Source organism: Cucurbita pepo, chromosome 13, assembly GCF_057944985.1.
Source record: "Cucurbita pepo subsp. pepo isolate OVF chromosome 13, ASM5794498v1, whole genome shotgun sequence".
Lineage (NCBI taxonomy): Eukaryota > Viridiplantae > Streptophyta > Magnoliopsida > Cucurbitales > Cucurbitaceae > Cucurbita > Cucurbita pepo.
In genome coordinates, this window is record NC_141810.1 from 13,772,156 (window position 1) to 14,015,948 (window position 243,793).

Consider the following 243,793-nt stretch of genomic DNA (forward strand, 5'->3'; position numbering starts at 1 on the left):
TAGATAATGCCATGAAAAATCATTTTACCAGATACATAGCTTCTTAGTGTCCCATATTGATAGTACTCGAATATAAGGAATACCCTGCTGATGGTTAAACCGTCTGGTAGGAACTCATAGCAGTGTCCAAGAGCACTGATCAAATGAGTATGTCGCAGTTTAGATATCAACTCCAACTTATGCGTGAAGGTTTGAGGGGTTTGCCGCCTTCTCAAAGCTAAACTCCTAATCGTCACCACACTGCCATCTGTAAACACTCCTTTGAATATCTGTTATTGTCAAGAGTGAGACTTTGTTTGTAAAACTATTTTTCAGTTTCGTATAGTAGCAGATTAATATGCAACAGTAATAATAGTTGCACAAATTTATTCTGGAAGCTATGCGCTCCGAGTCACAGAAAATCAAGAAGCTACCCCGAAAAGTTAGAAATTTAATGCCTCCTTATGGGCACTGGCCACAATTTTTTAAGTAATAATGAGCTTAGTCTTGTTCTTTTGGAATGGAGTTCATTTATGTAGTTTCAGACCCCTTCCCTTTTTGAGTGGGGCTAGATTTTTTTTGTATGCCCTTATATATATATAACCATTTATCTTATTGAAAGTGTGGTTTCTTGCCCAAAACAAAGATAATAATAATAAGTCTTTTCTGAAGTACTCACTTTCAAACATGTATTTTGAGAACAAAAATGTATAGAGGAGTCAATGGGATGTAAGATTTGACAGCGTAAACTAAGAGAGATATGGCAAGTGCTGAACAATGAAAATATATTAGATGTAAACAGATACCTGGCCATCCGGACTTTCGCTTATCAAACTCGAAGCATCGAAGTTGTTGGTAGCCTCTTTAAGTTCATCCAAACTGAAAGTTCGATAAGGAGGAAGACTAGTTCCCAGCTTCATTGTCTGAGATATATGCTCTGCTAGCACATGGTGGATTTATACAAGGATGTATTAAAATCATAACTCACAATACATTCCTAGTGAAAATTAACAAAACTTGGTAGAAAAGAAAAGTGATCCAAATAGAAGTGATTACTTCTCAATTCTTTTGCTTTAATAAGGTCGAACCAGTTCAAGAAATCATCAACTAGAAAGAAAAAGAAGACGTTTATCTTACTGGCATCATACAGCTGCTTGGCCGTATCTGTTACGGATGAATTTTCTGTTATAAACCTTGTTGAAGGTTCTTTAACAACACCCATTTTGTATGTCCTTCTCATCGTTAAGAACATCAGAGCAAAAACTATAATTCCAGCAACACTTCCTCCTAAAATTCTTAAGAAAGTCATTACCCCGCGAGGAGGTTGCCTATGCTCCCGATTATGAGGCCTAATACTCACTGCCAAAGCTTCATTGTGACAGAACTTTAAAGGGTGCTGTTTTTGGTCTTGATTTGACAAGCAATTTCCAGCATAAATGATATCACCGTTCTTGGACTCCAATTGCTGAAGACAGGCGGGCAAGTCTCCTATCAAGAGATTGGAGGATAGATTGGCAAAAGTAAGATCACTATTGCAAGATGTGTTCTGTAAAAGCAGCCCAGTTAATCTGTTTCCCCCAATATTCAGATACTTGATCGAAGGAAGTGCCAAAAGCGATGCCAGAAACGGCCCAACAAGTTTATTAGAAGATATGTCCACCTTTTCAAGGTGATACAAGAAGCCTAACTCAGCTGGGATACCCGAGCGAAATGTGTTGTTTTTAAGAACAAGTATACTCAACCTCTTTGGTAATTTAGGAAACTGGGGTCCCAGAAGATTGTCTCCCAACTCAAGAACTTGCAAGTTCGTTAAATTGGTGAGGTCTGGGACGTTCCCAGAAAGAGAATTTCTTGAGAGAGTGAGAATTCGAAGACTCCACATATGCGTAATGGAATCTGGCAAGGACCCATGAAACGAATTGTTCTGTAAACTCAGAGTAGTCAAGACTGGTAGGGAACCAATCCAACTAGGAATGTTACCACTGAAACAGTTGCCGTCAAGATTGATAAACTGTAGGCTTTTCAAAGAAGAAAGTACCTCCGGGATGGAGCCATGTAGGGAATTTAAGCTTAAGTTGAGTATTTCAAGAGAAAAAATGTCACCAATAGTTGGAGGCAATGGACCCTCAAGACCCAGAGAAACCAGAGAAAGAACCTTCAAGTTGAGAAACTGGGAAAATGTGGAAAACAAGAGATCAATCGAAGTATTTTGTGGAAATGTGGGGCGCCCAACAACATCACCAACAATGTGGAGCTGGGTTATATCATCCTCATAGCACACTATTGTAAGAGATGGTGTGGATTCAATGTCACAAAAGTCTGTGACATTGTCAAAGCTGGTTAGAGCTTGAGGGTAGTTTAAAAGTTGCAGGATTTGCAAAAGGGATTGGGATTGAGAAGGTGGAAGCTGAGTTGAAAGATGAAAAGAGAGCAAAAACAAGAACAGAAGAAGATGGAAATGGCATGCTGCTTTAAGTTTTGCCATTAAAGCTTTATGACGGAAAGTGGCTGCTCTTCGGTTGAACAGTCTAGAAGAGACCAAATAAGTTACAGTGTGCAGAAAGAAGCTGAAAACTCCATTAAGTAGATGAATCTCTCTCTCTCTCTCTCTCTCTCTCTTCAGGTTTTTTGATGGTAATAGATATTCAACTTCTTAAAGAACGCCACCAGAAGAAGTATAGTGGCTGCAGTAAAACAGAAAGCATTAACATCAATCAGTGCTTTTTTCCCCTTTCCCAAGGGATTAGAATCTAGACATTGCCTACACATTGCTTAACTTAAATTAAAACGGCTTAGTACTCCACCACAATCAATACACTGAATAAAATAAAATGCCTTTGAGTTGCTCGGTGGATACGAAAACACCATGCATCTAAATATCATTCTCTCAAATAAAGGCAAGTATCTTAGTTACCATCACCATATTTTGTAGTTAATTATCTATTAAACTATCTATTTAACAGTTTAAAGGATCTATATTCTAACAATATTTTTGAAACGTTTCTAAAAAGTCAACGATAACCTTACAACTTTTGAAATAATAAAGATATTAAAAAAAAAAAGAAAAAATTGGCTATAATCTAGAAAAAAAAAATCATACAATCAAGATTTAATAATGGAAGCTTAATATACAAAGTTGGCAGGTAGAAAAATCCAACTTAGTGACAAAATTATATCTATATTCCGACAAAATCTATGACGTATAACATAAGACAAACAGATTTTATAGATAAAATAACATTAATTATGAAAGGTGATGGCAGGAACAATCTCCACAATTATGATGCTAATCAATGCATTTCTTGATAGAGATTGAAAAGATAAAATTTTAAAAAGAAAGAAATAAGTATCAACCATTATAGAGATAGATTTAAGCATAATCAAGTATACATGAAACTCAGAATTCTCATAAATTTATCCATGAAAAATACATAAAAATATGTTCATAGGCTTTTTGTCCCAAAGTAGAACAGTATCCTATTTACTTGATTGTATGATTAATGTATGATAGCCGTATTTTGGAAAAAAAGAAACATTAATTATTCCACCAAAGTAATGTTATCGCCATAATGGTCACACTTTAACCAAATACATTCATGCTTAAGCTTCTAAATTTCCAACCTAATTAATGTCATATAGAGTAGTAATTTATTTGAAGGCTAAAATTGCACCACTTTTTTAAGTTTGAAGTACAATTTAATAAGTCCATCATTAAAATTCAAACTTAAGGTTAAAATTGATTTTTTTTCATTAAAGTAGATGCTAATTTATACTTTAAAAGATATCTATTAAACTTTGCCTCTAATGTAAAAAATATCTTTGTTTCTTCTTGCAATAAATATTTCAAAATTTTATTGAAGTAGAAATCTATTAGAATATTCTACGAAATTTATAATTTAAAATAATATGGCAGCCACTCAAAATAGAAACTGAGAATCAAACACCGTCACATTCATACATGTTCCAATTTCATACCCAAGAAAAACTTAAATGATTTCTGAAACATTAATGAAACCTCAAAATTAATAATTATAATTTTTAACAAACATAGGTATTTTTTAATCTTTTTTTGTAATTTAGCGTACAATAAAATAGAATGAAAGTGAAAGCTAAAGTTCAAATCTAATTTTTGCACATATACGTACAAATCTACATACAGTACACACATTCATACACATATATAACACTGTTAGAATCAAAAGCATGTGGTTCACGGGGAGCACAGATGCTGAGCAAAAATAGGCATTTTAGGCTGACAAATCAAACAATCAAAAAGGGCTTCTATTGTATAAAGCACTTTTGGAATCTAACCAAAACATTTTGGAATACGATACAAACAACAGAAGCCTCTCATTTCATCTCATATTTTCAGCTCTTAGCAACAGACTCAGATTTGGGCCCCTCAAGTCTTAGAGTCACGGGTGAATCTTTATTGGAGCACTGTTTGGAATTTTATTCAATGATTGAGAATTTTTAATGGGATTCATTTTTTATCTCACTAAATACATACTGTTTCAATAAAATAAGAAATAACAATTTTTTTTTTTTTTTTTCAAGAGTAGAGAATTTAAGTATAGGAGATTTCGTGTTTGCCGTCTTTGGGTTCCTTTTTCTTCTTTTTGTCTTTTATCTCAGAATTTGGAATTGGGCAAATGTTTCCTCACGTGAGGCTTCTCTTTTCTCTTTTATACAACTTTCCATTTGAGAGAAATTCGACTCTCAAATACTCAAACGGCTGATATGGTGGGTGGGTTTTGTTTATTAGGTTAAATACAAATTTAATTTCAAACACGACTTATTAGGTTAAATATTTGTTTTGTAATAATCTCTTAATGTTGGAGTGTTTTTTTAATTTAATTTCAGTTCAATTTAATCTCTTATATTTTCATAGTTTTTAGTTTAGGTCATTGTTGATATGGTGGGTGTAGCTTCTTCTTCTTCTTCTTCTTTTTTCCCCCTTTTTAAATGATAATTACAATAATAAAAATAAAATAAACGTACAAGCAGTGATTTTCGGAGATAAAATTCATCAAAATTCCCAACTTATAATTGAATATGGTAAAGAGAAAACAATAATATTTCAAATAGCCCTAAATAATATAAGCATCTTAAATTCTGCAACTGATTTTTTATTTTCATTTAAATACCATTCCAATATGCCCCAAATTTGTAGGCCATACCTGCAAGCTTCTTTCGAGGTTTGATTTGCACAGGCAATCTTTACCTACAACAATCAAACCTCGAAAACATAAAAATGAGACCGAATATTTCAACCCACAAATGGGCATAAACTTCGTAAAATTTGAATGGGTTCTCAAAATATCTCAGTAATAAAGTAAAAATCAAGATCAAATACTTATTACGCATAATACCTTGATGAGGTGGATTTTTCTTCGTCCCTCAACCTAAACATAGTCATAGCATTAAAATATTATACATCTATTTTTATGTTAGAGGTGTGAAAGTAAATCCCCACACAAATTATTGAATTCAAAATAAAAATGATACTTATTTTGCCCCACATCAAACCTTACCCAATCGGTCATGGACGTCCTAGAACATTTAGTTGAGGATAACGAAAAATTATTCAATGAAGCTTGCACCTGACCATTAATTGTGGATGGAAGATTTTGCACGTCTTAATAACTACAAGACACATACTTGAAATACTTTTGCAATTTTTTTCTCATGTACTCAATCATGTAGAATTGTCCACCACACTCTGGCGGCCTCCTCGAATAATTTTTCGAGGTAGACGCTATCCCATTCGGTTACCTTGGTAAATAGGAAAATGCTCTGCAAATGGTTTGGTAAAACAATAATAGTTATACAACTTTTAAGTAAATATAAATAATAAATTACAATTAACATTTATATAGAAATTTAATGAAAAAACAACAGTTTTCCAATATAGATAAATAGATAGAACAGAGACAGGAGGGCACCATTTCCTTGCGCAGACTTTTAGGAGAACTCCAACGGGTCCATAATGCTTCATCAATGACCAGTATATAAATTGTGAATAAACCATTCCACTGGGTGAAGAACGATGAATGAGAAATTTCACAGAGAGAACTTACAGGAGGGAAGTTCTTATCAATCTTCTAGAAGATATCTGTTTCTTCTGGCACCAAAAGCAAGTCTCTGAATAACATGGGAAGCATGAAACAATTAATTGATGGCAAGTAGGGAAAAAAACATTCCAACTTAATTGAGCAGTAATTAATCATTTCTTAACTGAGAATATCTGGGAATAAGCTTTCAGTCCAGTGAGAAAACGAATGTATGTGGGCCTTGTTGAACCATTGGCCGGGATAGATCTTATGTTTGGGACAAGGTATTCTGCGACCTGTAAACTCAAATGTTAACCGCCAGATTCAAAAATGGCAGATGCAAAAAATTATAAGCCTTTTAATGCTCTAAAAGATTAGTGCATTTGTAGTGTTAGTAGCGAAGTTCATTAAGGAATATAATGAAATTGTATGCAAAAATATTAATGAATCAACAAATATTTTAGGTCTCATTTGATAACCATTTAATTTTTTATTTTAGAAAATTGTGATTATTTTCTTACCTTTTCTTTGCAATAGTTTCCATCTTTCTAAAAGAATCATTTGAAATCATAACCAAATTCCAAAAACTAAAATAAGGTTTCGCTTGGATTATGAAAAAATCTCCAAAAAAAAATCAAAGAAATTCATAGGTAGAAGTAGAAGTAGTGTTGTTAAGTTTTAACTTTTAAAATCCAAATAGTCAGTCAAATTGGGACTTAATAAAATTCAACAAATGTGAATGAGATTAAGGGGAATTTTTCTTAGGCTTGAAACATGCGATGAAGGTCACTTTTAGAATACCGCAGACATGGACAACTGCATACTACGAAAAGATCAGTATGGGTATAACGAGATTCAAAACATTACCACTTCAGGCGGTTCCGCTAAGACATTGATGAAAAATTTCGCCTGCAAGAGGTCAACTATTTTAGTTTTTCAAAATACGTGAATTTATTAAGAAAAATTAATCTAAAATAATGTGTCCTCAACCTGCTTTGTATTAGCACCAGACATGAGAAGATCAGTTGTAACCATCCCCGGCTGCAAGACCAAATAACACAAAAAACGTTATAAGTAAAGAACGGAAGATGTAATTCTGTGGTGTTAAGATTAAGAACCTTTCTAACGGACCTTACATGATTTTTTTAACAATTTCAATATATTATAATCTCGAATATATCCCTTGGAATGTCAAGGGTCTTATATGCAAGATTCAAAATATCACGAAAAAATCAACACCAGAACAATATAAATAAAATTCTCAAGCAGTTTTGACAAATGGGTTGAGATAAAAAAATTTATACTCAAGTTGAAAGCATAAAATTGTGTACTAACACACCGAAAGATTGTGCACCACAACGTTTTTGACGTCCTCCATCCGCAATTCGGCCTGCAGATAATTTTTTAAAATTATGGAAATATTAATACTAAAAGAAAAAAAAAAGTCACTTATGGAACGTTGAATGACGAAAAAGGAATAGAAGAGTATAAATGACGGGAAAAGGAATAGAAGAGAATATGAATGAGGAGAAACAAGAAGTTAGATTCTTTATATTTCTTAACGACAAATGACAAACCCTTTTCAATTACTTTTTGGTTGCTTACAGAAACTATAGTACTTTAGAGTCTTGATGGCAGGGACTTTCCTAGGACTTTATTGTTAGATTCTGGTGGTATTTGGCTCTTGAAATGATTGTTCACCCAACAATATAGTCCAGGGATCTTCATGACTGAGGCCACCCCAGATAGACACTCCAAATGCTAATAGAGTTTCTTCCCAATATTATAAGTGGTCAAAATTGATCATCCTCGGTATGACTACTATATTTGAATCAAACAGAGCTGATGCAGATTACTCTATTTGCTGCATAACGCATCGATGCTTCCTATTTAAAGTACGATCCCGAATGAAACTAATTTATTAGTGTGTGTGCGTGATGAGTGTGTGCGTGTGAGAGAGAGAAAGAGGCTCAAGTAGCCAGTTTAGGATTAATAACAGAAACTAAATGATTGTTTTATTTTATTTAAGACATTAGCTAAATAAGGTAAGCAAGTACCTGTAATGACTTCGTTAAATGGACAACACTTCTTTTAGTTGCCCCATATGCAGCAAACCTAAGGAAAGACAGAGATCAACCAACAACATTTCTTTTTTTCAGTTACAGAGTAAGTGACCACTACATAAACAGGGTGAATGCATATAAATAACGTTAACCCACTTTAATAGCCTCCTTGAAAAAATAACAATTTGTCTTACCAAAAAAAAAAAAACAAAATCAATCATTACACAGTTTTCTAGCACAGAGTTTAGTCCACCCATAAACAAGCGGAGTTTTGCAGTCTTGTCTAGTATAGATATTCAAACTGATAATCCTAATAATTGCATATGAGATAATCCTTATATTCGTCAGAAATCCATCCATGTTTCAGCATAAAACTATTCGCTCCATCTTTTATTCAAGTAATGGAAATAAAAGGATCCCTGAAATTAGCAGATGCCATTGCACCGCTGCAATTTCCAAAGCAGGTCCATCATATAAGATTGAGCACATTGTGCATGTCATCTAAATGAATCACAGATTTCTCGTGCTTTTCCCATGTCTTCTCCATTCTTCTTAAAAAAATTATACATAAGATAACAGCATCATGACGACCTCAGACAAAAGAGAGAAAGCAAATGATAGAAAAAACAGCACCTAGGGGTAGGTCGTCCATCAGAACCAGCCCCATCAATGTTGAAAATATGACCCCCTCGAGGTTGGTTTAACATCATCTTTATTGCCTAAACAAGAAGTCAGGAACTATGCATGATTTACAAGCTAAAAATGTCAAAGAGTGTATGATGAAGCAGTACATACCTCTCGGCAACATATCATCAAACCAAGAGCATTTGTAGTGACAACTTCGCTGCATTAGAGAGTGTCTAAGGAATAAACCAAAAGGATTTCTATTTCATGTCATTGAGGTTTGGAGATCAGGAGTAACCTCACATGAGATCTTCATCTGATGCCTCGACCAAAGGCTTAAAGCTATAAGCATTTGATCCTGCATTATTGATCTGCATTGTTCTTGCAATAAGTTAAAATGGCAATAGAAGCAAACAAAATTGACCAAATTAACTATAGGGCATAAAACAACAGACTCGTCATATCCTCTCACGGCCTTCAAAATTGATCAACAATTTAAATAGAACAAAATGAAACGTTTTTAGTTCTTTTAAGTCCAGTTTCCTATGATATGCGGACATTGCCATATTGAAACTGTATATTATGAAAATGTACACTTTGTCTGAAAATATCTAAGAATTGTATTTGCTTTAGGTCAGCACTACTCAGGCCTCCATGACATGATACTGCTATTCACATCGTATGACAAACAAGCTGGGTTGAGGCACCTTTTTGGTGGACATGTCAATAGCATCAACATACAGGACAGATTTTTCTCATTTCAACAGCTACTATATCATAATTGATATCGTTATCTGTACTGTTTGCTTAATTACTCAAGTATGAAAGGAGTATACATGTATATATATCTTGTAATATCTGAATCATTCTAGGACAGACATCATGCTCTACTATCAAAAAATCTCTAAGGTTTCAATCGAGTTGCTATATTAATCACATCACAACCACCGTGAATCAATCAATAGTAAAAGAGACAAGTTGTAATTTAGATGGTCTCAAGGTTACAGATTTAAGTTCAAACCTTAGAGGCCACCTGCCTAATATATTCAATATCATATAGGTTTTCTTTTAGAGTGAAAATATCATATAGGTTCTTTGATGTCAAATAAACATATGTTCAAGTTATTAGAAAATAGAAATCAAGATAGCGACGCTCTTTGTGTAGAAGGCAATGAGAAGGAAGAATTTGAAGTAAATACCCAAATGTCAATATATTTAAGATTTTTCTGCACAAATGTGACTAAATTCTTTACATCCTCTCCTTCTCGCACGTCACATCTAGTACCCTGAAAAGGAGAATTAGAGTTAAAACAATGAGCTTGAAGCATCGGCAACTGCTTTAATTGTAAATATACATGGAAACAATGAAATGATAGAAAAATGGTAAATGAACTTCTGCAGAGAAAAATTTAAATGAAAAAGTCTAGCAGGAGGTACCCACACACGCTGCTCCCCAAATTCTTCCCTCAGGCTTTGAACAGAAGACTCAACCCTCTCAGCTGTTAAAGATTTGTGGAGCAAATGCAACAAACGTACCTCAAGTGGTGTTATTGTAAATTTAGTGCATTACATTAACAGACGAAACTTAAACTGCTTCATGATAGTAACTTTATTGTAAACTTAAACAGCTTTAACGAGTGCAAGTCACACCCTACTATGAAGCTGACAGTAACCATAAATCAAAATGGAAATCAACATAAAATTACAAAATCGTGAGCATCTTGATAATCCTAGACATTCCTGCCGAAATGGAGGAAAAACGAATCCACACGAGAACTATAAAGGTGCAAAATCTCGAGAATGACTAGAATCCATACCTAATCAATCAACACAAGATAATAATAATTAATGTGAACCAGGCTTAGGTCTATAAATTAAAAATAATTACAAACAGATGAGAACCCATATCTTTCAAATTCAAAAATAACGGAAAATTTTGAAATTCTTTGAGACAGAAATTCGTAACATGTAAAAGATTGAAACTACGGATTCAAGCTTCTCCAGATAGCCGAATTAGACTAATATCCTATAGCTGACAATATGGATGAAATAAATTACAAAAACAACCCCATGCCTATTTACAAAGTAATCTACAATCATTCAGAAAGGTGCTACCCTGAACAAGACTGAAAATGACGTCTACATGCAACGATTATATTAGTGGGTGAGTGGGTGTGTGAGTATTCAAAACAGAAATTCTTTAGTTAATGTTCTAAAATCCTGTACAGATATATTTACAGTCCTGTGGGAGCGTACATGAACGGGAGGAGAAAGAAGGTCGAGAAGAAGTATCATGATGATCATAGAGCAAATGTTACCTGATCGTGAACAGATGACAACATTGTCACCTGCTTTCAGAAACTGTTTGGCCAACGCGTATCCTATTCCTGGATAAATTGCAAATGTAAGTAGAAAACACCGAAGAATATGGAAGTCAAAGGCACTGAAGCGTCAAAGAAAATAAAATCAGCAAATTCTTCCGAAGCACTCATAAAAGAAATAAAAAATGAAAAGAAAAAGAAAACTCCATCAATCCCAAGGATCTGTAAGTAGATTAGAATACGATTAGAATTACCCGAACAAGATAATTGAGATAAGCATTTTCCGTGGAGTTGGATGGATATCCTAAGAAGAATTGATAGTTCATTGGTCCTCATAGCAATACAGTTAATAGCATCATATGTCCAGAGGCCTAATTTATTCGGTTTATGAATAACTAGGCAATTCAAAGTATATCTTAGCACTCCATTTAAAGGCTCAAATTTCAATTGTTTAGGCTCTAACCATATCATTTATCCATCTCTTAGCTAATCCTATTCCTGACAAATAAAACTTTCAAATAACTCTCCAAACATCAAGTTTGACTTCAATCATGTGGTATATGCTCGCGAATCTTAAAGGAACATTAAAGTTACTCATCCAAATTCCTAGTGTACACCTGAAACATCTATACACATATCTTCCATCTCTCAACAAAATACAGCCAGGAAGTTTCTCAAAATCAATTCCTACAAAAATTCAACATACAAATACACACTCCACCACCAAATTTTTCGTCGAACAGCAAAAATACAGTTAAACGACCACAGTACCGCAGTTCTTTCTTGAAAAAAGGACATCAGATGCCATAAGCAATAAATTCAAGCAAAATACAGCGAGAAACCAGCAGGAAATGGATAGATTCAAAAGGAAACCAAAACATAACGCAATGTGAAATAAACGAGAGAGAGAGAGACGAAATAAACACCGTCACACCTTTAGTGGAGCCGGTAATCAAAACGTTGTAAGGAGGAACCATCGGCTCCGTCTGCTGCAATCCTTCGGCCTTTATGGATACGGAATTCCACTTCACGACGCCACTCGTCGGAATGTTGGACACCTCGCGCGAACAACCTATGGAACGACTGAAACTCTCCAATTTGCAGAGTGATAGGCGGCGTATGCCGGAAGGAGGAGAGAAGAAGAAGCCATGGTGGTTATGAGAGATGAACGTGGCCGGGAAGAAGAGAGAGGAAGAAGAAAATGAAGCCATTTCGCGCGGTAGAAATTTCCAGAGCTCATTCGTTGGTTACTTATGGATAAAATTTGTTCTTCCTCTTTCATCAAGCAACGTCTTATTGGTAATCATCATTGTTACGTTTTACAAAAGGAATTAATTTATAACTAATTAAATAACTAAATTTTATAATTAAATTAAGCTTAAAAAATAATTTTCAATCTCTTTTAATTTCATCAAATTAACCTCCTCCGTCAATTTGGCTGCTAATTTTAACCCCAACAAATTGTAAATATCTATTAAATAAATTATTTAATTAAATTGAAGCTCGGTAAAAATGTAAATTTGGTTAATGCACAAAATCAATCATTAAATAACTCTAAATTAATATATATATAATTTAATAACTTTTTAATCTCTCTGATTGTTTTTTTTTTTTCCTTAATAAGTGATTAATAACTCTTTTTATTAAACTATACCTTATATTTTTGTCGCATATTGTGAGATCCTACGTCGATTGAAGAGGAGAACAAAACATTTTATAAGCGTACGAAAGTCTCTCCCTAATAGACACATGAGGCTGACAACGATAGGCTAAAACAAATAACGTCTACTAGCGGGGGGTTGGGGTGTTGCAAATGGTATCAGAGCCAGACATCGAACGATGTCCAAGTAAGGACGCTGACCCCAGGGAGTGGATCGTGAGTAAGGACTATAAACCTCTCCCTTGCGCGTTTTAAAAACTTAACAGGAACCTCATTTCTTATATGGGTCTGGTTTGAAAAGCATTACTTACTTGGGTCTAGAAGTCTATTTCTAGTCGAAGCATTTTAAAATCTTGAACGAAAAAGGTAAAAGTAAAATCTGATTATTTACATATCAATTAGTTTTTTATTATTTTATTAGAGGACCTTGTTAAATGAACACGACCCTCCACAATGGTATGATATTGTTCACTCTGAGTATAAGCTATCATGGCTTTGCTTTGGTTTCTCCGAAAGGTCTCACTGCAATGAAGATATTATTATTTGATTATAAACCTATGATGATTCCCTAAATTAGCCGATGTAGGACTTTTATCATCCAACACCTCCTATCGAACAAAGTACATCGTCTCCCCTTAATCGATGCTCGACTCTTTTTTCTCTTGGAGTCATTTGACATTTGAGGATTCTACTCTAAATTTAGGGTATAACTCTGATACGATGTCAGATGAACACTACTCTCCCAATGGTATGATATTGTCCACTTTGAATCAACTCTCATAGTAACTCTCATAGTTGAGCTTTGGGCTTTCTAAAAGGTCTCACTCCAATCGATATAGTTTTCATTTATTATAAATCCATAATAATTTTCTAAGTTAGCTGACAAACAGTTTCATCGCCGCCGCCATCATCGCCCCGCCGATCTTCTTCATTTCCGCCACCAGTCCTAACGTTGCGGCCCCTTCGACGCTAGGTTTTTCCTCCTCACTGTCTTCTTCAGCCCCCGACGATTCACCGACGAATATCGCAACTTCTTGCCACTATGTTATCTCTTTCCTCTGAGATTTGAAGTCTGATTTCTTCGTCGTTTCCGATTAGACGACGGCAGCGCAGGAACCCTAGCAGGTAATTTGTCGCAATAATTTCCCCCTTCCTTCACTCCGTTCGTCGATTTCTGATCGTAAGGCGGCGGTGCCTGAACCCTACCAAGAAATTTTTCGCGATCTTCCCCTACCTTCGATCTGGACATAATGATGTGAAGAACGTTTTTTCGAAATAGGCCATAGATTCCGGTGACTAAGCGGCCGGCCGGAACGGTAAATTGACGAACGAATTCTGTTCGATAGACCTTTATCAGATCCTTGGGCAGTCTTCGTAGAAATCGTAAAATTTCACAATTAACAATAAAAAAAAAAATTAAAAATTAAAAAAAGGTTCCAATAATTTCCAAAATTTTAATTTTTATTTTAAAAAATATAATTAAATATTCGAAACCTAATTTACCTTGACGTGTAACGGTTCATTATATAAATAAATAATATCAATTATTTTTGTTAATACTTATAAATAATTTTACTCAAATTCTTTTTGAAAAAATAACTAAAATTTAAAATTTAAGGATATTTTTGTATAATTTGATGTTATAATATTCGTTATACAATTAAACTTTGAAATTTTCGTATAAATCATTCGATTTTTAATATGACTATCAAAGACGGAAGATCACATCATCAATTTTTTAAAATAATAATTTACACATCATTTTCAACCGTTGGATTCGAATGGACAACTATATATTATCTTTATAATTTAAAATAAAGTAAATTGAAAATATAAAAATATAAAAAATATAGAAATTTGATGCACGTCTCATATTCATTACGATCGGGATGAAACATGGTAGGTTGGAATCTTATGCCATCCGTTCCAAACCAACCCATTGTTTTTGTAATTTATTTATTTATTTTGTCTATGCTTTTCATTTTATAACTCATTTTCTCGTGGGCAACTCGATTCCTTTCTCCACTGTTTGGGTGGGAGTTCTATACCTTTACGTGAGGAATATTTATAATTTATGTTAGATTTACTTTAGAGGGAAGATAATCATTTTTTTTATTCGTTCATCCCGATCCTTTATTAGGTAGTGGATGTCCATTTTAGTGGAGACAAGAGATAAAGATTCTTTGTTAGTGTAGAGAACGAAGTCGAGAGTCGGAAAAAAAGTATCGAGTTGAACAGGAGCTGGGATGGGGAATTAGGGGTGTTCATATGACCCGATAACCCGACAAACCTGAACTATCTAACTCAAACCATAAAGGTTGTGTTGGGTTAGATTTTTTTTTCCTCGGTTTGGGTTTGGTTAAATTTTTTGAAAAGTGAAATTCAAGTCGATTTGTGGATTGATATTTTTGTGATTGGGTCAGCTTGACCAACTCAACCAAATTAGAAATAAGGTTACAATTCTACCTTACTTTTAAGATTATTATGAAGACTTTAAGGGAATAATTTTTCACATACATAAATGTAAATATTCAATTTATTCATATTCAAGTGCACAATAACATCGTTCTTCACACACGATTCAATTACGGGTATCGAAATACATAAACTCTATTATGTACATAGAAGATGATCATTATTCGTTATGAACGTAAATCTTCATTTGGATGGAACTGACGATTTATTTCTTCTTGGAAAAGGTAACAAAAAGAGTCTGATCATGCAGTCTTGCAAACACTCCGTCTAGGGAGCATGTGTCGTCGATCGATATACATTCGTTCAAACGAATAATGTTGAATAGACCATCTTGTTTCTGTCCAGTAACTGTAAGAGTCCTTGTGGCTGCATTCAAGGTGATTTGTAGTCGATTCTTTGGAAACCCTAAATAAGATCGATTAAATATATCAATTTAACCACCTATATATATACACACACGTACGTGTATGTATATAATCTTAGTTGAATTTACCTGGAAGTTTCATGCTCAGTATTCGACTGTGTTCCTCTTCTGCCCATTTTGTATCGGGAGAAAACGGTTGATCTGAGCGAGTTACGTCTCCCCAATCTTGTTCCACGATCTGGCTCGACATCGAAAGAGCTTTCTAGCTTACGTTCGAAGAGGTGAAAAAATTCGAGGAGAAGGGTAAAATGGTAATTTTCTCTTTGAAAGTGCTTCTATCCACCACCAAAGAATGAGGTAGATGGCTATGGAATTGGGTGTTTGTACATGCAAGAGAAGAAGCATTTATATATGGCTCTTTCTATTTTAGCTATTTTTTAAAAGCTTATTCTTTTCACTTTGGCTTTGGCTTTGTTTTGAGGCTAAAGGAATATAGGGAAAACAAAGTATATCTTTAGATTGTTCCGATTGTATATCGATATTTTTAATAAGTTTGGCAAGAGGTCGGTATGCTTTTGTTTACCTTGTCGAATAAGAAAGCTCAACGCATGTAAGCCAGACGAGATGTAACGTTGCCAGTGGCAGATGGGTAAGTTACGTGAAGAACCTACTCTTGGGAGGGGAATAGCAAATGGGAGATTAACGATTGAACGGTTGGCATCTCGGTTGAGAACTATGTCTAACCTGTTGAGTTACGTTTAGATTGCTGAAAATATAGGTATGTTCTATAAACACTGTGTGAGATTCCACATCGGTTTGAGAGGAGAACGAATCATTCCTTACAAGGGTGTGAAAACCTTTCTCTACTGGACGCCTTTTTGAACCTTGAGGGGAAGCCTAAATAGAACAATTCGGTGGGCTGGGCTGTTACAAATGGTATCATAACCAAACACTAGGCAGTGTATCAACGAGGACGTGGGCCCCCAAAGCCCAAAGAGGACAATACGGTGGGCTTGACCTGTTACAAATGGTATCAAAGCTAAACATCAGACGGTGTGGCAGCAAGGACGTGGGCCCCCCAAGAAGGTGGATTATGAGATCCGAGGAACCTCGTATTCCTTAAAAGGGTGTGGTGGAACCTCTCCTAGTGAACCTTGAAGGGAAGCTCGGAGGGAAAAAGACAATATCTGCTAGTGGTGGGTTTGACCTCTTAGACACCGAAACACAAAAAATTTTGCTCGGGTTCGGTCCTATTATTTTTTAATTTGTTTTTATTATGGGTTTTTTTCTTTCTTTTCCGATTAATAAGAAAACCCTAAAACATTAAACCATTAATGTTTAAATTTGATATAAACAAATCAAGTTGAGGCCGGTCCAACTGAACCCATTTTTGCTCTGAACGACCCAAGCCCATCACCAAGGACAAACAAGCCCTAGCTTTCTTCCATAATCCCAAGGCCTAATTATAATTATTATAGTTTATTTTAATTTATGTATAAGGCGAATTATTAATTACTAAAATATTTATAATTAAAACACACAGTTCGTATCGAGTCGGTATCGATAAAAATGTCTATGAGCATAGCTCAACGATAATCGATGCATATTTCTTCTTTTGAGGTCGGAGGTTTAGAACTCGTCAGTGATACGAGCGTATTTAGTTTAGAACGACAGCTATATCATCTCATCAGTGCACTTATTTTGGGTCCAAGGTAACCGACAGTTTGAACTTGTTTTTCATTCAACAGTAATTTTATTAATCTCTGACAACTAAATACGTAACATACTGGATAGAGGACTCGAACCTACTCGACCTTATTTTGATGAAAATTGCAATTGGGTCGAAGGTTTAAAATTTCTACGTCATTTTTTTAATTAAAAAATATTTTAAATTTGGTGTATTATAGGAATTTAATTGGAATATACCAATCATGAATATTTTGTTAAAATATGAGTTTATTGACTTAAGTATTAATTAAAATGTGAGTTTATTGACTTAAATAGTAATTAAATTTGGGTTTATTGACTTAAATATTAATTAAACTCTGTGTTTATTGACTAAATGTCAAAACATACATAAAAACAACTGTTTTGCTCAGCTTACCAATTATAAGCATCACAGACCAATTGGCCAATTAAATTACAAATATCATAAGTAAAATTCCAGTGGACGGTCAGGATTTGCCCGTCGTTCACGAAAAGAACAGCGGGTGTCATTCTAGCATCCTAGGAGATATATAACGGCATAAATTATAATTAAAAAAAATAAGAAAAATAAGAAAAACACGATTTTTTTTCAAAATTTCTCACTCATCCTCTGTATCTCTCTCTCTCTCTCTCTTTCTTCTTTCTTTCTGCGCGTGGTCTAATAAAAACCCTAATTTGCTGAATTCCCTACTTTTTTTTCCTCCCCCTTTCAACAATTTCCTCGGTATTCCGGCATTGAAGAGAAGACCTCAACTCTGTGTTGTTAATGGCGACAGAGCGTGAGGAGGTTCGTTATGAAGGAGGAAGAGGTGGGAAGTTCCAGAAAAGGCCTCTCAGAAGGTCGCATACGACGCCGTATGATCGGCCGCCGACTGCTCTGAGAAACTCTGCTGGAAAAGGATGGCTCTCTAAGCTTGTTGATCCGGCGCAGAAGCTCATCACCTCCAGTGCGCATAGGCTGTTTTCTAGCGTGTTTCGTAAACGCCTTCCACCTCCGCCGCCGTCATTGGCAATTTCTCGAGGTTTTTCTTTTTGTTGTTTTTTATTTGCTTCTTAATTGCAAGGCTTTCTTACCGGTTGTTAGAATTGTTTTTGAGGTTTCCATACCGCATTCTTTCTGCTCATACGTTTGATTTTGGAGTCGTTGGCTGAAGATGGCATTTTTTCAAATAATTTTATTATTATTTTGATTTTTTCCCGCGGGAGTTCTTATAGTCTTGGGGTTTTTATTCTCCTTTCCTGGTGGAACCTGGATTTATTATTTTGTATGGTTTTAGGCGCGTTGAACTATTCTATCTCATTTAGAACTTCAATTATTTAAATGTCATTACTTTACGTGATTCCATGCTTATGAACTTGAAGTATGTCAAAGTGCAGGTTTCAACGCTTACTAGTCGAATTATATCGAGTCTGCTTGTAATGTTGTTTTGTTTTCGTTGCTTGGATGTCATATATGTTAAAAACATCAGGAATAGTCTGAGTGTGATTCTTCCACAACATTTCTAAAATGATCCCCCATATAAAATTTAAGAATTGGTTTAAAAAACTTCGTGAAAATTAATATTTTGTCCTTGTTTCATGTATTTAAGCTCAAAGGCAAGGTCAATGGCGTTATGTATGCATGCATGTATGTATGTATGTATTTACAGTTTTTCTCAATTATAGCCAATTAGAAGTCCATTTACCCTTTGGTTCCTTTAGTATTTTAACCAATGAATGAGATATTTTTGTTTCCCATAATAATATTAATCTAAGAACAACAAGATCTTTAAAGTATGTTATACGAGGTAATAACCAATAATAATTGATCGCTGGTTGTTTAGAAGACAGCTTACAGATACATGCGTAAACAGCAAAATTCGTTTTCTTTTTAGGTTGGTTGTTCTGTTTATCGTCCTTCAAAATTATTTCGCTGAACAAAGATTCTGTACAAACACTTTTAATATTTTAAACTAAAAATTGTTTCTAGAAATTGCTCTTGCTCTTAAACATTTTAATCTCTCATATAAATTTTTTTTTTCCACGGAAGTAACTTGCAAGATTTTGAATTATATCAATGTTGATAGCCATTTAGGAAGCATGATGCCATTATTTTATTATGCATTTTGGAGTTGATACCTTTGTGCGTGCATTGACTTTTGACTTGGGGTTGGTTGCTATAATATGTTGATAAATAATTGATACTCGGATGGGACTGTGGCAGAAGTTTTTCATTTGATATTTAGATTTCTGCTTCGATCTTTGACTGTCCTGCCCTTGCATTTTATACTTCCAGAGGCTAATGATGAGATGGAAATTAAGAACCAGGAAGAAGTTGCAGCTGTAAGTTTTATCTGTTATGTGTTTTGCTTATCAACAACCTTTGCATCTGTATCTTGTATTTTCTTAATCCAATTCTGCTTTTGATCTAAATCACGATACGTCGTCACTGTGTTTTCCCCCTTCTATGTACATACTTGTTTGGCTTCAACATTTCACTATTGCAGATATTGCGAGATTTTTTTTGTTATCTTTTCCTCTTTCTTTTGACCAATCTGGATTTCTTCTTTGTTTCTTTCAGATTTACAATAAAAGAGTCATTTTAAACTGTTCGTTTGAAAAAAAAAAAAAAAAAAAGACGTGATGACCTATGTTATTTTCATGAATGCATTAGTATCCTTATCTGTGAAGTGAAACTTCTTGCAAAAATATGAGAAATTTGCGTTGCCGTAGTCTTAACTTCTTTGTCAACATTTTCTGAATTTTTAATTGTTCTTTAGGATCCTCCTGGAACTCAAGAAGGGACTAATAATGATTTTGTTCCAAGCATCAATTCTAATAACATACATGGGGTGAGTGACCTCGAGAAAATTTTGAAGGAGAAGACCTTTACAAGGTAAATATTTGAGTGCTTGTTGGTGAAATTATTTTTAGTTGCATTCCTCAGTTCTGTTAGAAGATTTGCCTGGTTTTTGTTGCTTTTCTTTTTCTTGTTAATATTTCACAGAGGGTCCTGTATGAAAATTTGAGTTTGCATAAATTGCGATTAGTTACATGGTAAGAAACATGAAGCAGCTTGAAATGTATAAACCGCAATGTTGCTATAAAATACAATTTCATTTTTCTCCTATGGGATAGAAGTCCGGTTTCATTTTCTATGTATTGATTTTAGCAAGATATGGTTTTGATGTTTAATATGTTACATGCTGACCATTTTACAGATTTGAGATTGATCGCTTGACTGAACTTCTGAAATCAAGAGTTGCTGATGTTCCAAGTGGGGTTGAATCGAGGAAATTTGAAATGGTTCCTCCAACACCTGTTATCAGTTATGACATACAGGAAGGGTCTCCAAAATTTCCAGCTCAAGAGGGAGTTAGGCCTCATATGGTTCCAACTCATGTCGTGAATGCAAATGTAGGAATCTTTGTATATATTGTCTGTGTGTTAGGTTTTTTCAGCGGTTAATGCTTAGTGCTTGTTTACCATTTGATGCTCACACTGATAACTGTACAAACTTTTGACCTTATTGTCACTTGTTTAATCATTTCAGGTCCCTGATGAGGATGTTGCTTCACCTGCAGAGATTGCAAAGGCGTTCATGGGTAGCAGGCCTCCAAAAGCAACTCCGTTGAGTATGGTGGCCCATATTCAAAAGTTTGGGGATACTTTTGCTTTAGGCAATCCCTCAAAGTCCTCTACTTTATCTCTTGTGCCAAGGTCTCCTGGAAATTTTGATGTTGAAAATGATTTTGTCACCCCAAGATCTCGTGGCAGATCTGCTCTATACAGTATGGCTCGAATGCCATATTCAAGAGTTCGTGCAACCCCCAGCATAAAGGTTTGTCCTCTAATTAATACATCTGCTTTATTGTATGCTTGCTTGGTAGCTTATGTATTTATTAGCCTTTGTTTTTTTCCTGTGGTTCATTCTTCAGAATAGTGTAGCAACAACAGATTCTTACAGGGCCACTGTGACCTCATCATCTCAGTCAGCATGGGAGCAAGGGAGACTTTTGGAGTCTAATCAAGGGGTATGATTTGTGAAAATGTTCTTTTACAATATATTGTGTTATCGAGTAAACCTCTCATATTATTTTATTTGATTATTGTTTCTGTAGGCTTTAAAACGCCGAAGCTCAGTTTTAGATGATGAAATAGGATCTGTTGGTCCTATTCGAAGAATTCGCCATAAATCCAATCTCCTTTTCCCAAAAGGTTTGAGTTTACCAAGCAGTTCCACTTCTATTCCTGTTAGTGGAATTGGTTCCGAGACTTCTCAGCATTTGCATTCCACAAAAGTTCATCCATTTTCGTCTACTGCTGGGAAGGCACCTTATTCAAGTGAGACCAAGCGTAATTTGTCCAAAATGTCTGCAGAGTCTGAAAATGATAGGACACCTAGTTCAAGTTTCCCTCAAATTCCCCTCAGGTCTAGTGAGATGGCCTTAAAAATATTAGAGCAGCTTGATAAATTGACCCCTCCAAAAGAAAAATCTTCGGAACTAAAGTTGCATAGTGTGAGGAATAACTCACCCATGAAGTTATCACCATCAATGTTGCATGGGCCAGCTCTTAGAAGTCTGGAAGATGTGGATTCGGCCAAGTATTTGGAAAATGTTGAAGACATTCGGTCTAATGATGGCCGTGATCTTACTTCGAAAAAGAACGATAAGTTTGAGGATAGTAGCTTGTTAAAATCTAAAGTACCCAGTGATAAATCTATTTCTACAGGTGGTGGTGTAGGTTCTTCAGTGCCTTCAAAGGATACTGTATCTAGTTCTGGTCTGCAGGTTTCATTTGTTGGCCCGTCCTTGCTAACAAAATGTGCGTTCCAGATGAGTGTACAAGAGGTGTGTGGTTTCCTGCCTTCAAGTTTATAGAATACGTCAATCCTATCTTTTAATTTATCCTCGTTCCTGCATTTTCAATTAAATAAATGAAGAGATTACTAATCGGGTTGGGGTTTCTTAGTTTCAGCATCTTGCATTTCCATTTTTAAATGAGTGTAATTACTATTCTTTCAATTTCTGTTGAAGTTTTTCATTTTTCATTTTTTCATTTTTCACGCACCCAAACCTGAAAAAGAAGGTTGCGAAGTATAATATTATGTCTGTGTCCATTATAAAACCTCTATGGCTTAATCTTCGATTATCTATTATTTTGCTAGGATTTTGTGGATCTTGATGTCCTCTATGTTTATGCCCCTTATAGACCCCCCAAGTTGTAATATTTATGGGCACCCAAGTTGTAATATTTATGGGCCGTCTGTGTCTCTTTTTGTTAGGATTTTGTCGATATGGATGACGAAGAATATTCTAATGGGCCAGTAGCTGCTAAATCATTTGAGAGGCGAGAAAAAGTTGACGACTCATTAGTGGCAGTGGGTAAGCCGAGTGATACTGAAGCCATCACAGTAGATAAACCTCAGGCTTCAATTCAGGCTAAACCATCCACTGTCTCTGAAATGAAGAAAATAAATGACCAAGCAAAATTTGATGTTCCTGTGACTACTGAAAAGAGTTCCATTTTTTCCTTTCCAACAGCATCTCCATCTAGCACTACAGCCAATGTGATAGAACCGGAATCAACCACGAGACCTGAAAAAATTGCTTCGTCTGAGGTACCGAAAGCAGCTGCTGCCCCTATGTTTGGCTTTGGAGAAAAGTTGCCATCACAGAAGGATTCGGTTTTTTCTTCTCCCACCTTTACGTTTGGAAACAAGGTTACCACCTCTACAAATGAACAAAATGTTGTTCCTGCTGTAACTTCTGAAGGCAATGTTGCACCTACTCTACAAGCTTCTGCTCCTACCACATTTAAATTTGGAGATAAAGCTACATTTCCTATTCCAGCAAGTACCGCCACCGAAAATGGAAATAGTGATGCCGGGTCTCCGTTTAAGTTTGCATCTTCTTTAGTTAATGAAAAAGAAGGTGCTAAAGCAGGCAGTGGTTCAGTTTTTAAATCAGAGAGTTATAGCAGCAGGTTAGTTTGCTTGTTACTGTTGTCACCTTCGACTTGGATAATATTTATTTCTTTTTACTTGTATGTGTGTAGGTTTATATCTCTATTGTTAGCATATGTGAAATGCATGATAAATTGGATTCTAAATGTTCAGCATTCCAATTTCCAATTGGGTTCTGAAGATGCACCATTGGTCTTAATTATTTTGAGAAAATTTGGATCCGTTTTCTTTAGCCTATATATTTCTGATAGCTCCCACTTTTCATCTTAAATTTTTGGTTTGGGCGTACTTTCCTCCATCTAATAAAGTACTTATGAATGATGCTCAAGTATTCTCTTATTTGTTTAATGTCGTTTATCCCAGGGATTTCGTAATTACGATTAGTCCTTTACCGATTGAGGCACTTTTCTTTGAACTTTTTTGACTCTACGTTGATTGCTGTTCTCCTTTTTGTGTTCGAGCTTTTTTGAGGATAGGATAGTTAGTCTAAACACGCGCGTACATAAATTTATATGAAGTAATTGATTTATGACATTGTTGATAGATGGATCAGTTATTCTTGCTATCCTTTTTTCAAGCTTTAGTATTTCTTGTAGATTATTTGTCGGAAATTGAAATACTAGAGCATACATTTCTGCACATTTTCATCTTTCTCCTTATCTGATTCAAGAAACTTCTTTTGGTTTATCATGTTAGATTATGTCAACGTTATCTCAGGGTTATACACACACACACACACACACACACACACACACACACACACACACACATATATTAAAACAGATCATTGTGCATCAACTTATTATGTTTGTGCTCTGCTTGGGCTTTATGTTTGAAATTTTCTCGTTCACCTTCCAATGATAAACGGGCTGTCTGTTTCTAGGTGATATTTGTTGTTAGTTGCCAAATTTTCTAGTAAAACTAATGTTTTGGACGGTTTTAATTGCAGCACCCTGTCATTTGGAGTTCCGAAAGAGTCGATTTCCGAGAAAGCTGGCGATAAGAAGAGTTCAAGTGCCGGACTCCCTGTTGGCACATCTGGGAATTTGCTTTTGTCATCTGTCTCATCAACACCAACTCCCAGTTTGTTTTCTTTTAGCTCCCCTACCACTAATTCAAATCTTATTAACGGATCTCTTGGTTCCACCCCATCTACTTTTCCCTCCCCATCCAACACCTTTCCTAGTAATATAACAAATCAAAATTCATCCATCAAACCATCTCTCAATGCTGCCACTAGCAATAGCGAACCCGTCACCACTACTAGTCTTTCTACGTCTTCTCCTATGCCATCTTTTTCAGCTGCACCAATTTTCAAGTTTGGGAGCTCCAGTGTTCCTTCGAGTTCAGCACCGAGCGGAGTTGGATCTGTAGATACCAAGACCAAGCAAGAGACAACACCCTTTGGCAATGTAAGTGGCATTTCTCCGAGCGACACATCTGCTGCTAAAGTATTTAGTACTGGAAGCAGTGTTTTTCAATTTGGAGCTGTGTCTACTACTTCAGATTCTAATAAACAACCAGAAAAGTCAACCTTCGCTCCGGTCAGTGTACCTTCATTTGGTGCTCCAGTTTTGCCTGCGAGTAGTGGGGTTGCTTCTTCTACTCAGACACCTGTTTCGCCGTTCAGTTCATCATCTACATCATTTGGTTTGACAGGGAACACGGGTTTGGCCTCCGGTAATTCTTTGGTTGGTTCTTCAGCTCCCGCGTCTAATTTGTTCACTTCAGGCGCCACTTTTGGGTTTGGTTCCTCCAGTTCTGCTAATAATTCAGTCAGCTCCGGTGCTGGTACTAGTTCTAGCTTCTTTAACTGGCAGGCATCCTCCGCGCCATCATTTTCTTCTGGATTCGGCTCAACTCCAACGGGAGGATTTTCCTTTGGCCTTGCATCTTCTTCCGTTGCTTCTAGTTCCCCTATGCTCTTTGGATCATCGACAACCGGTGCAGCATCAACAACCTCGATGTTCTCATTTACTTCAGCTGCAACTGCTGCGTCGTCACAGCCTGCTTTTGGTAATTCTAATCATGGCTTCACCTTTGGTTCAACACCTCCTGCAAATAATGATCATGCAAATATGGAGGATAGCATGGCTGAGGATACCGTCCAGACAGTCGCATCGCCAACGCCTATGCCGAGTTTTGGGCAACAACCCCTTACGCCACCTCCATCATCAGGGTTCGTGTTTGGTTCAACTGCTCCTTCTCCGCTTGGAGCAAATCCTTTCCAGTTTGGTGGTAGCCAACAAAATGTACCTACCCCACAAAATCCCAATCCATTTCAGGCTTCGGGTAGCTTAGACTTCAATGCCAGTGCTGGAGGAAGCTTCTCACTAGGCGCTGGTGGCGGCGACAAATCGAACCGAAAATTCGTGAAAGTTAAAAGCAAATCAAGAAAGAAGTAGGAGGAATCGAGAGCAAAGGTATTCGGTTTTCTTTTTTCATGTTTCTATATCCCAGTTATTTTTCGTCTAGGAAAAATTTATATTACCATCTCTGTCATGTCGATGACTGGAAAGAGGAGAGGGGTGGGGAGGGGTCATTTGTCACCTGAGTTGTTTGATTTCGACGTGATAAAGCCAAGAATTGTTGGTTCTATGTTCTCGTTTAGCGAATGGTTCGGTTGGCAAATTTTTTCGTGGTATCGATGGGGTCCTAAGTTCAGAAATTTTGTATTAGCTTTATTAGGAAAGGTGGAAGAACATTCTGTGTACTCTAGTAAGTAGTGTGTCCATGTTTGAGGTAACAACATCATCTTCTTCTTCTTCTTCTTCATCATCATCATCATCATCTCCTCTGTGCCATGGACTCAGTTTTCCTGTAATCTTTTATTTGTAACATAAGAAAAAGGAAGTATGTGCTGTTGTCCATGGAAGCATCATTTCTTGCCCTCATTCTTCTTCCTCTTATTATTTTTGTAAATGATCCTTTGTTCAAGCTTAAAATTTGTACCTACTTGGAACAACCTTTTAACTGCTTAAAAATGTTCTCGAGAGAGAACGATATTTATCAACACTTCGAAAAAAAGCAGGTTGCGAAAGATTGTTCGATAGTTTGTAATAACCCATTTTAACCCATTTTTATATTGCATATGTAGTTGAATGTGTATATTTAAGGAGTGTCGGAGGTTCTTGTACCGTCTTTTCCAATCCAAAACGAATGAGCATACAATTTTAAAACGCGTTTGTTAGGAAGAGATACCCTTATACCCTTATAGGATTCTCCTCTCCAATCGTGTTCCTCCCACCTCACAATCCACCCCCCTTGGGGTTCAGCGTTCCCCTTTCTCCACAATTTACTCTCTTGGAGGCCAGCATGCCATCCCATTTGGGGTCCAGCGTTCCCATCCTCGAGGGTCCAGCGTTCCCCTTACTCCACAATCTACTCTCTTGGAGGGCAGCATTCATGTGTATTCATAACAAAAAAAAAAAAAAAAAAAAAAAAAATTACTTATTAATTTTATTTTGCAGTTATTTATAGAAAATTTGCAGTTATTACTGGTACCCTTTAAATTATTATTATTATTATTATTTTGCAGTTATTTATAGAAAATTTGACTTTGCTTCAAGGTACATTTTTATTGGTATTTCAAACTAGAAATTACCGCACAAATCTTTTTTAAAAATAAATAAACGGAGCTTTTATGTACTAAAAATAAATCCAAAATACCGAAATTATATTTTAAAATTTTCATGTGGCCGGTCTAAGTACTCATTGACCAAGTCTGCATCTGAAGACCGTCTCGAACCGCCTTCGGTCGGACCGGTAAATTATGCTTTAAAACCGCGGCAAAGTCTCAAGTTCAACAACACACAACCTCTACAGCAAAATCGAAGGAAAATGTTGAAGAAAGTGACGGCCGTCGCTGCGGTGGCTTTACGGGGTAGCCGCCGGCCGTCTCTCATGGCCACTTGCTGCCATTCGACCTCCGTGTCTACTGCCGTCAATTCATTGCTCCTCCGCTCCCTCAAAGAACACTATCTCGAGATCTCCAGAATGACGCCTCCTCCTGTAAGGTTTCCATTGCTTTGTCCTCTGTTTTCGATTGCTAAACCCTAGAATTAGGGTTTTAAGCTATACGAAGATCGTTTGTTCATCTTACTTGGTTTACTTCTTTTTATCGCAGAAAGTGAGCCCTCCGTCTTCCTTTTCTATCATTAAAGGCGCACTAGACGGCAATGGTCCGGTGCTTACTAGGAGCTACGGCAATGAAGAGATTAACGTTTCGGTTATGCGATTGGCTAATATTGTTCCCGGAGGCGGTGGAGACGATGGAGACGACGAAATTAACCAGTTGTTTCTTCATCTGACTGTATCAAAGCCGGAGCAGAGGGAAAGTTTACATTTTCTTTGTGGATTGTATCCCGATGCATTAGGTATTCATTCCGTTTCGATGAGACCAAAAGCTGAATCCTCGGGGTTTCTCGTTGTTCCGTCCGGCTATAATGGTCCCGTGTTCGAGTAAGTTTAATGTCTTTTATCCAGAGTGTTTGAACAATTTTATTTAATCGGCATGGCTTCTATATCTCTGCAGGATATGGTACTATTTTTAAGTAAGTTAGCCTCGTTAGACGAACACCACGACTCTCCACGATGATACGATATTGTCCACTTTGAGCATAAGCTCTCATGAATTTGCTTTGGGCTTCCCCAAAAGGCCTCACATGTTGGATGATGAAAGTCACACATCGACTAATTTAGAGAATGATCATGGGTTTATAAACAAAGAATACTAACTCCATTGGCACGAGGCCTTTTGGGGAAACCCAAAGTAAAGCCATGAGAGCTTATGCTCAAAGTGGACAATATCATACTATTGTTGAGAGTCGTGTTCGTCTAACAAGCCTCAATTATTGTGTAGTCTGTTGCCTCATGTTTAGTGATAGTTAACATATTAGTCAAGTAGTTCGAGCAATGTTGCTCATGGCACCAATTAGAGAAATGCTTATAATTTAGATCCCATGTCTCAATTTTTAGTGTTATCATCTAAACTAACAAAAACTGAATCATTTTCTCCTAGTAAAGTAATCGAAGGAGTTAGATCTAAGTAAAGGTCATGAGTTCAGGATTTGTTGCTGCATACAATTTGCTGCCAAGAATCTGTAATTTAAAACCGAACAAGAACAACACGACCCATTTGGCAATGAACTATTCTGGGTTGCTAGTTTTGGTTTGCAGGTTAAAGATATCAGTTAACTTTCTTTAGTATATTTTGTTTATTGCCTAAGGAGCTTATCATTCTAGTTTCCACTGTTTGAATTCTTCATTGCAGCTACCTATTTTGTTCCTTAACTTGCAGGCTGCAGCCTCTGATTTCTTTTCTTTGGTTACAAACTTAAACTTAAGAGATTTAATTTTTTTCACTTGGTTACAAACTTGATTGAATCCCTTATATCATGTCACTCACTTGGGATGCTTGCAATTAGCACCAGCATCATAGAATAGTGCAAATTTGAAGTGATACTGTAGTTCATATTGTTACTCTGCTTGGATCATTGGCTAAAGCAAAATTTCCCAATGGGTTAGGGCATCCCCTAAGTAAGCCAACCTGGATAGCAACGTGTAAGAGAATATGTATCGAATCCAATATATAACTTTGCCTTTCTTGTGTTAAAACACTTAGTAAGTTAGTACCCTTTGGTTTGGTTGAGTAGTTCTCTTTGCTCTGATTTGGCTTGTGTTCTTGTATGGCCTAGTTCTATAATCCTTTATATTTATTTTTATGAAAGCTATCTCTTACTAAATAGTCTTTTTTTTCATCATAGTTGGCCTAGATATGGTGTCTAAGGGTCATGATGGTAGTTCTTCTTTTCATAGCATATATGTCAGTTTTTTATTGAACCAAGTGGGATTGTGATGTTAATCCTTATGATTTTCATATGCTTATAATCTCGACCAAATTACTGTTGTGGGAAATCATGTCATAAGAAAACTTACCCTTAATGTTTCTTTGTATAACAGAGATCTGGATGAGAAAATGCGAGATGTACTTCACAATTACATAGAGGAGCGAGGTATAAACGAGTCTCTCTTTCCATTTCTTCAGGCATGGCTTTATGTGAAAGAGCATCGAAATCTTATGCGGTGGTTCAGATCCGTTGGCTCGTTCATCAACGAGCCCAAGAACGCTAAAGTGGATTGATATTTCATGTATTGGATAGGAAAATATGTGGAATTCAGGGTTCCATCTTCATAATTGGTTAGTTGTATAAGGTAAATGGTCTTATTTCATTTTAAGATACAATTTTGCAAGCCCCTATGTGGTGATTCAGTCTCTCCTTGTTAGCCATGGTTTTTGTTTTCCAAAGTTGATTAACAGTGCTATATATTGCAGCTTTATTCTTATGGATTTTCTTCTTATACCTTAGAAAGTTGTAGTTAAATTTTGTTATCTACACTCAAATGGATGCATTTCTCGAGTACCGACCCTCGTTCAAATTCTCATTTCGTTAACGATTTGAGAAATATACTCTGGACCCAGATTAGAATTACTGAAACCTCATGTCTAGCTCGAGAATTTCTAATACAACAGACGTGTTACTATTCTCTATTTCTCAAGGAATTGTTGTAGAAACCTGCTGGAATAACGTGATTGGTAGTTTTTGAATCGGTATTAGGAGACATACGGATCTCGAAATTTTATCTAACGAGAGCCAGTTAGTCATGTTGTGATCAAACGTAGAACGTACAATGCTTGAGGAACGATATTCACTCAATATCCTTTATATCGATACGATAATCTTGAAGTTAGAGGTTCAAAACTTTGTACTCCCACTTGTTATACTTGTGGAAACATGTCGTTTTCCAAATTACTATAGCGTTATAACTGCTTGTATATGTGTTTCCTCCTCGAAAAAAAGTAATATTCAACGCACATTAGGTTATTTCAGCAATTTTTGTTCCAAAAATAAAATATTTTATTTTATTTATAATAAAGGGGTCGGGATAAATCTAAGCAACGAATGTTACATTAATTATGGATCCAAAAATCGAGCAAACCCCTCAAGAATCTAGTTGAACTCGAACTTGTTCGTTATAAAAGAATCTCAACACAGACGAATTTGTAACATTCAAAACCCAATTTACATAATCAAAGACAAATCCTTGGTTTTCTTTAGCAGCAATAAGGACAAAGAATCAGTCCATTTTCATTACATTCTGGGCAATTCCTTTGTTCATCACTCTCATCAACAACTCTTTTACTCCCATTGCAGTTGAAACAGAGCACGAATCGGACTCCGCCGCACCCTTCGCAAGGGATCCCGGCGAAACAATCGATCGGAACTCCATCGAACAACGGCCGGAGCTTCCCCTGCTCGTGCAGCCCCAAAACCTCCTCTGCTCCACCAATGTACCTTCCCCTGATGAACAGCTTTGGAGGTAAAGCTCTTTTTGTACCCAAAACTCTCCATAACTCTTCTTTAAACTCGGTATGCATCGAAACGTCCCGCTCGAAAAATTTCACTCTAAACGTTTCCAAAAGAAACCTTATACTGTTGCATTCCTCAAACGTTTTCCTTATTCCTCTTAGAGTCGTCGTGTAAAGAATTACAGAGTCCGATCCACCTGGTGGGCATTTTTCTTCGAACATAAACAGAGGAATCTCCGATGAACTCTGTTTTTCCTCTTCTTCTTCTTCCTCCTCGTGTTCTTCAATTTCGATTCCACATTTGATCTCTGCTTCCCTTATTTTCATATACTCCATTACAGCATGATGAAAAACCTCAAGTAAATTTGGGTCAAACAGGCTCCCGGAGTTCATATCCGGCCGCTGGAAAGACGAGATGTCAATTTCCGACAACGGGGTTTCTCGTTTCGATTCCGGCAAACAATTCCCAGCTCTTAAACACAAAGAATCCCCAATCCCTCCATTCGATTTACCAGACGGCTCAATATTCTCTTTATCTTCAACGGCGAAACCAGACTCCTCTGTTTCTTCATCTTCAATGGCGAAATCTCTGTTTTCCTTCAACAAATTGATATCATTTTTGTGGTTCAATTTCTGAACATTGGCTTCGAGATTTTCGCTTCTGGTGAAGAAATCGGAGTACCCATTTGGAGCAATGACCTGAAGAATTCGATCTTGTTTGAGATACGCAATGGGGGGCTTCATAGATTTGAGCTTCTTCATGAATTTTCCTCTGACTCCATTCATTTCTTGCCAAGGAAGGTGATATTCAAAGCTCAAGATCGTTAGATTTCTATTCAGAAGTTTGCGGTGGATTCACAGAAAGAGAGTGAAAAAGGTTAGCTACCAATGGAGTTCAAACGGCTAGTAAGTTCCTTTGTAGCGATTTCAAGAACGTTGAAAGGGGAACTGGAATCGTCTGTTGCCGCTTCCATGATAAGCTCATGGAATTGCCTTATGGAAAAGTGCCACGTGTATTTGAGGACGAATTCTGGTCAATTTAAGATCGAGTTGCTGTAGAAGACGACACGTGGAAAATGGGTGGTTGTGATGCACTCATTGCAGAGATATAATTGGACGCCGGAATGGTTTGAATAACGGTCATAATTGCAGAAAATTGGTTCTCACCAATTATCTGTTCTCCTTTCCTCTTTTGCAGCCTAAATTAATTAATTTTCTCAATTTAATTTATACATTACTTAAATTACAACTTTAACCTTTAAACTTAGATCCATACCTATTGGATATAAATTTAAATTTAAATTTTATAAAATTTTAGGCCATTTTTTTTAAAATTAACCAAATAAACATAATTTTTGTATATTGTATTTAATTTTTTTTCCACTCTTTATTTTATATATATATATATATATTTATTTATTTATTTATTTATTTATTTTCTTTTCACGTGGAAGAAGTATTTAACTCATAATTTAGAGATACAGATGTATCTGTTCTCGAATTACCTAAAACAGAAGTTTTCATCTGATGATTTATGAGGATCAAATTATATCTGATTTTGTGTCTACCTTTCGAGTCATTGTGAACACATTTTTTTAAATATTAGATCTATCGATACGAGTCTCATATTTCAAAGGGTCTTTTATGTTCCTATGACGCTCGAGGAAGCCTTTCGACCTAAAGAGGTCTATTAAAAAAAGCCTACATTTGATTTTTCAAATTTTCTTTTCCAAAATTACCCTTCCATGAATTCCCTCACATTTTCCCTCATTTTCCCGCTCCCCACTGTACGAGCGATACACCGCCAGGCCAGGGGAGCCACCGCGATGCTCTCTGAAGTGTCGTTTGGGCGATTCTGAGTCGGATCGCAGTTCTTCATTCTGGCTTGCAACCACGCGGTGCTGGTGGAGGAAGAGAGAAAACTCTGGAGGAAGTGCGAGGAACCGTGGCCTGAGGAGCATTACTTGCCGACATTGTTGTCCATGAAGGATTGGACAGGATGTTGGGATGGACATCCGCATTTGTACTCGCCGGAGGAGGTCTCTCCGGCGCTCGACACACACATTGAGGCTATCGAATTCGAGCTACTCGTACTTCTTTGCAAGGAAGTTCTCGCTGGAATCCGTGACGCCGTTGATGTCATTTTCCGGGACTGAAGTGATTGTCCGCTCGTTTCTCTTACTGGTAAGCATTGTTCATACTTATTCCCAATTTCTTTGTTGTTCGTTCTTGTTTTGTTAATTACATTTTAGATTCAAGTTCTAATTCTGATCTTTAGGTGGATAGTCCAAAATGTTTGAATCGGTTGCATAAATTAAATCCAAATGTTTGAGTTGGTTTATTGGTATGTTAACTCGGAAATTGAAATCTTGAACTCTTTACTCTAATACAACCCTAGCGGAGATGTCCATTTAACTGTTCGATCTTTAAATCTCTGTTTCTGTTTAAAGGTAAATAAGGAATGACTGAAGAGAAATTTCTCCCTAGAGGAACTAGGTATTATATGCCTTTTTTTATATAAACATATCAAAATTAAGATACAAAATACCAATCATTGTTTGGTAGAATTTAATTTATGAAACCGATTAATTCATAAACTAAGTTGATCCATTGAGTTTGAACATTTTTTTAGACCCAATCTAATTGTTGGATAGTAAAATCTTTCAATTTAAATATAATCCAATCATAATTTTTCTTTTTTGTGTTGAATTCATTCTAGCTATTTGAATCCTTTATCAAGGATTAGATCGATCTTTTGGATCATCCCTCTTTTTCTTTAACACCCCTGCACAAGACTCAATAAATGGCGTCAATGGCGGACACTGGCCCCCAAGTGTGGTCTCTTGCTGGTTTATTTTTCTTTTTGAATGGTTCTAGGAGTATTAATAATTAAATATTTCATCTGCTCCTACTGCTCCTTGATGTGGGGATTCTGTTTTTAAAGGAAATGCTCGTGCTTAAAGTTTTCTTGCCTTATCCTTCCATTCCCATGTGACTTACACCCCTCTACTGGCTTCTACTTGTGTTTATAGTATTGGTTTATCCTTTTTCTATCTTATGTTTTTCGCCTACTTACTCATGAAGATAGCTAAAATACCCATGATTTGTGGGTCTTCCAATGACGGGCCACAAAAATGAACCTCATGAGGTTTGTGGGATTGACGTGAGGGTAAGGATGATTATATTTTTAAGAGCAAACTCTACGTAAAATAGGCACAAGGAACAAGTAATAGACCGGACCAAACTAGTAACTCATAACCAGGCAAAATAGGTACAAAAATGAAATGATCACTCTATAATGAGTGATCCATAATATCAAATAAATAATTTTTGCCTTTGATAAATTTAGGCATTAGTCATAGTGATACTTGTATGAACTAACTTTAGTAAGAATGCATCAGCAAAAGTTGCCATTCCATATAGATCATCATCTCACAAACTTGAGATTTAATAATAGACATGAAGTTAAACTAGAGGTGGCATAAAACTATGTATAACTTGTCTTGCATATTTGAGCTATTTTTCTCACTCGAATATTTGATCCCGTTCATGTGCACTTCTACTATCTAGGTAATTCGCAAGTTATTTAATATCACTAGCTAGTATCCTCACTCGAGGTCGTAGACATGAACCCGCATTCTCCATATTTGTTGCACACTAAAATTATATCATATCTCTCTCTGTCTTGTGTGTTCAATAACTCAATCAAGTTGTTAGCTAGGAATGAGTGAGGCGTTTGGTTTGAGTACGACCACTGAATTTGTATGGATTTCCTTCACTTAAGTCCCCAATAGCAACTCTGAATTGGTGGCTTTAGCAAGCCTTTGGGTCTCTGTTAGTGTATGTTTTGCAAAGAGTTGGAAGACTTGGATCATAACAATTAGAGGTAGATTCCTTGAAACGCTGGGTATTAGTTTATCCATCCTCCCTCTTGTAATTTTTGAATCATAGGCTAGCAGCTTCCTTGCTATAGTAATTGTAGAATCCTCAACAGGTAGAAATAAGTTTGAATGCGACTATGCTCCTGTTCAGGTCTACCGTCATCAACTATCGATGAATGTCCCATTTTCTGTAGCGATCCATTGTTTTTTAAGTCCCTTGCTCTGCTACCACACTTGGAGGTAATGAGAAACTCTGTATGTATGTATGCTTCTATCGAATGTTTTTAAATTCACTCTAAAACATGCTTAATCGTTCGAAATTCAGTTTAATATTTGGTATCACTCTATTTCACGTGATTTTGATACTAGTAAAATTGATTATAACGATTCAAAGCATGCTTTAGAGTATTCTTGAACCCGATAGAAATGATTTTAAACATTTCGAAATCACTTTCAAATATGTCATTTATGACCGGTGGTGTCGGGTGGGTGCAGGGTGTCACAATCACACTTTGATGGCAGTGGACTTGCGATTGTGCGGCACTCACTTCCCAGCAATAAGTGAGTTAAGCCTATTCGTTCTTGCGTCGCCTACGGCCAAGCGACGTTTGCTCGAGCCTCTGGCCCTGGTTCAAGAAGAAAGTTTTAGAAAATGGGACAGAGAGATTTCGAAAAAGAGTTTTGAAAGCAAGATTTGAGAAATTGGAAATGGTGTTATATGGGAATGTAAGCAAAAAAAGCAACAACGGCTTACTGCATATAACTATTGGGTAGGAAGAAATTGACAACTAGTCATATCCTCCTATAGTACATTTTGGGGCATTTTAGCCCTTGCATGTGTAGACACGATTTTGGTGAACGGTCATACACCTTCATACTGACCCAATATGGAATGGTAAAGACCTATCTAGGATGAAAGCCTGTAAAAGGGATTTGGAACGGGCATGCAACCATGAACAACACGTCCTGGACAAGCAAGATCGGGATATCTGTCATGCGGCCATTGACAACACGCCTTGAACATGTATGACGGTGACTGGGGGAGATTTTCCCCCGTAAATGGTGTTGAAGCGTGGAAAGAAGCCCACAATCCAATCCTGGTGAGTTTTTCTGTTTAGTTCATATTAAAGTTTATTTGAAACTTTCTCAATTTCATAAATGAATTGTCATATAAATTATTATTATACTATAATTATTATTAAAAAAAAAAAAAAAAAAAAGGTCTAAATAAAAAAAATAAATTTGTTTTGAGGGTAGATTAGGAATGTTAAAAAAAATTCAATAATTAGAAAAACACGTTAACTCACTTCAACCGCGGATTATAAATTTATTAGGGTCTGATTTGGATTATAAACTTATTTAGATCGAATTGGATTAAAATAAACAAATCGTTCCTAAGTTAAATCGATTCGAAATTATTGTTAATTTTAAAAAATATTTTTTTTTGTTTAAGATGAAATTATATATACCTATATTTATTTTATTTTTATTTCAGTTTTTAATTAATTTTTTTTATATTATTTATTATCCCACCACCGCGTTACAAATTTTAATTAAATATTTGAAAATAAATAGGTTATCAACCAACTACCATTCTACTTTAAGTGACTCGAACAACTTGAAACAACTCAACCAAAAACATTATGGTTGTGATAAGTTCATTATTTAACAAAAAAAAATTATTTGGGTTTGAAAAAATTTACAATCCGAAAAATTGAGTTGGTCTAAAAATGTCTTAGCTCGACCCCAAACAACTCACGGACGCTCCTACTCGTTTGAATTTAGATTTAATTTTTGACACATACGGATTTTCAATCGTCGTATATTTGTTTTATTTTTCATATTTGGACAATAATTTTCAAACCTGTCCTCTTAAGTCAAACCAAATTCACAAACCAACAAAACATAAATACAGACATTGTAAGAACACACATTGAATGTGTCTACCAAAATAGTTACAACCAATAACCCTACATGTTGGTCATAATAAGGGTGAAGTATACTCGTGACCGTCCTATGTATATTAATTTAAATCTGACTTAGTCTCAGCTGGGTTCGTTCAATCATTTCTCATCTCATATTAAAACGTGTCAATAGTTAATTCTGACTATCTTGATTTTGTCAAAAAGAATATGTTTGTTTGTCTAATGATGATTGTGTCGTTCCTAATATAAATAGTGTAAATAATTCAAAGACACAAATAATAATTAAATGCGATAAAAGAATCTCAATATAATAATTAATTTTCAATAAAAAAAAGCATAATCTACAACAAGGGCAATTTAGTCATTTTACCAATTGGACTTTCTGTTAAAAATGGGCCATTCCTTGTAAATATTTTCAAGAAATGTAAATGGGCTTTACAAAATAGAAAATAAAAGCCCACTACCAAAGCAGCCCAATACAAATGAGCGCCTTTCAACCCTTCTAAAATATCTTATCGACCTTTGAAAATTGTGAACGTACGACTCCACAACAATGAACGATAAAGATCGATATATTACGCACCATCCCGACACTAAAGAACTTCATAAAATTTCTCATATGAGGTATCCGAGCTGGCATCCTCTAATGACGGACACTCATACATCACGTGCACCGATGCAAAGATCACACATACATAAGATAGACGAAAGACAACATTCTCAAACGACAAGAAAATCGTTGCACGACAACAAACCCCTTTGCAACAATAAACAATAAAGATCGATCTATTACGCACCATCCCAACATTAAACAACTTCATAAATTTTTAACATCCTCAAGCGACGGACACTCATACATCACGTGCACCGATGCAAAGATCACACATACATCAGAGCAACGAAAGATGACATTCTCAAACGACAAACACTCTTACATCGCGTGCAATAGAGACGTATATTTGGATATAATCCAATGGCGAGGGGACCGAATTAGGGTTTGAATGATGACTCCAATTGGGACCATGAAATCCATGAGACTAAGAAGGGAAAGAAAGAAAGAAAAACACTTGAGATTTTCCCTTTCCATCAATGAATGTTGAAAAATTTGAAGTCATAGATGTGGGAATCTCCAATACAACACAACACAACAAGACAATTCACTACACTAACCTTTAAACAAAAAAACAAAACAATAAAGCTTATTGCTACACTACTTTTTTATTTCTTCAAAATAACATCTTTTCTAAACCCCATTGACTTCCCCGTCGTGTCTCTTCCGAAACTTCTCAACGTCGATCTTCTTCATCAAAATCGAATTACTGGATTCGGTACAGTTTGAATCGAGTCTAGGGTTTTTACCTTTCTCGAGCATGGTTAATAGGTTACTGAGGTTTCAAATATCTACTATTATATGCCCTGCACATTTTATTTTGTGTCTAGCAAGTCCATGAATTTTAAAAAACGTAAGACGGGTCGAGAACCTATCAAACACGAAATTGAGAATCCACGAACGTCCTCAAATGGGTCTTGAATAATTTTTAAATTCTCGAGACTAAATTTCGAAATTTTGAATATCCACTGTTATATGCCCTGAACTTTTTATTTTGTGTCTAGTAAGTCTATGAATTTTAAAAAACGTAAGAAGGGTCGAGAACCTATCAAACACGAAATTGAGAATCCACGAACGTCCTCAAATGGGTCTTGAATAATTTTTAAATTCTCAAGACTAAATTTCGAAATTTCGAGTGTAGGTATCTACTTTCTTGCCGATGCTCGAGTAGAGTAAAAACGGTACTATGGGAGTACCCCAAGAATCTTTTCAATATTGAATGATTATAGTTTTTTTTTTTTTTTTTTTTTTTTTTTTTTTTTTGGAAAAGGAGAAAAAAAAAAGTAAGGTGAAGAAAGATAGCGACCAGACAATGATTGAAAACAACATGATGGGAGCATTGGATCACTCGTAAATTTATTCTTGTTAACTTTCACATTTCATCTTCTTTTGACTGTCTTTCCACCTTTAAAATCAACCCTTTTCTCTCTCTCTCTTCCTCGTCGTCTTTTCCTTTACGACTTACCTATTTAGCTCTGTTCAAAACTACCCGTCAATCTTAAGCTCGATATCGTTATCCCAGTCATCGAACGTAAATGTACGCATCATCAATTGTTTAGGGTTTAGGGTTTGTAAGTTTAGTTCCCGAGCTTTCAGACATGTTAGTCACCAAAATTTCATTACTATTTGACACAAAATTGAAAGTTTAAGAACATGAGCTACTATCACTCCAAGACTTCGACATCAATATCTCATTTAAAGAGTTCTCGAATGTAGACGAAAATATCATTAGGGTTTGCAAGTTTAGCTCTTGTACTTCTAGATTCTTTGAATCTACCTTTCAGCTTTACGTCTATACGACACAATATCACCAAAATCTGTAACTTTTAGACCCAAAATCAAAAATTTAAAATCTGGGTTTGACACGAACATGAACGTATAATCAAACTGACCTCTTATCGACAAAAATATCAAACAATAACAGCTTAAAATCGTTAATAATTCAGTGATTATGAAGAAGAAGAAGGGTGGGAGATCCAAGAAATCCCTTACTTTCATGTAAAGTTTCACATACAAAAAAGCAGAAAAGAAAGTGCTTTAATTGGCATTTATTAAAAAACGTTTCACAATTTTGCTTTACTTTCTTCTCCTAAAGACACTGCAAAAGCTCACCCTGTGTTCAAACTTTGTCTCTCCCATTCCCACTTTTGCTCGGTCGATTCAAACGTCTGTATGTTCTTTAAACATTAACCGTTAGATCGATGAAGATCTACATCCAACGGTGTAAAACTATCGATAATAACGTTATTATAAACTTCTGGAGAAGACGGGTTCTGGGTTGATTAAAAAATCTATATGTTCTTTAAATATTAACCATTAGATTGGTGTAAAACTATCAGTAATAACGTTATTATAAACTTTTGGAGAAGACGGGTTCTGGGTCGATTCAAAAATCTGTACGTTCTTAAATATTAACCATTAGATCAGTGAAGATCTACATCCAACGGTGTAAAACTATCGATAATAACGTTATTATAAGTTTCTCGAGAAGACGGGTTCTCTCTCTCGGACAGAGTTGCAGAGAAAGGCAGAAAAAGCAATAGGGTTTTGGGAATTATTTGCATTTTGAATGCTTTTAAGGACACTCTCAAAAGAATAGAACCAATTTCTCTCACTCCCAAATTTCTTTTCTTTTTTCTGAACTCAATGATCGTTTGTTGGATTCTATATTTTAAGATCCAAAGGATCCGATCGATCGATCCCATCATTTCTTTAAAAGAATTCTTCGCTTCTCGGGATCGATGTTCGATCATCATTCATCCCGAAAAATTTAAAACAAAACAAAACAAAGAAAAAGGACCATATGGGTCCGAACAAGTCAGTCGTCCTTCTTTTACATCTATAATGGTTTCGTTGTCTTATTATAAAAAAAATAATGTTATGATTTAACGAGACATTAAACTCACCAAAATTACAATACTAAAATGTTACTTTCACCGTTTCTTATAAAACAAAACCGTCTTTGTGTTTCGGAAGATAATAACCATCTTTGGAATTACACTGAAACGTTTGAGAGTAGTTAATAAAGCATATAAACCAACCGTGTTTGTAATTTTAAAAAATTAAGGATTCTAACCTATTTGGTAATAAAACTGAAATTGTTAATTTCATGAAAGTTCAGGGACTAGATGTGAAATCCCACGTCGGTTGAAGAGGGGAACGAAACATTTCTTATAAGGGTGTGGAAACCTCTCCCTAGCAGACGCGTTTTGAAACCGTGAGGCTGATGGTGATATGTAACGAGCTAAAACAGACAATATTTGCTAGCGGTGGGTTTGGATTGTTACAAATGGTACCAGAGGTAGACACCGGATGGTGTGCTAACGAGGATGCTGAGATCTCAAATTGGTTGGAGTGAGAACGAAACATTTCTTAAAAGGGTGTGAAAACTTCTGATGACGATACGTATCGAGCCAAAACGGACAATATTTACTCGCAATGGGCTTGGGCTGTTACAAATGGTATTAGGGCAGACACTCGATGGTGTGCTCACAAGGATGCTGAGATCTCAAATTAGTTGAAGTGAGAACGAAACATTTCTTATAAGGATGTGAAAACTTCTGACAACGATACATAACGAGCCAAAACGGACAATATTTACTAACGGTGGGCTTGAGCTGTTACAAATGGTATCAGAGGCAGACAGCGAATAGTGAGCTAACGAGGGGGCTGAGATCTCCACATTGGTTGGAGAGAGAACGAAACATTTCTTAAAAGAGTGTGGAAACCTCTCCCTATCAGACGCATTTTAAAACCGTGAGACTAACGACGATACGTAACGAGTCAAAACGGACAATATCTACTAGTGATAAGCTTGAGCTGTTACAATAAAAATAATTATTAACGAGACAAACAAACCCGAACATGTTTTAACTCTTCTCGAGGAACAAGACAATAACGCAATTATTTTGTCTAAAGATATGGTCCCCCTTTTTTTGGGGTTTGGTGTCAAAATTTTCAACTTTCCTACTAATAAAACCGCCCATGTGTTCATTTCCAATTTTACTGTCATTACTTTTCTCTCTAATTTTTTCCACCAACCGTTTTAGATAATGTTTTGTCTCATGAACTTAGTACCTTTGTGTTACACAATAAATAAAAAACTTTGGATTATTTTTATAACCCTATGTTCGGGATTTAATTTGCATTAACATATAACATTTACGAAAATTATTCAAAACTATACGACGTTTATGTTTCATACAGCTCATACGAGCGACAACTTATAATACAAAAACATAACCTAAAAACCCACCTCAAAATTTTTAATTATATACGTGGTAAGTCGGGATTGTGCGTAAATAATTTAGAGGTATGAAAAAGAAGTCTTTAGCTTTATGTGGTCTGGTCGGGATGATGGTTAGCTGATTTGTAATAATTTGAAACTGATAAAGTATATATATTCAGCTTTACGACAAATCAAAACCATACAAAATAGTCAAATCGGTCTATAAATGCGAAAAAATATTGTTATTTTTTCAAATTTTGTAAAAAGAATCGTGGTATGCCGAAATTGTACAAAAATGTTATTTAGACAGCTAACGTGTTTGACCGGTAAGTTTATAAGTTCTAGAAATACGTGCATAGGTACGAAAATTTTTTCAATTTTATATGGTTTGAGTGATAATTAGTTGATTTGTAATAATTTGAGACCGGTATCTACATACATATACATATATATACATATACATATAACATATACATATATACATATACATATACATACACATATACATACACATATATACATATATATAATTGAGAAAAAAAAGCTAGAGAGAGAGAGAGAGGAGAGAGGTTTTGGGTTCTTTATTCTCTCTACAAGGGAACATAGCTCGAGGTTGTCTTTATTTTATTTTATTATTATTATTTTTTTTTATTTAAAATGCTTCAATTTATAATTAAAAATAAATAAATAAATAAATATAGGCATTATTTCACAAGGTTTTATGTGCTCAAATGTTTGTTTAATTAATTAAATATAAAATTATTTTATTATTAATATTATTATTATTTTTTTTATTAAGTGCTTTTAGTTGGGTTTCTTGTGGTCTGAGGAATGCATATTAAGTGCTTTTTCTTTTTTCTTCTTTTTTTTTTTGTCCTTTTATTGAAATAATAAAAATATTTAACCCTAATTATAGGGTTAGCTTCTCGTTAGGTATTAAAATTTTTTAAAACGACACGTTTCGTTTCTAATTAGAATTTTTTGTATATGTAAATTCAAATGAATTACGTTGAAAAAAATTTAAAAAAAAATCTTACAGGGATCAGTTAGCAAACCGTTCCAAACTTTAAGGATCAATTAGAAATAAAATTTAATTTTTACAACTTTGAGAATCGAGAAGATACTTAGGTCAAGGGACGGAAAGTATATTTTAAAGTAAAAGAAGGTAAAAAGGTAAAAAAGTAAAAACAAAATAGTGAAATGAAGGGTAAAATAGTCATTATGTTATATTCCTTTTTGGATTATAAAGTGAGAATATGTTAATTCTTATAGTACTTTTAGATTCCTAATCATCCGCGCCACTACTTTTCAAAGTCCACATTGAATTCAAAATTGAAACTAAATAAAGACAAATTTATAATATTTATCATAAATTAATTATTCTATTTTGAAAATAAATAAAGCTTTTTTAGTCAATATTAGCCTTTTATGTCTCCCATTTTAATATTTTATTCCTCAACTTGCTTTTAAAATTTAATTAAAAATATTTATGGGTTATTTTTATTTTTATTTTTTATATATAGATAATACAATATTATTTTTTTGAGTTCGGTCGTAGGTGTTGGATGAAAATGTCCCACATTGGTTAATTTAGGGAATGGTCATGGGTTTATAATCAAAGAATACACTCTCCATTATTACGATGCCTTTTGGGAAACCCAAAGCAAAGCCATAGGAGCTTATGCTCAAAGTGGACAATCTCATACCATTGTGGAGGGTCGTGTTTATGCTCAAAATGGACAATATCATACCATCGTGGAGTCGACCTGTTCATCTAACAGGAGGAACTCGAAACTTTGGCCTCTTGATCGGGAGTCTGCACGTTTCAACTCGAGCTGTTCTAAATTAAGGCTTCTTAATCTAGGGTCGGTACTGACTCGAGTCGTTCGTATATGAAACCATATACTCTTTTTTTAAGAATTGGAATGTGATAAAAGCTTGTTGGAAAGTTGATTTTGTGATGGGGATTTTATAATGATGAGAAGCTTTGTATTCTTCTTCAAATACAGTTGAGAAAAGGATATAAATGTAATTTCACACCCTTCATATTTGGTTGGGACAAAATTATAGTGCAAAAAATAATTAATTAAATGTGTATAAAAATTAAAATATTTTTCATAATATTTTTCATGCAATTTTTTTTTTTAATTTAAATTTAAAAGTACACAATTTAACCATGTTTAGCACGTGGTTGTTTAACCTAAGTGTTCACCATGCGTGAAGCAAAGGGTTTATTTAACCATGGTTAGATTGGTGGGGTTTAGTCATATTTTTTTCAATAATTGAATAGAATTACATTATTGTGTTGTTCAGAACTCGAGGACACTGCTAGCAAATATTGTCCGTTTTGACCTGTTACGTATCGTCGTTTGTCTCACAATTTTCAAACGCGTCTATTAGGGAGAGGTTTCTTGTGAGATCTCACATCGGTTGGTGAAGGGAACGAAACATTCATTTATAAGGGTGTGGAAACCTCTCCCTAATAGACGTGTCTTAACACCGTGAGATTGACAGTGACACATAATGGGTCAAAACGGACAATATCTACTAACAGTGGACTTAGACTGTTACAATAACCAACGAGTCCATGTTCAATATACATTTTATAATGACATATTCTACTAGTCATATTGTTTTTATAGAATATGTTCTTGTTTACTAACATAAATAAATAAAATTTTATTTTATTTTATTTCATTATTTAGATAGGACCTTCGTAGTATAGTACGTAAGAGGCTGATATACTTGACTCAACTGCATAACCCGACACAGCTGCTAGCTTTAGCCAATGATTCATACAATCAGATATACCTAGGTAACCTAGTCGCTCGGGAAAGAGCTAAGTTTTTTTTTTTTTTTTTTCATGATTCCCATGCAAAAATAATAATGTCAATTCATGATTTACAATAAAGTTTTTTACCATATTATAACACATTTATGTTCTTATATTTGGTTATTTAATGATCTTATGAACCAAAAATGAAAATCCCAAGAGAATTTGCATTAATAATTTACACATTTACATTCATCCCAACAAAAGAAAAAAAAAAAAAAAAAACTAATCCCAAAATTAAAGCTTTCTAATAATTATGAAAATAAAATCTTCCCATCCACAAATTCTTCCATAATCCATCTGATTCTGTCTCCATTTGAATCTTCGACGGCTATGTTCAAATCCAATGAAACAAATGGTTCGTGTTCGTGTTCTTGTTCTTGTTCTTGTTCTTGTTTAATGGTCCGTTCTTCGGAGTCGAAGACGATAATCGCGTCCTTTAGGGGACAAAATTCCCCATCAGAAAGCTTCACACTTCCCTTTTGAATGGCTTCTTTAATACCCATTAAGGAACAGTGATCAATTTGTTGAATATCTTCCATGAAGAACAGTCTATGAGGATTTTCATTCACTGCCTCTGCAAATCTCTGTAAATAACTGCTACCCAGTTCGTCTCTGGTCCTTTTTTTGCTGTGTTCTTGTGATTTTTCATGATTGAAGCTGCTCAAACTGATGGATATGAGTTTTGTTTGTGATCCAAAGAAGAATTTGGCTAATTCTCTTGCTGTTTGTTCTTTGGATTGGCTTTGTTCTTCATTTCCTATGAACAAAAGGCAGCAACTTTCTTGATGATCATGATGATTATGATATCTGTTCTTGCTGTTCTTGCTGTTCTTGCTGTTCTTGGACCTGCATTGGAGGATTGTGGCTGAGATTTCATCAACTTTGTGGTTTGAGCAATTGGGAATGGTTTTCAAACAATCATCCTCTTGATCTTCTTCCTCCATTACCACTTCACTTGTGGAAGCTGAGTTCGGGCTCGAATTGGGGTTCGAGAGGAGATCCGGCTTCGAAACGACGTCTCGTTCCGGGTTCTCGTCCCAGAATTGATACTCTTTTGGAGACTGTTTGAGGCCAAGAAAGTTATAGTGACCGAAATTATCACATGTCTCGTCCTGTTTAAGACAGACAAAAAGACAAACATTAAAAAAGTCAAAAACGAAATAGAAGTGGGATCGGAAGTCAAATTTTCATTAATTTTTACAACTAACCTGTTCATCGGTAATTACGTCGCTTTTTCTCGCATCAAACGGTTGGAAAATTGTTGGAAAATTACATTCTTGGCTGAAAAACAGTAAAAAAGTATGAGATTTAATGCAAATAATCTCTGTTTCTTTTGAAAAAAAAACATGTTTTTTTGTTACCTTTCAAAGCTGAGACTTAGACTCAAACTGCCAACAGGAACAGCAAGAGGCTGAAGTGACCAAAGCGACTCCAAAGAAGGCCGACCAGCCTTACATTTCATATAAATTTGAAAAGTGGCAATACCCATAACCCAAAATCTTCCAAATCCTTCATTATTTCCATGGAATATCAGTGTTTTAAGCTCCATTATCAGCTGCTCCACAGGACTGTAATGGCTTCTCTGTTCATAATTTGACCAAAACTCTGCGACCCATTTGAGATCTCCCAAATAAAAGATAACCCTTTTGCCCATACAGCTTTTAACGATGCATTTCAGCTCCAAAACCTTCTGTTCTATCTCCTCCTTTGAAAGGTTCCTTAATGAAAACAGAGGAAGGCTTAAGAATTCTACGTCTTTTAGCTCTTTTGGGACTTCCCCTTTCTCAAATTTCTCCATTGCTCCTCTTATCATTGCTTCAGCTATGCCCAAACTCTCGCCTATGATCACTGTGTTGATGATTCTTCTGCCTTGGCTGATTCTGATTGATATCTGTTCTAAGACGTTTGATATCTCTTTTTGGTGATTGGGGGTGGCATTGATACCAAATTGGGTAAAGGGTATTGATTTAGAGGTGTTTATGGCAAGATTTGGAGGGGTTGAAGTGTTTGTGGGTATCAAGTTCCAATCTTTTTCACAAAAGTAGTGTCTTTCATTGTTGTATTCCTGTAAAGAACAAGAAAATCTTCATGGGTTTGTATTATAATAGAGAATAATGAATAATAACATGAGTTTTTGAGTCACTAACCTCCAAGGAAAGAGCTTTTTCAACGTTGTTTTTGACTTGTATACTAGAGAAACCAGCTTCTCTCATGACTCTACTAACACTTGGGTCATCCAAGATCGAGATTATGAGTTGCTCCAACTCGATCTTCAAAGCTAAAATCGGTTGTTGTTGTTGGTGTTGTTGTTGGTTTTCAATAGAGCCGCGACGTTGGTGTGCTTGTGCTCGTTTGAAAGCGGCAACCAAAGCATTGGAAAGGCAAGGATTTGGATATTGTGGGCCAAAGAGTGGGTTCGGTGTCGACGTAGGGAGACGATTGAGAGCGACATTGAAGCAAAGCTCAAGAGCTTTGCATTGGAGAGGATGAGAATGGCAATGAAGACAAGCTCTACGAAGGAGGCCAGAGGAGGAAACGAGCATGGCGCTAGCAACATGGAGAGGGGTGACATGGGCGTGGCCTCGACGTCGTGCGAGGCCGATGGCTTGCTTAACGGTCGCCTCGGCCTCGACGCTAAGAGCTTGAAGTTGTATAGTGCAAATTCCAGCTCTCATGTTTGCAACTACACTCTTTCTTTTCTTCTTGGGTGTAAGAAACTTGTTGAGTATATAAGGGGAGTATGTTGGTACCTTTCTTGTTAGTGAGGGAAATTTGTTGGCTTTTAATAATATATGAGAAAATAAAATAAAATAAATAAATAAATAAATAAATAAAAGGTGGTTACCATGTGATATGCTAACTTTGTTTCTCTCACATAAAAAATAAAAATAAAAAATAAAAAAATTTAAAAGGAGGGGTCTTGAACTTTTGTTAAGAATAAGATAAAAAAAAGGGGGGGAAAAAACAAGGTTTGGGGTGAAAAATGGAAAGAGAAAAAAGAAAAAGGTTGAAAAAATAAAGAAAAAGGGGAGGGGGGCATAGAGGCAATAATAAAAGAGTTAAAGGACTTAAAGTGAAAAGAGAGGACTATGTGATTTTTACTGTTCTTAAAGAGAGAGGAATAATATTTTTAATGTCTCTTTTAGGATTTATTGGAAAATATAGATCACAATAAAAATCAAATGAAAAAGACAGATATTTTAAAAAATTATTAATAATTTTAATTTAATTATTTTAAATAAATTTAAAATAAAATTTAAAAAAAAAAAAAAAAAAAAAAAAAAAAAAAAACATTCTCTTCTCTATCTCTTTCATGCATCCCATAAAGTTGTCTTTATTCTTTAAGCCTCTTTTCTTTGTTTCAATTTGGAGGATCTTGATTTTGACAACTATATTATTCATCAATTTTGATTTTCTTAAATATGGGTTTTTTTTATTTTTAAAAAATGAAAAAAATAATTATAATTTCGTGGATAGTGACGGACAACCTAGTATTACTTTTCTACGAAAGTTTATAGAAATTGTATCGTCAACTACTAGTAAGAAGATAGAGTACTGGGAGAAAAATGGAATAAAATTTCCCGACTTTTCAAATTTTATATTCCTTAAATTCAAGAGAGCTCGGTCAAATTAAATAAAAAAATGAAATACGATAATAAAAGATAAAGGTTGTACATAACGATTACACTCTCAAATTTTGCTTAGCTTATCTATTCTCTTCTATCATATCATTACTTACCTTAATATCTTAATATTTAGGTAATAAGTTTAATGAAAAGGACTTATTATAAGTAATATAAAAAATTTAGAAAACATAGTAAATTTTAGAAACTAAATAAGAAGCCCATAACGATTAAGCCCGTTTGTCCACCAGGGAGCCCAAAATAGGCCACTCCTACATAAATGGGCCAAACGGCCCATTTTTAATAAATAGGAAGCCAATAAAAATTAAGCCCGTATGTCCACCGGGAAGCCCAAGTAGTCCACTGTTACATAAATGGGCCAAGCGGTCCATCTTTAAATAAAATAGGAAGCCCAAAAAGATTAATTAAGCCCGTATGTCCACGGGGCAGCCCAAGTAGTCCACTGCTACAGAAATGGGCCAAGCGGCCCATCTTTGAATAAAAATAGGAAGCCCATAACGATTAAGCCCGTATGTCCTCCGGGCAGCCCAAGTAGTCTACTGTTACATAAATGAGCTAAGCGGCCCATCTTTGAATAAAATAGGAAGCCCATAGCGATAAAGCCCGTATGTCCACCGGGCAGCCCAAGTATTCCACTGCTACATAAATGGGCCAAGCGGCCCATCTTTGAATAAAAATAGGAAGCCCATAACGATTAAGCCCGTATGTCCACCGGACAGCCCAAATAGTCCACTGCTACATAAATGAGCCAAACGGCCCATTTTTGAATAAATAGGAAGCCCATAACGATTAAGCCTGTATGTCCACCGGGCAGCCCAAGTAGACCACTGCTACATAATTGGGCCAAGCGGCCCATCTTTGAATAAATAAGAAGCCCATAAAGATTAAGCCGGTATGTCCACCGGGCTGCCCAAAAGCCCACTGATACATAAATGGGCTTTCTTTTTTTCCATATAGACAATACGGAATCACAAATTCAGGAAAAATATACGTAATTTAAAAAAAAAAACTTTTCAACCCTATAATTAAGTATTTTTATAAATATTGAATACCAAATTATAATAATTAATAACCAATTAAGTTGTAATTATGCAATAAACAATAGTAAAACATTGGCTTAATGTTATATGATTAGTTATTAAGCTGATAATCATAAATTCATTTTTCATGTATTTGGCAGCCTCTTCACTCTCCTTAAGAGTGCATTTACTTCAAATTTTGCTGCAAAATATTCAATACCCAGAAATTAAATTTTCTCAACTAATAAAATAATAATAATAATAATAATAATAACTCCTGCAAGAAACTGCCCACATTACTGGTTCTTAGTAATCATATATATCCCTTGAAAGGAAAATAAAGAAAGAAAAACCAGAAATTGAAAAGTAGAATTCCCTAAAACAAGGCATTATTTGGTGAAAGAAAGCAACAAAATATGGTAAAAAGTTGAAACCGCTGAATTCTTTCTGGTTAACGAGTTCCTATGGCGATTTCTGGGTCAGAGCCCCCGGGATTTAAAGTCGGGGAAAAGGGATTTGTCGTCCCCTGCCATACCGACCTCCCGACCTCCGATACATGCACAGTAATGGAGAGAAAAGGAAAAAGAACAAGAAAAATTGTAGAACAGAGTCACAGTAACTTAATATGTTATATAAAGACCTGTTTGAAGACCTTATCCTTATGAAATGGCCTTCTCAAAACAAGGGCAAAGACAGCCAAACTAAAGACCAAAAGGAAACATAAACCATGTTCTTTATTGAAGATGCTATGCTTACTCCCCAAGTGCATGCACCAGCAGCAGCAGCAGCAACAAGGAAGACAGACACTAAGAAAAGAAAGGCAGAGGGTGCATCAGTTCAAGAGCATACTCTACACACTCCTTGAAAGGGAACTAGTTTTTTCTCGATCTCTTCGGCTGATTTCCACGGAAAATGTCGAGCAAGCCAGAATTTTTGCATATAGGGCATCTGGGATCATCATCTGTCACCATCACATAAAGCAGGCAAAAAGTACATCCCATCACAATTAAGGGCGAACCTTCAACTTCAAGGTTATTCTCCAAGTTTACATTTGACTCGACCTCTGCAGATACGCATGAGTCTTGAGATTTTGGGGATGACGATTTCGATTCATTCGATGATTTACCCCTTAAGTAGACCCCTGGAGGCGACAGTTTGAGATCCAAACAGGCATAATTTTCATTACCAGTCGTTCCCATTCCCGCAGCATACCTTCTTTTGGTTTCCTTCTTTTAGAAATTTTTCCAGAATCACCACACAAGAAATAGGAAATATATTAGGATTCACCTAAATATGAGTAGATTTTGTGTACATTTTTACTTAATAGGCTAAAATATTCATTTGAGGAAAGGAGAGAGATCATAATCTTCCTGGTAAGGGAAAATAACAAGATCAAAACAAGACTGCCAAAACCATTTAAGGAAAAAATCCAACACAGATTATGATATTTACAAGTTGGGAGAAGAATTATACCTTATCAGTAACTTCTGATTGCTTCATACTCAGCTTAGAACTATCTTTTACTTCAATTGGGGATGAACGAGAGGACGAACTTTTAAGAACGAGAGATTTGTTAAAGTTTTGATTGAGTTGATCGACGCTCGAGGAGAACTCCTCAGGGCTACAGAGGCTCTCTAGGTCACCACCACCAGCACAATCCTTTGCATCACCAGAACTCTCCAGATATTGAGTGGTTTCCTGAGGTTTTGAGCCCATACCAGAAATAAGAGATGTGAGAAATGGTTTCTACAAATTCCCTCCATTTATACAAAAGGAGTGAGGTTTTTCAGTGAACTGATTCATCAGGTAAGGTCTCATCTAGTGCTAATTAATTGAATCAATTTCAAATGCATGATTGTGCAGCTTTAAAAATAAAAACAGAAAAAATAATTGTAAAATTAATGCATAGACGCATATCGGTACAGGCATACATGGATGCAATCTGTATGCCACATATATGGTTTCGTAAAAATAAATAAAAGCAAGTAGAGTATCCTTTTTGGAAAATTTGTCAAGTTCTTAAATGATGGAGACGAAAGCGAACCGCAAGGAAATCACACGGTTAAGCTGTCCTTAGGTAAGTGTTAAACAAAGTCTGCACAATTAATTATAAAATGCTAACCAGCGTGGATAGTCATGTCGATATTTAGTAACCGTTACAATGTTGGAAAATAAAGTGATAATAGCAATTTCTAAAATGCAAAAGTTGGAATATCTGTTACCATTACCACTAGGGTGATTTTAATTACTTAAATTAAAGACTCTTGAGTTGTACAAGTAGATGGAAATTAGCCTCTTTAAGAGCATTCCTAAACAGACGAAATTGATTACCAAGAAAAGAAGCTATCATTTAAGTTTTTCTCGAAGCCGAGATGCTAAAAAAGAAAGCGTTAAAACAATAAATTAAATTTCAAAACAATGATAGCAATACGTAATATAGATGTTGCCTATATAAAACTTAAATACTCAATAGTAAAATAAAAGGCATAGAAACAATCACAGTGATGCCAATATGATGAGAAGAAACAACTCTACAGTCTATATGATATGGTATGTATTTCAAAAGATTAGCAAGAGCATTTACTTGTTCCACTTGAGAAGGAAATTTCCGTACCAAGAATTTGTATGCATAGTGTGAGATCCCACATTGGTTGGAGAGGGGAACAAAGCATTCCTTACAAGGGCGTGGACACCTCTCCCTAGCAAACGTAAAAATCGTGAGGCTGACGACAATACATAACAGGCTAAAACGGACAATATCTGCTAGCGATGGGCTTAGGCTGTTACACATAGTGTCACAATCGCATGACCATGACACACAGCAACAAAGGGGTGTAGATCCTAAATTTCAATGCACAATATTAAACAAAGGCTTCGTAGTGTCTAAAGTTCTGGCAAGGGAATTAAGGTTCGATTAATATCCACAACTTGAACAAGAAAGCAAGAGATCACAAGTTGTAGTAAGCATAAACAATCGAGAGTTCTATTTACTAGTTTGCTTCTAATTCAATGGGTATCAAATGTAAACAAACAAAAAAAATACTAAATCGAAATTAAACTATTTATCAATAGGAGTTTAAAATGGTCCAACTAAAAGTCATGTTGCCAAATATATGATTCTTGGGAATTTATTGACCAACAATTACAGTATAGTAGTTAGATATTCAAGGTAAAACCCAAGGGAGGAGAAGACTGATGAAAGAAAGTAAAGGTATAAAAAAGCCATTTTAAGGAAAGTGTTTCAACAAACTCTGTAATTTAGTACTTCAATGAAATCCTCAAGGTTAATGGCATGAATATTTTAGTAACCGTTGCGCCATTTGAATTATATACAAAAAAGAAGTGATTCCTTTGGTGCAAATATAGGATCCAATCTGGTGCCATTATTGTTTGGTAGAAAACAATTAATAGATTTGTCCTCAAGTGGTAAATGCTACTTAACCTCTTGAAGAACAAAACAGTAGAGATTAGATTATTACCAAGAAGAGTAGTTCCTCATCTAGGTTTTTCCTTTTCAGCTGCATAATATCTGAGGCATAATCCCTGGTTCAATTCTTTAAAAACAAAACAAACAATAACAAATCACCAAGAATGAATAGAAACTGATTAAAAAACTTGGCAGTGATAACAATAAGAAGATCAACAATCATGGCCACTACAAAAATGAAGACATCCATATGTTCTAAGAGGTTACAGAAAATCCCATTCGTATTTCCTAAATATTACCCGCCATGATTGTTTTCAGTATTACCCCACAAGGCAGCATTAAGAACTAATATAAACTTAAGCTAGTTTAGAACAACCACTTAGAAGGGATAAATTTCCTAGGCTAAGGACTTGGGAGATGAGCATCTACACTACAATAAGTAGCTATTAGGAAACTCGAAGAACTTTTAACATCCTAGGAAGATCGCCATAAGTTTGAACCTATTGTCCCCAGAGTTCTTAACTTCTGTAACCTGTTGCAGTTACTACTAGGCCATCCCATAATTGATTCCATGGTTTCAAACTCAAACCTAAATAGATCAAATGCCCAAAGTCGATTAAAGTCACAAGTGTAAGAGTAACCAAATTTAGATCTTCGTTCATCAGGTAATTAGCCTGAATAACTTTATTTTAGAATAAATATTAACCTGGTTCATAATCCAACTTCCAATCACTATGGTGGGTAATCAGTAAAAGTTCTGATAATACAAATCAAATACTCCATACTATCCTTCATACCAAAAAATAATCATGAAGGGACAAGTTCTATATTTTCTTATTCGGGGAAAACAAAGTAGTAGCTGGGTGATGTATATAATCCATATGAAACATCAAAATTTGGAAACTAACCGGTAGCTGGGTCATTCTATACTCAATTGCCCACGCGTCCTGATATCCTCTATGAATCACAAGTACGTTAATACGAAAACAGTGATGGTATGCAACATCAAGTTTATACTTTACATTTGTTTTTCGACAAGGCTTTAAAACTGAATCCCATAATAGTAAATTTTACCTAAAAGGTGAACCCAGCAGCAACTAACTTCAATACTCGAGGATTCTATAACTTGAAGTTTCTCGACTCTTAAGCAGTGGTATCATTAAGTAAGTGAAAGAAGCGCTGAATATGAAAAGGATGAAAGTCACATGGTAGAAGCTGTATATAACTTGTTTATCTAGAATCCCTTAAAATAATTATGAAATGTCTATGGCTAAGGATCATAAGCACCATCCCTTATATCTCCATTACATACGACTTGACAAGAGTCAACTCGAATGAAGGTTAAATAATCTTGAATATTATTAATTAACCTTCTACATAAATTGTTTCAAGCCTTTATTTACTTCTTATGCTTACTCTCTGTACTAAACCCAGTAATGATACTCAAGACATTACAATATCTTCCTCACACGTCTTCATCGAAGAACGATATCAATTGGAAACAAAAGGTCAATATTTACCCTCGAAAGTCCGATGAAAGATCCTATTTCACCGGTATCAATACAAATTTATTGATCTTTAACTTTCTTATGCACATGCAGAAGTTGCATTATAACTTTCTTTCTAGCTTTTAGATCTCACAGCAGGAAATTTAAACATTCATATCAATTTCCAACAAAGATTACACAATCAAAGACCCGAGGTATCCACCTCTTAGCCTTCCCCTGGAGCTACAACCAAAGTTAAAAATCTAAAAGACGGGTCTCTAATATTCTAGCAGCTCTCATGAACAATAAAACCAGCAATGATATCTCACTAAATGCCAGTAATCAAAGCTTTAATCCAATATGAACCATGAATCCAGTAGTCCAATTCTAAATATAATCCTTCCCCCATGATTTCTTAAGTTCATATCTCTCACCAACAAGTTCAGCAACATCAAAACAGAACTCCACAATCTAAACACTACCGCACTCATGATAAAAAGAAACAATGCTTTAAAGGGACAGTACCTTCCCAATCACCTACAAGACTCAATCAACCGATCGCCGATTAACCAGCGCCCTCCCCTCCTAGCCAACTTGACCGCCATCGAGAAGCCATAAACGGCGATGATCCAAAACTCTAATAGTCATATTATTGGTAGAAAAATCGCCAATCCTTTTGCGGAAATTGGAATTAAAGACAACCCGAATCTTCCTTTTCTTCCCTTTCTCCACTTCCATTCTCGTTTTCTCGAACATATCTTCAAGATATAGCGATTGAAGATCATTTGATGAGCAAAATGGATGGAGATGAGATTGCCGCGAAACACCCGTTTCGTCGAAAACCCCAAATTGGGATTCAGAAATTTCTGATTTCACTAACAAAATCGAGAAGAGGGAATGCCACTGTTTTCCTTCTTGTAAGCATAAATGTTCCATTTATATTTATGGCCATATTTCTCGTGCCAAATAAATATAATACAAAAGTAGAGATTCATCCTTTTTTGTTTCTTCAAAGTGAACCAAACTTAGTATACTTCATTGAAAGATATAATTAAGAGTATAAATTCAATAACTATTAATATACTTTTCATGCAAAACATATCGTAAACCAAAGATTTTGTCGTTTCTGGTGATGATAGACAATGTCCGTGTCTTTATTATTTAATGAAATTGAAGTTCGAATTGTAAATCTAGTGCATTTGACGTGAATAAAAATATTATTATATTCAATTTTAATGTACTTTACCGACGCAATTAAGTTTTTAGTTTTATATCGAACTAATTCAGTTTTTTCTTTGAAGATTGACCATCTTTTTTGTAAAAAAAAAAAAAAAAAAAAAAAAAAAAAAAAAAAAAAGAGTTGTATGAGAATTAAGATTATGTTTATTGAATTCTCGAAATTTAAAAAAACGACATTCGTAGCAAAGGAATTGAGGCTTTCCTTGATCTCAAGTGTCCCTACTAGCACTCTGATTGATTGCCTACCCTTTAACTTGCCACAATTGCCAATGGAAGGATTGTCACTCAATACTTTAGGGATAACAGGCTAATCTTCCTCAAGAGCTCACATCAACGGCAAGGTTTGGCACTTCAATGTCGACTCTTTGCCACCTAGAGCTATAGTATGTTCCAAGAGTTGGGTTGTTTGCCCATTAAAGTGATATATGAGCTGAGTTTAAAACGTCGTGAGACAGTTCAATCCATATTCAGTGTGAGCATTAGAGCATTGCGAGGATCGGGAAGTATACACTTCTGGTGTACCACTTATCGCACTCATGATAAATGTTGGGCAACTAAGTGTAGAGCAAATAGTTGCTGAAAGCATCCAAGTAGTAAGCCCACCCTAAAATGAGTGCATTCCTATTCCGACTTCTCCATAGTCTCTAATGGCACAACCGAGCCAGCAATGGGTTCTTTACCAAAGTTTCATTCTTATTTCTCAATGTTTATTATTATTATTTGCCTCTGATTTCAATTTTAAGATCAATTGATGCACAATTCTAGCCGGGAAATCCTAGTCGTTCTTTGGCTAGATGCACTTCGTTGGTGTTGTGCAAAGTCATGTCGAGCAGAACATAATAGAATCACATAACTTATATTAGATGGGTGTCCCCCCCTTCTGTGTTTTAAAATATAATGACCCATTAATAATAGATGCAACCCGAAAGTTTAACCCGAACCAAAATTCAACGACAGAACGTAAAACCAAATCTAAAGTTTCAATCATAAATCAAAATACCACAATGTAGTAACTTTGCATGATCATACAATAAATCGAAGGGGGATTCGAAACCTCATAACTGAAGATTAAACAGCACCCCACATGATTGATCAAAAGAAATGCCTCAGAAAAGAGCAAATTCATCAGGAAGCTGCACTAAATGAGCGAGAATGGCAGTGGTGAAATCTGACTAATGGCAAAAACTTTTACTTCATAGATCTCCAATACATGAAACAAAATTATCATCCATTCAAAATCAAAACTAAAAAGACAAGAACCAAAAATAAGGACCAATCTGAAAATAACTAGCAACAAGAACGTCCATGGTCTTATGATATTGAATAACAAAAAACTTCTAATTCCCAAAACCTGTTGCGTGATCTCAATTACCTTAGTATCTCCTTGGGCCACCTGCACCCCTACCGAAAGCTTGGGGCAGATTCATAGCCTGTGGCTCAACCTCCACAAGTCCAGGAATGTCTGACATGCCAAAAGCAGCAAGCATATCAAGTGTCTCCTTGTCAACCTTGATTTCGTTAATCTTAATGGCTGATTCGTCTGGCACGAAGTCCATACGGCGTTCGCGCTCTTCTTCTTGTAACTTCAATGAGATGCCCCTGACTGGACCCTTCTGAATTCTCTTCATCAAGTGGGTTGAGAAACCAGCAATCTTGTTTCGTAGCCTTTTCGAGGGGATGATGGCAACCTCTTCCAAGATCTTCTTGTTTGTGTGGAAATCCAGTGTCATTTTAGAGTAATACCTCTCAATCACCTGGCGTGAAGATTTCTTCACAGTCTTGGTGCGAACACGACCCATCTTCTACCAAACTTTACCTGAGAAACACAAAAAGAAAATCTGTATCACATTACTTTCACAATCAGGACATACAACAGTATTACAGGAACTCATAGATAAATATCTCAGTAATCTAGGTATATAAAAAAGGTGTTTTTCCATACATTACAACAAAACATTCACCCTGCATCGTCATTCAAGTAAAAACCCAAATATACTTCAATCCTACACTTGGAAGAAAAACTAGAGAATCACACAGATAAACTAAAACAGAGAATGTTCATATAGCTACATATATATCTTCTAACCTACATTTTTAAAAATTGAACAGTCAACACCAGATAGCTATAAGTTTATGAGACATTGATCATCACAAACAACATATAACCTCAAAAACAGCCCAAAAGCTTAAAGAGGCGACAAAGACTTCTCTTTCTCATCAACCACGAAACAGATTAAAAAACTTCTCATCAAATTTTCCATAACTATACAAAAGCAAAGGCAGAATCAATCCATTACCGATTCAATTCTCCAAAACAGAAGGCATGAATCCAACAAACTCGATAAATGAAAAACTCAACATTAAAAAGGAACAAACCATTGCATAACACGACAGATCGAAAAGATAAATAAGAAACCTGAGATAGAAGAACTAACCTGGAAGGAGGACGAAAGAGTAAGGACGAGCACCAGAAAGAGAGCGAAGTTCTGCTGCTGCCGCGACTTGAGAGAAACCCTAATGCGAAAGAGGGAGATATAAGTGAAGGGCTACTTTAGGGTTTCTTGCCAGCTGAGGAATGATTCTATGTGGCTTTTTGTATACAGTTTTTTCTATTCATCCATTCAGATTCTGCCACGTCAATCATAAACCTCTGATTTCCATCTAACGGTTAACGATTGGTTATCTTTTTCTTCCTTCTTTACCTACGATATACATACATACATATATATATATGTATATATATATATATATCACACGGGTGTATAATTTTTTAATTTATCGAACGGGTGTATAATTTTTTAATTTATCGAATTAAGAAATTAAGCATTTCAAATTTTACCTTATTAAGAATAAGTTTTTGAGTATTAAACTTTTTATTTCATAAAATTATACTCTAAATTATAATGAGGGTGTCATTTTTTATTTAAATTTAAACAATTCTCATAAATCTTTTTTTTTTTTTTTAAGAATTATTATAAGAAAATTTGCCGAAAAGATAGAGATTAAACTAGTTGGAATTGTGACCAAAATTCCAGGTGCCTATACGTAAATGGGAAGTACACACCGAATCTTGCACTAAACCAATGTTTATCAAAGTTAACGTGCACGTGAATGCTCGCTTCTTTACTCCAGTCCGAGGATCGTCAAAAAAAGGGGAAAGAAAAGGTCACAAATAGAGTTAAATCAAGTAAGATTGCAAAGGCATAATGATAGTACAGTCAGGATATCCCCACCCTCCGAAACAAATGTGAAGGTCTCCTTCCAACTTTCTAGTGATAGGGTCGTGGGAGATAGCAAAAGGATGCATCAATTTCTAGGCTAAATGTCAGAGAAGAGAAGATAGTGTGTACAAGCGAGAGGCAGTAGCTTAACTAGTATGATACCTTTTTGAGTCAAGAAACCTTAGGACAAGAGTAGACAATATCGTATCATCGTAGTTATATGTAAAGTAGACAATATCGTATCATCGTAGTTATATGTAAAGGTTTGATATCCGTAACAAGGTGTATCAAAATCATTCCCTGACTTGGCCACATAGGTCCACTCCTCAAAAGTAAACAAAGAAGCAGGTGAGTTATGGAAAATGCACTTGGAGCTCAGTGTCCTTGCTTGCGCATTGTCTCGTGTCCACCCCCGAAGGGACTCAGCCTCCTCGCTGGCACATCGCTCGGTGTCTAGCTCTAATACTATTTGTAACAGTCCAAGCCCACCGTTAGCAGATATTATTCTTTTTGGGCTTCCTTTCAAGGTTTTTAAAACGCGTCTACTAGGGAGAGGTATCCACACCCTTATAAAGAATGTTTCATTCTCCTCCTCAACCAATGTAGGATCACACAGTAGTAGAATCTAGCAACACATCAATTGCATAACTTATGAATCAGCAACATCATGACAAGAAAGCATCACTAAAAACATCTCCCTCAAAATAATAAATTCCGCGCCTGCCCAACCTTTGAGGCGTGACGTAACATGACGTACTTTAGATCACGATATCTTCGGAACTAACTAATCAACTACAAAATTTGATTAACTTACCTGGAAAAGTTCTTTTTGGAGCTATCCCCACCTGCCCAGCTGATCAACAATCCTGCAGTAGTTCAAAGATTAGTGTTGAATGATAAGAAGAAATTTTGGTCGCACGGTTGGAACTCGGAAGCATAGTGTTCGGTGCTCTAAGAACTCGACTCCGAAAACTAACATCTTAACAAGCTCATGCCATGGTCCTGATACTATATACTAATCACCAAAAATCCCCACAAGAACAATGGCCATTCGTAAAATGGTGGAATCGGTTGGTGTCCCTAACTACGACATCCCGACGAACAAGTTTCGAGACAAGCTTCATAAAAGAGTGGCAGTCTCCACAGATTCTAAGGTTTTTCATGATCCTAAGAGGTGCATTGGGAGGTAAAAACAATAATCCCATAGTAAAAGCAAGCTTCTCGCTGTGGTGCCTCAAAAGTTCTTGTTTTCTACTCTCTTCTACTTGATGAAGATCATGCTGAGTCTCCACCTGGTAACCAAGCTTCTGTAACTCTTCTATTAACTCATTCAATTTCGAGTAAATTTCAGCTATCTTAGGATGATTCCGCTCTCCGACCATAAACGAGTGAACCTCGTTCTTAATCTCAATCCAACTCTTTCCCCTCTCTTTCTTCACATCACTTTCTTTAAGGAGCTTCCTCGCCTTGGCAACTTCGTCCCACTTACCGTTCGCTGCATACATGTTCGACAGCAACAAATAGTTCCCTGCATTGTGTGGTTCGATGTCGAACAGATTCTTAGCAGCAACCTCAGCAAGTTCAAGATTCCCATGAGTCCTACAAGAAGCCAAAAGGGAACCCCACATAGAAGCAGAGGCTCTAAAGGGCATTTTACAGATCAAATCGTAAGCATCAGAAGTCCGCCCTGCTCGACTAAGAGCGTCTACCATACAAGAATAATGGTAGACATTTGGTGCCAAATGATACTCTTTTATCATCAGATCAAAATATTTCTGTCCCTTTTCAACCAAACCCATATGACCACAAGCAGACAACACAGAAACAAAAGTAACATCATTTGGATTCAAGCCAATTTGCTGCATTTTCTCAAATAAAATCATCACCTCGAGTGATCGAGCGTGTCGAGACAAGCCAGATATCATAGCATTCCACAAAACAACATTTCTATCTTCGACATCTCGAAATACTTTATAAGCTTCTTCAATGCCACCGCATTTTGCATACATATCAATAAGAGATGAAGCAACAAAGATATTTGAACAAAAACCAGATTTAGATAGCAAAGCATTCACCTGGTTCCCTTCAATCATGGCTGCCAATCCAGCACAAGCACAAATCACAGATGACATTAAAAACTGGTCATGTTTCAACCCAGTTTCCCATGCTTTACGAAACAACGCCAAAGCTTCCTCGTACATCGCATTTTGCACGTACCCTGCCGCCATTGAACTCCATGTGACAACACTCCTCTCAGACATGGACTCAAAAACATTAGCCGCATCGTTCATCAAACCACATTTTGCATAAACATCAAGCAACGCAGTAGCAACAAAAACATTCAGATTCATTGCAGCCTTAACAGCAAAGGCATGAAGCAGCTGGCATTCAGAAAGAGCACATTTAGCTGCACAGGCGCAAAGGACACTCGAAATGGTGAATTCACTAAAAAGGGTTCCTTCTCTTTGCATCTGTAGTAAAAGACCAAGAGCCTCATTTTCCTCACCATTTTGAGTCAGCGACCCAATCATGGTGCTCCACGACACCAAACTTCGGCTGGGCATTTCATCGAACACTTGGCGTGCAACATCAACTGAACCACATTTTGAGTACATGTTGATGAGAATATTCGACGTTATAGTCTCTGCTTGTAACCCCATTAGCAGAATTCGGGCATGGCAAGCCTTACCTTGCAAGAACAGCCGTCTTTTTGCACATAATTTCAGTAGCTCCAGCACATAAGACACATGGGTACGACAGAAATCCTCTGTAGTTCCTTTTTCACATTCAATAATGCATGAAGATGATGCAAAAAAACGATTAATGCAAACACGAAGACTAAGAAACTGAAAGATCTTTCCTGAATTTGTCGCAAAATGGCAAACATGGAGAAATCCCATCAAATTGTACCGAAGAACATCGAAAGAGATTATAATACTTTCTACTTTGAATTTTAAAAAAAGATGCGGACTATTCCAAGAATCGACCGTTTGATTTTAGGGTTTTGGATTGGATCGGATCGGTACTTTCTCTTCCGGCTGATTAATGGATCATTTAGAACCCCACTTCAAATTTTCGTTTTATTTAAATCTTCGTCAAATTCAACATCAAAATCTTGATAAGAAGATTCGCTATAGCATTATCCACCCTAAGATTAAATGTTCGATCCTATATACGTACATTTGTTGACACCAAATTAATAATGAAAAAAGGCAAATATTTTGCTTATCGAATCAAATCTGGAACTCAAATGAGCATTGGAATCAATACTTCGACACTACAAGTTGTTACCTTCTTTCGGTCAATGATATAGAACTTCAAGATTTTGGTAGGTTTACAAGTTTTGATTCCGAACCAAAAAATGGTATCAAACAAAATCATGAACTAGAACGATACAGAAAAGATTAGCATGGCTTTTGCGCAAGAATGACATGCACAAATAGAAAAATGATATCCGAGCTAGACATCCTGTGGTGTGTCAGCAAGGACGCTAATTCTCAAGAATAGTGGATCCTGAGATCTCATGTCAGTTGAAGAGGCATTTTAAAATCGTGATGCTAACCACAATACTAACTGTCAAAGCAGACAATATCTATTAATAGGTTTGTGCTCTTAAACATGTTTTTTTAAAAAATATGTTCAACAGTAAATTTGAGATTCTGAAAAATTAATTTTAAATTATTAAAAGCATATTCTCGAATAAATCTCGAACATTATATTATATTTTTTCTTTATAAAATATTATTAAATTTATTAAAATATTTAACCCTTTCTAATATATATATATTTAAAAATAAATAAATAGAAAATTTTATAACTATCGAGATTAAAACATGAGACAGACAAAAATTCACTCTCATTTTTATATCAGCCAAACCCGAGCAATATCTTAATATCAGCTAAATCTTGGAGTCTCGAGCTTCACATTCGTAATAATATATATATATATATATATATATATATATATATATATATATATATATATATATATATATATATCTCATTCCCCACTTCCACACAATGCCTTTAGATATATGCTTTGCACAAGTTGGGGTTTGATTTTGTGAAAGGATCAAATCACCAATAAAATTTAATTAATTAATTATTTAATTAATTATTTTATTAAAAAATACCCAAAATAAGAAATATCCAAATCCTTCTTCTTTCCTCTTCCTCTCATCATTTTGGTATCCTCATCTTCTTTTAAATAATTTCTTCACTTTCTAGCATTGTACTTTTTTTATTTTATTTTTATTTTTTTTAATTAAGAAATCAAAGTCATATGGGGTTTGAGAATTGAGAAAAAGTAGAAAAAAAAAAAAAAAAAAGATTGATTGGCTTTTTTTTTTTTTTTTTTTTTTTGACGTTGACATCCCACTTTGATCCATCGAGAAAAGGGTCGGGCCACCTATAGTGTTTAAAAGCCTCGGTGTTCTAAAAAACCTGAACCATGCAACCTAACTCGAACCATTAAGTTCAAGTAAATGAGACTGTTCATGAGTATGGGTTGAACCAAATTTGGATCATGGGTTAGGTTGAAAAAATTTAAAAAATGTCTCAACCCGACCTAACTTGAGTTAATCAAACCTAGATTTCTCTGGTATAAAAAAACCAATAACTCAGTTATTTCGAATTTCCTTGTATTCCCTTTTTAACGTCAAAATCATAACTTTTACATAATAAAATAATAGCGACAAGATTCGAGAAATTAAACCTAATTTAAGGTACATTAACGGTTGAAAAATATTATATTAATAATTATAAAATTCGGAATGTCAATTCATTGGATAACGATAATGTAACATCATACGATAGGTGAAGCTAATAAAAGCGGGAAAAGGCGTGCTAAAAGGAAAGGTTATTGGTAGCCTTTTCTTCCCTAAATCACTAAAAACAAAGTGAAAGCAATAGAAATGGTATCTCTTTTTTACTTTACTTTTTTAAATATTTTATTTTTATGCAAAAAAATAATAATAATAATATTAATCACAAATTTAATCTTATTTATCTCTTAATCAAGAGACAAAATGACGGTAAAAGGTACTTAGAAAAGACTAAATTAAAAGGAAAAAAAGGACTAATTAGTCTTTTACACGTTACTAATTTTCATTTCTTTAAATGGATTTGATAAAACCTTATTGGAGATTTTGGTGTCATTAGCACTTAATGAAAAAGACAATTAAATAATTTTTTAAAAAATATTAACCTATTGTGGTTAAAATTTTCTACCCTTTTTAATTTATTATGTTTTTTTAACTCAGATAAAAAAAAAATATCCCGAGCTCGACTGTGCCTCTAAATTGCTCGTAAATTTTAAATTTTATTTAAAAAAATCCGTTTAAACTTTAATTACCAATAATATTGAATGAAGACTGACGGTATCAATTTACGTGAATGATGTCAGTAAATAATTACTCAATAGTATTTTTTAAGGGGTGGTATTAAAGTTTTTTTTTTACGGTTAAATTTTGAAATTTACTCCAAAAAAATCATTAATAAATAAATTTTTACTCTGGAACAAGTAGTAAATAATTTGTATATACTGTTAAAATTTTCTACCATTTTTAATTTATTATATTTTTTTAACTTAGATAAAAAAAAAATATCCCACTTTGCCTCTAAACTACTCATGAATTTTAAAATTTATTTGAAAAGATACGTTTAAACTTTCAATTACCCAAAAATAATATTAAATGAAAACCGACCATATAATTTACATGAATGATGTTGTAAATAATTACCCAATAGTATTTTTTAAGGGGTGATATTAAAGTTTTTTTTTTTACGGTTAAATTTTGAAATTTACTCCAAAAAAATTATTAATAAATAAATTTTTACTCATCAATTTACTCGAAGTAGGATACCGTAAATAATTTGTATATACTTTTTAATTTATTATATTTTTTTAACTCAGATAAAAAAAATATATCCCAAGCTCGACTTTGTCTTTAAATGCTCATAAATTTTAAACTTTATTTAAAAAAATACGTTTAAACTTTCAATTACCCAAAAATAATATTCTTACCGTGTCAATTTACGTGAATAATGTTGTAAATAATTACCAATAGTATTTTTTAAGCGGTGGTATTAAAGTTTTTTTTACTGTTAAATTTTGAAATTTACTCCAAAAAAAATCATTAATAAATAAATTTTTACTCATCAATTTACTCGAAGTTCCGTACACTAAATAATTTGTATATCACGTTAGCCATCGTGTCAATTTCCACCTTATTTTAACAATTTTTTTAAAAATTAAGGGTAAAAGTTAAAATTTTCAATGTCGAGGGACAAAACTGAAACTTACCCGAGCGTTCATGATTAAAAGACATGATATGATGTAAATAATTTGAGTGATAATTATTATTTATTTAATTCTATAACTTGGAATCCAATGGTGGCGTGGCATGAGTGGAAGTCCACTTGATGTTGTTTGGAATTTAATTAGCCTCAAATTAGTATTAATTTCTTCAAATTAATTTCAAAACCTAAAGTTATTTATTATAAAGTCAAAAAAGATTCAATTAGAACAAAATCCGAGAAATTCTTATAATGGAATAAAGCGGGAAAAAAAATATCGAAACTTTATACTAAAGAATCGTAATATAAAAACCCGAACAACTGGGTATTCGATTATAATATATGTTTTTTTCTCGTTATTCGAATCCGTCTTTGAAGGAAATAGGACACGGAGTTCTAATATTATTTTAAAAGATGTAGAACAGACATGGAATCTTAGAACTGAGCTCGAGATCGAGGTCGAGGTCGAGATCGGGGAATATAATAAGAATTTTGTGGATTATAAGCTAAAATTGAAAGATTTTGAGGGTATTTTGAGCAATTATGGTTGGGAAGGGATAAGAGAGGAGGTGAGAATAATAAAGGGAAATATTTGAGTGGGTAAGGGAAAGGGAAAGGTTTGATTAGATGCACAAAAGAAAGAAATGGAATGGAGGCAAATTATATTGAATAGGACAAGAGACAAAAAGGATTAAAATGGGATATGGAACCAAACAAGATACCAACATCATGGTCCCATTATGCTTTGTTTTCTTTTGTGTTTTTGTGTTTTTTTTTTTTTTTTTTTTTTTGGGGTATTAGTGTCGGGTTTTTTAATTTGACCTTAGTCGTCCTTGTTTCGAATCGTATATGTTGTTATTAGAAATATCGGTAGGTGTTCGGACTAGGTTGTACACGACTTAACTGTTTTTAACGAAATAAGAGGATTCTCGTGCATCTCTTATGACATGACCTTGACGCTTCTAAGAGTGAAGATGTGAGATACTATATTGGTTGAAGAGTGGAACGAAGCATTTCTTATAAGGGTGTGGAAATTTCTTTGTTAGATGCGTTTTAAAACCTTGAGGGGAAACCCAGAAGGAAAAGTCTAAAGAGGACATGGTAGCGGTGAGTTTGAGCTGATACAATGGTATTAGAGTCAGACACAATTGGCTGTTACAAATGATATTTGAGCTGTTTGGTATTGAGGGGAAACCCAGAAGGAAAAGTCTGGGAAACCCAGAAGGAAAAGTCTAAAGATAACAGTATCTGGTAGCGGTGGGTTTGAGCTATTACAAATGGTATTAGAGCCCGACACTACGGGCTGTTACAAATGATATTTGAACTATTACAAATGGTATTAGAGCGAAGGAAAAGTCTAAAGATAACAGTATCTGGTAGCGGTGGGTTTGAGCTATTACAAATGGTATTAGAGCCCGACACTACGGGCTGTTACAAATGATATTTGAACTATTACAAATGGTATTAGAGCTAGACAATACTGGGTGATGTGCCATCACCCGCGATGACACTGGGTCTGAGCTGTTACAAATGGTATTAGAGCCAGAACACTACTGGGTGATGTGCCAACGATGACACTAGGTCTCAAAGGAGGGTGGACACCGAGCGGTGTACCAGCGAGGACGTTGGCCCAAAGGAGGTGGATTGTAAGATCCTGTTGGAGAAGAGAACGAAATATTTTTATAAGGGTGTGAAAAACTCTCCTTAGCATACGCGTTTCAAAATCTTGAAAGGAAACCCAGAAGGGAAAACCCTGCTAACGTCGAGCTTGGTGGACAGTTACGTTCCACCTACCTCAAATCCAATATAATCAAATACAATTCAACGATATTCACACACGATCATTTTTATAATGTTAGACCAAATCATAGGCCAAATCAAAAAGAGTATGAAATTTGAAGCTATATTTGCTAAAAAAATGATAATTTAAACAAAAAGAGAAAGAAAAGATTAGAATAGAAGAAATGGGTCCACTTTCTTCCCTTTACATAAAAATAGGCATACCCTTCTTAGTGTTTGTGAAAAGTCCCCAACCAACGTGAAGCCTGTGGATGGATACTCAATTGTATAAACAAACTCCCTCCCCCCACCCACTTTGCTTGGTTTCTGCTTCTTTTTTCATACTCAATTCATCGAATGGGACTCCACAAACAATCCAACCTTTATATTTACAGCTTTGATTTCCACTTTTGCAAAACTTCCTCATTCGTTTCCTTTTTACCTTTCATACAATTTGTGTAAACAAAAAGAAACACTGCCCACATAAACTTAAATCCATCTACATTTTCTATACCTTCAAGCTGTTTTCTAATTCCGGAATCTCCCCGTTCTTTACACGTAGGGAGCCGTCTTCTTCTGCATCGGAGCTTGAATGGACGCTGTATAGCACGTATATAAGCATGGTGAGGATTGAAAAGAACACGAATCGTATGTAGGATGTACCATCGAGGGACCCCAGCAAGAATATGTTTAGGAAGATTGATGCACAGGGTATCCATGGCATTAAGGGAACGCCCCAGTGTTGGGGCTTCCATGCTTGAGGTGTGACACAATGGAAGATTAGTGAGATAGCGATGGCGACGATAGCAGTGACGGTGAGTAAGGCGGTTTTGGCCTTCCCTGGTGTTACGAAGTGCCATATGAGAGTGAATATGATGGCAGTGAGTGAGAATGAGCAGAGGAAGGATAGTGTTGGTCGTGGATTTGTGCTTCCTATCACGACGTAACGTCGGTAAATGACAGCGTTGGCAACCATGTAGAAGACGAAGAGTGTACCAATGCATACGAAGTTGAGTAGAACGTCGAGGTCAGCGAAAAGGGCGATTGCAGCTGTGAAGACCCCTGAATCAAACCAACAAAGTTTATGTAAAACATCACAAAACAAACAACAATTTGTGCAGAGTCCCAATAATTGCAAAGAGATAAAGTGATCTCAGAAACTAATAGAAGGATATGATTCTTTCAAAATATGGTATTGCTTATAGGTCATTTTCAAAACTGACTCAAACCTAAGAGATTTATCTGGTAGTTGAGTTGGGCCAATCTACACCAACCATCTCTTACCATTTACATCAGTTGATCAAGCTATATGATGAACACAAACAAAACACAAGAACAAGACATGTGAAACGCTCGTCCTGTGATAAGCACAACATAAATCAAACGGAAACAAACTATACAACGGCCTAAGTCCACTGCGGGCAGATATTGTCATTTTTAGGCTTTCCCTCAAGGTTTTTAAAACACATATGCTAGGGAGAGGTTTCTACACCCTTATAAACAATGTTTCGTTCCCCTCTCCAATCGATGTGGGATCTCACAATCTCTCTCCCACTTCGAGGTCCAGCATCCTAGCTAGCACTCGTTCCTCTCTCCAATTGATATAGGATCTCACATATTGACGCATTCGACCCAACTCAACACAGCACAACACAACACGACATAGGGACATCCCCGGGAAGTTAACCATGGTTAAAAGTGGAAGGGATTAAGAAAGCTAAACACTAGTTAAACAACACGCACTCGACGCAACTCAACACAACGCAATGCAGGGACATGCCCGGGAAGTTAACCATGGTTAAAAGTGGAAAGGATTAAGAAAGCTAAACACTAGTTAAGAGATGTAGGCAAGAAAGTGAGGATAGGGACCCACACAGTTCTTCTTTTTTCTTCCTTTTGGAACCAAACACAAGAAAAGTGCAAGAAAAACAGTTGAAGAAATCTCTTTCTTTCATTTTCTATGGGGTTGAAACAACAGGACCCCCAAGTGTTATATATAAATTCCTTTGCTTTTCTCTTGAAAACACAGAAAATGAGAGTGAAGCCAAGACAAAAGTGTTCCTATCCCATAAAAGCTTAAGCTCTCTCCACCGTCTTAACAATATCTTATTCCCTAAACCATTATGAATCACAAACTAATACTACTACTTCCTCTCTCTATCTTGGGGTTTTGCCAATGATGTCATGCTATAACTAGAGGGGACCCACTCTTTTTCTTTTCAAATTATTATCATAATAAATCAAATAAACTTTTTTCAAGGAGGAAATAAAGGGGGAGCCAGAAAAAGGGTCTTCTTCTCCTTCCACCAAAACCATGGCCCCAAAAGATTTCTTTTCCCCCTATCCAAACACTCCCATTTGGAACAGCAGATTCTCAAGGCCCCCTTCAACATCCATTTCCCAAACTCTTATTAAGAGTATTTCTTTACATTAAATAAAAAGCTATGTAACGGATGAATTAAGAACACATACGAACAAAGCAACACCTCAACAACAGTTGTTCAACTTAAAACATTAATTTACATTAACATATATATAAAATTGTTAGCTCCAAATTTGTTACGAGCTTAGCTCAACAGTAGTTCAGCATGTAACAATTGAAATTAATGACATATACTGATAATTAATAAGCTCGTTGATTAGAGCATGGTTCGATTGGTTTAGTCATATACTCTCGTTTAATGGGTTAAGTGTTTAACTAAGTTGGGTTAGAATTCTATCCCATTTATTGTTAAGAAAAAATAAATGAATAAGGGAATAAAATAAATTACCAAGAAAGGCGGAGGCGTTGAGAGGAGTGGAGGTTTTGGGATGGACCTCGGCGAACCAGGCGGGGACCACTCTGGACCGTCCGATGACGCACATGTATCGAGCCTGTCCCATCATAGCCACCAACAGGGACGTCAATATGCCGAAGCTTGCTCCACCGCCGATCACGTTCGACACCCACTTCCACCTCGCAAACGCCGCCGCGAACGGCGCCTCCGCCTGAATCTGTAGCCACCACATACACAAACAAATTTCATTCAATGTATTCAACACCGGTTTCCTTTTGACTGTAAATCAGGCCGTACGAATTTGTGTGTGTGTGTTTTACTGTACCATATCGTAGGGAAGGAGCTTGATCATTGAAGCCGCCATTAGGCAGTAGAGGACGGTGACGAGCACGACGGAGCCGGAGACGCCGATTGGGATATCCTTCGCCGGATTCCGAACCTCCTCCGCCATCGTCGATACGGCGTCGTAGCCGATGTAGCTGAGGTAAACCAGAGATGCGCCCTTAAAAACGCCAGCCGCTCCGTGAGGGAAGAATCCGGATTCGTCCTTCGGATCGCCTGGTTCTGAGAAGTTCTTCCAATCGCCTTTACAGAATCCGAATACAATCACGAAAGCTATGAATAGAATGTGTATTGCCGTCAGCGTCATGTTCAACACCGAGCTCTGTTTTGTACTGAAAAACAGAACATCCACAAACAAAACTAGCCCTATTTAATTTCAGAACGAATTCAATCACGATTCATGATTCTCGATTTCTTACAGACCTGTAGCAGATGATGATTGTGATGATTAGAACAACGGCGACGGCGACCAAATCGATTTGATCGAATCCCTTGGGGAGTCCAGGGATGAGGAGTTTCCATTTGGCGGAGGAGATACCGATTGCGGCGCCTAGGTATTGAGTGAAACTCCTCGCGACGGCGGCGTTGGACATCACATAGTCCATTATCAGATTCGCACCGGTCAAAAACGCAGCGAATTCCCCTGCGCACAAAAAACAAAAATATCCGCCGAGTTAGAAGAATCACGGAAACCAACAAATTGACTGTATGCATTGGGAAACTGAGAGAGAGAATAAAGAAAAAAAAAACACACCGAATGTGACGCGGAGGTAACTGAAAGCACCACCGGCAACAGGCATATCAACAGCAAACTCGGTGTAGCAGAACGCCGATAAGAGCGCACAGAGGCCAGCAATGGCGTAAGAGAGAACAATGGCGGGACCGGCTTCCTGAGTAGCCGGACCCGTAGTGACGAAGACACCAGCACCGATCATCCCGCCAAGGCCAAACCCGACGAGGTCGAACCAGCGGAGAGTCCTCTGCATGTGGACACCGGAAGTGTACCGTGTACTGGTCATTTCATCGAAGGAAGTGGAGACAGAGAAGGCCCGGCGTGAAATACGGGAAGGGATCAGAGAGAGGGCTCGTAGGTAGGCGGAAAAGCTTGAAAAGGAAGAGGAATGGGCGTCCATGGCGGAATGGAGGTGTAAAGGCGTGCGGAGAAGAAGACTTAAAATGGCGAAGAAAGTGAGAGTGGGACTGACAAATGGGGATTTGTATTGGAGGTGGTGAATTTAAAGCCGCGGTTCGAATCGCCCGAAACTCAGCTCAGCTCAGCCTTTCTCTCTCTAGCTTTCAAATTCCTTTTATTTTATCCCTTTCAATTCCATGGGTTAAAATTCCCTTCCCTTTTTAGTCTCTTTCGGTGCAACTTTGACATCTTGAGCCCGGGTTCGATCCCTCAAATATCGAATTTAAAGCTTCTCCTTTTAAACGACCGCCCAAGTTTGAAACCCGAACTTACTTAATCCAACCTACATCAGGAAAAATACTTACTGTAGCTCGTTTTTTTCACCTAATACTTTAAATGACCTGATTAGGATCTTCTCGAGAGGGCTTGGTTCGTGAAGTCTCTGCCCGAGTTTGAAACCTGAACTTACTTAATCCAACCCACATCCCAACCGTCCTCTTCGGTTTGTCGAAAAATATTGACCGTAGCTCATTTATTTCACCGAATACTTTAAATGACCTGATTAGGATCTTCTCAAGAGAGTTTGGTTCGTGAAGTCTCCGCCCGAATTTGAAACCTGAACTTACTTAATCCAACCTACATTCCGGCCATCCTCTTAGGTTTGTCGAAAAATATTGACTGTAACTCATTTTTTTCACCGAATACTTTAAATGACCTGATTAGGATCTTCTCGAGTGGGTTTGGTTCATGAAGTCTCCCCCGAGTTTAAAACCTAAATTTACTTAATCCAACCTACATCCCGACCATCCTCTTAGGTATGTCAAAAAATAATGACCGTAACTCATTTTTTTCACCTAATACTTTAAATGACATGTTTAGGATCTTCTCGAGAGCGTTTGGTTTGTGAAGTCTCCGTCCGAGTTTGAAACTTGAACTTACTTAATCCAACCCACATCCCAACCGTCTTCTTCGGTTTGTCGAAAAATATTGACCGTGTCTCATTTTCTTCACTGAATACTTTAAGTGACCCGATTAGGATCTTCTCGAGAGCATTTGGTTCGTAAAGTCTCCGCCCAAGTTTGAAACCTGAACTTACTTAACCCAACCCATATCCCAACCATCCTCTTCGGTTTGTCAAAAAATATTGACCGTGGCTCATTTTCTTCACTGAATACTTCAAATGACCTAATTAGGATATTCTCGAGAGGTTTTGGTTCAGTCTTTTCCTTCCCATTTTAGTCTTAATAATGAATATAGTAAGATACTAAATCGAGACTTTTCTAGAGGAGTTTCAAATGACGTCGGATATAAATAGAACACTTCTGTAACTAAAAAAATATATTTTTAAGTGGTCCACTTAGAGTATTTTAATAATGGTTTAGAAATTAATTAAAATTAATTATAAAGATTAAATAGAAATTATATCGAAAATAAAAATATTTAATTACATGTATGAGAATATGACTTATTACCATTTTTATTACAGCAAGTGGAAAATATAAAATTAAAATTAAAATTATACTATAAAAAAATTATTTATTTAAAATAATTAAATATTAATAAAGTATATGTATAAGGTAAGTTACTTGGAATCTGTTCATGCATTGCCTTCCATCTGAATTTTTTTGTTTTTATCTGTATTTAAATAAAGTTAAATTTCCTAAGTATTTATCTCTTATTTTATATTAATTTTTCAAAACGTTCATTTTTTACCCAATAAAGCATTATTCATTTTATTTACCCCATTAATAAAATAATTTACGGCTCGTAATTTTTTAATTATTGTTTTCATTTAGACGTCGTTTCTACTCGAGAGTCACATGCCCTCCAACTTCCGCTTAATTCGTTCTCGAACTACATCTTACTAGTTTTACCCTACTGATGACAGTCTTGCAATATTAATTCAACCTAAGAGAACCACTTACAAGGATTCTCTTAGTAACGGCGAGCGAATCGAGAAGAATCCAGCTTGAGAATCGAGCATTCTCGGCGTTTGAATTGTAGTATGGAGAAGCGTCCTCAGTGACGGACCGGGTATATATAAATTCTTCCATAAAAAATAAGTATTAAATTGTTTGATTAATAAAAAAAAAACAAAATTGTATTCAAATTATAAAATAAAAAATTTAAATTTAAATTTTCAAAAGACCATTTAATTTATAGAAAAATGATAAATAAATGGAAAGAGTTTTGACTTATTTGTTTTTTAATTACATTTTTTATTTTATATTCTGATTTCAATACAAGTTTCTTCTTTCTCACTCCATCCATCCCTTAATTACCATTTCACCCTTTCAGACAAAAACAATTGAAATATATATATTTATGGGAATTTTGTCAGTTTGCTTGTGGTAACGGCTTAGGGGTAGATTAGTCATTTGACAAGAAGTTTGTTCACAAGTCACAAGAAAAATGTTTACTTTTATTACGGAGTCCGTAACGGAGAATTCTCCCCCTCACATTTGTCTCATGACAGCGGTTCGAGTCCGTTTTGGCCCAAAATTAATGCAGAAATCCTGTTTTCTGTTTTCTTTCTTTTTTTTTTTTGCTTAAAATATTATATCTTCAGAAAATAAATAAATAAATAAATAAATAAATAAATATATATATATATATAACTACACGGACCCGTTAGAGAAATTGTTTGAACCAATCCCAAAATTATATATATATATATATATATATATATATATATATGTATATGTATATATATAACTACACGGACCCGTTAGAGAAATTGTTTGAACCAATCTGAAATTTTGGGTCAGTTGGATTAGTAACTCAAGCAACAAAAAACATTTCGTAACTCAATTCAACCCGATCCAAAAAAAAAAGTTTAGAACAATAAAACAGAAGCGTACACGAATTGGGTTGGAGAAATCTTTTGGACCAATCTTAAATTTTGTGTCGGTTGGATTGGTAACTAAGCAATTCGAAAAGATTTTGCAATCCGACTCAACCCAATATGAAATTTTGTGTCGGTTGGATTGGTAACCAAGCAACCCAACAAATTTTTGCAACCCGACTCAACCCAATATGAAATTTTGTGTCGGCTAGATTGGTAACCCAAGTAAACCGAGAAAAAACCGCAACCCGAATCAACCTAATTCGAATTAGGTTTGATTGGTAACTCAAGTAACTCGAAAAGTGTCGACCCAACTCAATCTGAATTGGGTTAGATTGAGTTAAGTTTGCCGATGATTTAAAATTTAAAATAAAAAAATAATTTAAAATTTAAAATTACCCAGAATAAACTATATAACAAATTAATAATATACAAAAATAATTAAAATAAAAAAATAGAAATTACTTGAATCACACGTTGAGATCTTTAAAAGATTCCATTAATATGCAGCTCACATGATTTTTCTACTTTTAATTAATTAATTAATCAAATCCTAATTATTTTAATTAATTTGACCATTCCAACTTCTCGAATTTTAAGAGAAATTCATTTTTTATTTATTTTATTTATTTTATTTATATACAACCAAGGATAATTTCATGGAATCAACCTTAATTATCCAATCACATTTTACGTTTATTTTTTTAAAATAAAGTTTCAATTTTAATACAAACATTGCGTGGTGGTCCTTATACTTTAGAATATTGCTTTTTAGTCCCTTAATAATTTTTCATATACCCTTATTCCCCATCTTTATTGTTAAATTTTTATAATCTTTTTAATATAAATATGTTTGACTAAGGATATAAATTAGTGGCCGATAACGGTTTACGTAAAAGCCTAACATAAAATAACACCCGACTATACATAAATATATCTTTATTTTAAAATTTTAATATTCATTTCGTTTTAATCTCTAAACTTTTAAACGCTCGTGTTTTGATTCTCTAACTTTACCCATAAAAAAAATAAATAGAAAATATTTTAAAAGACCATAATAACTCAGGACATATTATATTTTGTCTCGAGTACACAGCTAATAGATATTGTCTGTTTTTGTCTGTTACGTATCGTTGTTAGCCTCGCGATTTTTAAAACACGTCTACTATAGAGAGCGTCGAGCTCTATTCCTAACCGTGTCTTGTGTCACGGTTATGCTCGTCCAAGGCATGTTGCCCATGACAAACCCAACCGTTTATGTCTTTCATATTCTAGTGTTTTACTTTTGTATTTCTAGGAAACATGACGTTTCAGAAATATCATGTCTAGGCCTGCAGACATGAAATGTCTCAGAATGTACTATAGGGGGATACGACTAGTTGTCTAACTTCTCCCTACCCAAGGTTATGTATTATGAGCTGTTGTTATTTCTCTCTTGCTTGCTTATATAACGTCTCTTTCAAAAATCTCTCTCTGCCCTCGTTTTCTAAACCTTCTCTTAAAACCGAGGCTAGAGGCTCAAGCATACATCGCTTGGCCGTAGGCGACGCAAGAACGAATTGGCTTAGCTAAAAAATCTCTCTCTACCCTCGTTTTCTAAAACCGAGGCCAGAGACTCGAGCATACGTCGCTTGGCCGTAGGCGACGCAAGAACGAATTGGCTTAGCTCAAAAATCTCTCTCTGCTCTCATTTTCTAAAACCTTCTCTTAAAACCGAGGCTAGAGGCTCAAGCATACATCGCTTGGCCGTAGGCGACGCAAGAATGAATTGGCTTAGCTCAAAAATCTCTCTCTGCTCTCATTTTCTAAAACATTCTCTTAAAACCGAGGCTAGAGGCTCAAGCATACATCGCTTGGCCGTAGGCGACGCAAGAACGAATTGGCTTAGCTCAAAAATCTCTCTCTGCTCTCATTTTCTAAAACATTCTCTTAAAACCGAGGCTAGAGGCTCAAGCATACATCGCTTGGCCGTAGGCGACGCAAGAACGAATTGGCTTAGCTCAAAAATCTCTCTCTGCTCTCATTTTCTAAAACCTTCTCTTAAAATTGAGGCCAGAGGCTCAAGCATACATCGCTTGGCCGTAGGTGACGCAAGAACGAAATGACTTAGCTAAAAAATCTCTCTCTGCCCTCGTTTTCTAAAACCGAGGCCAGAGACTCGAGCATACGTCGCTTGGCCGTAGGCGACGCAAGAACGAATTGGCTTAGCTCACTTGTCGTTGGAAAGTGAGTGTCGCACAATCGCAAGTCCGCTGCCATCAAAAGTGCGATTGTGACATCTTGCACCATCCACTGACTAGCTCTGATACTATTTATAATGGCTCAAGTCTACCGTTAACAGATATTGTCTGTTTTGACTCGTTACGTATCGCACGGGAATAGAAAATATTAAAAAAAACGATCAAATCGAGAAGAAAATGAACAAGTTGGATTAAAACTACTTTGGAAATTGAGAAGCAAAATCCTCACCACCAAATTAATTGAGGATTTGGTCCCCTCTTGGAAGAACACAAAGAGGTGGGGGTTTAATTAATTATAATATTTTGTTAGTAAAAAAGTAATCACACTTTAATAGCAAGAGGAAGACAAAAAATTTGGATCATGCCCACCATTATTATCTTCTTAATCTTTCTTAATTATATTTTATTTATTTTGACCATACCGAATTTTGGAATTCATTCTCGTTGTGACAAATCGTAATCACCATACAATGTCAATGTTCGGTTTTTCCTTTAAATAATATCTTTTTGACCGACTACTTTTAAGATATAATGTAACTGTTGTGTTATCAGCTCCTTTCGAACATTTTTTTCGCTACTAAACATTTGAATTCACAGTTTTAGTATGAATTGATTTTTTTTTTTCTCAAGCTCTCGACGTGTTTGAGAATGACCGGTCAAATGATTATTTGTGAAGAAGCTTAATATCATTTTTTGAGACGACAAGATCTTTAGTGGTTCAAGCTCGATCGTCAAATAAAAAACAGTAAATTTAAAATTAACGGTTCACACCATTATGAAAACATAGATAGACTCAGAATTCTACCCATCAAATTATATAACCGTGTTTTAAATTATAAATTTAGTCTCTAAATTTTTAATTTTATTTTTAATAAGCCCTAAAATTTAATAAATAATGAAAACGACCCAACCTAACCATAATTTTTTTGGGTTGGGTTGGGTTGGGTTGGTATAGGTTATTCAAATCGCTTATTAAAAAAAAAATTAAATTATTATTAATTTTAAATTGAAAGTAAAATTTGTAATTACAAAATTATTTTAAAAGTTTGTTAGACAATAAATATATGTATATATATATATAATCGAGCAATTTAATCCTTATTTTACATCCATATTTCTTTTTAGCCCCTACATTTATGAAAATTTCAAAAAATACCCATAAGCCCAGGCCCACCCAGATAAACCTGGATCAAAGTCATCTCGAAATGGTCTTGGGCTTCGGCCCATATCAATTCAAGTAAATGGGCCCTTTCCATCATTAATGGGCTTCAATTCATTTACACAATATTCGCTAAATAAAATTTAAATTTTGATTTTTCAATATTCTTTTTTTTTATTTCAAAAAAAGGTGAGATTTTTTTTTATTGTTTAATTTTTTAATTATTTCTTATTTTCCACATAAATCTTTGATATAAAGTTTATAAGATAATAATTTAATAAATTGTATGAAAAAAAAATACAATTTATAAATTAAAAAAATAACTAACGTCCATAAAATCATTTATTACTATTATTTTTTAAATTTGACTCGAGAGTTTTTATAGGTGAAATTTTAATTTTTAATTAAAACACAAAATAAACTATTTATTTTAGGTTTAAAACCTAATTTAGATTTTAATAACAGTGAAATTTGTGTTTATAAGCTTAATTTAAAAGAAAACTAAATTATTATTATTATTATTATTATTTAGTTTTCAATATAATTCTCAAAATTAAATAATTATCAACCCAATCTTAATTAAATTATATATATATAATTTTAATCCATAATTATAATATTTTAAATTATGGTATAGTACATCATTCAAATAAATCCAAATTTGTCCGACCGGATAATTATAATAATAGGAAATAAAAAATAAAAAAAATAGAAATAAAACCTATAAAGTGAATTAGTTATAGACTTTTTAACATGCGCTTCCAATCATTAGACCGTTCAAACGCTGCGTTATCTTTTTTTGGATTTGGGATGATGCTACCAATTTTGTAATAATTTAAAATATTTTAATTAATTTCATATTTTGTAAAATCTTACCTACAAAATCACCTTTTTCTTTTATTTTATAATTTATTTATTTTATTATATATTCACACGTCTAACAAATTAACAAAAAAAAGAAAAAAAATCCATATTATTTTATTTTTTTACACAAAAAACCTAAATTTCAATTGCGAATGTATTTTTAGATTTAAAATTTTAAAATTAAATTTATGAAGCAAATATATATTTTTAATTTTAAAAACTCACATATTTTAAATAAAATAATCCGGTTTTAATAGTGTGAAATAAAAACGAAATAAAAACGAGAATAAAAAAATATTGAAAAAAGAAAAAGAAATGTGTGGTGAGGTGGCAGTACAAACCTTATCCAAAACCAGATTTAGAAGTAAAAGGGCGGCGGCGAAGGTGCGGCCAAGTGGAGTACACTTGTCCATTCTAGAATTTGCCACGTGGCATACTGAAATTTATGCCAGAAACTTGATTGCCGTGTGTTATTTTGGACGGCGACGTTGTGGGGCCCACCTCTCTTGTCGCCATTGTCCACTTAACCATTATATCACATCAACATCATTAAGATGATGAAGAAAAATACCAATATATATATATATATTGTTTTCATATTCTTTAAGAGAGGAGAGTGTCCACCGCTATTAGATATTGTCTACTTTGACTCGTTACATATTGTTGTTAGTCACGCGATTTTGAAATGCGTACGTTAGGGAGAGCTTTCTAACCTCTTATAAGTAATGTTTCGTTTATTTCTCCAACTGAGGTGGGATCTAGCATCCTTGTTGGCATACCGTTCCGTGTCTGGTTCTAATACCATTATAACAGCTCAAACCTACTGTTAACAAACAGTATTCACATTTGCTCGTTTCGTATCACAGTAAGTCTCACGATTTTAAAACGTATCTATTTGAGAGAAGTTTCCACGCGCTTATAAAAAATAAAACCTCTCGAACCAATGTGAGATCTCTCGAGACACAATTAAAAAAAAAAAAAGTGAAATTACATTTTTAACCTCCAAACTATTTTATGTTGTGAGAAAGAGATATTTAACATTTTTTTTTTAATTAATTAGACAAATTATTTGTTTACAGAAGGAATGAAAGAGAAAAATAGAAAATCACAAGTCATCTCGCTGGAGAAAATGATTGATAGTTGTGTCACCGCAAAGTACGGACACGTCGACTGGGTACAGGCGGTTGCCGACATTGAAATTTAAGTACCATAACGTCGCACTCAATTGATCCCGATTTTTTTTTTTTTTTTCTCTCTCTAATTGGTCGCCGCCGCCGGTAGCCGGTAAAAAAAAAAAGGAGGTTGCTAATGAAAGGCAATTCCGCCTCTAGATTTCTTCGATTTTTAATTTTTAATTCTGTGCCTAATTTTCGAAATTATTTAATATCTTTCGAATACTTTTTAAGTTTTCGATTTAATTTTAAATTTATTATCTCTAATAATTTTTAAAATTTAATTTTAATAAATTATAATTTACGTATTTATCAAATATAAATGTTAAGATTTAAGATTTTATTAGATAATAGAATTTTATTTTATATTAAATAGATTAATGATTAATTATTTTTTTTTTTAGAATTATTACATATAATATTAAATATTTAAGAACATATCTAAATTAAAAATTTTAAAATTTATTATATACAATAGCATGCATAATTTCAAATTAAGTTTCAAATATTTGATTTTAAAAAATCATATAATATTTTTCATCAATTGAGTTATATTTTGTCAATATAAACGCAATTTGACTTGAACAGTTATAAAAAAAAACGTGGGGCGGGGGAGGGAGGGATTAATAAAACACCTTTACTTTTATTAAAAAAAATAGCATTAAATTACTACACAATATCCTTTTGTTTGTTTTAAGTTTAAATATGTAATTTCTCTTTTATATGGTAAATATTTTCACAATAACTTTATTAATAGTGTGCATATATATATAAATAAATAATTAAACCATCTCGTAAGGTTAAAAGACGTTTATGAACCATAAACTTTTATAAACGTTACAATGTAATCCGTATACTTTAAAAATTATAATAATTTAATATCTGAACTATAACTAATAACAATTTGGCCCATATACACTTTAGATTTTGTAACGGTTCCGTCCCTATAAATGTAATTAAGATTTTAATCAAGCAAACTCGATATATGAGTTTGGTGGTATAATAAAGAGTACATGCACGACTTACTCGAAAACTATGCATAAAAGAGAATAGACTAGATACATTTCCCGAATTCAAGTTAGATTCTATGTATAACAATCGACTTTTCCTTTACGTAAAAGATAAAATTGCGGCCAGATGATAGGCAGTTACATGAATTACAACATTACCTTATTTAAAATTGGGGAAATAAGACTGGAAAAGGAAAATCATATTAATTTATTTGGTATTTATGACCACAAAACTTCATTATTTTTTTGGTCAAATGAAAACAGGGCCCTGTAGAATGCTTTACACATCATACCCAAAGACATTTAAGAAATAAAAAATAAAAGAATTAAATGAGTTCAGAACTCAGAAGAACCATCAATATTCAAAGAATGTGCATTGATACTCGAAACACAATAACATTTAAATAAAGAGAAAATTCATTTTAATTTCAAAACTCCACATCCTTACAAAATTCAGAAACGACCGAAAAACAAAAAGATTTTTTTTTTTTTTTTTTTTTATAGGTGAAATAACAAATTTCAGTGATAGATCCCTAAATTTTGAAAAATTATTGGTAAATATTTAGTAATATACTTTATGCCTAATAAAATCTTAGTAATCATATAAATATCAACATTCTTCAAATTAGATTTTTAATTAAAAAAATATAAAGTATGTCAAAAAATCTATAAGACAATTAAAATTCAAAGAAATTATTAGATACAAAATCAAAAAGCAATTAAAAAAAAAAGGAAGATATTTGATAAAAAATTTATTTGTTTAATTTATTATAATTAGTATTTTATTTTATTTGGCAGCGATGGGCGTCTTGTATTTGAGGTTTGGAGCAACCAAACAAGTGTAAAAGTACAGCTAAGAATGAAGCCGACAGAGTAAAAACCATTTTTAAAACAAACCCAATTATACCAAAAACGTGTTGATTTCGAATTCTTTCTTCTTTTCTTTTTAATCTTTTAATTTTTTAATTTTTAATTTTTTTTATCTCTTTCTCTCTCTTCCACTTTAAACCCAATTCCCAAATCTACCCTATATCCAATCGACTATTTCTCTGCATGTGAAATGCTATATATACAAACCCAGAATTCTTTCAATCCTTCCAACAAAGCCTCATATGCGAAATCTCCAAGAAACTGATTCCTTTCAGTCAAGAAATCCCATTAATCCTTTTTTCTTTTTAAGTTTTTTGTTTATGGTTGTCATGTCTCACGATAGTCGGTGGACGAACATGACTCAGTCTTCGACTCAGTGGACTCGGTTGGAGGACAAGCTTTTCGAGGAGGCTTTGGTGGTGGTTCCGGAAAACTTGCCTGATCGGTGGCAGAGGGTCGCCGACCATGTCCCTGGAAAGTCGCCGTGGGAGGTTAAAGATCACTACGAGGCTCTGGTTCACGACGTCCTTGAAATTGACTCTGGCCGAGTTGAGTTGCCGAGTTATGCTGATGAAACGGCCGGGGGTTTGCCGGAATGGGACTCTTCTGGACAGATCTCTTTTGGAACCAGAGCCAAGGCTGGTGGGGATAACGAGAGGAAGAAAGGGACACCATGGACTGAAGAAGAACATAGGTAATCCATATATATACATTCTTTTTTACCCAACTTCTTTGTTTTCTGTTTGGCTGCTGAGAAAAATGGTGGGAAAAGGGAAAATAGGAGAGATATCTATTGGGTTTTGTGTTTTGTGCTTCCAAATTGGGAATTCCAGAGATGCAAACAGTTTCTGATTTAGAAATGCCTTTAATTGTGTGCTGTCCACCTCTAATTTTCAGTTTTTAAGGGTTTTTTTTTCACAATTCTTTTGGAGTTACAACTCTGGCTTCTGAACTTCTATCTTAAGCAATGGAAAGTCCCTATCGTTTTGGGGAAGGTGGTTCTTTAGAGACAAATCTCTTTGGTATAACATCTTCCGGAGTTATAAGCCACTCTATTGGAAGAACAACCAACACTGTTCCCTGAACAAGAATCAGGTGGCTGGCAGGAGATTTATCATTAACAACGAAACCATCTTTCAGGATTGAGTTCTTGAGCAAGAATTCGGCCAAGAACATGAATCTTTGAACTTACTGACTTGTTTTCTTTGAACAACCGTAAGTGTCAGCTGGCTTTTGTAATGGATTGAGTTCTTAAGCTTATGACATTGACATTGAGATTCAGAAACTTGACTGGAGTATTCAGAATCAACTGGGTTCTTGGTTTGCCCATTTAACCAATGAGCTGAGTAATGGTAGAGAAGGTTTTGCTACCATATTCGTAATGGATTCTTCATCAAGTTTTGAGTGTTGGCCTAAAAGCTCAAGGTGGCGTTTGTTACAGTCCAATAGTTCTAGATTTCAATGCACCCTATGTTTTGAGATCTGTTCTAGCAGTGATTGGTTCATAAATACATACCTAAAATTGAATTCTTCACTGGCTGTGGTTTCTTTTCCAAGTGTCATGTCAATTATGTAATGCTGTCTTTTATGTGCTTTTTCACTCTTTGGTTTATGGGTTTGTCATGAAAAGTTGTGTTTGACACTGTGACAGGCTATTTCTTCTTGGACTGAAAAAGTTTGGCAAGGGTGATTGGAGGAGCATCTCAAGGAATGTTGTGATCACAAGAACACCGACTCAGGTGGCCAGTCATGCCCAGAAATACTTTCTTCGACAAAACTCCGGTAAGAAAGAAAGGAAACGATCAAGCATTCACGACATCACAACAGTCGACAACAACTCCATCCCCATGCCTATCGACCCCAATTGGATATCTCCAGCCCCAAATCCAACCGTTCAATCAAGTATGCAGCAGGTAAGTCCCACAGGTCATTTGCAAGACCAAGGAGGCTCATTCGGGTTTCAAAATTACAGGTTCCCGATGTAGCGTTCGGCGGGATACCCTTACAATTCTACATATTGTAAATACATGAAGAAATCCGTAAAGGCATACGTACCCGGGGTTTGGTTGTTCTTTTGGTTGCCACAGTTGAGGGAAACCTGATGATATGGAATTTGAACAGTGGTAGATTCCTGTCTGTAAGTACATAGAAGAAAAGGCATAAACCATTAGTAGAAACAGTATTAGTGATGATTATTATTAGAAACAGCAGTTAAAAGTAATGTAAAAAGAAAGGAGGAGGGTAGGAAAAACACAGCATATGAATGGAAAATTCTTTGTTGGATTGTGACTAGTCCTGCAATCAGAATTAGCTGCAGGAAGCTCCACTTTAATTCACTAGATGATTGTTTGCTTTGTACTCAAGGAAATACAAAAAACCAACGGCCAGGAAGTGTCTATTGGACTGAAGATTCAGACTGATCACTGTTCTCTTGTTGAATTGGGCTTGACTTTGTAAGAGTTCTTTTCTTCTTTTCTTCTTTTCTTCTTGTCAGAGAAAAATGGAGAGCCTTAAATTCCGCCGCCAGATTGGAGTTTATACAAATCCATCATACCGTGTCTCTCCAATAATTGGAGAAAAGGAAAAAAAGTATATCATGCGCATGCATGGTGAATCATTTTGGTTTGAATTTCAAAGCATGATCAGAAATCATGTAACAAAAATAGTTTTTCGAGATGGCTGATAATAAGTAATAATTGAAATGAAAAGGTAAAGAAAAGAAAAGTAAATATTTCAACTTAATGTTTCATTCTGAATTTATTGATTCTATGAACAGCTTCATCAAAGAATCCAGGCAGTTTCGAGAATGATAAAACAATTTAAAAAGATTAGTATGCAAGATAATTTCAAAAAAGCACACATACCAAGACTGCCCTTGAATCGGTTTTACTGTCTTTACAATCACAAGAAATTACTCAATGAAGGATCAAACAAAAAAAATAAAAATAAAAAAAACAAAAAGAAAAGAAGCTTTAAAAGTAGTTCCGTAAGCATATTTTCTTTTAAATTTATTCTATTATTATTTTAAAAAATATCTTCCAAGACGGCTATCATATCAAATAACCGTGAAGCATACAATAATAATGTTTTATTATAATAAAACATCAGCTATTAATTTGGTCCCTTAGCAATTGCCTAAGACGATTAAGACCAATCATTAATTAGGTGTTCTTGTCTCTGGAAGGAACACGCACAACTAACAAAGCTATACGTAATTGACATGAACTCTACCTGAACTTGGAGGTCCAAATTGCTCTACCCCACATTTGTTGGGCTAGAAAAAAGAATCTAAAACAGCCAAACGTAATTAGGAAACATGAGCCTGGCCGGAGTTAAACCTATTAAAAAAAAGGGGAAACTGGGATTTTGAATAGTCGTTTTCCATCTAACTGTATCCATTGCATAATAAATCCCATCTACCATGTCCTACCAGAGTTCGGCACTGTGCAATATTTAGAGCTGCACACACTATTTTGATTAGAAGAACTGCCGAAGCAATTTTCAGAGAAACAACCAAAGCAAGCTTCTTTGAACTAGAAAGTCACATAAGGAACTAAACTAAAGAATATGCGCTTTATTGGTCCTCCTACAAGTTAATGCAGGGATAGAGAAGGAAGAGAAAATTTAGTTGGGTCAAAATGGAACCAGTTTTATCTCTCATTTTCATGTTTTTTGAGAGAAAGGTGATAGGATATCGTCCAAACACCAAGACTTATTCAGTTCAGTGGCAGTGCACAGATAAATGAGTCTCAAAACATAGCAGTGATGCCAATTTCAGAGTGGAAGGAAGAACAGTCAAAGACAAGCAACGTGGTTTATCTAAACAAAGACCAAATCCAGATTTATTCCTTGCTACCAAACTCCAAAGCAGATGATACAACTTGCAGATGAGCCACCATTATCTACTGGGTCCCTTCACGTTTCTGCATACAAGAAGCAATGATGAAAAAGGATAGACACAAGTTCTAAAATAAGAAAGCAGTTATATATTGCCATTCAAGAAGGAACCTAGCCAAAAAACTGGTATTGAAAAGTTTAATTGACAACAATACAACTTTTTCCAAGATAGATAGAGTGAAACATATCATCAATTATTCTGCACGTCCCTCAACTTGCACATTTATTTGACCAACAGTCAGTAACAGTTACAACAATAGTATGAGAAGGTTTGTCATGTTCCAAAATAGCAGCAAAATTTGTCATATTTTAGAAGTATAAAGTGATGATTAGAAACATGTTTTTGCTCTTAATAAAAAAAAACGAAAAAGGCTTCGGCATACTTTGTAGTTAAAAGGATTTGTGAAATGAGATATATAATTTACAACAAAGACTGTCTGGATAAAAAAAAGAACCCAAATGGCCAAAGCGGCATTCTAGATACACCTCTTCTCTTCGGAATTTTTGAATGCTGCAAACAAATTTCTACAGAAACAGGTGTGTAAAAGAAGACACAAGGACTAAATCGAAGGCATCTATTAAATCTCAGCAGCTACGAACATATAGATAGTTCCCACAGAACTGCAATCGGTCATAAGCAAAAGTCAACCATAAGAGCTATCAATCTATATCTATTTCAGAGACTTCGGCTCAATTTCCATATAGGTACAAGAAACTGAATAATAGCATCAAATGAATAGCCAATGCAAGCTACTCAAGCAAAGGATTATAAACAAAGAATACATGATAATGGATCCACATCTCACAAAGCCGCAAAGCGCTATCCACATAAATATTGCATCGATCACAAAATACGGTTCGTCATGGTCTCTTATGCCACAAATCAACTGACAAATAATGGTCAACCAGAAAACAAGTCGCCGATTTATACCAAAATAATAACAGTAAGGAATACCTTCTCCGACTGTTCTTTCTCCTTTTCGGCCTTTTCTTTCTCGGCCTTAAGCCTCTGCTTCTCCAGCTTTTCTCTTTCCATTTTCTACAAAAAAAAAAAAAAAAAAAAAAAAAAAAAAAAAAAAAAAGGAAGACAATAACTAAAAGTCGGAGAACACAAGCTCCTAGCGTGAAAAGAGGTACCGTCTAATATAGACAATAACTTCATTTTCACTTCAGTCCGTATCTATTTGAATTTTGTACAAATGAACATTCGATAAACCAGCTCCTACTATAGTAGATCGGATATCACAACCTCCTTGCACGAAAAGAAATACCATCTGATATAAACAGTAAACATTCTCTCATTCCAATCCGTTTTATTTGATTTTTGAACACGTGAACATTCGATCAAACAGATAGATGATCATAATCCTACTATTATAAATCCGAGAACGGAAACTCCGCGCACAAAAACATAATACCGAAACAGTAACTTCACTTTCGCTCCAGTCCATTTCTATCTGAGTTCCTAACAAGTGTACTTTCAACAGAGAAGATCAATAATCGGAGTGTTATTAGTTTCTACACATTTTTCTCTAACATTTGTAACAACTAATTAAACCTGGATGTAGACGTTCTCAGCAGCACGCTCCTCCTCACTGAGAACTCGACCTTTGCCGTCGGAAAAGTATCGGAATCCACCGGGGCCGGAAGCACGCATCGTCAAGGGAGTCGGCGAGATACGACTGAGCACCGATCGCATGGCCATTTGCGTTCTGTGAATCGAAATGTTCTAGAGAGTGACAGTGGCTTCTTCAGTCTTGGTTACCCTAAAAATGACCGAGACTTTCCCAATTTGTTAGGCGGTTGGATAACTCAAAACGGTTCCCGGTCGGACAGGACCGAACCGGGTTTACTGGTGTAAGTGACGCCCTCAAACCCGGCTTTCAGTTAATATATAATGGAAAAGAAAAATCAAAATATGCATCCCTAAAATTAATAGATTGTTTAATAGATTAAAAAAAATTACCTGTTATAAAACTAATGGGATTTAAAAATTATAATTAGATATAAAATTTTGCTAACATTTATAAATTTTAATCATAACGGCCTAAGCACACCGCTACTAATATTGTCGTTTTTGTGCATTCCCTTTCGGGCTTGATGTGAGACCTTACAATCTACATCTTTTTGGGCCCCAGACGCTCTGTTCTCTTATAAAGAATGTTTAATTCTTTCCCCAACCGACGTAGGATCTCACAATCCACCTCCTTTCGGGGCCCAACATTCTCGCCGGCACTCGTTCCCTTATAAAGAATGTTTCGTTCTCCTCCCCAACCGATGTGGGATCTCACAATCCATTCACAAAACACCTCTCTTCGGGGTCAAGCGTTTTCGCTGGCACTCGACTTGTTCCCTTCTTCAATTGATGTGGGATACCCCAATCCACCTCCCTTCGGGGTCCAGCGTCCATGTTGGTACACCTCCTTGTGTCTATCCCCTTCGGGGCTCAGCCTTCTCGCTGACACATGGTGTCTGACTCTAATATCACTTGTAACGACCCTAGTCCATCGCTCGTAGATATTGTCATCGTTGAGTTTTTCTTTTTGAGCTTCCCCTAAAAGTTTTTACAACGCGTCTGTTAAGGAGATGTTTTCACACTTTTATAAAGAACTTCCGTTCTCGTGAAATATCTGTTAATTGGCGAATAAATTGATTTTTACTGAATTAACAAGATGTAGTGGTTAAAAAAAAAATGAAAAAATGTATTTATTTTTGGAGTGTTTTTTATTTATTTATTTTTATAAATTGAAATAACAAAATAGTGACACTTGGAAATTGGTTATTTTGAGGTAAAATTTATTTATTTTAAACAAGGTAAAAATAACATGTATTTACGTTAATTTTTTTAATTCATTTATTTGTTTACACGGCTTATAACCCATTTGAACTGTTCTAACTGTTCGGCAAAATTTTAACTTGGCGCGAAACCCAGAGGCCAAGAAGGCAGTCGCAATTCCCCCCCGTCGGACCATAAACTCCGATCATGTATCATCCTACTAGAGGCGGCGTTCGTGGCGGTCGAGATCGTAAGCTAGTTTTTACCTTATACGATTTCCACTTTGTCTATTGTCTTCCTTTTTTTTTTCTTTCCATGGAGTCGTTTTTGCGGCATTCGATTAGTGGCTGCCGAAGTCGAGAACCGTTGGATCTGAATTCGCTTCTAGGTTTTTCTTCGCGTTTCTGATATTCGGATTAGCGTTTTTTTTTTGTTGTTGGGAGATTGTTTTCGTTTTGTAGTTCTAAACAATCGTCGAGTCGCATCGATTTGTATATTTGAAGACGCCTTGTGAATTGGACAGGAAGTTTGGCTGTAACATTAAGATTTTGATGAGTTTTTAGATTGGCGGTAGTTTATGTAGTTATGTTCGTCTACTGTGGTGAATGGAGTCGAATGTCGGGTCGTAAGGATTTTAGGGTTTGTTAGTTTTTGAGTGGTCGTGTTGGAGGTTTCTGTTATCTTTTCAATATTTGTACGTTCGGATCGGCAATAGATTAGATCAACTATATCTGTAACGAGTCAACCTGTTAAGGTATTTCCTGAATCTTGCAAGCGATTCTCTAACGTAAGGGATTTTGCTCATTCATTCATTATATATATATATATATATATATATATATATATATATATATATACACTTTCTTGATGTGCAGAATTTAGTTGGAAAGATGTGAAAGTTGACAAGCATAGGGAAAACTTCCTTGGCCAGAGCATCAAAGCTCCTGTTGGAAGATGGCAAAAAGGTAAGGTATCATTGTGAAAACCCACTATGAAACGAAACGATGAATATGAAAAAGATGCGCTCAAAAAGACCTCCTCCACCCCCCTTTGCCAAGTATTGAGTTTAGTTAGAAAAGCGAGTGCACTAGAAAAGAACGGAACTGAGTTCGGTTAAATGATTTTCTTCGTACAAGGCATTAGATTGCTCTATGGAAAAGCTATTTGCTCTGTTTAACTGCTGTTCAGCGTGTCCTCAAATGAAGTTATGTTCTGTTTTCATTATCTTTGTTTCATTACTTGGGTATTTTCTGTTGGTTATTTGGGAGGCACATTCTTCAATTTGCAAACTATTTTGGCCAATGCATTTCTAATTGTAAATACATTAAATAGGCATTTTTGGATTGAATTAGAAGGTACTTATACTTATTCATGCTGATTCTTATTTGTGGGTCGTGGGTCATCCTCTCATATCCTTGCCCTGGAATTGTTTCCTTGATAAAATGTTTTAATAAGACATTTTCTTTGTTAAGAACTAAACAGGGAAAGATTTACACTGATAAGCACGGGATAAAAAGTCAAGTTTGAATGTGGATGCTGCAAAAGAGGAGATAAAGTTGATCAAGGAGCAGGAGGAACAGGCGATGAGGGAGGCTCTTGGTTTAGCTCCCAAGACTGCTGGCAGATATCATGGAAATCGCCTTGATGAGCATGAGTTCTCGGAACTTGTGACCCGAGGCAGCACTGCAAAAGACTTGGTGCGGGCCACGCCGAAGCTGCTTGGGTTCAGTGTAACACCCTAGATCCACCGTAGGCAGATATTGTTCTATTTGGGCTTTCTCTTTCGGGCTTTCCCTCAAGGCTTTAAAACGCGTCTACTAGGGGAAAGTTTCAACACCCTTATATATAAATGGTGGTTTGTTCTCCTCCTCAACAAATGTGGGACATCACAATCCACCCCCCTTCAGGGCTCAGCGTCTTCGCTGGCACTCTTTCATTCCTCCAATCGATGTGGGACCGCCCCCTATTGTGATGTCCCACATTGGTTGGAGAGGAGAACAAACCACCATTTATAAGGGTGTTGAAACCTTCCCTTAGTAGACGCGTTTTAAAGCCTTGAGGGGAAGCTCGAAAGGGAAAGTCCAAAGAGGACAATTGCTAGCGGTGGATCTGGGGCGTTACAAATGGTATCAGAGCCAGGTTCTGGACGATGTACCAGCCTTCTCGTTGTTCCCTGAAGGGGGGTAGACACAAGGCGTTGTGCCAGTAAGGACGCTAGGCCCCAAAGGGGGTGGATCTGGGGGCGGTCCCACATCGATTGGAGGAAGGACGTATCAATTATTTTGAATTGTCTCTTATCTGGTTGTGTGGCATCAAAGTTCGGGACGTATGGAAACTTTGCCCATCAATTAACTATCAGATTTGAATTACCTGTTCGTTATGTTAGTATGTAGTTCTGTTTTAAGGTCAATATCTAACTCTCATTTTTACAAATTTCATTTGTTTTTGGCAGAGAGATTGTTTTTTTTTTTTTTTTGGAAAGATTCTTCCGTCTCAATCATTCAAAAAGGGAAAGACGATAAATAAAGGCGCATACGCACCTCCCTACTTCTTCATTTTGGAGGTGGGAGACAGGACTCATTACTTCTCATTGGACGAGAGTTGCACGTACCCACTCATTAATGACGATGTTCAGCTGACAGAATGTCTAATCACATAATTGTTTTTATTCACTGATGTCAGTTGTATGTACAGATCTTCAATCTTCAGGTTCATTGGGATCTTCCATTTTCAGATGGCCTTTGCTTTTGTGGCTCGCATATGATTGGTGACGAAGAAGCCGACACGATGGTAAGACGATAAACCCTTCGTTCTGTAGTCCCTGATTTCTTTACAAGATCTTTAGAATCGGGGAAAAATGGTTATAGTTTGTTCTTATGTGTTCAGAAATGGACGTTTCTTGGAAATCTTTGGAAGTCTCCCATGGACGAAGAATAAAATGGTCAAAGCTGAGAGGTAAAGTCACCCTGTATGGATTATGGTTTTAGTATTGGGACGGATGATTTCTTTCTTCAAATTAGTTCAACCATCCTTTGCTTGCCCCTTGATTGAAGCATCCAAGAAAAGTGGTCCTAATATTTCAAAATCTAGTATAAAACGATCAGCCCCGTCAACATCCTGCTGTTGCGTGTCGGGAAAGTAGTCGAAAAATATTAATCAAACGTCTTATGTGTACAACTATTCATATACTGTTGTGTTCATTGAATCATATGCTTGAAATGTTGCATTCACAGGTTAGTAATCTATCTTATTTTCGGACACTATCGATCGCGACACTTTGTGTACAATAGAGAGAATGGAATCCATTAGTTCAGATTAATTATACTCATTATCTCCTTATTCGCCTTTCATTTTCCCCGACATGAAAGCTATGTTTCATTGATGTCTTATTAATTGGTGGGTTACCAAGACAGTAGCTGAAGATTTGTTCTACAAAAAAGATGAATGGTTGATTGATTTATAAGTTAATCAGTGGAACCTAACATTATAAATAATCATTTCATTATCTCAGCTTATCCATTAATTACTATTGTTTAAGTTAATCGTTGATTTACTAGTATTTGATTTTTTTTTTTTTTTTTTTTACTATTTGGAAGTATTTTTTTAATTAAAAAACACATTTTCAATTAATCTTATAAATTAACAATTGTTATTTCTTCAAGAAAAAATAAGAAAAATAAAATATAATAATAATAATTACTTTGTAGTTTACGGATCATTTATTAAAAAATTTGATTTTTAAAAAATAGTCGGGCATTCTTATCAGATTATTGAATTGAATAAATGCTCGGATCTTATATATTGGATGAAAGTTTCACGTTTCACATTAGCTAATTTAGGGAATGATTTATAATCAATAAATACTATCTATATTGGCATGAGCTATTTTAGGAAACCCAAAGCAAAACCATGCTATTGGCGTGAGGCCTTTTGAGAAACCCAAAGTAAAACCATGAGAACTTGGGCTGAAGCCTCTTGGGTTGCCTTTTGAGAAACCCAAAGCAAAATCATGAGAACTTGGGCTGAGGCCTTTTGAGAAACCCAAAGTAAAACCATGAGAACTTGGGCTGAAGCCTCTTGGGTTGCCTTTTGAGAAACCAAAGCAAAACCATGAGAACTTGGGCTGAGGCCTTTTGAGAAACCCAAAGTAAAACCATGAGAACTTGGGCTGAGGCCTCTTGAGAAACCTAAAGCAAAGTCATGAAATGAGAACTTGGGCTGAGGTCTCTTTAGAAACCCAAAGCAAAGTCATGAAAATTTAGGCTGAGGTCTTTTAGGAAACCCAAAGTAAAGTCATGAGAACTTAGGCTCAAAGTATACAGTATCATACCATTCTGATAGTCGTGTTCATCTAACATGGTATCAGAGCCATACCTTAAATTTAGTCACAATCCTCAAATAACTAAAACTCTAAAAGAAAAGCAGTCGAGCCTCTATCATTTAAAATAGTTTATGTATTTTTTTATTTAATATATATATTTTTTTAAGAAGAAGCAAAGAGGGTAAACGGAATAAATAAATAAATAAAAAAAAGAAACTGGGAAGTGGGTCCTACGGGAAATAATTTATATTCATGGTTGCTTACTGCCCATCCGAATAAAGGCGCAAAAGTGAGCGACGAACAAAGGCTCTAGAGCGAGAAAGAGAGAGGGAAAGAAAAGAGGAGTGAGAAAAAAAGCTCTTCTTCTTCCTGCTGCTATTGCTGTTCTTCTTCCTCTTCCTTCTCCCTTTCCCTCTTAATTTCTTAGTAATTTCGTTACCAAATCCTCCTCCTCCTCCTCCTCAACCTACCATTGATTTTCCACCTTCTTCACTTCACTGCTCACTGATTACGCCAACCATGGTGTCGGCCAACAGAGAGATGGTGGTCTACTGTTTCGATACCCTTCTCGCTCACTACAACGGCGAGGAAGCCCCTCCCCCTGCTTTCGATGGCGGTCAACAGTAATTTCTCTCTCTTTTTGTTCTTTTCGTGTGCGATTAGTGATTGTGTTCTGGGATTTGTTTGCATGTTTGGGGTTTAGCATGTGATCGAGTCTGTGCTTTTACTAATTGTAACGTTGGTCGCTGGGTTTCGATTATGATTATGATGATCATCATTGGTTTGGTCTATGATTTCTGTGTTTAGTTCTAATTGTTCGCGAGTACTTTAAATTTTTGTGAATTGTCCATTTTGTTTTTTGTATTTTTGGTGACTGATGAAGTATTTTTATCGCTTTAAGTAGTTCAATACAATTTTTCTTAAATGGAACACAGGGAGAGGGAACATTTTGAGTATTTTCTCAATAATAGGTTCAATTGAGTTTGGATGTTCTATTGGTGAATGCTTCCTGTTTTGGCTCCGTTTTCCCTTTGTATATCCTTTCCTTTTCTCTACAATACGTGCTGTTTCATCTACAACTAAGGGAATAAGTTTGCTAAATAATGATAAAAAGAAAAATAATTGGGTTGTGGTGAGTGGTGACAAATGGTAAGAGGAATTACTGTTTCTATGTGGCTGCCAGGAAACCCAATTGAGCTACTTTTAGCTAGGCACTCCCTGCTACGTACCCTGAAAAGAGCAACTTTTGGTGAGCATCACAGGGAAAGCTCAATAAATTTAATCAGCATCTAATTTGATGTCTTTTTAAAACTCAATCGGCCCAAGAAACTTGTTTCTGTGCTTTTTTTATCTTTTTTATTCATTTCCCAATTCTTCACGAAGTCTAAAGGGAAGAAATAAGAATATAGGCTTCTTACTCATTGTAATAAGTCAGATAGGATCGGCTCCATTGCGCTTGACATCTTTGTTTCTAATTTTCCCAGAAAGCTTAGGAATTGTTTACAGTGATGTCGATGGATTATATTTACTGTAGTCATAAGTTCTCATTCAAGAGTTGAGGCACTGACATCAAGTCCTAGATACAAACAGGTTGTTTTGATGCACACGAGCTATAATGGTTAATCTGTATGATGAAATGTATTTCTGCTAAACATTTGCTTGGAAATTACTTAAGATTTATATAAAACTGTTGTAAATACATGTTGGTTTGACACTTACTGAGTAATGATTTTTTAATTTCTTGTTATGTGGTCATATCTAAGTTTATTAAGCAAAAAGAAGGAAAAAAAAAAAAAAAGTTTTCACTGGTGTTAGTACAAAGCCATGACCAACTAGTCATTATCCAAGAAAATAAAAAAGTTTTCACTGGTCTTAGTTCAATGCTATGGCCAACTATTCATTGTCCAATTTTATTTTGGATAGTTGCTTTGCTCTTGCAAGAAGGAAATCGAATTAGCAAGAACACGTGTCCGTAATCTATTGAATAATTTCTTCTGAAAGAGTTACCGGATAGAAAGTGACTGGACGAGAAGTGTTTCATAAGATTTATCTTTAACTTTCTCATGGCGTCCATATGTCTATTTCAAGAAGGTCGCTAAAAAAATTTAATACAAAGCATTTCTATTGCCACATGCATCTTAATAGATTGTGTATATGCGCGTTTTTTAAGACATATGCAGCTATCAATCTGTTGTTCATCTTTACATTTTGTGTGTGCTATCATGTGCTTAGACATGCTTTTTTTTTTTTTTTTTTTTAATTTTTAATTTTTATTTTTAATTCAACAATTGCGCGGGTGGGAATTAAAGCATCGACCTTTCAGATGGTAGTTAGTGTCTTTATCCATGAAGCTATGCTTATATCAACTGGTTAGCATATTTTTTGCAGATGCTTTTGTGATACTAACCACTTTTCAAAAGCCTTGTGCTTCATACCTAGAATATTATTATTGTAGGCTGCATCTATTTTCATTTCACGTGAATATTTTTTTTTTCTGCCAGCCCCTTGTTCGTTACCTGGAAAAAAGTGGTCAATGGTGGTGAACCTCGTCTGCGAGGGTGCATAGGAACTCTAGAAGCTCGCTGCTTGATAAATGGCTTCAAGGATTATGCTTTAAATAGGTATTATTGCATAATGCATACTTCTACCTTTCCCCCACTGCTTTATCTAAAAACTTTCCCAAATCAGTTGGCTGACTCAAATATTCTGGACAAAGTATTTCACAGCATAAGTGATTCTGTGATGATGGTGTTTATTATTGAATTTGGCTTTCCATTTCTGTAATTATTGATCTCTAAATAGTAATTACATGAAGATTGAAATTCTCATTTGCAAGTTGTGTAATGAAAAATCCAGAAGTCTGCCATAGTGGTGGTGCATGGTTTGCAACCATAGTCTGTCACAACTCTACGAATTTGTACCTCACTGCTTGTTATTAATTATGACTGTGATTATGACTGTCTTTGCACATACGATAAAAGATTGGTTCTGCTTACCTTTTCCCTGGTAGTATAGCATGAATTAACTATTGTTATGACAAATTTAACAAAAATAAATGAGAATTTTCAATTTCTTATGAGTTGGTTTGGACTTGGGTTGAAACTGTATAAATTTTTTTAAGAAAGGTTGAGGTTTTGCATGAATAAGAACCTTGTGGCATTGTTAATTTTGTATTTGGGTGCCTATTATGAGTCCTTTAGCGCCTTTTTGTACTTTGACGCGTATTATGAAGTTTTTGAATTATTACAAATGCTGTTGGATGTTTTTGTCAGTGATCAAAATCAAGGTCCAACTTAAAGTATAATGGAGCAGCTTTGTAAATGTGATTGATTTGAAGTGAATGCGTACAAACCTTCTATTCTTTCTATGTTAATCGGTTTCATACGGGAGACTACCACCTAAAGCTCATAGTTAGGGAATTTTCATTTATTTCTGCTTTCCAGAATCGTTTTCACATTGCCCTCTCCCTGGCTTTCTTGAATCAAATTTTAAGGGAGAAAGTCAATGGGTGGATGAGAAGTCCATATGCATGACATAAGTGATCCATATTGTCGGAAGTTTGCTTCATTTAAAACTGATTTGGTAAATAAGTTCAGTGAAGGGGCGGTGAGGAGGAAGCTGGTTTGGTTAGCAAGGTTCGAGAGAGAATGAAAAGTCCATTCTTAAGTGACCTAACTGATTTGTATGTAAATTTATTGATATTCAGGCATGAGGTCCATTGAGGGGGGGGGGGGGGGGGGGGGGGGGGAGTGGAACTCTTATGGCTTATTATTCCTTTGGACAAAGGAAGTGACCTTGGTTGGTTCTTTTGCTCTATCTTAACTCTTGGTTTCACATGCTCTCTTATTGTCATGTGAGATCCCACATTGGTTGGAAAGGGGAACAAAACATTCTTTATAAGGGTGTGGAAACCTCTTTCTAGCAGACGTGTTTTAAAACCGTGAGGCTGGCGGCGATACGTAATGGGCCAAAGCGGACAATGTCTGCTAGCAGTGGGCTTGGACTGTTACAAATTGTGAGATACATCGGTTGGAGAGGGGAACGAAATATTTTTTATAAGGGTGTGGAATCCTCTCCCTAGCAGATGCATTTTAAAACCGTGAGGCTGACGGTTTGGGCTGTTACATGTCATGACTAAATGCAAATTTTATTTTTCTATGGTTGAACTGACACTACAATGGGCATCTAAAGAGTTGGTTTTTTTATTCCTTTTTTCTTGAATATGTTGCAGTGCATTGAGGGACCGGAGGTTCCCCCCAATACAGCCTAAAGAATTACCACATTTGGAGTGCACAGTTTCCATTCTAGTTGATTATGAAATAGCTATAAATTATCTTGATTGGGAGGTACGTTTCTGTTCCCTTTTTTTAATCAAAGGTTTGTGTTTGTGTTCAGTGAGTACAATGGTTGGCTTTGGTTTTCTGTTGTCTCACAGAATCTGAGTGCCCTTTTTCCTTTCCATTAAACTCGAACAATTATGTGCATTATTAATGATTAGAACAGGTCTGTCAGGCTTGAGCTACATTGTTAGAGTAAGATTCATAAACTACTACTTTCAAGGAAGTCGGATGTTAGGCCTCCTGGTACGATAAGGCCCAAAAGGGGATTAACCCCCTCCAGGAGTTAATTTGTTATTAGACACTAACTAGTTTAATTTAACCCTTTTTTCTCATTGTATTATCAGTTGTTTTTATGCTAACTAGAAGCACATACTTATCAGGAAAATGGAAAAAAATTAAGCTAGTTAGCTACCGTGAGATCCCACATCGGTTGGAGAGGGGAACAAAGCATTCTTTACAAGGGTGTGGAAACCTCTCCCTAGCGGATTCGTTTTAAAAATCTTGAGGGGAAGCCTAAAAAGGAAAGCCCAAAGAGGACAATATCTGCTAGTGTTGGACTTGGGTTATTACAAATGGTATCAGAGTCAGACACCGGGCGTTGTGCCAACGAGGACGTTGGGCCCTCAAGGGAGATGGATTGTGAGATCCCACATTGGTTGGAGAGGAGAACGAAGCATTCCTTATAAGGGTGTGGAAATCTCTCCCTATCAAATGCGTTTCAAAAGCCTTAAGGGGAAGCCTAGAAGGAAAAGCGCAAAGAAGACAATATCTGCTAGGGGTGGGCTTCGGTAGTTACAGCTACTAAATACATCTAGGATGTTTGAATGACAGGAACTTTCTTGCTATATATTATCACAGGACAGGCTCATAGGCATAACTTGCAAGTGTTTACTCGAGTAGCCTTGCTAAGTAGTAAATGATGGCTGTATTCAAGATGCATGTTTAGTTCATAGTTAAGTACTGTATGAATAACAATACTTTTGCATATATGTAAAGGCTTGATTGTTGGAAATTCAGAAAATGCATTGCCATTATGGCTTGCAAGGATTGGTCGTGCCCGTTGCTTGATTCTGGCTAGTTTGTCCGAAATTTTAAGCTTGGTCCTGTCCTGCTTGCCTGTCGTGTTTTTGGTCAGTCCCACAGAATAGCCAGTCTTGCAGGTAGGCTTTCCGTAATCAGGGGTCTTCGTATCTTATTGCAGGTAGGTAAGCATGGTATTATTATTGAATTTAATGATCCCGACTATAATACTAGACGAAGTGCTACGTATCTGCCCGAGGTAGCTGCCCATGAAGGTATGTCTACGGTGCTTTTTGTCGATAAATATTCGTCCTCTTTTCATTGTCATGTGAAATCCAGTGATTTGCCTGGTATACAAAGTAGTGGGGCGGACTACCCCCCTCCCGTACTTGGTCGATCTTCCCATGTTTAGTCGAAATTTTTGCCGTTGTTGCTGTTGATGCCCTCTATCTTCCTTCTGCAATATAGGCAGATTATCGAGCAGCCTGATTTGTGCACTTTAATCGAACATACCTTCGTGAAACATAGTTTTTTGGCTAAAATGTTGTCAAATCTCTGTTTAGCTTTATACTCCCTCCAGCTGACCGAGGTTTCGGGTTTGGCTGCATCTTGATTATCAGGTTGGACAAAAATTGAGGCTATCGACTCATTGGTGCGGAAGGCAGGATACAATGGTGCAATCACCGAGTCACTGCGTAAGCGTATTCGATTGACCCGGTACCAGAGCACCCTATTCACCATGCACTATGGTGAGTATGTGTCCTATGTTAAAACCACCCGGGGCACGACCCCTTGCGTTGTCGGGGCTAAAGCCTAACAACCATTGATTCTTCCAAACGGCTCTTGCTAAAACCTGCAAGGCGAAAGTTTGGGTACTGAACTGAACTAAAACAAGATATTGGATGCTTGAATGATTTGTGTTGTGTTCCATCGCTATCTTTTCAATGCCATTCAACAAGAAAAGAAACTGAAAGAACCCATGCTCTGTAAGACTTTCTTCAACCTTTCCAAATTCTAATTATCATATTTCTATTTATATCTATCATTTTCTCTCGATGGCTTCGCTTGTTTCATTTCTTTTTCGGGTTGATCCGTGTCTTTATTCGAGGTGTGTGCAAGTTGACTCGAACACAGATATTGAAAAAACGTCGTACTTTTACATAGCGGTTTCAAAATAGGAGTGATTTGTGAATGTTGTGTTAGCAACATGGTTCGTAATTTATTTTGATTTTAAAAAACGGATTAGCTTTTTTCGTCTCCGTGTTTCGTGTTCTTCAGTGTTTTTACTAAATTGGAAATATCGGTTAACTCGAATGTTTCTTCGTTCTTGATAGTGAAATATAGATCTTTAATATAGTTGATGAATGCCTTTCCAAAAAATACTTGTAAAAAAATATTAAATTACAAATTCAGTTCTTTAATTATGATATTTACAAAAATTTACATATACTAAATATAAAATTGACAAATTGAATGTTGGGTTATAATATATATACAATTTAAATATATATATATAGATAGATTACTTAAATTTTTTAAAAAAATTTAATTTATCGCACAAATTCTCTATTATACCTTTGGAATTTCAAAATTGAAAGGTTAAACTTATAATTTAAATGTGACGTTCCACATTGGTTGGAGAGGAGAATAAATCACTAAGAGGGGAAGGGAAATCTTCCCCTAGCAAACGCGGGGAAACCTGAAAGGGAAAGCCCAAAGAGGACTATATCCCCTAGCAAACGCGGGGAAACCTGAAAGGGAAAGTCCAAAGAGGACTATATCCCCTAGCAAATGCGGGGAGGGAAAGTCCAAAGAGGACTATATCCCCTAGCAAATGCGGGGAAACCTGAATGGGGAAGCCCAAAGAGGACTGTATCCCCTAGCAAATGCGGGGAAACCTGAATGGGGAAGCCCAAAGAGGACTATATCCCCTAGCAAACGCGGGGAAACTTGAAAGGGAAAGCCCAAAGAGGACAATATTTGCTAGGTAGATTTGGGGCGTTATAAATGGTATCAGAGCCAGACATCGGATGATGTGCCAGCCTTCTCGCTGTTCCCCGAAAGGGGGTAGACGAGGCGATATGTGTTGAACACAACTCACTGTGGGAAACACTCGCACTCTTTATTAAGACCAATCGAGAAGAGAATACAAGACACTCGGTAGAATACTTCTGTTTTTTAGATTTTTTTGGATGAATAACCTAGATAGAGTGGAGGGTATTTATACTATAGCCTACACAATCTAGACCTAACAAATCTAGATCGAATAACCTAGATAGAGTGGAGGGTATTTATACTATAGCCTACACAATCTAGACCTAACAAATCTAGATCGAACAAATCTAAATCTAGACCTAACAATCTTTTTTCTAAAATATCTAGATCTCTTTCTCCTCAAATCTGTAGATATTTTCCCTAAATCTCTACTAAAATAAATATATGATGGGCTCGTACAATTATTGGGCTTGACTCTATTGGGCTAGTACAATTATTGGGCTTGACTCTATTGGGCTAGTGATGATATTTCAACCGTATGCGAGTAAGAACGCTGGCCCCAAAGGGGGGTGGATTTGGTGGTGGTCCCACATCGATTGGAGAAAGGAACGAGTGCCAGCGAGGATGTTGGGCCCCAAAGGGGGTGGATTGTTATGTCCCACATTGGTTGGGGAGGAAAACAAATCACCCTTTAGAAGTGTGTGGAATAAAGCGTTGAGGGGAAGCCTGAAAAGGAAAGCCTAAAGAGGACAATATCTGCCGACGAATCTGAGGCAGGGGAAGCTCGAAAGTGAAAGCCCAAAGAGGACTATATCCACTAGCGGTGGATCGGGTAATATTAAATGTAAATTATATATATATATATATATATGCACAAATATGAATTGTCAAGTTAAATGTAAAAATAGATATATTTTAAAAATATAAAATTACAAATATGTATTACAAGAAATAAAAGTTGCCTTAATAATTAAGTTTTGTTTTTGTTGACAAAAATAGTAATAATAACAGTAGTAATAATAATAATAATAATAAGAATTATAATAATAATAATAATAATAATAATAATAATAATGTATGATATATATTTTTAGTCAAATTACCATTCTAATTACTAAATTTTTATTATCTATTTATTTGGTTGGCTTCTTTGTCTAAATAGTTTTTTAAAATTTAAAATTTTATATTTAATATATAATTAAAATAATCAAAAAAATATTTTAAAAATAATTAATTTATAGATTTATAGGACAAAATTAGAAGTTTAAAAATCTATTATAAATTTTTAAAATTAAATATAAAAATAAGTGTAAAAATTTATGGAATATAAAAATAAGCTCGAAATTGGGAGTATTTTTACACATTTTCGGAGAATTGTTCCTAACCGGAGACGGAAGGTTAAACTGATCGAGGTTCGGCCTCCCTTATATATTGCCCGTCTTGTTTACAATTTCATGTATGTTTCAGACGGATCGATCTTTTAGCTTGCATCTCACGTGAAGTTGACTAGAGATTTCCAGTTTAAGGTTTGAATTTTTCTCTTTTCTTGTAAGATTTTTACTTTCTGATTGGATCGTGGAATTAAATTTTGTTTTCTTCGTCGATTTTTCTCCTTTTCTGGTTAATTCTGAAGAACATGTGTAGGGTTTAATTTGTTTCCCGAACTGTTTCTTGATCATCTCGAATTTGGAGGAGACGCTGTGAATTAGCATTTTCTTTTTCTTCTTCTTCTTCTCCACTTCGTTCGTAAGCAGAAAATCTTTTTGTACAATTGTTGTTTCTTTGTGATTTGAGTTACTGATTATCTGAAGGAATACTGGGGTTTTTCGTCGGCGGTCTGCTGTAGTTGATGTTATTGTATATTAGGTACTGTCATTTCATCAATTAGTCATTGTGTTGGATTATAACCTTACTGCTATAGAAAACAGAATATACAAGTTCCTGGTAATTCGATGGACAAATCCTTCAAGCAAGTAATTTACTCAAACATTCGTGGCCTTTGTTATCTTAGGCTCAAATTTGTGTAGACCGCTAGTACGGGAACTTCCCAAAAAATAGGAGTTAACTTAGCTGAAACTTCCCAAAAAATAGGAGTTAACTTAGCTGAAACTTCAATGATAAATGTTCACATGAGATTTCAAAAAGAAAGTCCCAACATGTAACTGAGCTCAGTTACAAATTTAATGAGACTAGAATAATGGAGTGGATAGCCTCATATCATGTTATTCGTGAATTTCCCATGTTTCGTACCTCCAGTTCGAGAATGAATTCCGATTAACTATATCCATTCAAAAATTTTGTAGGTTACTGCTGCAGTTTGTGAGTTCTACTACTTTGATTCTTCTCAGATAACAGTGAGAGATGAGTCAGAAGGGCCTAATATATAGCTTTGTTGCTAAAGGAACTGTTGTTTTAGCAGAACACACATCATTCTCAGGCAATTTTAGTACCATTGCCGTTCAATGCTTACAGAAATTGCCTTCTAATAGCAGCAAATGCACATACTCATGTGATGGCCATACATTCAACTTTCTTCTCGACAGTGGATTTGGTATTGTGTTTTCTTAAGTTTGATAATGTACTTGTTTTGACTTCACTGGCACTTGTTGCTGAAGTGTTTGATTGATTTACAGTTTTTCTGGCCGTTGCGGATGAATCAGTTGGAAGGAATATGCCATTTGTGTTTCTTGAGCGTGTGAAAGATGACTTTAAACAGCGTTATGGTTCAAGTATCAAGGACGATAACCCTCACCCGCTTGCAGATGATGAGGATGAGGATGATTTATTTCTCGACCGGTTCAGTGTTGCATACACTCTTGACAGAGAATTTGGGTATGCCCATGTTTATGAACAATGTTCGAGCTTTGTGTCATACATTTTACCAAACAACCTCTATTTTTCATGATAGGCCAAGGATTAAGGAGCACATGCAATATTGCATGAACCACCCAGAAGAAATGAATAAGCTTTCCAAGCTGAAGGCTCAAATAACAGAGGTGAAAGGAATTATGATGGATAACATCGAAAAGGTTTGACTTCTTGTTTTATGAAATCATGCCATTTTTGCTCTGAGATTTTCTATTGAGATTTTGATAGAGCATACATGTTCTTGTTCACCGTTGTGCATAATGTATAAACACGGAGACTTAGATTAAAGTATTTTTGAAGATCTCACTTTGCACCCTCTAATTCTTCCTCCTTTTCCATGTCATCTTGGCAAATGTACCAGCATCTATGCATATCCCTGTTACATGCGGCGTCCTTGTAGGTAGATCAGCTAAGTAGTATATTAGCCATGAGCACTGAACTAGTTTTCGCCCTCAAAGCAACATAGTCAATATCACATGAGTGTGTTGCTTGATTGTTTTTGAAGAACCTGATTTTCAAAGAATTTGGTAGTGGTCAGTTTGGATAAAGTGGATTCGAATTGGTCAAAATATCTCACACACGTATTCCTTGCTCCCTTTTCCTGCCGTTCCTTGCTTCTCAATGCAGCCATTGGAAGTTACTGTGGGGATTTTGGGCAGCACAATAACATCACTTCGGCATTTTTTCGAATACACAATAAAGTTCATATTTGATAGGATTGTACATTATATTGTTATTGATTTTCTTATTTGAGCCTACAAGTTGCTGATTTCATACAAATGGACTGTGTGACATCCTATGTGCTGTTAATATATGTAAAGGAAGTCATTTGTCGAATCTTGGTGAGAAATTTGGAGACATATCCTTGAGGACGTAGCGGAAATTTGTCTGAATGGACAAGCTATCCACTTTTTGACCATATAGGCAAGGTAGTAAATATGATTATTTGACACCTGACATGAGGATTAGCAAAAAAATGTCTGCTTCCAGCTTTCCTTCATGATGTTCTCTGTGGCATTACCTTAAGATGAGACTAGGAATTTGATTGAGATCGTTGTCATTTTTTTTTTCTTTTTATATGGAACTCTCTTGATAATAGGTTCGTCTTCAACTATCCTCTCACTGTGATTGGTTTTTGTTTTTTCAATGTCGTTTTGGTCTTGGGTTGGGTAGTGCCTCACCAGTCCTTGTATACTATTCTCTTCAACATTTTAAATGATCTGGAATTGGTGAATCAATGGTTTGGTCTTTTGATGGTATCAGAGCCGGTGGGGTGCCAGCGAAGACGCTGAGCCCCCTAGGGGGTGGATTGTGAGATCCCAACCACTCCCTAGCAGACGCGTTTTAAAACCGTGAGGTTGACGACGATATGTAATGGATCAAAGTGGACAATATCTACTAGCGGTGAGCTTGAACTGTTACAGCGATGGCTAGAAGTTCCTTATGCAAATAAACTGAAAAATGAGGTGTTTTCTTCTAGTGAGCTACACTAGCCCCTAAGTTGTTCGTTCCTTAAAAGAGAGGGGAGACTCGGGGCTAGGAAATCTAGAACCTATCTTTCTCAGCTTTTCTAAACAGACATGATATCAATTTCCTTCTCTTGTAGGTCTTAGATCGTGGCGAACGAATCGAGCTTCTGGTGGACAAAACAGAAAACCTCCAATTTCAGGTACATCATTTAATCCAACTGTCTGTTGAGAACCTCGAACGGGAACTGGGAAGTTGAAGATAAATATAGTATCCTATATCTTTCTCGTTTCATGTCGGGATCTCTGTTTTAAATGTAGGCCGATAACTTCCATCGACAAGGGAGGCAACTTCGGCGAAAAATGTGGCTGCAGAGCTTACAAATGAAGCTAATGGTTGGGGGAGGAATCTTGGTGTTGATCATCATACTCTGGTTTATTGTATGCGGTGGTTTCAAATGTTGATTTGGTGAAGTTAGTAGCAGCAAGTAAGTGTTTTCAGTTGTTCATGCATGCAAGCAAACCGTTACCAAATCTATACATACATACATACATACATACATATAATATGCCTTTCTCACTTTCTAATTTGTAATTAGCATTCTATATTACCTCTCAAAATTTATTCTTTGGGTTTGTGTATTGAAGAATCTATGTTTATATGCTCAATCTGGCTTGCATTTGCTTAAATTTTAACATGTGATTATGCGTTCTTTCGTGTTATTATGTGTTCTTCTGAACCAATTCTCGATTGAAATGGTCTGGTTGAAAGGAGCGTTCGATAACCATTTGGTTTTTAAAAGTTGTACTTGTTTCTTGTATGTTATTTTCGATGGTCTTCATTTTACATTAAACGTTGGAATTATTAGCTAAATTTCAAAACAAAAATAAGTTTTAAAAGCGAATTTTTTTAAAGTTTTTGAAACGCTTAGATTTTGGAAAAATGATATTTTAATATTTTAAGGATAAATTTATTATATGTAATTATATATTGCTTTGTTTGTATGAACTCCTTTTATGTAAGGAAAAAAAAAAAAAAAATACAATAAAATTGGCCATTTCACATAAAAATAACCAAATAGCTCTCTTTCACAACTAAAGAAAAATATGGCACACTAAAAAATGAATTTCATGAATTTTGAGCATTGAATTTATTTAATCACAAAATTAAATAATAATAATAATTGCATTATAACATTTATTCAGCTATTACTACTACAACAATAACCAAACATTATTTAGATAACTATAAAATATAATAAATATTGTATTTACTTTGCTGGAATAAGAAAATTAAAATATAAAGACAAAGGTCCCTCGAAAATTAAAATATAAAGATAAAGGTCCCTCTGAATGATGAAGCTTATCTCCTGTCACCTCACTTGCCAACTTTGATCCATGTTATTTTGAGGTCATATCTAGTCTTCAGAGTAGGTCATATTTAGTCTTCAGAGTTGCCTCAATGGTACTGTTCTCGCAGCTTTACCCATGAACATCTAGTCAACTGTTGCACCTCAACGTATTTCATCGAAACATATTTCATCGAAAGAGTGCTTTACCCCTAAATATCTAGTCAATTGGTGCACCTCAACGTATTTCAGGGAGAACCAACTAGCTCTAGGTTTGAGTGACACTTTCACCCCTAACCACAACTCAAAGCTAGTATCAATTTATTGCATAACCAGTTGAGTTTTTAATTCCATGAAAGTTCATAAATAGCTCTGACACAAGACATATGAATACCTTGGCTCAAAGCCGCTCAAGAACAACTCCTATAGGTCCTAAAGAATTCTTCTTTATTTTACTTGCCTCAAACAAATAACTTGGACTCGAACAAACTGAACACATCAAGCATCCTTCTCGTCGTTCATGTTGATCGGAGACAAAAAAAAAAAAAAAAAAAAAAAAAAAAAAACCTTAAAATTAATAATTTTTGACAACATATTTGTTTTAAAAACTTTACTTTTCAAGAAAATTAATTATTATTTTTTTAGAAAAAGGTCGGCCCAGTTTTTACTCTTGGGCCCTATCGTTAGCCCACGGCCCACCATGGAATATCAGACTTTCGGGCGGTCCTATAAATTCTTCCCATTCAGTCCTATTTCCTCCTTTCTATTCCGTTCGAAACCTTTGCAACTCTTCCCTCAAACCCTAGAAATCAAATCTCATGGTGAGTTGCTATCTGCACTTTCTTGTTGATTCATCTCCAAATTGTTCTTTCTTTCTTTATTCCTTTTCATTTCATTCTGGAACTTCTGTACTGATTCTACTTATTGTGGTGTTTGTTGTTGTTTTTGTTTTGTATCGTTTGAATCGTAGGCACCAAAGAAGGATAAGGCTCCTCCACCGTCCTCCAAGCCCGCTAAATCTGGGGGAGGAAAGCAGAAGAAGAAGGTAAGCTTCTTAGAATTAAATACTGCTAGCGGTTTCATGATTCGTTTGCCGATGCATGCCTAGCCCTATCGTTCAAGAAGATCATTTAATAAGATTTAGTTCTTTTAATTTCCTCTGGTTTTACTGCATTGCTTAGACGGAGTGTTATTCGTATTTTCTGAAGTTAGTATTGCTGAATTTTGTTTCAACACTTTGATATTTGGAGCGAGCTGCCTTTTGTAATTAGATCTTCATACATTACGTAGCATATCCTTCTTCACCGTACATAGTTCACAAAACTAGCTTAGGCGTTAAATATGGGGCAATCGGAAAGTGGTTTTTCATTCGATTTAGGAAGAAAATTCAAGGCCTTCAAAAATACATTGAGATGTTTGGAATCCAGTGAAGTTCGTTGAATAGGAGGATCACTATGATTTTCTTTTTGGTATTAAGCTTTATATGATGGTTATCAATTGGATTGCACACTATGATTTTCTTTTTGGTATTAAGCTTTATATGATGGTTATCAATTGGATTGCAGAAATGGAGCAAAGGCAAGCAAAAGGAGAAGGTGAACAACATGGTTTTATTTGATCAGGCAAGTTATGAGAAGCTCCTTTCTGAAGCTCCCAAGTTCAAGCTGGTCACTCCGTCTATCCTTTCTGATAGGTTGAGGGTATGTCTTTTCTTCCTTTTACTCGTATGTGGTTTTTCCCGTAGTCTGCAATCTTTTTTTTTGTTCTTGGCCTGAATATGTTGAGAAGAACTGGGCATTTATCCTAAACCCATATGGTGTTTCAACCAATATGGATCGGATTGGGTTGATACTTGATTAAAATGCTCAACCCACACACTTAGTCTACTTATGAACATGAAATTCTTAGTTAAGGAGGAATCAGATTGGCAGGGTACTGAAATTTTATGCAGGCCTTTTTGACTAATGCAACTTTCTTATAGATCAATGGATCGCTCGCACGAAGAGCAATTAAGGATTTGATGGCACGGGGTTCCATCAGGATGATATCATCTCACTCCAGTCAGCAGATCTATACAAGAGCAACCAACGCCTAAGGCTATGGCACGGGGTTCATATAAACTCTTTCCCGGAAGGCTATGGTTATGTAGTTCCCTTCCCATTTTGCAATTCCGAATTTTGTCCATCGATGAAATTATCTTTTAGTCTGTTCTAATGGCTGGATGATCTTTTAATGTGATGTGGTCTTTTATTTGTTAATCGGGTTGTTCGTGATGTGGTCTTTTATTCGTTAATTGGGTTTGGGTAGTTCGTGTTTTTTTTTTTTCTAGCTCTAATCATAATGTGCCAGTCGTGTAGAAGTTGGCTTTAGTTGCAAGGATTTGACAATAGTCTCAATATCCTCTAATAAAATGCTAACCAATTATAAATTTGAATTTGAACTTAAAAAATTAACTGATCTAATGTGACCATCAATTGTTTTCAATTCTTTTAGTAAATAACTAAAAACCTCAACCAATTTACATCCTGCTTGTCTGATGTGATGTGGGAATCTGTTTCATTTCGTCGAGCTGTTAAAGTACTTTCCGGAAGTGTTAAAATTATGGCAGAAGGATTACCAAGTTTATAAAGAAAATGTTAAAAGAAAAGTATTTGAACCAGTTCATTTGATAGTACTCGATTCATTTACCCTTTCATAAGAAACATTTCACCATTAAGCATAAGAGCAATTAATTAAATTCCCACTTTTATGGCCAGGAGAGGCACTCATGCTTAATTACTGGCCTCCACTTTCTTCTATACAGTAACTTTACAAATGTAAAGTGGGTGGTGGAAGAGAATTTTAAAGCCTAACTGGAAACTTAAAAGATGATTATAAATGAATAATGTTCAATTTTGCAAAACCGGTGACATAAAATTCGCATTAGTACACGAGCACAGTTATTGTAGTCTTGGCATGATTGAAATTCATTCAGACTTAAAACGATAAAAATACACATAAAACAAATAAATCAGTACAAATCACCTTCCTTATGTGTGTGGATGACACAGTCGGATTGTGGGTATGCAACGCAGGTCAGGACATAGCCCTTCTCCATTTGATTGTCGTCCAAGAACGATCCATCTGATTGGTCCACTGTCCCAGAAACAACTTGACCGGCGCAAGTAGAGCAAGCTCCAGCCCTGCAAGAGTAAGGTAGATCCAATCCAGCTTCCTCAGCTGAGTCCAGAATGTATGCATCATCAGGGGCCTCAAACTCATTCTCTTCACCGTTTGGTCCAATCAATTTCACTTTGTAAGCAGCCATTGCTGTCACTTTGAATGAAGAAGACTTCAATCCAAATGCCCGGGATACACTCCTAACAGAACCCAAAGAAGATGGCCTCTGCACTAGGGCACAGGATCTCCTTGGTGTAGCACTTTTGATCAGGCAAGATGTTGGAAGATTGATAGCCGACATCGAATCGTGATAGCTGAAGCCATGATGATAAAATTAGGGAATTTAAACAGAACGAAACTGCAACCATCTATTAGACACAACAGAAGACTGAAGGTAATCAATTACGCAGCAACCTTATCTACTTCAATGCAAACCATACATGTTTATATATGTTATTGTTACAAAACGTGGCTTCCAGCAAAAATGAATCATGCAAGATCTTGACTACTAAACATCTTCCCCAATATTTCATGTCAAGATGCTGGATATTCCATCAGCAACGCCAATCCACACAAACACCAGCAGATGATGAAAAAGAGCTTGGACGTCGGTTTAAGAAAAAAATCAATCGAGGATGTGAGATAGATCTAGATGATGTATTGGACGTGGAAAGCTTCAACAAATTGGAACGAAAAATCTATTTTATAAATAAATAAATAACTCACTTCGATTGTTCAATGATGATAGCAAAAGAAGTGAAAGAAAAAATAATAATAATGGCAAAGCCTTTTGGTTATGCAAATGAAAAGAATACGCCAACCTGAGCAAAAGAGGCGCCAATTATCATTCCAAAAGTAGATGGTTCAATCAGGTTCAACGGCATAAAAAGAGGTTACAGAAAAATTGGAGACCAAGAAAGCAAAAAAGACCAAGATCCAAAAAAAAATCCACATCATCCCGCAAAGCAAACAGAAGAACTTTTAAAAAATCATTAACAAGTCTTCATTTGGAAATGAAAAAAGAACTAAACAAATTATCAAGCATGCAAGGGGATAATTCGACAGAAACATCAAGTTTCCGGAAAAAGAAAAAAAAAATTCCTGAACTATTCCAAAATTGAAAAACGAAACCAATATTCTCCAATGTCAAGCGCTTATCGGTTGAGCTTCTAACACCGTAGTACACAATAAACGAAAAACAAACAAATCATAAGAAATCAACAGTCTATAATAGCCAAACACAACATAAACCGTAAAAAGCAACCAAAGATCCACAAAATAAACAGCGACTAACAAGAAAAGCGAAAAAGAAAATTTACAGAACCGCAGGTCGCAATCAAAACAATGAAAAGGACAGATTATAGTACGAAAAAGAGAACAGAAAATCAAAAACAGAAAGGATTGAAGAAAGACGAAGATCAAAAGAAATGAAAAAGAAAAGATAGAGAAGAACATTACGAGGAGAGGCGATCCGCAGAGGGCGTGAAAAACGGAGGAAGCCGCGAAGAGAGAAATGGAAAGTAGCCCTAACGATGCTGCCGCCAAGTACGTGTTTGTTTTTGTCGCTGGCTTTCCTTTCTTAAGAGCAGATTCCAAATGAGGACGTCTGAGTTGGTGAGCCGAGTTTTGATCCTCTACTGCCGTTTCTATTTTTAACTCTGTAAGAAATTGCTAGAACCTTTGCGATCCTTCCGTTGGATTGGTCGAAACATAATTACGAAATTAACATAAATACATATAATTGTATCAAAATTAACGATATCAATTAATTTTAGAAAAATTAAAAAATCACTATATGAGTCGTGTTGATTTGGTTCTTTTTTCCCTCACGTTTACGCCTTTTCAAAAAACGTCAATGAAAATAGGAGATCGAGAATAGAGATTGGACGTAATGACCTAATCAAATCTTCAAACCTGGAAATATCGATACGTAACGGGAATTTAATAACCCTTGTTTGATTAAAATACCTTACCCTCTGCCCGATCACGTTCCTATTAATATTTAAGAGGTTCGAATATTTAAATTCTTATTCTCGAAATTATTGTGCTATATTTTAAAAATAAAAAATATTTTCATTGTGATTAGTAGGGGTGTACATTCAACCCGATAACCTAGACTAACCCAACCCGAACTATAACTACACTTCAAGGTTGAACTATCCAACTTACAAGATTACACGGGGGTTGGAAATGACCTATTAGATTCATCCTTTTGCTCTTTAGCTACCGGAAAGAAGCATAGAACTCACATGGTTGTTTTTCTTCTTCATCGGAGCAGATAACCGATGTTTCGACCATTCTTCCAAGGCTTTGCATTGAGTAGAATTCATGTGAATGCAAGGTCGTTTTTCTTTTACTATCTTCTCTGCATTTTTCCAATCGTCGGCCACTCCAAGAGCTACTAACACTGCACATGTAACGACGACACTTCTTCCATGACCTGGAAAACACGAAGGAAGATGTCGATAACGTTAGCATAGTACGGTCACTAGCGGAATGTAACATGGGGGTCTTTGTACAAGAGACATTGATTTCAAATACTCACTAACAATGCAAATATAATAGGAACACATCTCGTGTGACCTATCAGATTTTGGAGTAATGAAATTGCAAAGAGATCGTATATAGAGGGAGCACGCATCGTTGGTAGGCTCCAAGCTAAAAGGAGACATTATACGACCTGAGTTCAATAGCTAAGACATCTCTATTGAGTTTGAAACCCGACTCTAATATTCTTTAAGAAAGAAAGCAAACCTTCAAACAATACTATTCTAGATTTGAAGTTAGCTCAGCATGAATATTGCTAATCATTTGTGCAACCCAGGCTTAAATTTCGTAAAGTAGTAAGTTAAAGCAGCACGGTTTCGATGGCGGGCATCGTAAACAATTAGCACGGTGGCGGGATAGAAGGTCGAAATCTAAGATTGTATGTAGGAGGACATCAAATAGTCAGCCTATGCATTATCATTATTCCAACACGCTCTGAATAAACTCATGGAAGAGAATGCAACACCACACGAAAGTCAGAATCTTTCGGGAAATATACTCTTAATTGATAAGTGCATATTCTTACATTAACCCGTTAATTTTTTTGCAACGACCCATATCCAAGATTTGGATTAGGATTTGGAATTCAAATTCGGCATTTGATGGCCCCGACATTTCCCTGTGACATAGTTATGTTACTACTCTTCACTTCTAAGAGTGAAAAACTATCCTCACAGACCAACACGAGTTCTTCCAACTTGCTTTATCCTCACTCATACGTATCCTAGGAAAAATCTCAAGAGGTCACACAACATAAAATTGCTCCAAACAAAGCACGTTTAATCATGGAAGTTCCTATAATTGAGCCACCGAAAAGGAAGGTGCACATTGTTGATATAAGTAATGACTTTCTCATTCGAATATGATTTTAGGTTCATTCATGTATTCCTTCTCTATTCGGGTGTCAAATTTTCAATCCAACTTGAAAGTTTCATGAATGTAACAGTATCGATTCATACATACATATACAAAAATGAAAATTCTGGATTGATTCAAAGACAACCAGCGAGATATCATCAAATAACAAACAATCATCACAGAAGCATAGTCATCAACTAAGATCCAGTAACCAACCAAAGGAAAACTAGAGAGAGCTTCAAATTCCTAAACGTATCTATACAACTTTATACATCTAATTCAATCAAGAATCAAAGCTTTTCAACAAATCAGTAAAGCTAGAGAGCTTACCATAAGCACAATGGATGAACACAGGCTTCTTCTGCTCTCTCTTTCTACAAATCCACCGAACGGCCGATTCAATTTCTTCAGGCAAAGGGGACCGTGTGTCCCAAGTCGGGATACACAAATAACCATCCCCAGAGACATCCAAACACCTAGGCAATTCACAAGTACAATCAACAATGGCAGGATTACAAGGAGGCAATCTATCAGGTGAAGTAGGCCACCCCCCGACGTATAAACCCTCAGAAATCTCAGTGTACGGATCCTCCCTAAGGTATAATCCACGAAATGAAGGAAGATACCGAATGAAAAGCAAAAACGGAGCAAAAATGACGATGGACCAAATCGGAAAAGTTCCATCCGGTTTTTTCCCCAAAAGCAGGGGGAGATTAATCGATGGAAGAGAAGCAACTGAAATCAAGAGAGAAACTAAAGAGGCGTACAGGAATTGAAACGATAACAATCTGAAGCCAAGAAATCTAAGAAATAGAAATAGAGAAAACAAGGCTGCTGCCTTCAATCCAATCAAAGATGAAATTCCTGGATTCATCGTTTTCGAGCCTTGAAGATTCAGATTTTTCGAAACCTAGAAAGAACGTCAGGTCAGAACATCAAAAGGCTTCTTACAGTTCGGAAATCTATTCCGATCAAGCAACATCCAGTCCCCGCCACCATTTCAATCGGAAAAAATGAAGCCAACAGAAGAAATTATGTTTTTTTCCTTCCTTGCTAAGTATATGAAATCGCCTTGATTTCTTACTTCACTCGCTTCTCATTTATAGTTTAAACAAAAATTTCCATTACATTAAATACAAAATATTTGAATTTTCTTTATTTTAAAATTTTAAAATTAAAAAAAAACATTTAATCCATAAAGTTTTGTTTTTAGTAATTTTGACTCTAAGTTTGAATATAACATAATTTAGTTTCAATATTTTCAATATTCTAATATTTCAGATTTTATTATATAAAAAAATATATTATTAAGCTTCTATACAATTTTTTACCTATATAAATTGATTTTATTTAGATTTTGTCCATTTTATCAACTTAATAAAATGGCTATTTTAATTTCTAAACTAATAGGAAAAAAATCATTTTAATCCTAATTAAACTATTTATTTATTACAATTTGAGCTTGCCACAAGCCGTTAAAGACGTGGAGCCATAACTATTCAACAACTATACTTCAATAAAGACGTGGAGCCATAACTATTCAACAACTATACTTCAATAACAGTATCAATATTAATAGTATCAGTATTAATCTGAGCATAACTAATAAATAAGATATTTATTACAAGTAAGAAACGGACACTATCAATATCAATATGAGAATAACTTAATAAATTAGATAGTATTACAAGTGAAAAACAGACGTATATCAATATCAATCTGAATATAACTTAGTAAATAAGATATTTATTACAAGTAATAAATGGACAGATAACTTAGTAAATAAGATACGTGTTAAAAAGTAAGAAACGAACGAATATCAATACCAATCTGAGTATAACTTAGTAAATAAGATATGTATTAAAAGTAAGAAATGGTCAGGTATCTATATCAATCTGAACATAACTTAGTAAATATGATACTTATTACATGTAAGAAAGGGACGACATCAATATGAAGATAACTTAGTAAATAAGATACGTATTACAAGCAAGAAACAAACAAATATCAATATTAATCTGACCATAACTTAGTAAATAAGATAATTATTATAAGTAATAAACGGACAGGTATCAATATTAATATGAGGATAACTTAGTAAATAAGATACGTATTAAAAAGTAAGAAACGGGCAGATATCAATATCAATTTGAGTATAACATAATAAATAAAATACGTATTAAAAGTAAGAAACGAACCGATATCAATATGAATCTAAACATAACTTAGTAAATAAGATACTTATTACAAGTAAGAAACAGATCGATATTCTTCAAAAAGAAAGCAAGCATAGTAAGGAACTTAGTCCCTGCTACTTCCATTATCCGGCTCGCTACCAACAAATATAATATTTCCTGGAGCAATTGCTTACCTCTTTACAAGTTTACAAGACATTTCAACATATTGACAGCACCAGCAAGCTTACTGTTTTCTGGACCTTTATTTAAGGCCTTTGGCTTTGGCAATTGTTTCCCCCATGACAGCAGTTTTCGAGATCTGAATCGAGCTGCATTTATCTGTCCTGCTGGAACTGGACCTCGTGATGCTTCACGTACTTCGTCCGGAGGCTCGGTCCTTCAATGATAGAAGCTTTCCTGTACACTGTGATCGATTTGAAATGATGAGTGTTTTTATAGGAAGTAGCAGCGACGTATTCGAGATAAACGTGAGGTAGAACAACAGACTCTAAGAAGATGAGAAGACAAAAATTCAAGTAAAAGAATATTCTGTTTCGTTCTTGATAGAGAATGCAGTTGCTACTAAGAATGACTTGCAGGCACATGCTGTAATGCACAAACAAAGAAGAAAACCTATAACTTAACCTTCCAAGACAATCATGGATGAAGAAAATCAGAACATTAAAGAAAACCTATAACTTAACCTTCCAAGACAATCATGGATGAAGAAAATCAGAACATTAAGAAACTAATTAGCAGGAGAAACCTTCTTTTTCTCGAGTTCCATTAGCTATAGAGGTAGAGGATCAAACTATGCTCCTTCAAAATGATAATTGATATCTTATCTACAGAGTTATAAAGTACTAAAATTGTGAAAAGCCCCCACAGATCATGCTCCATAAGCCAATTACTCCACAAAATGACTAAAAACTGGATCTTCAAAAAAAAAGAAAGGTCTTCCGAGAAGTCTACTGTAACGGCCCAGACCCACCGCTAGCAGATATTGTCCTCTTTGAGCTTTTCCCTCGGGTTTCCCCTCAAGGTTTTTAAAACATGTCTACTAGGGAGAGGTTTTCACACCCTTATAAAGGGTGTTTCCTCCTCCCCAACCGATGTGGAATCTCACAATCCACCCCCTTCAGGGCCCAGTATCCTCGATGACACTCGTTCCTTTCTCCAATAAATGTGGGACCCCCACCAAATCCACCCCCTTCGGGGACCAACATCCTTACTGGCACACCACCTTGTGTCTACCCCCTTCGGGGAACAACCTCCTCACTAGCACATCGCCTGGTGTTTGGCTTTGATACCATTTGTAACAGCCCAGACCACCGCTAGCATATATTGTCCTATTTAGGCGTCCCCTCAAGGTTTTTAAAATGCGTTTACTAGGGAGAGGTTTCCATACCCCTATAAAGGGTGTTTCTTTCTCCTCCCCAACCGATGTGGGATCTCACATCTACCATCTGTACCGACAGAGGCAGTCCACAAATGCTTCTATCCTCAACCTAGGCGTGAAGCCTGCTCCTTGATCATTTTCACTGAGAAAGAGATAAAGAACAGAAAAATAAAGAGAATGAAGAAACGAAAACTAAGCCTTGTGAACAACTATTTACTCGGATATAGAATCATGCTATCGTGGAAGTTGCGTGTCCAACTACTAGACTACGATGATATTTTAAGCTTTTTCCATCACTCCATACAAGAGAATGCATACCTCAGAAACAATGCAGAGATTAGCAGAAAACAGGACCCAGTTTAAAGGCAAAGGCAGACAGATGTAATTAATGATATGAATTAAGCGTACAAAGAACCATACCATTCTCAACATAACGCATTGTAATAACAAAACAATAGGTATCTTACCACAAGTATGGGACTTCGCACTATGACAAGCAGTAGAGGTAAACGGCAAGGCTTTCATATCTTCAGCATCACTAGCAAATATATCATTAATATCATGGCAAGTATCCGCCCCTCTTAAAGCTACGGCATCCCGCTGATCCTTGCATCGGCTCTTGGGATAGTCAAAAGAACGAAACTAGTTACCATACCTTCTGTTCTCTGCATCATGGACAAATCTTCCGAGAAATTTCTTTTGTTTGCATATGAAATAAGTTATCTGGTTACATACACAATTACGACCTCGTTCGCCCGCTCTCCTGTCTCAAGAAGTGAAAGAATTGAATGACAGTGCTAGCAAATGCCAATCTGTTCACAGGTACACATGAGAGCTCCCCACCCAACTAAAGTATAGAGCTCTAAATTCCAGTCAAGGGGGAAAAATGAAACTATACAATAGCTATAAAAGCATATTTAACTCAGAGAGGTCGTCCATGGGTATGTCGAGGCCCACTGCATCATGATCTTGAAATCCATCTTCGTCAATGTTCAACCAAGAATCGAGATCTTGAGGGCCACCAAGTTCATTGCCCACACCTAACTCCATGGAATCTAAATCATGTAACTGAAGATTCGTGAAATCTGTACGTTCACTATGATCCTTTGACGGGTGAGGGGTAGCATTATTAAGGGGCAATACCACGGTAAATTCCTTTTTCGTGCTACCATTTGCAACTTCATTGGACACCCTACTAGCAGGGTTATCGGAATAAGTTCCATCCGTTAACTTGCCTATTCTATTTCCTGCAGGAGATAGCTGAGCTGTCTTCTGCTTGGGCTTTGTTTTTGTTTTACGCTCACCCCGAAAATCCCCAGCAGATGAACGCCCAGCTTTGGTAACACACAATCTAGATGACATATCCTTGTCCCTTTCTCTCTCACTTCGTTTCCCCTTAACTCCACCTAATGAATTGTTACCCATGGTTGATACAACTCTCATGCAAGCACTTCCTACATCATCAAGTAACACTTCTTTCTTCTTCCCTCTATTCACTATTGGCCCCGTTCGGGTGAAATCCTGGTTGGAAGAATGAAGTAATCCCCTTCCACTTTTATGATTCTGCACACCATTTTGATGAGCTTCACCAGGAAAGGAACCTGCGGTGGTAGATAATAGTTAAGAACCAAGCATACAAGATGAAAACATTGAACTTCCTTGACGTTACAGCAGAGACCGGAATGAACAAAGAAAAATCATTACATGGCTCGGGGACGAATTCATGTGCTCAAGCACCATATATAACCTTTCGGTTACTGTCTTTTCTTTTCTTTTCTTTTCTTTCTTTTAGGAAAAATATAATATTTAAAGTTCAACAAGACATCAAACAAAATAGATGGATTAAAGTTTCTGCTAATTGGAAACGACCGAATCATTACCATTCATAACATCAGCATCAATTCGGTTAGAAGGTCGAGTTAGAATGTCTCGAAGTGCAGGCTCACTGAAGCAACTTTTTTGTGTATCTTCAAATCTTCGACATCTAGCAAGAGTTCTTTTCATGAAAGCTGAAGCAACTTGTTTTGATACCTTGGGGATCCCCAATTTTGCAGCGCTACTGCCTCGAGTGGCCTATCATATCAGCCATATGGTGAAATAGTGAGTTAATAAATGAATTTGAGCAATTTAAAATTTACAATAAACTGCAACATCAGTTTACTACTCAATCATAGAAGAAAAAACAACTGTTTTGGTTCATAACAAAACATTCCATATTCATCTTCAAGGCAAACTAATTTACAGAAATAAATTCATGCCAAGCATACACAATGATAAACTAACTTCTAATAATTGAAAATCTCACGAAAGGATTTGTGATTGCTTATCTTAAGAAAAACGATAGCAACATTAATAAAACTCCCAGTAAAATGTAGAATTAACGTCGGCCATAAGGTGTGTCCCATCCAAAATATGTACGAACTCGAAAAAAATCCTTAATAACAAACTTATTTATAGGTTAGAGTTTACTTTGGCTCAGAAAGCCTAAACCTCAAAAACTCTCAACATGACGTCACACCTTTTATATTTGCGAGAAACGCCATATATTACTAGAGAGACCATTTTATATCGATCTTAGCCAAGAGGGAAAACTGTAAAAGGACCGGGCAAAAAGACTTGCATGAATATAAGCCAATGAAAGGGGTAACAAAAGTAAGTAAGCATAAATATTCTATATCTTTACATACCAACTGCTTTAAACAAGCCAACTGAACAAGCCGGTCCATCGCCAACTGTTCACGGGACCTACAAGGTTATATTATGAAAAAGAAAATTCTCACAATTAATAATCAGTTGCTATATGTGGGTTAATGATGGAAGCAAAGGTCCAAGTAACTGTAAACCCACCGTTCTTCCGTTTTTCTGCCTTCCTCAATTGCTTTGATTATTTTGTTTCCATGAATTTTTGCTTTAACAACCTATGAAGCATAAGTTAATACATCAGCAGGAAATATGAAGCTTAGAAATGTCAAAGAGGATATGAGAACAAAATCTTATGGAAACCTAAAATGAAAAACATAAAAGGCATTATGAAGAGAGCATTACAACCTGCTGGTTAAGTTTCTTCTCTAATTCAAGAATTTCTTGATTTATTGTATCCTCTTCCCCATCTGCTAGATCAGGCTAAGAAAGATACCATTGAAGAGTAGAAAGAATAAGGCCACTACACGGAAAAGTATATATCAAGGGTACAAACTAAATCCCGACTACCTACCACTGTTTCGGGATACAATCCAATGCTCTGGAGCTCCAGCATGAGTCTATTCTCCACAGACATCTGTTCATACTGGCAATTAAAGACAGAGACATTAGACTCCTTCAAATGCATGCCTAGGGGTCCAACAAGACCATTTTCGTGAAGCTTGGAGAAGTATCCATTGTTTAATGGTTGATATCCATGATCTGCTTGATCATTAAAGGACTGACTGTCACGCCTCGATCCCAAATTGAAGGTCGTGCTTCCATTGCAAGAAAATCTACGACCAGCCCTTTGTTGAGTTTTTAGATCCAACTCAGATTCAAATGAAATTCCAATGGAGTTTTCAGGCTCAATATCAACAGAGGGATGTATAACATCAGGAAAGTCATCTACCCCATATTGTGAAAACATATTTGTCCCTCTACTTTCTTGGAACTCCTCCATTTCATCTTCAACTATTAAAGCTGATAATACTCTTTGGTATAGCGGAGTAACGATTTTTCTCTTTTCTGATTCTAATTTTCCACTTAAAGTCACGAAGTCCTCCGCTTCATCAACCTGATCAACCTTTCTAACCATGTTTTGTGGTTCGCTTTCAGTAAGCGAGAATTGGTTTTTTCTTCCAGAACCAAGTGCCTGAGGTGATGAATCCTCCTCTGCCACAAAAGCACCCTGAGAAAATACCACATCTTCATAACTACAGGCCAAAAAAAAAAAAGAAGACCTACAAAAAGACAGCCCAAAAGGAAGGCAGAAGAACCTAACCTAACAAGAAAGAAGTGTTTACTCAAAAGAGACTAGAAACCTATATATTATATGTACAACAAACACAACAAATGATTGTTATGAGTCGTAGCTGTCCAAAGCAGCAGCTGAAACGATGCCCTAAATGGGTTGCTAAGATGGAACAAGTAATAACTTTCCAATGCTTTACGCTCGAACAGTAGGGTTTACATAATGTGATGCATTTACTTCCCTAATTATCATCCCTACTATCCTAAGCAACCAGTCATAAGCAGCTACCATCCGACTATACTAGGTAATCATTCAAGAATTTGTAAGTGTCAAATAAATAAAGTTATTTGCAATTCCCACTACATTTCTCACAGTTCAAATTTGTCTGAACGATTCTCTACTAAATTCTTTATAAACCCAATATCTTCACCTAAATTTTCTAACAACGTAGCAATACCTTCAGTTTTGAATAATTTATACGTGCTACTAGACAAATGAAAATCCAGACACATACCGAAATTGTGTTCTCATGGTCCAATACTTCAAAGAAGCTTTCATCATTCTTGTCTAGGATTATCTGCAGATTAAGTTCAACGATATTTAAGAATTAGCTTTTAAAGACATTGAGAACTACCGATGTTAGTAGTAACATAGAATATTATAGTTCTTATAGTTTAAGAATATTTTTTAGTGAAATTGAGAACTACTGGTGTTAGCAGTATAATAGAATATTGTAGTTCTTACCTGCTGCTTCAAAAAGGATTCATCCTCTTGGCTGAGGGAAGCAAATAAAAATTCCACTTTCCACCAAAATGTACTAGAACAGCAAACATCTGCAATAGGAAAAATACAAAAGAATAACATGAGCATGGTTCATGTTTAAGAAATAAGCAACTGTACATGCATACATACGATACACGAACACTAGACATTCTTCCCCAAGAAGAGATTCTAAATTTGAAGAGGGATACATACAGCTTGGGTTACAAGCATAATTCGCAGCTTCTAAGAGTTCTTCACGGTCATCATCCGATTCACCTACAAACCATATAGAAGAATACTAATGCACGTGTAACGTTTAGGAAGTGAACCAATTCAATGGACATATAGAAACTGAACAAGAAATAAAAACTTTCTTGCAAGAACTTTCAATTCCCACTTCTATGTTTCACATCATCATATCACACATGCACTAAACTTTATCTACCTTTTAAGAAAAGAGTAGCAGAATGATATCACTATAGAAATTATTGTTTCAACTAGAGAAATTTTCTTTCAGTGAAAACAAAAGTCTACTCGATACTTAGCATACATCTAAACCCTAAATAAAAACATATTGTAGCATTCAACAAAATGTTGAACTGGAAGAATATTTCCATATAGCTCATGCTCATGTTTTACATTGCTACATTGGATGTGTGGGTAAAAAACTAAAATCTTCCTTTCTAGGAAGAAAAGTAGAATGATACCATTATAAAATTTATTATTTCAACTCAAGACATATTCTTTTCATGGGAAGCAAAAGTCACTCAATACTAAAGCATATATCCAAACCTAAACAAAACTATGTTGTAGCATTGATCAAATTGTTGCACTGGAAGAATGTTTTCATACGACTATCAAGAATATCTTCTAGTCCTACCCACCACAACAATACTTTCTCCTTGCTCACAAATATGCTCCGACTTTTTCTTGCAAAAAAATGTTGTGCCACGTAAAAAACTTTTACCTATTGATCTGATAACTGAAAAGAGGTGAATCGGGGTAGGACATGAAATATTAAACACTAAGAACTTAAAATCACTCGCTGTCAGTAAGCTAAACAGTAAGAGCTTTGTCGTTAAAACTGTTACCAACTAGAGCTAGTATCTTGTTTCTAGGAGAAACACCTCATTGGATACCATATAATCATAACACACCTGTACAATCAGGGGAACCACCAACTGATGTTTGTGAAACTCGGCTGAAGGCCTTACGATCAGATAACTTTTTCAGTGGGGGGCGTCCTGACTTGCTGATGTATTATATATCAATAAGATAAAGGTTATCAAAAAGAAACAATAAAAAGAGAGAGAAAAGATGTTGGCAGATCTATCACCTTCCGTTTTTCTCAGAACCGAGCCTTGCAATTTTAAGTGGTTTAGTCAAAGTTGGAGTCTCCAATTTTTCCCTCGCTGGTGAAACAGAAACCCTCGAAAATGATGAACCTCTACCGCTTCTTCCCTGTCTTCTACCAGAGTCCCCAGTTTCTTCCTTGATAAGTACCTTGTTCTTGACTGAATGAAATATGTTAGGAACATCATTCTGAGCAGCAGGAGCCAACATTATTTCTTCTGGTTCCCGACACACTGATCCTTTCTCTTTCAACTGACTGTCATGATTTTCACCAGCACCAGATTCTTCACTCTCAGATAACCTAGCAGGAGACGACACAACTTCCTGTTTCACCCTAACTTGATGACTACCAATAGACAAGTTCCTTGAAAGAAACGAACCACCTGCAACAGGAGAAGCTATTCTACCACCTAAATCTGAAGGAGAACCTTCAGACCCCTGCACATCATCATGATTTGAAACAGGTGATAGCAGATTAGATCTTCTAGTACGGGATATTTTCTGTGGCCTCTGGCCAACCCATTGAGCCATGGGAGGAGAAGATGATCCACTGGGCATGGGACGCTTGCGATTGTTAGCCCCATTTACTGACTGAAATTTATTTGCACTTGGAGGTTGTTCCCAGCCATCAAGAGCTCCAGACATGCGTGAAAGACTAGGAGATGAACTTCCAGCCGTAGTAGAGCCAGACCTGGGTGCCCTTGAGCCCTTTCCTTTTGCCAGCGAATAAGGACCAGCTACATGATTATCTTCACGAACATTTAATCTGATGATAATCTCAAATTAATAAAAAATAACGTGAAATCTTCCGAACTGTATGCGAGCAAACATAAACTGCTCAAAATATGGCAGTAGATGAAAATGTGCCCGTAAAAAAATCAAAAGTCCAAACTTCAATTGCAGCAAACCACAAATCATTTATGAAGTTATTTTCAGAAACAGCACCCTTCTGATTGTCGTGGAAACTTAGAGAGAGATCACCAAAAGGAGGTTCTAATAGTAAGCAGTCACCCACACCTCGAGGACCTCACTCACTGAAAAAAATTTAAGAAATTTTGATCTTTCTTTCCAGTCCAACTTCCCCAAGAATGCTAACAAATGTCCATAACACCTTCACTTTTTGTTTGAAATTGTCGCCAAACAGCAATTGGAATCCTTGGAGAATGAAGAAGGGAAGCACACAACCAAGTTGCAGAAGATTGGCCCACAAGGTTTAAGTGAAAGAAAATGAAGAATTGGTCTTGTGAGACTAACTTCTAAGGCAGGCAGTTGGGCGAAGTATAACAGTGAGGATTCCTTCTTTGGATAATGTTTGTTGTCTGTCCCTTACAACAAGATTCCAAAGGAAAAATGATTGATGCAATTCTAATCACCATCTGACCTTCTAAACAATCTGTCCCTAAGAATTGTACTTCAAACTATAATTTTCAAGAAATGTAATTCTACTAACACATTTTATTTTATCCATTTTGGAAGTTTTTTTTATTTCAGATTTCAATGTTCAGTTCTCAAATTTTTCTGCCACTATGCATTTAAAATTCATGAAACACCATGCTTAGGGTAAGTTGTTTTTTTTTTTTTTTTTTTTTTTTTTTTTTTTTATAATTTATTTATTTATTAATGAAGAAGCCTTAAGGCGCTTTTTTAAGACACAGCATTTTATAACTTATTTTCTTTGATTCTCATCCTCTCGTACTGGTAAAAACTATCCTTGTATATTTGTGTTTTTTTACATAAAACCGTTTCTTATCAAGAAGAGAGAGAAGAAAACAGCACCAGTCATAGTAGATTAAAAGGAACGACATACTTATTATTTCCTTTAACTAGTAGTCTGTCCTTTGCTTGTCCACCAGTAGAATCCCTATAAAGAGTGGGCTTCTTTTCAGGCTCAGCCTTGGGAATAATCCGCACACTTGAACTGATAGGCAAAGAACTTCCATCGCACTTGTTTGTGCCACTAATACCACTAGAAGAACCTGATCTGCAATGAACATCATATTTCAACTTTTATCCATCCTATAGCATCAATAAACAGGTAATGACACAAAAAAAATAACTCATGTCCAATAAAAATATCCTTTCCAGTTTCCCATAAATTGAATGTTTCCGGTAAAGAAAAGGAAAAAGACTGCAATATATAGAACTATCCATGAACTTAGAAATGTGTTCTTCCTTTATGAAGACAGAATTGAAAATGTACGGATTACATTTATGTTCACATGAATATGACTTGAATTAAAATTCTTCAAACCCACTTCAACTATTGCATAAATGCATGCCACATAGCTAACTACTCTACCTCAAAATCTTCCCTTTTTCTGGTGAGGGAAGGGGGGTTATAAACAACTTTCATCAATATCAACACCAGAAAAAAGGGGATGGACGATAAGCAACCCACTCAAATCTGGTTGAGAATTACGAAAAAATGAATTTATAAAAAAAAATCAGATAAGGCACTTCAAGAGGAGGAAACAAACACAACATTGTTGCAAAGCTAACAGTCTCCACTCAAATGTTTAGTTACAAAGGATCTAGAATCGTTGTGATGTCAGTTTCTAGGTACAATTTGGATAATTCTTCAAAGGCTTTTGCTATGCAAATGGCTAGTAGCAGGTCATATCATTCTAAAAGAAATGAACTAATCGCACAAAGAATTGGGTAGGAAAAGAAAAAGAGTAAGGGGATATCCAATCCAAACTTCATTGTTTAAAAAGACGAGCACACAAGCCGTCAAAACCGACTACAGTAAAAAATTGTTTTATAGGGATATTATTGAAAGGTTTGTAAGGTTGACTATATGCAATTAAAATCATGGTAGACAGACTGGTGATTTTCCAAAATAAAACGACTTCAATGGTTCCCAAAGATAAGTCACCAAAGCATGAGCTTCCCACATTTGAATTAACCAGATTTTTTTAATAAAGCGACACTTTCATTGAGAACCAGCTAAAAGACTACACGAGGGCAATGAATTGGACAAGGTTCAGTAATAACGATAAGATTTGGCCACATAGCAACATTTTCTCAATGAAGTTGTTAAAGAGAGGTTCGTAAAAGGTTGAGACTTACTATAAAACAAAAATCAATTCTAGACTCATCTCCCAAACAATCTCAAAAGGTCAATTCCAATGATAAATCAATTTTTGGAAAAACTATAAAAGTCTAAGAATAGCATGCAACCTTGCTAGTTATACCTATAGAAAGTTACTGACAATATATTTCCATCTGGGAGGTTCATTAAAGGTTGAGACTTAGTTTAAAACAAAATTAATTTTTAGACTCATCTCCCCAACAATCTCAAAAGGCCACTTCCAATGATAAATAAACTGCTACTAGGGAAAAAAAAAACAGAGAGATAGGTATAAAAATCAAGCTTAGCATACAATCTTGCTAGTTATAGAACATTACTAACAATATCCTACCTAGATTTCTCATCTTTGGATTGTACAGCATTCGTCCAATTAGCAACAAGTAAAGAAATGAATAGTAATGATGAAATAAATCACCTGACACTTTGGGACTCGGATGATTGCACTCCGGGCTCATTATTCAGCTTATACAGCATGACACGTTTAAGCTCTCCTTCACCATCCAAGGGTCTAGTTAAAACTGTACCCACAGACCGCTTCCTTTTCATCCTTCTGTCCCATGATTCTCCAGTTGGTAGTTTGCGAATTTTTTCTTCAACTAGATCAGAAGCTTCACCTCCATCCCTAAGCAAATCTCTATCTCTCCCCAAGGGAGGAGGCTGCCTCATAACATTGTTAGTCCGGCCTTCAGCCTATTAAAAAAACTATATAAAATTACTCGAGCAGTTTAATCTAAGAAATACCCACTAGCCTGGATTGAAAGAAATGTACATGCCAGTAAATGTGTAGAAATTGAAGAATGGTTTTCAAGAAAATTCTGGACAGCAATAAGAAATCTCATTTATAGCTCAATGTTTCTCACAGAACAACCATTTAACTATACTATATTTGGTTGCCAAGAAAACTTTAAAATATTAAATTTTAGGTAGGTGATGGTCTGAACTCATTCCTCGTAATCCTTAATTATCTATGTTGACCTTACAGAATCCTTCCTGATGAATGGTCATAAAGAAGCCACTTAACATAAAATGCTCCATACATATTCCAAATTTCACTACATCTCTTCAAGTGCTCTCATTTCCAAATTACAAGAAGAACCTTTATGATAGAAGGCATCAAGGAAGTCACAAGCCATAGTTCGTTTCAAAGACTCCTAGTTAGATAGCATATCTTCGGGTACCATTCTAATCAAATTAAAATTGTCCTTCGTATCTGAAGACCAGAAAGGGGGCACAAAGTGAATTGTACTCCAAAAACACCTGAAATTGCAACATCTCTCTTAAAAGACTATTATTAGTTCACTCTTTTCCGAATTCCCAAAATCCAGCAATCAAAGCATTATTCGAATCGTCTTTGCTCTCTAATAAATTGCTGCTTTGGTCACTAGCAATACAATATAGCTGACTTTTTTCTCAAAAAGAAATAACAAATGAACTTAAACTATGAGAACCTCCATGGGAAAACAAAATAAATAGAATTACATTAAATGCATGCAAAACAAATAAGTGATGACTAACCAGTAATAGTCATTTCTTCCTAAAGAGTTCACCCCCAAAAAATGTTTCCAAGTAGAGTTGATATATATATATATATATATATATATATAATCTTGGCTTGATTTCGTTGGATAGGAGTTATTTTCTATAGTTAGTTATTGGGCTCTGATTTCTTGTTGGGTTTTTTTTTTATATGTCGTTGTTGTTCTTTTATCTTTCTCAATGGAAGCTTGGTTTCTTACCTAAAAAAATTGAAAACTTTCAAAATGAGAACCAAACAAAGATAGGTACATCAATTACTATCATTATATGAAAAGATAATAGTACAAACAAAGGCACATTAATATTGAAAACTAGAATAGAAGTAAAAAGGTTAAAAAAAAGTTTAACAGACCCTTAATTCGGCAACTGAAGTTCGAACCCGCTTATTAAGAACGTTGTTTTTTGCCCTGTCTTCAAGTCTCTGATTCACAGCATCTGAAGAATTTCGATGAACCTGACTTCCCTTCTTCAGCAGGTTAGGCACAGCAGGCCTTTCGTTAGTTAAGATCTCATTCCGAATTTGCTTCTTCTGGACCTGGGACTCACAGTACTTGTTCAATTTGTGCCAGGATTCATCCATCCTTCTTGCTCTAACCCTGAAAAGTATATGATCATCAAGATCAGTATCCTCATTCCAGATTGTTCGGATGAAAATTTTTAAGAGGGAGAGACCTTATGGAGGGAGAGAAAGTCGAGTTTGCGAATCTGTTAAAGACAATCAATGGCTTCATGCCCTCCCAGTTTGCTGACAAGAGAATCTAGATTCTTAAGAACTTGGTAGAAATCTACAGTAAATCTCTCTCTCGACAGTTCTCAACTCTCATATTTATCCAAAACAAAGGTTTGACTGAAGTCATTTGGAAGAATGAAATCCTAAAACAGCTAGAGTTCCTGTGGATCCTCCTTTTTTGAGGTCCGAATACCGATGCCTAAGTTCAAGGAAGTTCCTGTCATGATGTTTTCCTAGAGCTGTGTTATTAATTGACGTATATTTTAGGAAACCTAGAACCTCCTTTTCGTTCATTGTGTTTATACTACTATGCCACAGTATGTTATCACATTTTTCCTTCTTTGGAGCCAGGGCCAATCATCCACCGTCTATTAGAGGATTCTTGGGACATGCTTTCCAGGAACCAAGTTAAGAGAAATGGAAGATCTTGTGCGAAAATGCTCTCACGGGTGGAGTTGAGAGTTGAGGAAGGACAAAATACTACTTCACAATACCTTCTTTAAATATTTTGAATAATTTTTTCCCTCGATCCTTGAGACACCCTTCGAGATTGGTTTTTTTTTTTTTTTTTTTTTTCTTTTACATTCTTTTCGATTTTGAAAATTTTCTTAATTATCATGTTCTGCAACTTCTCGTTGGTTTACCTCTCCAAACAAGTAATTTAATTATTTTCCTTTTATCATTTATGTCGCACAAGTTCCTCATAAAGTTTTCTATTTATATCCAAGAAAACATGCAACAAGGTAACAAATAAAAGGGATAACTTCATGTAATCAAACAATTTGTTGCAAGCCAACTTAACAGTCAATTCACTGACCCACCCTAATTCAAGTTTGAAAAATGTACAAATACAATTTGTAACTATCAGGATATGAATGTTTCAAACTCGAGGAACGCAGCATCACAACATCATATAAAAGGAGAGGGAAAACAAATATCCATGTCCAGTGCATATGAAAATTCAAAACCGATTAAAAAATTAACGTACCTAGCCTTATTAGATGCTTCCAGGACACAAGCTCTGAACCGCTTAAGCTCCTCCACGGCCAAGGGATGCTTTAAACGAGCAGATCCAAATGAGTTGTCTTCTACATTCATCCCAAATAACATCTCGAGAACCTTTTTTAACTCTTCTGGACGAGGATACTTTTGCTCTCCCAATTTAATAGGATCCAACAATAAAAACTGAGATAATGTAGGTGAATCCCCAGTGGACGAAGCAATGCCTCGGGATGAAGTAGAACCCAAGCCAAACATCCGGCCCTCTCCTCCATCACGATAGTTTCCAGACCTATCCACACTGCCATTCGTCTGGCTTATCCTCTGTCCATTGCCATAGCTCCCCCCAAATGCTAACTCATCTTGAATAGCTGAGTTTGTGGACTCAAACCTCACATTTCCTGCCATCACTTTAAGCTAGTTGAGCAAAAACCCAAAGAAAACAGCCTCCCTATAATTTGCAGGACTCCAGAATCCAGCTCTGGAGCAGAAAACAGCTAGAATTATCTGCAGTAACCGTGACATCGAATTAGTTCCAACCCCGTTAATTAAGTAACATCTTTGAAGTGCTAACGACGTTTTTCTCAACATAGACAACAGTATGCAGCCAATGGAAAACTTGGGCAATGTACCTAAAAAAGAAGACGAAGAAGAAAAGGGGAAAGCGGGATGATGTTCCATTCACAATCAAAGCGGGTAGCAATAGGAAATTCAATTTTAGAAAACCATAATTCCCATAAGATAACGATCAAAGTTTCCCAAACAATAATTCATCGCAAAAATTGAACCAATCAGATCAGAAGCCCTCCCCAACTCAAAACTAACAAACCAAGAAAGCTCTAGGCCCTAGTTCAAGCAAAACCTCTAGGGTTTGTCAGCGAACTCGCAGAAATCGAACTCGTAATCCCCCCGGAAGAAAACCGAATAATTCAATTTAGCACAGAACTCCATGTGACAAACATTTACCTGCATTGATCGATCAAACCTACATCGACGCAATACAAACACCTTGAAGAATAACATAAAAAGAGAGAAGGATATGATGAGGGAGAGAACATCCGCCGTAGAGATTCCGACAGAGAGGGAGAGATAAAGAGGAGGAAATACATTAGGAAGGTCCCGCTGAAATTTACTCGGACGATGCAGTGATCGGCATAGCACACCGCCGCTATAATCAAGGTCCTTAATCAGGCTTCGGTCTTCGTGGGTCCCTTCAATTTTAGCGCCAAGCTTTTGACAGAGACGTACTTTTTCCTTCAAAGCGGGAAAAAAAAAAAAAAAAAAAAAAAAGGCTCTCACCTTAAACCATGAACTCCATGAAACCTCCTCCTCCTTCTCCTCGAATCTTCATCGCCGTCTCTTCCATCCAACTTCGTCGCCGCTCTTCCTCCTGCCGCCGCCCCTGTTCGCCGCGCTCCGATCGATCCATTGACGAAATGCTAATTCGATGAACAGAAGAAACGCTCCCCCTCCTCTTGGGAAGCTACCGGGCGGAGGATTTGGAGAGTGAACTGACGTGGAAATTTTTCATCTGAGACGACCGGCGCGAGCAAGATGATCAGGGTGTGGATCGATAGTGAGTGGCAAGAGGAGGATGGCGTGTATATACTCGCGTTGAATTTTCTTTTGTTTTTCTTCTAAACTTACTTGGTCAAAACTGTTGACTATGTGACATTTTAGTCAGCGCCCTTATGACATTTCATAATTATTGTATTATTTTAAAATCAATTAATCCAAAATAAATTTAAATTCTTAATTTCTTTTTATTTTTACTTTTAAAAATATTAATTTCAAATACAATTTTATATTAAATAAAAATAAAATATTATAATAAATTTAATAATATTTCCTAAATAAAAATATAATATTCAACGTAATTTATAACATAATTTTCACTTTAAACAAACACAACAATATTACAACATAATTTTCAAGTCAATTTCTATTTCACACCTTCATTCCCGGTTTAAATATAGATTTTCGTGTGGAGTACTCCCACAAGTTAAATAAACATTTCGAGTTACGAGCTACGTAATGTCACGGGTAAGAGAAAAGCACTTTACACGACTCCCATCCAAACAGTCCACGTGTTTATATGGAATTTTTAGACAACCCAGCTAAAAGTGGAAGAGACCGAGCAACCCATTACAGTAAAGTCAAAATATACGTCCCTCATCGATGAAATTCCCTATAGTGTTGGATATGAACTAACAGACCGACACTAAAAGTTCATAACAAGCAATAAAATTGTTATATATACACTAACACTACCATGGGTTTAAGTATCAACTGAAGTACAAAAAACGTTGAGCGTTCACTACACCTGTATCGACGTTCGATGTACTTCATCTTTCAAATCTTATTCACCTTCCATCGTATATCCCGAAGACGTGTATCAAAATCGTAATATATATAAACTAAAGAGGGTAAAATTAACAAATCTAATTAAAAAAAAAAAAAAAATACTTGGCTTAGAGAATAGAGGCCAATTGAAGAGAAGGATAGGATAAGTAACGTATGACTGCATGTATGGGATAAAAATACTTTTCCCCCAGAGTATAAACATACATGCCACGTAAGCATGACAGTGATGTTGAGTCAGTCATGTTCAAGTGGGTCCCGCATGCTGACGCAGCATTCCAAAACTCTTCCCTTTTTATAAAGAAAGAAACTCCGTCAGAAGAAGATCCCGTTTTCATATCGCGTAATAGCAGCACTACCGATAACGAACAAACTAGCTTACGGGGGGAGCACCCACCGATTCCGATCCATTTTATTCCATGGCCATGGCGACCTCGAGCTCCACCTTCATCGCTTCTTTCAACACTTCTCCTTATTTGTTTCCATGCCGGTCTAGGTTTTTGGAGTCGGAGTTTGTTGCTCATGTCTCTCACCGCGGCTTTGGCGGTGGTGCTAGCCTGATTTTCTTGCGGAAATGGTAAAGTTCGAGTATCGTGGAAGTTTGGATTTCTTATGTGCTTTTGTGTTTGGTATGAGCTGAAATGAAACTTACGTTGAATCTAAAAATCTTTGCATCTAGAACTGGTTAATTTTGGTTGATCGTCTGTTCGCCTTGCTTGCTTGCTCCAGGAGTTTATTGAATTGTCGATGGATCGATTTGCTTTATTTTGGTATTCTGTTTTATGGATGGCGTCAAAATTAGAAATGCGTCTGTTTAGTTGACTGTCCGGAGATTAAAAGTGTTGAGAATTATTGGGAGTGAGTCCCACATTGGTTAGTGGAAGGTCATGGGTTTATAAGTGAGGAATACTATCTCCATCCGCACGAGGCCTTTTTGGGAAGCCCAAAGCAAAGCTATGAGAGCTTATGCTCAAAGTGGACAATATCATACTATTGTGGAGAGTCGCGATTCCTAATATGGTATCAGAGCTGTGCCCTAAACTTAGCCATGTAATAGAATCCTCAAATATCGAACAAAGAATTGTGAGCCTCGAAGGTGTAGTCAAAAGTGACTAAACTGTCGAACAAAGGGTGTCTTTGTTCGAGGGCTCTAGAGAAAGGAGTCGAGCCTCGATTAAGGGTAGGCTATTCGAGAGCTCCATAAGCCTCAGGGGAGGCTTACAGTGTACTTTGTTCGAGGGGAGGCTTATAGTGTACTTTGTTCGAGGGGAGGATTGTTGAGAATTATTGGGAGTGAGTCACACATTGGTTAATTTAGTGGAAGGTCATGGGTGTATAAGTGAGGAATACTATATCCATTGGTACGAGGCCTTTTGGGGAAGTCCAAAGCAAAGCCATGAGAGCTTATGCTCAAAGTGGACAATATCATACCATTGTGGAGAGTCGCGATTCCTAACAAAAAGAGTAGGTTTTGAGCTTGGGATAGAAATTATTCGCTTCTTTAGAACTTGAACATGTGATATTTTGGGACGCAATGGCTTTTAATTTAGTTTGTAGTAACATTCGTTTGCTCCAGGACGTGTTAAGAAGATATGTCGTGTATTGCTGGTTACTTGTTTTTCTACGATTATGGAATGTTTGGTGTTGATACGTATCAGAGCAATGGGCCGAGTTTTTCTTATATTTTACGCAAGCATTTGATCGTCGTAATGTGGATTCTCTTTGATAATAAATTATTAGAAGCTGGCCGTTAGTTTCGTGAAGCAATGCTGGCTGATTGTCTGGGATGCTTTTATTCTTCAAAATATAATTCGGGCTCGTTCCATTTGTGCATTCTACAATCTGTTTGGATAGACGAGCATCCTACGATCTATTAATGATCTTTATGCCACTAGTTCATTCAATTCAAGATGTGATCTTACTTATAAAGTCAAGTTCTGTTGGTTGCTCTTTGGTTTTCTTTAATAATCGTTAAATATTAAGCAACCAGTTTAGACACCTTTTGATTTTCATCTACCTCAGCGATTCTCTAGCACTTCATTCTTCTAGCTCACTAAAACATGCGTCTCATGTATCTAATAGCCCTCTCTTGATTAATACCACTCAAGCTAACACTTATGCCCTATTTTTCTATGATCTTATGCAGGAATATTGTGAGCGCATCATCCAATGCCTTGAATGCAGTCAGTCCAGCATCATTGGTGAGTGACCAAAGAGTTTTGTACTTATCCTTAGTTTCTTACTCTTAACAGTTGGAGCCCAAACTCCTAGTTTTTTTTCTATTCCTGGTGTTTTTCTTTGCCTTTATTTGGTTCGTACTAGTTTTTGTATAGCCATTAAATGTCCTTCCGTTTACATCTATGACAGCATTTTTTTAAAAAAGAAAAGAAAAGAAGTTAGGCATCTCTTTTTTACTTTTTATTTTTTCGTCGATGTTCTTATTTCTTATTTATTTTTTCCCCAAGTGTGTGTATGTGTATTATGTTACTATATACTGTTTCAGTTGCCAAAAATATTGGACTTCAAAATCTCTGTTTGGTCGACCATCCAACAAGTTCAATTTTACATCAAGAGTTTGTGCATGTATTTTGCAAATACTTATAATCATGGACTGTTTGGATAATAAGATTTTATCGTGCAACAATTCCGTTTGTTAATCTTCATCTGTAATTATAAATCTGGATGACTTCAAAACTGTGCAATTGATGAAATATTTTTTACTCCAGGTTTTTGATGAAGATAATGACCCAATGCCCATAGTTCTCATAGATCAGGATTCAGACTCCTTTGCAACGATAGTGGAAGTCAGTTTTGGCGATCGCCTTGGAGCTCTTATTGATACGGTGACTTTTGCAGTTCCATTATCTTATGCTTTCTGGAAGTTGTGTTACAAGATTTCATGTATGTCATTATTCTTATCCATTATATGAAGTCAATTTGAGGTCGTCTTGTATAATGGAAATGCTAAAATACTGAAGTTAGATGTTGAGTTCAGGATTATATTTTGATTTCTTTCCAAGTAGTAATTCCTTTTCTATTTCAACATTGTATTCAGAGCTTATGGATGCAGGTGCGATACATGATCACAGAAATAACTTTTTGGCTTGTAGGAATCTTATGTGAATTTATTTCTAGCATCCTCACTTCTTGAAGAACGGCTTTGCTCTGAGTTAGAGCCAAGTCAATGCTTCCAGTTCTTTTCCTACTTTTTTTTAATTCATTACTTTTATTTAAATATCATCTGGTACTGAATACTGAATCATATTTTATCATCTTTTCTTGGATTTCTTGCTTGTAGATGAGAGCGTTAAAAGATTTGGGTTTGGATGTGGCCAAGGGAACTGTTAGCACAGAGGGACCAGTCAAGAAAACAAAATTTTATCTGACAAGACTGTGAGTCTTTTTTATTGCTTAGAATTGTCATTTGAGCTACTGTCTAATGCGGTTTCTAGTAGCTCCCTTGGTTATTCCAAATTTTCCACTTCACATGCTGCTTGCCTCACTTTTTCCTCATTTATATCCTATACATTTACTGTCTCGTTTCTTTATTTTATCTTCTTTTCTATGTTTTGGTGCCTGATCTCAAAGATGAAAGGAACTGTGATCCTTTGAACAATTTCAAAACAGAATTCACAAAAATGGTATGTTAGCAAATGGCAATATAAGGGTGGAAGTGGAAAATATATGAATCCACATACACTATATCACCATGTTAATCTTAAAAAAAAAAGAAAAAAAAACCTCTTCCTTTGCTTTCAAAATATCCCTAAAGCTTAAGCATGCTTGAATACATCGTCTTTCCTTTGCTCTTCCCTTTACCTCAAGTCTTTACCAATTTGCCGTACGATCGCTTTAGTTTATGGGGGAAAAGGATTGGGTAACTATATGAATCCAACGAAATTCAAGGAGATTAAAGCCCTCAAATTATATAAAATAAAATATAATTTGTCACAAATATTGATGGCCTAATAAGAAGCATGAATACAAACTAGATCTCACCTCCTCATTTTCCCTGTCACAGTAAAATTCAAGGAGATTAAAGCCCTCAAATTATATAAAATAAAATATAATTTGTCACAAATATTGATGGCCTAATAAGAAGCATGAATACAAACTAGATCTCACCTCCTCATTTTCCCTGTCACAGTAAAATTCAAGGAGATTAAAGCCCTCAAATTATATAAAATAAAATATAATTTGTCACAAATATTGATGGCCTAATAAGAAGCATGAATACAAACTAGATCTCACCTCCTCATTTTCCCTGTCACAGTAAAATTCCCATGATTTCTTTCCTTTCAAATTTAACAAAAAATAGACAATAGAAAGTTACTAGTCAAAAGAATTTTGGTCTTCAGAATGAAGGGACGTTCATGAGCAAGCTGCAGGAGAAGTCCCTATCTTTCATTGAAAGTTTTAAGTAGAAGAAAATTATGTTTAATGAGGCAGAGGCATAAAGTAGATAAGAAGACGATGCTGGGTCGTTTCGTAAAGGTCGTATGATGTCCCGTCTCCTGGTCTACACCCAAAACTCATGCATCAGCTATTTTTCCAGGATGTAGGCATGGCCTCTGCCTACTTCTAATATGTTATTGAGAGTATAGCCCCACATTCAGATTCTTAGTTCTGGTGTATGTCAGCATTCTGATAGCTTGTTACGTCCTGTTAATTGAGTATTTATTATTGGACTTTAATATTAGACCACATATGTGCTGTGCTATCTTGCACTACCTGCTCTTATATAACACATATTCTGATGTTTGTAATTGTAGAGACTCTGACCGGAAAGTAGAAGATCCTGATTTGTTGGAGAGCATTCGTTTAACCATCATCAACAACCTTTTGAAGTATCACCCTGTATGCATACTAAATAACTCTAACATACTAATGACTATCTTAATGTCTTGGATCTGACGTAGATCTCTTCCTTAACTTTCTGAATAGTTTCTTTTATTTTCTTTATCTTAGCTTTCTAGTTTCTTGGTAGGAATCTAGTCAACAGCTTGCAATGGGTGAGGCTTTTGGAATTCAACCTCCAGAGAAAAAGGTATAGCTTCCTTGATGCTCACAATCTCTTTTATGGATAAATAATTGTATTTAAAGAAAATAAAACCATACATCCAATCCAAGGAGTCTTTTGTAACTTCCTTTAGATGAGGTTTTCTCCTCTTTTTTATTTTATTTTATTTATAATTTCATATTATTACTATTTTAACAAGAAATAACTTCTCATTATATTAACGAAAACGAATAAAAGTTGAAGACATACAAACTCTCGAAAGGTTTAGGTTTTAAATAATTGGATTTAATTTGATATTGCAGAAGTATGAGTATCTTTTATAAATTTTGTTTACACAAATGTGGCTTTGATTATGTTTGTATGCACAATAGTAATATTGAAATTTTGTCTACTTGTGGGCTTTGATTGAACACTGATTACGGCCATTCAAGAGGCCTGGTGCCACCCCCCGACGACAACCTTCCTTAGCGTACATGACATTATTTTGTACTTCCCCTCTTCAAAGATATAATCTGTTTTTACTAGAAAATGACTTATTTGTTCCTACCTCCCCAATATGTACACATGTAATGCTACTTCATGATCCCCTTGCCATTTCGTTTGTGGGGGAAAGGAATTGAACGTTCTGCATTGTTCCTATAATTCCTCGAGTTAAATTGGCCATCATTGTATTGGAATGAAATTCTCTTCCCTTTAAATTGTTCTCAGTAATCTCATTCATTAGTCAGTTGCAAGTTGTTCCAAGATCTTGAGTGTAATTTTTGGTTCATCAGACTCCGGGGAATCCAATTAAAGTTTTTTTAATGCTAACGAGATTCGTATTCATGAAAGTAATCTCGATTTCTATTTTGCTTCATGCAGCTTGATATTGATATTGCAACTCATGTTCACGTGAAAGCTGATGGACCTAAAAGGAGGTTTGCTTTACTTGATTTAAAACAACTTGCTGCAATTTTGTTGTCAAAATTTTATTGCATTTCATCTCAAACTAATTGCCATTAGAGTACAATTCTGTAATGTAATTATAAAATTGGTAGAGTTAATTGTTAAATCATAATCTAGTTTTTATTTTCGATTTATAGCCTACTTTGTTTGGAGACAGCAGACCGACCTGGATTGCTGGTGGAAGTTATAAAAATACTTGCTGATATCAACATTGAGGTTGAATCGGCAGAGATAGATACGGAAGTAAAGCCTCCCTTCCCATCTCTCTCTCTCTCTCTCTCTCTCTCTCTCTCTCTCTCTCTCTCTCTCTCTCTCTCTCTCTCTCTCTCTCTCTGACTTGTCATGACAAAATTTAAACTCTGATCTCTAGGGATTGGTCGCCAAGGACAAGTTTCATGTCAGTTATGGGGGAGCTGCATTAAATAGTTCCTTATCTCAGGTAAATAACCTACATGATACATCAAATTCTGTGAGTTTGGGCATATTTTGGGGGTAGTGGTTTTAAAGGTAATATAATATTCTTGTTTTTAGCACATTTGGAAAAGAAATGAAGTGTTTTAAATGCTCAAACATGCTTATTTGTCGATTTACGCCCATCTGTTTAAGCATTGGTGATCCTGCCTGTTGGATGATGAAAGTCCCACATCGGCTAATTTAGGGAATGATCATGGGTTTATAAGTGAGGAATACTAACTCCATTGGTATGAGGCCTTTTGGGGAAGCCCAAAGCAAACCCACGAGAGCTTATGCTCAAAGTGGACAACATCATACCATTGTGGAGAGTTGTGTTCGTCTATCATGGTATCAGAGCCATGCCCTAAACTTAGTCGTGCCAATAGCTTGGTAAATCCTCAAATATCGAACAAAGAACTCCAAAAGAAAAGGAGTCAAGCCTCCTCGAAGGCAGTAAAAAATGACTAAGACTCCAAAAGGAGTCGAGCCTCGATTAAGGGGAGGCGCACTTTGTTCGAGGGGAGGTGTTGGATGATGAAAGTCCCACATCGGCTAATTTAGGGAATGATCATGGGTTTATAAGTGAGGAATACTAACTCCATTGGTATGAGGCCTTTTGGGGAAGCCCAAAGCAAAGCCACGAGAGCTTATGCTCAAAGTGGACAATATCCTACCATTGTGGAGAGTTGTGTTCGTCTATCCCTGCCTAGTGTCTTGGGACTAAAATGGTTTACCTTAAACTTGGGGGCCAAAAAATAGACAAACAAAAGAAACCTTAAAGTTCACGAACTCAATTGTGATTAGCAAAAGAAAAATCTACGAACAAACCTGAATTTGGAGGAATGAACTTTTAGCTTAACGAATCGTCCATTACGCTGTTTATGTTCAACGTGCTTTAACGTGCAGGTATTGGTAAATTGTCTACGTTACTACCTGCGGAGGCCCGAGACAGACGTAGATAGTTATTAAAATCTTGGGGAACATTGTCTCATCTCAATGTCAGGTTTGAAACTGTTTGTGAGCTCATACAAGTTCTCGATCGATCTGGGGGCCGAGGACCCTTTATTCGTGAGATCTCTCGTCAATTCTAAAATTTTATATTCTCAGATGCACTTGCTTTGGTTAGCTGCTGAATAACTCCGAAGCTGTTCATCCAAAGACCATATCTTGCCTGTGTAGAGTTCAGTTATTGTCTCACAACAAATGCTATCTTCCACGTCTGTTGGTATCTGTCCAAGACTCATCGTTGTTCTCACATACCAAATTAAAAAGGGATTTGAAGAATAAATTTGGTTATTTTCAAGTATTTAGTACTCAATTAGAAGCTCCTTAGAAGAAAATGCCTTCACACAGTTGTAAAATCTCCCTAAAACTGTCCACTTTAGAAGCACTTTTTTTTTTCTTTTTTAATTTTTAATTCCATAACCATGAAAAATAGTTTTTAAAAATCATTTTTTTTTTTGGAAGATGAAGTCTCACGTCGAGTAATTTAGGGAATGATCATGCGCTTATAATCAAAGAATACTTTCTCTATTGGTTTGAGGCCTTTTGGAGAAGCCCAAAGTAAAGTCATGAGAGCTTATGTTCAAAGTGGACAATATCATATTATTGTGGAGAGTCGTGTTCATTTAACATGGTATTAGAGTCATGCCCTAAACTTAGTCGTGCCAATAGATTGGTACATCCTCAAATGTCGAACAAAGGACTTTAGAAGAAAAGGAGTCGAGCCTTCTCGAAGGCAGTAAGACTCCAAAGGAGTCGAACCTCGATTAAGGGGAGGCGTATTTTGTTCGAGCGGAGGTGTTGGATGATGAAAGTCTCACATCGACTAATTTAGGGAATGATCTTGAGTTTATAATCAAAGAATACTCAGGAAACTCAAATAAAGCCATGACAACTTATGCTCAAGTGGATAATATCATTCTGAGAGTCGGGTTCATTTTTACTATTTTTATTTGTTCATTTTTACCATTTTTATAATAAAAAATAAAAATAGAGGTAGACAGAAAATATATAAAAAAAATACTTTGATTCAACCGTAGACAGAAAATATATAAAAAAAATACTTTGATTCAACCATTTATGATATATATGTCTTTATATTTAAATAATTTTTATGTACTTAAAAATAACTATTTTTCAAATAAAATTATAACAAATGGTCTAAATTAATTTATATTTGCTTTATTATTATTATTATTATTATTATTATTTTACCAGTTACTAATTACTCAACACGAACAAGATTAGACCGAACCGAACAACCCGAACTGAACCGGCGCTCTATGCGTCAGCACCACGCTGTTAACCGCTAGGTATTTAACAGGAAGAACTCTTCAATTTGCAAGAACCGCGAGGGAAAAATGAGGGGCTTAGGAAGTTTGATTGTGCGAGCTCGAAGAATTTCAACACTGGGTTCTCATGGAGGTGGGAAGATTCGATTCTTCTCAGCCGCAACAACTTCTTCTATATTCGGCGGAAAAGAAGCTGTTTCGTGTTCTGTATCGTCAAGAACTTGCTCCGATCCCTTCTTGCGTTCATGGAGATGGAGTCAATTTGGAGGTGCGTGAGCTTTGACGAACCATCATTGGAATCAGCTGTGTTTGTTTTTGAATAATCTGTCGTATTTTGTTGCATTCAGGACAAAAAAGAACAATGTTCATTGAAACTCAGTCAACACCGAATCCTTCATCTCTCATGTTCTATCCTGGAAAGCCTGTTATGGAAGTTGGGAGTGCTGATTTTCCTAATGCGCGCTCTGCTATGAACTCCCCACTAGCAAAGGCTCTTTATGGTGTTGATGGTACATATTCTGAACTTATGATATCTTTTTAGGTTTCTGTTGGATTTTCAATTTGGAATACCCGCTTCCTTTTATCTGAATTTTAAAGAGTTTAAGATATATGCTTGCATTTTAGAGGTCTGGAATTATATCGACATTGAACTGAGACATGGAATATTATTATTAATCAGTTTATAGCCAGCTGAGAGTAGGAGAGTTGTGAGGCATAGTAAAGAAGTGCTAGTTTGAAGTTTAATTGATATATGACTTGGTGTTGGTTTACAAGTGTTCTTACTGGTTTTACTGATTCCTGGCGTGGGGCGTTCTTGATTGCTTGTGCAGGTGTTATCCGAGTCTTCTTTGGATCAGATTTTGTTACTGTAACAAAGTCAAATGAGGCTTCGTGGGATTTCCTTAAGCCTGAAATTTTTGCTTCAATCATGGACTTCTATTCTTCTGGACAACCACTATTTCTAGACGCTAATACTGCTGCTGCCATGGATACAGCCATCAACGAAGTATGTCTTCTAACTGCAAATTAATCCACTTTCTTGTTAGAGTTTTACTCATTAAAAAACAAGTTAATTTTTTAGATCACACGGTGTTCTCTTCTCGTCGAACTTTTACATATTGGTTAGAAATAAGAAAGTAGAACACTCATTTACGTTTTTTTCTCTCTCGGGATATTTATGATAATTTTATATTAGGTTATGTTTTGATCACAAATTATGCAATTCTATATGGTTCTCTTTCTCTCTTTCGATACTCGACATGATATAATACTAGGTCAAATGTGAGTTCCTTGGTGAAATGAAACCACACTAATTGATATACATAGATTTTATGTTCCTTAAGTGCTAATATAGAACTATGAACATTTAATATCATCATACATCGGATTAAAAGTACTTGAGGCTCATGGTATTAATAGAGTAATGTGGTGCCTTGCAGTTCCATTTCTACTTTTTTGGATACAACTTTGGCTAAGAACTTGTTTTCTGATCTTCATATTGGTCATTTTGATGGACATTCGATTTTCTCTTAAGTCAAATTAGTTACATTTTTTCTGTCCTGTCGTTAAGAAACGGGTTTTTCTTTAATATAAAGTGAGGGATATACAAGCTACTGTGCCACTTGTGGAGACCTAGAGAACTGAAAAGGAATTACACAAAGATACTGTAATTGTAATTTTTGTTTTCAATCACTGAAGTTCTCTTGTTAGCTGTTATTAAAATTAGTAGAAGAAGTTGAGTTAAGCCCAGCGCTAGCAGCTATTGTCCTCTTTAGGCTTTCCCTTTCGGGCTTCCCCACAAGGTTTTTAAAACTCTTCTGCTAGGGTGAGGTTTCCACACCCTTAAGGGTGTTTCGTTTTCCCCCCAACCGATGTGGGATCTTACAAGTTACTTACCTAAAAGATGAGTATGTCAATGTCTTTCTATTATATGTCAAAATTTATTTGTAATATTTCAATTTGAGGTTTGACTTTGTGGTCGTTGTTTTCTGTGCTGCAAGTATTGAATCTTTCAAAGTTATATTTGTCATGTTGGAATCTGAAACATCATAAATTTTTATTATTCTAGTAGTTGGAAACAGCTTGATTCTTAATAGATCTGTCCACTTGTGCCTTTATTTAGGATGATTCTGAAACTGTTGCTATGATTAAAGAGCTGCTTGAGACTCGTATTCGACCAACAGTGCAAGATGATGGTGGAGATATTGAATACAGGGGATATAATGAGTAGGTTTTTCAGTTACAGGCGTTCCGTAAAGCATTAGGAGTGTATGCATGATTGCTTTTATATGGTTATATATTGAATTTTCCATTTCTATCTTCTTCAGAGAAACTGGAATTGTCAAATTGAGAATGCAGGGAGCATGCAGTGGCTGCCCAAGCTCATCCGTCACTCTAAAATCTGGCATCGAAAATATGTTGATGCATTATGTACCAGAGGTGAGAGTTATGTAATCTTTGTATTTGTAAGCTCATGTTCAATGAGAAGCATATCCAATATTCCACTTGGACATCTAGGTAGGTCCTCCATGCATATTGCTTTTGTTCCCTTCTTTTACACGATACCCGACCCGAGGTGTCCTACAGGCATATTTCTTAATTTAGTTGCATGATGGAAGTATTGAGCTTCAATACACACTGACACCACCAGCTGGAATGAAGGACTTTTTGTTTCTTTTTAAATAAGAGGAATGGCAGGACATTGCACTATATAATTGAGATTGAATCTAAGTTTTATGACTAAGAACAGTTGGTTTTCCAACTTCAAACTGAAACTTGCTATATGCAAGATATTTGCTACTGTTCATGTTTTACTGAAAATAATCTTATGAAATGCAACATGGTCGATGGATAACAAGAATGCATCGACGAACACCGCATGTTTGATAAGACGAAAGACAATGTACCCTAGAGAGCCAACGTAGAAAATCACTCACTTCAAAGGGAGAAAATTGAAATAGAATAATGTTACACAGCTGCTTAGTTCTAGTATATAGGTTCTTTCTTCCTCTTTTGTTTTTATGCTTCTCAGATCCATAAACATCTTTTTTTGGAATATCTATGATTTGAATGTCTATTCTCAATTTTTAGGTGAAGGGCGTGGAACAAGAATTTGACGTCGAGGAAGAGGATGTAAAGTCAACCAGCCAGATGGAGTAAAAGATGAGTTGGTCTATTTATTCTATGTTATGTTGAGCCACAACACTGATCTTGAGGGTGAGCCCTTACGAGTTGGTTGTTTCATTCTTTGTTAGATTGAACTGCAACACTGATCTTGAGGGTGAGCCCTTACGAGTTGGTTGTTTCATTCTTTGTTAGATTGAAGTGCAACACTGATCTTGAGGGGTGACCATACGGGTACTTGTTATTATGCAGAGAATAAAAAGGGCGTCATGGTTGAATTATTTCATGGTTTATAGAGTAGAGTACCATATACTTTTGTTCCTTGCTAAGAAAAGAAGTCTGTGGAACTGGGATTCCATGGACTTGCCATATTTTGGACATGACGAACATATATGGTAAACATAAGAGAGATTTGATTGTTCATTCAATAATAACATTTTTGTTCTATATCCTAGAATGCTGAGACGACTTCGAAAATTGCTGGTAATATTGCCATCTTATAAGGTCAACCAGAGCATAGCTGAGTGATAATGTAACAGCCCAAGCCTACCGCTTGTAGATATTGTTCTCTTTGGGCTTTCCCTCTCGGACTTCTCCTTAAGGTTTTTGCAACGCGTCTGCTAAGAAGAGGTTTATACACCCTTATAAATAATGCTTCGTTCCCCTCTCTAACCGATGTGGGACCTCATAATCCACTTCCTTCGGGTCCAGCGTTTTCGCTGGCACTCATTCCCTTCTCCAATCAATGTGGGACTGCCTAATCCACCCCCGTGGCACCCAACGTCCTTGCTGGCACACTGACTCATGTCCACCCCCTCCTCACTGGTAAATTACCTGGTGTCTTGCTCTGATACCATTTGTAACAGCCCAAGCCCACTGCTAGCAGATATTGTTCTCTTTGAGTTTCTTTCAGACTTCTCCTCAAGTTTTTTAAAACGCCTCTACTAGGGAGAGGTTTCCACACCCTTGTAAATAATGTTTCGTTCCTCTCTCCAACCGATATAGGATCTCACATATAAAGTCACCAATTACCATCTTAAATGTATCTGTGTAGTAGAATGAAGCCATTTTTCTCTAGGTTGAGATTTTCATTTTCTGTAAAATTTAGTTGGGAAGCTTGACAACACTGTGTTTAATGCATAGCTTTATTGCTAAGTTGCTTAATCTTTTTGACTATGAATGTTGGAAAGCATGGATGTTATTGTTACTTCATATCTGCATGTAATTTCCTAAAGTTCATTGGTTGATCTGTGATTATGGCTTTCAAATATTCAAATGCCTCCTTTACTCAATTATTTTGTTGAGTGTGACATCTTTAAGGTAAGTATTGCATGCTGCATCAACCAACCAGCCTGCTTTCGTAGGCTCCGGATCGACGAGGCAATTCATGTGAGGTTCGGCTAATGCATGCTGAAAGAACTTTCTATTTGGTACGTTTTTTCCTTCCCTTCTTCCTCCCCTTTATTCGTGAATAGTCGGGCTCACTCTATTGAACTACATTTAGTGGTAAAATATTAAATCTTCGGTAGGTAGTCACCGTAGCTTGGAAGTTTCGTAAGCTTTTTCCTTCCTTATTCCTCCTCTTTATTCGTGAGTATTCGAGCTCACTCGACTGCACAACATTTAGTTATAAAATATTTTATTAAGCATTTGATTCATGGATCAACGAGATATAAACTTGCAAGGAAAATCGATCAACTTTTTCACCATTTCAAAAATTTAGAGATTTCTTAGAATCTTTTAAAGATTCATGGATCAAATATACACAAAACGGATAATTTAAATTAAGTTCATAAATTAACCTAATTTTTATATATGGTTTCTTGGTTGGATACATAGGAATGGATGGCAATTGGGCAATTCTTAGTATGTCCACTAGGCACTTTAGTCGATTTCAACTTATTTAATTGTTATTATTATTTTTAAATACCTTTTAAGCAAGCAAATTACATTGTATATTAATCTGTGATTCATTATTATTTATTTATTATCGTTTTTATATGTTTATTTAATTGTTCTTTATATTTTAAATATAAGCTACAATTAATTCCCAGCTAATGCTATTGCCTTAGATAGAGATGCATGTTTTTATAACTTAAATTGAATTTTGTAAACATTTATAAAAAATTAAAAAAAAAAAAAATTATAATAACAAAACATATAAACTCAAAATTTACCCACTTAATTTTCAAAAATTAAAATATTTTCAAATAGAGTCCTGGGTTAGTATTATTATATTTGAAATTTTAATTTTGTGTTTAATTAACCTAAAATTTTTAATTTTATAACTAATAAATAAATTATTTTCTAAATTTTTTAAAAAATAAAAGAATTACTAGATATTTTTTTTAAAATTCAATGATCATATAGACACAAATTTAGAAGTTTATGGCTGGAACTATTCGTGTTCATCCAAACATTTACTTTTGAGTTCGTCACGGGCTAAAATTGACAACTTATAAAGTCCGGGTTTTTATTATTAAAATAATAATAATAATAATACATTCAATTATTAATATAAAAAGTAAAGGACGCGATACGTTACTAGGAGGCAGTGGATATGAGGGCATGCTTCATACTTTATTTTGATGCCTTTTCTGTAATAAATATTACATTCCACTCGCAACCAATGGAACGCCACACGCCTTCCGCACGCCACCTTGTGGGCGCGCGTGGCCTGCCCATCCGCCACGTCACACACACATTGACCAACTTCCTATATTTTAGTTTCTTTTATATATATATATATATATAATTATTTATTTATTTATTTTTAATGTTGGCTAAATTATAGTATATGGGACGGATAGGAGATTCGATTTGGTTTGCGGGGATGACATTTTTTTAGTCGAGTCAACCTAATGAATTCTAACCGATATTAATGATGCGCTGTGATTTGTAAATGTGATTTTAGTTATTAATACAACTTGTGTTATGGATAATAATATATTTTTAAATAATTAAAAAAATAACTCAATCCAACTTGGGTTGAGTTGTAAACTTTGTTTGGGTTGTTCTCGTTGTTCGATTAATCAACCCATAATTTCGGTTGGTCCAAAAAACTTTAAAAAATCCAGCGTGGACACACGTTGCCACGTATGCATATTACATCAGCAGCGCCACCCCTCTTGGGTCTTGCTCTCTTCTTCTCCCTCTTTATATTTAGTTTTTGTCCTCAAATTTATTTATTCATTTGTTTCCCTTCCCCTGAAAACTTGGGGATCTGTTGGTTTTGGCGGTTTTTTACACAGAACATTACAGAAACGAATAGCCTGCTATAGATATCTATATGTATTGATTTGTGTTGGTTGATACTCAGACGGCAAGATTTTTGGGTTCGAAGATGCATCTGGCGGCGTGGAAATGTGGGTTTGGAGAGCTTAGGCCTTTGGTGCACTTGTTGTTGCCTTTATGCGTCCATTGGATTGCTGAAGAAATGACTGTTTCTGTTCTTGTTGATGTTATCACTAATGCTCTTTGTCCTGGAAACCCCACTTGCCCTCAAGCTATTTACTTCAATGGAACTGAGCAAACGGTGAATTTTCCATCTCATTTGATTCCTGCCAGTTGAATTTCTCTGTTTATGCTTCTCTGTTCTTGTTTATGGTGTTTTTAATTTGTTTGATTTGGTAATATGCTTACTTCTAATGTTTCTAGTTTGTTTTAAGTGATCGTTTTGGTAACTTGTGCTGATTTTGAGTGTATGTTGACTTTTTAAGTATTTTAAATGTCCCTCGAAAACATTTGGAAATTCTTTCGAAATAGAGAAAATTAGAGCTCCATCGTAGTTTGAACCATTGCTTTAGGGCCACGTTTCATGGGTATCGATGATGGTGACAACCCAAGCCTGCCACTAGCAAATATTGTTTACTTTAGCCCGTTACGTATCGCTGTCAGTTTCACGGTTTTAAAACGCATATACTAGAGAGAGGTTTTCATATCCTTATAAGGAATGTTTCGTTTCCCTCTCCAACCTATGTGGGATCTTACAATTCACCCCCTTGGAAGGACTCAACATCCCGTTCACACACCATCTGGTGTCTGGTGGCTCTCATAATCCACCCTCCTTGGGGGCCCAACATCCTCGTTGGCGCACCGCCCAGTGTTTGCCTTTTTTGATACCATTTGTAACAGCCAAAGTCCACCACTAGTAGATATTGTCTACTTTGACCCGTTACATATCGCCCTCAGCCTCACGGTTTTAAAATGCGCCTGTTAAGGAGAGGTTTCCACACCCTTATAAGAAATACTTCGTTCCCTCTCCAACCGATGTGGGATGGATTGTGAGATCCTACATCGATTGGAGAGGGAACGTGTGTCAGCGAGGACGCTAGGTCCCGAAGGGGGTGGATTGTGAGATCCCACATCGGTTGGAGAGGAAAACGAAACATTCTTTATAAAGGTGTGGAATCCTCCCCAAGCAGATGCGTTTTGAAAACCTTAAGGGAAGCCCGAAAGGGAAAACTCAAAGAGGACAATATCTGCTAGCGGTGGGTTTGGGCTGTTACAAATGGTATCAAAGCTAGATACCGAACGATGTGCCAATGGGGAGTCTGAGCCCTGAAGGGGGTGGACACGAGGCGGTGTGCCAGCAAGGACGTTGGGCCTCGAAGGGGGTGGATTGGGGGGTTCCACATCGATTGGAGAAGAGAACAAGTGCCAACGAGGACGCTAGGCCCCGAAGGGGAGTGGATTGTGAGATCCCACATCGGTTGAGGAGTAGAACAAAACATTCTTTATAAGGGAACGAGTGCTAGCGAGGACGCTAGGCCCCAAAGGGAGGTGGATTGTGAGATCTCACATCGGTTGGGGAGGAGAACAAAACATTCTTTATAAGGATGTGGCAATCTCTCCATAGCATACGCGTTTTAAAAACCATAAAGGGAAGCTCAACAAAAAAAGCTCAAAGAAAACAATACCTACTAACGATGGGCTTGGGCATAGAACTGATAACGAGGGTAACAAAAATGACGTTCTTAGCTTTCTCTTTTGAATCACAGGTCGTTGGAATCTTCAAAATGGTAGTTCTTCCACTGCTCGGTCAGCTTGCGGACGAGTATGGTCGAAAACCTTTGCTACTACTAACAATATCAACAAGCATATTTCCTTTTGGTATGTTTCTATGTCCATATCCAATATGAAAACCAGATGTTCTTAATTTTTCCTTCCAAATTTTGAAGTTTTTGTTTATGCATCTTTGTCTCAGGCGTTCTTGTTTGGGATCAATCCAAGGCTTATATATATGCTTACTATGTGCTTCGTACAATAGCAAAGATACTGAGTCAAGGCAGCATATTCTTCATTTCTGTTGCATATGCTGTAAGGATAACATCTTATATTGTTTTAATTTTGTTTATGGCATTCTTTGATAGCATTATCATTGTTAGTTTTGTGTTGGATAATGGAATACAACATGGTAACATAAGCATAGCTCAATGGTTATGACGATGACTCGCCCTTTTGATGTTAGGTTACCCCATTTCGCTCACTTTGAGAACCAAAAACCGAGTTTTTGGAATCTATTCTTTGAATTTACGATGTTTAAAAAGGGTTTGTAGTAAACGAGCTCAAATTTTTGTTTGCACTGCGATCAATTATTGTGAGATCTCATATCGATTGTGGATTGTGAGATGCCACAATGGTTGAAGAGGGGAACGATCCATTCTTTATAAGGGTGTGGAAACCTCTTCTTAATAGACATGCTTTCAAACCTTGAGAGGAAGCTCATAAGGGAAAGCCCAAAGAGGACAATATCTACTAGCGGTGGTCTTGGACTGTTACAAATGATATCAGAGCCAGTCACCAGACGGTGTGTCGAAGTAAGACTAGACCCTCTCCATAAAAGACATGTTTGAAAAACCTTGAGGGGAAGCTCGAAAGGGAAAGCCCAAAGAGGACAATATCTGTTAATGGTGGTATTAGGCTGGTACAAATGGTATCAGAGCCAATCACCGGACGGTACCAGACATTGGTCAAAGTAGGGCTATACCCTCTCCATAGAAGACACGTTTTAAAAACCTTGAGGGAAAACATGGAAGGGAAACTCTAAAAGGACAATATCTACTAGCGGTAGGTTTTGGCTATTATAAACAGTATCAAAGCTAGTCACTGGTCGAAATAGGGCTATACCCTCTCCATAGAAGACGCGTTTTAAAAATCATGAGGGAAAACCCGAAAGGAAAAGTCCAAAGAGAACAATATCTGCTAGCGGTGGGCTTGGAATGTTACAGTTATGGTCTTAACTTCATGTTTTGAGGGAAAGTTTTTGCAGTCTTTTTAAGCTTTTCCAACTTGTAGGCAGATCTTGTACATGAAAGTAGGAGAGCTGCAGTCTTTGGTTGGATCACTGGCCTTTGTTCCGCTTCCCATGTCGTCGGAAACTTGCTAGCACGGTTTCTACCCGAAAAGTACATTTTCTTGGTGCGAATCTCCCCTCTCTAGCATCATAGATTTAACACTCATAATTTCATGTTCCATTGATCACACCAAGAACTCACTTCTCCGTTTCAGGTCTCAATCGTTCTGTTGATCTTTTGTCCCATCTACATGTATTTCTTCCTGGACGAGACCGTAGAACGAGTACCAAAGAGCGATGGAGAGCCCGGTTGCTTATCAAAGACGGTCGACGTTCTTAATAGACGATTCGGAACCATGAGAGATGCAGCTGGAATAGTCCTTGACAAGTATGTTCTTTCTAGCTTTTATGTTTTTCTGTCATGTTTGCAAAGTGTGTCATGTTGAAGAGCTCCATCTTGTTTTGCAGTCCAACACTTAGGAGCATAACTTATGTTTCTTTCTTCCTTAAGTTGGGAATGACTGGCATCACTAGTGTTCTAATGGTATGTTTTGATGAAGATATGAGTTGGACTTTAATCTTTTTATATGATATCATTAACTGATAATTTTAGAGTTTTTGTAGTTCTATTTGAAGGCGGTTTTTGGCTTTGATAAAAACCAAAACTCGGAAATCTTGATGCTCGTCGGATTCGGCTCAATTTTCACTCAGGTAAATTCATTTCTAATAAGAACGGAAAAAACAGTCTTGTTCAGTAACAGTTTAAGTCCACCGCTATCAGATATTGTCCTCTTTGGACTTTCCCTTTCGGGCTTCCCCTCAAGGTTTTTAAAACGCGTATGTTAGGGAGAGGTTTCTACACCCTTTATAAACAATGTTTCGTTCTCCTCTCCAACCGAGGTGAGATCTCACAATCCACCCCCCTTTGGAGCTCAACGTCCTTGTTGACACTCATTCCATTCTCCAATCGATGTGGGACCCCTCACTCTATCCCCCTTTCGCGATCCAACGTCTTTGCCAGCACACCGCCTCGTGTCCACCCTCCTTCTAGGTCCAGTGACCTTGTTGGCACACCACCTTGTGTCTACCCTCCTTTGGGGCCCAGCGTCCTTGCTGGCACACCGCCTTGTGTCCACCCCCTTTAGGGCCCAGCGTCTTTGCTGGCACACCGCTTTGTGTCCACCTCCCTTTGGGGACCAACGTCCTTGTTGGCACACCGCCTCGTGTCCACCCCCCTTCGGGGCCCTGCGTCCTTGCTGGCACACCGCCTTGTGTCCACCCCCTTCAGGGCCCAGCGTCTTTGCTGGCACACTGCCTTGTGTCCACTCCCCTTCGAGGCCTAGCGTCCTTGTTGGCACACCGCCTCATGTGCACCCCCTTCGAGGCCCAGCGTCCTTGCTAGCACATCGCTTCGTGTCCACCCCCCTTTGAGGCCCAGCGTCTTACACCGCCTTGTGTCCACCCCTATTCGAGGCCCAGCGTCCTTGTTGGCACACCGCCTCGTGTCCACCCCCCTTCAAGGCCCAGCGTCCTTGCTGGCACACCGCCTCATATCCACCTCCCTTCAGGGCCCAACATCCTTGCTGGCGCACTATCTCGTGTCCACCCTCATACGGAGCCCAGCATCGCTGGCACACCACCTCGTGCCACCCTCCTTGGGGGATCAGCCTCCTCACTGGCACATTGCCTGGTGTCTAGCTCTAATATCATTTGTAACAGCCTAAGCTCACCACTAACAAATATTATCCTCTTTGGACTTTCCCTCAAGGTTTTTAAAACCCGTATGCTAAAGAAAGGTTTCCACACCCCTTATAAACAATGCTCCATTCTCTTCCCCAACCAACGTGGGATCTCACAACAACAAACACAAACTGCATCCATCTTCAACTTTCCATGGATTTCTTCAACACCATTACCGAAAATCGTCGTCCTCATATCAGTTAGATTAAACACTTCAATACTCATTGAAAGAAAACTGTTCAAATTCCCTTTCAGATGTTGGTGCTACCACTTATAAATCCACTGATAGGCGAGGAAGCTATACTATGCTTGGCAATACTTGCATCAGTAGCTTATGTGAGTCATTTCATCTTACATTTATAACCTCCCCTTTATTAGCTCCATCAAAAATAGAGCCCTAAAAGCTTCTTCTTTTGTTTTGGCTATACAGGCATTGTTCTATGGCTTGGCATGGGCAGCATGGGTATGAACTTCAAAAACTCAAACAAATCACTTAAAATTTTCTTCAACTTTAGCAGTTTGATCTGTTTTTTGAGTCTTTTAATCTCATAAAAGATGTTTTTGTCCTCTCTCAGGTAGCATACTTAGCTGCCTCATTTAAAGTCATATATGTCTTAGCAAGGCCTGCAGTAAGTGTCCAAGAACAAAAAAGATGAACTCTTATAATCATAATTTTCTAATCATTCCCAAATCATTTACAGATTTACGCAATTGTCTCGAAAGCTTCGAGCTCGAACAATCAGGTTAGCAAAGCTGTCGATTTTATTGCTATCGAAAAAATTATTAAGGTCCCGTTTGATACTGTTTTTTTTATCGACGACAGGGGAAGGCTCAAGGATTTGTTGCTGGTGTGGAGTCAATAGCAAGCTTATTGTCACCACTTGTTATGAGTCCCTTGACCTGTGAGTGACTTTGGTTCATTGCTTCTTCTCCTTTTACTGCTTGTTGGAGAACTGATCATGTTCATGTTTGATTATTTCAGCATGGTTCATTTCTAGTGATGCCCCTTTTGATTGTAAAGGCTTTAGCATTGTCTGTGCCTCCATATGCTTGGTAAAACGTCTCTTTCCCTATCGATAGTGTTCGGGTTGCTCGGGTTGTTCGGGTTATTAGTTTATTTGAGTTACATTGAGGTCAAGTAAATCAACGTTTTAAGGGTTTTTTTAAATTTATGAACTGTGATATTCCACATTGGTTGGAGATGAGAACGAAACACTATTTACAAGGGTGTGGAAACCTTTCCCTAACAGACGTGTTTTAAAGCCTTGAGGGGAAGCCCGAAACGGAAAGCCCAAATAAGACAATATTTACTAGTGGTGGGCTTGGACTGTTACATGAACTTATAAGACATGGACGTCTATTGAAAGGTTGGTTCAGATCCGAATTATACTCGACGTATCAAGCCAATGGGTTGTAAACGTGTTCGAATTGAGTTAAGTTTAAGCAAATGAGTGTTTTAAGGATTAGTTTACAAGTTCTTTTTAAATCACGGTGTAAATTTCGTTTTGGTCCCTAAACTTTTAAAATTTCTATTTTAGTCCTTCAACTTTTTAAAAACGACGATTTTAGCATCTACTCTTATTGAATTAAACCAAACCGACCCGAATATTTACGAGTTTCGTGTTGGGACAGGTGATTTCTTTATGGCATGGATGTTGCCTGCTGAAAGGACATGAAAGCAAGGAGGAGGAGGATGCCCTTGAGACACCATTTTTTAACAATGCTTAAATGTTGAATTTTAAACTTTTATGTAAATAATAGTAATATTCTCCAATTTAAATATGAATTTTAGGTCTTATACGATTGACATTTTCGTTATAACCTTAAAATATGAATGATAATTTTGAGTAATTATGCGTACGTGTTAAAAATTTGTTATTAGTATGATTTCAACAAACATTATGATCCATTACAACGGTTCGGTAGATAAGATATCAATTATTATTAACGTTTCAATTTCTCACTCTCGTAACTATTGAGCTTAAAAAGGACAGATCTGAACCGTCCATTTTTAATCAAGGCGTCAAATTTTCACCGTTGGATATATTTCGTACAACTATGAGTTTGATATAGAAACGAGAGATGAATCAACATTTTTATTGTATTAAAAAAAAAATATATATATATATATATATATATATTTAGTTTTTAAATTTAAAAGTAATAAAATTATATTTTAATATTAGATATGAACGTTTTGGAAAAATTAATAATAAAAACTCATTTTTTTAATTGTATTATGTCATTGATCACAATAAATTATATATTAATATTTTTTAAATTCCGGCTTCCGATACGGACCATGCAAATGCAAACACGACACAAATATTTAATATTATTTTAAAATTGATGCCAGCTGGCATTCAACTATGTGGCCACGTCGAGACCTACTTTAGTAATTGCACCCAAATTCGCGGACTCCAAAATATCAAACCCGCCTTTTATTTTCCCACTCCTTAAAATAAATTGCAAAAATCAATTTTTTAAAAAATAAAAAAATAATAAAAAGAGAAAACCCTAGAAGCTGAATCGAATTCGCCTCTGTAACCAAAATTTTTCTTCACACCTCTAGGGAGAATCTGGCCGTCGATCTTTTCATCCAACGGTTCTCCTCAGTCAGCGACCGCTTTTTTCCTCTTCTTCCCGCCCCCATTTCCCCAGTGGTTTTTATCATAAACCCTAGCCGTCGTCTCTCTGTCTCTCTCTCTCTTCTCTGTCAGTTTGTATGAGACGCTCTCACTCTCACCGATTCTCCGTCATTTTTTCGGATCTAATCTTTCGAGTTCTTTTTTGGGTTCTCCGTCTTTGTTTTTGTCGACGTTTTTTTCGGGGTTTTTTATAGCCTCTGTAAATGGATCTTTGAATTTTTTTTTTTGTTGGTTTTTTAGGTTTGAATCTAGATTATTGTAGAGATACTGTGGTGAAGATTTTTTTATTTTGTTTTTGTTTTTGTTTTTGTTTTTTTGTTTTTTTTTTTTTTGTAATTTCATGTTGGTGCTGTATGTCTCTCTGCTTGTTCCGATGTTTGATTTTAAATTTTTCCTCGCTTCGAAATCTTTGGCGCCAAGTCTTGTTTTCGTGTTAGATTGAATTTCAAAATTCTGGATCATCGTGTATACATACACTGGTTTGAGCGAGTAGGTGGTTGTTAATCACTGGCGTGGCTTTACTTCCACGGCCGCCGGTTCCGATGCCGGTCAGAGTTTGGTGACTGAGTCGATTCTAAGATAGAGAATTTGATTGGTGGGTGGTGTTAATTCTCTATAACCGTACGGCAATGCCGTCTGGGATGAGAAGGACGAGAGTTTTTGGATTGGTTAAGGGTCTTGATGGAGCTAGAGTTCTAAGGTCTGGTAGACGGCTCTGGCCTGAATCGGGTGAGGTGAAGCTTAAGAAATCTAAGGATGCCAGTGACTGGTACCCTGTTATCGACAGCAGAGGAAATGGTGGCGGAAGTGGTCAGGTTAGGCTCCATGGGAAGTGGACCCAAGTTCGAAATGTCAAGCCAAAGAGGGTCGTCGTTGTTAACATTCGTGAGGAGGAGGATGCTTGTGTAGTGAAAGTCCCTGAACCACTGAAGGTTTTGCCTAGAATTGGTAGCGATGGCGAGTCTGGTGATGTGGATAGAATGTTTGGGAAGGTTTATAGCAGGAAGAGGAAGCGGGGTCGTCCCGAAAATGGCTATGGTTTTGATGAAATGGAGGGTGATAATGCTATATCAGGGGATAGGATGTTTGGACTCCGCTTCATTCGAAGACAGAGATCTAGGAAGACTGACATTACACATTGGGAGCCTACTGCAAGTGGACGTTCTACTAAGCTGCATGTCCATAGGCCAAGCGTTTCACCACCGCTGCCCCGCGATCAGGTTCTTACTATTTTCGCTGGGAGTAGTATCAATAATGGCTGTTTTTCCGATTTTATACAATCGGTTCTTAGACACTTGAACAGTCCTGAGCTGAATGTGGCCAAGTTATCTTCATTTTTGTTATCCAATACGATCAATGGAGTATTTGCTTCGACGGGAATGCGTTTCTTGCAGGTATTTTTACATTATTAACGTAGTTGTGCGTTTAGATACACTTGTTTTCTAGGCTGATAATTGGATTCTGTGTTGAAAATTTGTGAAATGGGCTTTAGAGATTTCATTCCCTTGTTTCTTGATCAAAGTAAATACTGTTTAAGTTAGGCATTTCATTGATTTGATCTTGTCCTGTCTTTCAGGGTTATCCTCCTACTGGAAGTTCTGGAATGTGTGTGATTTTTGGGAGCAGGCAGTGTATTCCAATGTTTCATTTGGATTTTTCTGCTGTTCCTTTCCCTTTTATGTACTTACATTCCAAGATGTTTCTTAGACAGACTCGGATTCAAGCTCGTCTTGTATATAATAACGAACAGTTAGATGTAGATATGAGTAGTGATAGTGAAGAAGACAGCATGGTGGAAGAGCAACATGTTTCCAATCCTCCTGTAAGAAGTTCTTTGGATTGCAAAACCGTGGCCTTTGGAGTCGATCATACCAATACTCGATCTAATTCACAGTTGTCTGTTAGAGCTTCGAGGTTAGGTAGTCGGGCCTTGCAATATAGAAATGGTTTCAGCTCTCGTGGTATACGGAAAAGGAGAAGTTCACTGAGAATGAGGAGACCTAGAAGCCATTCTCTTGCTGCTATGCAAAAATCTGTTGGCATTTTTGGGATTGATGATATGAAACGCAGTGTATCTTTTCCTTCTGTAGCATCTTGTAACAGGCACAAGAACTCCGCCCTTAGAGATTCTTCTGGGCGTGTGAGTTCGACTGCATTGGGATCGGCAATGGATGTTGATTCATCATGCTGCAATGCCAATATATTAATTGTAGAAGCTGATAGATGTATGAGAGAAGAGGGAGCTAACATTGTGTTGGAGTTCTCTGCCTCGTGTGAATGGCTTCTAGCGGTCAAGAAAAATGGTTTGACTCGATACACCCACAAAGCAGAAACGGTTATGAAGCCCGCTTATTGCAATCGGTTTACACATGCGATATTGTGGTCAGCTGATAATGGTTGGAAGCTGGAGTTTCCGAATCGCAGGGATTGGTTAATTTTCAAGGATCTATACAAGGAGTGTTCTGATCGCAATATACCGTGTTTTACTGCTAAAGCCATTCCTGTGCCTAGAGTGTCTGAAGTTCCAGATTACGTCGATAGTAGCTGTACTTATTTTAAAAGGCCAGATACGTATATCTCAGTAAATGACGATGAGGTATGTAGAGCGAGGGGGAAGAGTACAGCCAACTACGACATGGACTCTGAGGATGAGGAATGGTTAAGCAAGTTCAACGACGAGCTTATTGCAACAGACAAGCAACATGAATGTCTTTCGGGGGATAGTTTTGAGCTGATGATCGACGCTTTTGAGAAGGAATTATTCTGTAATCCCGATGCCTTCTCTGATGAGAAAGCACCTACTGATATGTTCATGCTTCTTGGTAGCCGATCGACAGTCGAGTCATTGTTTACTTACTGGACGAGGAAACGAAGACAAAGAAAATCATGTCTGATACGAGTTTTCCAGGTACTTTTTTCGCTATACATGTTCGGTGTGCATTTGTTTTTAAGACCATAAGTGAATAATTATTTGGATGATCTTCCAGGCACATCAATCAAAGAGGAAACCTCCTGTGGTACCGAAACCGATCATGCGAAGAAAACGATCAATCAAAAGACAGCCTAGCCAATCTGGGAGTGGGAGAGCTACCCAATCAAGTATTTTAAAAGGTAGAATTCCTGGGCAGCCTTGATGATTATTGGCTCTATTTGTTTACCATTTGTGCTTGTTTTCTTTATGCATAGTGTTTATCGTCTTGACGTCGAGTTGATGACGGACGGTCTTTGTGCAGCCATAGTTTCGAGACGAGATGCTGTGGAGGAACAGAATGCTGTGCAAAAGTATGAAGAAGCCAAGGCAGCAGCAGAGAGATGCATGGAGAGCGCTGTTAGTAAGCGGCAAAGGGCACAGTTGCTGTTGGAGAATGCAGATTTGGCAGCTTACAAAGCCGTAGTAGCACTCAGAATTGCCGAAGCAATTCAAGCATCAGAATTGCCTGAAGCTGCCGCCGCCGCAGCTTGTTTTCTGGAATAAGATTTTGTTTCCTTTGGGAATATCCCAATTGGTTTAATTATTATTATTGTATAGTATTTCATTAATATGTACATTCTATTTTGTATTATGATTACAAGAATCTCTCAGCACCCACCCATTATGTACAACAACAATGAGATGTCCTGATTTTTCCCTGGTCCTAAATATACCAACTTATCTAATATGTTCTATGTTGTAATACTCTCCCATCTCGATTGTGGGTATGGGTCATGCCGAACAAACTCGTGGGTGATTCGGTGATTGTCCTCACGAGACACAACAATCCTCAAGAACACGAATGGCAAGGCTGACAAACGAATGATGATTTAGCAAAGCTTCAAATGTCAAATCACCTCAAAGAGAGATCCAACCTTCCAATTCGGTTGCTGAGGTGGGAAAGCCTCGAACCGAGCTTGATTCTCTTATCAAACATCTAAAAGCAATAGGATGTTCTAACAGGTCTTTCTTCTTTCCCAAATCGATTGTTTGGTGGGGCGGGTCACAAGATGTGGCTTTTTCCTTCCCTGCTGTCTGTTCGGGATTGTCTCTTCTTCCTCTTCCTTCCTTTTGTTAAGCAGGTCCCGCTCCGTCCAAAGCTTCTGACAAAGAATAGCATTCAAGTTCTCCATGGTCTATCCGTCTGCAACGGCTTGATTAACACTTTTTGACAAATGCTAATTATAAATGTCCTGAAAGGAGGGAGCATTTTACAACTACACAATTTCCTTTCTGAGCTGCTCTTTATCATACTCAACTTCCTTTTGCATTGAACTCAACGCCATCCAAATCCTCCAAGTATATTTCCTCTTCCATTTTGTTTCCCCCCATTATCACTCCCCTCGTGGGAGAAAACATAGACTGAGTCGCGGTTGATATTTTTCGACATTGTGTTTGAGAAATGTTGTGAGGAGCACCGTAAAATGGTTTCGCTCATAGACGGATTTTTAGACATCGTATTTTCTCCTTCCAATATCACAATATTCCCCTGGAAAACAACATTGGCACTTGGATTTCGAATCATTACCTTCGCCATTTTTGCACTTTGCCAGCCAGCTCAAAACTCACTCTTCCACCTCTCCTTTCAGAAAAGCATTGTCGAGTCTTTCTGCATTCGTCAACCAGAACAGGAACTTCAACACCATTACACTTCGATCTGCAGGACACCCTCAAATTCATCTTCACTCTTCCCCTTAGCAGATTTTTACCTGTCATTCAACAGCACGTTAATGCTTTCATACCTTTGCATAACAAAATATATATTTTTTCTCAAGTCCAATAAGTTGTGTGGGGATTGGAACCATGGATTTCTTAATCGAGGGCCAACGCCTTAACCGAATAACAAAATAACTTACATACCATAATGCCAATTCAAAATCTGCAGGCGCAACGTAAAGAATTTACTTTCAAGTGAGAACATCAGACATGCTTTGACATAGATATACTATAAATGGGAACATTAGACATGCTCTGATAGTAGAAGTAAACTTTAAACAACATTAGTCGGATCTATGGACCTCATTGTCTCCCCTTTTTTTCTTATTTGAGGGAGATTCAGTCAAATACTAATCAACACTATAATTTTGAAGTATAAAATGTTACTTACTTCTTAAGAAAGACTCAAGAGCTTCAATCGTTACAACTATCCGCTTATCGGGATTGCTGTGTGACAGAAAAATGTTGCAGACGATAATAACAGGAGGCCAGATGACAAGATCCTCCTTGTGAACCACTGCTTTTTCCTTTGGCAAGACCTCAGGAACCCATATTACAGTGTCCTGACGAAGAGCTCTCATTTCCTCGGCAGAATATCCAATATTCCTTAAATTAAACCTCCAGCTTTCTTCAAATTTAAGTGAACGTGAGACTTGAGGTTTATCTGAAACTACATGGTTTCAAAAGTTGAGTCCTTCATTGTCAAGAATTCGCACATCAAGGGAAGATGGTAAGAAGTCTTTATAAATTGATGTCGGACCGATATCCATCGCGTGCTCTTTTCTAAAGCCTAAATTTTCTGATCCGTCATCCTTCCACGGCCATTTGAACATCTCCCTTCAATAATTTCGCTTTCGTTCCTAATTCTTGAATCATCATGCCGATACCGAACGTCATGCTTATAATCTACAACTTTGTTGACAGCAGAAAATTTCCTTGGCTCGGGTAAAACATGTGTGCAGCGAATCCGAAAGCTGCCTGTGATCATTGTGCAGGAACACTTCCTCGTAGTTGAGCATTTTCCTCGCTTGACCCGATGATATTGTTCCTTCCAGTTCTCAGATGATAATCCTCGTCCCTCCTTTCAGTGGTATCAACCCTATGAACCAAATCCTACTTCGCTTCGGGAGCCATCAATTCCGTGAGGGCTCAAACTTCTCCTAAGACACGGAGATCGATCCAGTGTCTCCCGTCGGGACTTACCATATCAATCACGATCCAGATGAAGCCGATCCTGAGCATGTAGTTCCATCTTTTCCGACTCTCTGACATCGTAATCTTCACACCTTCGACATCGCGTCTTTAAGTAATTAGCTGAATTACTCCTGAATAGCTAACAAAGCCCTAAATAAAACCCTAGAATCGTTGAAATCGATCGATTCGCACCAAACAGTCGCAACAAACAAACAGAAACATTCGATTCCCATGACCTAACCCACCCAATCGAAATATCGAACAGGAGTATGGAACAATAATCGCAATAAAATCTCAACAAAAACCTGATAAAGGAATTATCAAACTGGGAAAAATTTCGAACCTTCGGAGGTAGATTTTGTGAATCCATTGATCTTGTTTGCAATACTCCTTCCCTTATGCTTCCATTGTAGAAATCACAAATCACAAGCAAACAACTTCTTGGCGACCGAGATTTCCTTTCACCTAATACGATCGAGAGTTTGGGAGAACGGCATTGGCTCCGATTAGGCCGAAATCTAACTAGCGCGAACGACCAAAAACCGATTATTTATAGCAAAATTTGCTAATAGCAGGTTTATATTAATTAAATAAATAAATAAATAAATAAAGCTTTTAAAAATACACTCTTTTTTTTTTCCTTTAAAATTAAAATTTATTAACTCGCATTTATTTAGTCCTGAAGCTTCAAAAAAATAACATTTTAAGATATATTAATTTAATTTAAAAATAAACTCTTCCTTCTCATACGTACCGTAATTTAAAAATAATTTAATTTAATATATATGTACGGTAATCTTCTCATATAGTTCGGAGGGTTAAAATATTCTGACACTACGGTGAGATCCCACATCAGTTGGGGAGAGGGAAACGAAACACTTTATAAGGGTGTTGAAACCTCTTCCTAGTGGACACGCTTTAAAACCGTGAGGCTAGCGACGATATTTAATAGGTTAAAGTAGACAATATCTAATAAAAACCTAGCGGCGTGTCAGTGAGGACGCTCTTGCTGGACCGAAGCATTCCTTATACGGATATGAAAATCTCTCTCTAGTAGACGCGTTTTAAAATTGACGTAACGGGCCAAAGTGGACAATATCTGCTAGCGGTGGGCTTAGACCGTTACAATCACTATCACTCTTGTATGTACGATACTCCTCTCATACGCTAACTAGTGAGCTTTAAAACCGTGAGGCGAGTGACGATACTTAATGGGCTAAAGTGGATAATATCTAATAAGAACCTAGCGATGTGTCAGCGAGGACGCCCTCACTAGACCGAAGCATTCCTTATACAGATATGAAAACCTATTTCTAGTAGACGCGTTTTAAAATTGACGTAATGGACCAAAGTGGACAATATCTGATAGCAGTGAGCTTCGACCGTTACAACCACTATCATTCTTATATGTACAATAATCCTCTCATATGCTAACTAGTGAGCTGGGAGACCTCAGGTCCAGCTCAAAGGGTGGGGATATCCCGACCCTGCTTTGTCATCCCCGTGATATCAGGAGCTACACTTCTTGCAACGCTTGATAATTTTCTGTTTGTATTCGTCTCGTGTTTTTGTTGTTGAAATTTCTTGCAGCATCTTACGCAGTCTTTCCTTTAATTAGTTCATTGGTTACAGTAAAATGAGTTGAATTGAACCACACAAAATTTATTGTTTTTTAAAATATACATTTTTGCTAACTATATAATTATATATACGTCTATTTATTTTATATATTATTTAATTTCATAATTATTATTTTTTATTATTTATTCTCCAATCACCCTTAAAAATAACTTTTAAAAAGCTGCGGTAAATGTTAAAAAATAAATAATAAATATTTTACAAACTAATATTATACTTTTATTAAGAATAAATATTTGATAAATTACTCCGAACCAAACCTAACTCAAAATATTTATGGTCAGATTGAGTTGGGTTCATTATCTAATAAACAATTAAGTTTGGTCTAAAAAATGTCTCAACCCGACTCAACACAACCCATAACACCTCTAGTTTTAGACATAAACCAACCGCTCGTAGGCATTAAGATATCATGGTTTAATTCGATAAATCTTGCATAGATATACGAGGATTTGTTGTTCTTTACATCTTTCTCGACAACGGGATAAGTTGGGCATCGGGAAGTTAGCGTTGTAAGGAAATCAGAGCCGTGAATTTATATTATAGATAGTTCAAACATGCTCGAGATTATTTTTTCTTTTGAGAATAGACGTTTTATACATCAAATCATAGTCAGACCGACAATCCAATCATAAATTATAATTAAAACTTCATTCCATTTGAGTCCATTTCTAAAAATTGAAAAAATAGAAGTCCACCCAAATTGGAACATTACTCCAAATTGAAAAATTAGGGGTTCACAAAAAGGGAAAAAAATGTGTACAAATATGCGCGCACACATATATACATATACGTGTGTATATATATATATTAGGGTTTTTATTGAGGACCAAATTGTTGCGTACAGCCGATGTGGGACAGAAACAACAGTACGGAAGACTCATAACAGCCTTGAATTCGTGTGTCGTTTGGTTTGGTTTTTCATTTTCATGGCCATCTCTCCCAATGGCCAATCCCCAATCAAAGAAGATACATGTCACTCACTCAATCTCTCTCTCTCTCTAGACCCACAAAAACAACAAAGAGAGAGAGAGAAAAAAAAAACCCTTAATTTATTTTTTTCGATTTCTCGTGTTTGATCCTCTGTTCAGTTTGTCGGCCGATAAGATCTTTGAGATTGACGAGCTTGTATTCGGTAGATTGAGTCTCGGAGAGTCAAAATCTTGCCCACAAAAACAACGAAAAGAAGAAAAAAAAATCCTTAATTTATTTTTCTCGTCTTCTTCATGTTCGACCCTCTATCTAGTTTGTCGGCCGATAAGATCTTTGAGATTGACGAGCTTTTATATGCGCTCGGTAGATTGAGTCGAGAGCCAAAATCTTGCCCACATAAACAACAAAGAGTGAGGAAAAAAACCCTTCATTTATTTTTCAAGTCTTCCTCACGTTTGATCCTCTGCCTAGTTTGTCGGTCGATAAGTTCTTCGAGGCTGACCAGTTTTTATATGCACGTGATGGATTGAATCTCAGAGAGTCAAAATCTTGCCCACAACTCGAATCAGGGGACTTGAAAATTCATGAGTAACTGAAAACAACTCCCTCGAACAACAGGGACAAAATAAAACAATGAAAAAAAGACAACCCAATTGAGATTTTAAAGTTTTCTCTCAAATTCATCTTCGATAATGCTAAAGATTCAAACTTTATCCTCTTTTAACAAATAATAAGTGACTCACCATCTACAAAATCCGAAAATCAGGTTATTTTGATTTTCCAACTCGACAAACCCTAAAAACATTTGGGTTTCGAGATCAAAATCTCGAGACCCATCGACACAAATCAAGAAAGAAAACCGCCATGGATGAAGATTAGAGCTTTGAATTGAAAAGTGAAGAACATAACTAACCTTTATGAGTATTAGATTGTTGAGATCCCAACATATATACATATACATATATACATACATATATATATATATATATATATATATATATATATATATATATATATATATAGCCATTGAAGCTATTGCTAATGCAGCATCATCAAGATTCTCAACCAAACAAGCTTCAAAAAAACATGAACTCTCAAAAATCATTGTGAATATTGATGATGCCGCACAAGCAAATTATGGCTGTGATTGAGTTGTTGATGAACAAGAACAAGAACAGGAGAGAGAATAAGAACAAGAGAGAGAAAATTGAAAGAAAGGAGTGAGAATGAGTGGAAAGATGGAAGATTTAAGGTGGATATATACACACGAGGGCTCAAAGACAAAGGAGCTTAAATGGAAATTAATATATATGAGCTGTTCCTTTCTCTTACAAGTCCAAGTCCTAGATTGCTGTCCACCTCCCTTTGCCACTTAGCTTAGGGGGCCACTTCCCCCTACTCTCCTCGATTCCCGACTCCGAGTATAGCTCAATCAGATCAACGACGCACTCTGCGTCTTCGTAATAGTAAGATATTGTTCACTTTCAGTGTAAGTTTTTGTGGGCTGTCGTTGGATTCTCGAGTACTGCTCCGTGCATAGCTTAATTAAACTATACGATATTGTCTACTTTACGGTGTCATTTAGAAGCTCGATGGGTTTTGTTTTTTTATTTTAGTCGTGTTTGGAATGTAAATGGAATCTCGATTTTGAGCCATAAGTCGATTATGAAACGTCTACTTTTTGCATATCTTTGTGGGGTTTTGCTATATATCTTAAAATTTGACACGATCAGGATTCACGAGTCTCGTACCAACTTAAATAATGGTCTTGAACGCTCAAAATCTATCTGATATCAGGTATCGTAGATTTGCACTCTCGGTGTACATGAAGAAAATTGAGCACAAGAAACGAGTATTGAGCGAGTACGAGATTTAAATCTAAATTACGATTCTGAGTATAGCTAGGTGTTACGGTCCTGATTGCTATTTCAAAGTCAACGGCTCGATCTCCCACTTCACGATTATTTAAAAAAATTCAAGTATACCACTAAATTGATAAGATATTAATTATCATCTCAAAGGTCGATAGCTCGATTTCTCATCCACATTAACAAAAATAAAGCCCTAAATTACTTGATCGTCCTTAACCTATGTTACGTGAATTAGTGTCTCTATAATTAATTAAATTTAAATTTGAGGGCAAAATGGTCCATTACTTGAACGATGTATTATGAATTTCAAAGGTTGTTAAGTTAATAATTAGAGAATTAATTAATTCCTTCAATGAATTCGGCTTGGTTGTTACATTTTTATTTATTAAATTAAGAAAATTATAAATATATGGTTATATCGTAATTAAGTTGTAAAGTGGGGGCATAGTATAACACATAATTAAAAATATCCCAACGAATTATACTAATATATATTTTTATTAAATAATGAATTATTTGTTCTCGTATATATTTAATTAAATTCATATTTTTTAAATAATATTTATTTTGGAGAAAAGATTATATTAAATAAATATATAAAAAAATAAAGATGGGTTAATTAATTTAAAAAAATTGGGTGGAAAATAGTATAATGATAAGGGTGAAGAAAAAATGAAGATTGTAAGCAGAAAAAGTAATTAATGAAATATTCCAAAACTGATAAGGCAATGTGATTGGTGCAGCCCTTGTGGGCCCCACTAATAATGCTACATATTCTTCCCTCACTGTCTCTACAAAAATTAATTGTACTCTCTGTCACTTGGTCCTCCCATTTCACCATAGTTTTATTTTTATTTATTAAATATTTCATTTAATATCCAAATTATATATATATATATATATATATATATATATATATATATATATATATATATATATGAATGATTCACTATATTTACGTTGAATTAAATTAATATGTAAAATAAAATATAGTTTCAACAACATTCTTAATTAAAAAAAAAACGGTTCATGAAAACTTTGTTATATAATTTATGAGATGTCAATAAACTGATTTCGTCCCTATATATATATATTTATTTATTTATTTATTTATTGTAAATTAAATCCAAACCAGGAGTTATTTGTTGGTTGATTGGTAATAATAATTTAATAAAAAAGAGGAAAAATAAAGGGCTGAGTATTAAAAATAAATTAATTAATGTGGCCAAAATAATAAAGTAAGTGACATGTTTTTAACTTTTAAAAACCACATACAATTGTTCATAAACGTTCCTTTAATGGCCGACAACCTAGTACTCCTTTTTTAATCCTTCTAATTTTTTATTAATTTTTTATTATTTTTAAAATTTAAAATTTCCTCCCTTTTTTTCTTTTTTATTTTTTTAAATCTCTTACATATAATTCGATATTAAAACATTTTTTAAAATTTCGTAAAATTAACACGTTACCTCAAACATGATTTTTAATAGTAAATATGAGGTGGAAATTTGAATCTCTGACCTCTTGATCGTGCATATTTGATTGAATTACACCCGACTGATAATAAATTGTGCAAAAAGAATTAGAGGACTGATCTCCAAAATATATATATATATATATTTAATAACATTTATATTTAGTTTAAAATAAAATATTTAAAAGTCCCTTAGTAAATATCTAAACATATTGAAATTAAAAAAAAATGTTGGATTCTATGTACCAAGTTAAATGATTAATTAAAAAAATAAATATCAATATATATATATATATAGATATATATATTTTTAATAATGAAAATATATAAAGACTAACCTGCGAAAATATTTCAATAATAATAATTTTTTTATTTTAAGAGAAATCAAACTATTCTAATTTATCAAATAATTTATTATTGACACCTAAATTATCGTCAGCATTTCACTCCTGTGGTGGGCCTGCAGTTAAGATTACGTTCAGGCCCAATAAGGTTGTGAAGCCCAATTTGTGGCCCAATAGTTTCAATAGACCAGCCCAATTTAGTTCTTATTAAATATTAGTTTTAAAAAAAATAAAAAAACTCATAATTTTAAAGAATAAATAACAAAATGGTTATATTGCTGTAAAAAACAGACGTGTCGTTTTTACGCGAGACAACGCTGTTCTTCTTCGCGATTGAATTGAAAGCAGAATTGTGAAGCATTGGGAAATTCTTGGCAGCCATTAACGAACCAGTCCCGAAGGCGCAAGCTTATTCTTCTCTTTTGCAGTATTCTCCAATTGTTGCGTGGTCTCCACGAAAGTTCAATTGACGGAGAAGTGCTTGGATCGGTTATTTTAGATATCCTTGATCGCCATGGGCTGCTCCTCGTCTCTCCCTGGTATTTTTCTCGAATTTCGTTGCTCAAGATTTGCTAGGGTTTTCAGATTCTTTATTCGTCTATTTAAGTCTGATCGAAGCGGTGGTGTATTGAGAATTTCGGAGGTCGATTGTTTGGTCTGTTTGGAGTTTTCTCGATTCCTTGATTTTCTTTTACGGGCGCATTAGGGTTTCGTGGGTTTCAGTTTTTTATTTTACTTGCAGAAGTTTATGTCGAGTTTCAATGATTTTTTGGGGGTTTATAATGCAGACAGGGCTTCTGGGCGATCGGGTGTGCTTAATCCAGAGAACAATGCAGCTGATTCCAAGAATTTGCGCGTAAAGGTGTTGAGATGCAAAGCTTATTCACTTGTAATCCGATTCTTTTTAGTGTTAATGGAATAAGGCCCCTTAAGTGAGTTCGATTTTAGTCTGATAGTTGGTATATGTTGACTTACAATTCTTTCCTGTATGAAGACAAACAGAGGATGGCTAAGATGAAACAATGCTATTTTTAATTTAATGAGTTTTGAAGTTAAATACTGTGCTTACTTAGGAAGCTTAAAAGTTTTTATGATTTTTTTAACCATCTTCTCTTTTTGACTTTATGCAGCTTGTCCTGCTAGGTGATTCTGGTGTTGGTAAAAGCTGTATTGTTCTCCGCTTTGTCCGTGGTCAGTTTGATCCGACGTCTAAGGTCAGAACTATGTACAGTCCATAAATTCTTAAAATAAATCTATGCTCAATACAAATTAGTTTACGCTTTTATCATTCCATTATCGAAGGAATTACAATCGTTTGATTCGACATGTTTGTTGAGAAAATTCAGGTTACTGTTGGAGCATCATTCTTATCACAAACAATAGCTTTACAAGATTCCACAACGGTAAAATTCGAAATATGGGATACCGCTGGGCAAGAGAGGTAGGACTATCTTAATCTCTAGTTGATCCTCAAACACGTGTTTTTAACTTCTTAGCAAGTAGCCTTATTCTCATTGGTAGCCATTTTCTAGCTTACTTCGTGTTTGCAAGAGATTTTTGTTGCAAAAGGTTATCACTGTTGATTTGTCTTGATTTAGGTATGCTGCATTAGCTCCACTTTACTATCGAGGTGCTGCAGTTGCAGTTATTGTATATGATATAACAAGCTCAGATTCCTTCGCCAAAGCACAATATTGGGTTAAGGTAAGTTTTAAAGTGGTTAAGTAGTTTTTGTACTATATTTATTGCTTGTGATTGCTGTATCGATTCAAGTCCAAATTGTATCCATGGGCCTTTTACTTGCGATGATCTTGTTTCATAGTCATCATGCATAAATGAAGCTAAAACTATGAGGCAATTCCTCATTAGTTGAGTATCCCATTCATTGATGACCAAATTTGTAACAAAGGGGAATTCTTTTTAATCTATGGGAAGATTCATTGATGACCAAAGTTCTGTCCCATTTTTAAAATATCAACAAAATTGTAACAGCCATAGCCCACCGCTAGTAGATGTTGTCCTCTTTGGGCTTAACCTTTTGGGCTTCCCCTCAAGGTTTTAAAATGCTAGGGAGAGGTTTTCCTTTGAGCTTAGACTAATTCACAATCTTCATGATTCATATTGGGCATATTGGGCACTTACAGGAGCTACAGAAGCATGGCAGCCCTGATATCATTTTGGCACTGGTCGGTAACAAAGCCGATCTTCTAGAGAAAAGGAAAGTATCTGTTCAGGTAAATTCAGTGTTATTCAATCAAATGGCGTCCTGAGATCATTTTCGTCTATTTTGTTTTTTGCAAAATGGGGAAAAGATCTTGTAACTCACTAATATGAGATACTTTTGTTTTACTTTTGAAGGATGGGACTGAGTATGCAGAGAAGAATGGAATGTTCTTTATTGAGACATCTGCAAAGACTGCAGATAATATAAACGAGCTGTTTGAGGTATTCCTGATTTATCCTTATTATGACTTTCATAGCTGCAATTGATACACAAGTTAGGTATATAAGTTTGTGTAGCGATTTTTATGATATTCCACAGTTCGAAGAGCGGTATTAAACAGTTTTAATTCTTTACTACCATCCCATAATGCACGTTGACGTTTAGAAGCTCAAAATCTGCTTTAGTCATTGTCATAGCCAGAAATCTTCATAATATTCATTAGAGTTGCGGAACTTTAGCAAACCAATTCTCAATTGGTAATTGAAATCAAGAAGATGTGAAGTTTGAACGTTCTTTCACCCCAGCTTTTTGTATGGTGGTTGTATCTATCATTATGCTAGCTCCATAAGGTGTCGAACGTTCACCTTAAATCTCTATCGGTGGTTCTATCTTGTCACGATTGCTCAATGCCACCATTAAAATAGTGGCTCGCTGGAGGACAAGTTCAGTTGAAATTTTTCTGACTGCTACCTCTTAGCTGATTTGTTGTTTGTTTGGACTAGAACGTTCTTTCGCCTATCTCTCTAATTCGTGCGTGCTCGTTCGGATGCTTTATGAAACAGCTAGTTGTTAGGATTTTTTTTGTACGACCGACCTTTTTGTTGAAAAAATGGACTAGTCCTCTGATAATTAGTTATTTTGTATACTTTACCGGAAAATTGAAATCTTTGAGAAATACACTTTGTGGCTTGAAATATGTGAAGACGTTCGATAGTTTTGTCGTGATCACTTAGCTGAGACCCTGTCTCCCTTTCATATAACGCTTCTCTAGAAACACATTTCACCAGATGTTTAAGATCCATGGCTTTGTAGATTTCACCAGATGTTTCCACTCAAATACATTTCAAGATCAAACATTTCTTCTTTATTTGATTTGTCAGGAGATAGCGAAGCGCTTGCCACGACCAACTTCCTCGTGATCTTGCCGTGACGTGAATGATTTTATCAGCAGCAGCAGCTTAATTTTCAGGAAATCAGCTTGCTCCCATGTGATCTGTGTATAGTTCGGTGAGTCCTGCAGCCTTTCGCTTTGTTATTTGATTCGACTTGTTGATATCTTAAATCTAAAAGTGTAACATTAAACAGATATGAAAATGGTGAAAAGATTCATTCCTCCCTTTAAACCACAAACTGCATTTGGTAAACTATATTTGCTGTGACTGATAGAATCATTACTTAGCTTATTTTCCTCTTTCTTTTAGATGCAATCTCTAAGTGCATTGAAGGGATCAAACTGGGCACTCATTTCTATGTGGATGGGTTTATCTTGAGTGAATCTATTAGTCGAGATAGTCTATGTCAGTTGAAATATGCTTATGTTCGTGGAAGCTTTTAGAATATTTCGAACTCTGGCCAAATGTTTTCATCACTTGATCATGATTCATGTCGATCTTGCAATCATAGTATCGATTAGTGATCCCTCGACCTCTCTCTTTCTTGTTTCTTTTTTGGTAATCTAATTAGAAGATAATATATTTTGGGTTCGTATTTCCTACATTTAGTTCTAATTTAATTTCTATAATTCTGAAAGTCTCAAATTGATTTTAGACGACATTGAATTTAATTTTAGTTTGGCCGAGTAATTTTCTTAAATTTGAAAGTTAAATATATGGTTTAGTCCTTTATAGATTATAATTTTTCAATTAAGTCTAATTTTTAAATAATATTTTTGGGGAATTTTCATTCGTTTAGAGACTTTTTTTTTTTTTCTTCTTCTTTTCTTTTTCAATTTAAACTCAAAGAAATTAAATTAGAACTTTTAAAACGAAAATACACCAAAAAAGTTACAAATTTAAGACGTATTCTTTTATGTGAATGGGGGTGAACCGGAGAGGTACAGTCACGTGGATCCCGGCACCACTTGGTACGGTGGCCGCCGCCGGGTCACGTGCTCCTACGGAGGCTCTTTTTTTCTGTTTTTTTTTTTTTTTTTTTTTTTTTTTTTTTTTTTTTTTAAATATATTTAATATATAAGAATATTGTGAATTTACCTGAAAACCAGTGCCTTTATTCGGGTGCAGATGAAAGTTGAAACGCCCATAACATTCTTCACACCCAAGGACAAATCATAATTATATATATATATATATTTATTATTATTTTTTATTTAAATCCTCGACTTCCTATGTTTATAATTTTAATTTTTAAGCTTTAAAATGATAAAAGAAAATAAATATGACTAATATTAAAAATTATAAATAACACCGTTAATATTATTTATATAATTTTTGTAAATAATGTGATAAATAATATCAATATTACTTCCCAAATTGAAATAAATAGTAACAAAATCAATTGAAATTGAATAATAAATATTCCTTCCATTTTCAACCCAAAAAAAAAAAAGAATTTTTTTTTTTGGAACAATTTGAAACTTTTAATATTCCATAATGGAAATTAACTTGAAATTTAAGAATATTCGTTTCTTTAATTAATTGCTGTCCTCTTTTAAGTTATATTCACATATATTTTTGGACTTTCCATATTTCATTTTTCTATAATTTTATTTATTTATTTATTTATTTATTCTGGATTCCGTGGTTATTTAAACTACCTGTATTTCCATCTCAAGCTATTTTCATTTATTTATTAAAAAAAAAAAACAACTATTTATCCTATTTATTTAATTTTCACAATTTCCAAAGCGAGCTATTTATCTAACACGTGGATAATCTTGTAAACAATTATTATTATTATTATTATTTTGATTAGTTATTTTAATTATTATATTATATTTTAGATATTATTTCAATGTAATTTGATGTTTGACTTTTTCTTTTTTTGTAAACTAATTTCAGGATTACGAACTATTTAAAATGTTAAAATATAAATTAAATATTTTATTATTATTATTTTTCCTTAAGCTTTTAAATAATCAATTTATAATTTTATTTTCATAAATTCACTGCGATTCTATTGCAACACGACATCATCAACATCTTTCTTCCCGCGGTCCTGGATCACCGCCCTTATGGCCACAGCCACACGGCTGGGTAAGATCGCCGTTGCCGCCGTAGCCACCGCTGCCGGCGGATCAATCCTGCTTCAGCCTTCTCTCGCTTCTAATGACCGTGGTACCAGTGGTCACGCTCTCGAGTCATACAGGAACAAGATCAATGATCTGACTGCAGTTGTTCCGCCCCGATCGGTTCAGGAGTCGGCTCTGATCGGTGCCAGCCCTGTCAATCCTCTTGACATTCTTGTTGTTGGTGGAGGCGCCACTGGATGTGGCGTCGCGCTCGATGCCGTTACTCGAGGACTTCGCGTAGGCCTCGTTGAGCGCGAGGATTTCTCATCCGGGACGTCTTCGCGCTCTACCAAGCTCATTCATGGAGGTACTGAGAATTTAATGAATTTGAAATTCTGTCATTGTTCGTTCTTTGAGTAAGCCGTGTAACCTTGTTTCGAAATTCCTACTTTGGTCGTTCGTTGAATAATGATTGATACGGTGAAATTCTGCCACTAAATTTCATAATTTTGGTAGATTTGGATACGAATGGATTGAATAACGATAACATGGAATTGTATTCGGTTTCTAGTTCTTGGATGCTAAAATGTCTCGTATTCGTTCTCAGGCGTGCGGTATTTGGAGAAAGCAGTGTTCAATTTGGATTACAAGCAGCTTAAATTGGTGTTTCATGCGCTTGAGGAGCGAAAACAGTTTATTGAAAATGCACCACACCTATGCCATGCGTTGCCGTGCATGACACCTTGTTTTGACTGGTTCGAGGTCATCTACTATTGGATTGGGTTGAAGATGTACGATTTGGTTGCAGGGTCTCGCCTCTTGCACTTGTCTCGGTACTATTCTGCCCAGGAGTCCGTGGAGCTCTTCCCTACCCTTGCTAGGAATGGTCAGGGCAGAAGTTTGAAAGGCACCGTTGTGTATTACGATGGGCAGATGAATGACTCGCGGGTCAATGTGGGGCTTGCTTGTACTGCCGCTCTGGCTGGTGCGGCGGTGCTGAATTATGCAGAAGTTGTGGGATTTTTGAAGGATGAGGGCAGTGATCGAATCATCGGAGCGACAATTCGTGACAAGTTGTCAGGTGCCAAATACCTCTTTTGCAATCTTCTACACCTGAATTGAGTTGTTTTGAAAAACCTTTTTTAAGTTAATTTTTACAGGGCATGTCATGTGGATGCTTACAGTTTCACTGGAATTGGAATCTTCAGGGTTCAACCTTTCTCTCTCGAAAAAAAAATTATATTTTTACCCTTTCCACATTCTCTTTCCCATGTCGATTTTGTTTCTCTGTGGTAATTACTGTTGAAGGATTGGACATCAGCTGAGGGGCCCCAAAAAATTATCATCTTCGACATATGACTAGAATCCTCGGAACACTTGTCTATTTTTCGTTGATCAACTTGCTATATTGATTTAAGATCACCCCAAGAATCTCCTGTTGGAAGATGGAACTAGATTTTACATGGTTCTGTATGTGGCACAAATGACAATAGATGCTAGTTGAAATTACACAAATAAATAAGTAATGGAGTAATGAATAAAATTGTAGACTCGCTTATATATTCCTTTTATTTATCTGATCCTCACTGTCACTTACTATTTATGTGTACCAGGTAGAGAGTTTGATACCTATGCAAAGGTGATTGTCAATGCTGCTGGGCCATTTTGTGACTCAGTGAGAAAGATGGCCGATAAAGAGGCAGTGTCTATAATCTGTCCCAGCAGTGGTGTTCATGTAGTTCTCCCTGATTATTATTCTCCCGAAGGAATGGGTCTGATTGTTCCCAAGACTAAGGATGGGCGTGTTGTTTTTATGCTGCCATGGTTAGGACGAACAGTTGCTGGAACCACAGATTCCAACACTGGCATCACTATGGTTCCTGAGCCACACGAGGATGAAATTCAGTTCATACTGGATGCAATATCTGATTACCTTAACGTGAAGGTATGTGGTTTTATATTCTAACCCATAGAAAGGTATTTGATTGATAATTAACACCTGTTTCTTTTTCTTTTTCAATATAACTTGATTGCATGAATAGCTGTGTTAAGATTTAAAACAGTTGGAAATTTTTTTTAGGGACTTCCTGATTCCATGTATTTATCTGCATTTATGTTTGTGCTTTGCATCCATAATTTATACAAGGTTGTCTTTTCCTGCTTTGTGATAAGAACGTTGAAGCTCAAAGTTCTTATCCCTTTTATCTTTTTATCTTTTTGTCTTTTTGTTTTTGTTTGTCTTCTTATCTAATCAGTCTAAGTTAATTTGGTTCTCATTCTTGGCATTGATGATTTAGAATCCTTTAGGAAATTAACATTTTGAAAGATCTTACTCGATTTCCTGGACCAGAAAAAACATGGTAGTTGTAGTGTTCTTTCAGCTTATGTATCTGTATCTTGTTGCTACTTGCTATGCTACATTGCTTCAATAAGATTTGCCTGTAACCTCAGTTGATAAGTACTCACAATCGAAATCTGTAGCAAAATATGCGTTGAAAAAGAAAAGAAAAAACTTTTCAAGGTATAAGCAGATGACTGTTTTTTGTTGATTCCTAATCGTTTTTGGTTTCATGTATTAAGTTTGAGTTATATGATTTGGCTCTGTTGATTCCTAATTATTTATTTATTTATTTATTTTTGTTCCAACTATTAATTTTGAATTATCCCCCTTTGCTTTAGTGAAATGTCCAAGTGTTAAAGATTGTAGGGGTAATATCATGAGAAAAGAGGGTAGCATTTTAGCACAGTATAATTTTTAAGTCTCTTTAACACTTAATAAGCTAAAATAAAATTGTGGGTTTTTTCTGTTTAGTATTTGTGTAGCAGTAAAGTTAAGGTTAGTCATCTCTTCCTAAGTTTGCATGTGGAGAATACGTTTAAAGATGACTCAGACTTATGTCTATTTTACTGTTCCGTCATGTGGATGTTTGAGGCTAACAGTTACCTCAAACAGATGGTTATCATTGATATGATTTTGACTGCTGGTATTTGATGCAGCAAAGGGGACTGTAGATGTGTAGGTGGAGATTGTGCCTGATGGATAACTTATATATTATGGTTTCAATGTTTAAGCCCTTCATGGCCCCTGAAAAGTTGTTTATGTTGTTCTAGTTAGCTTCACTTGCGCGTGATAAAAAAATTGATTCCATTTCCTCCGTTCTGATAGTCTTCTTCAAGAGATCCAAACTGAATTCCTCTTCTAATTTTAGGTGCGGCGAACAGATGTTCTCTCAGCTTGGAGTGGTATTCGTCCTTTGGCTATAGATCCATCAGCTAAAAATACGGAGAGCATCTCAAGAGATCATGTTGTTTGTGAAGATTATCCCGGATTGGTCACAATTACTGGCGGGAAATGGACTACTTATCGGAGGTACTATTATCCTGGCTGTGTCATAAAATATCTGGCCTACACGCTTGAGAATTGTTAATAACTGAAATGGAAATCTTAATGCATGTAGTAAGTAGTCAATAAGTTCTTGCCGTATAGGCTGGCTGGCAGAAAGGAATTCATAGTGAGCCTTGCACCTTAGATGTTTTGACACTCTTTATCTTATAGTCTAGAGTAAACCACATTATCGAATTGTAAGACATAATCACATAAATGCTCGTTTCTATCTGATTTTATCATTTTTTTTAACCTCCGACCTTTCTTCTGCCTTCAATGTCTTCACACTTTCTTTTTACCACGAGTATAGTTCTGATTTGAACTGGTTTCAGCATGGCAGAAGATGCTGTTAATGCAGCTATAAAGTCCGGAAAGCTGAAGCCGACAAATGAATGTGTAACTAACAAGCTGCGACTTGTTGGTGGAGATGGATGGGGACCTGCATATTTTACTGTCTTAGCTCAACAATATTTACGCATGAAGAAGAGTCATAGTGGTAAAGTTGTCCCCGGAGTTATGGACACTGCAGCTGCAAGACATTTATCTCTTGCGTATGGCATTTTAGGTGAAAAAGTGGCCGCTATAGCCCAGGTTTGTGTTTCTCTCTATACCATGGCTAACTCTTTTTATTCTTTTTTTCTTTCTTTTCGTACCCATTTCACGTGTCTCTAAAACAGTTATCTGCTTTAACTACCCTTCATGTTGTATATTGATAGCATAGTCATATTAAGGTTGAATAGGCGTATGAATAGTGGTTACATATGCTACAAAAGTAAGTGGTTGGCACCCTTAACTCTCAGATGGGACAATCTGCAGGATGGTAATGTGGCTTTATCCTCCAAATTGTTGTGGTTACCCCTTTGGAGGATTTCTCGTTACAAGTATGGATTGAACAAGGATTCACTATAATAGCTCTGTAGCAAGTCCTAGGAACATTATTCCTTAATCTGAAAATAAAGAAGTGTTGAAGATTAAAGTTGGTAATGGATCCTCAATCTCTTTCTGGTCAGATTGATGCCCAATATCACAACCTCAACGGAGAAACTTCGGTGTTCAGTATCTTTATCGGTCAAGGATTGCCTGATATAGCGGGAATCTAGTACTCACTTGGATTGAGATATCTCACCTTCTTGAAGGTGTTCGGTTCTGACCAAAGGGTTTAGACATGGTGGAGTTTGATTCAAAAGGCCTTGTTTTACCTCAATCTTTCTTCTCCTTCCTTAACGCACCAAAGGAAATGGTGATGGTGTTTCATTGAGCAGGTCTTATAGATTTTTGGAGGAAGAAAGTGCCCAAAAGGGGTAGAAGTTTTAGTTTGGTCCCTTGGAGAAGTAGACATGGTTAAAGAAAGGAACTCCATGTTCTCCCTTCCCCCAAGCTGGTGTAATCGTTGTAAAAGCAGCTATTTTGCTGTCTTCCGATCCGCCTGATTTGGTCTTGCGCAGCTACAGGTGTGTCTTGTGGGGAGTGTGGTACCAAGGAATGCCGAGACTCTTATAGATAAGTCAAGAAATTGGGATTTTTTGTGAGGTCTAATTAATCTTCTCCTTTTAATGGTTTACTCTTTCTTCTTACCTTCTTTTTTCCCAACTTCTTTAATTTTTCATAGGCATCATGAGCAAAGTCTGCCAAGGTGATTTGGAAAATTCAGACTTAGTCATTTTTTGAACTAAATATTAATCCAACTAACTTATTTGGGGAAGGGAACTAGCTGTGCATTGGAGTCAGACCGAAAGAAAATTCAATTTTAGTAACGTAGCCTTTGTTTGATAACGATTTCGTTGTTTATTTTTAGTTCTTGAAATCTAAGTTTATAAACCCTACATCAACTTATTGGTTTCTTTGTTTTGTTATGGAGCAAAGTTATGAAAACTAAAAAAAATATTTATTTTTGTTTAGAATTTAGCTAAGAATTCAAATCTTTTCTTAGAAAAGATGAAAACTGTGGTAAAAAAATTGGGTGAAAAACACAATTTTCAAAAACCAAAAAACGTCTAGTTAACGGAATCTTACCGAGAGAGATTTAACATCAATGGAGTTGCTAAAGGCTTATACATTCTAATAAAATGACGACCTTTAGTTTGTAGAGACCCTTTTTAATGTAGTTTGTGCAACAAACTATCAAGGACTAAATCTTTTTTTTTTTTTTTTTTTTTTTTTCTAATGATAGAATGAGAATTTGGGCAAGCGGTTAGCCCATGGCTACCCCTTCTTGGAGGCTGAGGTTGCATACTGTGCTCGGCATGAGTACTGTGAATCTGCAGTAGATTTCATCGCCAGAAGATCACGGCTCGCTTTCCTTGATACAGATGCTGCTAACCACGCATTGCCTCGAGTAATCGAGATATTAGCAGATGAACATAATTGGGACAAGAAAAGACAGAAGCAAGAACTACAGAAGGCCAAGCAGTTCTTAGAAACTTTCAAGTCTTCAAAGAATGCCCACTTCCACGATGGAAAGCACAGTTAGTGAGTACCTTTAATGCTTTGTGTTTGTTAAAATATTTCAGTTCATACATGTTCATGATCATGATTTTGCTTGTCTGAATTCAAGGTTTTCAAACACCCAACCAACCAACCAACCAACCGAGCAGAAAGTTTTCAGGAAAACTCAGCCCTCCACTATAATAAACTCAGCATCAGGTGCAAAATAAATTTTCTTTGCATCTTGTCTTTAACTTGTGATTGCCCTAGGCTGATATAGTGCAGCCTAACACATACCAAAAGAATAAGTTACTCAAGATTGTTTTATTTATTATTTTGAAAATCACATTCTCATTTTGCTGTCCATTTTGTATGAACTTTTAAGAATTTCCAGTTATAAAAATTATTGGTGAAGGCTATAATTACTTTGTGATCTTGATCGAAAGTTTACCTCTATTTTTTCATTCTTAATAGAAGGACCAGAGTGAAACCACTGAGTTCATGGTCCTGTTTTCAATTCAGAGCTCTGCCCATAATTCATATTTAGTGTTTGTTTAAACATGAGGGGCTGGCCGAATGCTTGAACCTTTTTGGAAGTCTTAAGTGATGATAAATAGGTGGAGGCTTTGCTTTAGTGGGGAGCGTTGTATAATCAAGCATAAGAAGAATATGAAACTTTGAAATTCAAAATATTTGAAAAATTAGAGAGCTTTGCTTAAAAAAGGTAGATATAGCCAACGAGCACGACTATGATGTGGTGAGGTACATTTTTTTTTCTTTGAAATATGTACGAATTGATTTGAAGGTGTCTATCCCAACGGTTAAATAGTCAAGTTATGTGCTTCGAACGCTCACGACTATGTAATAGAATCTCTAAAGGAAGCGTATACTAGAACAGAATTACAAAATTAAAGAATGCTACAAACTATTTTCCTCTACTTTCTGAAGTTTTGGTCCAAGTGACAACGTTGAAGCTAAATTCTAAGGTAAAGCAGAGTAAGTGGTGGGGTGCATGTGATTGATAATTATTATGTTTTTAGTTAGTTTCTAATAACGTGGGTTAGTGTACGGTTAGATTGTCTACTTTTTGTGCTCGTAGGTTGACTTTCCTATGCATCCGGACTAAGGTCTCACAAACGTGCATTTCCCTTAAGCATCCAGTCGCTTCACTAATGTGAACAGTCGTCGTAGTCTCGTCTTTCTAGTAGTAGTCTAGTGTTCAAACAAATAGCTAAGTTCAATCTTTCGAGACCCCATAACATAAGAATGTCGTGAAATGAGGCCAGGAGATCAAATAGGTGTGAGTACTACCACTTGTATGAGTGTTTCATAATAAAATAATAGTGTTTTTTTTTTATAAAAAAAATTATTTGTGCAATTTAGTACAACATTTTAAATGTGGTTTTTAAAAATGTGAAAAACATACAATGAACTAGGAGCAATCAATATATGTATCGTCACTCCTTAACTATAGCTTGAAATGATACGATGACATCAAAAGATGACTTTTCATTTTAAATCAGTTTATTAACGTTACTTTTGTTGATCAAGGTTTTCTTCATTCATTGATCATTTCAGCATAGTGTCGCCTCCCTCGACCATCTCATATGAATGTCTCTCATCTCCACGCCATTAACCATCTTCTGGTGAGTAGGAAATCTGTTCTTCAAGTATTAGTGTGTGAATTTTGAATGTAATCTATAAGAACAACTCATCATTCTTTGGGACTATTGAAATTGAAACATACTCAGTAAAAAAGTGTTTCCATTATCAGAAACTGCAACTTGAACTCCAATGAAATCCCCCAATTTTCTCATATTCCTCCTACATAGAACACTATTATGTCTAAAAAAAAGAAAAAATACTGTGACAGTAAATATTTTGTCCATTCAGTATTCAACATATCATTCGATGATATCACACCGTTAATAAATACTTATTTTATGGCAAACAGTGAAGGAAGGTAATAAGAAAAATTTTGACATACAACCGTGAAAGCAGTCAGAGGAGAAAGCCTTTTGTCAAGCAAGTCCATAAGAAAATGTGTAGAAAGCTTAGGGAAAAAATCCGTTTGTATCCTTGATGTGAAAGCAGTCAAAGAACAAGGCCCAAAATAGACATTTAAAAATCAAAGAAGGGGGTAGAAAGGTAGCAAGAGGCAAGATTTCTTGAAGTCATGAAATTCCTCACATGGTTAAGAAATAAGAAAGCTAACACATTTCCTATCCCCACAAAGAACGAGAGAGTTCTTATGTGTGTTGACAGTTGACATTCATGACCTTAGCAGAGCCATGTCGACTTTCCCAATTGAGGCATTCGATAATTTGATGGGTGGGCTTACCATGAGCTCAGAGACCAGGATCCCTTTCCCAGAGTGGAAATAGTTTAATAAAAGAGAGAGGCAGGGCAGGAGAAAGAAAAACAGAGTGAAGGTTAGACTTGTAGATCTCACGTCGGTTGGAGATAAGAATGATGCATTCTTTATATGGGTGTGAAAACCTCTCCCTAGTAGACCTATTATAAGGATGTAAAAGCCTCTCCCTAGTAGACCTATTACAAGGATGTAAAAGCCTCTCCCTAGCATACCTCTCAGAAGGATTTGAAAACCTCTCCCTAGTAGACCTGTTGTTATAAGGATGTCACTAGCATACCGTTATAAGGATGTGAAAACCTCTCCCTAGTAGACCTGTTATAGGGATGTGAAAACCTCTCCCTAGTAGACCTGTTATAGGGATGTGAAAACCTCTCCCCCCAAAGAGGACAATATCTGCTAGCGGTGGGCTTGGACCGTTACCATACTTATACTATTCTATTTGAGAAGCTTGATGATTAATAGAATCACAAACCAAATTCCAAGTGGAAAATGGATTTAAGCATTTCAGATATTCTAGAAGAACAAAATTTTCAGGAATATTTAGAAGGGGTGGAAAACAATGCAGGCATGAAGGTATTTGATTCTATTCAAAGCAAAATTGATCATATGATGAGCACAAAATATATAGTGGAGAAACAGAAAATCATAAACCATATAAGCTATGAAATGAAAAAGTCTCATTTCATTGATGGAGGAAGAAAATTATCCGCCCATTTGGGTTAATGAAACGAATTTTGAGGGGAAATTTCCGTAACCTGTTCAAATACAGCATCACAAATCAAATTATTCTCCATTCTCCATGGTTGAAGCAAAACTTTCTTTTTCCTTTTTTTGTCACTTCCCTGGACGTGTAAAAGGAAGTTTTTTCAACCAGTTCAAATTGTAACTAAGAAAGGGCAGCTGTCAATAAGCAAATGAAACAAATTGCCAGAAAGAAATTAACTTCCGCCTTACTCTGTAACTCCTGGACATGAAATCTCGTCAAAATTCAATATTTATGATGGAGCAGAAATGCTAAACCGAAAGCCAGTTTTTCCACGATCATGCTCTTGTTGCTTCAATATGTAGTAGAAGTTCCCCTGTTCATAAAACCAAACTAGAATAAGTAGTAAGTATATAAAAGATCGAACAGCATTCTACAATAGGTGTCCCTTTTCCTGTTCAAAAGAAAATTATACGGTGGAAACAGCAAGCATGACATTATATAGGATCAAACCCAGACCAATAAATTAGGCACCAAAATAATAAAACACACAAATCAGAGATTACGACTGACCTCTAGGCGGAAGAGTCTAGTTGGAACCACAATCCCAACTCCTACAGAGGTACGGAATGTTTCCATGAACTTCTGAAAAGAGAAACTACGAAACTCATTCTCTGTCAACTTAGCAAGGTTCCCTGCACCAGCAAAGATGTGTCCGTGGATTCCATGTTCTCTTAACCAGCGAAGTGGGAGGTCAAATGAAAGATCAGCAAAAGCAGTGACCGCAAGATCCCCTCCAACAAAATCCCTTCCAAGAGCATCATTGTCTTCACCCTTATTTTCGTCTCTCACTTCCCGCCTTGGCTCAGTTGGTCCCATTCCACGCGTTTTAAATCCCCACACAGTTGTGGGGCCTCCAATGGTGCATACTGGAGAGAAATCACCACCTAAGAAAAAGCGTTCTGGAAGGGATGATGGCTTGTTCAAGAATCCATTTCCCCAAGGAAGGACAACACCGGCAGAGACTCCAAAGTTCATGGCAGCACGATCAAAGCCGAAAGGAATGGCATACCGTAGATCAAATTCCTGTTAAACGTTAGAAACAATGTTTTCCTCAACATTGAACGAAGCAAGTATTGCATACAACGAACTGTTAACTACATGCAGGCTTACGCAAATCTTTTGTTGTTACAAGAGACACAAAAAGACAAGAAGAAAACCTGGCGGACAAATCGCAAGCTCCGGTGATCAGGTGCAAGGCCACCAATTTGACTAGTAGAAACAAAAGCATATCCTCGAGTTGGCCTCACTGCTGAATTCCTCTTGTCAACCTTAAAAGTATATTTTAGAGAAGAAAGTAAACTATTTCCAAGTTGTCTCCTTATTGAATTAGATGCCATCTGTGAAGGGTCAGTTATGGTACGCCATCCAAGGTTGTATCCCAAATCATGATACTTAGTAGAATATAAACCAAGAGAAAGACCTAAAGACCGCTCTTTGTAAGATGAAAACTCCATCCAATCTTGGGAAAGTAGGGATAATCGTGCCACCAAAGGAGTCATCAATCGCTTCAGCCTAGGTAAATAAACACCAGCACTCACCTCAGATGTTTGATTAGGACCGTAGGCCAAAGAGCCATCCCATAAATCCCCATATCCAAGCCAATTTTTATACTTAACAGAACCTTCAAAAGTCCACGAACGAGCCTACAAAAGCATTATACCACTTCAAACTTCCCACTGGAGGTAGCAAGCCAAATAGTTCATGCACAAATTCCAATCATACAAAAAAAAAAAAAAACTAAGGGAACAATAGTCTGGTTCTGAACAGTGAGATCACATCAAAAAATAACCAGAGTTTAAGAACTCAGAGTTTCTAATTGTTATGTAATAAGCATTAAAAAGTTCGATATCCATAGTAACAAGGTTTGGTGCCACGAGTAAAGTTTCTGAAAACAATGATAAAAGTGGGAAAAAAAAATCTTGATTTCACATAACTAGTGACAGAGAAGTGTGCTTTGGTTACACACGGACAACAGTATGACCCTCCTTCCAATCTACTTTAATTCAAGACACTACATAGTTCACTTCACTCTCATACTCATATACTGAACAATGACTCGAACAAACAACCATTCTTAAGGCAAGAAATGAGTGTAAGATCACCAATTTAACGACCTTCATGCTCCAGAACAGTTCTAATGAGTTTTAAGCCCAGATAGTATATAAGGTACAAAATACAGGGAGCATACGATCGACATTGTTTACTACCTGGGAAGCTCACTTTTAGATTCTAAATTGCAGCAAATCACTTCTGTCATATGTTAGGGTATAGAATTTGCACATCTGAAGAGGGAACCACGACAAGCACAAGCCACATAAAAGATATCAAACCGTTTAGATTTAGAGGGGTAGACAACTATATCAATGCAGGTCTTTTCTTCCTTCTTCGGTAATATCTTATCAAACAAGCCATTGATTAACGCATTAGACACGAATATCTACATATATACATACAGAACAAAATCTTACCGCAGGTTTTGTGTAAGCACCGCATTCGCCGGAGAGAGGGTTGCCCGTCTCCACAACCTCGATGACAACATTTGCGGTACCAGGGAGCTCCGGCGGGCCTGAATCAAGAGTAATCTTGACAGAGTCGAAGATCTCGAGCCTCTGGAGATTGGCATTGGCTACGCCCGCGGCCTCCAGCAGTTCTTGCATAGTTGAGGCATTCTTAATAGCCTCCACTTCGGCCTCGATTAGAGAATCCTTGGTCTTCGAGTTTCCCTTGATCAAAATATCATGAACCCGAAGTCTGACCTTCTCCTTCCTCATTCGCTCAACCAGATTCTCTAACTTAGACCTCTGAGCAATCAACCTAGAAGCATCCAAAATAGGCTTCCTCCGCGGCGGTTCCTCCTCATCGTCATCCTCATCATCCTCATCTTCCTCGTCTTCTTCCTCATCTTCAACTTCCTCATCTTCTCCATCGCCATTTTCAAAATTGGAAGGTTCACGCTCTACCTCCTCCTCCTCCTCCTCGGAGCTCGTTCTTATCGTATTTTTCCCTACTTCCTCGGATTTTTCCATTTACAATGATTGAGAAACAGACAGTAATTTCCAATGGTTGAATGAACTCACTCGAAAATCGCAGATTCTGAAATGAGAACGATTGGAGCAGTATTCTCGGCGGTTAACGATCAATTCAGCAGAGATGAAAGAATCCAGCCCTGGCTTCAACACACAACGACGCCTACTTTGCCCTTTTCTTCCATTACTCAGAATTCAACAAGAAAACCAATGCTGCCTGCGCGAACTCTGATTGATTCATCGGATTCGAACTCCATGGAAAAAAGCGCGCGTTTAACCCACGCGTCTGGGAGAAATGTTTTTGGGCCTCGTGAGCCCAATGTTTTGGGCCTTCGGAGTCTGGGCCTTTCTTAGTAAGAACCAACGAATTAGGGTTCAAAATTATAATAATTTCCTCAAATTTTTTAAAAATAATCTTAAAAAAATATTTTTACTACTCTTAAACTTTTAATTAAAAAAAATTAATACACTTAATTATTTTAAAATATTAAAAAATATTTTTATCGTTAATATTATATTTAAAAAAATATCCTTAAAATATTAAAAATAATATTAATACCTTTCACCTTCATTTAAAAAAATTATTGTTATCATTAATATTATAATTAAAAATATTTAATATTATTAACATCTCCGACCTTTATTTTAAAAAATTATGGTTAATATATCGATATTAACGTTTAAAAAATAGTTTAAAATTTTAAAAAATAATATTAACATCAATATATAAATAGAAATAGTTTACTCACATCATCTCTCAAAACCTTCGTTCATCCTCAAACCTCGTTCGCGCCATTCCTCGCAGCTCCTGTTCTCTCTCGCTCCAGTTCCGCTTCCAACGCCTCCTCTTCACCTTCATCTTCATCTTCGTCGGAGTTGAACATCACATTCGCGCCCCCAAAATCTTGGCCCAAATCCGAAGTTGAAGATCCTTTTCAGTTCATTGATCGAAACACCGGCGGTCAGCTCATCATTCTTTGGATAGTTCGCGGCGGAGATGGCACTATCAAGCTCCAATAGCATTCGCCTACACGGTTTCTTCAATCCATGTCGGAGGATGAAACCAAGCCCAAGAAGAAGAAGAAGAATTCTGCTGATAAACGCGTACTGAGCCCGCAAGCATTCGAAGGCTGCGCGTAGACTTTACAATGAGAATATTAGGGATTCGTTACAACGTCTCGTAAAGTTCTTGCTGCCGCTGGAGTTTGTGCTTCTTACTCTTGATAACTTTTTTAAGTGTATCTACCGATCTTCCGATGGTTGTTTGGTCAAAATGCTAATTATGGCTTATAGCTCGGCGTGTTCTGTTCCACAGCATTCTTTTGTGCTTGTTATTTACTCTTTACTTGTTTCTGTTTTGTGCTTGGTGTGGTGACATGATAGAGTGAAGATTGTTGGTGGGGAGTCTTGCCTCGGCTAATTCATGGGTTTATAAGTAAGGAATATATCTCTATTGGTATGAGGTCTTTTGGTTGATCATAGGTTTATAAGTAAGGAATATATCTCTATTGTATGAGTTCTTTTGGGGAAACCAAAAGTAAAGTCACGAGAGTTTAAAAACTTGCAAATATAGTCGGTGCAAATTGATTCTAAAGATGATTTTACTTGGCACAATCTTCATACTACCTATGGATAGAATGGAGATATTGAACAATCTGAGCGGTTTATACACCATTGTTATGCGATATATGAGCTTAATTATAGCCTCGATCAACAACTATATTAACAGAAGCTCCAATCAATTGAGCAGAGAAAAAGTTGATAGGTGCTCAAGCTCTTCTATCTCGCAGCCTTCTTTTATGCGTACCCTTCTTTTTTTCACTGTCTATATATATTTTCTTTTTTTCACTGTCTATATATACTTTTCAATTTTTCTGTTTGATAGTTTGTGCTCTGTTATTTGTTGTTGTTTAGTTTATGGGGAAAGAAATTGATATGAACCAAGACATCAATCATGCTATATAAACTTTAAGGAAGATGCGAAGAAAATGTTGTCAAAATTATCCAAAGATGTTTCAATTTTACATTAAAGAAGAATAAGTTTCATTTCCTAGCTTTTAAAATTTTGAATGTTTGATTTCTGAAAATGCCAACATTGCAGCAATAGATGGTGCCTTTAGTAACCAGAACCTGATAGCAATTAGTGAGGCAACAATAATTGATGGCTTCCATTGCATATCAACCACTTATTACTCAAAGGAGCACTTACAAAAAGGACCACTTATTACTCAAAGGAGCACTTACAAAAAGGAGCACTTACAAGAAGGAGCACTTACAAGAAGCAAGGTAAAAAAAATTCAAAAGACCTTTACACTGCATCTTCAAAGATTAGTCCGAAGAAACAAAGATTTAGCCAAATGTCTTTATAATATTAGTATATCAAGTAAAGAAGAGAATGATATGAATGGAAAAAGGTTAAGAATGGTAGAATATGGAGCGACAATAAATACCACCTTACTTTGGAAAGTGTTTTGAAGATTTTTTGTCTTTGTTAGTTAAACTACCATTTATGACTATTGATGTGATAGTTTTTATTATTCGAAGTCCATAGTTGAACAACTATCATTATGTTTGGAGGGTCATTTTGGCCTATTTAAAGGAATGTAATATTCAAGTTTGATTATCATTTTGAATACACAACCTTGTGTTTCTTGAAATTTTTTGGTGTTATTTTTGTTTTCAAATCTTGTTTTAGGTTTGAAGTTAAGCCAATTTATTGAATTAGTCTTTGATCAAGCTAATTCTGGAGTGAATCGTCTTGGGATCCAAGAGTGATTATCATAGATTCAAAGTTCGATATAAGATTATTTCTTTCTAACTAGCTCTTGGTTGGAATCATTCGTTAGTTAGCTCTATTTGTGAAAGTTTGCAAATGAAGGAACTCTCTTTGCAAACCCAAACTTTCACAAATTGACAAACTTTTCAGATATGCAATAAGTTATATTGGATTTGCAAAGCTAGATGTCCTTTTAGGATCTTTGCTAACTTTCACAAATAAAGCTAAAATGATTCCAACTCAGAGCTCGTTATAAGGATGAATAACTCTCCGTCGAACTTTGAATCTATGATGATCACTCTTAGATCTCAAGACGACTCACCCAGAATTAGCTTGATTAAGATTAATTCAATGAATTAGTTTAACTTCAAACCTATAGCAAGATTTGGAAAAGAAATATAACACGAAAAGTTTCAAGAAAGACACGGTTTTGAATTCAAAATGATAATTAAACTTGAATATTACATGCCTTTAAATAGTCCAAAATGATCATCCAAACATCACGGTAATTAACTACTAAGAGCTTTGAATTAAAATATATTAAATGAAAATTAAAGAAAATAAATCAATAGTAAAAAATGGTAGTTCAAAAAGTCTTTCCAGCTCTACAGAGTCATTTATTGCCACCCCATACTCCAATTCATGATTCTTAGTATTTTTTCAATTCATATCATTCTCTTCTTCTTGATATACTAATATTATAGAGACATTTGGGCTACCTGTCCATTGATTAGCTTTGAATTTTCTTTGTCTTGCTTCTTGTAATTTCTTTTTTGTGTACATGCAATGGATTAATGGTTGGATTCATATCACACCCGATTCTATGGAGTTACTATCACGTCAATCAAATGTATCAAGCCCCCGTCTGTGTATCGTGGTGCTTTATCCATCCATATTATAGTTTTTAAATATCTATGCACTCTCAAATCATTCATTCCTTCTTGTTTGATCTAATTGGTCTTGAAGTAATGATTGCATAGACCTTCAAAGTTTCTTGGTTTGTAACTTGAATGTTGTTGATATTTGAGTTCTACTCTATTTTTGTTGATGCTATGCAGCAGTCTGTGAAGGAAAATATATTAATGCCTGTTTTCTGCATGCGGTGCTTGTAATGCATTAGCTCTTAACTAACTTACTGTGCTTTTGTTGGTACATGAAGGAAGGAACCATGAAGTTCGGGAACTTGTAAAAGCTGCTGGTCTAGAGGTTAGCATCTGACCTTATTTAAGGTACTAGCCCATTACTGTGATATTTTCCCACCACGTCCGTCGGTTGATGGTATGAAATCACACCAAGAAAAGGAGGAACCCACTCTAAACGAGTTCCAAAAATGTAACAGTCCAAGCCCACCACTAGCAGATATTGTCTTTTTTGAATTTTTCCTTTTAGACTTCCCTTCAAAGTTTTAAAACGCGTCTGCTAAGGAAAGGTTTTCATGCCTTTATAAGAAATGTTTTGTTCCCCTCTCCAACCAATGTGAGATCTCACAATCCTAATAACTCCCTTGGGAGTCCAGCGTCCTCGCTGGCACACCGCCCGTTGTCGGGCTATAATACCATTTGTAATAGTTCAAGCCCGCCACTAGCAGATATTGTCCTCCTTGGACTTTTCCTTCTAAGATTTCCCTCAAATTTTTTAAAACGCGTCTGCTATGAATAAATTTCCATACTTTTATAAAGAATGCTTATCTGGCCTCTAAATGTTAGCCGGGTTAGCTTAACTTTCTATTCAGTCCCACACTTCAATTTTATCAAGATCTATGTATTATCTGAAATAACTCAAGATCTGGGAACATGGTTTTTGTCCAGATTCCAGCTTTGCACCGACTACAAAATTCCCATCCGTTGTCACCAAAATGAAGCAACAAAAAACAAACGGACAGCAGAGCCTCTCTTGTTATACAGTACCACCAGAATCGTCCTTCAGACTGACAAAATGGATATCATTCAACTGGATATTGATACCATCCATTAACTCAAAACTCCAACAGGTACGAGATTCCCTATTCATTTTTTACTTTCTGGGTTTTTACTGAGATTGAAAAGTTACTGTAGAAATAGAAATGACTATGGTAATCAGTTTAATGAATTGATTATAGTTCTACTTGATTTATTCTCTTTAACGAGTTCTAACAACATGTGAGTGATTCGAGCTTTCAAATCTTTACCTTCTTGGATGAAAACATACGTCTTACTTAGTCGAACTATTTTCGATTTTCAAGAGGTTAGTTTGATATGATGTCAAAATTTTCATCGTGTTAGTTATATATTTAAAAATTAGTTTGAAAATGCAGACATGCCACGTATCCTCTTGAAACAGAAGTACATTAGAGAACGCGCATACAGATGGTGCATGGTTGTCATCAACTCGTATTGTAAGGTGTTGGGTTAAGTCTCGCAACAAGTGCAACCCTCATGTTTAGTTACCAACTGTTGAGGTTAGAACCCTGAACAAACTACTGATAAGCCGGAGGAAGGTGAGGATGACGTCAAGAATAATTTTAGTCGAACAAAACGAGTATTTCTATATATATATTAACAAAATTATTATTATTATTACAATTGGCTATAAAAAGTCATTAAATCTCTCCAATAAACTTATAACTTATTGAGGAATAATTCATCTCAAGTTGGTTATGAGCATAAATATTTCAATAAATGTCAAACAATAATTTCCAATAAGAGGGATTGTTTGTCCTTTTTTAAAACATTGTGAGAAAAACATTGCATGTGCTATAATGCTTTATACTCAAGTTCCTTGCAAAATCTTTGCAAATATAAATGTCCTACAACATTATCAATGAGACCTATGTCTCTTGAGGTCCCTACAATTTCCACATCGAGACATGATGCACCAATTATTGACCTCTCACTTTCAAATCCGTAATTCATAAATCTTATTTTAGAGCTATAGACCTCACGAGAGGGATCGTCGATCATTAATCACATAGTTTATTTTTGCAATAAAATCACTTTTGAAGTCATGTGCTGATAACGAAACGAGACAGTAGACCTGTTAGTAGTTAAAATCGTTGCTATATCAGTATTGTTTAAGTGAATGCTCTTCGAAATATAAAAAAATTCATACCTTCTATATTTTTATTAGTCGTAAAATAAATTCGAAAATATAAATCTTTATCGTCCTTTCATAAAGGGTTTCCATTCATTGTGATCATAAAAAAGTGATTTTCTTTAATTATTTATAATTTGAAACAGAGGGGTAAATATTGATAGGTTAGAAAGTTTTATTGTAGTTATACATCGTGTGCTCGTATATTATTTTTGTCCTTAAACTTTTAAAATGTATGTTTTTATTCTAAATTTTATTTTATTTCAGTCTATCAACTTTCAAAACAATCATTGGATGATAGACCGAATGTTCGTCTTTTATCTTATTTGGTCTGTAGCCACGTTCGTAGTAACATGTTAGTACACATACTTAAACCTATATAATTAATTCATTAATATTAAAATATGGATTAAAATAATTATATTTTAAATATGTGAAACAAATTTAAATTTTTTTTAAAGCAATAATAGAATTAAAAATTTAAAAATCCAAAGTCTTTATAAATCAAACAAAAGAAAACAGACAATTTGTTTAATATATTTTTCCTAGTAAAAATTATTTATTTATTTTTATTTTGACTTATGCTCTTTTTTTATATATATATTTTTTTAAAAATAAAACTAAAAAATGTTCAAAAAATTGGAAAATAAAATCACAAACAAACCGACAAATTAAATGGGGACAAGAAGAAAATACACTTTTAGTCTTAGTTTTGACATAATAAAGTCGATTTATTAATTAATTATTATTATTATTATTTTAAAAAGAGGGATTATTGAATTAAAAATAAATAAAAAAATAAGTGACGTTTTTATTGGGATTAAAATAAATGCCCATTTAATTAAATAGCTATAAATTTAATTTAATTTAATTAATAAACGCTGCCGCCCCAAACGTTACCCATTTGCCAACGCGGGAACCATTTCTCTCTCTCTCTCTCTCTCTCCTTCTTCTTCTCTACGTGCCGGCCTCAACTTCTCTGATATTCGGCCATGGAGACGTCGTCGTCGTCCTGTAAATGTGCGTTCGATTTTCGGTGTTCAATTTCATCTGAAGCTTTGAGCTACATGCTCTGATCGGAGACTTTGATTTGGAAGAGAAATGGCTTCGAATGGTGGTGGTATTGGTGGTATTGGCAGTAATGGTTTCAGGTCTTCTTTGAGGTCCGAGAGGCAAGGTATTCATCATCATGTTCCGCTTTCTCCTGCTCATAATAACTCCTCTGCTTTCCCCATTGCTGCTTCGAAAAGTGTTGGTCATGGACAGAGTTTCAGTTCATCTGCTCGTAATAAAGCGTCTACTACTTCTCGACGCTCGGTTACTTCTACTTCAAGGTCTCATTCGTTTGACGCCGATGAAGGTTTTGATATCTGTCTCTTTTTATCTCTCTGTGTTAGTTTATTTGCTTGCGCGGTTTGGATGCTTGCCGTGTTGCTCTGTTTCTGACTGCTATTGGTTCAATACGTGTTAGGCGTTCTGTTACATTTGGAATGTGTTAGTCTGATTTTTTTGTTCCCATTATGCGTCTTCTCTCTGAGGTTATGATGTCTTTACATTCTTAAATGAGTATGAACTCGCGCATCTCTGTTTGACCCTGAGTTTGCAAACTTCATGGTTTTGTTTTTGCGGTGTGAGGATATTTGCCAGCTGAGCAAAAGCGGACTGTACGAAATTGGATTTTTGCCTTTATAGAACTCTGCTACCATTCAGAAACTCGTTTACCAAATGAACCAATAATATAAATACGATAGTTCAAGGAACTTAAGCGGGAACGTATTAAACTCACAGTTCGAAGTTGTAATTGTGTACATTCTTTTTGTTACTAAACTTTGTTCGATGCATATGCCTGTTCTCTTGTGATGAGCGCAGTACGAGAAGGGTTAACATGCCAGGTATTGAATTAAGAGAAAGGCGCTTAAAGAATTTGTAAAGTATACAAAGACGAATATTTTCTCCGATGTGATCATTTTGGAAGGACCAATGACTAAAATGATCAAATGTTGACGTAATATGATGATTGCTATCTCAGTCATTCTGACGAGATTTGAATGATAACTAACAGAGTTTTTGTGTGAACTCCGTTGGGTGTTGGTGGGAATTTAAACGGTTAGTGGAAAAACAGTGAATAGTAGTCCGCAGAAACTCCACGGAGATGATCCTTATCCGGAACAGTGATGCTTAAGATAGTCCCTGGCCTGTGTAAATTCCAATATGAATACCTAAAGGTTTCTGCTTCTTAGTTAAGTGATAAATTCTTACTAGAAGTAGTTGAATTGTATATTTGTCGATTTAAAGTCTTGGGAAAATATTTTTACTATTAACGATATACATAGCATACAAAATGATTAATTTGATGAGAGGTGTTATTTTCCTTATTAAATGTCCATTTTCTTCCATCCCTGTGAAATCTTATCCAAACCAGGCTGCCTTGACAGTCATCTAAGCATCATACTCGAATTATCCATCTTTAGGGTGATCATTACATCTGCATATACTAAAATGGTTAGCTTCTCTGGTGAATAAATTTTGAAAAGGATTTTCTTGCATTTGCGAAGCTAGCATATCTTCTTGGTATAAGGATCAGGGTTTGATGTTTTTTGCCCGTGAATCTTTTGATAGATTCTCAGCGGGTGAGAGTGGCTGTTAGAGTTCGACCTAGAAATGCTGAGGATCTCCTTTCAGATGCAGATTTTGCTGATTGTGTTGAATTACAGCCAGAGGTAATTTTCAACATAATTACAAAATTATATCATGAAAATCTTATATATTCATCAATAAGTTGGAGTTTCTGCTTTTTGACATGGTTCATGTGTTGGATAAAAAATATTTAAGATTTATATCTCTAGTATACATAATATCAACAGCCTATCAATTCATCATTAGGCACGAGTTACTAATGTGCTTCCAAGTCTTGTTCTTACTTTTCTTTTGTGGGAGCTGTGCTCATAACGATCTTCTTCTTTTTGTATCTTTTTATTTTACCATGTAGCTGAAGCGGTTGAAATTGAGAAAAAACAACTGGAGTTCTGAGTCATATCGTTTTGATGAAGTTTTTACGGAATCTTCTTCTCAAAGGCGTGTATATGAAGTGGTAGCAAAACCTGTTGTTGAGGTTAGTGACTGAAAAGCGAAATCATTGATAATTCCTCAAATTTCATGTTTGATATGTGTTGTGGATCAAAGGTTGTGTATGAGCATGTGTGATCTTAATTTTCATAGACATTTTTTAGTGTGCTTCCCCTATCTGGTGGTTCTTCTTATTGTATAGATAACTATCATTTCATCTTTTTAGTCTTTACAGACTATGCTAGTTAATATTTATATTAATAAGTTTGATGTACTTTTTGCAGAGCGTGCTAAATGGATATAATGGCACAATTATGGCTTACGGTCAAACAGGTACTGGTAAGACTTACACACTTGGAAGGATGGGTAAAGAAGATGCTTCTGAACGTGGTATCATGGTTAGAGCTTTGGAAGACATCATTGCCAATGTATCTCCTACTTCGGACAGTGTGGAGATTTCCTATTTGCAGGTACTATCCACGTGTGCCTTTATGAATGGTAATTCTCATACTACTTTTTGTGAATCTTTCTGATTGTTTTGTTTCTGAGTACTTTACTTTGAACAGTGGAAACTTTAGTGTCAGTAGATTTTTGCAGCCAATTACTTGATAGATTGATGCAGTTTTTATTTTCTTGAACTTGCTTTATCGTTCTACTTTTAGTTGGTTAATTTAGGATCGATCTTGATCATTTATAATTGTTTAGGCAAGACTCGAAAGCTGTAAAATGCTGGAAGAATATATAAAAAGCTGATATTATTGGATTGGTGAATTCCACAAATTTGAGCAGCAAAATATAGATTTATGCTAGGTTGAAATTGGCCTCCTGTCTTGTCTGCTCTTCATATTCCAACTCTTTATCTTCATATGAATATTTCGAGCTTGGCTAATGGTGCAACATAATCTATTTACTCTCTTTTAAGTAAATCTCTAAAATTTTCAATCTTATAAAAAATAAAAATTTGAAATCAAATACGTCAGCCTAATTATTTGCGTAAAAGAGAAGTCTGCAAGTTGAGTTTTTTTTCTCCACTATTAATTTTTTTGGTTATTTGCCGACGAACTGAAATTAAAAAGGAAGAAAATCCAAAATCTAGTTTCTATGAACAAGCCTGAATCTCTGTATCTGATATATTTCGGTCACAAGAATGTTGCCGTTGGCATGCTCAATAGCTTTTCTTTGGACTACTAAAGATTTTTTTCCAGAGTAAGAATCTACAAGTTTTCTAATGTATGTGGGAAATCAGAATTTACTGTGCTCTATTTGTTCTCAGTTGTATATGGAATCTATTCAAGATTTGCTAGCTCCTGAAAAGGTAAACATCCCTATTAATGAAGATCCCAAAACTGGAGAAGTATCAGCTCCTGGTGTTACTGTCGTCAAAATTCAAGATATAGATCACTTTTTACAATTATTAGAGATTGGTGAGTCTAATCGCCATGCAGCCAATACAAAACTGAATACAGAAAGTTCACGAAGCCACGCAATTCTCATGGTTGGTATTCAGTTAGACGTTAATATTCATCAATGGTCTTTGAATTTGTAAATAGTATATATTATTTATTGATTTGTGCTTCATAGGTTTATGTACGAAGGGCTATCAGCAAAAGAATTGAAGATATGGCTGCTTCCCAGGGAAATGACAATGCAGTTGATATTCTGGGTGGTAATGGCGTACCAATGATTCGGAAAAGCAAGTTGCTGATCGTGGATCTAGCAGGATCAGAAAGAATAAATAAATCTGGTTTTTTTTTTTTTTTTTTTTTTTATGGCCACTACCAACCATCCCTTTTCTCCGTTTCTTTTAATGTTGTATCTTTGTTTTTTTTTTTGTTTTTTTTTTTTTTTGGTAAAACTGTCGCATGAACAACTTGCTTAACTTGTCCTTTACTTGTACTTTACATTGCAGGAAGTGAAGGTCATTTACTTGAAGAGGCAAAATTTATTAATCTTTCACTTACTTCTCTCGGAAAATGTATCAATGCATTGGCGGAAAACAACACTCATATACCCACCAGAGATTCTAAGCTTACAAGACTTCTTCGTGATTCATTTGGAGGTTTGACTCTGGAAATCTTATTTTCTCTGATTCTCCCATGACAAGTTCTATTAAAGAATATATACCTCCAATGTCAAGCATCGGTGACTATATAGAGTTTCTGTTCCTCTCTCATCATGTCTTTTATTATTTCATGATGTTAAAATATTCTCAATTTAAATTTGCTTATTACATTGACAAGTAGATCAGTCGGTTGAACCATATGTGTTGATTGGTATACGTCCTTGGCTGTTTTATATTTTTTTCAAAGAATTATAAGTTTGACACAATGTTCTATTGCTGGTTATTTATAAGCAAGCAGCCTTATGAAAAGTGAGACCTTTCTTTGTTTATGTTATGTCCTCAGACATTCTCTTAATTTGCTTATGAACTAATGACAGTTTTAAATCTGTTAGGTTCTGCTAGGACTTCTCTCATTATAACAATTGGACCGTCTTCAAGATACCATGCAGAAACTGCTAGCACAATAATGTTTGGACAACGGGTGAGTTGGATGTTTTATTGTATCTTTCTGTTTCATCCCCATACTATAATCATCCGTGTTTTTAAAACCTTTTATAAGGAATCATACCACAGAGCTTGTTCCTTCTTTCTATTGAATTGGATAACATAAGCTCTCATTTTTTTCCTCCGTGATAAAATTTTGGTGCTAAAGTCTGGATGTGTGGGGTATACAAAATTGGATTTGTTGATATCTGTGGAGTGCTGATGACTTCATATCTTTAAGTAGTGGAATGAAGCTCACAGTTAGCCACGATACTTAGTGAAGAAAATTTCCTTGAAGAAAACTATCTCAGAGTTGCACCGAAAGTCTCATTTGGGTGCTGCAAACATCTATATTCTGCCAACGAGTGGACATGGTGTGTAAAAATTAAGATGAAAAAGACGACCTCTAGGTTTAAGACTCAGACAAGACTCTGTTATTATAATCTCCCCTCAAACCAAGAATACTATAGTGTCATTGTAATTGATATCATATATTTTTCTTAAAAATAAAAGCAGAGACTATTTCATTAATGAAGGTAGAAAGCAGGTCACAATGGATTCAAGAAAATAACAACAAAAGCAGCCACACCGGAAGCATCTTTGTATAATTGGGTTTATGGTTATCTTTTAGAATCTTCAAATTTTATAGAGTTTCAGTTGGCATATGTGACCTAGGCATTCATTTCCTAAATGATTGAAAGTGTATTACCTCTGCTACCATCCTAATCATGAATCAGAATATTTTGCTTCGTTTGTATATTTTATTTCAGGACATTAATAGGCTGCTAATTTTTTTTATCAGGCAATGAAGATTGTGAACATGATAAAACTTAAAGAAGAATATGATTATGAAAGTTTATGCCGAAAGCTTGAAATTCAAGTAGACAATCTCACTGCAGAAGTTGATAGGCAGCAAAAGTTCAGAGAAAATGAGAAATATAAGCTGGAAAAAGAGCTGAGAGATTGTCAAGCCTCCCTTGCCGAAGCAGAAAATAGTTTAATTACAAGGTCTGAGGTAGCCATCTCTCCTCTTTCTGAGTTACTTCTTTGCTACCAGTATTTCATTTACAATATGGCTTTAGAATTCTTTGATATTTCAAGGGCTTTCTTTATTTCCTGTGTTGAGAATCTTGTTCTGGTGATGTTTATTTCAGTTGCTAGAGAAGGATAATAGGCGAATGGAAAAGGAGATGGCAGATCTATTAATCGAGTTGAACCGTCAAAGAGATCGCAATGACCTGATGTGTGATAAAGTTAGTCATCTGGAAATGAGCTTAGAACACAGCAAGGTATTATCATCCTGATAAAGAATATACTTCTTTTCGAGCATTTTCATTTTGGAACCATTTATTTTTTCTGTTGAATAATTCATAATGCTACATCATCTTATGGCCTAGCGTGTGTTGATGGTGTAAGTCATTATCGCTTTTTTTTCTTTTTTGGAAAAGAAACAACGAGATTTATTATCACAAGAGGGCAAAGGCCAACAACCTAAGGACTGGGGGATGAGAGAGCCCCCGCCCAAGGAACTACTTACAAATCGCCTATCAATCCAAAAGAATCAGGGGTAAAGGGATATTACAAAAGAATTTTCTACAACTATGCCTCCACCAGGAAGCATTTAGCTGAAAACAATCCCAAAAAAAAATAATAATAATAATAAAAAATAAAAAATAAAAAAAATCTCAAAAGAAGACTTATCTTAAAAAAATTATCCTTTATCACTTCAGCCACAATCTCCATAAAAGAGTTATTGAAGCAAACCGTCAAAGGACACCAGCTTTGTTTCTAACCGCCATCCCCTCAAGGATGCCAGCAACCACCCATCCGCCATGTTGGGGAGGCAAAGATGAACATCAAAAAGGTCCAGTAACTTGTTCCAATAGCGTCAGGCTAAAGGACAATGCAAGAAAATGTGGTCCATGGACTCTTCACTACACCAGCACGTAGAGCTAATAGAAAGACCAAGAGAAGGTCAGGACTTCCTTTTTTGGAGCGTTTCATGTGTATTCAAACTCTAGCGCAATTGACCAGAGGAAAATTGTCACCTTCTTTGGGACTTCGAAATTCTGAATCAACTTTGTCAACGAGCACTTTTAAACCGGTCTAACCGCTACGATTTACAGGGGAAATAAGAACTTTGCTCATAATCTATGATGGCCTATTGAGTATGGGATATGCTACATTTTATTATTAATGTTACGCTTATTAAAAAATATTACTTTCTTGTCTGAACTTTACTACTGCTTACTACAGCATTATAATTAATAGTTGACGATAAACACCTATTCTTGTATCTGTAGTCTCATAGTGAGCTAAGCGAGGGCAGGAAATATTATAGACCGCGTTTTGTGCATTGCCGTTTTACCTGTAGGCTGTAGTCCGCATGGCATATGTGTGTCACTCGAGTGGCACTGTCTATGGGTTATGTTGAACGAATTAGGATTTTTTTTTTTTTTTTTTAATTTTTTTATTATTGAGTAGAACCTTAAAGAGGCACCAGTTAAGATGAATCCTTTTTGTCGCTGTGTTGCTTCTCAACACCAAAAAGTTCTGCTATTTTCATTCATTTTGGTCCCAAGTTTTTTTATAACCCCTTTGGTCACTAGTTTTGATCTGGCCATATTTTCCTCCAGCTCCTTGTATCTTTTCTTATTGGTAAAATATGGTTTCTCATCCCAAGGAAAAAAAAAAAAAAAACAAAGAAAGAATCGATTAAACTGGAATATAGAATCCTACATATAGTTCTTAATCTTACTTTATATAATAACTATCTCAGTATCCAACTATTCTATCAGGCCCTTAGTACGGTAAATATTGGCTTTTTAGGTGGGGATATATTTTCTCTGGACCAAAGAGGTAATGAGAATAATGGTCTCTTTTTATGTTCTGGCAGCAACATCAACTTGAAAACTACACGTATCAGAAAGTTTTGGCCGATACCACTCAAATGTATGAGAAGAAAATAGCAGATTTGAAGAAACAGCTGGAAGTTGAGCATGCTCGTTCTGTTAGTACCAAGGAAGAGTTAGAAGTTATGAAGAAAGTCTTATCTGAACACAAAAAGTCGATTCAGGTCAGTATATTCATCAGTTGGTAGTGGAAGCCTTGCCTTTGCTTTTGTTTCTTTAGCTATTTCTTCATCATTGCTATTTTACCAAGTATTAAATATCGTATTATTATTGTGAATTTGATATCAGAGCTAAATACTACTGCTAGTTTTGTACTTCGTTGTAGCTTTTAGTCGCAAAGTTTATTTGCTTGCTCTAGTGTACGAATTTTTCTGATTATGTTTTGATTGATTTTATTTGATACTTCTTTTTCCTTTTGGTTTCCACTTGTTTATTAAACGTTCTTGAAATTCTGCGTTTCAATTGAAAATGAAAAAGAGGTGACCTCAGTTATTTATTATTTTTCCCCCCCTTTTTCCCTAGAAAAAAGGGTTGTCACACACATGGAATTATTTGACCTCATGCAGTTCATTTACTACATCTATTCTTTATTTATTGTTCTTCTTTGCGGTGCATAGCATCATGAAACAGAGAATTCAGCGTATAAGAAGGCACTTGCAGAAACCACTCAGAGATACGAGAACAAAATGTCAGAACTAACGAAACGATTAGAGGATAAGAACGCTCACCTCGAAGTTTTAGAAGAACAGCTACATTCGGCAAAGAGCTGCCTAAGTCATCATCAAAATTCAATGCAGGTTAGCTCCTTTTATACCATCCTAGATTACTTGGTTTTGGTTGAGCCTAAATATATTAGGTCTCTCTCTTTTTTTTTTTTTTTTTTTTTTTTGAAGTGTTACTAGCCAACCTAGGGGAAATGATATAATTGAGACCAGATTCTTGTTGCCCTCATCATTGTCCTACTCACTTGTTTTGTTGGATCTATGAGCAGGAAGAAATCGAAGAACTCAAGAAAAAGTTGAAACATTCTAGCCAGTCGCATGAAAACACTCTCATGGAATTTCAGTCCTTGAAATCAGAGCATAAAATTCAAGTGGAAGATAAGGTATGCTAGCTGCTAATCTGTTAATGGATGATGAGTTATTTAAAAATCCATGTATTTTTTTTTAGGAGAAACTGAAGGAAGAACTTTATATCATGAGGCAAAAACTTCTATCAGAAGAGAAGCAGAGGAAGACTATTGAAAATGAATTAGTCCAAATAAAAAGGACTGTACCCGTGAGTGAGAATGATTTTGAGGTAAATTTTGTCGTACACTTCCCCTTTATCCAAATCGTTCTAGTTTCTGATGGTCTTCTGTTCTGATTCATTGATCACAGGATAAGAAATCGTATATGAAGGATAATATACATAGAGAACCCTCCAACTTGGGAACTCCCATGGGTTTTCACAAGAGGGGTCAATTGAAAGAGACCAATTCTGGTCAGCGTGCAACAATTGCAAAAATATGTGAAGAAGGTAAGATGATTGTTAGTAGACTCGAATTTTGATTAAAATGAACATTGTTATGGATTCTTTCAAGATTCTGAAAACCTTTTCTTTTAATCTGAATTGAAATTGTAATTATCCTAATGGAAGTTCATTGGCTTGGATTCCAGTTGGTCTTCAAAAGATTTTACAATTGTTGACTTCCGAAGACACTGATGTCCAAGTCCATGCTGTGAAGGTGGTGGCCAATCTTGCTGCTGAAGGTGACATATCATCTCCCCATAATTTCTGTATTATTGATCGTGTCCATATGGTTTGTCAAAATTTCTAGGGATTGTTTTACTCCCTAATGAATGGCTTTTTCCGCTCTCGCTGCTAATGCACTAGAAGTCGAGAATGTTTGGATTATAAACTGCGGTCTTCATCGATTTCAGATTCAAATCAGGAAAAAATCGTAGATGAAGGTGGCTTGGATGCTTTACTTATGCTACTGCAGTCATCTAGAAATATGACAATTCTCAGAGTGGCTTCAGGAGCTATTGCCAATTTAGCAATGAATGGTAAGCCCGATGACTTGGTTCAGTGTAATGCCTTTTTTGGCTTGGCCAAATCTAATGATGTTTTTGCAAATATAAAAATTTCTGTTACATAGACTTTGAATTATGTGAGATGTCCAAGAAGCTTATCCATTTTATACTTCTATTCTATATATCTGTAATGGCCCAAACCCACCATTAGCCAATATTATCCGCTTTGGGCTTTCCCTTCTGGGCTTCCCTCAAGGTTTTAAAACGCGCCTACTAGAGAGAGGTTTCGAAACCCTATAAGGAATGTTTCGTTCTCCTCTCTAACCCATGTGGGATCTCACAATATCCATCTATCAGACAACGGTGTTGTCCTTAGCGTTGTCCTTTCTAAGATGTTGCAAAAATTACATGCCATTTTTTCCAATTCATGCACTACACATTCCGTTGATTTTATAGCTTATATTATTTTTTAATATTACGATTCTTCTTTTGATTAACGTCAATTGGAAGGATTTTTTGTACCCTTTTGGCTTCCTTTTTATCTTTCCTTGTGCTCTGATAAAATTTTGTGGTGTCAATATTTTGAATTGTTCCATAACCTCCTAAAGCATTTCCCCCCCCCCCCCCCCCCCCCCCCCCCCCCCAAGTAAATAAATTTATGGCCGACGTAATGGCATCCTAATTGATCTTCATACACAAATGTAGCCACATGCTATTGTATGGTTTAAGCCAAGTCATTCATAAACGTATCTAACAATTTTCAATTTTCAATTTTAATCAGAGAAGAATCAAGCCGTAATAATGAGCAAAGGGGGTGGCCAGCTATTGGCAAGAACAGCTTCCAGAACAAACGATCCCCAAACTCTTCGTATGGTTGCTGGTGCCCTTGCTAATTTATGTGGAAATGGTAAGCTCGACATGACAATGCTCCACCTTGTCCCACTTTCAGAATTGGGAAGTCATATTTGGAAATGTTTTGAAGGCTGAATTTAATTATCCTGTTTGATTGTCCTGATACTATAGTACACACTTTTTCTTAATGCTCTAATTTAAAATTTTCAGGTTACTGCGATAGAGAATTCTAAATTTTTATTCTGAAATTTTTGCTAAACAGAAAAGTTGCACAAGATGCTAAAGGATGATGGAGGAATCAAGGCTCTTCTGGAAATGGTTACATCCGGAAGTAATGATGTTATTGCGCAAGTTGCAAGGGGAATGGCAAATTTTGCCAAATGTGAATCGAGGGGAATTCTTCAAGGTTTACTACATGTTTTTGTTGATGCAATTCGTGTCTTAACAGAAACTACATACATCTTCCTTTTCACCAAAGTAACACTTCTCCATTGCTGCAGGACGCAAGAAAGGCCGTTCTCTGCTAATGGAGGAGGGAGCCCTTACTTGGTTAATCAACAATTCTCATACAAGTTCTGCATCAACTCGGCGCCATATTGAGCTTGCCCTGTGTCATTTAGCACAAAATGGTAAAGTTTCAAACCTCTAAGAGTATATCTATCATATATGAGATAATTAAAGGAATCTCCCACTAATCCATTTGGATTAGAACAAACAGAATTCTATTGGATTAATTGGGTGCTATTCTATACTATTCTACAAAAAAGACATATTAAGATAAATAATCTCGACACGCTCCTTAAATTTATTTATGGCTCTCAAGGAGCTGTATGAGATGAAAATCTCGTGTATGATTCTGTAGTACCGATGAGAACAGTTATTACCGACTATGATTATCTAATAGTTCAAGTACAGGTGATATAGTTGAAGCTCAATCAAAATATGATTTTTGGGGTGGAATTTGGAATCTCCCACTAATCAATTCTAGTTTGGCTACGCCACAGAATAATATTTCAATTATCAAACTAGGTAGCAAGTTCTTAGAATTCTTCGTAAACTTACTTACCTACCACAAATATCATGTGTGACCTATTGAGAATTATTGAGAGAAGTAGTCCTACATGTCTGACCTATCATACCATTGTGAAGAGTCGTGATTTCTAACATGACCTTGTAGTATCATCAACTTTTGAGGATGATGGCAAAGTTTAGACGCACACACAAAACTTCAACGAACAATATAGCTAGCTTTTACAACTTGTCCATAGCTGCTGCTAATAAAGTTATATCTAATATGTTGTATGTGCAGAGGAAAATGCTACAGATTTTGTAAACCATGGAGGGGTGGAAGAGTTGGAGCGAATATCGCGAGAATCCAATAGAGAGGATATCCGTAACTTAGCGAGGAAGATGCTGAAACTAAACCCAACATTTCAAGCTCATTAGGTACACGATATGGTAATAACCTCAAAATGTACAGCTTTCTAAACTTGCAATCTGTTTTTGGAACATCATAAATCTATTTATGAACATCATAAATCTATGTATCTAATTTCAAGCTCATTAGGTACACGATATGGTAATAACCTCAAAATGTACAGCTTTCTAAACTTGCAATCTGTTTTTGGAACATCATAAATCTATGTATGTCTGTACCCTCTAATTTCACAAAACAATACCACCCCGAGTTTTGAGTTTTAGCAGGGCAATCACCGTAAAAAATCAAGTTTTATTCCTTTCCATCAGCTTACAAGGTAGGTGGGTCAACTTTTGAGGTAAACTTTTAGTTTCATCCTATTGAAGTGTTAATTATTACCATTATTGTAAGTTTTGTGAGATATAATTTCATCTAGTTTCGGTTAATAGGTAAATTTTGAAAACTCTTACATTTATAAAAATATTTTGAGTTAGGTGAATTTATTAGAAGTTGAATATTGAAACATTTATTCAAGTTTAGAATTTATATGGATGAAATCTATCCAACTATCTAAATGTTAAATTTTTTGAACCGTTCGAACATCATAGAAAATATGATTAAAACATTTGCAAATATAAATGGTAACCTTATTAATGAAGGTGCTTGTTGAAAAAGGTCGACTACCGAAGTTCGGTAGAAAATCAACCAAAGGCAAACTGATTCCTTGTAAAAGCAAAAAGAAAGGAAAATTATTGATCTAAATCAAGATTTGCTTTGAATTAATTTAATTGGATATCCAACTAGATAGTAAAACATGGGAACATGCCACCCTTTTTTCAATGAAGAATTTTGCTATGCTATAAAGATTTGTCTTTATTTATTTAAGATACAATATTGAATATCTTTTCAAATATTTTTTAAGTATTGAAGAATATTCGAAATAGAAGTTTCTAGAATAATTTACAAAAGGCATTCACTGTACATCTTCTGTGCTTGTGCTCTTTAAGGTCATAATTTGTGTTAATTTTAAGATAGTTAAAAACATCATACTCGAACTTAGACCCACTTCAGATGAACTTAGAAATAATAATAATACAATTTTATACAAGTAACATTTCTACATTACATGTACACATACACAAAAAAAACTAATAATAATTCTCACCCACCTGCATCGAGTTACCGAAAGAGCATCAACAAGTCGAAAAAAAAAGAACCAAAATTGATTCTACAAAAGTTGTTACAAAAACACAACCATAAATGAAGTGATGAAGTTAACAGCATATGAAGAAACCATGGGATGGGTAGCAGCCTCCATTGAAGGAGAGAATCATCATCATCAAGGTTGCCGTTCGCCCCACTTCATAAACTACAGAGCTATAGTATGCTTCACATTTTGTGTTGATATCCCTGAAAATAGCAAATGACATGAACAAAGGCCATCCAGAGAAGCATTTAGGAGGTTAACAGGATAAGATATCGGATACACGAGTGACAAGTATCTAAACGGGATAAGATCTCAAATACACGAGTGACAGGTATCTTAACGGGATAAGATCTTGGTTGCACGAGTGACAGGTATCTTAACGGGACAAGTATCTTAACGGAATAAGATCTTGGATACACGAGTGACAGGTATCTTAACGGGATAAGATCTTGGATACCCGAGTGGCAGGTATCTTAACGGGATAAGATCTCGGATACGCGGTCTTGCGCATCGGGTGGGATCTCCCTTCCTGGAACTTGGACCTTGAGAAGATTGGCATACCTGTCAAAAGAACACACATCAATTGTTTAGGATCAACAATTTCACAAGATCATCCTAATTAAGCAGAATGTGGACTGTTAACTTACTCGGCTGCAGTAAACAAATGCTCGTGCTCCATGATAAAGGCAAGCAACGCCTGTAGGAAAAGTTATTTGTAACGGCCAATGGAACGTTACTAAGTGTTAAACAAGTAGATTTTAGGTTAAACTACAAATTTAATCACTCAACTTCGAGGTTTGTGACTAACTTTCAATATTACAAATTTAGTTCAAGTATCAAAAAGTTTAAAATTCATCAATTAGCTTTATAAAGAAATAAATTTGTTAGAGATTATTAGACACAATTAAAAGTTTAGTGACTTATTAAACACTTCTAAAAGTTCAGGAACCAAGAACCAAATAAACACTTCTAAAAGTTCAGGATCCAAGAACCAAATAAACACGACCCTCAAACATCAATCACTAAACTAGTGATTTAACCTAGATTTCAAGAACGAAATTAAACAACTTACCTCAAATGGCATGTTCAATAATTCGTAGTAAGTTCGCACACGATCTAATCTCTGTTGTACTACATCACTATTAACGGAAGGAATTGCTACCAAGGCCTGTAAATTATTCCAAAAAAAGAGAGATTGATTAAAGCTGTATAAACATTTTTGCATTCTGTTGCATAAATTTCTAGCCATGACTTTGAGATCGACCGAATATAATCCAACAAAAGATTACTTTTAAACGTCCATTAGAACAACTGAAGGCACCCATGTAAGTGCCATAACTCGGCTTTTTATAACCAAAGGTTGCATGAAATCCTCGTAGTTCGCTTTATTCTAGAGACAGTGCAATGTAATCGACGTACCTGTTCTAGTGCAATTGAATTCCGACATATCTGCTGAACGCCAAAGAGATTGATAGATTTCATGTCAGCGACCGCCTACACACACAATCTTATCGGTGAGAGGGACCGAGGAGGAAATTTAAATAAAAGCTCGAATCTAAGAAGTTATCTAATGAGAACTACCGAGGAATCTGAACGTATGAAAATGCAATGAAGATATGAACCTTAATAAATGCATTTGCTGCAATACCACTGATTCCACCAAATATGTAATTTCGTCTCAGCGCTGAAACAAAAGGCGCTATTTCCTCGTCTCGACGTGTTATCTATAGGTAAGAAAGAAAATATGTGAAATTTTTTAAAGGAGTAGAGCCCCTTAGTGACAGTACTTTCAGGACATGGTATAAATTGTTTAACACTGAACATGATAAAACTAGGTAGCAAGGAACAAAAGTGCAAAAATAAATTATGGATTCTCTCTTCCATGTATTTAGATCCCACATTGGTCGGAGAGGAGAACGAGACATTCCTTATGAGGGTGTGGAAACCTCTCCACTCCCTGACAGACGCGTTTTAAAACCTTGAGGGGAAGCCCTTTAAGGGGAAAGCTCAAAGAGGACAATATCTGCTAGGAGTGGGCTTGAGCTGTTACAACAGTCGAGGGCTACAATTCTAAATGTTAACTCTGACATAACGGGTATCCTAAAAAACCAAACAATCTCATGGGTTTGTAAAATCCTTTTGATTTGGGTACATTTCGATGCCCAAGGCATCGATAAAAGATGAACGTGGGAAAACTGCAAGGGGATTTCTAGGAATCCTTCCATACAAAATGGCTACAAAAATGAACTCATCCATTATTTGAATAACATCACCTACTTATGGTCAAGCATGCTTTCCCCACCTCATACATTCTACCCCCTCCCGAAAATAAAATGAAGTAAAATAAAATAAAAGGGTGATTCGGGTTTTCCCTCGCACTCCCGCCCCAATACAAATATTCGGGTTTGGGTTTAGGGAGCATTTGTGAATTTATAATCTGATCCGTTGGTAAAAGGAAGTTCATTTTTGAATTTATTCTCATTGAATTAGTAAAATTTCTAGAGTCTACTACCTTCAAATACTGAAAGTGCTCATTGTTTTCATCATATACAGTTTAGCTAATGCAATCGTATCAAGAAGAAAAGATATTCTCTCGAATGTGCCAAGAGTTTAATTAATATCGACCAAAGAGATTCACTAATTTTTTTTATTTATGAAATTATATATTCAATTAAATTTAAACTGACACATAACTATCCCATATAAATAATCATCCAACTTACCTGTGCAGTGAGGGAAATAATGAAGTCATCTGGCTCTTCTGCATCTTGGTTCTCCATATATTCCCTAGTTGTCATTTCCTGTTTCAGTACAACTATTAACAATTTGTTTCCTTTACTGATCAAGCAAACTCTAAAACCCTTGGGAATCACAAATTTCCAACCTGTAAATGGAAAAGTGTCGCTAGTTGCATCTCGATACGCAAAACCTTGAGGCAGTCAATAGATAATTTTCTATACTCCTCTGCAAATGATGCCAGATCTCGAGTAAGGGCGCTGTTTGTCCGGGTATGATGGTGGCTGCCATTAACTTCTGCTTGACAGGAAGGTTTCAAAGTTGTCTGTCCTAACCTGGATGCAAACAAAAAACTGTTCATCTAGGATACAGCATATGGTTATCAAATTCGTAAAAAAATGTTCCAAAAACTTCTCAACTTAAAAATGTGGCTGCGTTTTTCAAATAAGAAACTTACATCAAATTACCTTTGTTAATATGAAACAAATTAATATGTTTAAAATAGAAATTAAAGAATTGTTTCACCCCATGCTAAAAAGTAAAGAAAGCCTCAAATGTCCAAACTCTTTAAGAATGATGAAAAGACAATTAGCACTTTCCAAGAGAGAGGAAGAACATTGAAGCATACATTGTCTATGGGCACTTTCCAAGACCTATTGGGCATAATACTACTGACAAGGCTCCATTCGGCCTACTAGGCTTCCCGACCTAATGGTCGCCTAACAAACTTTGTGATGCCATTACAATGCTTACCAGAACGTATCGGGCATGTACCGTGCCATCTGGGACTTATCGAGTCCCATCGATGCTTCACATGCACCCTAAACATCAGGATGTCATCTACCTTTGTTGCTCGCTTGGACACATTTATTAAGAACCGACTCATGGGCTAACTTTGTATTCAGGACTTTCAAAACATTCATCCATCTGGGCATACAGTTCGAGAATCCATTCCGTGTGTTTTATGCATATCGAGCGAGAGCTCAAACTTGTGTATAAACCTACAACCCATAGGAAGGAGCACAATGTCGACACACCGTTGCATGTCTTCCCATATAAGTACATTTTGTGGCATATTTGATGTGTCACCCTTGCACATGGCAAGTGGTCTAACATGAGCGCCCATCTAATCTTAGAATAACTTGAAAACTAACGTGCTTACATATCTCATCAATACGCATCTAACTCTAAAGTCACTCGTCGAAACTGCAACCCCTACTTTCAGTTTCAATTGCTTATCCCTAACACCACTGACGACACATCACTTCTATTTTTGCTCCCACCTCCACTAGGCTTTCTTGCATGCTTCTTAGCTCGTTATCCAACTTTTCATCATTTGCATCTATTTTCCCAAATTATGACGTCAATCTCCAAGAAAATATGGCATTTTGTCTTTCTTCTGCGTAGACTTAAGTAAACCAGAACTTTTAATGTTTGTGTCCCTACTTTCTTGAAGAAATCACTTAAGTAATAAATTAAACCAAGCAACAAATTTAAATTGAAATGTGTTACTAAATCGAAGGATCTCCAAAAAGATCCTAATGCACAAGCACAAATGATCATGTTGTTCTCAAAGATTGCTACAAAACAAGCCTAGAGGATGACATATACAAGGCACTTGGATCTGTGAAATGTGACACTGCCCAACTCTTTCGTTGGAACAGAAAATAGGTCCTCTATGTTACGCTTCAATGAGCAACTTATAAATCACACGTGCCTGAATCTGAATCAATTGAAGTTTACCAACAAAAATAATAATAAAAAAAAAACGAAACGAAACATGCATGAACAACCAAATGAAGAAACTTACTTGTCAATAGAGTCAGCAACAAATTCCAGTGAGTCACTAAGTGATGCCAGCAAAATTAGTTTGTGATCATCACGGATCAGATACTCCTAAACAAGAATAGTTAACAAAACTTGTAAGCTTCAATTTAATTTTTATGTTGTCTCTGGAATGGAAGGGAGGCAGAACCCAAATGTACTTAGTTCAGTTAACGAGAATATTGTTTCCAAACCTGCTTAATCGATGGTAAGTTCAATAATAAATTGGAGAGCTCTAATTCAATCTCAGCAGTTTCGGCATCAGAAGTATTATTTTCCAGGTCTGACTGGCTACTAAGATTTGATAAACAAGCACTAGCTGGATCAAGTCGCAGTAATTTCTCAATATCGTGTCTCCCAATAAGCATATAACTTTGCTTTTCAAGAACTGCCTGGAATTATAACAACACTTGAGTAAAAGTTGATTTGAAAAAAGAAACATGCTACAGGGTAATTGTAGTATCAATTAAAGTATAATTATCAAACAATTAGGATAACGAACACTAATTAAACGATTTCAACTCGGCCAAATCCCCCAAAATTGTTAAAAAAATAATTTTTTCCCTTTGATTCAATTAAAGAATTATCTCAAGGAAACGAAGATTCTGGAAAGATATGTTCAGTTCCTTTTATGGCTTCAAAACTAGAGGCTTCAGAAAAAGAAAAAAAAAAAAAAATATATATATATATATATATATATATATATATATATACGAGGCTTCTCTATATAGAGGGAAACCACAAAAGCCCTTCCAGGAACATGTGATCAGGGAGGCATGCTTCAACAGCCTTAGTGGGCACTTTGGCTAGGAATAGCACTCTTTGTGGTTATTGAACGATCTTAATTAACTATTAATTTAACTTTTGTATCATGTAGTATACAAGTAGCTGTTATTTTAATTCTTATATCACGTGGTACACGAGTAGCAATTCAATTTTTTGATCATGTGGTATGCAAGCACAGGAAAAGCAATATTGTGTCCGCATCGAACAATCTCCTAATTAGTTGACTTTTCTTGCGTGGGTTGTTTTTATTGAGGATTCAGTTTTAAATGCTCTATATAGTGACCTCCTTTCTGAAAGATAATAGCATAAAGAAAGATTTTGAGTTGTCCTGAAGAAATCTGATCCATGACTACATAAATAATGGTAATAATTTCTTTTATACAAACAAGTTCATTGATAATATGTAAAATAATAATAACAGTCTACATCAAATATTCACCACATATCATGGTCACCAACCAATTCCAAACCATCAATAAATATGGTATATTTGCTTTGGGAAAACACCACAACAGGGTTTCTATTGTTTTGAGCTTACATGCGAAATTGAGCAACATTTATCAAGAACGAATGCGTAATGATTTAAAACTTCAAACCCAACGAAGAATAAGCAAGGGGAAAAACAAACTCAATAATCAAACAAGGAAACTAAAATTAGAAGGATAGCATGAGTATTAAGTGTATGCCAACTGAAGAAAAAAGAGTGCAGAAGAGGAACAAAAGCACCTGCCTCCATATATGATGTTCGACACCTTTCATATGTTCGCTCGAGGAATGTTTGTACATACTTCACAATGTCGGAAGAAAACTTGGGCATGGCTTGAGCCCAACCAATAACCTAGAACAATTAAGTAAGTCCAAATCAGAAATTTTTAGGCCAAACATATACATAAGATATCAAACTATGAAATAAGAAAAGGTGAAATATGATTGCAAAGGAGGGAAATCAGCTTTCTCCATTGAAGAAATATAGACTTGCCTCTCGCTCTAGGAAATCGATAGCCAGTAGTCCTTGTAAAACTGGTCGACCCTTCTCAACAGATGTATTATAAATTGCAGCAGTATGAGCCCTTGGGCGAAATGCAGCAGGACCTATGAAGAGGCCTTAAATTAAGAAATATAGTTCACCAGAAATGTCATGGCCCATTGGGCACAAACAACTGACAAGTCTTTGATCAAGTATCAGACTGAACATACAAGCAAGATTCTTCCTTCTTTTACAAAGTTAAACTCCGAACGCCCAAAAAAAATCCATGTTCGAATATATTATTATGCCATATTAATTAAAAGGTCAATGGAGAAAGCTGAGAATTGCCTTTTCTGGATATTATTTTCATGGTTAGCACAGTTCAGTTTTTCTTAACTATAATCCCATAGGAACTTCATCTTTACCCCCAACCTGCAGCAAACAGAAATTTCTTGGATGAACCTCTACAATGCTTCACTCTATGCCTCAATGTCTGCTTGCATTAGTAATATGCTTTTTAAAATATATATATAAATAAATGGGGTTAACTTAATGAGGTATTCTATTGTCTGAAAACTTAATTCAAGTTGCAATCCTCCAATAGTTTTTAGAAGGAGAAGCTGAGAGATGAGAAAACTTGCTTGAAATAGCTTGTTGCACACTTTTTCGGTAGTCTACAAACATAGTCGGCAAAAAGTGGTCCTTCACAAAATTGTCCAGAAAAGCAATCAAACCATCATTCCTATAATTTCAGGAATCAAATAACTAAAATCAATAATAATGCAAAAAATAATAAATAATAAGAGTAATAAAGGAATTCTGAAGATAATGTATTTGGATGAACCAAAAACCAGCCGTGAATACTAAATTCTGTCAAACAAATGTAAATAATATATTTTCACTATCATATACATGTACTAACATTCTATAATGAATGCATATAAAATAAACTTAAAAGTGCATGCGCATGCACACAAAAGATAAAGAAGAGCAAATAATGAATGCTGCAGGATAAGTTGTTCTAGATTTCCATCTCGTGCCCTACAACCTGCATATGCTATCGGCAACTGATAACAGACCTCTAGATGCAGTGGAAATTTCTCAAACAACCCAACTTATCCTATAATATTAGCTGATCATCAAAGCATGTCATCTTTAAACCATGCAAGTGTCTCCCTCATATGTTCACAGATGCAGAATAGACGAATAAAGTAACTATGCAATGAATAAATAGCCATTTCAAGTGGATATCCTCTTAAAGTAGTGTCTAGATTAAACACACCATTATACCTTTCTAGCTTTTAAAACTTACCCAAGCTGCGAGTACTTTTCTGGAAGCATTTTAGCAATTTTATCTGTGAACTGGGGAAGGCATCAAAATGTAAGAACAGAAACCAATATCGATGGGTTTGATCATATACATCATCTGCATAAATAACAGTCAGAAACCTGAAGAACTGGCCGGTATATGGCTGCTGCCAAATAAAAGCCCTGTTCAGGCAAGACAGCTGCAGATCCATAGCCTTCTTGTAATACATTGGGGCCTTTCCTACTCCATCCATGGCGAATGAGATCCGCATCTTCATAATAATTAACAAATAGAAAAATACTCAGATATGCTGAAGAATAGAGAAGATGAAGGAGTGAAAACACACACACACACACACACACAACACAACATGATAATTAAAACTGCATTGAATGAATATCTATACAAGGTATCCAATTGAGCTCCAAAAGCAGGTCATTAATGGCCATTATGAAAGCAACATAATCAAACAAAAACACTTGAAGGAATGGAATTCATTAATTTTTATAGTTCACGGTTTGGTCAGAGTACCACTTGCTGAAACTGACTGCAAACTGACTTATCGGTTTAAGGAAAGCGAAAAAAATTATGTTTTTCATGTACTAAAGTTTATACCCACCTTGGTTAGGAACAGATATGGTAGCATCTGTGAAACGAAAAGCGAAGGTGAGACCATCATCTGCCCCATCCCTGCACATTTTTGCAATAAGAATTCAAGAAAAATAAGTTAGAGCATTAACGTGGGGAATTTTAGCGGCATATCATTCATACCTTAGAGGTATGAATATTGTACATACTAGAAAACCAGTAAGAATAAACACAATTATCATTAGGGGTGTACACAGTCCGGGTTGGGTTGGGTTGAGGTTTTTTTGACCCAACCCAAAAGTTCGGGTTGGTTGGATTGGTAACCTAACCCAACCCTCTCTTTTCGGGTTGGGTTGTCGGGTTGTTAACTTTTTTAAAAAGTTTTATTTATGCACCATTCATAATTCTTCAATACAATTTTAGATAAAAGATATTAAAAGTTCACAAACAAATCCAAATCCTTCTATAATCATTCAAAAAAACAAATTCATCAACAACATCGAGAGAAAATTGTAACATCTTAACATAGTTCAACTTTGTCATAAAACTAAAGACAACTAAGTACCAGCACTTCTTGAGAATTTGTTACTCTAAAAGTGATTAGTTTAAAGAAACTATACATAACAAAAATAAAAAAATAAAAAAAATGGTAAAAATATTTTACTTACATTGGAGGTCCCTAAATTATTAGAAAAATAAAAAATATATATAAATTGTGATATAATAATATTGCAATGTAGAGATAATAAATACATTAGAATTTAGGATTTTCTGTCACAGTTTTATAACAAAATTTTCAAATCTATTGAAACTAATTTTTTATCCATCCAATTTCGTGTCACTATTTTAGTGTGTTAAAAAACTCCTAAAATAATTAAGAAAATATCAACTAGAATCAAACCTCCACGTGGAGTAGTTCTAGTAAGCCCAAATTACCACTTTGACAAACCCATGAATACGTTAAACTTCTTAATGTATTTTATAACTTGTTTGGTTTGGGTCAACTTGAGGTTTTTGTGATATGAACCCGAACCCGAACTCAAAACCGAACCAAGTCAATTCGGGTTCAAGAAAAATATTTTAACCCAACTCAACCCTACAATTCAGGTTGGGTTGGTTCGGGTTGTTGGGTTGGATGCACACCCCTAATTATCATTGACGTGCAAAGAATGTGAAACACAAGAAAATTTTGTGAACCGCCTTAGGGACCCCTCATCCCTAAGGCCTTTAGGCTGTCTCCTATTTTCATGAATATAATTTGTCATGTTTCCATCAAAAAAGAACTCAAGTAATTTAGAGAGAGAGAGTGACAACACAGGTTTTACAACCAGACCAAATAATTCAACAGAAACTAAGGAATCGATCACAAAACAAGCTTTCCAATAACCAAAGTGTAACTAGAACAAAACCCTACGACCATCCTCCATAGAATAAGAAAAGTTTTTTTAATAAATTTAAACAAAAGAAAAAGAAAAAAGATTCGAACTTTCCAAGATCAGAAGAACCCGAAAGTTGGTTGTTTATTTCTTTAATTGAATGCCAAAAAGATTTCTACTGGAAGAAATCTCCATGACCAGAAATGTTTTCAATAAGAAATTGAAAGAATGGACCACCAATTAAGGCATCTCACCAGACTATGACACATACATTTTCCTAGTTTAAATGAAATCATAGTTTCCTAGAAGAAATGGCAAATTCCAATTTCACAAGAACAAGCAGGAGGTACCAACAGAACAGCCTTTTCTCATAAATTCATTCCATAATATGATGAAGAAGCATATCTGTAAAACAGCTTGAGACATTTGGGATAGAAAAATCAATATTTGTCGATTTTTTTTTCTAGAAGAGAAACAAGAAATTGATAAATAAAGTGGGTGGGGCTACAACTCCCAACTACTGTAGGCAGGTTACAAGATAGATCTCCAACTTAAAATCAATAATTTTTTTTGTTGTCCTTTAAGGATTTTTAAAATTTAAAAAAAAAAAAAAAAAAAAAAAAAAAACCAGGAGAACAGGAGTAATAAGAATCTACTGCTAAACTTCACGGTCACACCAAATCCAATCTTGACAGCATCACAACCAAAGAGTAAAGGAGAAAACAGCATGACCGCCTTTATATATTGCCTGTAGTATGGGCAAAAACTTTACAAGAAATTACATCTTAAGCCACCCTCAGAGTCCAAACGTTAAATCATAAATCCAGAGGACTAGAGCAAAAGGCAACAAAATTTAGAAAAGCAACAATAAAGAAGAAATAAGCAAAATAGAATATGCTGAAGGTTGATAGCTAAGTAAATGTGCCAAGGGATACATGAAGATAATAGTATGAAAAGATATTCAAACAAAGGTAGAAAAGCGTTCCACAATAAGCTCGTGAATGATAAAGAAGATGAATTGAATACATGCCTCTTTTCCTTGGAGGGCGCCTTACTTGCAAGCCTAGCTGTTTGTACAGCAGCATCAGCTGATGCTGCTTCGGGGGTTGCTCGCAGAATCTCACAAATGAATTGCTGACATTCACTCTGTTTCATAGCCGAAGAGATCAGAATGCATACATTTTAGATAACAAGTTTTGTGGAGATATCGACGCCCAACCACATGCTTCATTCCCCTTTGAAGTTGATGGTTCACATGTCCTTCACTCCCCTTTAAAAGTTGAGAGTTCTCTATTAGCAGGCTAATAGAGAACCCTCAACTTTAAGGGGGAGTGAGCGACATGTGGGTGGGTGTTGATATAACTTCAACTACGTGATCTTATACAATTCATGGCCCCCATAGAATTGCCCGACACACGTTCGTTCGTAATTACTTCACTTACACCATCAACATAGGAAGCTTTTAGTTTGACCCATTCACTTTTTTGGAGAAGGGCCGTTCTTGTCCTTTTGTCCATTAAGGTTGATGCTTTGGCTTTGGCCTTCCTTTTTCTTTATTAACTTAAAAATTAATTTTTTTAAGAAGAAGAAGAAGAAGAGAGAAGGAGAGTAAAGTTACACAATTACCTGCAAAACTGTGAGGGCAAAGCCTATAGTATAACCTCCAGTAAGTTGAGATGCTTCAGAGTCTGGATTCCAATTATCTTCAGTTGGCATTGACTTTGGTGTACTCATATCTGCTTGTCGCAATACTTTTGCTTCCAGAAGCTCCCCAACAACAACATGATTCTCTGTATGAACACCACAGGCAGTTAACACTGAGCATTTCGGGGAGAAGGAAAGCCAAAAATATGTGAAAAATATTTTTATCAAGACATATTATATGTATATATGAACAATGTTTTCTGACCAAATATACGAACAACAGTTTCCAAAACAGAATCAAGAAGATCTCTCGCAGAGGACTGTGCTTTTCCCATAGGAGCCATCACGGGTGAGACAGGGCTTACTGCAATCAGTGTCCCAGCCAGTGAAATGCCGTTCTGGCACTTATGTTTTGGTACATGGAAACTTTCTAACTGTCCCTTCATAAAATGAGCAGCAGTCTCAGATCTAACAGCTTGACCAAAGCCTACCCTTGAAGAATTTCTTTGTTCTGCATAAACTTTGATTTTTGAAGTTATAATCTCATGGATAGTTGGTCGCAATCTTTGGCTGTCAGATAAGAAAACATAAAAGAAGTTGATGGATCAAATAAATTCAGATCAAACAGATATAGATTTAGTGCTTTTCCTGGTACAATAAATTGGATCATGTAAAGAAATAAAGCAATAATTACAAATAAAAGAGCTCTAGAAAAAGCGTAAGAATACTCCTCAAAGTAATAGAATGGAAGCAAATCCTACAAGATTTAGATTCTAAAAAAATGAAACTCTAAGAAAGAGCCAAATGAAGATTCATCTAAATGATAAATCATCTAAAACAATTTTTAATATATTAAGATTCTCCTGAATTATATCCCAACTTTAAAATATATACATATATAATGTCAGCACACCCTAATGATGTTTTTGTCTCCTTTTGAGATAACAATTTAAATGACCTTCGAAAATTGGAGAGCCTTTTTGTAACCCCCAATGCTCGGAGCTCCCCATCTTTATATTTCACAGCATAAAAAATACATATGTATCTTACATTAAAAATAATAATAATAAAATAAGAAAACCAAATTCCTGAAAAGAGACATAGGATAGTAGCAATTATAAGATTTCATACAAACGCTGCTAAAGCAAAAGCATCAAATTCAGGTGAAAACAAAGACGATTTGGCAAGAAACAAACCATATGATAGCACCCGCAGCATCCACTTTGCCAAGCATACACAGACATTCAATCATGGTCTGCAAATACTTCACATGAAGCGGAGCATCAAGCTTCTTCATTGTTTCCTACATTTAAAAATTAATAGAAACTCAACCACAAAGTCGAGGGAAAAGTTACAGGATCTAACTGTAAGACCACAAGAATTATCGGATCTTTTATTCAAATAATATTTCTTACTAGAAATTCATCTGGAATGGAATTTGAAAGCCATGTTGGCAATTGACGTGAAGTCAGTTTTGCCTCCTTTAACCCGCCATCTACACCATTGACCCTTGAAAAAGTTGACTGGCCGTCTGAAACAGCTTCGTCATTTAATTTCAGAGTACTACCTTCCTCGTGGCCATCAAATGATGACCTGGAAACAAGGGAAGACAACAATAATGAAAATAACATAATTTCCTCATGTATATCAGCAACGTTTAACTCAGAAAATTAATGTTGCATCATAATGATTGGAGCACATACTAGTGATCTCTGTTCACATAATGCCATTTTACAATCCATAAACTAATAATAAATGACACTGTATAAGAGAGCCCTAGATTGAAGAATAGATCGCTTGCTCCATGGAATAGCAGACGAGAGAACATGGCCTTTGCATATGATTCTGTGTAAGAAGGCCCTGGATTGAAGGAGATAGTTTGCATGCAGGCATCAAAAAGTTTTTAAAGAAAATTTCACTAGTAATGTAACCCAATGAGATTTCGTTAATGTAACCCAATGAGATTTCGTTAATAGCTCATTGGTTTCGGGCCATCTTTCCTCCCTCCAATGTGAGCCCCCTCCCAATTCAAGAATATAATAATGCTGTAGCCTACTAGAACAAACTGATTATAAATACTACATTGTACCAAACAAGGATATCCTCAAGCAAATTGTTCAAGCTCAAGAAATCAATGACAAAGCTTAAAATTAATTGGAGGGACTTTTGTAATTAGCTTTTTTTGTTGGGTGGGGGAGCTCTTTTCCCCCAGCCCTTGGGTTGTTTTTTCTGTTTCCCTCTTTTCTTTTTTGTATTTATATACAACAGGTTTCTTACTAAATAGATGACAGCATAAATATTCACATCAGTCAAGCTAAACCAAGAACTCAGAAAAAAATACCAAATTTACAAAATGAACAGATAAATTATAGGAACCTCTATCAAGACTGGGAAAGAGCAGTACTTCAAATAGAGAAGGTAAAGTAGCAGCTGCAGAGAGAAGATGGCAGGAGAAAAAAAAAAGTCGAAGAAAGTTTGTGAAAACTCTTACCCATCATCAACAGAACCTGCTCTAAATGATCCATCTGCATGACTGCCGAACTGACTGTCACCTCTCTGCGATCTGGTTCTTCTAGACAGAGATTGTGAGCTATTCAAAGACAAAGCAACAGCTTCAGCAGTCGGTACTTCATCGTCCCTTTCCTGCATGATTGAGGCTGCTGAACTGCATAAAAGTATTAGATTAGTAGCAACTTCACGTCAACAAAGACAAATATCATAGCTAATATGTCATTACACAACCAAATAGTTTGCATTCGAGCAAGTGGCTGAAAGACTACAAAAGTGGCCATTTGTCGGAGGATTTTTTCTGTAAATTTCTTTCCTATAACAGAGGATCAGCTTTCTGAGATCAGACATAGGTTAAGTAGCCGAAATCCAAAGCACCTAAATGAATTTAATTGTACCAGACTTCCTTTTGTGGTGAGTGATGCTACATGTTTCACTATCAATAAGTGAGGGTACACAAAAATGGTGAGGAGATAAGAAAACTACTCCAAGCACTATAAAGGGGATTAAAAAAGGCCAATACAAAAGGAAAGTATACTTTCAGGAAACAAATTAACAAGTTCACCGGTCATCAAAAGAACTTCATGTAGCATCATAAAGTGAGGATGCCCCTAAAATTTTAGGCAAGCACCATAGACTTACGCACAGACTTTTCCAACTGTGTATGCTACATACTACATTTTTTCTTGATATTTATTAGTCTAATAATACCCTTACGCATAGGACATCCATGCTGACATTGGACAAGTATTCCATTTAAAGATGGAAAAATAAATAAAAAGAAAAGAGAATGTCATAGAAAAAACAAATACTAATTAAAAAGCAGGACAAGAATTCGTACATAAAAGGAAAAGCAAACACAAATATAATCTCATTTCTTTATCTCAGGATGATTCTAGCTTAATTTGTTTTCCAACATTAAGCCATTAAGAGGATGATTGCAATGCTACAAGGTAATGCACCTTTTAAGTCCCAATCGTAAATTCCAACTAAAAAAGTTTAATCAAGAACAGGTTTGAACATTTAATTAAAAAAACCAGAGACTGAATTCAAATATTCAGAAGTACTTGGACTTAATTATAAACCAAACTGAATTCAAGAACCAAAACAATATTTAAATTATGACATACTTTCATTTTAATCAATATCAGTCTAAATTCATAGTGTCCCTAATATTAATATACATCAAAATGGTATTTAAACATAATAACACGAACCACAACCAACAACTGGAGAATGAATCAATGACCAGTAACACCATCGTAATTCATAAAAATGCGTATAAGTTGACATCAAGCCAACAAAAAAAAAAAAAAAAGAACAAGAAGAAATCAAATACCTGTAATCACCCTTATTATAAAGATGGGCATGCAAATCCTCCAAAACTTTATAAAAAATAACTCCCCTTAATTTTGTCAACTCTGATCGCACATCTTGAAGAGCACCAACCTACATGAGAATTGGAGTCATCACAGGGCAACCAGGATAGAACAAGCAAATAGTCCTTCGAGTACTAGAAATAACAGCTATATGTGAAAAGGAACCGGAAGAGAGACTTCTGAAGCATTAAATTGAAATAGAGCTTACAGGGGGATGGAAGAAATGAACATGCTCTATTAAATCCTAGGTTCAGATTCTTAAATCATGATAATAGCCCCTAACCCAGTTCACCTCTCATAAAGAGATGGAAACTAGCTCCCTTTACCCACACTCTCCTCCCCTTTTTCCCTTTATCCCTTTCTACTCCTCTCACCACTCCATACCAAACACAGGGCAATAGTCACACTAGAAAGGAACTGATGAATCAAAATATTCCTGTTGGCAACTAAAGTTTTCTAAATAAACTTACTGTTTGAAGCCCTTCTCGCTCAAGCATTAATGCCGATTGAACAAGTAGTTGAACTGCTGCGTAAAATTGCTTTTCTGCAATCAGTTTTTCAATTCGCCCTGGAACCTGAGACATGTTTCAGATGAATATTATGCCTGCCTACAACTATTGAGAATGAGTGACAATAGTTCTCTACTAAAATTGAACCCCTTTTTTCATAGAAAAGTAACGGTCAACATTGGACATAGCCATTAGGTACCTCAATTCATGAGGCCTTGAAAAGAAGAGAAAACACATTCTTCCAAGAAAAGTCAGAACATTCATTCTTTCATTTGCTTAAAGGTCTCAATGTTAAAGGCAGAGTCCGATTGGTCTTATATCCATATAGCTGCTTCTTTAGGGATTAGAAAACAAAATAGAAGATCGCAGTAGATAAGGTTTTGCAGTATAATGACTTGTGGTAATTGTTTCGAAGTTTCTTTGTGGTTTTTAAAATGAGAAATTTAGATTGCCCCTCCTTTGACTTTTATATAACAAAAAACAATTTTGTAATCTCTTTGCATCTTTTAATTGGGTTGTTATTAAGAAGCACGAACACAAACATGACATGAACACACCAATTTCTAAAAATGTAGGACACAAACATGGCGGAAACATGTTTTTTTTAAGATAATATTAAAAATCAAACGCAAAATACTACATTTTTTTTAAACATTAAAAAAAAGGTGGATGAAAAAAGAATACCCATTGAATTTAGGTTAAATATTAAATAGTGCATGAAAATTAAATGGCCAATAAGTAAAATCATATAAGTCCACTTAAACCCAAAAAAAAGACAAAAGCCCAACTTGCCTAACGTAGCCCTCGACTCCCCCGATTCTTTCTTTCTCCTTTATTCTCTTCGCCTTCATTTGTGATTTACCTTCCCATTACTTTTGATTGACCCCACCTCAGTGCCGCTCCTTCAAAGGTTTGAGTTTTTTTAAGGTTGTCCCCCACGTGTCTGAATCTACTAAGAAAAAAGACGCTCAAGTTTACAGGTCAGACACGAGTTTAGATGTATCCGTGTCCGACATGTCTGAAAGTGGAGCAAAGTGTTCGTGCTTCCTGGGGCTGTTGACCAACGTTTCATTCTGGTGTACTCACATGCACATGTCCCCTCTAATGTGTCCATGTATTTTTCATCAATTCCTTCATTTTTCTTTTTTTTCTCTCTTTTTTTCTGGCACATTTTGTCACCACTTAGTTATATTCCTTAGATACTACAAAGACAAACAATAATCTATGGGAATTTACATAATTATGTAGGTACATATGTGTTGAATTATTGATTTAATGAAATTTACTGTGACGCAGGTGATTGAACATGGAGGAAGCCCTGAAAGTGCTTTTTACAGCTTACATTCTAAGAACTATGCTGCATCGATCATAAAGTAGAATATTATGACATACAATCCCACCCAAAAGTCAGTTTTCAACAATTTACAGATTTTAGATTACCATAGTTGGTAGTGTAATGTTTTATAACCAGAATATTAAAAGAGGCGTACCTTAGCTATGCCCTCAATTTGATCTAGAAGGGATATTATGTGACGCAATGTAACTGAACGATACCATAGCTGATGCAACTGCTTGTTACGGGCACTGAAACTTTTTTTTGTATCAGCTAAATCAACCTTCAAAACTGCTATACTTTCGGAAGATTCACAAAATAAACGCAATATCTGGAGAAAAATCATTTAAAAATTTAGTTTTATAATGAATTATATAGAATTCTACAACAAAAACAAAAGAGAAGGGATAAAAACTTCTGAAGAGTTGTATGATGAATTTTAGAGAATTCTATAACAAATATGAATTATAGAGATTCCTGCAACTCAACACCTCCAATTTTTTTTTAATTAATAAAACAAGATACTTATTAGACCAAGAAAATCTTAATGCAGCTGATAGATTCAACTAAAGTAAATATGACCAAGATTAGCGACTAATTGGAAGGATAAGAGAGCATTTGAATCCCTAATCAGGGAGTAGAAGCGAGCATATAGGCAAAAAATAAGTTCAATAAACCTGGGAGTAATTTTGAATGGCTTTGTTGAAACCACTGTGAAAAGCATGCACCACTTCATCCACAACTTCCTCAATAACATCACTCTGCTCCTTTAAAACTTGTGCTTCCCCTTCACGATCTTTTGATGTTAGGATATGAACAACATGAGGAAGTGAATCAAACCGAGCAGCAGCCCAACTCTCATCAACTCTTGAAAGTTCATCCTTCAAATACTGCATTTAACATAGATATCCAAATATAAAGATAGTTTGCACATAGCCTCTAGAACAATGTCAATCTCGATGTTTGATATTTAACAAAACTTGGTTCACACGTCATTGCCCCCACTCCTAGGAAAAAATTATTTCAATATAAGGATAAGTAGGAAAATTATTTCATCAGTTGGGTAGTTAAAGGCATGCTCGGTAATCAAATACCACAAGGAGAATAAAACTCAAGGTATTAATCAATTAACTTTTCCTGCTATGCAGAAGGAGAATAGAACTTGCTACGAACTATTACTCAAATACAAATTTAAACCTCCAAATATATTTCTGTACAGTAATGTGATCATGTATTCACATAAGGAATTTTTCGTTTCAAACATGGCAAAATATAAAATATAAAATTGATGGACAATTATAACAATTCATTGAAGGAATGAAGAACCATAACTCATATAACACCACAAAACTGCAAGAAAATGAATGTCTAAAAGAAGACTTACAGCTTTCCCGGGAGGGAGTGGCAAGCCATCAAAAATTCCCATTTCAAGCCTCTACCTAAAAAAGAGCAAGCAGGTAACCGTTAGAGCGCAACTGATTCTTGATCCCAAGGATGAAAGTGCAATGCAACCTATTATAGCAACAAACTAAAGCCAAACAGCACAGTACTCACTAATAACATTTATAACTCTCAAGCCTTGACTGACAGGGAAACATTGGATGATTCTATTGGTGCTTGGAGAGTTTTTTTTGTAGCCCAATGAGAGGGGACGACTGTATCTGGAACCCTAGTCCTACTGAAGGATTCGTGTGTAGATTTTTTTTTTCTTTGTTTAGTGAACCCCACTCTCAAGAATGATATGTTATTTGCCTCGTCGCGGAAGGTTCAAGGTTAAGTTTTCTATATGGCAATTTTTGTATGGAAGAATCAACAGGGTTTCACGGAGGATGCCCAACTTGATGGGCGCAAAAACTCTTAATCATATTCTTTAAGCTTGTGATTCTTCTTATGAAGTTAGGAGTCATATAGGATACACAGAGTCTGAAGAGTTCCTTCTCTATCCTCCTTTACATGAATCCTGAGAAAGGTAGGGCTCTGTGGCGAGTTGTGGTGTGTCCATTGTTTGGGGGCTTTAGGGAGAGAGACATAGAGCTTTTAGAGGACTTGAGAGGCCTCTGAGTGAGGGGTGGTCATGTATTAGATTCAATGTATCCCTATGGGGCATCAATTACTAAGCTTTTTTAAAATCACCCTTTAGGTATTATTTTGTTAGATTGGAAACCATTTTTGTATATTGCCTCTCTTTGTTGTGGGCTCTCCATATTTGCATGCTCATGTATTTTTCTTACTTTTTCTCAATGAAAGTTCGGTTATTCATAAAAATAATAAATAAATCATTATTTTTATTTAAAAAAGAAAAAAAAAAAAAAAAAACAAACACTCCTAACATGAATTATGCCAATGCAGATATTTTGAGGGGCTGGAAAGCCATAAAAATTCCTATTTCAAGCCTTCATCTAAAAGAGCAGATGGTAACCATTGAAGCCCCGCTCAAGTCGTTCAACTGACTCTAGAAACCAAGCTGAAAGGGAAAAACCAACTACGACAACAAACGAAAGCAAAACAACACAGTATTCACTAATAACATTCCTAGAACGAATTAGGCCAGTGCATGACATCCTTTTCCTCTCCCCCTTGAAAATTATATGCACTCTACATGAAATAAGCAATATGCAGCATAAAAGCAATAACTCATTTTCTCATTTTGAGAAACAAATTTCATCTGAACATTAAACTTACAAAGGATAAAACCCTGAACCATTCAAGAAAACTACGAAGATTAAATACCTCCTTAGCATAAGCATTTTGGTAATGGAATCAAACTCGTGGATAAAATCTTACAAATATTTTGACAGCCAATTTTTAGAGGTCGGGACCGTAATGGGCATAGGCCACTGCAGATATCAAAAAAGAAGTACACTCTATAAACGTCACAAATTCCCGAGTTACACCAGACTACAGTAGACGACGACAACCAGGAAGGAACTGAGAGCAAGATGAGATCGATACTTACACGCATTACAACAAGCTCAACATAAATAACAACAGATTGCATAAACTAAAACCTTAAAAAAAAAAAAAAATTACACCCAGCAGCCAAAAGCCAGACCCACATCATGAATTCTCAGAAATCATCATTCAATTACCGATAAGATGATAAATCACCAGCAACCTCAGCCATTAAACATAGCTTAATTCGAACAACCTTGAGAAAGATCAAACGAACAGACCTTAATCAAGTGACATTGACAGTCGTGGACGACTGAAGAAATGAGATCACAACGGACAGAGAGAACGAGAGATAATTGAACCAGAAATCGTATGTTGCTTGCCTAAATACAGGTCAATGAAGAAAGAGAGCGAGAGACTACAGATTGACTGCCACCGAGACTTGATGGTTCAATTCGCCACCAGGGACGGAGATGAACCGAGTCCGGAGCTACAACGGAATGCTGATGAGAGAGAAAAAGTTGAACTACAGCTCTGATTTGCTCAGAGCGTGATAAATGGTGATGCCGAAGGAAATGGAGTTGACCCGCCGATCTTGCCCTAAAGCCCCAACCATAATAAATTTTCAACCGCGTGGCGATTTACCGGCAGCGGGAAAAATTAGTCGTTATTGGTAATATAGATATTTATTATTTATAATACAAATTTAGTTTTTTTTATTTGGGGTTTAGAAAATAATAATAATTAAAAAAAATTATTTGGTGTGAAATATATTTTTTAATTTTTAAAAATATCTAATAAATTTTTTTATCCTATAAGGTGCTTAAACTTTACGAACCACCCTCCTTCGAGGTCCAGCGTCCTCGCTGGCACTCTTTCCTTCCTCCAATCGATATGGGACTGCCTCCAAATCCACCCTCTTTTAGGCCCAGCGTTCTTACTAGCACACCGCCTCGTGTTTACCCCCTTTGGGGAACAGGGACCGTCCCCAAATCCACCCCCTTTGGGGCCCAGCGTCCTTACTCGCACACCGCCTCGTGTTTACCCCCTTTGAGGAATAGCAAGAAGGTTGACACATCGTTCGGTGTCTAACTCTGATACCATTGTAACGACCCAAATCCACCACTAGTAGATATTGTCCTCTTTGGGCTTTCCATTTCGAGCTTGCCCTCAAGACTTTAAAACACGTCTGCTAGGGGAAGATTTCCACCCCTTATAAATGGTGGTTTGTTCTCCTCCCCAACCAACGTGGAACATCATAGTTTCCACACCATCGATCAACATCGACTCATCTTAAGGCACTCAAAGAGGGGCAAAACAACGAGACGAGACCAATAGGGCTTATGGTTCTCGTCTGTAAATGGACCTTTACGATAATATCCCATTCACGACTCATTAGGAGGACCTCAGAGAGCTCACGACCGTTCGTCTGGATAAGAAATAACCATATTGATGAATCAAATAAAATGTTCATACTCTCGTTCTTTTCAACCGTCAAACTCTTACACTGATTTTCTCAACAATCAGATACCATCCATTGCTTCAGAGTACAAAATCCCAAATCAGGTCGTCCAACTTATAATAATAAAAATAAATAAAAAATATAATAATTGTAGGACTAAAATTATTAATGTGTCATTGTTAAAATAAAATAATTAACAATAATTTTATATTTAACGTAATTAATTGTTTATAATATAATAATGATATTTTTCCAAAAATAAAACGTAGGGGTATTTTTGTAAACTCGATTTCTTCCCGGGTAAGTCCTCCAATTACCCATTGTCGGATAATAAACAAACCGTCCATTGTTTTCCTCTCCTCCGACGACCGCCTCTCAGTTGTTCGGACTCCCGATCACCTGAAAATCATGGATCCGTCGGACCAGAGCTCCGAATTATTTGCTTCGTTCCCGCCGATTCCGTTCACTCTGTTTTTGCCGGAAGAGAACTTCAGCCTCAATGTTAACCCTAATTCCGATACAACGATCAACACGAGTATCACTCCAAATCTAGACCCTAATATTGGTTCGAGCCAGTTTTTTCCGTTTCCAGTTCCCAAGAAGCGGAGAAGAGGCAGACCACAGCGAAGCGTCACGTCGTTTAATTTCCCTCCCTTTCCCATCGGAGGTTTCAATGGCAACAATGGCAACAACGGGAACAACGGCAACAATGGCAACAACGGTAACAACGGCATCGTTTCCTCCTCTTCTTCAGCGTCTGTACCGGCAGCCAGAACTAGCACTGAAAGTGCTAGTGCTAATGTTCCAGATGTGGCCGATGAGATTATCGTGATTAATAAAGAATCCACTGCCGAGGCCTTACTTGCGCTGTCGGCCGGATTTCCTGCTGATCACTTAACGGAGGATGAAATTGATGCTCGGGTGGTCTCTGTTATCGGAGGTATTGAACAGGTGAACTATATTATCATTCGGAATCACATTATTGCTAAGTGGCGTGAGAATGTGTCGAATTGGGTGACTAAGGAGATGCTTATTGATTCTATACCTACACACTGTCATACTTTACTAGACACTGCTTATAATTACTTGGTTTCACATGGCTATATTAATTTTGGGGTTGCTCCTGCAATCAAAGAAAAGATTCCTTCCGAACCATCTAAGCCCAATGTAATTGTGGTCGGCGCGGGACTGGCAGGGCTTGCTGCCGCTAGGCAACTGATGCGTTTTGGCTTTAAGGTGACTGTTCTGGAGGGCAGGAAGCGAGCGGGCGGGCGGGTGTATACGAAGAAGATGGAGGGAGGAAATAGGGTATGTGCAGCTGCAGATTTAGGTGGGAGTGTTTTGACTGGTACCTTGGGAAACCCACTTGGGATTATGGCTAGACAATTAGGTTATTCTCTTCATAAGGTAAGAGATAAGTGTCCACTCTATAGGCTGGGCGGGAAGCCCGTGGATCCTGATATGGACTTGAAGGTGGAAACTGCATTTAACCATCTTTTGGACAAGGCAAGTATGCTCAGGCAGTCAATGGGTGAGGTCTCTGTCGACGTTTCTCTCGGTGCAGCACTGGAAACGTTCTGGCAGGCTCATGAGGATGCAGTTAATAGCGAAGAGATGAACTTGTTCAATTGGCATCTTGCTAATCTAGAATATGCAAATGCGGGTTTGCTGTCGAAGCTTTCACTTGCATTCTGGGACCAAGACGATCCGTATGACATGGGAGGAGACCATTGCTTCTTGGCTGGAGGCAATGGAAGGTTGATTCAAGCACTGGCTGAAAATGTTTCAATTTTATATGAGAAAACAGTTCACACCATTAGATACAGTAGTCATGGTGTGCAGGTTATTGCTGGAAACCAGGTCTTTGAAGGTGATATGGCTTTGTGCACTGTACCTCTGGGCGTTTTGAAGAGTGGTTCTATTAAGTTCATCCCAGAATTGCCTCAGAGGAAGCTGGATGGAATAAAGAGGTTGGGTTTTGGACTGTTGAATAAAGTTGCTATGCTCTTTCCCCGTGTGTTTTGGGAAATGGATCTTGATACCTTTGGGCATCTGTCTGATGATCCAAGCCGTCGAGGAGAGTTCTTTCTATTTTACAACTATGCAACTGTTGCTGGTGGTCCTCTGTTGATAGCCTTGGTTGCAGGTGAAGCTGCACATAAGTTCGAGAGCATGCCCCCTACAGATGCCGTCACCCGGGTTATTGAAATTCTTAAGGGTAATAATTTAATGCTCGTGCCATTTTTTCTGCAAAAAATCTCTTAACTTGAACTTTTCCCTGCAAAGTTAGTTGTCTACCATTTTTACTCGAAGATTTTGTTAGCGATTACATGGTTACGATTTAGATTTGATTTTTTAAGATAAGGGGCAAGATTAAAAGTGACGACTTTTGATCCTGTGAAAATGTAGTTAGACTTTTTCAGCGCCGTTGGTGGTTTGTATAGAAAAACATGTTTGGAGAGAGATACTATTTCACCAATCGAGTCACAGGTATCTAACATATTCATACCTCACGATTTTACTCAAAGTGTTGATGAAAGATATAACTTGTACAAATCTTTCAATTTTCCAATTCGATCCGATCCATTCATTTGTCGAGCTATTTACTCGATCGCAGACATTTCTAGAACACATCTAACAAATTGTCAATTTTGAAAGGAACGGTCATTGAAATCTTAGATCGAAATTAATGATCTCTCACCGAGTCTTCTTTTATAGCATTAACTGATTTTTCATTCTTTCTTTTTTGTGGGAAAGTAGGAATTTTGTTGAAGAATGCCTCAGATGAAAAGTTTTAGTGGGAAAGGAGCCTTCTAGAAAAACTTAAGATGTCCGAGTACATCACGTTTAGAAACGTCGGACCAGGAGAACCCTAGCTTTCTATCCTTTCCTTTCTCCCTTTTGAAGTATTGAAGTGTTTTGAGTGTTGTTATTTGTCTTCATTGTGTGTTCCTACTGGAATGTTTGTAATATCACTTTCCAATGATTGCTCTAGTTAATTATGTGATGTTAAAAGATTCTTAGCGTAAAGAGATGCAGGTATCTATGAACCCCAAGGAATTGATGTCCCAGAGCCTATTCAAACAGTCTGTACTAGATGGGCTAGCGATCCATTTAGTCTCGGCTCTTACTCAAATGTTGCGGTGGGGGCATCGGGTGATGACTATGACATTCTAGCAGAAAATGTGGGAGATGGAAGACTCTTCTTTGCTGGTGAGGCAACTACAAGGCGATATCCAGCAACTATGCATGGAGCGTTTCTCAGTGGACTAAGAGAAGCAGCCAATATGGCCAACTACGCCAATGCTCGAGCTTTGAGGCTGAAGATCGATAGAGGCCCTTCCAAAAATGCACACTCTTGTGCTTGTCTTCTTGCAGATCTATTTCGAGAGCCAGATTTAGAATTCGGAAGCTTCTCTGTCATTTTTGGTCGAAAGAATGCTGACCCGAAGTCAACAGTCATTCTAAGGGTGACATTTAATGATTCACAGAAGAAGAACCATGAAGGTTCGAACTCAGATCAACAGCACACAAATAAGTTGCTTTTCCAACAACTTCAATCACACTTTAGTCAACAGCAACAGCTTCATGTTTATACAATGTTGTCGAGGCAACAGGCCCTCGAACTCCGAGAGGTGCGAGGGGGCGATGAAACGAGGTTGAATTACCTCTGTGAGAAGCTAGGAGTGAGACTAGTAGGAAGAAAAGGTCTGGGTCCTAATGCTGATTCTGTAATTGCTTCCATTAAAGCTGAGAGGGGGAATAAGAAACCTTCCTCAACTTATTTAGCTCTCAAAACAGGTGAGCATGATCTACATCTACTTGTCCCCCATTTCAGTCAAATTTATTATAGATCAAATTTGAATTTTTTACTTCGTTTCCTAAAGGGACATCGAAGATGAAAACGAGCACTCTGAAGCGAAATGTAGTCAGGTACATGTCTTAACATCTTCTATCACCGTTCCTTTGACGATCGATTTTCTGAGTTTTCCAATATTGGCAATCTTGTTTCTCTCCTTAGGAGGGCCAAAATAGTGAGAAGCAGTACCAAGGTAGCAGATGCTCCTGTTTCAAACACATCGAACGATCGAGTATTGGAGAACATTAAACCGATGGATCAAGACTCCTCCGCAGCCCTTCGTTCAGGTAAATAGTCTAATCCTCTTGATTTTAAGAGTGATGTCGATAGGCATACGCTTTAGAATTTTTCGAGAATGGACTTTCTATCGTGGTTACATCGAGCCTCGGATGAACCATCAATTATCTCTAACATGAATGTACTTGCGCTCTATTGCAGTGTGTGGTTATGTTGAATAACTCTTTTTTACCAATGGTTAAAGACTGATAAGATTGGTTTTACTTCATTTTCTTGTCTTTAATTCATGTCATGATCATCCAACCTTCCCCTGATAAAATTTCTGATGCCTCTCACAGATCAAAACCAACATGACATTTTGAAGCAATGAGTAGATTTCTCCTCGGACTCTCTACCGTCGACACGATTAACCGTTAAAAAGGCAACTTCTTTGTTCCAGCCAGATAATGAAACCGTCAAAACATAGATCCCTTACAATAACACGGCTGGAACATATGTCTTAACCAATTGAGCTCGATAAAACTGAAATTATTGACCCGGAAATAGTATTACCTGAGCCATGACCTGTAGATGCCGAGCTTGTTTTACTGAGAAAAAGATTCAGCACCTGTTTCAGCTTTATGATGAGTTCACATTGGAATCAGCACCTTATGAGCGGATCGTCATCATTTTCATTTCCCTGCATATGCTTCAAAGCAACGTATATGGACTTTCATGTGATATTGGGTGACAAAGGTTTTGAATTATTTACTTCAAAGTTGATTGTTAGAATTTTTACTGGAGCAAAGTTGCTCTATGCTCAGTAAATATTACTGCAGCCAAATGTGTACTCTGCTATAACAGAAAGAAGGTAGAATTGTTAGCTTTAGTTTAATGAAGACGGATCGCGTAATATAATTGACGATTTCACTTATTAGATGAGTATTATCAACCTATCCGTAATTTATTTGAGATAAAGACGTCAATCATGCAATATAAAATTTAAAAAGAAAGATGCGAAGAAAATAAAATACCTAAACCTCAAACAAATGTTCTTACCTTAAAATTTAATCGATCTCTCGTAGAATGATTTGAATCTTAAATAAACGAGATACTTAATTTAACAAACTAATATGAACTCTACTTTTCAGGTGATTCCACATCAGCTCAATTAAGTAGGATATTTAATTAAAAGGCGAAAAACTAAATAAATATTAATCTGTCACTACAATAAATATTTGTTTCAACAGCCTCATGTTACAAAACTATGGGAATACAACTCATCACTAGTGCAATTTAATAAATTTATGGAATGATGTCTCTAGAAGTTAAGGGTCGGACAAAATGATGGAAGAGAACGTGTGCAGAGTGATCTTTATCTGATAATTTTTACAGTTATACTACACAAAATTAATGTTGATGGCCTTTCCCTGCCCTCAAATCTCTTTGACATCTTTCAAGCCGCCAGACCCTCCCAACCACTCCTCCAGTTTTGCTTCTTTATCAGCCCTGAAGTCGTCGAAATTATCGGACACCGAAAGTAAATCGGTATTCATACCGACATCAACCTGGTTGTCCCGTTGCAACTCATCATTAACTTGTCTGGCCAGAGGCAACTCCTCAGTGTCTATATCTGGCTGTGATGAAGTAGAACTAGCAGATGCAACCGGTGGTTCGTTAGGTTGTGGTGGTAGCTCATCGACTTCGACCTGTGCAAGATCTTCCTTGATGTCAAGTTGTGGCCACTTGAAGTTGCTTGCCTTTTCTCTCGCTGATTTGAATACTGTCGAAATGTAGCCACCACTGTCATCATCGCGTGGGGCAACGATTGCGCTTCGCCCCCACGTGGCTGATCTCCAAGTGCTCATTCTCCCTGGCTGCTGCGTACCAGAAGTATTACGGATCAAACCTCTTCTTGGTTGTTTGGTTGACATGACTGCAAGAGACTTCTTGATGTCTCGGATCATTTCATCAGCAATAGGAAACCCACAGTCTTTCATCGACTGCAACATCGTGATTGAATCCTCCGAATCTTCAGCGTGCAAAGTTGTTTCGTGAGACTTGTCCACGACACTATTCTTTAGATTGATAACATTGGGAACAGCATTTTTTGTATGCTGTTGAACGTAGAAAAGCCCAGTTGAAGGTTCATTTGCTATATACTTGATCATCTCTGCTGAGCTTTCAGCTATCTCCACAAAGCCATCAACTGTGGAGAATCCATGCATCCTTTCAAAGGTGAATGGCAGTTCATCACTGGGTTTATGAAACATAACAGATGTAATTGCTAATAGAAATGGAAGACAGACAAACAAATTAACAGAGCTGAGGTGCCACAACAACACTAAGAATAAGATAAAAATTCAAAGAATAGATTAAAAAAACAATGTAACAAATAATTTAGTGAATCTGAAAGTTATAGAAAAGGCAACCTCTTATCTCCTCTTTGTCGCCTAGATTTGCGTGCCTTGCTTACTTAAGCATTGGCAGGGGTCTAAAACCAATAACAAAGTTCACATTAAAAAAAAAAAAAAAAAGCTAAAAGAACGTGTAAATATACTTGTTCTAATAAATAACTTCTGTACGGTGCAGTTGTGACATCATAACATAAACTCATATGCATATCTCATGAAATTAAGCATGGAGATGTGAGAACCATAGAGCCTTCATTTCATAGATGGTATGAATTTACAAAAGGGCAATGAGTTCCATGTGAGTTACAAAAAGCTAGACCAATGAGAGGCAATCACAAAAGTATGGGGAGAATTAACACCAAGATAGAAAAGAATAAATAAGGTGTTCAAAAAAAGAAGAGAATTTCATAGCTTAGTCCATGAAAATACGGTGGCTTTTCTCGAGCCAAATTACCCCAAGAAAGGCTTTGATGATGTTACAAATGGTAGCAGAGCCAAACATCGGGAGGTGTGTCAGCAAGGACGCTAAACCTCGAATGTGAGATCTCATATTAGTTGGGGAGGAGAACAAAACATTATTTATAAGGGTGTGGAAACCTCTCCCTAGCAGGCGCGTTTTAAAACACTTGAGGGGAAGTCCAGAAGAGAAAGCCCAAAGAGGACAATTTCTGCTTGCGGTAGGCTTGGGCTTACATATAATTTCATGCCATGACATATAAACATGTAGGTGAATCTCATTGTGAATATTGTCTAACTATGGGCTATATCTGCACTTAGTTTTTGAGTCTTTCACTTCTTAATATTTAGTCAACAACGATTGTTACCTTACATCTTCTACACTGTAGTTTGTTCATTATAGCTCCAAGTTTCATTTCTTACTTTTCAATGTTAAGTCCCTACCACTTCAGCAATGGTGTTTCCAAATCAACTGCATGCACAATGGTCCCAAAGAAGTACGAGCAACCTCGCTTAATTGTGATTGACACACACTAGAGACTGGTTAGCCAACATAATATTACAACATAGCCAAGCTAAACACAGTGATAGGGAGAAGAAAATGAAAGATGAAACTGAGCTGTGACGCTAACATCGAGAACCTACAAGATATACTTAAGGGGATAGGCATCTTTATAATGCCACTGTATATCAACCGTCAACTTTGACTTCCAATTACGATGTCCAATCTAAGAGCTGTTACCATCAAAACTTGGGGCCTAGGGGTGCCTCGTGTCATGCTCATGCTTATCCAAGGCGTGTTGTCTATGGCTGCATGTCGGATGTCCCGATCATGCTTGTCCAGGACGTGTTACACATGTCCGTTCCAAACTCCTTTCACATGCTTTCATCTTAGTAGGTCTTTACTATTTCATGTTGTGTCAATATGGAGGTGTATGACTGTTCACCAAAATCATGTCTACACCCTTCAGGGCTAAGATGTCTCAAAATGTACTATAGGGAGATATAACTAGTTGCTACTTCTTCCTACAATGAGTTATATGCTATTTAAGTTGTGGTCTTCCTCTATTTGCTTATAGTCATATAATGTTACTTTCTTCAATTCTTTCAAATAGTTTTCAAATGTTACTTTCTTCACATTTTCTAAAACATTTATCGCAAACGTGACTCGAGGCCTGAACATATGCCGACGCTGTCCGCAACGTCCAAATTTCTCACGGCTGACTTGTTCGCTGGGTTAAAACAAGTGTCGCACAATCGCTGTTTTGTTGCCGCAAGAGTGCGATTGTGACGCCCCATACTTGTAATATGTTCCAAAATTATGGATTGTGCCCAACCCAAATATAAGCCATTGAGCCCTTCCATAACCGCCAAGGCCATAAACTAAATACCAGACTGTTTCAAACTCTGTGGCAAATGATTATGATTGGGTCAGGTTTACCCGATTTTGGTTGGCTTTTTGAGACAATTGATGGGATTTTTTTAATGAAAACAACATTCTTCATTTGAGGTTGTTTTAAGTTTTTGCTGAAATAAAATATCAGCTCAGCATCAGATTCCAAACAAAGTGGGACAACCATCCAACTTACCACAGCAGCTTGCGCCTCCTAAATTCCCAACAAGAGTTGTCAACAAAGTAATGATTTGTTACAGCTTGATTTGAGAGTTTATAAATTTAGATGAAAGGATGCAGCAAGAATTGACTTGAAAAGCCCAAGACGTAAATAATGACAAAGGAAGTAGATAAAACTACGAAGAAATTAACCATTTTTCATCATTTCTTCACAGCAACACAATATTGATTTCTTATTTACTGACATTACAAAGATCCTTATTGTGATCCTTGGTTTGGAGTAGAATTGAAGCAGTGCTATTGTCAAACCTAACCTGAGATCATAATTTAGAGATAAACCTATAATTACGATCCTAGAAGATCATTCTTATCATGAAGGGAATTAGCTCTCTTTGCCAACACCCAGCTAAACTATCGTAATTTTTTTACAAAAATTTAAAATAGAATCTCCATTCTTCAACCAGTGCCAGGACATATAAGAAAACAAGCATGATTAAAATGGATAAATTCGCAAAAAAAGAGAGAAAGGATCACTTACAGGAAACCCTAGAAAACCGAGGCGCTCAGGCTTCTTGAGGGTCGTTAGAGGCAGATGAAAGCGCTGAATTTTGTGTTCTTCTTCAGGCTTTACAGAAAAGTTAGCCGACGACGGCATGTAGAGCCAAATTCGAATTTATTTCCGTCAGCAGAGCTCTGCCATTGAATCCGGTGGGGCTTGGAGAAGCAGCTAACCTATTTCTCTCGCTCTCGTGGGGGGATTTCTTCTTCTGCTCGTAGATTCTCTTATTGTAATAAAGTAAAATTACGAAAATACCCTTGGCATGGAAATTTCAGAAAATTAGTTTATTAGAGGTTGTTTATTTTTTTTTCTTAACAAATTTAATAATTTTATGGGACTTAATTGAATTTTTCCATAATATATAAGGCCAAATTGAATAATATATATATATATATATTATAAAAACATCAGCAATATTTTAATTATACTCGTACTAGAAAAGAAAAAAAATATATTAATAATCTTTAAAAAGTTAAATTATAATTTTAAATTTCTCTTTATTTAATTATTGAACTTTTTAAAATGTTAATTAAGAGACCATTAAATTTTAAATATTAATATTAATAGTTTTCTGATAAATTAAAAAAAAAATTGAAGATAAATAGCTCTTAAATATGAATATGAATTTGAATTTTATATATTTTTAACATTTTATTTTTTATTAAGTAGATATAGAAATTAAAAAAAAAAATTGAAAAATTTTAATTTTAATTTTAATTTTAATTTAAAAAATTGAGGGGCATAAATTAAAATAAAAGGTCAAAATTGTATTTTAACCTAAAAAAGTGCGGTTACTTTAAATGACCGCCAAATTGGTCGTTTGCTGGAGACGGTCGGTGGAAAAATGTCGCGCAAGGGGAAGAGAGCCAAAAACCCTAATAGCGACAGCGACGACGACGAAACCTTCTATTATCGATATCCCTCCGCCACCTCTTCTGCCCCACCGCCGCCGTCGTCGTCTTCACAGTCGCACTTCTCATCGCAATCGCAGTCACACTCTTCCACCAAGTCCGGCGGAGGTTCTGGTGGTTTGGTTCCTTCGAAGTCTACTGTCTACGTTTCCAATTTCGACTATTCACTCACTAATTCCGATCTCCATACTCTCTTCTCCACTTTCGGTAAGATCGCTCGTGTTACGGTGTTGAAAGATCGCCAGACTCGCAAGTCTCGCGGCGCTGCGTTCGTCCAGTTTATTTCTCAGGACGACGCGGTCAAGACCGTGAAACAGATGCATGGGAAGATTTTGAATGGCCGTGCTCTGAAGGTTGCTATAGCGAATGATAATGGTCGCGCCGCTGAGTTTATAAGGAAGAGGGTTTATAAGGACAAGAGTAGGTGCTACGAGTGCGGCGCAGTTGATGGACATTTGTCTTATGAGTGTCCTAAAAATCAATTGGGGCCAAGGGAGCGACCTGAACCGAAGCGGGTGAGAAAGGGTGGAGTCGGTGCTAGACACGAGGAGGATTGGGGATCGGATGATGGGGAAGGTTTTGAGGATGACAATTGGGCCTCAGTGGTGGACGGAGATGCAGACCAAAGACTGCTGACTAGCAGTGAGAACGTTGTAGAGAAGAAAAAAGCGAAGAAAGCGAGTTATTTCAGTGACGAGAGTGGTGAAGATGAGTAACTTTCAGCTTGTCTCTTTGGAAAGAGTTTGCGAAGGTACGTGGTTTTTACTTTTATGGGTTTTTTTCTTCTGTCGTACATCATATTTTGAGCCTCTAATTTCTGTATGATTTTGGTGCATGATGTTTGGGAGACATTGTTAGATGAAATTAAGCTTACAAACCTTAAATTTAGGCTGCCAGGTGCATTAACTAAGAATGAGTTATAGGTAGGTAGCTTAATTTCTGCTTCATGATAATGTCAGGAATTTCAAGGATAAGAGCTAGCCAACTTGAACATAGCTCAATTGGTTAAGACACATCCCCTTACCCAATAGATCCCCAACTCCAAATGTTATGTTGAACTCAAAAGGACAGACATACTGTTATTAACAGTTTAAGCCTGAAGAAGAAGAACAACAACAACAACTGAATCCTAACAAACTCATAGGGAGAATCTCTTATCAAAAGAAAAAAAACAAACTCATAGGGAGAATCAGGTCACCTCTTAGTCTATTATTCATTTTCTGTGGAAATTTTTCTGTGTGTGTATCGATTCCAAAGGCTTTGATGATAAAAATGGAGATTTTTCCTTTTTCTCTGTTTTGTACTCATCTAGTTCTGTTCCTTCATTTCAAATTGGTGTATGTGTGTATCCACTTCAAAGGCTTATGTAATTATTTCCCTCTCAATGTCAATTGGACTAATTCTTTTGCGAAATCCCTTGGCTTTTCTGGATTGCCTTTACTTTTCATCTAAGCCATTGACTTGACCAAAATTGAGGAAGCACTTACAGTGGGAAAATCCTGATGACAAACACCGAGGCTTTAACGCAAAATTCTATGTGAGAGCATAGCTCAGGATGTCTCAAGGATAACATTCAGAAGGCATTCTTAGATTTTGCACCTACTAGATCTAAATCACACTTATAGCAGAGAAGATAGGATTAAATCTGATTGTAGACCTCCGCCCGTGTGCTTTGTTGTCCTTACCAACAGGAGGAGGTTTGTTCGGAGTAAAGTCGTCGGTGAAAAAGGAAAAGAAAGGTTTTTTAATCTGATTGGAATGGCATATAAATATTCGATCCTGTACATTGGGACTTCTAAGATGCTCTCTTGGAAAAGAAGGGTTTTAATTAAGAATCGAAAATGATGGATTCACAATTGTTTTTTCGTTCAACAAAATGAACTTTGACCAAAACCATATTGATAAAAGACCAAGGGAAATTAGTTTAAAGTCCTTTCTCTTCTAACCGTTCATTTTATAGCTGAAGTTGAAATAGGCTTCTTGAAAAAACAGTGATGTTATGAAATCTTTTACTATTGCATCTCTTAGAATTTAAATTCACCCACTCCCAATTTGTAGAAGTGGAGTCCTTTTTTGAAATGGCAATGACATTAAGCCATTTTTTCCTACAACCTGCAGATTGATTGCTCAGAAGATTTCACTTCAGATTTAAGCTTAACGAGAATATGTCGGCTAGTAATAGTATCTTGTGGAGGAAGTCGACCACATCACTGGGATCTTCGTTTGCTGCCTTCAGTAATCAATCGTCCAGGACGGTTAATGGTCGAGAAGACCGAAAACAAAGTTGAGAAATGGAGAAATACTACCTCTGAGGAAGAGAGGGGAAATGAGCTGTGGTGCCTTACTGCCTATCTTCATTTAATATGCCCTTAAAACAGGCTCTGCTCTGGCTATGGATAAAAGCTGTCTTTCTTGAGGAAGGTCGAGGTAAGCAGCAGCAAGGCTGTAAGAGCCAGGCTTTTATTTTGTTAGAATGGCTATTGAAGTTTGGAATGGAGAGAACAGAGCATCTTTTGGTATTTATTAATCATGAAATTGTAAGTTTTAGAGTTTTAGTAGCATAAACTCCAATTTATTACCTTATAAATAAATAAATTTTAAAAATTTTCAATTTATAGGAGCTTTATGGATTTATTACACTTTTGAAGATTCATGAATTAGCCATAAAATTTAATTAATTTAACTTGCAAATTGCACTTGGGCTTGTTTAAATTTCTATTTATATGATGAGATTTGAGAATTAAATATACAAAGGTCTAAAAGTAGCGCTTCGAGTAAAATTTTTGGAAAAACATAACGCCTTGAGGCGGAGGATTGTACTTGGAAATGGAAGCTATGTCCCCCTCACACTCTACTCTAGGGGCTTGCTTCTTTCTACCGCCCGTGTCTATCTCCTGTCAAGTGTGCTCTCTGCTATGCTACGAACTGTAATACAAGTTCGTCTACTCTAGGGGCTTGCTTCTTTCTACCGTCTGTGTCTATCTCTTGTCAAGTGTGCTCTCTGCTATGCTACGAATTGTAATACAACAGTACCAGTTCGTCCAGTTCGTGCATTGTAGTTGTGTGACTAACGACAGGTCTGGAGTGCATTAGTGGTTCAAGTGCAATCTCTTTAACCGTAAATCATCCTAAGAGATAGGTATAAATACATATTTTTCAAAAATTTAAAATTTCATAGAAATAAAACCATTCAAATCAAACTTAAATTCAAAACAAGAAACACTTGCGATGTGTTAAAAAAAATTGCAAATATGTTGTAGAATTTAATCAAAATCTATCTAATTAAAAAAGAAAAATAAATAAACACATAATTTTACTTCAAACTTAAATCAAAATCACCTATTAATTAACTAATTAAATCATATATTTGGTAATATTAGATGCTTCGACAATACCATTAACTTTTATCAGAGTCATTAATAGCAACTCTGCAAAAAAGAAAAAGAAAACATAAAAAATAAAAAGTAATTCTCCAAATAAGTGTCCACGACTCTGAACTTGTGCAAAAATATCAGATGTTACCCCATAAACAGAGGCCAATAAAACAAATGTTGAATTAGCTGCTAGTTTGAACAAAGATCACAACGATGTAAGATCATAATCTTCATAGAATTAGTAGATGGAAGAACTGGTAGTATCCCGAAACTCGGTACCTCGTCTCGAAACTTGTCTACTGCTTAAATATTTATTGTGTTATCTAGTCAAAAAGCCCTTCATCATGCCATATATCAACCAAGAAATCTACCATCTCCTGCCAGTCACATCACAAGCATCAACAAACGTTATTGGCAGCTGATAGAACCCGAAACATATTGCGACGTAAAAGATAAACAAGAGAACCTCCCCTTTCTTGAGATGCCACTCAAGCCTAAACCAACTTAATCAATGTCCACCTCAATTAAAACTAAACTCTCCTAACAAACTCCCTAGCTGTTTATTAAGATATCATTAATACCCCAATAACGTTCCTTATCAGAAGAACCAAGAACACATGCAACATTAACAGAAATCTGGTTTTAATGTGCAATTGATTGAGCAGGCAGATGGAATATATATATATAGATAGATATATATGCATACATGCATACATACATGTATGTATGTATCGTAATTGCATGCCCTTTTCAGAAGCTTACAGGGAGAGGTATTGGCTCACTGAAGGGCTCGTAAGTGGAGAGCAAATCTTCATATGCTGTTGACCAGCTGCAAATTCAGAGTGAAAAATTATCATTTAGATTATATGCATAGTAAATGTTTCTTTATTGGGATGGGGGTCAAGGAAAGCAACACTAGAAAATCAAATACTTGTTCATTAAAAAATGGAAAACGCACATTATTTCAGGATATAAAATGACCTATTTCTGCTTGCACTTTACTTCTCTTTAATGCTAAGCCTGTTGAATCATTTATAATAACGTGGGCCAGCAGCTGCGCATATGAATGGAGCTATTACAAATAATCTTGATTTCTTAGTTATGGTCTATGGCTATGGACGAGTTATCCCCTGCCAAAGAGTTGATTCTAGAACTACAGAACTTTTTATTTCCTAATTTCATTTAATTGATCCCAGAGTAGTTGCTACCTCGACGTTTTAAAAATTTTAATTTAAATTCTATAAGCTTAAGTTAATAATATCTTCAGGCATATTTTGATCCTCAAAAACTGGGAGGTCTACTTGTTTGCCCACTCCTTTCTTGGATAATTTTTGTTATTTTTCGGGGTTTATTTTAATAGTATTACAGTGTTTTGTGCAGCTTCATAACCACAGTAGGATTTCTTGTTCAACTTTATCTGTGCGTGCAGAAATCTCCATTTATGATTATAAACTTGTTTTCAAGTTCACCAACTAAACTACTTGTAAGCAAAAGCACGATGGAATGATTAAATTCTTTGCAACTGAAAAAATTCAGAAGAGCGAGAGATCACCTTATGATCGAATCCCTTTCCATTCTTTGTTGTTGTTGAGATTGTTTAGAATCGACCCACTTCTTTCTACTCTCATGCCAACGAATTGCAGCTACACAACACATCGAAACAGAACGATAATGAACATACATTTCAAACCAATCTTAATGTGTCACTATTTTAAGAAATCTAGGATTGAAGAAACAAATAATTCCTTTTTAATTCATGGTAGATCCCTTTTCATGATTTGCATCATCTGATATTCAATCAATGAAACAAAAACCTATAGGTCAGGAAGAAGACCATCTTCCCTCAGAAAACATCAGCTCTGCCCAGATTAGTCCATTTTCCTTCAGTTTTTCCTGACTTCCACCTTTAACACCCATACATGCATTTACGACATTCAGAAAACTAAGATCAATTCAATTATTCCATCACCATTTCGTCAACCAATGCCAACATCTTCTAAGATACTAGCTGGGACTTATTGTTTCCCATTGTCAGTCACTCCTAAGTACGAGAGTCTAATTGGAGTCTCTATTTCGAATGGAATACATAAATTGCTATAGGGAACCTAAAAAACAACTAACATCAACAGAATCAAACAACAAGCTTTGCTACTTTTTTTTTTTTCTTTCTAAGCATTTATTCTAAAACTTCCAAGCTCCATGGGGTCATCCGTTTACAACAGGCATAATAAATCATAAAAAATAAAAATAAAAAAAATAAAAAATAAAAAAATCCAATTCCAAGAAACTGAAAATAGGTGCCTTACCCTGGTTAACAAACGTGGAGGAGCTTAGCTCTTTTTCTGCAGGCTTCTTCACTTCACTAGATGAAGAACGACCAATAGTCGTTTTCTCTTTTGTATGGGAACTTTCTTTACTCATCTCCAGCTTCTCTGAACTAATAGACTCATTCCTTCCTGCAATAATAAAGCACGAACTCTCTTTTAGATGCCCACAAGAGATACCTAGCAGGTTCTGACATAAAAGGCTTCCTCAGAACAGTTAGTTACCATATATATATATATTATCCACTAGAAACAGAAACAAGAAGACAAGCTGAAAAACATACCAACTGACAAAAAAAGTCAACGTTCACAAAAATTGAACAATATTCTCACTACAAGTTTTATATATGCCCATTAAAACAATCAGTCTAGTTTCAAACTGAAACGCACAATCTTGTTAAGCTATTTGAACATGGGCTGCAACAAAATTTGCAGAACTTCTTATTTAACCTGCTTGACAGAATAAAACTAGCGAAGAAACTGGTTGATGTTCAACTGTATTGAGAAACTTTTATGGCAACATATGCACATACATAATAGAATAGATGAGAAATATTTCGAAATAATCTACTTCGACTCCGACTAACTGATCCTCAATTGAATGTATATCAGGAACTACTTTTCAATAGGAGATCGTAGTGTAAATAAGTTTATAAAAAGATTTCTGAAGTAACATTTCCATTGGCCACTAAGAAATTTTTTCAAATCAAGAACCGTGAATGTTTCAGAATCCTCAAAACTTTTCTTCTTTCCGTACTCTGAAGTATGAACTAAACCAATACAGATTCGGTGGAAAAATTTTCTTAAGTAACATTTCCATTGGCCACTAAGAAATTTTTTCAAATCAAGAACCGTGAATGTTTCAGGATCCTCAAACTTTTCTTCTTTCCGTACTCTGAAGTATGAACTAAACCAATACAGATTCGGTGGACTGGAACTAACCCTGTTTCTTGTTCCATAAAGCAGACAAGACCGTGTTTCTCTATCCACCTCGATGACATAAAAATGCATAGAACTGAATCAATACTGTTTATTTGTCAAGAAAAAACAAATGAGGCTCCAATTATCGTCATGGTCCGATCAGATCAATAGGTCCGTTTTGAGGACCCGGAGTGTCGTCTGATGAGCCAATCAAGTAAATTAACAGAAATTTAATACCATTTCTCCCGTAAAGAAATCAAATGCTAGATGGTTCTTCGAAGAAATTTAACATTCTCCATCATTTTAGAGGATCAAGATAAAATAAAATAAAATAAATGAGAGACGAGAGTTCCCAACTCCTCAACCGAAAACACTACAACTATACGACCTAGGATTCTTTTGCTCTCACACCTAACATGACCTAACCAAAACCTAACCATCGAATTCGAACCTAATGGAAAAGCGAATTTAATCTCGAAATGAAAAATAACGTCGGGAACAAATCAAAATCCCGTAAAAAGAGCCACCAGCGCAACAGATTCTACACAATATCAAATACATTTGGTCCAATAAACATCCAAGCGCGCACTTCCAAGGAACAAAAACACACAGAATCGGAATCGAAATCAAAACAACAGAAAGAAGAAACAGATTCACCAGAAAAAAGCGCATTCAAATTCATACCTCGAGGTGGAAACATCACCAATGCATTATTCCAATCGATAAAGAAGAACAGACACAATGCAATTAACAAAAAAAATCCAAATCTCGGTGTCTGTGTTCAAGCGAAAAGCAGATAACGAAGCTCAAAGAGAAAGAAAATGGAAATGAGAACAGAAAAAATCGCGATCGTTTTCGTCAAAATGCATGGCGTTTTCTTCTCCGATTTGACGACTCGCGTCGGCTGCTGACGTGGATGTGACTAGGAATGGATAATGGGGTTTAACTATTTTTTCCAATGATGTGAATTGACGGAAAAACCCTTTACCGAACTTCTGTAGAAGGGGTATTTTTGTCATTCCAAGTCATCGTTGTTTCTACACGCGGATCTTGCTTGTATTCTGCATTTAAAAACGCATCAAAATTAAGACGGAAAAAATAAATAATAATAATAATAATTAGGAAGCCTTTTTTATATACATTCTATTTTTAATTTTTAAGGTCTATTTATATTAAATTAAAATTTTAAATTCCAAATTAATACAAATTTAGGGATTAAAATTGGAAAAAATAGAAAAATAAATAATAATAATAATAATAATAATAATAATTAGGAAGCCCTTCTTTATATACATTCCAATATTTTAAGGTCTATTTTTATTAAATTAAAATTTTAAATTCCAAATTAGTATAAATTTAGGGATTAAAATCGGAAAAAATTAGAAAAATAAATAATAATAATAATTAGGAAGCTTTTTTATATACATTCCAATATTTTAAGGTCTATTTTTATTAAATTAAAATTTTAAATTCCAAATTAATACAAATTTAGGGATTAAAATTGATTTATTTCGAATAAATAAATTGCATAAAATCCAAGTCTTTAAAATAACACCAAGAGGCCCCAAAAAAGACCATGTCCACTACCAGAAAAGAGTCAAGCCCAAGCCCAAGATCAGGCCCAGTCACAGGCCCAATATTAAGCCCAAGCCCAAAATTTTATAAGTTAGTACGGACCGCGGAATAACTCGACCACGGACCATAGAGGGTTTAAGCTCTGGAGCCTTGAACCCTGCACCCTGCACACCCTGTGGCGCTCATGGACTTGCTACTACAGGCACAGAGGTGAGTGTTAATTCTTCTCTCTTTGCAACTCTGAAATTTTGATTTGAAATGGACCATGTCGAATCAGGCGGAGAGGCTCGATTTCTGTATTTTCTGAGTAGATCGTATTCAGTTTCCAGTTATGTTTTTTGTTTTCTGTAGGAATCGCATCTGATTGATAGCCGGAGGAGGTAATGGCTGCGAATGTTTGTTGGAGGACTCTCATTGAATATCTCGGAGATCAGCTTTAGAATGCTTTCAGCCGGTTCGGCAAAATTCTTGAAGCTCAGGTAAACTTTCGTCTTGTGTTTCTCATTTGTTTATTAATTAAATTTTGTGCACGTGGAAACCATCAGGATGTATTGATTTATTTAAGCTACATGAATCCGAGTTCTTCAGATTAGTTTTACTTGCTAGATTGTAGCACATAGTTTGATTCGGGCTCTGTTTCTTACTGTTCTTGGAAGAAATGGTGTTAGTAGACAAGAAATGCTATCCATCAGTATACGTACATTGGAAGAAATTGGTGGGAAACTGATAGTATTTTGTAAGAAAAGCATTGTCAAAATAATACACCTCAATTCCCTGACAATCCAGAGACTAAATTTGTGTTATAAGTTGTTGGGTTGAGCAGATACTTCTAGAACTCTAATACTCAGTTTTTTGTTGATGTACACGGGGCCTCCTTGTTAAATGATTTTGCAAAGTAGTTCATACCTGATGTCTGCTCCTTTAAGATTCAAGAGCATTGAAGAGATATTTAACTTGATGCAATCAGAGAGATGCATGGGCATGAGTTTAGTGAGCGGATTATCTCAGTAAATAAGGCTGAACCTAAGATGGAGGGAGATGATGCAGAGCCATGCCTCAGAGGAGGAGGCTATTCATCTGGTGGTAGAGCTAGTTTTGGGAGAGGAGGAGATAGATCTGTAGGGCAAGATGAATGCTTCAATTTGGAAGTCCAGGGCATTGGGCACGAGACTGTTCTTCAGTTAGTGGTGGACTTGGGGGGGTATAGGTTCATTTTCGTCACGTTCTCGATTTGATGGTGATGGCCATGGGGGATCGTTTTGGAGGAGATTGCGACTGGTATGTGGATGACCGTTATGATGAAGGGCGATATGGTGATAGAGATCATTTTGATGGTAGAGATCATAAGTATGGAAATCGAGACTACAACTGGTAGTTTTTTACATCTCTTATTTGTTCTAATAATTATAGTGATGTGAGGATGGAAGAGTGAGCAGCATCTTCCTACATGTGTTATACACTCATTCACATACGTTCTCTATGTGTACGCCCTGGCACTACATCTGAAATTTTGTATGCAAACTCTGCAGGTACCCTTTTGCTGGAGATCGCTTTGATAGATATGATGTTAGTGACCGTTATCCTCAAAATGGCTATGTCAAAGACAATGGCTACAATAGGGATATTGGTCCTCGGAGTGGTGGCAATGATAATGTAATAACCCAAGTCTACCGCTAGCACATATTGTCCTCTTTGGGCTTTCCTTTTCGAGTTTTCCTTCAAGGTTTTTAAAACCCCTTTGAAGAGGTTTCCACACCCTTATAAGGAATGCTTTGTTCCTCTCTCCAACCTATTTAGGATCTCACAATCCACTTCCTTGGGAGCCAGTGTCCTCGATGACACGCTGTCTAGGATCTAGCTCTGATACCATTTGTAACAGCCCAAGCCACCGCAAGCAAATTTTGGGCTTCCCTTCAAGGGGTTTAAAACGTGTCAATGAGGGAGAGGTTTCCACGCCCTTATAAAGAATGTTTCGTTCCTCTCTCCAACCCATGTAGAATCTCACAATCCACCTCCTTAGAAGCCAATGTCCTCATTGGGACGTTGTCTAGGATCTGACTCTAATACCATTTGTAACAGCTCAAGCCCATCGCTAGCAGACTTTAAGTTTCCCTTTTCGGGCTTCCCTTCAAGGTTTTTAAAACGCTTCTATCAGGGAGAGGTTTCTACGCCCTTATAAAGAAAGCAGAGGTCGTAGCCGTTAAGAGGGAAGAAGATATAGAGAGAGGACGGGCCTTTACAATTGCCCGAGCAGGGGACAACAACCATCTTCCTACAAGTACGTATAACTTCTTCTTTTCTTTTTTGGCTTTGATGACATCCAAATCTCCATGGCTTATGAAAACATATAGTAACAAAAATTTAGATATTAGAAATATGTGATGTTTGTAGGGGGAGATGTCCTCACTCTACTCTCTCCAAGTTCTGAATCAGTGTGTTGAATTACTTTACTACCCTTACGTTGACTTTAATTTGTTGTTTTCTTAGGGACAACAGACAACCATCATTTCCTTGAATCAATAAATTCATTATTTCAAGACCATTATCTTATTTGGACAAAAAGAAAATTGGTTGATATTACTTGAAACAGTGATGTTGATTCCTTATTCCCATTTGGTCAAACGTTTTGGATTGACAATTGAGAAAACCCCATCTTCTTTGTGATAAACATTGACTCTTATCTTGACTCACATGCCTCAATTTCAACCTATGAGGGAATCAATCCCAATAAACAATTAATTTCCTCTTTTATAATCATTTTATTTTTTATTTTCGGTCGTTGAAAATTAAGTTTTTTTTTTTTTTTTTTTTTTTTTTGTGTTCTCGAGGAAACTAAGTATAAACTCCAAAAATAAAAAAATAAAAAATTGAATCGTCATTGAAGGAGGAG

The 243,793-nt window shown here is 36.1% G+C and overlaps 31 protein-coding genes, 6 long non-coding RNA genes and 1 pseudogene across 71 annotated transcripts in view; 20 read left to right on the plus strand and 18 right to left on the minus strand.

Moving 5' to 3' along the window:
- Positions 1 to 2,849, minus strand: part of LOC111808571 (putative inactive leucine-rich repeat receptor-like protein kinase At3g03770) — a 4,316-nt gene extending 1,467 nt beyond the window's left edge. Inside the window, exons 1-3 of the mRNA XM_023694653.2 lie at positions 1,117 to 2,849; positions 786 to 916; positions 29 to 269 (exon numbers count right to left, since the gene is read on the minus strand). Of these exons, the coding sequence (XP_023550421.2) occupies positions 29 to 269; positions 786 to 916; positions 1,117 to 2,464 (1,720 nt within the window). The 5' untranslated portion in view covers positions 2,465 to 2,849. The remainder of the gene's footprint in view (positions 1 to 28; positions 270 to 785; positions 917 to 1,116) is intronic.
- A 2,791-nt stretch (positions 2,850 to 5,640) lies between these two features.
- On the minus strand, positions 5,641 to 12,307 carry NOL (NYC1-like protein). 2 transcript variants are annotated; one of them, XR_002817096.2, is made up of 15 exons: positions 11,975 to 12,307; positions 11,038 to 11,106; positions 10,157 to 10,218; positions 9,919 to 10,005; positions 9,023 to 9,090; positions 8,891 to 8,939; positions 8,729 to 8,814; positions 8,090 to 8,147; positions 7,372 to 7,422; positions 7,023 to 7,073; positions 6,900 to 6,941; positions 6,218 to 6,328; positions 6,060 to 6,123; positions 5,925 to 5,971; positions 5,641 to 5,775 (listed from the first exon to the last, which is right to left on the minus strand). XR_002817096.2 is itself a non-coding variant. In XM_023694667.2 (14 exons), the coding sequence occupies exons 1-13, from the start codon at positions 12,249 to 12,251 to the stop codon at positions 6,076 to 6,078; spliced, it is 1,059 nt and encodes a 352-aa protein (XP_023550435.2). In that variant the 5' UTR covers positions 12,252 to 12,307; the 3' UTR covers positions 5,786 to 5,971; positions 6,060 to 6,075. The 2 variants fall into 2 exon arrangements, 1 of the variants encoding a protein (XP_023550435.2); XM_023694667.2 differs by lacking the exon at positions 5,641 to 5,775 and having other exon boundaries at positions 5,786 to 5,971.
- A 2,911-nt stretch (positions 12,308 to 15,218) lies between these two features.
- On the minus strand, positions 15,219 to 16,031 carry LOC111808588 (uncharacterized). The gene is made up of 2 exons (XR_002817097.2): positions 15,669 to 16,031; positions 15,219 to 15,580 (listed from the first exon to the last, which is right to left on the minus strand). It is a non-coding gene; the product is annotated as an uncharacterized LOC111808588 (long non-coding RNA).
- A 1,807-nt stretch (positions 16,032 to 17,838) lies between these two features.
- LOC111808565 (nuclear pore complex protein NUP1) lies at positions 17,839 to 26,085 on the plus strand. The gene is made up of 9 exons (XM_023694646.2): positions 17,839 to 18,268; positions 19,522 to 19,568; positions 20,006 to 20,121; positions 20,447 to 20,642; positions 20,779 to 21,066; positions 21,164 to 21,259; positions 21,347 to 22,078; positions 22,513 to 23,213; positions 24,143 to 26,085. Exons 1-9 carry the CDS (start codon positions 18,013 to 18,015, stop codon positions 25,596 to 25,598), a joined length of 3,888 nt encoding a protein of 1,295 aa, XP_023550414.2. The 5' UTR covers positions 17,839 to 18,012; the 3' UTR covers positions 25,599 to 26,085.
- A 907-nt stretch (positions 26,086 to 26,992) lies between these two features.
- LOC111808137 (Mitochondrial glycoprotein family protein) lies at positions 26,993 to 29,538 on the plus strand. The gene is made up of 3 exons (XM_023693949.2): positions 26,993 to 27,204; positions 27,320 to 27,654; positions 29,155 to 29,538. The coding sequence occupies exons 1-3, from the start codon at positions 27,034 to 27,036 to the stop codon at positions 29,333 to 29,335; spliced, it is 687 nt and encodes a 228-aa protein (XP_023549717.2). The 5' UTR covers positions 26,993 to 27,033; the 3' UTR covers positions 29,336 to 29,538.
- Positions 29,539 to 30,280: 742 nt separating this feature from the next.
- LOC111809086 (uncharacterized) lies at positions 30,281 to 31,348 on the minus strand. Its single transcript, XM_023695433.2, has one exon. It carries the CDS (start codon positions 31,346 to 31,348, stop codon positions 30,308 to 30,310), a length of 1,041 nt encoding a protein of 346 aa, XP_023551201.2. The 3' UTR covers positions 30,281 to 30,307.
- Positions 31,349 to 32,052: 704 nt separating this feature from the next.
- Positions 32,053 to 35,627, plus strand: LOC147789760 (uncharacterized). Its single transcript, XR_015411578.1, has 2 exons — positions 32,053 to 32,746; positions 34,939 to 35,627. It is a non-coding gene; the product is annotated as an uncharacterized LOC147789760 (long non-coding RNA).
- An 8,559-nt stretch (positions 35,628 to 44,186) lies between these two features.
- On the minus strand, positions 44,187 to 46,798 carry LOC111808918 (protein SMAX1-LIKE 3). Its single transcript, XM_023695160.2, has 4 exons — positions 46,190 to 46,798; positions 45,404 to 46,107; positions 45,251 to 45,323; positions 44,187 to 45,154 (listed from the first exon to the last, which is right to left on the minus strand). Exons 1-4 carry the CDS (start codon positions 46,715 to 46,717, stop codon positions 44,294 to 44,296), a joined length of 2,166 nt encoding a protein of 721 aa, XP_023550928.2. The 5' UTR covers positions 46,718 to 46,798; the 3' UTR covers positions 44,187 to 44,293.
- Positions 46,799 to 49,315: 2,517 nt separating this feature from the next.
- Positions 49,316 to 54,525, minus strand: LOC111808919 (uncharacterized). Of its 7 annotated transcripts, XM_087117135.1 has the most exons (7): positions 54,145 to 54,521; positions 53,207 to 53,311; positions 53,041 to 53,089; positions 52,185 to 52,259; positions 51,320 to 51,404; positions 50,179 to 50,403; positions 49,316 to 49,934 (listed from the first exon to the last, which is right to left on the minus strand). In XM_087117135.1, exons 4-7 carry the CDS (start codon positions 52,202 to 52,204, stop codon positions 49,578 to 49,580), a joined length of 687 nt encoding a protein of 228 aa, XP_086973261.1. In that variant the 5' UTR covers positions 52,205 to 52,259; positions 53,041 to 53,089; positions 53,207 to 53,311; positions 54,145 to 54,521; the 3' UTR covers positions 49,316 to 49,577. The 7 variants fall into 7 exon arrangements, with proteins under 7 accessions (XP_086973261.1, XP_086973259.1, XP_086973262.1 ...); XM_087117133.1 differs by having other exon boundaries at positions 53,041 to 53,311; XM_087117136.1 differs by lacking the exons at positions 53,041 to 53,089; positions 53,207 to 53,311 and having other exon boundaries at positions 49,316 to 49,931; positions 54,145 to 54,525.
- A 1,500-nt stretch (positions 54,526 to 56,025) lies between these two features.
- On the minus strand, positions 56,026 to 57,452 carry LOC111808920 (small ribosomal subunit protein eS17x-like). The gene is made up of 2 exons (XM_023695164.2): positions 57,294 to 57,452; positions 56,026 to 56,674 (listed from the first exon to the last, which is right to left on the minus strand). The coding sequence occupies exon 2, from the start codon at positions 56,655 to 56,657 to the stop codon at positions 56,232 to 56,234; it is 426 nt and encodes a 141-aa protein (XP_023550932.1). The 5' UTR covers positions 56,658 to 56,674; positions 57,294 to 57,452; the 3' UTR covers positions 56,026 to 56,231.
- Positions 57,453 to 58,700: 1,248 nt separating this feature from the next.
- On the minus strand, positions 58,701 to 61,376 carry LOC111808921 (Pentatricopeptide repeat (PPR) superfamily protein). Of its 4 annotated transcripts, XM_087129619.1 has the most exons (3): positions 60,769 to 61,376; positions 60,586 to 60,672; positions 58,701 to 60,486 (listed from the first exon to the last, which is right to left on the minus strand). In XM_087129619.1, exons 1-3 carry the CDS (start codon positions 60,977 to 60,979, stop codon positions 59,099 to 59,101), a joined length of 1,686 nt encoding a protein of 561 aa, XP_086985745.1. In that variant the 5' UTR covers positions 60,980 to 61,376; the 3' UTR covers positions 58,701 to 59,098. The 4 variants fall into 4 exon arrangements, with proteins under 4 accessions (XP_086985745.1, XP_023550934.2, XP_023550936.2 ...); XM_023695166.2 differs by having other exon boundaries at positions 58,701 to 60,672; XM_023695168.2 differs by having other exon boundaries at positions 60,586 to 61,376.
- Positions 61,377 to 61,419: 43 nt separating this feature from the next.
- LOC111809468 (U6 spliceosomal RNA) lies at positions 61,420 to 61,541 on the plus strand (annotated as a pseudogene).
- Positions 61,542 to 66,261: 4,720 nt separating this feature from the next.
- LOC111808922 (cationic amino acid transporter 6, chloroplastic) lies at positions 66,262 to 70,427 on the minus strand. Its single transcript, XM_023695169.2, has 5 exons — positions 70,029 to 70,427; positions 69,698 to 69,917; positions 69,258 to 69,606; positions 68,927 to 69,149; positions 66,262 to 67,217 (listed from the first exon to the last, which is right to left on the minus strand). Exons 1-5 carry the CDS (start codon positions 70,405 to 70,407, stop codon positions 66,664 to 66,666), a joined length of 1,725 nt encoding a protein of 574 aa, XP_023550937.2. The 5' UTR covers positions 70,408 to 70,427; the 3' UTR covers positions 66,262 to 66,663.
- Positions 70,428 to 80,721: 10,294 nt separating this feature from the next.
- LOC111808923 (transcription factor DIVARICATA) lies at positions 80,722 to 83,015 on the plus strand. Its single transcript, XM_023695170.2, has 2 exons — positions 80,722 to 81,260; positions 82,218 to 83,015. Exons 1-2 carry the CDS (start codon positions 80,809 to 80,811, stop codon positions 82,549 to 82,551), a joined length of 786 nt encoding a protein of 261 aa, XP_023550938.1. The 5' UTR covers positions 80,722 to 80,808; the 3' UTR covers positions 82,552 to 83,015.
- Positions 83,016 to 84,309: 1,294 nt separating this feature from the next.
- On the minus strand, positions 84,310 to 86,237 carry LOC111808924 (uncharacterized). The gene is made up of 3 exons (XM_023695171.2): positions 86,022 to 86,237; positions 85,419 to 85,502; positions 84,310 to 84,489 (listed from the first exon to the last, which is right to left on the minus strand). The coding sequence occupies exons 1-3, from the start codon at positions 86,166 to 86,168 to the stop codon at positions 84,469 to 84,471; spliced, it is 252 nt and encodes an 83-aa protein (XP_023550939.1). The 5' UTR covers positions 86,169 to 86,237; the 3' UTR covers positions 84,310 to 84,468.
- A 1,122-nt stretch (positions 86,238 to 87,359) lies between these two features.
- LOC111809301 (uncharacterized) lies at positions 87,360 to 90,649 on the plus strand. 6 transcript variants are annotated; one of them, XR_015411539.1, is made up of 5 exons: positions 87,360 to 87,489; positions 88,115 to 88,209; positions 89,934 to 90,029; positions 90,126 to 90,194; positions 90,473 to 90,649. It is a non-coding gene; the product is annotated as an uncharacterized LOC111809301 (long non-coding RNA). The 6 variants fall into 6 exon arrangements; XR_015411538.1 differs by lacking the exon at positions 90,473 to 90,649 and having other exon boundaries at positions 90,126 to 90,469; XR_015411540.1 differs by lacking the exon at positions 90,473 to 90,649 and having other exon boundaries at positions 88,115 to 88,204; positions 88,712 to 90,029; positions 90,126 to 90,469.
- Positions 90,650 to 91,820: 1,171 nt separating this feature from the next.
- Positions 91,821 to 97,962, plus strand: LOC111808961 (uncharacterized protein At2g38710). The gene is given in 6 exon segments (XM_023695222.2): positions 91,821 to 92,183; positions 94,062 to 94,181; positions 95,792 to 95,906; positions 97,102 to 97,195; positions 97,541 to 97,713; positions 97,715 to 97,962. Coding segments are annotated over 6 exon segments (639 nt in total). The 5' UTR covers positions 91,821 to 92,079; the 3' UTR covers positions 97,748 to 97,962.
- A 2,307-nt stretch (positions 97,963 to 100,269) lies between these two features.
- LOC111809379 (vesicle-associated membrane protein 727) lies at positions 100,270 to 103,939 on the plus strand. 2 transcript variants are annotated; one of them, XM_087117106.1, is made up of 6 exons: positions 100,270 to 100,441; positions 101,219 to 101,466; positions 101,576 to 101,747; positions 101,824 to 101,944; positions 103,390 to 103,452; positions 103,571 to 103,939. In XM_087117106.1, the coding sequence occupies exons 2-6, from the start codon at positions 101,277 to 101,279 to the stop codon at positions 103,712 to 103,714; spliced, it is 690 nt and encodes a 229-aa protein (XP_086973232.1). In that variant the 5' UTR covers positions 100,270 to 100,441; positions 101,219 to 101,276; the 3' UTR covers positions 103,715 to 103,939. The 2 variants fall into 2 exon arrangements, with proteins under 2 accessions (XP_086973232.1, XP_023551597.1); XM_023695829.2 differs by having other exon boundaries at positions 100,271 to 100,441; positions 101,549 to 101,747.
- Positions 103,940 to 105,278: 1,339 nt separating this feature from the next.
- Positions 105,279 to 106,856, plus strand: LOC111808148 (small ribosomal subunit protein eS25x). The gene is made up of 4 exons (XM_023693964.2): positions 105,279 to 105,419; positions 105,569 to 105,643; positions 106,164 to 106,298; positions 106,580 to 106,856. Exons 1-4 carry the CDS (start codon positions 105,417 to 105,419, stop codon positions 106,691 to 106,693), a joined length of 327 nt encoding a protein of 108 aa, XP_023549732.2. The 5' UTR covers positions 105,279 to 105,416; the 3' UTR covers positions 106,694 to 106,856.
- A 595-nt stretch (positions 106,857 to 107,451) lies between these two features.
- LOC111809448 (ferredoxin, root R-B2) lies at positions 107,452 to 109,376 on the minus strand. The gene is made up of 2 exons (XM_023695914.2): positions 109,216 to 109,376; positions 107,452 to 108,071 (listed from the first exon to the last, which is right to left on the minus strand). Exon 2 carries the CDS (start codon positions 108,056 to 108,058, stop codon positions 107,609 to 107,611), a length of 450 nt encoding a protein of 149 aa, XP_023551682.1. The 5' UTR covers positions 108,059 to 108,071; positions 109,216 to 109,376; the 3' UTR covers positions 107,452 to 107,608.
- A 389-nt stretch (positions 109,377 to 109,765) lies between these two features.
- LOC111808244 (uncharacterized) lies at positions 109,766 to 112,243 on the minus strand. Its single transcript, XM_023694110.2, has 2 exons — positions 111,493 to 112,243; positions 109,766 to 110,197 (listed from the first exon to the last, which is right to left on the minus strand). Exons 1-2 carry the CDS (start codon positions 112,034 to 112,036, stop codon positions 109,977 to 109,979), a joined length of 765 nt encoding a protein of 254 aa, XP_023549878.2. The 5' UTR covers positions 112,037 to 112,243; the 3' UTR covers positions 109,766 to 109,976.
- A 1,105-nt stretch (positions 112,244 to 113,348) lies between these two features.
- LOC111808618 (uncharacterized) lies at positions 113,349 to 128,738 on the minus strand. 3 transcript variants are annotated; one of them, XM_023694710.2, is made up of 17 exons: positions 128,443 to 128,738; positions 127,133 to 127,650; positions 125,767 to 126,010; positions 124,294 to 124,568; positions 122,595 to 122,768; positions 120,771 to 121,553; positions 120,592 to 120,686; positions 119,648 to 119,710; positions 119,417 to 119,505; positions 119,187 to 119,249; positions 117,953 to 118,609; positions 117,787 to 117,861; positions 117,586 to 117,656; positions 117,426 to 117,483; positions 116,619 to 116,811; positions 115,206 to 116,339; positions 113,349 to 113,763 (listed from the first exon to the last, which is right to left on the minus strand). In XM_023694710.2, exons 2-16 carry the CDS (start codon positions 127,549 to 127,551, stop codon positions 115,642 to 115,644), a joined length of 3,957 nt encoding a protein of 1,318 aa, XP_023550478.2. In that variant the 5' UTR covers positions 127,552 to 127,650; positions 128,443 to 128,738; the 3' UTR covers positions 113,349 to 113,763; positions 115,206 to 115,641. The 3 variants fall into 3 exon arrangements, with proteins under 3 accessions (XP_023550478.2, XP_023550477.2, XP_023550479.2); XM_023694709.2 differs by lacking the exon at positions 128,443 to 128,738 and adding an exon at positions 128,110 to 128,346; XM_023694711.2 differs by lacking the exon at positions 128,443 to 128,738 and adding an exon at positions 126,087 to 126,159 and having other exon boundaries at positions 127,133 to 127,274.
- A 1,099-nt stretch (positions 128,739 to 129,837) lies between these two features.
- LOC111808899 (ACT domain-containing protein ACR12) lies at positions 129,838 to 137,228 on the plus strand. Of its 2 annotated transcripts, none has more exons than XM_023695133.2 (11): positions 129,838 to 130,081; positions 131,651 to 131,705; positions 132,231 to 132,347; positions 132,803 to 132,897; positions 134,277 to 134,361; positions 134,492 to 134,551; positions 135,386 to 135,441; positions 135,607 to 135,712; positions 135,840 to 135,908; positions 136,829 to 136,925; positions 137,030 to 137,228. In XM_023695133.2, the coding sequence occupies exons 1-10, from the start codon at positions 129,924 to 129,926 to the stop codon at positions 136,889 to 136,891; spliced, it is 864 nt and encodes a 287-aa protein (XP_023550901.2). In that variant the 5' UTR covers positions 129,838 to 129,923; the 3' UTR covers positions 136,892 to 136,925; positions 137,030 to 137,228. The 2 variants fall into 2 exon arrangements, with proteins under 2 accessions (XP_023550901.2, XP_023550902.2); XM_023695134.2 differs by having other exon boundaries at positions 136,829 to 136,920.
- Positions 137,229 to 138,253: 1,025 nt separating this feature from the next.
- LOC111808900 (nifU-like protein 4, mitochondrial) lies at positions 138,254 to 141,786 on the plus strand. Of its 3 annotated transcripts, none has more exons than XR_015411508.1 (7): positions 138,254 to 138,484; positions 138,564 to 138,725; positions 139,047 to 139,222; positions 140,339 to 140,442; positions 140,544 to 140,655; positions 141,307 to 141,477; positions 141,542 to 141,786. XR_015411508.1 is itself a non-coding variant. In XM_023695135.2 (6 exons), the coding sequence occupies exons 1-6, from the start codon at positions 138,286 to 138,288 to the stop codon at positions 141,373 to 141,375; spliced, it is 822 nt and encodes a 273-aa protein (XP_023550903.2). In that variant the 5' UTR covers positions 138,254 to 138,285; the 3' UTR covers positions 141,376 to 141,786. The 3 variants fall into 3 exon arrangements, 1 of the variants encoding a protein (XP_023550903.2); XR_002817150.2 differs by having other exon boundaries at positions 141,307 to 141,432; positions 141,592 to 141,786; XM_023695135.2 differs by having other exon boundaries at positions 141,307 to 141,786.
- A 2,729-nt stretch (positions 141,787 to 144,515) lies between these two features.
- LOC111808902 (uncharacterized) lies at positions 144,516 to 151,225 on the plus strand. 2 transcript variants are annotated; one of them, XM_023695136.2, is made up of 14 exons: positions 144,516 to 144,874; positions 146,340 to 146,451; positions 146,546 to 146,658; positions 147,637 to 147,759; positions 147,850 to 148,022; positions 148,103 to 148,178; positions 148,259 to 148,345; positions 149,630 to 149,710; positions 149,805 to 149,837; positions 149,950 to 150,003; positions 150,076 to 150,117; positions 150,198 to 150,276; positions 150,357 to 150,427; positions 151,007 to 151,225. In XM_023695136.2, the coding sequence occupies exons 1-14, from the start codon at positions 144,683 to 144,685 to the stop codon at positions 151,100 to 151,102; spliced, it is 1,332 nt and encodes a 443-aa protein (XP_023550904.2). In that variant the 5' UTR covers positions 144,516 to 144,682; the 3' UTR covers positions 151,103 to 151,225. The 2 variants fall into 2 exon arrangements, with proteins under 2 accessions (XP_023550904.2, XP_086985685.1); XM_087129559.1 differs by lacking the exons at positions 146,340 to 146,451; positions 146,546 to 146,658.
- A 639-nt stretch (positions 151,226 to 151,864) lies between these two features.
- Positions 151,865 to 155,686, plus strand: LOC111808903 (uncharacterized). 2 transcript variants are annotated; one of them, XM_023695138.2, is made up of 4 exons: positions 151,865 to 153,416; positions 153,599 to 154,930; positions 155,010 to 155,133; positions 155,209 to 155,346. In XM_023695138.2, the coding sequence occupies exons 1-4, from the start codon at positions 152,652 to 152,654 to the stop codon at positions 155,232 to 155,234; spliced, it is 2,247 nt and encodes a 748-aa protein (XP_023550906.2). In that variant the 5' UTR covers positions 151,865 to 152,651; the 3' UTR covers positions 155,235 to 155,346. The 2 variants fall into 2 exon arrangements, with proteins under 2 accessions (XP_023550906.2, XP_023550905.2); XM_023695137.2 differs by having other exon boundaries at positions 151,866 to 153,416; positions 155,256 to 155,686.
- On the minus strand, positions 155,500 to 158,433 carry LOC111808905 (uncharacterized). The gene is made up of 2 exons (XR_015411552.1): positions 157,101 to 158,433; positions 155,500 to 156,702 (listed from the first exon to the last, which is right to left on the minus strand). It is a non-coding gene; the product is annotated as an uncharacterized LOC111808905 (long non-coding RNA).
- A 6,008-nt stretch (positions 158,434 to 164,441) lies between these two features.
- Positions 164,442 to 167,754, plus strand: LOC111807995 (ras-related protein RABF1). Its single transcript, XM_023693744.2, has 8 exons — positions 164,442 to 164,702; positions 164,952 to 165,025; positions 165,294 to 165,377; positions 165,510 to 165,604; positions 165,762 to 165,867; positions 166,308 to 166,397; positions 166,522 to 166,608; positions 167,488 to 167,754. Exons 1-8 carry the CDS (start codon positions 164,678 to 164,680, stop codon positions 167,524 to 167,526), a joined length of 600 nt encoding a protein of 199 aa, XP_023549512.1. The 5' UTR covers positions 164,442 to 164,677; the 3' UTR covers positions 167,527 to 167,754.
- Positions 167,755 to 169,503: 1,749 nt separating this feature from the next.
- SDP6 (FAD-dependent oxidoreductase family protein) lies at positions 169,504 to 175,816 on the plus strand. 2 transcript variants are annotated; one of them, XM_023695360.2, is made up of 7 exons: positions 169,505 to 169,941; positions 170,182 to 170,655; positions 171,188 to 171,519; positions 172,784 to 172,944; positions 173,292 to 173,550; positions 175,130 to 175,428; positions 175,514 to 175,816. In XM_023695360.2, coding segments are annotated over exons 1-7 (1,890 nt in total). In that variant the 5' UTR covers positions 169,505 to 169,577; the 3' UTR covers positions 175,515 to 175,816. The 2 variants fall into 2 exon arrangements, with proteins under 2 accessions (XP_023551129.2, XP_023551128.2); XM_023695361.2 differs by lacking the exon at positions 175,514 to 175,816 and having other exon boundaries at positions 169,504 to 169,941; positions 175,130 to 175,429.
- A 2,603-nt stretch (positions 175,817 to 178,419) lies between these two features.
- On the minus strand, positions 178,420 to 181,785 carry LOC111808897 (uncharacterized). 2 transcript variants are annotated; one of them, XM_023695131.2, is made up of 5 exons: positions 180,992 to 181,785; positions 179,681 to 180,166; positions 179,034 to 179,546; positions 178,712 to 178,836; positions 178,420 to 178,599 (listed from the first exon to the last, which is right to left on the minus strand). In XM_023695131.2, the coding sequence occupies exons 1-4, from the start codon at positions 181,547 to 181,549 to the stop codon at positions 178,753 to 178,755; spliced, it is 1,641 nt and encodes a 546-aa protein (XP_023550899.2). In that variant the 5' UTR covers positions 181,550 to 181,785; the 3' UTR covers positions 178,420 to 178,599; positions 178,712 to 178,752. The 2 variants fall into 2 exon arrangements, with proteins under 2 accessions (XP_023550899.2, XP_023550898.2); XM_023695130.2 differs by having other exon boundaries at positions 178,420 to 178,836.
- A 972-nt stretch (positions 181,786 to 182,757) lies between these two features.
- LOC111809030 (uncharacterized) lies at positions 182,758 to 186,880 on the plus strand. Its single transcript, XR_015411439.1, has 4 exons — positions 182,758 to 182,984; positions 183,651 to 183,835; positions 185,485 to 185,531; positions 186,134 to 186,880. It is a non-coding gene; the product is annotated as an uncharacterized LOC111809030 (long non-coding RNA).
- A 1,403-nt stretch (positions 186,881 to 188,283) lies between these two features.
- Positions 188,284 to 200,484, plus strand: LOC111808876 (kinesin-like protein KIN-UC). Its single transcript, XM_023695097.2, has 21 exons — positions 188,284 to 188,754; positions 190,014 to 190,114; positions 190,384 to 190,506; positions 190,745 to 190,930; positions 191,734 to 191,955; positions 192,042 to 192,204; positions 192,370 to 192,519; positions 192,915 to 193,003; positions 193,808 to 194,020; positions 194,160 to 194,294; positions 195,902 to 196,081; positions 196,535 to 196,714; positions 196,909 to 197,022; positions 197,088 to 197,216; positions 197,297 to 197,435; positions 197,576 to 197,668; positions 197,840 to 197,965; positions 198,714 to 198,839; positions 199,047 to 199,190; positions 199,285 to 199,413; positions 200,094 to 200,484. Exons 1-21 carry the CDS (start codon positions 188,496 to 188,498, stop codon positions 200,228 to 200,230), a joined length of 3,138 nt encoding a protein of 1,045 aa, XP_023550865.2. The 5' UTR covers positions 188,284 to 188,495; the 3' UTR covers positions 200,231 to 200,484.
- Positions 200,485 to 201,273: 789 nt separating this feature from the next.
- SEC8 (subunit of exocyst complex 8) lies at positions 201,274 to 221,902 on the minus strand. Of its 3 annotated transcripts, XM_023694346.2 has the most exons (27): positions 221,541 to 221,902; positions 219,752 to 219,806; positions 219,045 to 219,257; positions 218,525 to 218,698; positions 216,996 to 217,100; positions 216,486 to 216,595; positions 215,130 to 215,303; positions 214,054 to 214,231; positions 213,835 to 213,941; positions 212,904 to 213,208; positions 212,621 to 212,784; positions 212,025 to 212,140; positions 209,650 to 209,720; positions 209,171 to 209,301; positions 209,034 to 209,083; positions 208,363 to 208,463; positions 207,734 to 207,846; positions 207,481 to 207,592; positions 206,163 to 206,356; positions 205,955 to 206,040; positions 204,293 to 204,479; positions 204,132 to 204,209; positions 203,031 to 203,132; positions 202,828 to 202,902; positions 202,481 to 202,576; positions 202,056 to 202,105; positions 201,274 to 201,969 (listed from the first exon to the last, which is right to left on the minus strand). In XM_023694346.2, the coding sequence occupies exons 2-27, from the start codon at positions 219,791 to 219,793 to the stop codon at positions 201,882 to 201,884; spliced, it is 3,222 nt and encodes a 1,073-aa protein (XP_023550114.2). In that variant the 5' UTR covers positions 219,794 to 219,806; positions 221,541 to 221,902; the 3' UTR covers positions 201,274 to 201,881. The 3 variants fall into 3 exon arrangements, with proteins under 3 accessions (XP_023550114.2, XP_086972895.1, XP_086972896.1); XM_087116769.1 differs by lacking the exons at positions 218,525 to 218,698; positions 219,045 to 219,257; positions 219,752 to 219,806; positions 221,541 to 221,902 and adding an exon at positions 217,827 to 217,986; XM_087116770.1 differs by lacking the exons at positions 201,274 to 201,969; positions 202,056 to 202,105; positions 202,481 to 202,576; ... (2 more) ...; positions 204,132 to 204,209; positions 204,293 to 204,479 and adding an exon at positions 204,956 to 205,145.
- Positions 221,903 to 223,094: 1,192 nt separating this feature from the next.
- FLD (protein FLOWERING locus D-like protein) lies at positions 223,095 to 227,730 on the plus strand. Its single transcript, XM_023695075.2, has 5 exons — positions 223,095 to 224,939; positions 225,761 to 226,522; positions 226,609 to 226,654; positions 226,743 to 226,867; positions 227,156 to 227,730. Exons 1-5 carry the CDS (start codon positions 223,130 to 223,132, stop codon positions 227,185 to 227,187), a joined length of 2,775 nt encoding a protein of 924 aa, XP_023550843.2. The 5' UTR covers positions 223,095 to 223,129; the 3' UTR covers positions 227,188 to 227,730.
- Positions 227,731 to 227,979: 249 nt separating this feature from the next.
- LOC111809261 (uncharacterized) lies at positions 227,980 to 232,009 on the minus strand. Of its 5 annotated transcripts, none has more exons than XM_023695692.2 (3): positions 231,778 to 232,009; positions 229,229 to 229,290; positions 227,980 to 229,025 (listed from the first exon to the last, which is right to left on the minus strand). In XM_023695692.2, the coding sequence occupies exon 3, from the start codon at positions 229,022 to 229,024 to the stop codon at positions 228,233 to 228,235; it is 792 nt and encodes a 263-aa protein (XP_023551460.2). In that variant the 5' UTR covers position 229,025; positions 229,229 to 229,290; positions 231,778 to 232,009; the 3' UTR covers positions 227,980 to 228,232. The 5 variants fall into 5 exon arrangements, with proteins under 5 accessions (XP_023551460.2, XP_023551458.2, XP_023551461.2 ...); XM_023695690.2 differs by having other exon boundaries at positions 227,980 to 229,052; XM_023695693.2 differs by lacking the exon at positions 229,229 to 229,290 and having other exon boundaries at positions 227,980 to 229,005.
- A 593-nt stretch (positions 232,010 to 232,602) lies between these two features.
- U11/U12-31K (RNA recognition motif and CCHC-type zinc finger domains containing protein) lies at positions 232,603 to 235,320 on the plus strand. The gene is made up of 2 exons (XM_023693823.2): positions 232,603 to 233,460; positions 234,828 to 235,320. The coding sequence occupies exon 1, from the start codon at positions 232,643 to 232,645 to the stop codon at positions 233,423 to 233,425; it is 783 nt and encodes a 260-aa protein (XP_023549591.1). The 5' UTR covers positions 232,603 to 232,642; the 3' UTR covers positions 233,426 to 233,460; positions 234,828 to 235,320.
- An 840-nt stretch (positions 235,321 to 236,160) lies between these two features.
- LOC111808097 (uncharacterized) lies at positions 236,161 to 240,241 on the minus strand. Of its 4 annotated transcripts, none has more exons than XM_087117005.1 (5): positions 240,013 to 240,241; positions 238,390 to 238,597; positions 237,636 to 237,726; positions 236,846 to 236,912; positions 236,161 to 236,460 (listed from the first exon to the last, which is right to left on the minus strand). In XM_087117005.1, the coding sequence occupies exons 2-5, from the start codon at positions 238,502 to 238,504 to the stop codon at positions 236,407 to 236,409; spliced, it is 327 nt and encodes a 108-aa protein (XP_086973131.1). In that variant the 5' UTR covers positions 238,505 to 238,597; positions 240,013 to 240,241; the 3' UTR covers positions 236,161 to 236,406. The 4 variants fall into 4 exon arrangements, with proteins under 4 accessions (XP_086973131.1, XP_023549671.1, XP_023549670.1 ...); XM_023693903.2 differs by having other exon boundaries at positions 236,802 to 236,912; positions 238,390 to 238,539; positions 240,013 to 240,240; XM_023693902.2 differs by having other exon boundaries at positions 238,390 to 238,539; positions 240,013 to 240,239.
- A 789-nt stretch (positions 240,242 to 241,030) lies between these two features.
- Positions 241,031 to 243,445, plus strand: LOC111809215 (uncharacterized). Its single transcript, XR_015411447.1, has 3 exons — positions 241,031 to 241,113; positions 241,255 to 241,382; positions 242,433 to 243,445. It is a non-coding gene; the product is annotated as an uncharacterized LOC111809215 (long non-coding RNA).
- The last annotated feature ends 348 nt before the right edge of the window (positions 243,446 to 243,793 follow it).

Coding starts and splice junctions, on each gene's coding strand:
- NOL (XM_023694667.2), bottom strand. CDS start 12,251: ATGGCTTCATTTTCTTCTTCCTCTCTCTTCTTCCCGGCCACGTTCATC. Junction 8,815..8,890: donor TGATGATATGTTGCCGAGAG/GTATGTACTGCT, acceptor CTTCTTGTTTAG/GCAATAAAGATGATGTTAAA. Junction 7,423..8,089: donor ATTTAACGAAGTCATTACAG/GTACTTGCTTAC, acceptor AATTATCTGCAG/GCCGAATTGCGGATGGAGGA.
- LOC111808565 (XM_023694646.2), top strand. CDS start 18,013: ATGGCGACAGAGCGTGAGGAGGTTCGTTATGAAGGAGGAAGAGGTGGG. Junction 19,569..20,005: donor ACCAGGAAGAAGTTGCAGCT/GTAAGTTTTATC, acceptor ATTGTTCTTTAG/GATCCTCCTGGAACTCAAGA. Junction 22,079..22,512: donor TCCAGATGAGTGTACAAGAG/GTGTGTGGTTTC, acceptor TCTTTTTGTTAG/GATTTTGTCGATATGGATGA.
- LOC111808137 (XM_023693949.2), top strand. CDS start 27,034: ATGTTGAAGAAAGTGACGGCCGTCGCTGCGGTGGCTTTACGGGGTAGC. Junction 27,205..27,319: donor CCAGAATGACGCCTCCTCCT/GTAAGGTTTCCA, acceptor TTTTTATCGCAG/AAAGTGAGCCCTCCGTCTTC. Junction 27,655..29,154: donor TATAATGGTCCCGTGTTCGA/GTAAGTTTAATG, acceptor TTTGTATAACAG/AGATCTGGATGAGAAAATGC.
- LOC111809086 (XM_023695433.2), bottom strand. CDS start 31,348: ATGAATGGAGTCAGAGGAAAATTCATGAAGAAGCTCAAATCTATGAAG.
- LOC111808918 (XM_023695160.2), bottom strand. CDS start 46,717: ATGAGAGCTGGAATTTGCACTATACAACTTCAAGCTCTTAGCGTCGAG. Junction 46,108..46,189: donor AAAAAGCTCTTTCCTTGGAG/GTTAGTGACTCA, acceptor TGTTCTTTACAG/GAATACAACAATGAAAGACA. Junction 45,155..45,250: donor ACGTAATTACCGATGAACAG/GTTAGTTGTAAA, acceptor TGTCTTAAACAG/GACGAGACATGTGATAATTT.
- LOC111808919 (XM_023695162.2), bottom strand. CDS start 52,204: ATGAGGAACTACTCTTCTTG. Junction 51,405..52,184: donor ATGAGGAACTACTCTTCTTG/GTAATAATCTAA, acceptor TACGTTTGCTAG/GGAGAGGTGTCCACGCCCTT. Junction 49,935..50,178: donor AATCAGAAGTTACTGATAAG/GTATAATTCTTC, acceptor AATTTCTAAAAG/AAGGAAACCAAAAGAAGGTA.
- LOC111808920 (XM_023695164.2), bottom strand. CDS start 56,657: ATGGGTCGTGTTCGCACCAAGACTGTGAAGAAATCTTCACGCCAGGTG.
- LOC111808921 (XM_087129618.1), bottom strand. CDS start 60,979: ATGGGATTTCTCCATGTTTGCCATTTTGCGACAAATTCAGGAAAGATC.
- LOC111808922 (XM_023695169.2), bottom strand. CDS start 70,407: ATGGACGCCCATTCCTCTTCCTTTTCAAGCTTTTCCGCCTACCTACGA. Junction 69,918..70,028: donor TTACCTCCGCGTCACATTCG/GTGTGTTTTTTT, acceptor TTTTGTGCGCAG/GGGAATTCGCTGCGTTTTTG. Junction 67,218..68,926: donor CAACGCCTCCGCCTTTCTTG/GTAATTTATTTT, acceptor GGTTTGATTCAG/GGGTCTTCACAGCTGCAATC.
- LOC111808923 (XM_023695170.2), top strand. CDS start 80,809: ATGCGAAATCTCCAAGAAACTGATTCCTTTCAGTCAAGAAATCCCATT. Junction 81,261..82,217: donor TGGACTGAAGAAGAACATAG/GTAATCCATATA, acceptor ACACTGTGACAG/GCTATTTCTTCTTGGACTGA.
- LOC111808924 (XM_023695171.2), bottom strand. CDS start 86,168: ATGGCCATGCGATCGGTGCTCAGTCGTATCTCGCCGACTCCCTTGACG. Junction 85,503..86,021: donor CTGAGAACGTCTACATCCAG/GTTTAATTAGTT, acceptor TTTTTTTTGTAG/AAAATGGAAAGAGAAAAGCT. Junction 84,490..85,418: donor AGAAAGAACAGTCGGAGAAG/GTATTCCTTACT, acceptor TCTTGTATGCAG/AAACGTGAAGGGACCCAGTA.
- LOC111809379 (XM_023695829.2), top strand. CDS start 101,277: ATGAGTCAGAAGGGCCTAATATATAGCTTTGTTGCTAAAGGAACTGTT. Junction 101,748..101,823: donor ACTCTTGACAGAGAATTTGG/GTATGCCCATGT, acceptor TTTTCATGATAG/GCCAAGGATTAAGGAGCACA. Junction 103,453..103,570: donor CAGAAAACCTCCAATTTCAG/GTACATCATTTA, acceptor TTTTAAATGTAG/GCCGATAACTTCCATCGACA.
- LOC111808148 (XM_023693964.2), top strand. Junction 105,644..106,163: donor GAGGAAAGCAGAAGAAGAAG/GTAAGCTTCTTA, acceptor ATTGGATTGCAG/AAATGGAGCAAAGGCAAGCA. Junction 106,299..106,579: donor TCCTTTCTGATAGGTTGAGG/GTATGTCTTTTC, acceptor ACTTTCTTATAG/ATCAATGGATCGCTCGCACG.
- LOC111809448 (XM_023695914.2), bottom strand. CDS start 108,058: ATGTCGGCTATCAATCTTCCAACATCTTGCCTGATCAAAAGTGCTACA.
- LOC111808244 (XM_023694110.2), bottom strand. CDS start 112,036: ATGAATCCAGGAATTTCATCTTTGATTGGATTGAAGGCAGCAGCCTTG. Junction 110,198..111,492: donor GTTCATCCATTGTGCTTATG/GTAAGCTCTCTA, acceptor CGTGTTTTCCAG/GTCATGGAAGAAGTGTCGTC.
- LOC111808618 (XM_023694710.2), bottom strand. CDS start 127,551: ATGGCAGGAAATGTGAGGTTTGAGTCCACAAACTCAGCTATTCAAGAT. Junction 126,011..127,132: donor GAAGCATCTAATAAGGCTAG/GTACGTTAATTT, acceptor TATACTTTTCAG/GGTTAGAGCAAGAAGGATGG. Junction 119,250..119,416: donor AATCCTTTTTGAAGCAGCAG/GTAAGAACTACA, acceptor CTTAATCTGCAG/ATAATCCTAGACAAGAATGA.
- LOC111808899 (XM_023695133.2), top strand. CDS start 129,924: ATGGCCATGGCGACCTCGAGCTCCACCTTCATCGCTTCTTTCAACACT. Junction 130,082..131,650: donor CTGATTTTCTTGCGGAAATG/GTAAAGTTCGAG, acceptor GATCTTATGCAG/GAATATTGTGAGCGCATCAT. Junction 135,442..135,606: donor GCTGATGGACCTAAAAGGAG/GTTTGCTTTACT, acceptor TTCGATTTATAG/CCTACTTTGTTTGGAGACAG.
- LOC111808900 (XM_023695135.2), top strand. CDS start 138,286: ATGAGGGGCTTAGGAAGTTTGATTGTGCGAGCTCGAAGAATTTCAACA. Junction 138,485..138,563: donor GAGATGGAGTCAATTTGGAG/GTGCGTGAGCTT, acceptor TGTTGCATTCAG/GACAAAAAAGAACAATGTTC. Junction 140,656..141,306: donor TGATGCATTATGTACCAGAG/GTGAGAGTTATG, acceptor CTCAATTTTTAG/GTGAAGGGCGTGGAACAAGA.
- LOC111808902 (XM_023695136.2), top strand. CDS start 144,683: ATGCATCTGGCGGCGTGGAAATGTGGGTTTGGAGAGCTTAGGCCTTTG. Junction 144,875..146,339: donor TCAATGGAACTGAGCAAACG/GTGAATTTTCCA, acceptor TTTGAATCACAG/GTCGTTGGAATCTTCAAAAT. Junction 150,118..150,197: donor CTTCGAGCTCGAACAATCAG/GTTAGCAAAGCT, acceptor TATCGACGACAG/GGGAAGGCTCAAGGATTTGT.
- LOC111808903 (XM_023695137.2), top strand. CDS start 152,652: ATGCCGTCTGGGATGAGAAGGACGAGAGTTTTTGGATTGGTTAAGGGT. Junction 153,417..153,598: donor CGGGAATGCGTTTCTTGCAG/GTATTTTTACAT, acceptor CCTGTCTTTCAG/GGTTATCCTCCTACTGGAAG. Junction 155,134..155,255: donor CCAATCAAGTATTTTAAAAG/GTAGAATTCCTG, acceptor GTCTTTGTGCAG/CCATAGTTTCGAGACGAGAT.
- LOC111807995 (XM_023693744.2), top strand. CDS start 164,678: ATGGGCTGCTCCTCGTCTCTCCCTG. Junction 164,703..164,951: donor CTGCTCCTCGTCTCTCCCTG/GTATTTTTCTCG, acceptor TTTATAATGCAG/ACAGGGCTTCTGGGCGATCG. Junction 165,378..165,509: donor AGTTTGATCCGACGTCTAAG/GTCAGAACTATG, acceptor GAGAAAATTCAG/GTTACTGTTGGAGCATCATT.
- SDP6 (XM_023695361.2), top strand. CDS start 169,578: ATGGCCACAGCCACACGGCTGGGTAAGATCGCCGTTGCCGCCGTAGCC. Junction 170,656..171,187: donor AATTCGTGACAAGTTGTCAG/GTGCCAAATACC, acceptor TATGTGTACCAG/GTAGAGAGTTTGATACCTAT. Junction 173,551..175,129: donor AAGTGGCCGCTATAGCCCAG/GTTTGTGTTTCT, acceptor TTCTAATGATAG/AATGAGAATTTGGGCAAGCG.
- LOC111808897 (XM_023695131.2), bottom strand. CDS start 181,549: ATGGAAAAATCCGAGGAAGTAGGGAAAAATACGATAAGAACGAGCTCC. Junction 180,167..180,991: donor GTGCTTACACAAAACCTGCG/GTAAGATTTTGT, acceptor ATGCTTTTGTAG/GCTCGTTCGTGGACTTTTGA. Junction 179,547..179,680: donor GCTTGCGATTTGTCCGCCAG/GTTTTCTTCTTG, acceptor AACGTTTAACAG/GAATTTGATCTACGGTATGC.
- LOC111808876 (XM_023695097.2), top strand. CDS start 188,496: ATGGCTTCGAATGGTGGTGGTATTGGTGGTATTGGCAGTAATGGTTTC. Junction 190,115..190,383: donor GTGTTGAATTACAGCCAGAG/GTAATTTTCAAC, acceptor TTTACCATGTAG/CTGAAGCGGTTGAAATTGAG. Junction 194,021..194,159: donor GTTTAATTACAAGGTCTGAG/GTAGCCATCTCT, acceptor TGTTTATTTCAG/TTGCTAGAGAAGGATAATAG.
- SEC8 (XM_023694346.2), bottom strand. CDS start 219,793: ATGGGAATTTTTGATGGCTTGCCACTCCCTCCCGGGAAAGCT. Junction 209,721..212,024: donor GCGCCCTCCAAGGAAAAGAG/GCATGTATTCAA, acceptor AAAAATGTGCAG/GGATGGGGCAGATGATGGTC. Junction 202,903..203,030: donor CAGCAAATGCATTTATTAAG/GTTCATATCTTC, acceptor TTGTGTGTGTAG/GCGGTCGCTGACATGAAATC.
- FLD (XM_023695075.2), top strand. CDS start 223,130: ATGGATCCGTCGGACCAGAGCTCCGAATTATTTGCTTCGTTCCCGCCG. Junction 226,523..226,608: donor TTATTTAGCTCTCAAAACAG/GTGAGCATGATC, acceptor CGTTTCCTAAAG/GGACATCGAAGATGAAAACG. Junction 226,868..227,155: donor CTCCGCAGCCCTTCGTTCAG/GTAAATAGTCTA, acceptor TGCCTCTCACAG/ATCAAAACCAACATGACATT.
- LOC111809261 (XM_023695691.2), bottom strand. CDS start 229,024: ATGCATGGATTCTCCACAGTTGATGGCTTTGTGGAGATAGCTGAAAGC.
- U11/U12-31K (XM_023693823.2), top strand. CDS start 232,643: ATGTCGCGCAAGGGGAAGAGAGCCAAAAACCCTAATAGCGACAGCGAC.
- LOC111808097 (XM_023693902.2), bottom strand. Junction 237,727..238,389: donor CTCCACGTTTGTTAACCAGG/GTAAGGCACCTA, acceptor TGTGTTGTGTAG/CTGCAATTCGTTGGCATGAG. Junction 236,461..236,845: donor GTGAGCCAATACCTCTCCCT/GTAAGCTTCTGA, acceptor TGTGACTGGCAG/GAGATGGTAGATTTCTTGGT.